Here is a 250000-nt window from a genome sequence, read left to right as displayed (position 1 = left end):
AAGGGCCTCTACGAGGGCCAATCCAGCTAAGGCCTACCGAACTGCCCCAATTAGGGCCTATCAAGATGCTCCAGCTAGGACCTATCAAGCTTCCTCTCGAGCTCTCTCCCGAAGAAGCACACCGAGAGTTTTAGCCACTCTCTGTGCAACGACACCAATTACAGCTGCTTGCCCACAGAACCTGTCTCATGCTGCCACAAAAGTTTCAATTAAAGGGCATACCTTAGATGCCTTAATTGACTCAGGAAGTACTGATAGTTTCATTAAGGAACAGATTGTTGCGAAATTGAAACTACATGTCTTCCCATCGGACCAGGCAATTGCGATGGCCCAGTCATCACTTAATACCAGAATCTCCGGCTTTTGTGTTGTTGATATGACACTTCATGGTCGTATGTATCCCTCCACCCGACTTTCGGTGCTCAAGGACTTATGTAGTGATCTCCTCTTAGGACTGGACTTCCAAAAACAGCATAAGAAACTCACCATTGAGTTTGGTGGATCCAAACCCGGACTTACTATTTCTAATATACCGTCTAAATTACCATTTTGTGCATTATCAGCAGCTTCACTTGATGAACCCTCATTATTTGCCAGTATTCCGCCTCAATGCCAACCGATAATAACGAAATCGCGGCGCTTTAATCAGGAAGACCAATCTTTTATTGCGGCTGAAATCTCTCGACTTCTAGCAGAGGATATCATTGAACCATGTTCGTCGCCCTGGCGGGCTCAAGTCGTCATTGTCAAGAACCCTCTAAAACCTCACAAACAGCGACTATGCATCGATTATTCGCAAACCATCAATCAATATACCGACTTGGACGCCTACCCATTGCCACGCATTGATGATATGGTTAATAAACTGGCCGAATACAAAGTGTTCTCAACTTACGATTTAAAAAGTGCCTATCATCAGTTACCCTTGAAGGTCTCAGATAAGCAGTACACAGCCTTTGAGGCTAATGGACGGCTGTACCAATTTCGTCGCCTCCCATTCGGGGTTACTAATGGAGTGGCTGTCTTTCAACGGGCAATGGATGGCCTGGTAAAGCAGGAAAACCTAAGGGACACTTTTCCCTATCTTGATAACATTACCATTGCAGGTCACGATCAACAGGAACACGACTCCAACCTCCAAAAATTTCGGGATGCCCTCCATCGCCGTAATTTGACCCTGAATGAATCCAAATCTGTTGAGTCGCAACCGACCATCAACATCCTTGGCTACTGCGTAGGCAATGGTATCATTAAGCCAGACCCAGAAAGACTTCGCCCGCTCCAAGAGCTCCCGTCACCTAAGAATCCAGCTTCTTTACGTCGGGCTCTCGGTCTGTTTGCATACTACGCTAAATGGATTCCTCATTTTTCGGACAAAATCCAACCCTTGCTGCATGCTAGATCATTTCCACTGGAAACAGCGGCTGTTGCAGCCTTTAACCTTCTCAAAAAACAGTTGGAGAAAGCGGCTCTTCACTCCATTGATGAGAATCTCCCTTTCGTGGTTGAATGTGATGCCTCGGAGGTGGCGATCTCGGCTACTCTGAATCAGGAAGGTCGTCCTGTAGCATTTATGTCCAGGACCTTACAAGGTGCCGAGCTACATTATCCTCCGGTTGAGAAAGAAGCCACAGCCATCATAGAGGCAGTACGGAAGTGGAACCATTTTCTAGCTCGCCAGCACTTTACATTGATCACGGACCAACGATCAGTCGCCTTCATGCTCGATAATCGAAAACGAACCAAAATTAAGAATAATAAAATACAACTTTGGAGGATGGAACTGGCCTCTTTTGGTTATACCATTCTCTATCGGCCTGGCAAGGAGAATGTGGCCCCGGACACCCTCACACGGGCATTCTGCTCCACTATGTCATCCTCCACCCTCATGGATGTCCACAATGGTTTGTGCCATCCTGGCGTTACGCGCATGCTACATTTCGTACGATCACGGAATCTCCCTTTTTCCACTGGAGATGTAAAGAAAATATGCTCAGAATGCCGGCTTTGTGCGGAATTAAAACCTCAGTTCTTCCGCCCCTCAGATGGTATACTCATACATGCAACCCAACCGATGCAACGACTTAGCATCGATTTTAAGGGCCCAGTGCCCTCTTCAACTCGGAACACATATTTGCTCGCCATGATCGACGAATATTCACGTTTTCCGTTTGCCTTCCCCTGCTCCAATATGCTGGCGTCCACAGTAATCTGCTGCCTTGAGCAGGTATTTTCTCTCTGTGGCATGCCGGCTTATATTCACTCAGATCGGGGTCCATCCTTTATGTCGAGGGAACTCAAGGACTACCTCTCAGAACGGGGAATTGCTACAAGCAAAACAACACCATACCATCCCATCGGAAATGGGCAGGTAGAGAGGTATAACGGTATCATCTGGAATTCCGTACGTCTCGCTTTAAGATCTCGGGGCCTACCAGACCAGCAATGGGAAACAATGCTTCCGGATGCATTGCACTCTATACGGTCCCTGCTTTCTACAGCCACAAATACTACACCTCATGAGCGGTTCTTTGGATTCCAGCGTTGCTCATCTCATGGGACATCACTCCCGTCATGGCTAACTACTCCTGGACCTGTATTACTCCGAAGATACGTTCGGACGTCTAAAAATGACCCTCTTGTAGACGAGGTCGAACTAACCGATGCCAACCCCACCTATGCAAACATACGATATTCCGACGGCCGAGAATCTACCGTATCATTACGGGATCTGGCTCCCTGCCCACCAGGACCTAGTGGGACATCGGGTGATGGCATTTCACCAGGAAACTCTTGGGACCTATCGGGTACCCCTCTCCAGGATCCTGATCGGACACCAACTAGCTTGGTGCCGGTAGAACCCCGTGCTCAAGGTTGCGACCCTCCCAGTACCACGCATGAAAGTACTGGTCTGCCACAGACCAGCTCTGCACCTCCCTCTGAACAGAGGCAGTCTGACTTTGAACCTATTGGGGCTCGTACTCGAAGCCATGATCTCCCCGACCCTTCACAGGGCAATCCAGGCCACACGGACTCTGGCCAATGGCCAACCGCATGTAAGCGGACCAGCGACCCTCTACGACGGGAATCCAAACGGGTGCGACTCTTCCTTGTTCGGCAGCTGCGGACCAAAAGGTAGACCACAGCCTCCTAAACCTGCAGGAGGGAAGAATGTGATAAAAATAATAACTTCCGGGAAGTTATGTCATCACTTCCTGTGAACTGTGAACTATGAACTATGAACTGTGTACATACCTCACTTCCGGTCATGTGTCACTTCCTGTTGGACTGGTATAAATACTGGTCTGTTCAGTATTGTAAGAGGCTTCTACCAGAGGCATGGTAAAGACCTCTCTTGTATATAGTGTGTTTATAAGTTACTTAAAGCTTACTTTAAAGTTACTTGATGGTAAGCCTCCTTTTTCTTACATCACCCATCATGTGACTGTGGAGCTCCTAATCAGACCCTGGAGCACATCATTGAGCATTGTCCTCAGAGGAAATTCACAGGCAGCCTACAAGATATCCACACTGTTACAGCGGAAGCTATGGCCTAGATATCCAACTTAGATATTGACATTTGAGGGGGAGTCAAACATAGATCCTTGGGGACTCCCGACCTAACGGTGCAGGGGAAGGAAGAGGCGTCACTGTTGGAATTGTAATGTCTATGACAGGTAAGAGTGAAACTAAGCGAGAGTAGTCCCATTGAATGTTGGAGAAAGATGGTGTGGTCGATCGTGTCAAAGGCTCCAGAAAGGTCGAGGAGGTCAATGAGGGAAAGTGCCCCACAGTCAGAGATGATGTCATTTGTGACTTTGATAAGGGCCGTTTCACGGCTGTGGCAGGGACGGAAATCTAATTGGAGAGATTCAAACATGGAGTTGCGGGAAAGGGGGGCATGGATTTGGGAGGTGACAATGCTTTTGAAGGACTATGGAGAGGAGAAGGAGCTTGGAGCTTGGGCAGTAGTTCCCAAGAACAGAAGGGATCAAAGGTAGGTTTTTTAGACGGGTTGACATCAGCGGTTTTGAAAAGGAGGGGGGCAGTGGGACAATACTTGAGGAGAGAGAGCCATTTATAATGCCAGCTAGCATGGAGTACAGGAAGTAAAGTTGGGTGGTCAGCAGTTTAGTAGAATGGGATCAAGGAAGCAGGGATGGGACTCAACACCAACAATAATTTCCAGGATTTTATGTTTGTAGCATTCAGCTCATCATTTTATCTTTCATCTTCACCACCCTATAAGAGTCCCTTTCAGTTACCTTGGTATTGTGTTTATACTCCACACGACCTCCTCCCATTCTAATTACCTCTTCCCACGCTGCCCCCATATCACTCTATTCCCCTCTACTTCATGGATGTACCAAGCCACCTTTAAATGCATCAGTGCTATCTGCTTTAGCCACTCAATGTGGCAGCGGGTTCCACATTTTTACCACTCTGTGTAAAGAGTTTCTGCCTAAACTCTTTATTTTATCGGTTAGTGGCTAACTTATATTTATACCCCCTTGTCTGGACTCACCCACGAGTGGAAACAGTTTCTTCACATCCAGCCTATTAAACTCCTTCATCATAATTATAAAGGCCTCCATCAGGTCTCATGGCATGTCTATATAAGAGTGGTCACAAGCTGTAATCTCATTTCCGGATTCAGGTAATGATTATAAATGGCCAAACCTTTGCTCTTGCAGTATTGTGAAACCTTAATGAGATTATTGCCTTGTAAACACTCTCAGGTATCTATTGTTCTCCACAGGAGACACCATATATACCGAGTCAAAAAGTTGTGGTTTTAAACTCCACTTCATGATTTACTATATGATCTAGGCTGACACTCCAGTAAGTATGCCAGGAGTACTGCACTGTTGGAGTGCTGTCTTTCAGAGCAGATGTTCCACCAAGGCCCCGTCTGCCTCTTCAAGTGGTTCAGGTCTGTGCTAAAGATCCCAACCGACGCATGGAAGATCAAGGGATTTCTCCCAGTGTCCCAGCTAACATTCCTCTCTCCACCAAAATCACAAGAAATAGATTAACTGGTCATTCATCTCTATGTAGTTTGTAGGGCTTTCTGCAAACTCGCTGCCATGTTTGTCTGCATAACTCTCATTGCACTTCAAAGTAAGTCACTGTATGTGAAGCGCTTGCTGACCTTTATGACATTTGCAATAAAGAACTTTATAAATGTAAGTGTGTCCTCATATATTATACAACTAGCAGGGGGTGCCCAGCGTTGCCAGGGCAATTTTGGGCAGCACGGTCTGCCTGCCGGTGTCTGTCCCCTCTCTCTCTCCCTCCCTCTCCCCGAGTTGAGCTCCCCAGGAGATGGCACGGTTCGGCCGGCAGCTGCAGCTCGCCCGCCCGTTGCGTGTCTCGGGCCTAGTGCTTGAGGCCCGGCCGGGCTCTCGGGGCGAGACGGAGCCGAGCTGAGCTCCCCCGCGGATCGCGTGGTTGACGGTCGGCCACTGCCGATGACCCGCCCGCTGTGTGGAAACTGACCTGCAGCTCCCGGATGGCAATGTGGGGGTCTGTTTGGTTGGTGGTGTCCCTGTGGGGATGAAAAAAATGGCGGCGAAGTTTAGGGAGACTGGAGGATTAGGACCCACCCGTGACGCACTGATTGGTCAACCATCAGGTGAGTGAACTGTAGGATTGGTCAAGCAGCACGTCAGTCAACGCTAATGACAGGTAGGATTGGTGAACCGCTAATGAGTGGATTTTTGAAACTTTTTTGTATACTGTCCTAACAATTTTTGTCTGACGAAAAAGTAAATACTCCTACGAGAGTCCCCTAATGATAAGCTTTCTTTTGATATAACATATGTGTAGGTACGCTCTATAACTTTTGATTGTATAGCCGGACAGACAGAAAGACAGAGAGACAGACAGAGAGACAGACAGAGAGACATACCGGTTTATATATATAGATGTATTTTTTTTATTTCAATTCTCTCTTTGAATCCCCAGCGTAACCTGACAATAGTCTACATGAAGTAGGATCCCTCCTATCCTCTCCCTGTTTTTGAAGTGAGGAGCTCAAATAATGTTTTTACACCCCCCTTTGCTTTCATTTCAGGATATTGGCCCAGAAATTCGGGTCGGAGGCTTCCCGCGGGTGCAAGCCTCCGACCTGCACTTACCTTGTGCGCCGGCCGTTGAGCTGTGGGCCTGCGTGGGATTCTGATCCTGGGCCTGCTCCAACTGCCAGCGCGCAGTGCTTGCGTATCCCAGGGGCGCAGTTAGTTCGAAGCGTCCCCTGGGATCACGTGGGCCGTGGAGAGCCAATGGTAGCAGGGAATGCTTCATTCATAAGTTTGACAGGAAGAGCTGTCAAACCTATAAATAATATAAGCCCCAAAACATCACTAAAACTTCAAATAATTTTTTTTTTTAAATCATCACATTTTTAAAATAATTATGAATTATATAAAATAACTATTTTAAACAATAATTTAAATTTTTGAAAAAATTAATTACATTTTCTAACGGGGCTAAAAATAAACTCACCTTTCTTTAAAGTATTTAAAAATAATAAACCTGTGGAAAAATGTTTTAATTTTAATTAATTCACCACTTACCTTGTTAAAAGCAGGCCTTACGCCTGCTTTTTATATGTCTAACTCCTAGAGAATTAACCTCCTGGAGAACCCTGAAAAAAAACATAAGTTCGATGCACACGCGTTGCCTCTCCCGCGCACACGTTCCACCTTTGAACCCCTTCTTTCAAGGGAACGGAAGTTCCGGTTTCCCGCGCATGCGCAGCGCATGCAGGAAACCGGCACTTCCATTGGGCCTACGGGTGAGTACCCCGTGCGTACTCACCCATGGAGACCCGAATTTCTGGGCCACGTGTCAGCTATGGGTCAGAAGGTTGTAGGTTTAAGACCCACTCCAGAGACTTGAGTATAAAATCTAGGTTGACAATCCAGATGTTGGAGGTGCTGTTCTTCAGATGAGACATTAAACCTTCTCAGGCGGACATAAAATCCCACTTTGAAGAAGAGCCGAGGAGTGCTCCCTGGTGTACTGGCCAATATTTATCCCTCAACCATCACCACTGAAATAGATGGTCTGGTCATTACCAGATTTGTGGGAGCTTGCTGTGTGCAAACTGGCTGCCCTGGTTCCTACATTACATCAGTGACTACACTTCAGAAGTACTTCATTGGCTGTAAAGCGCTTTGGGACCTTCTGAGGTCGTGAAAAATACACCTGTGCTGTGTCTTGGGATGTTTTACTACATTAAAGGCGTTATATAAATACAAGTTGTTGTTGTATAAATGCCTTTCAATCCACTGGATGATAACCTTCTTCCTTTGATTCTGTTTTATCAGCCTGTGCAAAACAGGACCCCTTCACTTTGGGAGTATAGTTCCACTGGCTCCTGGAGCATCTTAAGGTGAACTTTATTTCAATGCGCCAGGTAGGACTTATATCAGAAGAAGACTGCAAGCGGAATGATGAACTTAGAAAGCCCTCCTCGCTAGTCTGTTCCAGCTTAGTTCGAGTCCCTTAATTCGCTTTTCTCTCTCTTTCATTTTTAGTCACAATTAGAAATTAGTGGAACAAAAAAAATACTATGGTCAAAGTGTTAGATTCGGTCCAAAAAGTACTCTAGCAAGAAACCTGTCGGAAACACCCGCGACCGAATGACGGTAGTCAGAATATAAATATATACACTTCCCACCACACACAAACCTAAACTGTGTATAAAGTGAGGCTGCAGTGAGCGAGCGAGCGAGCGGGAGGCGTCACCCTCAGCCTCAGCCTGTAACACGACCTGCCACACATTGCTCCCGCTGCCCTGACTGACTGACTGTCTCCCACCCGCCACAAGACCTCGCTCTCCAGCGGATTAAGCAGCAGATCGCCCGTCGCTCGGACCCTGCCCTCCAGACAGCAACCGACCCGGAGCCAGGTGTGTGGAGATCTGCCAACATTTCAGGGTAAGTGATCCTCGCCGACTGCTCCGTTCCTGCTTAACTCACCGTTCATTAAAAACAAACTCCGACTGCAGGGCTGATCACTGACTGTGTGTGTGTGTGAGTGAGGCTGGGCTGTGGGTGGTTCGGATCGGTAGTTTTCACGGGACCTTTTGGTGCTTTTTTGCTGCTGTTGTTTAGTTTCATGATGTGACTTTGCTCAGAGTTTCCCAGGACACCCACCTCTAGTGTGCGGATAGTCAGCACATTATACACGTGAGATACCGTAAATGCCGACACGCATTTACCCCGGGTCTGAGAAAAGGATTACCTCCCCCCATCCACACACACTCCCCCACACACAATCTCCCATATACAAAACTCACGTTCTCTCATGCACAATAAACTTTCCCATACACACAATCTCACTCACACTCCCCCACACATACAATTTCACACACACATTCTCCAATAAACACAATCTCTCACTCTCTCACACACTCACTCACACTCAGACACAATTTCTCCCCCCCCTCCCACACACACACAATCTCACACAGTCTCACTCACTCTCTCACACACTCACTCACACTCAGACACAATTTCTCCCCCCCACACACACACAATCTCACACAGTCTCACTCACTCTCTCACACACTCACTCACACTCAGACACAATTTCTCCCCCCCCCTCCCACACACACACAATCTCACACTGTCTCACTCACTCTCTCACACACTCACTCACACTCAGACACAATTTCTTCCCCCCCCCCCCCAACACACACACACAAACTCTCACAGTCTCACTCACTCTCTCACTCTTACCTGTGGCTGCGAAATTCGACTCCTTTGCGCCTGTTGTCAGCACCTCGGGGGGCGCTAACGGGACGCAAAGGGCTTATCACCCGGGTGGGGGCTAGCGTCTCCCGAGAAATTCGACGGGGTGCTACTGAGGCGCTAGCCGATAGCGCTGTGTCCCAGGCTGCCGCGCCGCTGGCGATGACGTCATCGGCGTGCACCGCGACCCCTTACCGCCCCGCGGAAGATATTCGGTTGTGCACCGCCCACGGCAGCCTCATGAGCCAGGGCGACCTCCGCTCGCGGGGCGCTAATTAAAGGGAGGTGCGGCCACAACCCACGCCGACCTCTAGGTCAGCCCTCCGCGGTGGCCCTTGGCACGGTCCGTGGCCGCCATTGCGCAGTCTCGGTGCCGGGCTGTAGCCACGGCACCACGCTGCCCTGGTGGGCTGGTGTGGGCCATCGGAGGCCCTGCAGAGCTCACAGCGTCCCTCCCCTTTATCGGAAGGGGAGGGGTGCTGAAACACATCATCGCTACGCGGAGTGGCCACGTAGCGCTCTGGTGCTACCGCGCTTTGCACCCCCGACACTGCCCTGAGAGGAAGCGGAGCGCCCGAGATAGCGCTCCATTTCCTTGCCAGGGCGGTAAGCCGAATTTAGCGGCCAGGGCGGTACTTTCGCAGCGGATGCTAAATCTCCAGCGATATTTCGGTTACTGCCCCCAAACAGGGCGTAACCAAATTTCACCCCCACACTCTCTCACAATCTCCAACACATGCATTCTCTCGCACATACACACTCAAACGCATTCTCGCACAAACACACTCGCCCTCTCTCACAAGCACCCTCTCTCACAAGCACCCTCTCTCACACATACACTAAAGTTCAGCCATGAGACAGTAATTCCACTGTTTACTTTGGCAGTGCAACTGCTGAATTACTAATGTAGAGATTTTTAGTGAGTCTAAGTTTTGGGTTATATTTTAAGCGAGGTGGTGATTTGTTGTATCTGTAACTGTAGGATATATATAGTATATAATGGCAAGAAGTGAGATATTGGGGCTGCTTATGCAGCTGGGTGGGTTGGTAGTGCCAGTGCTGATTGGGTGGGCAGAAGGGGCATATAATCAGGTTAGCAGGTCATAATTCTGGTAGTCGCCCATTTTGAGAGCAGAGGTTGATTGTACGTTTCAAGCAATCTGTTCATTAAGTCTTCTAAAATCATACCAATCTAGTGCTGGGCATGTTCTGAAATCGTTGAGTGCCTATTTAAAATGGGGGCTGCATTGAAGACCCTTTCATTCATTTTACACTGTCAAAGAGGAGTGCCATTATTAGCTGTACGACAACAGCAACAACAACTCACATTTATATAGCGCCTTTAACATAAAAAATGTCTTCACAAAATAAAATAGATGTAGAAATGGATGCTGAGTCATGAAAGGAGAGATTAGGAGAAGTGTCTGAAAACTTTGTCAAAATGCTGGGTTTTAAGAAAGCTTTTAAAGGAGGAGAGAGAAGTGGCGAGCCCAAGAGGTTTAGGGAGGTCATTCTACAAAGTGGGGCTAAGGCAGCTGAAGACTCTGCCTCAAATGGTGGAGCAAGTGGGAGGAGGGGATGCATAAAAGGCCAGAGGGTGGAGGATCGGAGGCCAGAGAAGAAGGAATTGGAAACATTTAGTCTAATAATTAGAAGGGCATAGCTAAACTTTTCAGCAGCTGAGAGCCTGAGATAGCGGCAGAGGTGGGCAATATTGCCCAAGTGGAAATATTGGTGATGGATGGGATGTGAGGTTTGAAGCTCAGCTCAGGATCTCACAGGATGCCTAGGTTTAAGCACAGTCTGGTCAGCCTGAGATATTGTTCAGGAGAGTGATGGAATCAGTACTAAACAAGCAAAGTTTATGGCTTTAGTTTTCCTGATGTTAATCTGGAGGATGTTGTGGCTCAGCCATGAGTTGATGTTGAACAGGCACCCTCATAGTACAGAGATGGTTGGGCTCAGAGAGATGGTGAAGAGGTAGAGATGGATGTCATCAACATTACATAAAAGCCGAGGTGTTTGGATGATGTCACCAAGGAGCAACATATAGATGAGAAAGAGGAGGAGACCAAGAAAAAAATAGTGTGGGGTTAGGAAGTGAAGCTGTTGCTGGGGATGTGTTGGCTGCGTCGGAGGTATCAATGGGAAGAGAAGCCATTGCTGGGGATGTGCTGACTGCATGTGGATAGATTGGAGTGGAACCAATCAAGGGCAGTCCCACAGAGCTGGGTAGTGGAGGAGAGACAATGGAGGAGGATGGCATGGTCCACTGTATCAAAGGCCGCAGAGAGGTTAAGGGTCACCGCCATAGAGGATGTGGTTCGTGACTTTGGTCAGGGCTGTCCTGGTGTTGTGAGCAGGGCAGAAGGAAGGATTCAAACAGGAAGTTCTGAGAGAGATGGGCATGGAGCTGGCAGGAGACATCACATTCAAGAACCTTAGAGAAGAAAGTGATGTTAGAGATGGGGTGGAAGTATGAGAGAATGGATGGGCCAAGGGTGGCTTTTCAGGAAGGGAGTGATGACAGCAGTTTTAGAAGGTTGCAGGATGATGCCTGAGCAAAGGTAAACATTTGGCTGGCACAGGACTCAGGAGTGGAAGTTGAGGTTTTTTTTATTCGTTCACGGGATGTGGCCATCGTTGGCAAGGCCAGCATTTATTGGTTAGAAGTTAAGTGAAGAGGGGATCAAGAGGGCAGGAGATGGGTCTTGTGGAGAAGATGAGTGAGGAGCTGGCATGGAGGGAGATGGAGAGATGACAAGTGACCAGAGCTAGAGTGGGGAGTGCAGTTATTAGCCTTAGAACTTCGCTTTACTGCTGTACTCATTCTCCATTCAGCTTTTTGCATTTTTGGGGGGATTTTTCAGCCGTGTTCTCTTTTTCAACCTGTGGCTTGTTGGCAGTTACGATTTAAGATGCTACAACCACAATTCTGAAGATTGGTGTCCTGCTAGATATGCCTCCCTATGTGTTGTTTTTGGTGAAGCAAGATGAGGATCTGAGGAAGAATGAGAGGAAGGTGTATTTACAACTGACTTGATCTTGCTGCACCCGCTCATGTCTACAGACCAAGACACAACATGTCTGAGGAGATTTATCTTCACTGGATACTCTTCACTAGAGAGGCAGTCATGGAAATATGTTGTCTACTGGAGCCACCACCTTCAGACAAATTCCAGAACAGGGATAGCATTGCCAGCGGTTTAACTTTTATGCTACATGATCCTTCTAAGCAACAGCAGTAGATATATGCCAAATTATACAAGCAGTAGAGCACTGATGATAAAGCAGGTGGCAGATTGCCTTAGTTGTGAGGAGTAATGTCTTCAATTTCCACATGGAAAGCAGCCAGCAGCAAAGTGAGCGTTGCACATTTACCATGAGGCAAGTTCCCTCAAAGAGCACATGCAGCCATATGGGCCCCTACCCTCAATTCCACAGCCACCTTTACATGAACCCTTCATATTACAGCAAACTATGGTGCCGTCAGTATTTGAAGGGGCAGGGTGTCCTCTTCAACCCTGGCTCATGACCCCCTTGAGAACAAAAGCTAAAGAGTGATATAATGAGGCACACGCTGCCTCAAGGATCATAATAAAACATAGCATCAGAAAGTTGAAACAAAGGTTCTGATGCTTAGACAGATTGGGGGAGGTGTTGCAGTATTGCCCTAGCAAGATCTCCAAGATTATTGTAATCTGTTGCATATTACACAGCTTCACCTTAAAAAGGGAGCAGGTGGAAGAGGAGGCTCATGAGCAGCCACTGGCAGAGAGGTACTGAGACCAAGCCTGGATATTCTCACCGATGCTCAGTTTTTCTCATAAAATGACTCAAGACTGGCTTTAATTGATCAGACCTTCCTTTACATCCCTATTCTGCCCAACAGACAACCAGTCATGCCCACATGTGCTCTATAAAGTGGACCAGTACATTATCCCACCATCATCCTCTGCTTCACAGCAACTTCGCTGGATAGGTGCAGCTTCAACAACACTCAAGAAGCTTGACGCCATCCGTAACAAAGCAGTCCGCTTGATCGGCACCACATTCACTGGCTTAAACATTAGTCCCTTCAACCCCAGGGTACTGTGGTTGCAGTGTGTACTATCAGCAGGATGCACTGCAGTAAGTCACCAAGACTTCTTCGGCAGCACCTCCCAAACCTGCAACCTCCACCATCTAGAAGGACAATCGTAGCAGGTGCAAGGGAATATCATCACCTCCAAATTCCCCTCCAAGTCACACACCACACTGACTTGGACATATATCGCCGTTCTTTCATTGTCGCTGTGTCAAAATCCTGGAAATTCCTATCTAACAGCATTGTGGTAGCATCTTCACCATATAGATTGCAACGGTTCAAGAAGAAGGCCCATCCAAACCTTCTCAATGGTAACTACAGATGGGCAATGAAAGCCAACCTTGCCAGCGATGCCCACATCCCGAAAACAGTGGGATATTATACAAGTAGTGGGATATTATACAGCTAGAAGTAGGATATTATTCAAGGAGCAGTGGGATATACAGTGAGCAGTGGTATATTATATGGCAAACGGTCAGATATTATACACTTCTATTTCCACTTTTTTCTCCCCCCTTTTCCTTTTCTCTCTATCCCTCCCTGACCACTGTCTCCTGTTGTCATGCCTCCTTTCATCTCTCCTCGGATACTCTGCCCTCCCAAATCGCTACCCCAATCCTTCATTATTCTTCAACCGTTCTACTCTCCTGCCGCCATCCCAGGCTTGACTCCCTCTTAGATAATCCTACAGCTTCTCTCTGTGCCTCTCTTGGCATCCTCTGAAAGGCCCACCATGGCACTCATCGCTGCCTCCTCACGAGCCTCCTCCAACTGTCCCATCCTACTCTCTCATCGACCTTCCTGCCCAGCGCTCTCGCTGAGGACTATGCTTGCCAATCTCCTCCCTGTCCAACTCACCCCTCCCAGTGCTGACCCTGTGGACCCTGGCAGTGGGTCGGCCATCACCGACCCTCTCCGCATCTCCCTCCAGAATGTCCGTTCACTTCCGAACAAGGCCCTTGCCATCCATGTCCTTACCGTGGACGATTGCATCGACATCATGGCCCTGACGGAAACTTGGCTGAGGGGTGATGACACCTTACCCTTAAATGAAGCCTCCCTGCCTGGTTATACCTTCCACCACCTGGCCCGCTCAGACTGCCATGGTGGCGGTGTGGCTCTCATCACCAAATCACACCTTGGTCTGTCCCCCTACTCCTCCGGCACTTTCTCCTCCTTTGAGCATCTCACCTTATTCCACCTCTCACCTCTCATTTAAAATTCTCATTCTCTATCGCCCACCCAAGTACCATAAAAATGTTATTACCGAGATTTCTTCACTGCTTTCCTCCCTCAGCCTCTGCACCGAGCGACTTCTCATCCTCGGTGATTTCAACCTCCATCTCAATTCATCACGCTCTCTCACCTCTGAGTTCACTGGCCTCTGATCTTCCCTTAATCTCTTCCTCCATGTAAACTCCCCAACCAATATTCACGGCTACCCCCTGAACCTTTCCATCTCTCGTGGCCTCGCTACTCCCATCGTGTCAATCGCAGATAAGGTCATCTCTGACCACTTCCTCGTATCGTTCTCCACCCATAACCCGCTTCCCCCCACCACCCCCACCCTACTTCCTTCTTTGTCTGCCCCTGGAAAAACTCTCTCCCAACTCTCTTACAACCGCACTTACAAAATCCCAATTGTCCAGATACTGTCCCTCCATTCACCATGACATTTCTGCAGCTACCGATCTGCTCAACCACACCCTCACCACCATTTCTGATGCCCTCGTTCCTATTAAAACAATTACTCTCTCTCACTCTGGCTGTTCCCCCTAATATGGCCCTCACCTTTGCTCCCTTAAGTCCAAGGGATGCAGACTTGAACGGATATGGTGGACAACTGATTTAGCCATTCACCGCAAGATTCACCGCATTATCGGGTCCTGCTCTCGTCTGCCAAAATTGCTCACTATTCCAGAATCATTCTGGAATGCAAAGATAAACCCCGGCTTCTATTCTCTACTGCTAACCGTCTTCTTAAACCCCTCTCCCCTGTCTCCCCCACCCTCACCTGCGACAACAAATGTGAGGAGCTCATGGACTGTCTCTAAGATTGAGACCATACGTTCAGCTGCGTCTGCCACTTCCCTTCCTTCCCCTAGCCCACCGGGCCAAACTTCCCCTAAGGTTCCCCTCTGCCCTAGCTTTGAACTCACATCTTTCTCCAGTTTCTTTCCGATCTCCCCTCTTGACCTCTCTGCGCTCATCTTGTCCATGAGACCCACTTCCTGCTCGACCCTATTCTCACCAAACTGCTGACCACCCAACTTCCTTCTCAGGCTCCCATCTTAGCTGACATTGCTAACGGTTCGCTCTCCTCAGGTACTGTCTCCCTCTCCCTCAAATCTGCCATCATCACCCCTCTCCTCAAAAAACCAACCCTTGACCCCCTCCATCCTTGCAAACTACCACCCTATCTCCAACCTCCCTTTCCTCTCCAAAGTCCTTGAACGTGTTGTCGCCTCCCAAATCCGTGCCCATCTTTCCAGCAACTCCATGTTTGAATCCCTCCGATCAGGTTTCCGCCCCTGTCACAGTACCAAAATGGCTCTCATCCTTTGTGACTATGACAAAGGTAAACTATCCTTCCTCATCCTTCTTGACTTAACTGCAGCCTTTGACACAGTTGGCCTCTCCACCCTGCTCCAACACTTCTCCACCGTCGTCCAGCAGGGTGGGACTGCACTCACCTGGTTCCATTCTTATCTATCTAATTGTAGCCAGAGAATCACCTACAATGGCTTCTCTTCCTGCTCCCACATTGTTACCTCTGGTGTCCCCCAAGGATCTATCCTTGGCCACCTCCTATTTTTCATCTACATCATCATCCGAAAACACAGCGTCAGTTTCCACATGTATGCTGACGACTCCCAGCTCTACCTCACCACCACTTCTCTCGACCCCTCCATGGTCTCTAAATTGTCAGACTGCTTGTCCAACATCCAGTTCTGGATGAGCAGAAATTTTCTCTGATTAAATATTGGGAAGACCGAAGCCATTGTTTTCAGTCCCCGCCACAAACTCCGTTCCCTAGCCACCGACTCCATCCCTCTCCCTAATATCTGTCTGAGGCTGAACCACATTGTTCGCAACCTTGGTGTCACACTTGACCCTGAAATGAGCTTCCGACCCCATGTCCGCGGCATAACTAAAACCGCCTATTTCCACCTCCGTAACATCGCCTGTCTCCATCCTTGCCTCAGCTCATCCGCAGCTGAAACCCTCATCCATGCCTTTGTTGCCTCTAGACTTGACTATTCCAGTGCACGCCTGGCTGGCCTCCCACATTCTACCCTACATAAACTTGAGGTCATCCAAAACTCGGCTGCCCGTGTCCTAACTCGCACCAAGACCCGTTCGCCCATCACCCCTGTGCTCGTTCACCTACACTGGCTCCTGGTTAAGCAACACCTCGATTTCAAAATTCTCATCCTTGTTTTCAAATCCCTCCATGGCCTCGCCCCTTCCTATCTCTGTAACCTCCTTCAGCCCCACAACCCCCCCGAGATATCTGCACTCCTCTAATTCTGCCCTCTTGAGCATCCCTGATTATAATCGCTCAACCATTGGTGGCCGTGCCTTCAGCTGCCTAGGCCCCAAGCTCTGAAATTCCCTCCCTAAACCTCTCAACCTCTCTTTCCTCCTTTAAGACACTCCTTCAAACCTACCTCTTTGACCAACCTTTTGGTTGTCTGCCCTAATTTCTCCTTATGTGGCTAGGTGTCAAATTTTTTGTTTTATAACACTCCTGTGAAACACCTTGAGATGTTTTACTATGTTAAAGTCGCTATATAAATACAAGTTGTTGTTGTTGTTGTTCATTTGCTGCTCCCAACCACATTCCAGTAATTAGGAAGATAGGAACATGAGTAGGCCATTCAGCCCCTCGAGCCTGTTCCGCCATTCAATTAGATCACGGCTAATCCGTATCTCACTCCATTTACACGTCTTGGTACCATATCCCTTAATACCCTTGCCTATCAATCTCAGTTTTGAAATTTTCAATTGACCCCGACTCAACAGCTTTTTGGGGGAGAGAGTTCCAGATTGCCCCCACCCTTTGTGTGAAAGAAGTGCTTCCTGACATCACCCCTGAACGGCCTAGCTCTCGTTTTAATATTATGCCCCCTTATTCTGGACACCCCACCAGAGGAAATAGTTTCTCTCTCTCTACCCTATCAACTCCTTTAATTATCTTGAACACCTCAATTCCTGCTGAAAGGTTTGCCCGTTCAGACGTTGGGTGGCAACAGGTTCCACTTCAGTTGCGATGCTGCACGCAGCCAAATAGCTGACTGATACCCACCGGCGACTTGAGCAAGGCAGTGGGTAGATGCCGGTGAACGTGAAGCTGTACCCTGCCAAGGAGTCAGTGCCTTCAGGACAGGAAGCAAGAAAATGACAAGAAAAAACCCCATATTCGTGCCGACTTTGCCCAATGTGTGTGTCCGAGATTCCTACACCAGCAGCACATCCTGGGAAAAAGGCCCTTTAGGGTTCAGCAGGACCTGGGGCTAAAGTATTAGAAACCAGGCACAGAATGGAGTCTTTACTTCTCCTGAGAAGCTTCCTGTCTGATTTGTAATGTTTTCTCCCTTGTTTTAAGTCACATTTCCTCCAGGCGTAAATTCTTATTCATTCTTTTCCCCTCCTGCAGATTGATCCTTGTAACAGGAACATCGACAGATAGAAATCTGAGTTGGGCGCTGGTCGGCCTTTTAACTTTCTGTTTGTTTTGTTTTGGGGTTTTTTTTGTGTGTCAGTGTTCCTTGGCCCACAGTCACGGACCTCTGAAACACAGCAGCTTGGATCAGCGTGATTGAGTTGCAGATTTACAGCTATTGTCTAAAAGCAGGAGAAATGCAGCAAAAATAGAAACATAGAAACATAGAAGATAGGAGCAGGAGTAGGCCATTCGGCCCTTCGAGCCTGCTCCGCCATTCAACGAGATCATGGCTGATCATCCAAACCCTAGCACCCGGTCCCTACACCGACAGCCATCCCACCCAAGCCCTATCCCCGTAACCCCGTAACCCCACGTATTTAATCTCCCATAACACTAAGGGTCAATTTTTTATCATGGCCAATCAACCTAACCCGCACATCTTTGGACTGTGGGAGGAAACCGGAGCACCCGGAGGAAACCCACGCAAACACGTAGGAGCAGGTCTGTGTCCTGGAGCTGGAACTTCTTTGGATGAAAACTGGGAGGGTGCCTGTTTTTCTCGGCAATTAGCGACCGTTAATAAGATAGCACGCTCAGAAGGCGCACACTTCGAAGCTGCGGATTCCCAGTCACCCCCCTGATATTTCACCCCAGTGGACATTACTCATGTTAAGCCTAGACACTGGGAGGGTCATTTGCACCTGACCAACCGGGCGGGAAACCCACAGGATTGGGTGGAATGCCGGTTTTACATCCCGCCCAATATTACTCTCCACTGACTTCAATGGAGAGTTAAATGGGATGGGGTGTAAAGCCAGCCTTCCACCCGATTCCGTCAGTTTACCTCAGGGCGGGTTAGATTAAAATTGCCCTCTGAGTGTCGGCAGACTGTTCGACTGCAGGGATCATCACAGCTGAGTTGATTCTGCTCCAATTCAGTGCGTATATAAGCGGGGCTGCCCCCGATGGCTCAGTGAGTTTATTTAGTGCATTTTCAACGTCAGCCACTGGATAGTGATTGGGAGCAGAAATCGAGGCTGATTTCCCCCCTCCCTCAGACAGGAGCTCTGAGGCTACTACCAGCCAGGCTGGGATCAGCTCTCTCAGCCCAGGCCGTAAATCAAACCGGGGGACCTTTCTGGTCCGTATGACCCAGCTACCCACTAAATAAACTCACTGAGCCATCGGGGGCAGCCCCGCTTATATAAGCACTGAATTATTCTCTAAATACAATGTTTTTTTTCCTCCACCCTGTTTTTTTTAAAGAGCATCTTGAGATTGTAGGCAGTGGGAGATTGTGCACCAACTACGGTATCAGATAGTATTGTCCTAAGGTGCAATCTGGTCATCACAATTACTAGTTCTGGACAAGCCTGGAATAAGTACCCCATCATGCATGGGCACAAAGAAGCAAGACAGTGAGGGTGCTGGGTTCAGTATGACTCACCCTCTATTCACAGCCTCAGCAGTGCCCACAATTGTTAATTTATTCAATTCCCACACATACTGATAAGAGCTGAGGGGAAATGTGTGGCAGGTGATTTCCGAACTTTTGCTGATATTTGAGTTCTCACAGTGGGTCAGACCACTTACTGAGTACTGAGGCCAGCAAATTGCAGAGTTCTTACCAAGGTAGACCCACGTGTTCCCCACCTGTTCCTCTCTTTCCCCACCTGTTCCTCTCTTTCCCCACCTGTTCCTCTCTTTCCCCACCTGTTCCTCTCTTTCCCCACCTGTTCCTCTCTTTCCCCACCTGTTCCTCTCCTGTCCCACCTGTTCCTCTCCTGTCCCACCTGTTCCTCTCTTTCCCCACCTGTTCCTCTCTTTCCCCACCTGTTCCTCTCTTTCCCCACCTGTTCCTCTCTTTCCCCACCTGTTCCTCTCTTTCCCCACCTGTTCCTCTCTTTCCCCACCTGTTCCTCTCCTCCCCCGAGGTACTTTCCTATATTAGCGGAGGCATAGAATATAAGAGCAGTGAGGTTATGCTTGAACTGTATAAAACACTAGTTAGGCCACAGCTAGAATACTGTGTAAAGTTCACCACATTACAGGAAAGATGTGAAAGACTTATTGAGGTGTATAAAATTATGAGGGGCCTAGATAGAGTGGATAGGAGGGACCTATTTCCCTTAGCAGAGAGGTCAACAACCAGGGGGCATAGATTTAAAGTAATTGGTAGAAGGATTAGAGGGGATTTAAGGAGAACATTTTTCACCCAGAGGGTGGTGGGGGTCTGGAAATCACTGCTTGAAAGGGTGGTAGAGACAGAGACCCTCATCATATTTAAAAAGTACTTGGATATGCACTTGAAGTGCCGTAACGTACAGGGCTACGGACCAAGAGCTGGAAAGTGGGATTAGGCTGGATAGTTCTTTTTCACCCGGCACAGACATGATAGGCCGAATGGCCTATTTCTGTGCTTTAAGTTTCTATAGGGCAAAAATTTGGTTGGTTAGCGCCTCCCGTTAGCACCTCTGTGGGGCGCTAACAACTTACCGCCCGAGCGCGGCAATTTTCATGCCGAGCGCGGCAATTTTCATGCCGCCCGCGAAATTGACCTGGCGCTTCGCGGTGGCGCAACACACTTCCGCCACGATCTCCTGCGCCCGGAGATCGTGACGTCATCGAAGCGCACAACGCCCCGGACTGGAAATTGATTCTCACCCCCTGCCTCAGCGCCTAGCGCTAGGAACGACAGGTAGAGGGGGACGCTTTGCAGTCGGCTGGGAGCTGGGGGAGCGCTATTTAAAGGCGTGCAAAATATTCTGCATTCGCAGGTTGAGAGAGGGAGAGAGGCGTCTGGAGACATTTAACGCTGTCCTACAAAGAGTTTTGTTCCTCAGCAACGCTTTTCAGGTTCCCATTTCTGTCAGCTTTATTACTACCATATTTAGAAGATTAAATGGGGGCTGTACTAATTTGGGGCGTCATCCTCCAGCTTCACCTTTGGAGGCAGCAGAGGCGCAGAGAGAGAATGGCAAACGTGGCCACAGGGAGGAGGGCCATCAGCCCTCTGCACAGGAGACCTTACCCTCATTTGTCTGAGGAGCAGTGTTTCAGAAGGCTGTGCTTCAGCAAGGAGGTGGTCACAGGGCTCTGCCACCTCCTGCAGCCAGAGCTCCAGCCTCAGCTCAGGACCAGGACGTATCTGTCGGTGGCAGTGAAGGTGATGGTGGCTCTCAATTTCTATGCCAGCGGCTGCTTCCAGGCCTCATCTGGGGATATTGCGAACATCTCCCAGTTCACCGTCCATTGCTGCATCCGGGAGGTCACAAATGCTCTATATCAAAGGAGAAGGGAGTACTGTACATCTCTTTCCCCATGACCCAGGACAAACAGTGTGAACGCGCATGTGGCTTCGCTATGATAGTGGGCTTCCCCATGGTTCAGGGCGCCATTGACTGCACGCATGTGGCATTGTGGGCTCCTCATGAAAATACAGAGGTTTTCCGCAACCGCAAAGGTTTCCACTCTCTCAACGTCCAGTTGGTTTGCGACCACAGACAGCGCATCCTCGCCATCAATGCCCGCTATCCTGGCAGCAGTCACGATGATTTCATCCTGCGCCAGACTGGTGTCCCAGACCTGTTCGAACCACCGCATCACCCTTGTGGCGGGCTCCTCGGGGACAAGGGTTACCACTCTGCACCTGGCTGATGACACTGCTCCGTAACCCCAACACTCCTGCTGAACACACATACAATGAGAGCCATAGCGCCACCAGGAACCTTATTGAACAGACGATCGACGTCTTGAAGCAATGGTTCCGGTGTCTTGACCACTCTGGAGGAGCCCTACAGTACTCCCCTGACTGAGTAGCAGTTTTCGTTGTGTGCTGCATGCTTCATAACATTGCAGTCATGAGGACCCAACCATTGCCACCAGGGATTGGTGCACCACCTCAGGAGGAGGAAGAGGGCGTGGAGGAGGCAGGGGACGAGGATGAGCTGCAGCATCGTGGGAGGGAGGTGCTCAATGTTGCCTCTGCAAGGGCCATTCATGAACGCCTGATAAGACACCGCTTCAGATGAATGACAGAGAAGATGGCTTTTGGGATGAATAAGCACATCATTACAACCAGCCTGCTGGGCAAAGCTCCAATGAGTAAAATGAGCAAAGTTGTCAAGGTTCAATAAAAAAAAATATTTTTCTGACAAACTGTGTCTTATTGAGCATAACCAATAACAAACAAACACAACAATTCATTAACTAACAAAACTGGATCTTACCACATCGAGATACGTGTTAACAGAGTGAACAATATATTAACATAAACATCCAACTTTGGGACAAACATTCCTCCCATTTGTTTCAGATTTTTTAGTTATTTGTCCTTCGAGGAGGATCTCCATCCCCTTCGCACTTCCCTCCTTCCCACCCTACTGCTCATCCGTAATGGGGCCCCAGTGGCTGCAGCAAGGCTGGCAGAAGGCTGCGGAATATTGGTTCCAGAGACTGCAGATGGCCTTGAAGGACACCTTCGACCAGCTTTGGGCCTGGAGGGCCCGGCTGCAGACTGCACCAACTCTGCATGGGCGGCAGCAGTCTGGGCTGGCTGTGTTACAGGCTGTGGCAAGTACAGTGGCGGACTGGCAGTGGTGGCAGCAGGAATGCTGTCATCCTGAGAAAGGACGAGAGGACAGCAGCTTCCTGCTCAACTGACACACTGCCACTCCCCTGGGGCAGCACCTCACCATCCGGAGCTATCTGCTCGAGCACAGATTGCTGGCCCGCTGTGGCACCGTGAGATCCCCGGTGAACTGTGGGCGACCCAGCGATGATGGCAGCAGTCAGCACTTCCATGCCATCAATCTGAGACTGCATGAGAGCAGTCTGAGACGGGATGGCACCAGCCAATGACTCGATTCCAGCATTAAGCCGTTGCGTTGTCTCAGCCTGTGCTGCAATAGATGCTGCCACCTCACCCATTACACGCAGCATGGGGTTTGGGTCCCCACAGTCTCTCTGCAATCTCAGTCCTGAATGGCCTACCCTTCATCCTGAGGCTGTGGCCCCTGGTTCTAGACTCCCCAGCCAAGGGAAACATTCTCACAGCACCCACCCTATCAAGCCCTGTAATAATTTTGTATGCTTCAATGAGATCCCCTCTCATTCTTCTGAATTCAAGAGAATACAGGCCTAGTTTACTCAATCTCTTCTCATACAACAGTCCCGCCATCCCAGGAATCAATCTCGTGTACCTCCGTTGCACTCCCTCTATGGCAAGTATATCCTTCCTTAGGTAAGGAGACCAAAATTGTACACAGTACTCCAGGTGTGGTCTCACCAAGGCCCTATATAATTGGAGTAAGACTTCTTTACTCAAATCCTCTTGTAATGAAGGCCAACATACCATTTGCCTTCCTAATGGCTTGCTGCACCTGCACATTCACTTTCAGTGACTCATGTATAAGGACACCCAGAGTTCCTTTGAGCATCTGCATTCCCCAATCTTTCACCATTTAGGAAATACTCTGCCTTTCTGTTTTTTCTACCAAAGTGGATAACTTCACATTTATCCACATTATATTCCATCTGCCATGTTCTCGCCCACTCACTGAGCAACTTGTGCACTCCCCCTCCGGGGAGATGGCCCCCGAGCCTTCCTTCCCCCATGGCATTGCTGCAGCCCGCTGGGTGCCAGAGCTTCACCCACTTCAATTCCAAACCCCCTGCTCTCCTCCAGTGAACACGTGGCCCCAGTATCGAATGTCTCACCCTCGGGTGACGCAGGCGGTGAGGCGCGGGCTTCGTGTTCCTCCTCCTCTCCCGCGTCGCTGCCACTGGGAAGCTGAGGGACAGGTGGGTCAGCTGGTGAGTCACTATATGAAAGCAGGAAGGTACAAGAGTGGCTTTAACGTGAGGGCATGGGGCAGGAAGGGAGCAAGGAATGGAGACAGTAGTTAGATGGAAAGTGAAAAAGGCTGGTGTTGTGAGGGGGAAGTGGTATGAGAGAGGAGAGAAAGCTGATGAACATACCATTGCTGTCCCCAAGGGGATCGACCTCTCCAATGGCCACAGCGCTGACGACATGATTGGTGATGAGTCTGTGGACTCTCTCCTCCAGTTGTGTGAGGGGGTGCAGCTCTATCTGTCCTCCTCCTGTACATTGTTGCTCCCTCCAGTTATGTGAAAGCTTGGCCCACAAGAAAAGCGACAGTGTCTGAGTGAGTGTGCTGCCATGTGTTTAATAGATGTGCCTGCCATAGTTGAATAGCCGTTAATGTCTGCAAGGTGTGGGATGTGCATGTGACTTTTATTAGATAGGCATAGTTGTTGGGTGAGTGTTGGGGATTCAGGAATTTACACCCTCTGTGCACAGAGTGAGGTTAAGATGGTGGAATGTAGAGGTTTATCAAGCACGTACTCACCCTGACCACCCGAGTGAGGTCGTTGAACTTCTTGCAGCACTGCGAATGCGTCCTTCGGACCAGGCTCCTGGATGAAACGTGCTGGACAACCTCCCTCCAGACTCTTGTAAACTCCCGGGGCAATGGCCTCCTGCCAGTCTCTGGAAACAGCACTGCCCGTCGGCATTCCACAGCGCCAACCAGAGCCACCAATGCCTGGTTACTAAACAGGTGAGCTCTTTCCCTGGGCCTCTGTGTAGCCATCATGAATCTTTGCTGAAGATTTTTACCTGCTTGCAGGCTGAAGTCAAACGCTGCAATGTCCAGGGTGTGGCTGTGCAGCATGATGGACACTCCCCTTTAAGAACTGGAAGGCGCCAGTTTGTCTGAGTACTAGGTAATTGATATCGCCTGAGCTTGAGTAGCGCTCTGAGGTAGCGCCTCGTTCCCCATTGTTAGCGCCCTAAGAGAGGTGTGTAGCGCTTGATTTAGCGCTCCAATCACCTCCAGGGGCACTGGAGACAAATTTCGCGGTCGGCGGCGATAATTTGCGCCCGGCCAATATTAGCGCCCCAAAATGGGCGATACTGAATTTTTCCCCCTATGATTCTATGTTCCTCTCCTCCATCCAGCCCGTTCCTCTCCTCCCTCCCACCTGCCCCTGCCTATTTTCTACCTGCTCCTGCCCTTCTCCAATAGTAGATTAAGGGGTGATCTAATTGAGGTGTTTAAGATGATTAAAGGAATTGATAGGATAAATAGAAAGAAACTATTTCCTTGAACAAGGGGGCATGACCTTGTAATTAGAGCCAGGCCATTCAGGGGTGATGTCAGGAAGCACTTCTTCACACAAAGGGTGGTGGAAATCTGGACCTCCCTCCGCCAAAAAGCTATTGAGGCTGGGTCAGTTGAAAATTTCACAACTGAGATCGATAGATTTTTGTTAGACAAGGGTATTCAAGGTTACGGAACCAAGGCAGGTAGATTGAGTTATGTTACAGATCAGGCAATGATGTAATGGAATGGCGGAACTGGCTCGAGGGGCTGAATGGCCTCCTCCTGTTCCTATCTTCCTGACCTCTGTCCTGCCTGCTCCAGTCCCTCCTTCCAACCCATTGCCATCATCTCTACAGGCCTTCCTCCTGTTACTCCTGATTTTGGGTAATTCTCAATTCTCTGCAAAACCCAAGTTGGGGAACACTTTAATCCCTACAAATGGACTCCACCTTCCCCCCCACCCCCAAAGTGAAGAGAGGGAGGGAGGTCCCTTTCCCTGAATGTAACCCTCTGACTCCCTGCTGAAGAGTGTATTTGTGTGGCTGTCAGGTGAGAACAGGATTGGGCTTTGCCAAGTAACACAGTGCCGCACGCTACCTGGGCTGGCACACCATGAGTGTGGGCTGCAGCCTGTAGAACTGACACACGGCGCCACTCACTGCCTTCAGGAGAAGAGGAGGAAAGGGAAATATATTTTGTAAAAAGACAAATGCTGCACTCTGTGACTTCAGCAAACATTTCAGTGTCGCTGCATGCTAAATAGGCCCTTCCCCTTCCTCCTTATTCTCCAAATTAATTTATAGAAAGCCAAAATGGGACTACCCCTTCACTCTCCCCTCCCACGCTCATCAACGGTTAGTGAAATCCCTGCTTGTTTTGAAGTCAGAGGAAATTAGTGAGAAAATCTTTTCCCCGGGAGCCCGGTTTGTCAGAGCAGTTAATAGGTGAGGAATGAGTCACAGGCGCAGGGCGAGGGAGCACTATAATGTACGGCAGTCTGGTGTGATGGAAGGTGGGATCACATCAGTGGGGGAGCTCGGTTTGGTCGACTTGCTGGGGATGGTGGGGCAGGTCGAACTTGAGATTTGGCTGATTTGGCAGGATGGGGACTGAGCTGGGAACCTGGGGAATGTTGATGTACCTTGTCTGAATACTGAGCTGGGAACTGGGGAATGTTGATGTACCTTGTCTGAATACCGAGCTGGGAACTGGGGAATGTTGATGTACCTCGTCTGAATACTGAGCTGGGAACTGAGGGAATGTTGATGTACCTTGTCTGAATACTGAGCTGGGAACTGGGGAATGTTGATGTACCTTGTCTGAATACTGAGCTGGGAACTGAGGGAATGTTGATGTACCTTGTCCAAATACTGAGCTGGGAACTGGGGAATGTTGATGTACCTTGTCTGAATACTGAGCTGGGAACTGGGGAATGTTGATGTACCTTGTCTGAATACTGAGCTGGGAACTGAGGGAATGTTGATGTACCTTGTCCGAATACTGAGCTGGGAACTGGGGAATGTTGATGTACCTTGTCCGAATACTGAGCTGGGAACTGGGGAATGTTGATGTACCTTGTCTGAATACTGAGCTGGGAACTGAGGGAATGTTGATCTACCTTGCCCGAATACCGAGCTGGGAACTGGGGGAATGTTGATCTACCTTGCCCGAATACCGAGCTGAGAACTGTGCAGACTAGTTCAGGCCGAACCTGGAGGCCGAGGACGGGTGACAGAGGTCCCTGGGAGTGAAATGGAGGCGGGTCCTCCAAAGTCGCGTTGGCCAACCTCAAAATGATAGGGGGAGTGTGGTGTATTAAGAGCCCCCTGTGTACTGTAATGCCGGTAATGGCCACTCGGGCTATATAAGCCTGTATATTGTCTTGTATCTGTTAGTTCACCTCCAGACTTTGTTCAGTAAACACCTGTGAAACCTACTCCTGCCTTCCGTGCCTCTATTAACACGCGGATACAACAGTGGCGACGAAGTGGAAACGGACTTACCTGCAATTCGGCAGCACCTCAAGAAGATCGAATCCTCAGACGAAAGTCAAAGAAAAGCAAGAAAAAAAAAACAGGAAAAAAAACTGTGGTTTCACCAGCTAGCCGAGCTGGTGGCAGGTACTGCAATAATCCTTCCTGGGCGGCGGGCTGGGGCTCCATCGGCTGGCTCTGCAGCGGGGCCGAGCAGCGAAGGCGGAGGCAAACACAGACAGAGGGGGGAGCACTCGGGAGACGGCCGGCGCTGCAAAGCAGGTCGGCGTTCGGACAAGCAGAGGGAGGGAAAAGTCCCAGAGAGTCCGGCGGGAACAAGTCTCCACCTGTAAATAAAAACCGCGGTAAACAGCGTTGTCAGCAGCAGCGGCAGTGGGAAAGCACGGGAGGTGCCATTCTTTTTTTCCAAGATGCCTAAGGCTGACAATATTAATGCTTTCGATAACGATATAGAGAATTGGACCACATATGTGGAAAGAGTGGAGAAATATTGCACAGCGAATGAAATAAAAGATGATAAAAAGGCATCGGTACTTCTAAATCTAATGGGCACAAGGACATACGGGCTGTTACGAAACTTAATCACTCCAGCCAAACCGATGAACAAGAATTTTAAGGAGATTGTTGATACCCTACACTGCCAATTCGGGACAGGACTGGCAGATTCTCTACGAGACAAATTCGTCTGCGGTCTCTTAAATGAAGGAACACAAAAAAAGCTACTTTCTGAGAAAGATTTGACACTGGACAAGGCTTTCAGTGTGGCTGTATCATACGAAGCAGCAGCAAGAGGAGCTGCAAAGATACAGCAAAAGCCACAGGACTTCGGCACCCATGAAATGACACGGGGTTTCGAGAGATGTTATCGCTGCGGCAGATCCACCCATGACCAGAGGGACTGCTGGTTCAAGGACAAAGCATGCAGGCAATGCGGAAAGATGGGACACATTACACGTGTATGCCGATCTGGAAACAAAAAATCCACTGACAGAAAAAAAATCAATAAAGAAAAGTACAGAAAGATACAAATGATGACGGACAGTAGCTCCGAAGACCAGAAGAGCGATAGCGACTCCGGAAACAAGAGACTAAGCTCTCTCAAATTACATAATGTAATTGCCAAAGAAGATTACCAGACCATTTGGGTTACCCTCACAATAGCGGGGTCCCCAGTTAAAATGGAGCTAGATACAGGATCAGCTCTGATCGTCATAAGTAGACGGGATTACGAGCGGCTATTTCCGCATATACCTTTGAAAGACACATCCATTATCTTGAAAACATATACGGGGCAGAAAGTATACCCCAAAGGGAAAATAAAGGTGCCTGTTGTATACAACGGCAAGGAAATACAGAAGTTGTATTTATACGTTCTGCAAGATGGTGGTCCACCGCTGTTGGGACGTGAATGGATCAGGAAGATACGTTTGGACTGGCACTCCATTCAGGCACTGACGGTGACCAGTAAGAAAAAAAATGATGGTGACATCATACCTGAACGATTAAAAGACATCTTGGACAATGCCAAAGAAGTGTTCCAACAGGAACTAGGAACCTTGAAAGGCGTCACCGCCTCAATAAAGGTGGAAGATGCGGCAATTCCCAAGTTTTTTAAGGCAAGGCCGGTGCCATACGCAATTCGTCCAGCAGTCGAGGCAGAGCTGGAGAATTTGGAAAAGACAGGCGTGTTATCCAAGATAGATTGGAGCGAGTGGGCAACACCCATCGTCCCGGTCATGAAGAAAACGTTAAATAATGATAAATCTGAAGAACAGAGAAAAATTCGCATCTGTGGGGACTTCAAGGTGACTGTAAACCCAGTCCTTCACACGGTACAGTATCCTCTTCCGAGGATAGAAGATATTTTCGCCTCACTATCCGGAGGGAAACGTTTCACAAAAATTGACTTGGCACAGGCATATCTACAGATGGAGGTTGAGGAGGCCTCTAAAAAGTATCTCGCAATAAACACACACAAAGGGCTGTACCAGTACAATTGACTGGTTTTCGGAATAGCATCAGCTCCAGCTATCTGGCAAAGAGCTATGGAACAAGTCCTGCAAGGGATTCCTGGGACTCAATGTTGCCTAGACGACATCCTTCTAACAGGAGAAAACGACAATGAACACCTTGCCAATTTGGAGAAGGTATTCACTAGGCTGAGAGAACGGGGCCTACGAGCAAACCGCCCCAAGTGCGAAATTTTTCCAGAAACAAATATATTGTGGCCACATAATTAATGAAGAAGGGTTGCATAAGTCCCCTGAGAAAATTGAAGCGGTCATAAAAGCACCAGCACCTGAAAATGTCTCACAATTAAGGTCGTTCCTGGGATTGATAAATTACTACCATAAATTTTTACCGAACTTATCAACTGTTCTGCACCCTCGTAACGAACTGCTACAAACGGGAGTAATTTGGGAATGGAGCGAGGACTGTAAACGTGCCTTCCATAAATGTAAAGGCTTGATCACGTCCAAGGAAGTTTTGGCTTATTACAACCCATCACTGCCAATCAGACTGGCGTGCGATGCACCCCCTTACGGCGTAGGAGCGGTATTATCACATAGATTCCCTGATGGCTCAGAACGGCCGATAGCTTTTGCGTCATGCTCATTGAACTCAGCTGAGCGTAACTATGCCCAGATAGACAGGGAAGCACTCAGCCTGGTATGGGGAGTGAAGAAATTCAACCATTACCTACACGGACAAAAATTTACCTTGTTGACTGACCATCAACCCCTCGTCTCCATATTCAACCCTAAAAAGGGTGTTCCCATTATGACGGCACAAAGACTACAGAGGTGGTCCCTTTTCCTAGGGGCACACCAATACAACATAGAATACAAAGGATCAAAACAGCATGGGAATGCTGACGGTTTATCGCGCCTACCGTTGCCAACGGTAGAAGAGGCACCTACAGTAGACCCAGTGGAGATGTTCCACTCAACCATAGTGGAATGCCTACCAGTAACAAATTCTGCCATTGAAAAGGAAACGAGAAATGACCCGACTCTCTCACGAGTCTACGATTTAACGGTGAAGGGATGGCCAGCACATGGCGAACCACTGTTGCCAGCATTCTCGCAAAGAAGAGAACAGCTGTCAGTGTGCCGAGGAACCTTGATGTGTGGATCCAGAGTGGTGATTCCACCCAAACTCCAGGATAAAGTGCTAAAGGAGCTTCACGAGGGGCATCTGGGTGGAGTGAAAATGAAGAACCTAGCCAGAGCGTTTGTGTGGTGGCCAGGTATCGATGGAGACATCGAAGAAATGACCAAGAGCTGCCTAGGATGCCAGAAGGTCCAAAACGCCCCACCACAAGCCCCTCTACATCCATGGGAGTGGCCCTCATCTCCATGGCAAAGGGTACATATCGACTTTGCTGGTCCATTTATGGACTCAATGTTCTTAATCGCGGTTGATGCATACTCCAAGTGGCCGGAGGTAATAAAGATGTCTTCCACCACCACGGAAAAAACCATCACAGTATTAAGGACCATATTTGCCAGGAATGGGCTGCCTGAACAGATCTGTTCTGATAATGGACCGCAATTTGTGTCCGAAGAATTCAGGAAGTTCTTAAAAAACAATGGGGTTAAGCACTACACGTCCGCCCCATACCATCCCGCCACCAATGGATTGGCTGAAAGGTTTGTCCAGACCTTCAAGAAGGCCATAAAGGCCATGGGTAATGAAGACATAAAACTTCAGCATAAGGTAGATAACTTCTTGTTTGCATACAGGAATGCAACACATGTGGTTACAAACCAAACTCCCGCCATGATGTTCTTCAATAGAAGCCTAAGATGCCGGCTGGATTTGATCAAGCCAAACATCAGAAGGGACGTGGAGAACCGGCAATTTCAAGGCATGAATGAAAGGCCAACTAGAACCTTCCAGATAGGTCAACAAGTTTTGGCCCGGGACTACCGTACTGAGAAATGGCAACCTGGAACTATTTGCACACGACTAGGACCGCTGATGTATACCGTGGACATTGGAGAAAGCATAATAAGGCGCCATGCTGACCAGATCATAGAGTCATCCGAAAAGGGACAACCTACACCACAACTCTATACGCCTAATGATGAAGTAGAGATACCCATAGTATCTACCTCCGATCCGGTGATACTGGAACCCGATGAACCCGACACTGGCATTCAAGCCGAATCAGCCTTGCCAAAAGAACCTACTACACCACCAGAAACTACTACACCACCGAGGCGTTATCCGGACCGAGTCAGGAGGCCTCCAGAAAGACTGACTTATAATTGATTAACTGCAGCAATGTGCAGATTATTGTTCTTGTAACATGTTAATTAATGATTACTTAAAATATTATGTACTGGTTGTCTAAAAGGGGAGGAATTGTGGTGTATGTGCCTTTAAGAGCCCCCTGTGTACTGTAATGCCGGTAATGGCCACTCGGGCTATATAAGCCTGTATATTGTCTTGTATCTGTTAGTTCACCTCCAGACTTTGTTCAGTAAACACCTGTGAAACCTACTCCTGCCTTCCGTGTCTCTATTAACACACGGATACAACAGGGAGGGGTCATTACTCCCCTCAACACCCGACCCCCCCACCCCATCCTCGCCAACTCACTAGCTCTGCCACTTAATCAAGACCAGGAACGTTCCCCAACATACCCAGTTACTGATACTCAGTGGCACCAGACTCTGAGGGGTATACCGAAAGGAAAAAATTTGCAGGACTATGGGGAAAGAGTGGGGGAGTGGGACTAATTGGACGGCTCTTTCAAAGAGCCGGCACAGGCACGATGGGCCGAATGACCTCCTTCTGTAAGATTCTCTGATGAGAGTGGTCCCCAGCCTGTGTTTACATATGTGCTGATGAACTATAAGAGAGCTGTCAAAGCCTTGGGAGCAAATCAGTAGTTCACTGAGCTGGTGTACAGCGCTGGGCGAGTAGCCAGAGAAAGATATATAAAAAAAAATCTTACTCTCATGGAGCAGCAGAAGAAAAATAGCTGATGTAAAACCAGCACAGATAACAGTGAAATCACAAGACCTTCATCAATAGCCTGCCATTGTTTGTTATTAATTGCCCTTTCATGGGGAAGATGAGCATGTGATTGCTGGAACAAATGGAAAAGAAAAGGAAATGTAAGTGCTAGAAATCTGAAATAAGAACAGAAGATGCTGGAAGTATACAGCAGGTCAGTTAGCGCCTGTAAAGAGGAAAGGTCAGGTCGGAGACGGTTCTGAGGAAGGTTCGACACTCCAAACATCGACCTGTTTGTTTTTTCCCCTCTGTATAGGTGCGGACGGACCAGCCGTGTATTCCCAGCATTTCCCTTATGATTTATGGTGCCTTGTTTTTAATGAGCAGCTGAAAACCAGGAGTGAAAATTGTGAAGGAGCGTTCCTTTCTAGGTGCCCCGCCCCCCAGAACCGCTTTAGCTGCTCGGCGATTTTCTTCTGAGTCCGCCGATGGTTACGCTCATCCGAGGGAAATAGTCCAAGGCCCCGCCAAATTTCCAGGTTGGGCCTCGTTACCATGCCAACAGTGAGCTGCTCGTGCATTCGGAGCAGCTTGCCGACCGGCGGGGACCGAAAATCCAGCTCCATCGTGGAGCCCAGCTGGTTCAGCTAAGTTAAAGGAAGGGGAAGAGGTGATCCCAGGGAAAATTTACAGAGGGATCAGACATTGTGGGGTGGTGATTTCTATGGGGCCAGAAGGAGCATTAATGTTTCTCCTGGCCCCACAAAAATTGTTGCCAGACCTGTTAGTTAAACATTTTCTGAGTGGTCTGCAGTGGTCCTTTAAGGACTGTTGTTTAGACCACTCAACGCCAAGTATCAATGGTACCAATTGCATTGGGGTCCTATTGATGCTTTTCTGTTTTAAGCACTGTGCACGTGCAGTACCAGCTTCACCCAACCCTGCAGTACTGTAAACCCCCATTATAAGGTGATACTTCGAAATGCACCAAAAACATCTTGGCCCAAAATTTGCGGTCGGAGGCTTCTGACCTGTAAAAAATCTGCGAATGTGCCTGGTGGTCCGGGAGGTATGGAGACATGCAATCCTGAGCCTCTCCGGGTACACGCGGGCAGAGGCCCACGTATCCCAGGGCACACGCGGTTCACAAGCGCCCCTGGGATCACGTGGGCCGGCCCAACTAATAAAAGAAGGGGATCCCCATTCGTACTTATGGGAGTTCCGGACGTACGGAATCCCCATAAGTATGAATGGGGATCGCTTAAGAAATACACGAACACATGAATAAATTTTTTTTAATTACATATTTAAAATTAATTAAAATGTCATTTAATTAAATATTTTAAACAAAAATTTAATTTTTTGTAAAAAAAATGTATATGTTTTAACGGGGCTAAAAATAAACGTACCTTATTGGACAGGGTTTTTAATGTATAAGTGAGTGATAACATTTTATTTTTCTATTTTTTAAACTCTTATGCTGGTAAAAGCAGGCCTTACGCCTACTTTTACCAGGTGTAAGAATTTCACGGCCTTTCAGCGGGCGGAAGTTGGGCAAATAGCGCAACTCTCCACCCGCAGAGGCCCTTCTCCCGGGGATGCGGAGGATCTGTTAAGAAGATTTTTGACAGATCGCAAGTGCCGGGTTTTAGCACATGCGCTTCGCATGCCTCAACCCGGAACTTGCGCGGCCCCTACGGGCACATACACACCTCTTACTCACCCGTAGGGGTCGTGAAATACGGCCCATTATAACTGGAACAACAGCAAAATACTGCGGATGCTGGGAATCTGAAATAAAAACAGAAAATGCTGGAAATACTCAGCAGGTCAGGCAGCCTCTGTGGAGAGAGAAAGAGAGTTAACGTTTCAGGTCGATGACCTTTCATCAGAATGTGAGCATTTCCAATTTCACACAAAATAGCATGAACGTTGCTATTTACAGCCTTCGCGATAGTGGTTAAAACAGTCGCCTGCTAACTGATCGAATCAGTTTACAGCACTGTTTATGAAAGCAGGCGATATGGCTGATTCATTTCAGGAGCTGGGCTTATGGTGCTGATAAGATCAGCATCCATTTTGGGTGATGCCCTTTCACGTCTCGCTGCCTTTTCCCTTTTCAGATGTTGATGGACCAGCATGTTCTCGGGGTTTTTTTTTTCAGCATTTACAGCTTCTTCCTTTCATCTCAAAGTGTTGCAGGTGATGGAAAGGGACGGTATTGGTTAAACTTAGTGACTTCTTCAGGGAGGCAGTCTTTCGTTTAGAGGATGGAAGCAACAACAACAACAACTTGTATTTATACAGTACCCTTAACATAGTAAAACACGCCAAGGCGCTTCACAGAAGTGTTATAAAACAAAATTTGACACCGAGCCACATAAGCGGATATTAGATCAGATGTCCAAAAGTTTGGTCAAAGAGGTAGGTTTTAACAACTGTCTTAAAGGAGGAGAGAGAGGCGGAGAGGTTTAGGCAGGGAATTCCAGAGCTTAGGGCCTAGGCAGCTGAAGGCACGGCCACCAATGGTTGAGCGATTATAATCAGTGATGCTCAAGAGGCCAGAATTTGAGGAGCGCAGATATCTCGGGGTGGCGGGGGGGGGGGGGTGGTGTTTGTAGCGCTGGAGGAGATTACAGAGATAGGGAGGGGCAAAGCCACGGAGGCATTTGGAGGGAGAGAAGCAAAACATTAGCTTGCCCAATGGCTTAAGGGGTAAAGGCCTGGTGTAGTGCCGCAGAACAGAAAGTCACAGGTTCAATTCCTGGCCTGTGCTGAGCCAACTTCAACTGAAAGAGTGGGAAGCTCTTGATTGGCCATTGCACCTTCAGCTAGGGAAGGCGGGGGGGAGGGGGGGGGAGTGGGAAATCAGCTGTGGCTTCTGCTCCCAATCCCTACCCCATCTCTACCCTCTCCCACCCCTCAGAAAAAGAGGTCCTGTGTGGACATCGAGCGAGAACAGGAATGGACTCTGCTGTTGACTAGCTTTCTGTCTTGGCTCACAGATGTAGAATGGCCATGTGGCTGAGCAGCCATTTGCCCATGTTAAACCCCACTGTACGCCAGCAAGAATCCAAGAGGAATCAGGAATAATTGGGAACTATTCGAAAGATTGAGTAATGAGGTCGCGTCACTGGATAATTACAATTCATTACTAATTAATTGCATGTGACACTCATCAGATTAAGCATTGGCTGGTTCAGAGCAATAGGTCACAGGACTGTACCTACATTTAGAACTGACGTGAGATCGATGCACATTGAGCTTATGCAAATCAGAGGAGAGAGCACTCTGCAGCCCTTACAATACAATGTACTGTCCTCTGCGGTATGGGTGCCACTCGTAGCTTTTTACAAAATTACTGTCTGTTAGCAAAATCTTCGAGTATGCAGAGGAGGGGGGTAAAATTGGGGACAGGTGCAACAATTCGATATCATCCCCTGATAAGTTAGGAGGTAGAACAGATAATGAAGAACAAGGCAAGGATTTAGATCTTCTAAGTAACAGATCTGCCATGATCTCATTGAATGACGGAACAGACTCGAGGGGCTGAATGGCTTACTCCTGTCCCTGTGGTCCTAACAGGGTCAATACATGGCTGATGCAATTCAATGCAGATAAACGTAGCGTTTCCACTAGGGATACCAATATACTATCGTGCTTAAACCGGTATTCTTTCACGTGCCAGTAGGCTTCTTGTATGAAGCGGCTGATTCATCACCTCAAATTGCACCACCAATAGTCACCAATACTAGTTCCATGCATCTCTTTCCAGACACAACCAAGGTTTGGAAGGATGAAATCAAGAATCTGATTGTTCTGCTGGTTGAATTTCACCGTTCAATCAAACACGGTGCAAAAAGTTCACATGCTCACCGATAGACTTTGCTGAAAAAACTGAGTAAAATAATTAGTAAAAGAGCCAAAAGATGGAATTTGTGTGTAAAGTGGATGAGTTGCCGTTCTTCCCAATGCTGCCGCCTGGTCTTGTTGTCCTCCACCACGTTTGACTGAACCATGTCAAGTATTAACTGCACTCCCACCTCTATAGTCAAGCCCTCCTATTACACCAGGATCATTCTGGAGGGCAAGAATAACACACCACACCTTTTCTCTATGACAGACTGGCTCCTCAAATCCCTTTCGCTCACCCCTTCCTCCCTCACCTCTAATACGGTGCGAGGAGGTCAGAGATTTCTCAAAGATTGAGACCATCTGAACAGTTGCCTCAGGTGCTGCCTCCTCTTTGCCCTTCTCCAGCCCACGAGCCATCAAACAACTCCCAATCTCTCACTCATCCTAACCACAACCCCGCACCACATCACTCTTCAGTATCTCCCACTCCCCATGCCTCTTAAAGCTCTTCATTGCTTCTGCCCACCGCAACCCCCCCAATCCCCCATTGATCGTCTCATCTCCCAAGTCCTGACCACTCAACTGCCTTTCCTGGCCTCAATGCTTGCAGGCACTATTAATAGCTCGCACTGTACAGAGACCTGTCCCTTACAGTGCTGTCAGACTTCCTGCCTGACATTAGGTTGTGGATGAGCCAGAATTTGCTGCAATTGAACATCGGGATGACCAAGGCCATCATTGTAAGGCCCGCCAAAAACTCAACACTCTTTCCAAAGACCCAATCCCCCCTTGGCTGCTTGCTCAGGCTGAACCAGACTGTACGCAGCCTTAGTATTCTGTTTGACCCATGTCCTGTGTACCACCAAACCATTTACCTCCACCTCTGCCATACTGTCCACCTCTGCCACACTGTCCACCTCTGCCCATACCTTACCCATACTGCTGTTATCACCTCTAAACTCCCCTTCAATGCCATAGTCTTCATCTGCCTTGGCCCTACATTTTGGAACTCTTTCTCTAAACTCCTCCTTATCTCTACCTCTCTCCCAATATTTAAGTGCCTTTTCAAAACCAATCTCTTCAACTAAGCTTCCGATTAGCTCTCCTAATTCTCCTATACAGGCTCAGCGCTCATTCCATTTCTCCTCCATTTCGCTACATTAAAGGTGCCATGCAGACATTTACTGTGCTCGGAACACATTTCAATTATACTCGCAGATCTCCATTGCTCACATTGAGTCAGAGACTTTATAAAGACAGAGTTATTATGCCAAGTTGTATTACTAGGAAAGTGACTTATCAGCATTAGGGACATGCCCTGGGATGGGGGCCCAAGGTCTTAAGGGATATGGAACCAAGGCAGGTAAATGGGATAGATAGCGTCCTCTGCAACCACGAATGAGAATCCCGAAAGGTGTGTTGGCTACCCAGTGCCAGGGTAAGGGATATCTCGAGGCGGCTGGAGAGGAATTTGGAAAGGGAGGGGGTAAATCCAGTTGTCATGGTCCATGTTGGAACAAACGACATAGGTAGGAATAGGGAGGAGGTCCTGCTGAAGGAATATCAGGAGTTAGGAACTAAATTAAAAAGCAGGACCTCGAGGGTAATAATCTCTGGGTTATTGTCCGAGCCACATGCAAATTAGCATAGAAACAGTCAGATCAGGAGAATTAACATGTGGCTAAAGGGCTCGTGTGGGAAAGAGGGGTTCCTTTTCATGGGACACTGGCACCAGTACTGGGACAGGAAGGAACTGTACCGATGGGACGGGCTCCACCTGAACTGGGATGGGACCCGTGTCCTAGCGGAAAGGTTAAATAGGGAGGTGGCAAAGTCTTTAAACTAGTAAGATGGGGGGAGGGATCTGCAAGAAATGAAACCAACCTAAATATAAACAAAACAGGAAAGGAGAGCATAGGAAAGAATAAAGTAAGGGAGGACATTGATGATCAGGAAATAAATAGAGTTATAGAACAGGAGTTTAAAAAGATGGTTAACAATAAAGCGAGAGGAACTGCTATTAAAAATGAGTTAAACTGTCTGTACAGCAATGCACACAGGGTCCGTAATAAAAAAGGGGAGCTGGAGGCAATAATACGTTGTGAGGAACCAGACATGGTAGGGATTACTGAGACATGGGGGTGACTTTGCCAATGGGGGCGTGTTGGTGGCGGGACTGCTGCTTGTCGGGTTTTAGTCCCGCCTACATCAACTTGTGGCCAACCCACGCTATTTTCGATAGCAAAATACTGCAGATGCTGGAAATCCGAAATAACAACAGAAACGCTGGAAAAACTCAGCAGGCCAGGCAGCATCCATGGAGAGAGAAACAGAGTTAACGTTTCAGGTCGAAGACCTTTTGTCAGATCTTTCTGATGAAAGGTCTTCGACCTGAAACGTTAACTCTGTTTCTCTCTCCATGGATGCTGCCTGCCACGTTATTTTCCCTTGATTGACTTTGTTAAGCCCGCCCAGTGGGCTTAGCAGGCCAATTAAGGGGAAGCCGGTTACAGAGAACATCAGCGTATGACGTTTCATCTGTCAAAACTTTTTGACAGATGAAGTGTCAACGTTTGACAGCTTGGAGAAGCTGTCAAACGCTGACATTCTCTGTTCTTTGGTGAGTTCTTGTACTCTTTTCTAAGCAGAAAGCAGATGGCTGTTGCATCGGAGAATGCAGCAGCCGTTCTGTCATCTCTGCCGTGGAGATGCCGGAGCCTCCGGATCCCCAACGACTGAAGCCTGCAGGAAGAAACAAAGGTAAGGAAACTTTTTCTAAGGCTTTGCACTCACCTCACATAATTACCTCTCCACACTTGCGCCCATCACTCACCTCCACAGCGCAATTTTGGACCCCCGCAGACCCATTGCTCGCGTCGCTGACCCTGGCGGGGTTTGCCGACATCGGGAAGCCCGTGCCTCTGCTGGAAAAATGGGGACAATCCTCTTAACTGCCTGTTAACTACCTGTTAACAGGCAGTTAAGTGGCTGTAATCCCCTTCCCACCTCCAGGAGACAGGACCAGGTGCGGGTCGGGTACCCGCCTCCTGGGAAGATGGCATGGAGGTGGGTTGGGGGCGGATGGGTACCCGCCCCCAGATTCTGCCATTTTCCTGGCAGTCCCGCCTCCAAAACCGCCTCCCCAGGGCTGGCAAAATCACCCCCAATGGCTACAGAAAAATTAGGACTGGGAATTAAACATTGCAGGGTATAACATATTTAGAAAAGATAGAGTGGGAAAAAGGAGAGTTGGCGTCCCTGTACTTTTTAGGGATAACATAATGGCAGTAGAAAAAAAGTGACGCAGCTATCAGTAAGACAAAAATAGAATCCATGTGGATAGCGATAAAAGATAATAAAGGATCAATCGCACTAATAGGGGTAGTCTACAGACCACCTAATAGTGGAAGGGAGATGGAGGAAGAAATATGAAAACAAATTAGGGAAATGAGTAAAAAACATAAAATAATAATCATGGGGGATTTCAACTACCCTGATATTAATTGGCCAGAAGAGGTAGATAAAGGGGATAAGGGAACAGAGTTCCTACAATGTGTACAGGACTCCTTTCTAACCCAGTATGTAAGAAGCCCAACAAGGGAGGATTCGCTATGGGATCTAGTAATGGGAAATGAACCAGAGCAGATAAAAGAAGTAAAAGTAGGGGAACATCTAGGCAATAGTGAGCATAGTATAATATAAGAGCCAGCACAGGCACAATGGGCTGAATGGCCTCCTTCTGTGCTGTAAGTTTCTAGGATTCTATTTCTATGATTCTATAATAATTGAGAAGGACAGAAGTATGATGAAGACCAGGGTAATAGATTGGAGAAAAGTCAATTTTGCGGAGCTGAGAATAGAACTTGGGAAAATAAAATGGACAACAATATTGGCAAACAATGTAGAACAGCAGTGGGAAATATTTAAAACGGTGTTCAACAGAGTTCGGAAAAATATATTCCGCTAAAAACTAAGAACAAGCTAAACACTAATGAGACACCATGGATGAATAAAGACATAAGTGAAAAATTGAGAGTAAGGAAAGAGGCATGCACTGAGTACATGGACAGCAGGGGAGAGCATGACAAGAGAGAATACGAAGGGATTAGGAGATAAGTTTAAAAAAAACAAATTAGAAAGGCGAAAAGGAACTATGAAATTAAATTATCACGGAACATAAAACAAATAGTAAAATATTTTACAGGCACATAACTAAAAAAAGGAAAGTCAGGATGGGAATAGGGCCACTAAGGGATGGATAGGATAATGTCACAGGCAGTGATAGAGAGACGGCAGAAATATTAAATAGTTACTTTGCTTCAGTATTTACCAGGGAGACAGAACAGGTGGACATGACATGAGATTAGAAATGAGATAACTGCATTTAAAATAAAAAGTGGAGAAATATTAAATAAACTAATCAAACTCAAAGAGGATAAAACCCCTGGTCTGGACGGATTACATCCACACATTTTAAAAGAATCTAGGGAAGAGATAGCAGAGGCATTATTACACATATTTAATAATTTGTTAGAACAAGGTGTAGTGCCAGAGGACTGGCAGATAGCTGATATAATGCCTATATTGAAGAAGGGAGATAGAACATGTCCAGGGAACTATAGACCAGTTAGCTTAACATTGGTGGTAAGAAAAATAATGGAATCTCTACTAAAGGAGAAAATAGAATAACATCTAGAAACCAAAAATATAAAAATGAAGTCAGCTTGAATTTTTTGAAGAGGTAACAGAGAGAGTAGACAAGGGTAATGCAATAGATGTAATTTACCTAGATTTTCAAAAGGCCTTCGATAAGGTACCACATAATAGACTAATGAATAAGGTCAGAGAATGCGGAGTCAGGGGACAAATAGCAGAATGGATAACTAGCTGGCTTCAAAACAGAAAGCAGAGAGTAGAGGTAAAGAGGAACTATTCAGAGTGGCAGAAGGTGGGTAGTGGTGTTCCACAAGGATCAGTGCTGGGATCACTGTTGTTCACAATTTATATTAACGATTTAGACTTTGGAATCAAAAACACAATTTCTAAATTTGCAGGTGACACCAAATTGGGGAGGATAGTCAATACTGAGGAGGACTGCAACAAATTACAAGAAGACATTAATAAACTTGCAGAATGGGCATATACAGGAGACTTTGGTTTATCCGGAGGGTGTATGTCCAGAAACCTCGATCTACCGGCAGAAATCAGGAGCCGCTTTGTTAGGTTTTTTTTCTTCTCGTGGCTTTTTTTTTCAACAGTCAGGCTCTGGAAAGTCTCTCTGAAGCTGTTGCTAAGCTACAGAGACGCTTCCAAGGTACGGGCCGACTGTTTGAAGCTGTTGCTAAGCAACAGTGTTTGTTGTCAGATACGGAGATGAAAACCTCCGTATGCTTCAACATTAACGCTGGTATGTCCGGCAGTTTTGATAGATCGGCAACAGCTCGGTCCCGTCAGTGCCGGATATAACAAAGTTTCCTGTAATTGGTAAATGAAATTCAACACAGATAAATGTGAGGTATTACATTTTGGTAAGAAAAATAGGGAGGCCACATATTACTTGGAAAATACGAATCTAAGTGGGGTAGAAGAGCAAAGGGATCTCAGAGTACAAATGCACAAATCACTGAAAGTAGCGACATAGGTTAACAAGGCCATAAGAAAAGCAAACCATGCACTAGGATTTATTTCTAGAGGGATTGAATTGAAAAGTAGAGAAGTTGTGCTAAACTTGTATCGAACTTTGGTTGGACCAAACTTGGAGTACTGTGTTCAATTCTGGTCACCATATTATAAAAAGGATATAGAGGCACTGGAGAGGGTGCAAAAAAGATATACAAGGATGATACCAGAAATGCGAGGGTATTCCTATCAGGAAAGGATGAACAGGCTGGGTCACTTTTTCTCTTGAAAAGAGAAGGCTGAGGGGTGACCTAATAGAGGTCTTTAAAATTATGAAAGTTAGATACAGTGAGAGTGTTTCCACTTGTGGGGAAGAGCAAAACTAGAGGCCATCAATATAAGATAGTCACAAAGAAATCCAATAGGGAATTTAGAAGGAACTTCTTTACCCAGAGAGTGGTGAGAATGTGGAACCCGCTACCACAGGGAGTGGTTAAAGCGAATAGTATAGATGCATTTAAGGGGAGGCTGGACAAGCATATGAGGGAGATGGGTATAGAGGGTTATGCTGATAGATTTAGATGAGGAAAGACGGGAGGAGGCTCGGTGGAGCATAAACGCCGGCATGGACTGGTTGGGCCGAATGGCCTGTTTCTGTGCTGTATATCCTAGTAATCCTGTGTAAATGGAGTTAAGATATAGATCAGCCATCATCTAATTGAATTGCAGAACAGGCTCGAAGGGATGAATGTCCTCCACCTGTTCCTATAGCAATAATGGGATCGATTATTAGGGTCCACTGGTATTTGAAAAGGGTTCCTAAGGCGTAGGAGCACTGCCTGGGATCCCATAGTTCTGGGAACACTGGGGAGGGAGGTTTAAGGAATACCGGCGCAGGTCCTGGGGTTACTGGGAACGTGATCCTGGGATCTGGGCGCCCTGGTGAAGCTGGTGTCAGGATCTGGGAGCATGGGGCCAGTTCTGGATCAGGGAGCACCGGGAATGCAGTTGTGGGGTTTATCAGCACTGATCTGGGCATGGGAGACTGAAGTCAGCGGGAGGGTTGTGGGGGCTGAGGGGACGTTCTGGGATCCACCAGGAATATGGAAGAGTCTGACAGCATTATGGATTTCTGGGATCTGGCAGTATTGGGGGGGAGCAAGGTCTAACAGCCTTGGTGGGGTAGGGGTTCAGGAGAATGGACCCAAACTGCTGTTGGCACCTTTTGAACTATTATGCTCGAACCTTTCACCGTGTTTAGACCCTTCAATCTCCTTCCCTGACCAATCCGCAGCCCCTTTTGCATCTCCAGTTCTCCCACCAACCCACCCGCCCCCTTCTCACCATTTTCAGCCATTTCTTGGAGCTAAATTCCTGCCTTAAATTTTATACTTCTTAAAATGAATTGGTAGAAGATTAGACGCGAAGTGCGCAGTGTCTTGATGTGCGCCAGGAACAGAGAAATGGAGAATTTAGTGCACGGTCAGTGAGCCTGGCAATGTGAAATTCCATAAGCAAACATAAATTACCTCAAAAGTGTGTTGTTTAAAAGGCTCAGAAGAGAGACTTTTTAATGAATTTTTTGCAGGAACAAACAATAATCCATTCTCTATTAATCTTTATTTTCTTTTCTAACTGTAAATAAAGAAACCACGATCACAGGTGCTGCTGTTCACCTGTGCTCCTCTTTACCTGCCTCTTGTTAAAAATAAATAAATAAGCGCCAGCCTTGCTTGAGATAAAAGCTTTGACAATTCAATCTACAGTTTCTTTTCAAAGTCGTTTAGAATTTTAAAAAAAAAGCCACTCAGAGCTTTACAGTGAGGAGACGTGCTCTTCTCCCTGGCCACTCCAGTTGATGCACACGTTGCATGCTGGGAAATTGTGCCAACTGCACATGCTTTACTGCACAGGCCTGACTGAAAACTGTTGTGAGGTGAAAATATCCAGTCAGAGCCCAGGCTTTTTAGAGAAAGGCTGAGTCCTTGAAGTAAGAAAGGTATTAAAAGACACAAAAAGACAATTCAGTGGGTAAATGCAATATCATTGTGAAATATGTAATTTTTTAATTGACATGAAATGTTACCTTAGACATTAGAAATTTCAGTGAGTGAGAAAAAAATGAGTTTTTTTGAAGGAGCATGTTGAGTGATTTGTTTCATCAACAAATAATGACAGTGAAAGTTGACATAGCAAAACTGAACAGGAAATGTTGGCAAAATGTTGATTAAATAGGTGACCAAAAATCAAGACAACAGGAATAAGGTTTTTGGACAGGAAGTGTGGCTCCTTTGCAAGGTTTTAATAAGTCACAGATATAATTAAATCCATTAAGGTATCCATTAAAATAACAGCGGGAGGAATTTAATACGAGTACATTGAACAGTCATACAATAACATTAAGCAGTTAAATGAAAACATTGACTTGTCATACAATAACATTGAATGGTTATGCAGTAACATTGAATGATTATACAATAACATTGACCTGTCCTGCAATAACATTGAATGGTCATGCAATGACATTGTGTGGTCATACAATAACATTGAGCTGTCATACAGTAACCTTGCTAACAGGAAATTCCAGGCTCATATGTGAAAAACATAAAACTAGGAAGCATTTTGGTTTGTCAAATTTGGCACTCCCCCTTTGAAAGGATCATTACTGAGGGTTCACTGGCATCTTGACACTTAAAGCAGATAATAAGTTGCATAAGTTGTTTCTCGAGAAACCTTTGCTGCCCTCAGCAGCATTTTTGCATCAAGATCATAACATAACTAGAATCTAGATTAGGTGACAGGGGAGTCAGTGATGTGACAAATGCAAATAGGTTCTGTGGTTCTGCATATTTCTCTCACAGCACTGAGGAACCATCAGCACTAAAATGTTTACAGGAAATCAGTTCCCTTATTGTGAAACCATCAAAGGGTCTCTCGTCGGCTCGGTACTGAAAGTGTTCAATAAGTCCTATCCTGCAGAAACAAGGAGTGAAAGTTTGAATATTTTAAAACTTTGGATGGTTTTGTGTGCCCCCACACATACAAACACACACCAATACATACACACAAACACACACACCAGCAGTTACACACAAACACACTCACAAACACACTCACATGCACAAGAAGGGAAGGTTTTATAAGAACATAAGAAATAGGAGCAGGAGTCGGCCATTTGGCCCCTCGAGCCTGCTCCACCATTCAATAAGATCATGGCTGATCTTCTACCTCATCTCCACTTTCCTGCACTATCCCCATATCTCTTGATTCCCTTAATATTCAAAATTCTATCGATCTCTGTCTTGAATATACTCAACGACTGAGCCTCCAGTGCCCTCTGGGGTAGAGAATTCCAAAGATGCACCACCCTCTGAGTGAAGAAATGTCTCCTCACCTCAGTCCTAAATGGCCGACCCCTTATTCTGAGACTGTGACCCCTGGTTCTAGACTCCCCAGCCAGGGGAAACATCCTCCCTGCATCTACCCTGTCAAGCCCTGTAAGAATTTTGTATGCTTGAATGAGATCATTTCTCATTCCTCTAAACTCTAGAGAATATAGGCCTAGTCTACTCAATCTGCCCTCATAGGACAATCCCCCCATCCCAGGAACCAGTCTGGTGAACCTTCGTTGCACTCCCTCTATGGCAAGTATATCCTTCCTTAGGTAAGGAGACCAAAACTGTACACAATACCCCAGGTGTGGTGTCACCAGGGCCCTATATAATTGCAGTAAGACGTCTTTACTCATACTCAAATCCTCTTGTAATAAAGGCCAACATACCATTTGCTTTACTAATTGCTTGCTGTACCTGCATGTTAACTTTCAGTGATTCGTGTACAAGGACACCCAGATCCCTCTGAACACCAACATTTCCCAATCTCTCACCATTTAAAAAATACTCTGCTTTTCTATTTTTCCTACCAAAGTGGATAACTTCGCATTTCTCATATATATCTTAAAGTGAATACACACAGCATTTATATTAAATTTTGATCATTTGGGTTAGGTGACCTATGGCCTGATTTTAAGTTCACTTTTCCCACATCTTGCAGTAGTGAAACATTAACTAATCCTACAATTGTCAGAACTTAAATCTGTGTTTCCACAACACACAAAACCACTTCTCCATTTGGCAGGACTGGCTGAAACGTGGAATACCTGGGATTCCAGATGATTTTCCTGTAACTTTAAAACAATCATTAACAGTCTGTCAGTGCCCATGGGTATCTTGCTGTACAATGAGATGACACTATGAAGGTATTTTCAGAGCCAGGTCTCTTGGATTTTCTCATGTCTTTCAATAAAAATTGTCCTTTTCTCTCAGAGGTAATGCACTCTGTGGAATTCCAATCATGTTTTGGCAGCACTACCGAAAACTCATTGGGGGAGAAATTCATTACTGCCCCATTTGGGGCGCTAAAACTTCGGAAGCGGAAAAGTCATCGGCAGGCGCCAATGATGAGAGGCTTCCACGAAATTCAGTTGTAGCGCTCCAAGAGGGAAGTGGAGCGTTAAGGGTGCTAAATCAGGCGCTACCACTTCCCTCAGAGCGCTAACGGGAGTGAGAGAGGCAGTATCGGCAAAGCTCGGATCAATGTTCCGTGCAGCGCTGCCGGATTCACAGGCTCCTTCTCTCCCTTAAAGGGAAGGGCCAATGCTCACAGCAGTTAAAGGTAAGGCTGGGGATGGGTCGACGATGGTGCCCGCGATCCGCAAGGAGCCGCCCCAAGCACACTACGAGAGTGCAGTGATGATCAATCGCGGCAATGAAAATCTTTTAAAAAACAGCACAAAGGGGTGAGAAAAAAACGTTGGCCTACCTGACCACCAATCCCTTTAATTAGTGCTCCCCAAGTGGCCGGCCCCGGTCACAGCGCCGCCTGCAGCTGCCATTGCTGACGCCCAGCGAAGCTGCAGGGGGCGGAAGCGAATTTAGGATCCAGGGCGGTTACGGGGCGACGCGCACCGGATGATGTCAGGATGTCCGGGACGCAGGAGATCGAGGCGGTAAGTTTTACCACCGGCGCTACACCCCCACCACCACATCCCCGCCCCGCCATTGAATTTTGCGGAAGTCGTTTCTGTTGCCACGCGCAGTCGGTAAGTCACTAGCGCCCTGTTATCGCCCCCCAGAGGCGATAACAGGAGGCGCAAAGGAGACCATTATTAAATTCACTGGGGCTAGAAATAGTAAAAAATCAGCAAATGTTCCCATTCCCATTCGCTATCAAATGACCACTACTGGAAAGTGCATGTATGGACTTCTGATGAGGAGGGAATTGAGCTGTTTACACTGGCTGTCTAGGCTCACACATCAACAATGGACAGTTGGATGAGGCACCAGATGGCAGCCAATGCACGTGGAATTGCACCCGATCATGAATTAGCACCTTCGGGAAGGGTGGGCCGGTGAGAAAATTCACTGTCTCACTGAGATACGGGGGGGGATTTTAACTCCAAAAACGGGTGGGTTAAAAATGTGAATCCCATCCCTCTCCCACCTCCAACCTGCCCACTTCCGGTTTCAACAGAGGCAGGATGGGGACAGAAATATACCCTGCTCCCAGGAGGCGGGTTCGCACTTTAAATATTATAATGAGGCTGGAAGCCACAGATTTAACAGTTCAACTGAGGCCTGCCGTGGATCCCGGGCCAAGCACAGACACTGTCAGAGCCTCACTTACAGACACTGTCACAGTCTCACTCAGACACGGTCACAGTCTCACTCACAGACACTGTCACAGTCTCACTCACAGACACTGTCACAGTCTCACTCACACTGTAACAGTCTCACTCACAGACACTGTCAGTCTCATTCACAGACACTGTCACAGTCTCATTCACAGTCTCACTCAGACACAGTCACAGTTTCACTCACAGACACGGTCGCAGTCTCACTCACAGACACGGTCGCAGTCTCACTCACAGACACTGACTCAGTCTCACTCACAGACACTGTCACAGTCACACAGACACTGTCAGAGTCTCACTCACACACTGTCGCAATCTCACAAACAGACACTGTCGCAGTCTCACTCACAGACACTGTCGCAGTCTCACTCACAGACACTCTCACAGTCTCATTCACAGAGTGTCACAGTCTCACGCACAGACACTGTCAACATCACACTCAGACACTCAGTCTCACTCACAACTGTCACAGTCTCACTCACAGACACGGTCGCAGTCTCACTCACAGACACGGTCGCAGTCTCACTCACAGACACTGACTCAGTCTCACTCACAGACACTGTCACAGTCACACAGACACTGTCAGAGTCTCACTCACACACTGTCGCAATCTCACAAACAGACACTGTCGCAGTCTCACTCACAGACACTGTCGCAGTCTCACTCACAGACACTCTCACAGTCTCATTCACAGAGTGTCACAGTCTCACGCACAGACACTGTCAACATCACACTCAGACACTCAGTCTCACTCACAACTGTCACAGTCTCACTCACAGACACGGTCGCAGTCTCACTCACAGACACGGTCGCAGTCTCACTCACAGACACTGACTCAGTCTCACTCACAGACACTGTCACAGTCACACAGACACTGTCAGAGTCTCACTCACACACTGTCGCAATCTCACAAACAGACACTGTCGCAGTCTCACTCACAGACACTGTCGCAGTCTCACTCACAGACACTCTCACAGTCTCATTCACAGAGTGTCACAGTCTCACGCACAGACACTGTCAACATCACACTCAGACACTCAGTCTCACTCACAACTGTCACAGTCTCACTCACAGACACTGTCGCAGTCTCACTCACAGACACTGTCGCAGTCTCGCTCACAGACACTGTCGCAGTCTCACTCACAGACACTGTCGCAGTCTCACTCAGACACTGTCGCAGTCTCACTCACAGACACTATCGCAGTCTCACTCACAGACACTGTCAGAGTCTCACTCACAGACACTGTCACAGTCTCACACTGTCACAGTCTCACTCAGACACTGTCACAGTCTCACTCACAGACACAGTGACAGTCTCACTCACAGTCACAGTCTCACTCACACACTGTCACAGTCTCACTCACTGACACTGTCACAGTCTCACTCACACACTGTCACAGTCTCACTCACAGACACTGTCACAGTCTAACTCACACTGTCACAGTCTCACTAACAGACACTGTCGCAGTCTCACTCACAGACACTGTCAATGTCTCACTCACAGACACTGTCACAGTCTCACTCACAGACACTGTCTCAGTCTAACTCACAGACACAGTCACCGACACAGTCGCAGTCTGACTCACAGACACTGTTAACGTCTCACTCACAGACACTGTCACAGTCTAACACACTATCACAGTCTCACTGACAGACACTGTCACAGTCTCACACTCTCACAGTCTCACAGACACTGTCACAGTCTCACTCACATACTGTCACAGTCTCACTCAGACACTGTCACAGTCTCACTCACAGACACAGTCACAGTCTCACTCACAGACACTGTCAATTTCTCACTCACAGACACTGTCACAGTCTCACTCACAGACACTGTCAATGTCTCACTCACTGACACTGTCTCAGTCTCACTCACAGACACTCACAGTATCATTCACAGACACTGTCACAGTCTCATTCACAGACACTGTCACAGTCTCACTAAGAGGCACTGTCAGAGTCTCACTCACAGACATTGTCACAGTCTCACTCACAGACACTGTCACAGTCTCACACACACTGTCACAGTCTCACTCACACACTGTCGCAGTCTCACTCGCACACTGTCAGAGTCTCACTCACAGACACTGTCACAGTCTCACTCACAGACACTGTCACAGTCTCACTTACACACTGTCACAGTCTCACTCAGACACTGTCACAGTCTCACTCACACACTGTCACAGTCTCACTCACACACTGTCGCAGTCTCACTCACAGACACTGTCACAGTCTCACTCACACTGTCACAGTCTCACTCAGACAGAATCACAATCTCACTCACACTGTCACAGTATCACTCACAGACGCTGTCACAGTCTCACTTACACACTGTCACAGTCTCACTTACACACTGTCACAGTCTCACTCACAGACACTGTCACAGTCTCATTCACAGATACTGTCACAGTCTCACTCACACTGTCACAGTCTCACTCATAGACACTGTCACAGTCTCACTCACAGATACTGTCACAGTCTCACTCATACTGTCACAGTCTCGCTCACAGACACTGTCACAGTCTCACTCACAGACACTGTCACAGTCTCACTCACAGACACTGTCACCGTCTCACTCACAGACACTGTCAGTCTCATTCACAGACACTGTCACAGTCTCATTCACAGTCTCACTCAGACACAGTCACAGTCTCACTCACAGACACGGTCGCAGTCTCACTCACAGACACGGTCGCAGTCTCACTCACAGACACTGACTCAGTCTCACTCACAGACACTGTCACAGTCACACAGACACTGTCAGAGTCTCACACACACTGTCACAATCTCACTCATAGACACTGTCACAGTCTCACTCACACACTGTCGCAATCTCATAAACAGACACTGTCAGAGTCTCACTCACACACTGTCACAGTCTCATTCACAGACACTCTCACAGTCTCATTCACAGAGAATGTCACAGTCTCACGCACAGACACTGTCAACGTCACACTCACGGACACTCACAGTCTCACTCACTACTGTCACAGTCTCACTCAGACACTGTCACAGTCTCACTCACAGACACTGTCTCAGTCTCACTCACAGATACAGTCACAGTCTCACTCACACTCACAGTCTCACTCACAGACACTGTCACAGTCTCACTCACAGATACTGTCACAGTCTCATTCACACTGTCACAGTCTCACTCATAGACACTGTCACAGTCGCACTCACAGACAGTGTCAGAGTCTCACTCACAGACACTATCACAGTCTCACTCACAGACACTGTTGCAGTCTCACTCACAGACACTGTCGCAGTCTCACTCAGACACTGTCGCAGTCTCACTCACAGACACTATCGCAGTCTCACTCACAGACACTGTCAGAGTCTCACTCACAGACACTGTCACAGTCTCACACTGTCACAGTCTCACTCAGACACTGTCACAGTCTCACTCACAGACACAGTGACAGTCTCACTCACAGTCACAGTCTCACTCACACACTGTCACAGTCTCACTCACTGACACTGTCACAGTCTCACTCACACACTGTCACAGTCTCACTCACAGACACTGTCACAGTCTAACTCACACTGTCACAGTCTCACTAACAGACACTGTCGCAGTCTCACTCACAGACACTGTCAATGTCTCACTCACAGACACTGTCACAGTCTCACTCACAGACACTGTCTCAGTCTAACTCACAGACACAGTCACCGACACAGTCGCAGTCTGACTCACAGACACTGTTAACGTCTCACTCACAGACACTGTCACAGTCTAACACACTATCACAGTCTCACTGACAGACACTGTCACAGTCTCACACTCTCACAGTCTCACAGACACTGTCACAGTCTCACTCACATACTGTCACAGTCTCACTCAGACACTGTCACAGTCTCACTCACAGACACAGTCACAGTCTCACTCACAGACACTGTCAATTTCTCACTCACAGACACTGTCACAGTCTCACTCACAGACACTGTCAATGTCTCACTCACTGACACTGTCTCAGTCTCACTCACAGACACTCACAGTATCATTCACAGACACTGTCACAGTCTCATTCACAGACACTGTCACAGTCTCACTAAGAGGCACTGTCAGAGTCTCACTCACAGACATTGTCACAGTCTCACTCACAGACACTGTCACAGTCTCACACACACTGTCACAGTCTCACTCACACACTGTCGCAGTCTCACTCGCACACTGTCAGAGTCTCACTCACAGACACTGTCACAGTCTCACTCACAGACACTGTCACAGTCTCACTTACACACTGTCACAGTCTCACTCAGACACTGTCACAGTCTCACTCACACACTGTCACAGTCTCACTCACACACTGTCGCAGTCTCACTCACAGACACTGTCACAGTCTCACTCACACTGTCACAGTCTCACTCAGACAGAATCACAATCTCACTCACACTGTCACAGTATCACTCACAGACGCTGTCACAGTCTCACTTACACACTGTCACAGTCTCACTTACACACTGTCACAGTCTCACTCACAGACACTGTCACAGTCTCATTCACAGATACTGTCACAGTCTCACTCACACTGTCACAGTCTCACTCATAGACACTGTCACAGTCTCACTCACAGATACTGTCACAGTCTCACTCATACTGTCACAGTCTCGCTCACAGACACTGTCACAGTCTCACTCACAGACACTGTCACAGTCTCACTCACAGACACTGTCACCGTCTCACTCACAGACACTGTCAGTCTCATTCACAGACACTGTCACAGTCTCATTCACAGTCTCACTCAGACACAGTCACAGTCTCACTCACAGACACGGTCGCAGTCTCACTCACAGACACGGTCGCAGTCTCACTCACAGACACTGACTCAGTCTCACTCACAGACACTGTCACAGTCACACAGACACTGTCAGAGTCTCACACACACTGTCACAATCTCACTCATAGACACTGTCACAGTCTCACTCACACACTGTCGCAATCTCATAAACAGACACTGTCAGAGTCTCACTCACACACTGTCACAGTCTCATTCACAGACACTCTCACAGTCTCATTCACAGAGAATGTCACAGTCTCACGCACAGACACTGTCAACGTCACACTCACGGACACTCACAGTCTCACTCACTACTGTCACAGTCTCACTCAGACACTGTCACAGTCTCACTCACAGACACTGTCTCAGTCTCACTCACAGATACAGTCACAGTCTCACTCACACTCACAGTCTCACTCACAGACACTGTCACAGTCTCACTCACAGATACTGTCACAGTCTCATTCACACTGTCACAGTCTCACTCATAGACACTGTCACAGTCGCACTCACAGACAGTGTCAGAGTCTCACTCACAGACACTATCACAGTCTCACTCACAGACACTGTTGCAGTCTCACTCACAGACACTGTCGCAGTCTCACTCAGACACTGTCGCAGTCTCACTCACAGACACTATCGCAGTCTCACTCACAGACACTGTCAGAGTCTCACTCACAGACACTGTCACAGTCTCACACTGTCACAGTCTCACTCAGACACTGTCACAGTCTCACTCACAGACACAGTGACAGTCTCACTCACAGTCACAGTCTCACTCACACACTGTCACAGTCTCACTCACTGACACTGTCACAGTCTCACTCAGACACTGTCACAGTCTCACTCACAGACACTGTCTCAGTCTCACTCACAGATACAGTCACAGTCTCACTCACACTCACAGTCTCACTCACAGACACTGTCACAGTCTCACTCACAGATACTGTCACAGTCTCATTCACACTGTCACAGTCTCACTCATAGACACTGTCACAGTCGCACTCACAGACAGTGTCAGAGTCTCACTCACAGACACTATCACAGTCTCACTCACAGACACTGTTGCAGTCTCACTCACAGACACTGTCAATGTCTCACTCACAGATAGTATCATACTCTCACTGATAGACACTCACAGTCTCACTCACAGGCACTGTCACAGTCTCACTGATAGGCACTGTCACAGTCTCAATGATAGACACTGTCACAGTCTCACTCACAGGCACTGTCACCGTCTCACTCACAGGCACTGTCACAGTCTCACTCACAGACATTGTCACAGTCTCACTCACAGACATTGTCACAGTCTCACTCACAGACACTGTCACAGTCTCACACACACTGTCACAGTCTCACTCACACACTGTCGCAGTCTCACTCGCACACTGTCAGAGTCTCACTCACAGACACTGTCACAGTCTCACTCACAGACACTGTCACAGTCTCACTTACACACTGTCACAGTCTCACTCAGACACTGTCACAGTCTCACTCACACACTGTCACAGTCTCACTCACACACTGTCGCAGTCTCACTCACAGACACTGTCACAGTCTCACTCACACTGTCACAGTCTCACTCAGACAGAATCACAATCTCACTCACACTGTCACAGTATCACTCACAGACGCTGTCACAGTCTCACTTACACACTGTCACAGTCTCACTTACACACTGTCACAGTCTCACTCACAGACACTGTCACAGTCTCATTCACAGATACTGTCACAGTCTCACTCACACTGTCACAGTCTCACTCATAGACACTGTCACAGTCTCACTCACAGATACTGTCACAGTCTCACTCATACTGTCACAGTCTCACTCACAGACACTGTCACAGTCTCACTCACAGACACTGTCACCGTCTCACTCACAGACACTGTCAGTCTCATTCACAGACACTGTCACAGTCTCATTCACAGTCTCACTCAGACACAGTCACAGTCTCACTCACAGACACGGTCGCAGTCTCACTCACAGACACGGTCGCAGTCTCACTCACAGACACTGACTCAGTCTCACTCACAGACACTGTCACAGTCACACAGACACTGTCAGAGTCTCACACACACTGTCACAATCTCACTCATAGACACTGTCACAGTCTCACTCACACACTGTCGCAATCTCATAAACAGACACTGTCAGAGTCTCACTCACACACTGTCACAGTCTCATTCACAGACACTCTCACAGTCTCATTCACAGAGAGTGTCACAGTCTCACGCACAGACACTGTCAACGTCACACTCACGGACACTCACAGTCTCACTCACTACTGTCACAGTCTCACTCACAGACACTGTCGCAGTCTCACTCAGACACTGTCGCAGTCTCACTCACAGACACTGTCGCAGTCTCACTCACACACTGTCACAGTCTCACTCACAGACACTCACAGTCTCACTCACAGACACTGTCACAGTCTCACTCACACACAGTCTCACTCACAGACACTGTCACAGTCTAACTCACACTGTCACAGTCTCACTAACAGACACTGTCGCAGTCTCACTCACAGACACTGTCAGTGTCTCACTCACAGACACTCAACGTCACACTCACAGACAGTGTCATAGTCTCGCTCACAGACAGTATCACATTCTCACGCAGAGACACTCTCACAGTCTCACTCACATACACTGTCACAGTCTCACTCACACACTGTCACAGTCTCACTCACTGACACTGTCACAGTCTCACTCACACTGTCACAGTCTCACTCAGACACTGTCACAGTCTCACACACAGTCTCACTCACACACTGTCACAGTCTCACTCACTGTCACAGTCTCAATCACACACTGTCACAGTCTCACTCACAGACACTGTCACAGTCTCACTCACAGACACTGTCACGGTTTAACTCACAGACACAGTCACAGTCTGACTCACAGACACTGTCAACGTCTCACTCACAGACACTGTCACAGTCTCACACACTATCACAGTCTCACTGACAGACACTGTCACAGTCTCACTCACACTCTCACAGTCTCACAGACACTGTCACAGTCTCACTCACATACTGTCACAGTCTCACTCAGACACTGTCACAGTCTCACTCACAGACAGTCACAGTCTCACTCACAGACACTGTCAATTTCTCACTCACAGACACTGTCACAGTCTCACTCACAGACACTGTCAACGCCTCACTCACTGACACTGTCTCAGTCTCACTCACAGACACAGTATCATTCACAGACACTGTCACAGTCTCATTCACAGACACTGTCACAATCTCACTCAGAGGCACTGTCAGAGTCTCACTCACAGACACTGTCAGAGTCTCTCTCACAGACACGGTCACAGTCTCCCACACAGACACTGTCACAGTCTCACTCACAGACACTGTGACAGTCTCACTCACAGACACTGTCACAGTCTCACACAGACACTGTCACAGTCTCACTCACAGACACTGTCACAGTCTCACTCACAGACACTGTCACAGTCTCACTCACACACTGTCACAGTCTCACTCAGACACTGTCACAGTCTCACTCACAGACACTGTCACAGTCTCATTCACACTGTCACAGTCTCACTCATAGGCACTGTGACAGTCTCACTCACAGACACTGTGACAGTCTCACTCACAGACACTGTGACAGTCTCACTCACAGATACAGTCACAGTCTCAATCACACTGTCACAGTCTCACTCATAGACACTGTCACAGTCTCACTCACAGACACTGTCACAGTCTCACTCAGATACTGTCACAGTCTCATTCACACTGTCAGAGTCTCACTCATAGACACTGTCACAGTCGCACTCACAGACAGTGTCAGAGTCTCACTCACAGACACTATCACAGTCTCACTCACAGACACTGTTGCAGTCTCACTCACAGACACTGTCAATCTCTCACTCACAGATAGTATCATACTCTCACTGATAGACACTGTCACAGTCTCACTCACAGGCACTGTCACAGTCTCACTGATAGGCACTGTCACAGTCTCAATGATAGACACTGTCACAGTCTCACTCACAGACAGTCACAGTCTCACTCACAGACACTGTCAATTTCTCACTCACAGACACTGTCACAGTCTCACTCACAGACACTGTCAACGCCTCACTCACTGACACTGTCTCAGTCTCACTCACAGACACAGTATCATTCACAGACACTGTCACAGTCTCATTCACAGACACTGTCACAATCTCACTGATAGGCACTGTCACAGTCTCAATGATAGACACTGTCACAGTCTGACTCACAGGCACTGTCACAGTCTCACTCACAGGCACTGTCACAGTCTCACTCAGACATTGTCACAGTCTCACTCACAGACATTGTCACAGTCTCACTCACAGACACTGTCACAGTCTCACTCACACACTGTCACAGTCTCACACACTGTCGCAGTCTCACTCACACGCCTTCACAGTCTCACTCACAGACACTGTCACAGTCTCACTCACAGACACTGTCACAGTCTCACTCAGACAGAATCACAATCTCACTCACACTGTCACAGTCTCACTCACAGACACTGTCACAGTCTCACTTACACACTGTCACAGTCTCACTCACAGACACTGTCACAGTCTCACTCACACACTGTCACAGTCTCACTCACACACTGTTGCAGTCTCACTCACAGACACTCACAGTCTCACTCACACTGTCACAGTCTCACTCAGACAGAATCACAATCTCACTCACACTGTCACAGTATCACTCACAGACGCTGTCACAGTCTCACTTACACACTGTCACAGTCTCACTCACAGACACTGTCACAGTCTCACTCACAGATACTGTCACAGTCTCACTCACACTGTCACAGTCTCACTCATAGACACTGTCACAGTCTCACTCACAGATACTGTCACAGTCTCACTCACACTGTCACAGTCTCACTCACAGACAGTGTCTGTGAGCGAGACTGTGACACTGTCTGTGAGTGAGACTGTGACAGTGTCTGAGTGAGACTGTGACAGTGTCAGTGAGACTGTGACAGTGTCAGTGAGTGAGACTGTGACAGTGTATGTGAGTGAGACTGTGAGAGTGTCTGTGTGTGAGACTGTGATACTGTCTGTGAGCGAGACTATGACACTGTCTGTGAGTGTGACGTTGAGTGTCTGTGAGTGAGACATTGACAGTGTCTGTGAGTGAGACTGCGACAGTGTCTGTTAGTGAGACTGTGACAGTGTGAGTTAGACTGTGACAGTGTCTGTGAGTGAGACTGTGTGTGAGTGACTGTGACAGTGCCTGTGAGTGAGACTGTGACAGTGTCTGTGAGTGAGACTGCGACTGTGTGAGTGAGACTGTGACAGTGTGTGAGTGAGACTGTGACAGTGTCTGTGAGTGAGACTGTGACAGTGTGTAAGTGAGACTGTGACAGTGTCTGTGAGTGAGACTGTGACAGTGTGAGTGAGATTGTGATTCTGTCTGAGTGAGACTGCGACAGTGCCTGTGAGTGAGACTGTGACAGTTGAGTGAGACTGTGAGTGTCTGTGAGTGTGACGTTGACAGTGTCTGTGCGTGAGACTGTGACACTCTGTGAATGAGACTGTGAGAGTGTCTGTGAATGAGACTGTGACAGTGTGTGAGTGAGACTCTGACAGTGTCTGTTTGTGAGATTGCGACGAGTGAGATTGTTACAGTGTCTGTGAGTGAGACTGAGTCAGTGTCTGTGAGTGAGACTGCGACCGTGTCTGTGAGTGAGACTGCGACCGTGTCTGTGAGTGAGACTGTGACTGTGTCTGAGTGAGACTGTGAATGAGACTGTGACAGTGTCTGTGAATGAGACTGACAGTGTCTGTGAGTGAGACTGTTACAGTGTGTGAGTGAGACTGTGACAGTGTCAGTGAGACTGTGACAGTGCCTGTGAGTGAGACTGTGACAGTGTCTGTGAGCGAGACTGTGACACTGTCTGTGAGTGAGACTGTGACAGTGTGAGTGAGACTGTGACAGTATCTGTGAGTGAGACTGTGACAGTGTCTATGCGTGAGACTGTGACAGTGTGAGTGAGACTGACAGTATCTGTGAGTGAGACTGTGACAGTGCCTGTGAGTGAGACTGTGACAGTGTGTAAGTGAGACTGTGACAGTGTGTAAGTGAGACTGTGACAGTGTCTATGAGTGAGACTGTGACAGTGTGAGACTGTGACAGTGTCTGTGAGTGAGACTGCGACAGTGTGTGAGTGAGACTGTGACAGTGTGTGAGTGAGACTGTGACAGTGTCTGTGAGACTGTGACAGTGTGTAAGTGAGACTGTGACAGTGTCTGTGAGTGAGACTGTGACAGTGTGAGTGAGATTGTGATTCTGTCTGAGTGAGACTGTGACAGTGTCTGTGAGTGAGACTGTGACAGTGTGTGAGTGAGACTGCGACAGTGTGTGAGTGAGACTGTGACAGTGTGTGAGTGAGACTGTGACAGTGTCTGTGAGTGAGACTGTGACAATGTCTGTGAATGTGACTGTGACAATGTCTGTGAGTGAGACTGTGACAGTGCCTGTGAGTGAGACTGTGACAGTGCCTGTGAGTGAGACTGTGAGTGTCTATCATTGAGACTGTGACAGTGCCTATCAGTGAGACTGTGACAGTGCCTGTGAGTGAGACTGTGACAGTGTCTATCAGTGAGAGTATGATACTATCTGTGAGTGAGACATTGACAGTGTCTGTGAGTGAGACTGCAACAGTGTCTGTGAGTGAGACTGTGATAGTGTCTGTGAGTGAGACTCTGACACTGTCTGTGAGTGAGACTGTGACACTGTCTGTGAGTGAGACTGTGACAGTGTCTATGAGTGAGACTGTGACAGTGTGAATGAGACTGTGACAGTATCTGTGAGTGAGACTGTGACAGTGTCTGTGAGTGAGACTGTGACAGTGTGTGAGACTGTGACAGTGTCTGTGTGTGAGACTGTGACAGTGTCTGTGAGACAGACTCTGACAGTGTCTGTGAGTGAGACTCTGACAGTGCCTCTAAGTGAGACTGTGACAGTGTCTGTGAATGAGACTGTGACAGTGTCTGTGAATGATACTGAGTGAGAAATTGACAGTGTAAGTGAGACTGTGACAGTGTCTGTGAGTGAGACTGTGACAGTGTCTATGAGTGAGACTGTGACAGTGTGAGTGAGACTGTGACAGTATCTGTGAGTGAGACTGTGACAGTGTCTGTGAGTGAGACTGTGACAGTGTCTGTGAGTGAGACTGCGACAGTGTGTGAGTGAGACTGTGACAGTGTGTGAGTGAGACTGTGACAGTGTCTGTGAGTGAGACTGTGACAGTGTGTAAGTGAGACTGTGACAGTGTGTACGTGAGACTGTGACAGTGTCTGTGAGTGAGACTGTGACAGTGTCTGTGAGTGAGACTGCGACAGTGTGAGTGAGACTGTGACAGTGTGTGAGTGAGACTGTGACAGTATCTGTGAGTGAGACTTTGAAATTGTCTGTGAGTGAGACTGTGACAATGTCTGTGAGTGAGACTGTGACAGTGTCTGTGAGTGAGACTGAGACAGTGTTGGTGAGTGACACACAGTGTCTGTGAGTGAGACGGTGATAGTGTCTGTGAGTGAGACTGTGACACTGTCTGTGAGTGAGACTGTGACAGTGTCTGTGAGTGAGACTGTGACAGTGCCTGTGAGTGAGACTGTGACAGTGCCTGTGAGTGAGACTGTGACAGTGCCTGTGAGTGAGACTGTGACAGTATCTGAGTGAGACTGTGACAGTGTGTGAGACTGTGACAGTGTCAGTGAGTGAGACTGTCAGAGTGTCTGTGAGTGAGACTGTGACAGTGTGAGTGAGACTGAGACAATGTTTGTGAGTGAGCCTGTGAGTGTCTGTGAGACTGTGACAGTGTCTGTGTGAGATTGTGACAGTGTCTGTGCGTGAGATGGTGACAGTGTCTTTGAGTGAGATGGTGATAGTGTCTGTGAGTGAGACTGTGACAGTGTCTGAGTGAGACTGTGACAGTATTTGTCAGTGAGACTGTGACAGTGCCTGTGAGTGAGACTGTGACAGTGCCTGTGAGTGAGACTGTGACAGTGTCTGTGAGTGAGACTGTGAAAGTGTGTGAGTGAGACTGTGACAGTGTCAATGAGTGAGACTGTGACAGTGTCTGAGTGAGACTGTGACAGTGTTTGTGAGTGAGACTGTGACAGTGTCTGTGAGTGAGACTGTGACAGTGTCTGTGAGTGAGACTGTGACAGTGCCTGTGAGTGAGACTGTGACAGTGTCAGTGAGCGAGACTGTGACACTGTCTGTGAGTGTGATGGTGAGTGTGAGTGAGACATTGACAGTGTCTGAGTGAAACTGTGACAGTGCCTGTGAGTGAGACTGTGACAGTGTAAGTGAGACTGTGACAGTGTCTGTGAGTGAGACTGTGACAGTGTGTGAGTGAGACTGTGACAGTGTCTGTGAGTGAGACTGTGACAGTGTCTGTGAGTGAGACTGCGACAGTGTCTGAGTGAGACTGCGACAGTGTCTGTGAGTGAGACTGCGACAGTGTCTGTGAGTGAGACTGTGACAGTTGTGAGTGAGACTGTGAGTGTCTGTGAGTGTGACGTTGACAGTGTCTGTGCGTGAGACTGTGACACTCTCTGTGAATGAGACTGAGAGTGTCTGTGAATGAGACTGTGACAGTGTGTGAGTGAGACTCTGACAGTGTCTGTTTGTGAGATTGCGACAGTGTGTGAGTGAGACTGTGACAGTGTCTATGAGTGAGATTCAGACAGTGTGTGTGAGACTCTGACAGTGTCTGTGTGACTGTGACCGTGTCTGTGAGTGAGACTGCGACCGTGTCTGTGAGTGAGACTGCGACCGTGTCTGTGAGTGAGACTGTGACTGTGTCTGAGTGAGACTGTGAATGAGACTGTGACAGTGTCTGTGAATGAGACTGACAGTGTCTGTGAGTGAGACTGTTACAGTGTGTGAGTGAGACTGTGACAGTGTCTGTCAGTGAGATTGTGACAGTGTCTGTGAGTGAGACGGTGACAGTGTCTGTGAGTGAGACTGTGACAGTGCCTGTGAGTGAGACTGTGACAGTGTCACAGTCTCGCTCACAGACACTGTCACAGTCTCACTCACAGGCACTGTCACAGTCTCACTCACAGACACTGTCACAATCTCACTGACAGACACTGTCACAGTCTCACTCACACACTGTCACAGTCTCACTGATAGGCACTGTCACAGTCTCAATGATAGACACTGTCACAGTCTGACTCACAGGCACTGTCACAGTCTCACTCACAGGCACTGTCACAGTCTCACTCACAGACATTGTCACAGTCTCACTCACAGACATTGTCACAGTCTCACTCACAGACACTGTCACAGTCTTACTCACACACTGTCACAGTCTCACACACTGTCGCAGTCTCACTCACACGCCGTCACAGTCTCACTCACAGACACTGTCACAGTCTCACTCACAGACACTGTCACAGTCTCACTCACACTGTCACAGTCTCACTCACACTGTCACAATCTCACTCACAGACACTGTCACAGTCTCACTCACACACTGTCACAGTCTCACTCACAAACACTGTCACAATCGTACAGACACTGTCACAGTCTCACACACACTGTCACAGTCTCACACACACTGTCACAGTCTCACTCACAGACACTGTCACAGTCTCTCTCACAGACACTCTCACAGTCTCACTCACAGACACTGTCAACATCACACTCACAGACACTGTCACAGTCTCACTCACACACTCACAGTCTCACTCACAGACACTGTCACTGTCTCACTCACGGACACCCTCACATTCTATCTCACAGACACTGTCACTGTCTCACTCACAGATACTCGCACTTTCTATCTCACAGACACTGTCACAGTCTCACTCACAGACACTCACTGTCTCACTCACAGACACTCGCACATTCGATCTCACAGACACTGTCACAATCTCACTCACAGTCACTGTCACAGTCTCACTCACAGACACTGTCACAGTCTCACTCACAGACACTCTCAGTCTATCTCACAGACACTGTCACTGTCTCACTCACAGACACTGTCACTGTCTCATTCTTGTGGCTGGGGGACACGGTGAGGGAGAACAAAACACTTAAGGCCTAGTTCAAACTTGTAGCAGATATTCCACACTTGTGTTATGGAATAATAACCAGGCATTGTGTGTGGCAAGATTGTATTATACCATGAGGAGCTTCAGAAGACTGCCTAATTAACAAAGAAAAACAGAACATGAATTAACAGTCAGCTGTTGTCCGAGCGTGTATTGTAACCTTGAGCCAGCAGTTGTTCTAATTCAGTGCACTAAGCCATCCTGGAGACAGCATGGTCCTCTTAAAGGGGCAGTGCTTTTTTGTGCTGAAATCTGCTTTCATTTATTTGCAAACACAGGACATGTTGGTTTCAAACCGTTCGGCTCTTGCACTCGATACCATCACGACAGGAATGACGCAAAGGCTCTTCTGGTTTTTATCTTCCCTCCAACACTCAAACAGCAAAGTTTGCCAACAGACTGAACCCCCTTTAAAGAACAAATTTGCTGCCTCGGCATCCGATTCAATTCAACAGGGCTGAATTCCTGGTCGGCGTGAGCCCAATTAGTCAGTTTTACCGAACCCGCCAGGCAGGAGTCTCACGGGATCAGGTGGAACACCGGTTTTGGCTTCCGCTCAACTTCACTCTCCACTGTCTTCAGTTTGAAAGCAACTTTTATTCCCACGTGTATCAGTTCAGGATCAGTTAGAGTGGAAAGGTCAGTTCCTGATAAGAACAAGTTGATAGCAGCAAATTTATTGAACTTGCCCTTAAACAGAAACCAACTGCGTGCACACGAACCCTCCTGTTTTTCCAGCCAGGTTAGTCTTTCCACTGGTGTCCCTGACCTTAATCGGTTTGTAACTGCTATGACCCTTCCCCACCTCCCCCCTTCCCCTTGCACTTTCATATTTTGCTGCCAGGTGAACTTGCGATTCAGTAGCGTCTGATAGGCAAAAGAGATTTTTTTTTTCTTGGCTGTGTTGTGTTGGCACTCGTTCTCATGTAAATTAGATTGCTTTTAGCCGTGATGATCAGTGCCGTGAAAAACAACTGCACCAGCAGCAGAATAAATAGCCTTTCAGCTCGCATAGCTTTGTGCCTCCCACAGTGTACAGGCAGGACAAGGGTGTCATTTTGGACCCTGTCGCAGGTTAACCCCAAAGGAAGGTCTGTATTTCTGTTGTGCACGTAATGTTAGCAATGCTGGCTATGTCCTTCAGTGAGCTCAGACCAACAAACAGCAGCAGGCTTGATGCAAATAAAGTGACAAGATTCAGCACCTTCCTTATATAGAAGTAACAAGTGTTCACATTGCATGTTGAAATGCACTGGATGTTTTTTAATTTTCTTCCCCCCAATTTCCTCAACTCCCTCTTCTGGGAAAAAAGTAGTGTGCCTTTATACAGCACCTTTCCTGGACTCCGAGGGCTGGATTTTGCCAGTGTGTGCGGGCTGGGGCGTGTCAGGTGGCATTCGTGTCAGGACCCCGACTCCGAAGTGAAGTGGGGAAAAAGTGCAATTTTTCCCCGAATTGGGCAATTGATTTCCCGCGTGTGGGAACCCCTGGCCCAATGAGTCTTTTCATACAGAAAGTCGCCTCCGATGACGTCATCAATGCTGCTGGATTTAAGGCCTGCAAGCAGCCTTGCTTCTTCTGGAGACTGCAAACTTTATGGTGATTGTAGTAAGGAATTCATTGATTGACTATGTCCACCAGCAGGCAAAAGTGGGCTCCACGCTTCGATGAGCCCTCCCTCCAAGCTCTGGTGGAGGGAGCAAGATCGAATAAGGAGGTGCTCTTCCCTTCCTCAGGGAGTCAAAAGCCACCCCAGCAGACTAAAGCTGTGTGGCTGCAAGTGGCCCAGGAGGTCAACTCCATATCAATGAGCCGCAGAACCTGGCTGCAATGCAGGAAGAGGTTTCATGACCTTCTCCGCACAGGAAAAGTGAGTATGACTTTCCCATCTCCCTCAATCTGATCCCCATCGCCTCTCCTCACCAGCAGTCTGCTTTGCCAACCTCTTCCTCCACATCCCACTTGACACTTACATCCTTGCACCCTTACTCATTGCCTCTCTCTCTATGGTCACATTCACTTAACTATTCGACCATGCAACCCTCACACTCCCTATCACTGTGATGCAATGACAACAACTTACAACACACAGGGAGGGCCCTTTGTCTCCTTCTAAGCATCTATGCTATGGATTCTCTACACTCCTTCATTCTCACTCAGACTCCACTTGTGTCCCTCATTGCAGGAAAAGAGAGCTCACAATAAGAGGGAAAGAGCCATGACAGGAGGAGGGCCACCCTCAGTAGCCCAGCTCACCACCTGGGAGGAGGCGGCCCTGGAAATCGCCGGGATCGAGGAGGATTCCCAAGCGGGGGACGGACAGACAGGCACATCACTGCAAGCTGGTGACAGAATAGTTTGGCATCTCACTCATTGACATTGCATGAATCACTGATAATGAATCAGATGCCCTAACAGATTGACTTATGATCATCTGCACTATTCAATGTGCAAGTAACCTTGACCTCACAGCTCTAACTCTTCCCTTTACTCCCCCACAGGACCATCGAAAGCCCCCGTCCCCACTGTCCAGGAGGAAGAGCCTGAGCTTCCAAACTCCTCAGAGGAAGCTGCAATCTGTGAGGGCACAGTGTCAGCAGAATTCAGCACACCCAGCACCAGCGCAGACACTCACACCTCAGTGGGACCTTCGCGAGATATAGTGTTGGCACCTAGTGTATCACAGCTCACAAGTGAGCATCAGCAGATGGTGTAGACAGGGATAGCAGTGGAGAGTCCTCGTCGGAGGGCGCAGGACTCTGCCAGCTCGGCTCAGCTGCATGTCAACCCTGTGCCTCCGGGTCCATCCAGAAGGAAAACGGTGCTAGAACTCCAGGAACAGGTGTAGGAGTCTCTAGCAGGTTTTGTCTCCAGGGTCGCTGCGAGTGTGGGGCGAATGGCGGAGTCCATTGCGAACATGAGCAGAGCCTTTGTCGAGGCATTGGCGCATGAACGCATCATCACGGAAAGGATGGCAACCTCCGTGGAAAGGATGGCTACCTCCATGGTAAGGCTGGCTACCGTAGAGGAGAGGAAGGCTACGGTAGAGGAGAGGTTGGCTACGGCCATGGAGGAGCTTAGTCGCCAGGGTCTTGAAAACATGGTCATTGTTCAGAATAGACTGACATCTCTTGAGGAGCGATGGTCAGCTATTGAGCATAGAAACCAGACCTTCATGGAAGTCCTCTGGAGTAGGACTTCCAGTGCAGAAACGGGTCCTCCTGGCCCCCCTGAAGTGCAGCAAGGTGCTGTCAAGCCACTTGCTAGCTCTGAAGTGGGGCTGACCCATGAGAGGGATGTTGGTGGCAGACAACAAGGAAGTGGGAGCTCCTCTCCAAGCACTCACACGACCATGCCACTGCAAAGCCCTCGGTCAAAGTCCTCACCCAACTGAGATGGGCATCTCAGCCCCTGCTCAGCCGCAGGAGCAGCAGACTGTTGCCGAGCCCTCACAGGTTCGCAACCCCAGAGGACGCCCGCCAAAGGCGTCGAGACAGGAGCAGCAAGCAAGTGAGCAAGGGGCCTCCACATCTGCTGAAGCCACAGGGGAAGTACCACGTAGGAGCACGCGTAAGAGGAAGATAATGCACAAGTAGTCACAAGGGTAGTCACTTGGGTGCTGTAATGTATTGTATTTGGACCAGCCATCCTTGTTATGGTATCATAAACAGATTTGATGGCAAACTGTTGAAGTTGTGGCCTGTGTCATTTCGCAAATGGGACTTTCACTTTGAGGGCTTAGGGCGACTTACAATTGTCAGTATGGTGGTCAGAGTGATAGGAATACGCAAGCTCTTGTCCATTGTCGATGCTCTGGTAAGAAGGTGCGAGACAAAAGTGTTTGATTGTGCAGGCTAAGCAAATCTGGCCAACATGAGTGCGTCCCTTGCATCCCGGGCAGCAATGTGGTCGCGCTCTGGCGCCTTCTGGCCTGTGCAGTTTCAGGTGGGTGAGCAGCAGCTTGGCGCTCCTGTTGTTGCTCCTGCTGTTGGTGCTGCTGTTGTTCAGGGTTTTGCTGCTGCCATGGCTGGTCTTCATCCGAATCTGATGCCCAGGAGGAAAGGAAATAAATGGTTCCCATGCTTCTGGTATATGCCTCAGTTGAGGAAACGCTCAGTCAAGGTGGGGAGAGGGGTTTCCCAGGAGGTCACACTGGAGATGGGTGTCAGGCTCCAAACTTCCACAACAATGAGTAGGCCGCTAAAAGTTCCCCCAGACCTGAGACATCAAAGTTCTGCCACCTGCAAATGATGATTGCTGAAAACTCCTTTTTAATGGTGGAGCTGCAGCTGTTCCTAAGCAATCCACTTGTGAGGCCGCCAGCATTACCTGGTGTGTTCCAGAGGAGACGTGTAGGATGGGGGAAATGTCTTAAAATCAGAAAGGCCTCTTAAAATTGGATTATAGAGGCAATTAAGTGGTTGTTAAGGGCCTTAAGGGCCTATCCCGCTTCTTGGAGGCGGGATGGAAACAGGGTCTGAAACCCTGATTCTGGGAAAATTGCTTGGAGGCGGGATCAGGCCCACACGCCATTTTTTTGCGATTTTAACACCTCACACGCCTCCAATCCCGCCTCCTCAGGCCCGGCAAAATCGAGCCCAGAACATCCGAAAGCAATTTACAGCCAATGAAGTACTTTTTCAAGTGTAGTTGACTACTTGCCAGGGCACAGTGCTGGTGGCACCAGGAACCCTCCATTACCTTGCCCAAGAGACCATTCTTCAGATGGAAGCCTAGACACTGAGGCTGAGAAATTGGCCTGAGGCGCCCAAGCTGTGCAAAGTTCGCCTGGGCGCTGGAATTTGTGCCGCGATCGCCGCAAATTCAGTTGAAGTGCCCCTAGAGGGAGACGGGGCGTAGCTCGAGGCGCTCCGCGTCCCTCTTAGGGCGCTGAAAGTGAATTTCGCAGCGCTACGTGCCGCAGCGCCACACGCTGCGGCACGGCACGCTGCGGTACTGCAGGCCTTCCTCCCACTGTTAAGGGGGAGGGGCCTGCAACAGCGCGAGCCCCGATCGCGAGTGCCGGCAAAAGAGCCCGGCACCAAGGAGAAGTGCCGGGCTCTCGGGAAACAGCCGGCAATGCCGCGGTGGGGGGACCAGGAGGCCGGGAACGGAGGTGCTGGCAGGCGGCCGCTGAAAAAGCGGCCGCCCCGCACCTCCACCTTACCTTGCGCCTCTGCCGGCGCAGCAAGGCCCCGTGAACCGGGCGCGGGTAGCGAACGGCGCTACAGCGCCCTTTGCTACCAAATATCACGATCGGGGCGTGAATGGGGCGCTGTGCACACCGATGACGTCATCGGTGGCGGTGCAGCGCAAAAGGCTAACGCCACCATTAGCGCCCCTGCTGAATATCGCGGGAGGCGCAGCCAGTGGCACTACAGCCACTGACTGCCTCTTTAGGCGCTAACAGGTGGCGCTACTCACCCAATTTTTCCCCCCCGAGTGTCATCAGACTGTTCAACCACTAAGTGCATTTCCCGAGTCCAGTCTGCTTTCACTGAACATACACGTGTGCGTCCTTTTCCGCAGGTATCAGTTGGAGCCTTTGGCTGACTGCTTTTTCACCTCCCCCGCACCCCCAGGCCAATTTTACCATGCCAACTGCGGCCCTTGGTGAGATCAGGTAACTTAGCACAGACCGAGCCTCGAACCTGGAACCTTTTGATCAGTGTTTTGCCCACAAGGCTACTGGGGGACCAGAGCAGGCTATCTGACAGGGGCTAAGAAATGTGCTTTATAAGACAATGGGTTTGCTTGTGAAGCTCGTTGTATTCTCATTGCCCTTTTCTCATATGAATCCACACCAAGGAGGTGAAAGCACACCAAGTATACAATAGTGCCATTGTTCTGCTGTCTTGTAAATAGTAAAACAATGCAGTAAGAAAGACGGACTCACATTTATGTAGCGCCTTTCACAATGTCAGGACATCCCAAAGCGCTCAACAGCCAATGAAGCACTTTTTGAAGTGTAGTCACTGTTATAATGTAGGAAACATGGCAGCCAATTTGCACACAGCAAGATCCCACAAACAGCAATGAAATAAATGACCAGATTATCTGAATTTTAGGTGTTGCTGGAGGGATAAATATTGACCGGGACACCGGGGAGAACTCCCCGTCTCATCTTCAAAATAGTGCCGTGGGATCTTTTACGACCACCTGATAGGGCAGTCCAGGCCTTGGTTTAGCATCTCATCTGCAAGACGGCACCTCCGACAGTGCAGCACTCCCTCAGTACTGCAGTGGAGTGTCTGCCTGGAATTTGTGCTCCAGTCTCAAGAGTGGGACTTGAACCCACATAGAAACATAGAAGATAGGAGCAGGAGTAGGCCATTCGGCCCCTCGAGATGCTCCGCCATTCAATGAGATCATGGCTGATCATCCAAATTCAGTACCCTGTCCCTGCCTTCTCCCCATATCCCTTGATCCCTTTAGCCATAAGAAATATATCTAACTCATTCTTGAATATATTTAATGAATTGGCCTCAACGGCCTTCTGTGGTAGAGAATTCCACAGGTTCACCACTCTTTGGGTGAAGAAATTCCTCCTCATCTCTGTCCTAAATGGCTTACCCCTTATCCTTAGACTGTGACCCCTGGTTCTGGACTCCCCCGCCATCGGGAACATCCTTCCTGCATCTAGTCTGTCCAGTCCTGTTAGAATTTTATAAGTTTCAATGAGATCCCCTCTCCACAAAACCTTCTGACTCAGAGAGCTGCGCAGAGCGGAGGTGGGGTGCAGCTCGGTATCTGACAAGTGCCCACTTCCACTGTGGAACCTGTACATTGGGTGAGGCCTATTTCCTGGCTGCCAGGAATGTAGGCAGAACAAGTTCCTGTTGGAATTTCCGTCACTATGGGAGCACCAGGTCACAATAATAATAATAATTCAACTTTAATGTCATTGTACAATGCACAAGTACATGAACAACGAAATGTGATCTTGCAAGCTCCCATGAGTCCAGTACAAATAACATTAACATTAAACGTAAATAGCACCGTCCTGGGAGAAGCAAGTGGCATTTGATTAACAATAATTTTTTTTCATCATTTTGCTGCAGATCCCTTTTCACTCTGTCTCGCTCGCCGGGAGGAACCAGAAGTTCTGTTCGTGCAGACATCTTAAAATTAACCAAAGCCCTGGAGGCAACACCCCGCCGCAACAGCTCCCCGAAGCCTCAGGGAGCAGTGAAGACACAGGGCCCTTCCCCTGTGGCTGTGCCCACGGGAGGATGGGCTCTTTCCGCAGACCGAGACCTCGCTTCCTGAGCTCCCCGGTACTCAGTGACCTACCCCGCTTCCATGCCGCCAGGCAGGCAGCACTGCTGGGCTCCAACAGGGCCTGGAACAGGTAGGAGCACACTAGCCTGTTTAAACAAAAAGCTGGCGATACTGACCAATATCTAATAAAATGCATCACTGCTTGGGAATCGAGTGGGTGAAATAATGAGTTAGCACTCCTTATCCATTCACCTCGCAGACTTGAGTTTCAATTTCCAACCTCAATTGATGGGATGAAAGACTGCCTGCTGACTGTAAGAGTCTTAAGTGAAACGGTATCAACCCATTTCCTAGTGGGCATGAGTCTACAGCATTAAACTACCCATAATCCCCACAGAGATTGGATAGGGATGGGAAATGGAGATACACCACTCATTCGGTAGTGGGGAGAGCAGAGGAATCTAGCCATGTTAGACCTGAACTGGGAGTTCTTGATGCTGGCATTGGGCGCACAATATGGTAGTGTTCCACTCCCCAGTGCCGATATTCTTCATGAGCGCAAAGCCCAACCCCTCTCCCTTCAACAAAAAGGAGAAAGTCCAGCTATGTAGAGGAGGTTATGGAGCAGGGCAGATTCCATGTCATTTGTCACTGTATCAATGGTTCTTCCTATCACATGACACAGTATATACACCTCATCCTGTCACATGATGTAACTTCTTTGCTATCTTACACCAATTGCCGTAGCTGAAGACATTGCCAAAGGCTCTGTGCATTTATGTAAAACAAAAGCTGTGTTGGGATTTCTGAGACATCAAGGGGACACGTGACATTGATGACACTGGGCAAAGGCCCTGGGAGAATGCATCTGGTATCCAGTACTGAAGTCAGTGTAATTCAGTCTGTTTCCAGCCCACCTCTTCTTTTGAACCCAGTTACTGGTGAATGTTGCCAAATGCAGTAGAAACCTAGAACTGAGAAACATGGAATAGAGAGGTGAAAGAAACAGCCAAAGTTCCCACTCCTGATTATAGTTTGAAATGTGTGTATGGATGGTGGGTGAGCAGAGAATCAGGATTGGCTGTGATAAGAAAGAACTTCCATTTATACAGTACCTTTTCTCAGAAATGTCTCAAAGCAGTTCACCCACATACAATGAATCTCAGTCAATTATTATGTAGGCAAATGTACCAGCCATTTTGCGCACAGCAAGCTCCCACAAACATCAAGGCGAGGAATGACTGGTATTTTTGCTGGTGGTGTTGGTTGAAAGAGTTGTGTTGGCCAAGACACCAGGAGAACTTCCTGCTCTTCTTTGAATAAGGTCATCTTTAACGTCAACCTGACCCAACCCAACAGGCAGATCATGCCTGAAGGACACACCTCTGACAATGCAGCACTCCCTCAATACTGCACTGACGTGTCAGCTGAGATTATGTGATCAAGATGTGGGATGTGGCTTGAACCCACAGCCCACTACTTAAGAGTCCTTTGACATTCACGTTCAGATCAGACATAACACGGGTTAGATGTAAGGTACAGCTCTCTCTACATTGCCCCATTTAAGTCTCCCAGATCAGGTGTAACATGGGTTTAATGCAAGGTAATGTTTATCTGCACAGCCCCATTTAACACTCCCAGATCAGGTACAACACGGCTTCAATGTAGTGTAAGGATCCCTCTATACTTCCCCAGCAGGCTACGAAATACATATTTTAATATCAATGCTATTTATTTTTAGCTCTTCCTCCTCCATTATTTTTTTATTCTCACTAGCTCTGGGTTTCCTATTTCTCGACATCATGCTCCAGCTAAGAATCAGTTTAGGCAACTTTCTCTGGGTCTCTGCTAATGGCGCTGTGTAGCAAACCAGTAGGGGGCACACAGGGCCAGTTAGATTGACGCACCTCTCAATTTCCCCTTTCTCCGCCACATTATCGCTGATAATCAGGCGATCCTTGTGTGTGGAATCTCCACCTAGAACCCACATCCTACCACTTAGTGGCACAGTGTGTTAGCACAGCGAGTGCATTAGACGGCAGAATTTTAAAGCAACTTCAGAAGATGAAGTATCCTCCCGGTTCTCTGCATCAAACTTTTCCCTTGTTGAGTTATCTCTTTGTTTTACCTATGGAAAATGTATAACTAAAAGGTTTTTTCAAAAGAGGGGGTGGAATCAGCTTCCCCTTTTTCAGTCTTAGTGTTGATTGTTAGTCTACAACCTCAGTGGGCAGCCAAGAACTGAGAGAACGCAGTGTCAACAGCGACAAGCAGCATTGATTCAGTGAGCAGAGCTGTCAACATTGGACACTCGATGGGCTGAATGGCCTCCTGCACTGTAATTTCTATGATAAATCCTGGGGGGTGAGATTTTCTGTCCTAAACCGTGCACTACTAGCACCACCAGTACTAGGGGTACGGTATTGTCACTAATGTCCTTTAGGGAAGGAAACCTGCTATCCTACCCGGATTGGCCTGTATGTGACTCCAGTCCCACACCAATGTGGTTGACTCTTAACTGCCTTCTGAAATGGCCTAGCAAGCCACTCAGTTGTATCAAACAAAAGAAGGGCAACTAGGGATGGGCAATAAATGCCAGCCTTGCTAGCGATGCCCACATCCTGAGAATTAATTTTTTAAAAGCATAGACGTGGTTAGAAGTGGTAAGATGTACCTGTCACATTGGCTGCATGGGATAGCTAAGTAACATTAATACGCCCTTCCCTCATCTATCTTATTCATGTATTTCTCCTTTTCTTTTTCTGTACTCCTTTTTTGTGCTTCTCTTTCCCTCTTTATGTCCCGCCTGCCTCCCTGAGAGTTACTGCTACAGTCCCCACGCTCAGAGATCACAATCCTCAGGCAGGAGGAATGCAGAATGCAGGAGAGTTGGTAGACCGAGCAGCGAATGGCAGTGCGACTCAAATCCTCCAGGATCGGTTGGAGAAGCACACCTGTAAAGGCAAAGAGTGGGCATATTATACCGATGGCCTGTTCAAAGCCCTGAGAAGGTTTACCACAGACCAGTGATCCTGGAAAACATAGAAACATAGAAGATAGGAGCAGGAGTAGGCCATTCGGCCCCTTGAACCTGTTCCGTCATTTAATGAGATCATGGCTGATCATCCAAATTCAGTACCCTGTCCCTGCTTTCTCCCCATATCCCTTGATCCCTCCAAGCACTCCAATTTAACAACAGGCCCAGTAAAAGGGAGTGAGCCTTGACTACGGGTTTATAAAGGTCCAGGACAAGGGTGCGGGACCTTTCTGGTGCAGCACTGTGTGGGACAGCACTGCAGTAGCTACAACTGGGCTGTGACATGGGGTCCTGCAGTGGTTCAGGAGACCGTGCTGCAGCTTTATGATGATATTTTGTCAGTTCATTGTTTTTGGTTTCTTTTTTACGATACGTTTCTGTGGTTTTTTTTGTTTCCCTCTCAGCGTGCATAAGGCAGTGATCAAAGTGTTCCAGGGAGGACGTTTGCAAGACAATGAACTGTACTCTCTGAATGAAAACATACGGTAAATATATACAAGTTAAGGTTGAAGTAAGCAAGCTGCTTAATTTGTACAATGAATGCAGGACTTGGGTGGTGAATACACAAAAGTCACAATTCTCGAGCAAGGTTAGAAATGAGAAAAAGTCTTTGTTTTCCTACGGGTTAGAGAGCGTGTGGTAGAAACACGCAGAAAAAGCACTGGATTCGGGGTCAGTTTACACAACCGGTGGATTGTTGCAGAAACCCAACTGGTTCACTAATGCCAGTTAGGAAAGGAAACCTGTCGTCTTTACCCGGTCTGGCCTATATGTGACTCCAGTCCCACACCAGCGTGGTTGGCTCTTAACTGCCCTCTGAAGTGGCCGAGCAAGCCACTCAGTTGTATCAAAACCGCTGCAAAGAATAATAAGACCGCACGGCCTGCATCGATGCAAGAAAAAGGTGGCCCACCACCTTCTCAAGGCTACTAGGGATTGGCAATAAATGCCAGCCTTGCCAGCGACGCCCACAATCAGTGAATGAATAAAGAAAAAAATGAAGTGCCCTTGGTGCTGAGAGTTTGACCACCTGTTGTGTAAGTTGCATTGTAATGGTGGTGATGGTGGGTCCTTCTTGCACCGCTGCAGTCTATGTGGTCTTGTTATTCTTTGTAGCACCTTGATACAACTGAGTGGCTTGCTAGGCCGTGTCAGAGGGCAGCAAAGAGTCAACCACGTTAGTGTATAAAGCACAGCCTCGGCACCCAATGCGCTACAGATGCCAAAAGTCACATGAACGACCCTGTAACATCTGGCCTATTAGCAATGTTGCTTTAAAGTGAACTGGACCAATAATGGTTGAGAAGGGGGAGGGGGAATTGAGGACTGTAATGATATTAATAACATAGGTGGTTAGTTTTCAGGGGAGGTAAAGGAAGGAACTTAAGCTACTTTTATATTATGCAAGGCCTACGCTAGTGCCCCATTTGCCGATAACTGGGTCTCATGAGTCCCAGTAAAATACAGGCCTCAGTGAATGCAGCAAACCTACCTTGGGGTTGATACTGGCTGCACAAGACCCCCAGATAACCCAATATGACAGTAGCTTTAGTGTTCCTTAGATGAGGGGGCCGAGACTTGGGGTGGAGGGGGCACTTCATGATATAATAATCAGACGTGGACTCTCAACAGAATGGGGTTGAGGGGCCAAGTGGCCTTTCTTCACTTTGGGCTTTCTTATTTATTTTCCTAAGATATATCTGGATAAAGAAAGAACTTTAATGCCCCAAAAGCATTTCACAATCAGTTAGTTAGTTTTAAAGTGCTGTCGATGTTGTTATGTCACAAACCCAGCTGCCAGTTTGCAAACTGAAAGGTCCCACAAGCAGCAGATTAGACAAATGACCAGTTAATCTGTTTTTTGATAGGCAGAAATGCTGGCCATAAACTAGAAGAAATCCCTGATGTTTTTCGAATAGTGCCATGGGATCTGAACCACCAGAACCAGCAGACTGGGCCAGTTTAACATCTTATTCGGAACGTAGTGGATCCAATTTTTCTAGGCACAGTCTGCCACGAACCTGGACAGGAGCAGCGCTCTCCAAGTTGGCCATGGCTGTCCAGGCTGATTTTGGTGTCCCAGGCCAATTATATTGGCCCCATCACACCTCCGTGGGAGGCCTACTCTCTGGCAGGGTCTTGTACTGGCCAAGGATGAGAAGCAAGATTGCATCTGTAGGCCTGGCTGACTGCCTCCAGGCCTTCTGGCTGCTGCTGGAGTGCGGAGGCCAAAAATCGTGAGTGAGGAGACAAGATGGTGCAGAGGAGATTTACTAGAATTATACCAGGGATACGGGATTTCAGTTATGGGGAGAAACTGAGATTGTTCTCCTTAGAGCAGAGACAGTTAAGAGATGATTTAATAGAGGTGTTCAAAATTATGCAGGGTTTTGATAGAGTAAATTTGGTGAAACTGTTTCCATTGGCAGGAAGGTCAAAACCAGAGGTCACAGATTTAAGATAATTGGAAAAAGAACCAGAGGGGAGATGAGGATAAATTATTTATGCAGCGAATCGTCATGATCTGGAATGCACTGTTGAAAGGGTGGTGGAAGCAGATTCAATAGTAAATTTCGAAAGGGAATTAGGTCTCTACTTGAAAAGGGAAAATTTGGAGAGCCATGAGGAAAGAGCAAGGGAATGAGACTAATGGGATAGCTCGTTCAAAGAGCACGATGGGCTGAATGATCTCCTTCTGTGCTGTATGATTCTTAAGAGGGGAAGAAAGATTCACCATCCTCTTCCACTTGCTACTGGGCCCTCATCCAAGCCTTCAGTCTGAGGAGTCAATAAAAAAGAAAGGCTTGCATTTATAATATGTCTTTCATGACCTCAGGACATTCCAAAGTGCTTTACAACCAATGAAGTACTTTGGAAGTGTGGTCACTGTTGTAATGTAGTGTCCTGGGAAGCCAGGTTCTTGGGGCCATCTTAGGGTTGACAACACTTGTGGATTGTCTGGGAATCTCCCAGAATGAAGGATTGCACACAGGATAGACTGGGAGTTGCCAATGCCTACCCATAGCAGGCTGCTGGGTTGTAGATAAGAACAGGCCAAAGTGACTCGCCATGAAAGATACCCTCAGCTCCCTAAGAAAGCTCCAGACCTCCATTCACCCGCAGTCAGTGCCAGACCTCCGCTCACCCGCTGTCAGTGCCAGACCTCCGCTCACCCGCTGTCAGTGCCAGACCTCCATTCACCCGCTGTCAGTGCCAGACCTCCGCTCACCCGCTGTCAGTGCCACACCTCCGCTCACCCGCAGTCAGTGCCAGACCTCCGCTCACCCGCTGTCAGTGCCAGACCTCCGCTCACCCGCTGTCAGTGCCAGACCTCCGCTCACCCGCTGTCAGTGCCAGACCTCCGCTCACCCGCTGTCAGTGCCAGACCTCCGCTCACCCGCTGTCAGTGCCAGACCTCCGCTCACCCGCTGTCAGTGCCAGACCTCCGCTCACCCGCTGTCAGTGCCAGACCTCCGCTCACCCGCTGTCAGTGCCAGACCTCCGCTCACCCGCTGTCAGTGCCAGACCTCCGCTCACCTGGTCAGTGCCAGACCTCCGCTCACCCGCTGTCAGTGCCAGACCTCCATTCACCCGCTGTCAGCACCCACCAGTTGGGAGTGAGAACTCAGTGTGAAAGAAATCACGGTTGCAAATCAGCCTCCCATCACCGTGTGACTCAGCACATTCAAGCACCAATAATCTATATCACCTTGAAACCCCTTCTTTTCCTCCTCCTCCTGCTTTTCTCCCTTAATCCTTCCATCCAAAAAACAATGATTCTTACTGGGGTTCCAATATGATTCCATTTCTGTCTAAAATTGTGCATCCAGTTCTAAAAAATAATTGTGCTCTGTGGCATAATGATCTTGCGTTGTCTTAGGAATACCAGCGGACTGAGACACTCAGCTAATCTAAATGCAATAACATTTGCAAACAGTGGGCAAATCTCACATGATTGAACATCACATGATCAAATATCATGTGATCACTCCTCCAAGAATACGTCCAACCAGAGTAAGCAAACCTAGGCACCCTTCCTCTTGATGGGCCATAGTTGTAACTGAAGGAAATAAAGGCACTGAGCTCAGCTCTGCTCCCACCCCCACTCCTAACCCTGGAAATCCTGGAGCCTTGTAAAGGAGGAAGATCCCGGCATAATGGACCCCAACTCCCTTTGTGGCCAAGGAATGAATGTTTCCTGGAGCTTAAAGTCAGGAAAATCGACCCACATGTCTCCAGCAATGCGGCACTTTACACAGTATTCTGTGCCAACTATCTAGGCCGGCTGCAACCTCAGAAGCCACTCCCTATTGCATCTACTGACATTCTCCTTATCTCACACCAGCCGTCCTTCTCACCTCACTGCATCAAAACGCTGAGCCTTAGTCAGTTGTGCCACTTTTGAACGGTGGACTCCTATCTGTCGGAAAGAGGACTGGTATTCCCCAGAATCCTTTCACCTAAGCACACAGGGGAAGGGGATAGACTATCAGCCCATGAGTACAGGCTGGATCCTAACTTATCCCAGAAGGGAAAGAATATATGAACAGGAGTAGGCCATTCAGCTGTTCGAGCCTATTCCGCCATTCAGTGATACCATGGCTGATCTGTATCCTAACTCCATCCACCCGCCTTGGCTCAGTTTCCCTTAATACCCTTGGCTAGCAAAAATCTATCGATTTCAGATTTAAAATTATTAATTGAGTTAGCATCTACTGCTTTTTGTGGGAGAGGGTCCCACACTTCTACCACCCTTTGCGTGAAGAAGTGTTTCCTAACTTCTCTCCTGAATGGCCTGGATCTGATGTTAAGATTTATGTCCCCATGTCCTAGACTCCCCCACCAGCAGAAAAATGTTTCTCTCTATCTATCCTATCAATTTCTTTCAAAATCCTAAAAACCTCAATCAAATCACCCCTTAACCTTCTATATTCCAGGGAATACAAGCCTAGTTTATGTAATCTCTCCTCATAATTTAACCCCTGGAGCCCTGGTAACTTATGGTGAATCTACGCTGCACTCCATTCCACGGCCAATATATCCTTTCTGAGGTGCGGTGCCCAGAACTGTACACCGTACTCCAGATGTGGTCTAACCAGGGCTTTGTACAGCTGTAGCAAAACTTCCTCCTCTTTATATTCTAGCCCTCTAGTTATAAAGGCTAACATTCCATTAGCCGTTTTGATTATTTTTTGTACCTGTCTATTACATTTTAGTGACCTGTGTACATGGACCCCTAACTCTCTTTGGACCTCCACTGTTCCTGGCTTTTCACCATTTAAATACTCGGATTTATCCTTTTCTAGTCCAAAATGGATGACCTCACACTTACCTGGGTTGAAATCCATCTACCACAGTTTAGCCCACTCACTCAATTTATCAATGTTTCTTTGTAATTTTATGCTCCCGTCCACACTACTTACTATGCCACCAATCTTTGTGTCATCGGCAAACTTGGATACATGGCTCTCTATTGCATTATCTAAGTCAGTAATAAATATAGTGACTAGTTGAGGCACCAGCACAGATCCTTGTGGGACACCACCAGTCATTTCCTTCCAATTTGAGTACATACCCATTATCCCTACTGTCTGTCTTCTACCACCTAACCAATCTCTTAACCAGATCAATAATTTGCCTTCAATCCTGAGAGCTTTAATTTTAGCTAACAGTCTCTTATGTGGAACCTTATCGAATGCCTCCTGGACGTCCACATAAACTACATCCATAGACATTCCCCTGTCTACTACTTTAGTTACTTCCTCAAAAAATTCAGTTAGGTTCTTTTGACCTGACCTACCCATTACAAAATACACGTTGGCTCTCTCTAATCAGCTCAAATTTCTCTAAGTGCTCAGTCACTCTGTCCATAATTATAGATTCCAGTAACTTCCCACAACAGACTAACAAGTCTATAATTTCCTGGTTTCTCTCTCTTACCTTTCTTAAATAAGGGAGTTCTATTTGCAATTTTCCAATCTAAAGGGACAATTCCTGAATCGAGCGAGCTTCGGAAGATTATGGCTAAAGCATCTATAATTTCCTCACTTACTTCCTTTAAAACCCTGGGGTGGAAATCACCATGTCCTGGGATTTGTCAGTCTTTAGTGCCATTATTTTTTCCTAATATTGTTTTTGGTTACGTTAACTTTAGTGAGTTCCAGCCCTGGATTCGTTATTAGTTTCCCTGGAATGTCAGGTTTATTATCCTCTTCCTCTACTGTGAAGACTGACGCAAAGTAATTATTCAACAAATCTGCCATTTCCTTATTTTCATTTGCAATATTACTCGGCTCTGTTTTTAAAGGGCTCATATTACTCTTGATTACCCGCTTCCTTCTAATATAATTGTAAAATATTTTTATGTTAATCTTGATATCCTTTGCAGCTTTTACTATCTTTTTTGTCTTCCTTTGCTGTTCTTTATATCTCTCCCAGTCCACTGGATCTACACTATTCTTTGCACTTTTGTATGCTCTTTCCTTTAGCTTTATGTTACCTTTCACCTTTTTTGTCGACCATGGCTGTTCATTTGCACATATACCTGTCCTGTATTAAGCTAAATTCTGTTTTGAACACCTCCCATGTTCATCTGTAGTTTTACCTGATAACAGGTTTGACCAGTTTGCTGTTGTCAGCCTTTGTCTCATCCCCTTAAAGTTAGGCTTACCAAAATCTAGGATCCTAGTAACTGTGTTGACTTTCTCCTTTTAAATTTGATCATATTATGATCACTGTTAGATAAATGTTCCCTTACTATTAGATTATTAACTAAGTCTGGCTCATTACTCATTACTAAATCTAGTATGGTCTGCCCTCTTGTTAGAACAGTGTGCTAACCCAATGCATCACCCAATGTTCATATCGAGTGCTGCCTGGTAACCAACAACAGCAATTAAATATGAAATCTGGATTATTTTGTGGTGTTCTATGTTATATCTATCTGTTATCTACTTCTAATATCTTAGAAATGGGACATCTAGTGACAGTCTGTCCGTCACACTTCAAGCTCATCACACTGACTGTATGCAAATTTCTGTGTAAGACTTTTACTCGATTGTCCCAGATTACAATATTCATAAAACAGCAATAAATAATAACTCTGCTACTGCGAGTCATGGAGCAAATCTAACGATGTAAAAAAAAAGCAAAAATTGAACCAATGAAGTCGCTCAAGATGCTGAGATTTTTAAAGCAATGATTGTTTACAAAAACATTTATTTATTCAACTGCAGCGGGTAAGGAAAAACTAATAATGCGGTAGAAATTCCAGGCAAGCACGGGGGCCCACAGGGTACGATCCCTGCGTCTGAATGGTAAGGCCCGAGGCGCCCGCGATATTGTGACTCAGGCCTCAGTTCCATGAAATGGGTGAGCTCCAGAGAGTAGGAGGTTGAGCGGGTAGTTCAAAGGAGAAGTAGGAGTAGCAATGTGAGTGACAGGGTGATAGGAGGGGGAGAGGGTGATAGGAAAGCGATGAGCTAATGGGAAGGTGAAGAGGTAGGGGAACAATGGGAGTGAAGGGACGGGGAAAAAGCATGCGTGATGGAATTGGCGATGGGAAGGGAGTTGCTGAAAGCGACAGTTTCCTTGGAACCCTCCACAGGAAAATGCAGCTGTAGGCATCAGTGGCTCCTTTCTTCATCACCACGTGCCACACCTCTCCCCCGAAAGAAAAAGGCAGAGAGAAGCAGAAGGGGACAGAGAGAGTAACAAAAAAAAGAGTTCAGGAGAGAGAAGCAGAAGAGAAGAGAAAGAGAGAGAGATAGAAAGACAGAAAGAAGAGGCAAGACAGAGCACGAAACAATGCAGAGAAAAGAGACAGCTAAGAGAGACCATATTCAGAGAACCAGGCTGAATATAGAAAGTTCAGAGGGGAAGTGAAAAAGGAATTAAGAGGGGCAAAGATATTATGAGAATAGATTGGCAGCTAACATAAAAGGGAATACAAAAGTCTTCTATAGGTATATAAATAGTAAACGGGTAGTAAGAGGAGGGGTGGGGCCAATAAGGGACCAAAATGGAGACCTACACATGGAGGCAGAGGGCATGGCTGAGGTACTAAATGCGTACTTTGCATCTGTCTTTACCAAGGAAGAAGATGCTGCCAAAGTCATAGTGAAAGAGGAGGTAGTTGAGATACTGGATGGGATAAAAATTGATAAAGAGGAGATACTAGAAAGGCTGACTGTACTTAAAGTAGATAAGTCATCAGGACCAGATGGGATATATCCTAGGATGCTGAGGGAAGTAAAGGTGGAAATTGCAGAGGTACTGGCCATAATCTTCCAATCCTCCTTGGATAGGGGGGTGGTGCCAGAGGACTGGAGAATTGCAAATGTTACACCCTTGTTCAAAAAAGGGTGTAAGGATAAACACAGCAACTACAGGCCAGTCAGTTTAACCTCGGTAGTGGGGAAGCTTTTAGAAACTATAATCCGGGATAAAATTAACAGTCACTTGGGCAAGTGTGGATTAATTAAGGAAAGCCAGCACGGATTTGTTAAAGGCAAATCGTGTTTAACTAACTTGATTGAGTTTTTTGATGAGATAACAGAGAGGGTTGATGAGGGTAATGCGGTTGATGTGGTGTACATGGACTTCCAAAAGGCGTTTGATAAAGTGCCACATAATAGGCTTGCCAGCAAAGTTGAAGCCCATGGAATAAAAGGGACAGTGGCAGCATGGGTACGAAATTGGCTAAGTGACAGGAAACAGAGAGTAGTGATGAACAGTTGTTTTTCAGACCAGAGGAAGGTATATAGAGGTGTTCCCCAGGGGTTGGTACTAGGACCACTTTTCGTGATATATATTAATGACTTGAGCTTGGGTGTACAGGGCACAATTTCACAATTTGCAAATGACACAAAACTTGGAAGTATAGTGAATAGTGAGGAGGATAGTGATAGACTTCAAGAGGAGATAGACAGGCTGGTGGAATGTGTGGACACGTGGCAGATGAAATTTAACGCAGAAAAGTGCGTAGTGATACATTTTGGTAGGACGAACAAGAAAAGGCAATATAAACTAAAGGGTACAATTCTAAAGTGGGTGCCTGAACAGAGGGACCTGGGGGTATATGTGCACAAATCATTGAAGATGGCAGGGCAGGTTGAGATAGCAGTTAAAAAAGCATACAGGATCCTGGGCTTCATAAATAGAGGCATAGAGTACAAAAGCAAGGAAGTTATGATGAATTTTTATAAAACACTGGTTCGGCCTCAACTGGAGTATTGTGTCCAATTCTAGACGCCACACTTTAAGAAGGATGTCAAGGCCTTAGAGAGGGTGCAGAAAAGATTTACAAGAATGTTTCCAGGGATGAGGGACTTCAGTTACATGAATAGACTGGAGAAGCTGGGGTTGTTCTCCTTAGAGCAGAGAAGATTGAGAGGAGATTTGATGGAAATGTTCAATATCATGAGAGGTCTGAACAGAGTAGATAGAGAGAAACTGTTCCCATTGGCGGAAGGGTCGAGAACCAGAGGACACAGATTTAAGGTGATTGACAAAAGAACCAAAGACGACATGAGGAAAAACTTTTTTACACAGCGAGTGGTTAGGATCTCGAATGCACTGCCTGAAAGGGTGTTGGAGGCAGATTCAATCGTGGTTTTCAAAAAGGAATTGGATAAGTACCTGATTGAAGGAAAAAAATTTTGCAGGGCTACAGGGAAAGGGCGGGAAAGTGGGACTAGCTGAAGTGCTCTTGCAGAGAGCTGGCATGAGCTCGATGGGCCGAATGGCCTCCTGTGCTGTAACCATTCTGTGATTCTAAGATTCTATTATAGAGAAGCAAGTTACTGTGTGCATTGCCACAGGATATTAGATTTCAGCCTGTAACTCACCCCCAGGTATCCATTATTCTATATATAAACCAACTGAAACCCTCAATTTTTTTTCTTTTGTCCTTGATATATTTCCCCTTCATTAGCATCACTCGTAAATTCATATCAGTGTGGCGAGGAACCTAAATTTAAAAAATGTTACATTACACTTGGGGTGGAATTTACTTTTATTGAGGTGATGGAATCAGGTCAGATTTAGTGCTTGCCAGACGCAGAATAGAAGTTCTGCTGTTCTGCCCCAACTCTGTAATTTAACTCCAACTACAGATGGCTGCTCTTTCTTACCACCACCCTTCTTTAGCTGTCACTCAGCATTTACAGCAGGTTTGTGTCTGGGTGAGTTTGATAGGTTTGATTTATGCCACTTTGACACACATGAGATATAGCAGCATGTAGTAGGCAGTGCTGGCCATATCATACATGTTTTATGCTTCTCCCTGCATGGTGATGCCAGTGTTAACTGGAATCTTTCTCCACAGGCAGCTGCTGAAGAGTGAGTTGGGTCCGTTCATCACTGACTATTTCCAGGTAAATACCTCAAACATGTTGTGTTGAAGATTTACAGGAATCTCTAAATACCTCACTATAGCCAACTATATGTTAACTATCTGGACCCCTCAATTGGATTCCAGCTTGTAACCCACTTTCAGGTACCCATACTTCTATATATAAACCAATCGAACCCCTCAATTTGGATTCCCTTTGTTTGTATGTAATATTCATCATTGCATGTTATTCCCAAATATTCTTATGAAGCGTTGGTTTGCAGCTGTGTGCAGTGCTGAAAGGTCAGATTGACTGCTGACACTTACGGAGTTAATAACTGGCGTCATCCACCGTCCAGCTGTGTAACAACTGACCTCTAATTACATACTACATTCCCAAGAAGTGAAATCTGAAAATACTTCAAGTCCTTCCAAATATTCGAGACTCCTTTCTAAATAGTCTTGAAGCAAGATACGATCCTTGAACGTCCGAGAAGAATGAAATCATCTGATTCGCTCCCTCACTGATTCATCAAGGATGCTGACACAATAGTAAAAAATAGAAAGAACTTGCTCCTTTTTATGTAGCGCCTTTCACAGCCTCAGGAAGTCCCAAAGCGCTTTACAGCCAATTAAATATGTTTGAAGTGTAGTCACTGTTGTAATGTAGGAAACACGGCAGCTCAGCAAGGGCCCATAAACAGCAATGTGATAATGACCAGATGTTGGTTGAGGAATAAACATTGTCCAGGACACCGGGGAGAACTCCACTGCTCTTCTTCGAATAGTGCCATGGGATCTTTTATGTCCACCTGAGATGGCAGATGGGGCCTCGGTTCAATGTCTCATCCGAAAGTACTCCCTCACTACTGCACTGACTTGTCTACCTAGATTATGTGCTCAAGTGTCTGGAGTGGGACTTAAATACACAACCTGCTGACCCAGAGGCAAGCCTGCTACCAACTGAGCTGCAGCTGACACTACCAACCACTCTTACTTGGTTAGGTGGGAGAGACTTCGTAGTGGGAGTGTTCCAGCTCCTGTGGTGAGTGGGCGTTACAACTTTGCTTTGTCCTGCTGCAGCGGTGTTGAGTGGGTAGCGCATGACATGGGAGAGCCAGTTGGGAGAGAAGTGGAGAAACTGATTTCAGAAAGCGAAAGTCTTATCATCACCAAAAAAAGGATGAAAACCGTGCTCTGGAGATTAATTGTCACCTGTAAAATCTGCAACAATGTATAATTCAATTCACAGCATTGGCGGCACTGCGCACAAGGCAGATAATGATTTCTATTGTCGCCGCCCTTTATTAAATGGAGGGTGTTTGTATCTTACCATTCCAAGTCGGTGAAGGCAGTACTTGCCAAGTTTCTCTTTCAATTTTTTGCCCCTCCCCTCCTCAAGATTTTGTCTTCTTGCCAGGGTACGGTCCCATGGGTGCTGGGCACACTCCGATACGTCACACAAGGGGGTCAGAGGCTCATCCAAAATTGGGCCCCGGGCCTCATCAGCATATTGCCGTCAGGTTGTGGACAGCAACCAGGCGCCCAGAGGCAGATCGCCGGTTTGGCGATGGTGAGGTTGGGGTGGCGGCCTCACCTCAGGTATCTCCTGAGATGGGGGCAGGAGAATGGGACACGGGGGGGAGGAGAATGGGACACGGGGGGGAGGAGAATGGGACACGGGGGGGAGGAGAATGGGACACGGGGGGGAGGAGAATGGGACAGAGGGGCAGGAGAATGGGACACGGGGGGGAGGAGAATGGGACACGGGGGGAGGAGAATGGGACACGGGGGGAGGAGAATGGGACACGGGGGGGAGGAGAATGGGACACGGGGGGGGAGGAGAATGGGACACGGGGGGGAGGAGAATGGGACACGGAGGAGGAGAATGGGACACGGGGGGAGGAGAATGGGACACGGAGGAGGAGAATGGGACACGGGGGGGGGAGGAGAATGGGACACATGGGGAGGAGAATGGGACACGGGGGGAGGAGAATGGGACACAGGGGGGAGGAGAATGGGACACGGAGGAGGAGAATGGGACACGGGGGGAGGAGAATGGGACACGGGGGGAGGAGAATGGGACACGGAGGAGGAGAATGGGACACGGGGGGAGGAGAATGGGACACGGGGGGGAGGAGAATGGGACACGGGGGGGGGAGGAGAATGGGACACGTGGGGAGGAGAATGGGACACGGGGGGAGGAGAATGGGACACAGGGGGGAGGAGAATGGGACACGGGGGGAGGAGAATGGGACACGGGGGGAGGAGAATGGGGGAGAAATGGGGGCGGGCAGGAGAATGGGACAAGGGGTGGGCAAATGCAGCCTGGCAGAACTCCTGTTCGCTCCCCCCCCTAGCCTGGCTCCACATAAAGGTCATTACTTACATTTTTGGTTGTGGCATCCAGTGATCCCTTTAAGGACTGCTGGTTAGGCCACATTAAGAACCAAAAAACTAAGCGGAACATGCTCACCGCTGACCAGTTTAATGGTAAGGTCCTTAAGCTGCTATTAGGCCTCTCATTAATATATTCAAGGAGCCTAATGCCAGTTTAAGGCAGTTGCCTGGGACAACTGAATGTCATCCAAGGACGATATTGTGTTGGACATATTTCAGGCGCAAGACATAACCCCATGATAATGGTTCGCTTTGCCTCCGCTCTCCACATGGTTCTCTTCCCACATTCCAGAGGTGAGCAGATGGTGTTTTTTGAGTCGTAATCATAAGCATTTTGCTGCATAGAATTAGGTAGCAATTACAACATGGAAACAGGCCATTCGGCCCATCCAGTCCATGTTGGTGTTTATCCTCCACTTGAGCAGCAGTCCGAATTCCATGTGCCAGGTCTGTTCCCATATCCCTTCATCTCCTTTTCTTTCAACCACCTGTCTAACCTATTCCTAAATGTTGGCATGGCCTCTGCTTCAATCACTAACGCTGGTAATAAATTCCACAGCCTCGCAACCCACTGTGTAAAAAGGTTTCTCCTGCTCTCGGTCTTAAATCTTTTACATTTAAACTTCTATCTATGCTCTCTCGTGCTAGACCCTTCAACCAGTGGAAACAGTCTGTTTCTATCTACTCTGTCCCATCCCATCATAACTTTAAACACCTCTATCAAATTGTCCCTTAACCTTCAACGATCTAATGAAAACAGCCTCAGTTTTTGAGTGAAATGGGCTTGTGAAGTGTAGAAGCCGTGGGAGACAGCTCTGCGCCCAACTTTTGAACGGGAGAGAAGAACAGAGTGAAATAACATCACTGCGAGTCACTAATCTGCCGGGCACAATATGTTCTGGCTTGGCAAGTTGCACAAACCAATTAAGCAGAGTCATTTAGTGTTTATTTCTTCCCCTGGTTAAGGAAAGCGATGGTTATGTTTTAATAATGGGTTGATTGCCTGTTTTCAGTAACGAGACCAAAGTGAACCAATGATAAGATGATGGGAATGAACCTTAGAGATAACAGAACCAGAGCCAGGCATAACCCACTCCTGTAAGCTACAAAGCCGTGTCTTTCTGACCCCAGATAAGTGGTGTGGGGAGGAGCAGAGTGTATTACTTTACTACGAAGTTCCTTTAAATCAATTGTGTTGAAACATGTTCCCTTACATTGATTTTATAGGCTAGGTGTTGCTATTGGCAGTAATAACAGATGAGCAATTAACATGTTTGCATGACATTGTTCTATCTGCCATTTTAATGGAGGTGAGATAAACAGGGGTAGTTTAAACTTCTGGGTGGTGGAGCAGGGCTGCCAATCGACTGGCCGCCCTGGCAGCTGACAGCTGCTCTATTGTTGAACTAGAACCAGGTAGCTGCCCTCCCCGAACGGGCAGGAAGTCCCGATGCAGCTCGCCTGATTCAAGTCCAGCAGCGAGGTAAGTTCCTATTGGGGTGGTGAGGGCGCGATTGCGCGGGGGCGGTGGTTAGTCCTCGGGTGGGAGTGGCCCAGATTATTTTTTGAGGCCCGCTCCTAGACACAGAATTTAAAGCCTACCATTCTAGGGCCTCTTTGGCTCCACTGGCAGTAAACCTGGTCGGAGAGCGCACGGCGTCATCGGACCCTGATTTGTATATTGAAAGTGGCCGAACAACTGAAGCAGGCGGGTGCTGTCGAAATGGTGCCGGCCAGACTGTCAGTATTAAGGATGTGGTAAGTCTACCGATGCCATTTTGAGCCCTGTTAATGCAGATTTTGGCAAATTAAAATTGGCCTCACTAAGTGATACAATATTGGTGCCAGTCATAACTGTGTCAGGCACAACATTATCAGATTCAGCGACCTGTTTAACTTGGCCGCAAGTTTTTATTCTCTCCTTTTGCCATCGTGTACCATGAGATGGAAAAAACCATGAGCAACAGTGACCTTCCCATTCACAAAGACTTGAAAAGCACACCACAAAAGCACTTAAAACCATGCCGGCCAATCTAGGAAACAGCAGCCAATATTCACGCAGCTGGTATCGACCCACTGTCCAGATGGACAGAATCGTGGGATGCATGCAACATAAAGAACCAACACCTCATCACTGACCCAACAGCAGAGGTCCCTGGCTTCGACCTCCCTCGAAGACGGTGGACAGCGCGCAACCCAATCCGCACAGGACACGGACGATGCGGTCACCTGCTCCACAAGTGGAAGACGAGGGATGACCCCAAGTTTGACTGTAGCCATGAGTCCCAGACTATGGAACACATCACATCAACCTGCCCACTGAGATCTGTTGCGGGAGTCACCTTATTTCTCCACGGCTTCTCAGGAGGCCATCGAATGGCTAGCCAAGCTAGACATCCCATAATAAGCTTCTCCCGTCATGCAAACGTAGTTTGTAGTCTGGATGGGGTGGGCTTGATAGACTGGGTAGTCTTTTCCTCTCCTTTTCATGTGTATGTGCATATAGAAAATAATGCTTCCGAGTTCCTCCTCTAGGGCCTGCTGATAGAAAAGTGGACACCTAACTCGGAGACAGGGATCAGACACATCTCAGTCTCCGGAGAAACTGGACATCCAAGTTGAAGAGTATCGAGTTCACATCCGTGAACTTACTTGCTGAAAGTTGTTTGTAGGATTCTAACTCAGGCACCAGGAATAGAAACATAGAAACATAGAAGATAGGAGCAGGAGTAGGCCATTTGGCCCCTCGAGCCTGCTCCGCCATTCAATGCGATCATGGCTGATCATCCAAGTTCAGTACCCGGTCCCTGCTTTCTCCCCATACCCCTTGATCCCTTTAGCCTTAAGAAATATATCCAACTCCTTCTTGAATATATTTAATGAATTGGCCTCTACTGCCTTCTGTGGTAGAGAATTCCACAGGTTCACCACTCTTTGGGTGAAGAAATTCCTCCTCATTTCTGTCCTAAATGGCCTACCCCTTATCCTTAGACTGTGACCCCTGGTTCTGGACACCCCGGCCATCGGGAACATCCTTCCTGCATCTAGTCTGTCCAGTCCTGTCAGAATTTTATAAGTTTCAATGAGATCCCCTCTCATTCTTCTAAACTCCAGCGAGTACAAGCCCAATCGTCCCAATCTCTCCTCATACGTCATTCCTGCCATCCCAGGTATCAGCCTGGTGAATCTTCGCTGAACTCCTTCCATGGCAAGAACATCCTTCCTCAGATAAGGCGACCAAAACTGCACACAATACTCAAGATATGGTCTCACCAAGGCCCTGTACAACTGCAGCAAGACATCCTTGTTCCTGTACTCAAACCCTCTCGCTCCGAACGCCAACATACCATTTGCCTTCTTAACCGCCTGCTGCAGCTGCATGCTTACCTTCAGCGACTGGTGCACAAGGACACCCAGGTCTCGTTGCACTTCCCCTTCTCCCAATCTATTGCCATTCTTCCTGTTTTTGCCACCAAAGTGGATAACCTCACATTTATCCACGTTATACTGCATCTGCCATGCTTCTGCCCAATCACCCAACATGTCCAAATCATCCTGTAGTTTCTCGGCATCCTCCTCACAGCACACACGCCCACCCAGCTTTGTGTCGTCTGCAAATTTGCCGATATTACATCTAGTTCCCTTGTCTAGATCATTAATATATATTGTGAATAGCTGGGGTTCAAGGACCGATCCCTGCGGTACCCCACTAGTCACTGCCTGCCATTCGGAAAAAGACCCCAGACACATCCTTGTCTCCCACTGAATCACCAGGGATCAGACACATCCCAGTCTCCCACTGAATCACCCGGGATCAGACAAATCCCAGTCTCCCACTGAATCACCCGGGATCAGACACATCCCAGTCTCCCACTGAATCACCCGGGATCAGACAAATCCCAGTCTCCCACTGAATCACCCGGGATCAGACACATCCCGGTCTCCCACTGAATCACCAGGAATCAGACACATCCCGGTCTCCCACTGAATCACCGGGGATCAGACACATCCCAGTCTCCCACTGAATCACCCGGGATCAGACGCATCCCAGTCTCCCACTGAATCACCCGGGATCAGACACATCCAGTCTCCCACTGAATCACCCGGGATCAGACACATCCCGGTCTCCCACTGAATCACCCGGGATCAGACACATCCCAATCTCCCACTGAATCACCCGGGCCCACTGAATCACCCGGGATCAGACACATCCCGGTCTCCCACTGAATCACCCGGGATCAGACACATCCCGGTCTCCCACTGAATCACCCGGGATCAGACACATCCCAGACTCCCACTGAATCACCCGGGATCAGACAAATCCCAGTCTCCCACTGAATCACCCGGGATCAGACACATCCCGGTCTCCCACTGAATCACCCAGGATCAGACACATCCCAGACTCCCACTGAATCACCCGGGATCAGACACAACACGGTCTCCCACTGAATCACACGGCTTCCTCCAGTTAAAATGGCGGCCGGGCCCCGCTGACCGATCTGCATATTTGAATAAGAACATAAGAACATAAGAAATAGGAGCAGGAGTAGGCCAATCGGCCCCTCGAGCCTGCTCCACCATTCAATAAGATCATGGCTGATCTGATCCTAACCTCAAATCTTCTATCACTCTGCATCCACCCGAACCCATGTGATCTCCCGGGAGAGGCGAAAAACCAGATAAAGACCCAATGGCCAATTTGGGAGAAAAAAATCTGGGAAATTCCTCTCCGACCCATCTAGGCGATCGAAATTCTTCCAGGAGATCACTCTGTCCCTATATTTTCTACAGTACTTACCTTCTGTAAAGGCGATCTCCACCCCAGCCAGGAACAGGAATAAAACCATCTCCTGAAATCTAACAGAATTAGAACACAGTAGGAGCAGAACAAGGCTACACGGCCCCTGGGCCCGCTCCACTACCCACAGGGCCATGACCATTCCGAACCCAGACTCATGTCCAATTTCCTGCCCGCTCCCCGTAACCCTTAATTCCCTTTACTTCTAGGAAACTATCTATTTCTGTTTTAAATTTATTTAATGATGTAGCTTCCACAGCTTTCTGGGGCAGCAAATTCCACAAACCTACCACCCTCTGAGTGAAGAAGTTTCTCCTCATCTCAGTTTTGAATGAGCAGCCCCTTATTTTAAGATTATGCCCCCTAGTTCTAGTTTCACCCATCATTGGGAACATCCTCACCGCATCCACCCGATCAAGCCCCTTCACAATCTTATATGTTTCAATAAGATCGCCTCTCATTCTTCTGAACTCCAATGAGTAGAGTCCCAATCTACTCAACCTCTCCTCATATGACCACCCCCTCATCCCCGGGATTAACCGAGTGAACCTTCTTTGTACTGACTCGAGAGCAAGTATGTCTTTTCTTAAGTATGGACACCAAAACTGTATGCAGTATTCCAGGTGCGGCCTCACCAATACCTTGTACAACTGCAGCAATACCTCCCTGTTTTTATATTCCAACCCCCTAGCAATAAAAGCCAACATTCCATTGGCCTTCTTAATCACTTGCTGCACCTGCATACTAACTTTTTGAGTTTCGTGCACCAGGACCCCCAGATCCCTTTGTACTACAGTACTTTCCAGTTTCTTGCCATTAAGATAATAACTTGCTCTATGATTTTTCCTGCCAAAGTGCATAACCTCACACTTTCCAGTATTGTATTCCATCTGCCAAATCTCTGCCCACTTACTTAGCCTGTCTATGTCCCTTTGCAGGTTTTTTATGTCCTCCTCACTCACTACTTTCTGTCCCATCTTTGTATCATCTGCAAACTTTGATATGTTACACTCGGTCCCCTCCTCCAAATTGTTAATATAGATTGTAAAGAGTTGGGGACCCAGCACTGACCCCTGCGGAACACCACTAGTTACTGGTTGCCAATCTGAGAACGAACCATTTATCCCAACTCTCTGCTTTCTGTTAGAGAGCCAATCCTCCACCCACGCCAGAATATTACCCCCAATCCCGTGATTTTTTATCTTGAGCAATAATCTTTTGTGTGGCACCTTGTCAAATGCCTTTTGGAAGTCTAAATACACTACGTCCACTGGTTCCCCTTTATCCACCCTGTATGTTACTTCCTCAAAAAACTCAAGCAAATTTGTTAAACATGACTTCCCCTTCATGAAACCATGCTGAGTTTGCCCTATTAAATTATGTTTATCCAAATGTCCCGTTACTGTCTCCTTAATAATGGACTCTAACATTTTACCAACCACAGATGTTAGGCTAACAGGTCTATAGTTTCCAGCCTTCTGCCTACTACCCTTTTTAAATAAGGGTGTTACATTAGCAGTTTTCCAATCTGCCGGGACCTTTGCTGAGTCCAGTGAGTTTTGGAAAATTATTACCAATGCATCCACAATCCCTACCGCTACTTCCCTCAAGACCCTGGGATGCAAGCCATCAGGTCCAGGGGATTTATCCGCCTTGAGTCCCATTATTTTACCAAGTACCACTTCCTTAGTGATTTTAATTGTATTTAGTTCCTCCCCCCCTAGAGCCCCCTGTTTGTCCAGTGTTGGGATATTCTTAGTGTCCTCTACTGTAAAGACTGATACAAAATAATTGTTCAGTGTTTTTGCCATCTCCATGTTTCCCACCATTAATTTCCCGGTCTCATCCTCTAAGGGACCAACATTTACTTTAGCCACCCTTTTTCTTTTTATATAACTATAGAAACTTTTACTGTCTGTTTTTATATTTTTTGCTAATTTACTTTCATAATCTATCTTCCCTTTCTTAATCAATCTTTTTGTTATTTTTTGCTGTCTTTTAAAGACTTCCCAATCTTCCATCCTCCCACTAGATTTGGCTACCTTATATGCCCTTGTTTTTAGTCGGATACTATCCTTAATTACTTTACTTAGCCACGGATGGCTATCTTTTCTTTTACACCCTTTTTTCCTCAGTGGAATATATATTTTTTGGAAGTTGTAAAATAACTCCTTAAATGTACACCACTGGTCATGTACCGTCTTACCCTTTAATCTATTTTCCCAGTCCACTCTAATTAATTCCGCTCTCATACCTTCATAGTCTCCTTTATTCAAGCCCCGCTGGTTTCTGGCAGGTGTCCCTCTTGCCTGCTCACAAGCGCAGGTTAAGATCGGAACCCGTGGGAAGGCAGCAGGATCGGTGCAGGTCTGTCCCACGGGCCATTTTAACTGCCAGAATCTGCTGGGCGGACAGGATTAAAATTGGCCTTCAAGTATCTTTGAACAGGAAAAGAAAAAGCAATGGGAGGAAAAGATATCTTTTGAAAAATCACAGTGCGAGCTTTTGGTTGGACGCAAAACATAAACACTGGGTAATGACGTGACCTTTTAACCGAGCCACACATACTATTTGCATTTAGTTGGTTCTGTTTAACATACACAAGTCTTTGTCCTGTTGCTCGATCAAATACAGTATGGTCGTTGTTTCTTCTGTTCAGTTTGTGGACTCTTTCTGAACAAATTAGACATTTCAGGCTCCTCATAATATGCCCTGATTGTTGTCTTTAAGCTTGGCAGCACAAACTCTCGACAGAGATAAATAACTACACTGAAATGGTTTGAGTTCAACAGTTGCCAGCATTGGATGTGACCAGTCACTGCAGCCTGACTATTGGGAAATGCGAATGACTAGAAAGCAGCCTGTCGTAATCATTATTAGATTATACACCCAATCCTGAGAGGGGCCTATTGTTAAGTAATCTTAAATTCTTAATATCTTTAAGTTTGTCTAGTATCTCCTTTCTTTCTGTCTGAGCTGTTGTAATATCCCTCTTGACTTCTTTTACTGTTTGTTTGTTAGCCTCCAGTATCCCTGCCATTTCAGTATCATCTCCTGTAAGTTGATCTTGCTCATTTCTTCGTGGCCCTATCCCTATCTTAGTTCTCCTTTTGTTATTTGCGTGCCTATAGAATACTTTATTATTTGTTTTTATATTATTTGATATTTTCATTTCATATTTGCTCTTTGCCTTCCTGATCGTCTTTTTAACCTCTTTCCTAAGCTCATCATATTCTCTTTGCTTTTCCTCTCCTTTGTTTACATGCTTTGTAAATGCCTTTTTCTTTAGATTTAATGTTATCCACACCTCTTTAGTTATCCATGTCATCTCACTTGTGGCTAGTTTGTTCTTTTTTTTAATGAAGCAGACCACTCCTGAATTCTGTTGCTCTCTCCTTTAAATATATTGTTCTAAAAATATAAAATCCATTGTTCTTCTGTCTCTTTGTCAACATTTTTCTCCAGTTTATCTTCCTTAGCTTTATCCTTATGCCCTTATAGCTGGCCTTTTTCCAATCCATACTTTGTCCCTCGTACTATATATCTCACTCTCAATCGTTATCTTAAACTTTATATTGTGATCACTACTGCCTAGATGTTCTGCCACGCCTGCTTCCTCCCTCATTGGGCTTCTTACATATTGGATCAGAAAGGAGTCTTGTACAGACTTACATAGATACATAGAAGATAGGAGCAGGAGTAGGCCATTCGGCCCTTCGTGCCTGCTCCGCCATTTAATGAGATCATGGCTGATCCTTTAATTCAGTATCCCGTCCCCGCCTTCTCTCCGTAACCCTTAACCCCTTTTGCCCGTAGAAATATATCTAATTCCCTCTTAAATATATTTAATGAGCTGGCGTACACTGCCCTCTGTGGCAATGAGTTCCACAGGTTCACCACTCTCTGAGTGAAGAAATTCCCCCTCATCTCTGTCCTAAATGGTTTAGCCCTTATCCTTAAATTATGTCCTCTAGTTCTGTTCTCACCCGCCAAGGGAAACATTCCTTCTGCATCCAGTCTGTCTAGACCTGTCAGAATTTTATACACTTCTATGAGGTCCCCTCTCAATCTTCTAAACTCCAGTGTGTACATCCCTAAACTACATAGTCTCTCCTCATAGGTCATTCCCGCCATTCCTGGTATCAGCCTGGTGAATCGCCGCTGCACCCCCTCCATGGCAAGAACATCCTTCCTCAGATGAGGCGACCAAAACTGTACACAGTACTCGAGGTGTGGTCTCACCAGTGCCCTGTACAGCTGCAGCAAGGTATCCCTGTTCCTGTATTCTAACCCTTTTGCTATGAAGGCCAGCATACCGTTTGCCTTCTTGACCGCCTGTTGCACCTGCATGCTCGCCTTCAGTGACTGGTGTACAAGAACACCCAGGTCTCTCTGTACTTCCCCCTCTCCCAATCTATTGCCATTTAAATAATAATTTGCCCTCCCGTTCCTGCACCCAAGGTGGATAACTTCGCACTTGTCCACATTATAGTGCATCTGCCATTTATCCGCCCAATCGCCCAGTCTGTCCAAATCGCTCTGGAGCTTCCTGGTCTCTTCCTCTGAGCCCACCCCCCCTCCTAGTTTAGTGTCGTCTGCAAATTTGGAAATGCTGCATCCGACTCCCTGATCCAGGTCATTAATGTAAATTGTGAACAGCTGGGGGCCCAGGACAGATCCCTGTGGTACCCCACTTGTTACTGCCTGCCATTCAGAAAATGAGCCGTTTATTCCAACTCTCTGTTTTCTATCTGACAGCCAGTTCCCTATCCACGCCAAAACTTTCCCCTTTATCCCATGAGCCTCAATTTTCCATGCTAATCTTTTATGTGGGACCTTATCGAAGGCCTTTTGGAAGTCCAGGTACACCACATCTACTGGCTCTCCCCCATCTATTCTACCAGTTACTCCCTCAAAAAATTCCAATAGATTAGTCAAGCACGATTTACCCTTTGTAAATCCATGTTGACTCTGTCCTATCCTGTCCCCATTTGCTAAGTGCTCCGCTATTTCATCCTTAATGATGGACTCCAGCATTTTGCCCACAACTGATGTAAGGCTTACAGGTCTGTAATTACCTGCTTTTTCCCTACCCCCCTTTTTGAATAGTGGGGTAACGTTAGCTACCCTCCAATCCATCGGCACTGTTCCCGAGTCTAATGAATTCTGAAAAATCATCCTTAGTGCATCCGCTATCTCTAGGGCCACCTCCTTCAGTACCCTAGGATGCATGTTATCAGGCCCTGGGGATTTGTCCACCTTCAATCCCTTTAGCTTCCTTAACACCATATCCTTAGAGATATTGATTTGCGTCAGTTCCTCCTTTGCCAATGTCCCTATTTTTCCCGACATCCCAGGGAGGCTTTTTGTGTCCTCCTTCGTAAAGACCGACCCAAAGTATGCATTTAGTTGATCTGCCATTTCCTTATTTCCCATTATATATTCCCCCGTATCTGACTGCAATGGACCAACTTTGGTTTTCACCAGTCTTTTCCTTTTGATATATTTATAAAAGCTTTTGGAGTTAGTTTTTATATTTTCCGCCAGCTTGTTTTCGTAAGCTATTTTGCCCCTCTTGATCATGCCCTTTGCCCTCCTTTGCTCTATCTTAAACTGTTCCCAATCTTCCGCTCTGGCGCTTTTTTTGGCTATTTTATACGCCCTATCTTTGGATTTTATGCTGTCTCTAATTTCCCCTGTTATCCACGGTTGAGTCACCTTTTTAGATTTCCTTTTATGCCAGATTGGTATAAACAATTTTTGCAATTTTGTCATTCTATCTTTAAATGTTTGCCATTGTTTATCTACCTCCAGTCCTCCCAGGAACGTTGTCCAATCAGACCTACTCAGTTCCCGTCTCATGGCATCATAATTCCCCTTGTTTAAATTCAGGACCTTAGTCTCTGAGTCAATTTCTTCGCTCTCCATTTCGAGTGAGAAATCGATCATGTTATGATCGCTCTGACCCAAGGGTCCCCGTACAACAAGATTACTGATTAGTCCCTTCTCATTGCACACTTGTCTTTATATCGCGCCTTTCACGACCTCAGGACGTCCCAAAGCGCTTTACAGCCAATGAAGTACTTTTTGAAGTGCAGTCACTGTTGTAATGTAGGAAACGCAGCAGCCAATTTGCACACAGCAAGATCCCACAAACAGCAATTAAATAAATGACCAGATAATCTGTTTTAGTGATGTTGGCTGAGGTATAAATATTGGCCAGGACACCAGGAGGACTCTCCTGCTCTTCGAATAGTGCCGTGGGATGCACAATTTTGCATATATGAAGCAATAAACTGTTTTATCTGGTAGAAGACATGGCGTGTGGCATTCTCTTTAATGTTCAGACGTTCTCTTTCTTCGTTTTTTCTTTGGCAGAATCACCTGCTTTCAAAAGGCTTGATCTTGATGGAAGAAAAGGTGCGAGTCTGCGAAGGTTGGTAAGATGCCACTAAAACAGTAGGGACTGATGTTTTAGATTGGAAGATTAAATACGTTTACTCAGTTCCCGGGCTGTATGAATTGATCTTGGGTTTGATACAGTCTACTCCTTTTAATTCAAAGTCACTTAATTCAAAACAACTGAGACTTTCATTTTTTGAGCATTAAAGTCCCACTTTGTGTTGCTCTTTAATTCAAATTATTGGATAATTCAATTTTTTTTAGTGCAAAACATTACTTTGAATAATCAGGAGTAGACTGTATTCCGTTCAGTTCAGTCTAAATGAGGCAACACGAGGTTACAACCAAACCATTAATATTATTCTGTCTGATAAACAACACTCAGTGAGAGCTCAGCAGTTAAGCGTGTGTGTTCTAGTGTAAAATGAGATTGCTAAATGTTTAAAGTGCCTGTGTTCAATGTACAATAACCAGCTGCTGATACGTCCAACAGTGTGTTCTGTCTACTGACACTTTAAGCACTTGGAAGGCTGATATTAAACTAGTCCATGTTTAAAGTGCTGGTGAGATGAGTGCTTATTGAATGTAATACCAGCTGGTGACCACACTCAACAACATGGGCTCCACTCACCAGATAGCAAGGCAGCTATTCTTCAACTAGCTCCACCAGTCAGGCAGCTCGAGGAGAGACAGCAATAGGATTCAGGCAGACGTCTGGCTAGAGTCAGACCACTGGGACCCAGACGGCAAACAACTCTGAGCTTCAGTTACAAGATGCCACTCTTTACTTTGTAAGCACAGAGAGGGCGAGCTGCTTTCCGGTGGGGCCACATTAGACTGTGATTAGAGATGCAGTACAACTAATGTTACAACCCAACCCCCTTCCAATCATTGTGATCATTATAATCGGTGGGTTGCAGTTTTGGAAAGGGCTACCTGATCATTATGATCAAATGATGACTGCGAGCAGCAATCACAGGAAGAACTACACTGTATTTATTGGTCACTCTGGCTCTCAGCCTCTAGTTACTAACTGCACTTGTTAAACATTTACTGAATATGTTGTCAGTCATGATTAGCAGACATACTTTTAAAAGGACTGCAAGCGCAGTTAGTTTGTACAACGGTCTTTTTAACTGTGAGCTCAGTTCTAATCCACCCTATAATGATGAGTTGACAGTCTCTATATTGTGTCAGCTGAAAGTTTAAGGCAGTCTCAATTTTCGTCCCAGTGGCTGCAAACCCACAATACAACATTACTCAGAATTATTGGTCTCAAAGAGGTCTCGGGAATAGTAATGGAGTTAATTGAACTGGGCCTCTGCTGCAGTTGGGAATGTTCTTCTGTGGGTGAGGTTAAGAAAAACTTGCATTGATATAGCACTTTTCACAAACTCAGGATGTCCCAGAGCACTATATAGCCAATGAAGTACCTTTGAATTGGAGTCACTGTTGTAATGTAGGAAATGCGGCAGCCAATTTGCACACAGCAAGCTCCCACAAACAGCAATGTGATCATTTGTTTTGGTGATGTTGGTTGAGGGATTAATATTGGCCAGGACACCGGGCAGAACTCCTCTGTTCTTTTTCAAAATAGTGCCATAGGATCTTTTATGTTCACCTGAGAGGGCAAACGGGGCCTTGGTTTAACATTTCATCTGAAAGGCAGCACCTCCAACAGTGCAGCACTCCCTCAGTACTGCACTGAAGTGTCAGCCTAGATTTAGGTTACGGTGCACTATTGGGGTAAAGTAGAGAGAGATTTATCCTGCCTTGAGCTGGTGTTGAACCGAATCAAAAAAATTGGAGGAAAAAGGTAGGAAAATATTACGTTCCTCAACACTAACATCCTTCATTTAGAAAGAAGTGTTTAATGGAATCAGTTGGATGAAGTTTGCTTGCCATTGAGCAGTTCATATTAGACAAGTGCTACTGTTCCCAATTAACATTTTTTGCCTATGTCTCTTCATTTGTTCTCAGGTGAAAATCTTTTGGAAGCTTTAACAACAAGCTGGGATAATTTCTTTACCGAAATCCTACCCTTGCTACAGGCCATATTTTACCCTGTGCAGGTAAGGAGTGAGCACGCATCAGGCAAAGGCTACTGGGCAGTGAGGTCTGGTCAACTTTCACTGCAGATACAGCCTGGGCCCCCGAGGACCTCGAGATAAAAAATTTAAATGAGTATCACCCCCCCCCCCCACCCCGCCACCACCACCATCCGATGGCCCGGTTTGAATGTACGGAATCAAACCGTGCACATCAGGAAGGCCCTGGTTTGTTCTCTAGGCCGTGTGTGTGTGTGTGTGTGTGTGTGTAAATGTTGGTTTTGGCTGCGCTGCCCCCATGGTTGAATAATGACTGACGCTCACTGGTTAGGCTCATGCATGAAGAATGGCAATTTGGGTGAAGTAGCAAAGGTTGCCCGTGGAGCCATACCCAGCCAGGAAAGGAGGGTGGAAATTTAAAGAGTCTTTATGCTCGGGGAAGGAAAGCAGCGGAGCAGCGGTATCACTATAGTTGACGGTGAAAGATGTTCCATTATCCTTTCTTTCAGAATATCTTCTAATTCTTTACCCACAACAGATGGTGGCATTCCTGGCCCATTTGGAACTCCCAGTCACAGTGAAAAATAGGCTTACTACCCTCTACTTATCGAATCCCCCACGACGACCACTCTCCTGTTCTCATGGATAGTGTCTCTCTTTTCCCCATGGGCAACCCCCTTATTCTGTGGAGCCATGATATTGCTCTTCATTACCCCTCCCCACCACCCCCCCATGTGCCTCCATCCTTGCCCCACCTTAGGTGTTAAAATCTGTGGGCCTGTTGTATGAGTCCAAACCCAAAGGGTTTCCCTGTCCTGGTTCCTCCAGTCTCCCCAAGGGCAATCACCCACTTTCCACAGGAGAATGCGCATATGGAACCGACACTCAGACAAGGGATTGATTCTGGGTTACGTGACACCTTTAGCAGGGAGTCGGGCCCATGTCTGTTGAGAAGGACAATGAAAGTTATGGAGATATTGACAATGCTGGGTTTTTTTTCTTCAGAGGAGGTTGGAGAAGAGACTCGAGGTGAAGTTGTGCGGGGATTGTCCCGATTGTCCACCGTGGAAGAGCTGTGGCAATCCTGGAAAAATGGGCGCAAACGCTAGTTACTCCGTTCTTCCTGGGTTTTCCTGGCTCTTGCACTGCAGGCGACCGGGAAACACTCCCCCCGTGGAAATATATTTTAACGTGTCTCTTTAGCTTCCTGCCACTCCAAATAGGACAGAAACGTCGACTCTAATTTCTCTCCACGGATGTTGCCTGGCTTGCTGAGTTTTTCCAGCATTTTCTGTTGTTATTTAGGACAGAAATGTAATCAAGTTTTAGGGGTCCACCTAATCGTCAGTTGGATTATCTGCCGAGCCCCTACAGGGCAGGAAAGTCCAGGTTCAAACCCTGGTCTGTGCTGATCTACAGCTGGGTTGGGGGGGTGGCTACAATTGGCCTCAGCACCCACAGGCTATGGGGGGGAATTGGCCAGGCATTCTGCGCCTGGTCACAACTGGGTGGCGCCTGCTGGAAGTGCCCATTAGAGGGTGCCAAGTGAGGACAGGACAAGAGGTGGGGCCTATTAGGGACAAAGAAGGTGTTATATGCTTAGAGGCGCAGGGCAAGGCTAGAATACTCAATGAGTACTTTGTTTAGGTGTTTACTGAGGAGGTGGATGCTGACAAAATATCGGTAGAAGTGGAAAAGGAAGGGGTGAAAATTGATTGACAGGATGTACTCGAAAGACTGGGTATGCTTAGAGTGGACAAATCGCCTGGTTGAGATGGCTTGCATCCCAGGTTGCTAAGGGAATTGGGGGAGGAGACAGCGGAAGGGTTTGCCATAATTTTCCAATCTTCCCTAGATGCAGGGGAGGTGCCTGAGGATTGGACAGTGGAAAATGTGACACCATTGTTCAAGAAAGGGTGTAAGGACAATCCTGGTAACTACAGGCCGGTCAGTTTAACATCAGTGGTGGGTAAAGATTTAGAAGCAATAATCAAGGAAAAAATTAACAGGCACTTGGAGAGGTTTAAGCTAATTAAGGAGTGCCAACACAGATTTGTAAAAGCAGATTGTGTTTGACAAATATAATTGAATTTTTTGATGAAGTAATGGAGGATTGATAAAGGGAATGGAATGGATGTTGTCTACATGGATTTTAGGAAAGCATTTGACAAGTTACCACATAGAAAGCTGGTTAACAAAATTGAGATTCGTGGATTAGGTGGGTCAGTGGCAGCTTGGATAAGGAATTGGCTTAAGAATAGAAAACAGCGAGTTGTGATAAATGGCTGTTTTTCAGACTGGATGATGGTAGACAGTGGTGTTCCCCAAGGGTCAGTGCTGGGGCCACTGCTTTTTTTGATATATTTAAATGACCTGGATATTGGAATACAGAGTAGAATTTCTAAATTTGCCGATGATGACAAACTTGGGGGTGTGGCCAACAGTGAGGAGGATACCAATTGACTACAACAGGACATAGAAAGGCTAGCAGAATGGGCAGATAAGTGGCAGATGGAATTTAATACAGAGAAGTGTGAGGTGATGCATTTTGGCAGAAGGAACAGGGAGAGGCAATATACACTTAATGGCACAGTTTTAAAGAGTGTGCCGGGACAGAGGGACCTGGGAGTTAATGTGCATAGGTCCCTGAAGGTGGCAGGACATATTGAGAGAGTGGTTAGCAAAGCATATGGGATATTGGGCTTCATAAGTAGAGGTATTGAGTACAAAAGTACAGAAGTTATGCTGAACCTTTATAAAGCACTGGTTAGGCCACAACTGGAGTATTGCGTCCAGTTCTGGTCACCACACTTTAGGAAGGATGTGAAGGCCCTTGAGAGGGTGTAGAGGAGATTTACCAGAATGGTTCCAGGGATGGGGGATCTTAGCTACAAGGACAGGTTGCAGAAGCTGGATTTGTTTTCATTCGAGCAAAGGAGATTGAGGGGTGATTTGATAGAGGTGTACAAGATTATGTCAGGTTTGGATAGGCTAGACGAGGAAAGGCTGTTCCCACTAGTTGATGGTACAAGGACTAGGGGACACAGATTTTAGGCTTTGGGCAAGAGATACAGTGGGGACGTGAGGAAAAAAATTTTACGCAGCAAGTGGTGATGACCTGGAACTCGCTGCCGATGGAAGTGGTGGAAGCGGAGACACTCAATGTTTTCAAGGGGAGACTGGATAGGCATTTGAGGGAAATAAAATTGCAGGGCTACGGGGATAGAGCGGGGGAATGGGACTGACTGGATTGCTCTACAGAGAGCCAGCACGGACTCGATGGGCCAAATGGCCTCCTGTGCCATTGTGACTCTATGGCCTAGAAATTCACTTGCGTTTGCGCCCAATTAGGGGCGAAAGAGTGGGTTGCGCCGGAAGTTGCGTCACGCCCGAAATTAGGTGGGCCCTAACATCGGCGTTAGCCGGTAGCGCTGCGCCGGCACCGATGACGTCATCGGTGTGCGCAGTGCCCCGGTACCGCCCGAAACCACGCCGATCCCCATCTTCCGTAGCGGCCGCCTCATCCGTGGCGGCCGCTAACAACATCGGGAGACCGGGTCCTTACAGCCGCCTTAGCGGGGCGCTTTAAGGTGGTGGTGCGGCCGGCCGCTTTTTCGGCGGCCGCCTGCCCGCACCTCCTTCCCCGGCCTCCTCCACCCCCCCCCCCCACGACATTGCCGGCTGGTTTCCGTGGAGCCCGGCACTTCTCCGTTGTGCCGGGCTCTTTTGCCGGCACTTGCAATCGGGGCTCCGGCCGTTGCAGGCACCTCCCCCTTAAGAGAAGGGGGAGGCCTGCAGTACAACAGCCTGCCGCACCGCATCGGGTGGCGCAGCGGGACCGGCAGCGCTGAAATTCACTTTCAGCGCCCCAAGCGGGGCGGCCAAACCCTGGAACAGCGCCCGGTTCCGCTTTGGGGCGCTGAAAGTGAATATGGGGCGGGCACAACTGGCTCCGCGGCGGGCGCAAAATTTACGGCGCAAACGAGCTGGCGGGGCTATACCCAATTTCTAGGCCTATGACTCTATGGGCTAAAAATTGAGTAGCGCCCCATTTGGGAACTGTTAGCGCCCTGGAAAAATTAGCACCCCGCAACGGAAATTGAGTGGTTGCGCCCCAAGAGGGAAGCGGGGCGCTACTGGAAGCAGCCCGCATCCCTCTTGGGGCGCTGCGAGGCAGTATCACAGCGCAACGTGCCACGGTATTGCAGGCCATCTTCCCCTTAAAGGGGAGGGGCCTTGCGCAGCGCGACCCGGGGCCCACCTGGGCCCCCTGGGTTCGGGAGTGCCGGCAAAAGAGCCCGGCACTCGAGAAGTGCCGGGCTCGTGGAGCGCAGCCGACACTCCTGGTGGCGGGGGGCATTCAGGAGGCCGGGGACGGGAGCGCAGGCAGGTGCTGGCAGGCGGCCAGCAACAAAAATGGCCGCCCCACACCTCACCTTTAAATAACCCCTCCCCGGGTGCAGGTAGGCCCCCCTGACCCCGTCGGACATAGTGTCCGGCATTAAGTCAGGGGGCGCTCCTGAAGATCGCGGCCGGGGCGCGAGTGAGGCGCTGCGCAGGGCGATGATGTCATCGCGGTGGCGCAGCGCCGCAGAGCACTACCGGATAGCGCTGCCTCCAACCTCCCGCTGAATTTCACGGGAGGCATGGGTTGCGCTGCGCCCGGGCGCTAGTTGCGCTGCGCCCTCTTAGGGCACTAACAGGAGGTGCAAAGCAACCCATTTTTTCCCCCTATGACTCTAAGGCTCGGCTACAGTGCCCCTCACCCTTGTACAAGTCTGCCGAGGCTGGCGGTCCACCATAAGGGCATCCGCCTCCCATTCTCCAGCAAGGAACTACTGCCTTCTGGAAATGGAGGGGTTGAGGCGGGATGGAAAATTGGTAGGGAAAACAGAAACAAAATAAATGAGTTTTATCTGTGCTGGCAGACAGGCGCACAGAGTATCATCTCCCCCCTTCAGTACCTTCCTAGCTCACCGACCATCACACACATTGATTCCTACGGTAACGGTGAGTCACAGAGACAAATCATTGAAACACCATGATTGGGAAGCATTCGCTGAGGTCATGTTTTCCACATGCTTTTAACTGAGTAGAAATTAGAAAAATAACCCAGGTCCCCGAACCGGCATAAATTACATAAGTGACAACAGATTTTATTGCGCAGGCCTGTAGTCCCACAGGATTAGTGTAACGACAGTTATGTGGAATAGGAAATGTCTGTGAGTCAGTTTAAGGGGATCAGCATCACATCCTCGGGCCAGCACTGAGCTCTGCGCTCAGTGCTCAGTCCTTCTTGGTGCATGCAAAGTGTTTGTGGATGTACGCAAATCCCCCTCTTGTTGACAGCATCCTGTGGAGAAGCACCTGGACCTCAGCTCGTCACTTCCTCCCAAAGACTCCACTGTGATCTGGAAGTCAGTGTGTGAGAAATCACGCATGATGATGCCCTAGCACTTGGTGCACAGCATGTTGCTAATATAATGTCTGTACTGCCATGCTATTGTTGAAAGGTTTAAAGATGTTTTAGATGGTGCTGTCAGTACACATCTCCTTCTTCTCTCTTCTTCTTCTTAGGCAGGCCCTCGGAACCGAGGATGACTTGCTTCCACATTAAAAATGAGTTCGCAGGTGACTGATGAGTCCAATGCGGGACCTACAGTCTCTGTCACAGGTGGAGCAGATGGTGGTTGAAGGGGCGGGTGGGTGGAGTGCTTGGGTTGGCGTGCGCTCCTTGCACTGCCTGCGCTTGGCTTCCGCTTGCTCCCGGCGAAGAGACTCGAGGTGTTCGGCGCTTTCCCGGATGCTTCTCCTCCACTTTGTGCGGTCTTGGGCCAGGGATTCCCAGGTGTCGGTGGGGACGATACACTTTTTCAAGGAGGCTTTGAGGGTGTCCTTGAAGCGTTTCCTCTGCCCACCTGGAGCTCTCTTGCCGTGCCGGAGCTCCGAGTAGAGTGCTTGTTTTGGGAGTCTCGTATCGGGCATGCAGACAATGTGACCTGCCCATCGGAGTTGATTGAGCGTGGTCAAAGCTTCGATGCTGGGGATGTTGGCCTGACATTGGTGCGCCTATCCTGCCAATGGATTTGCAGGATCTTGCAGAGGCAGCGTTGGTGGTACCTCTCCAGTGCTTTGAGGTGCCTGCTGTACATGGTCCATGTCTCTGAGGCATACAGCAGGGTGGGTATCACTGCTGCTCTGTAGACCATGAGCTTAGTGCCGGGTTTGAGGTCCTGGTCTTCAAACACTCTCTTCCTCAGGCGACCAAAGGCTGCACTGGCACACTGAAGGCGGTGTTGGACTTCATCGTCGACGTCTGCCTTGTTGACAGTAGGCTCCCGAGGTATGGAAAGTGGTCCACGTTGTCCAAGGCCTTGTCGTGGATTTTGATAATCGGGGGGGCAGCACTGTGTGGCGGGGGCAGGTTGGTAGAGGACCTTTGCCTTACGGATGTTTAGTGTAAGGCCCATGCTCTCGTACGCTTTGGTGAAGGCGTTGACGATGGTTTGGAGTTCGACCTCCGAGTGAGCGCAGACGCAAGCGTCATCTGCATACTGTAATTCGACTACAGAGGATGGGACGACCTTGGATCTGGACTGGAGGCGATGGAGGTTGAACAGTTTCCCATTTGTTCTGCAAATTAGCTCCACTCCAGTGGGGAGCTTACTGAGGGTGAGATGGAGCATTGCAGCAAGGAAGATCGAGAATCGCGTTGGTGCGATGACACAGCCTTGCTTGACCCCGGTTCGTACATGAATTGGGTCTGTGGTGGAACCGTTGGTCAGGTTCACGGCTTGCATGTCGTTGTGAAGCAGGCGGAGGATAGTGACAAACTTTTGAGGGCAGCCGAATTTGAGGAGGACACTCCATAATTCCTCATGGTTGACGGTGTCGAAGGCCTTTGTGAGATCTATATCTATATATTAAAAACCTTAGGCCTGCGTGCACTTCCTGTCTGTGCCATTTGATTTCCTTTTGTCACACATTCTGTGTTGACTTTCCATTATAAATTTCTTTGTCCCCATTTCTAACACCAATAGAAACTCATCAATTGGCAGCATGTATCAGTACTATTCAGTCAGCCAACTGAGGAATATCTTCTTCTTATACACATGTTGTATAACAACGAGAGAGGTGGCAAGGTGCAGACACAGAGAAAGCTGTTCAGGGGCAGGGTGAAAGTAGCTGAAGGTTCTACCACTCTGTGCCCAGTGCATTAATGTGACAACAAACTGTACCCCTTGAATAATCCATTTCATTTCAGTATATGATTCTCAGAATTGCTGTTATTGTACAGATGCGTAACACGCTCGTATCACATTCCTCTCTCTGCTGTAAGAGGCGTCAATGTGATTATTTCACAGTGTTAAGCATTCGTACAATGACGTTGACAAAGTAATTTCTGGCCTAAAATGAGTTACAACTTTGATGTATCAGAAAACATCCTCATGAAAAGTAGCACGAAGTAACTTTGATGTTTGGTCCTTTTATTAGGGGCAGGAGCTAACCATTCGCCAGATGGCTTTGCTTGGATTCCGAGATCTGGTTCTGTTGAAGGTGAATCTGGAGCAGGTGCTGCACCAACCTCACACCAATGTGCCCCCATCCATCACACAGATGTTATTAGTGCTTCAGGTAAGATATTGATCTAGACGGGTCTGGTTTAGGCAGGCTAAAGCATGCATCTCCTTTTAAGATGGTAGACAAGCAATGGCGAGCATTTAAAGAATTAATACATAATTTACAAGAAATATACATTCCTTTAAGGCAGAAAAATCCCACAGGAAAAGTGGTCCAACCGTGGCTAACAAGAGAAGTTAAAGATAGTATTAGATCAAAGGAAGAGGCTTATAATGTTGCCAAAAAGAGTAGTAAGCTTGAGGATTGGGAGGATTTTGGAATTCAGCAAAGGAGGACCAAGAAATTGATAAGGAAAGAGAAAAATGAATATGAGAGTAAACTAGCAAGAGACATAAAAACAGATTGTAAATGTTTCTATAGGTATGTAAATAGGAAGAGATTAGTGAAAGTAAACGTGGGCCCATTAGAGGCAGAGACAGGAGAAATTATAATGGGCAATAAGGAAATGGCAGAGACATTAAACAAATACTTTGTACCTGTCTTCACATTAAAAGACACACAAAAATTCCAGAAATAATGGGAAACCAAGGGTCTAGAGAGAATGAGGAACTTAAACAAATCAGTATAAGTAAAGACATATTACTGGAGAAATTAATGGGACTAAGTGACGACAAATCCCCATGACATGATCTGCATCCTAGGTAGCTTCTGAGATAGTGGATGCGCTGGTATTAATCTTCCAGAATTCCCTAGATTCTAGAACAGTCCCCAAGGATTGGAAGGTAGCAAACATAACCCCGCTATTTAAGAAATGATATCAGTAGCAGGCAAAATGCTAGAATCTATTATTAGGGACGTGGTAACAGGGCACTTAGAAAATCATAATATGATTAGGCAGAGTCAACATGGTTTTATGAAAGGGAAATCGTGTTTGACAAATCTGTTAGAGTTTTCTGAAGATGTAACTAGTAGGATGGATAAGGGGGAACCAGTGGATGTGGTGTATTTGGATTTTCAAAAAGCATTCGATAAGGTGCCACACAAGAGGTTATTACACAAAATTAGGACTCATGGGATTGGGGGTAATATATTAGCATAGATTGAGGATTGGTCAACGGACAGAAAATAGAGAGCAGGAATAAACCGGAATTTTTCAGGTTGGCAGGCTGTAACTAGTGGGGTACCGCAGAATCAGTTCTTGGGCCTCAGCTATTTACAGTCTATATTAATGACTTGGATGAAGGGACTGAGTGCAGTGGCCAGAACTAGCCGCGCCTCTAGCCAAGCTGTTCCAGTACAGCTACAACACTGGCATCAATCAGACAATGTGGAAAACTGCCCAGGTATGTCCTGTCCATAAAAAGCAGGACAAATCAAACCCGGCCAATTACCGCCCCATCAGTCTACTCTCAATCATCAGCAAAGTGATGGAAAGTGTCATCGACAGTGCTATCAAGTGGCACTTACTCACCAATAACCTGCTCACTGATGCCCAGTTTGGGTTCCGTAAAACCGCTCGGCTCCCGACCTCATTACATGGACAAAGGAGCTGAATTCCAGAGGTGAGGTAAGAGTGACTGCCCTTGACATCAAGGCAGCATTTGACTGAGTGTGGCATCAAGGAGCCCTAGTAAAACTGAAGTCAATGGGAATTGGGGGGAAAACTCTCCACTGGCTGGAGTCATACCTAGCACAAATAAAGATGGTTGTGGTGGTTGAAGGTCAATTATCTCAGCCCAAGGACATCGCTGCAGGAGTTCCTCAGGGCAGTGTCCTCGGCCCAACCAGCTTCAGCTGCTTCATCAATGATCTTCCCTCCAACATAAGTTCAGAAATGGGGATGTTCGCTGATGACTGCACAGTGTTCAGCGCCATTCACAACTCCTCAGACAATGAAGCAGTCCATGCCCACTTGCAACAAGATCTGGACGACTTTCAGGCTTGGGCTGATAAGTGGCAGGTAACATTCGCGCCACAGAAGTGCCAGGCAATGACTATCTCCAACAAGCGAGAGTTTAACCACCTCCCTTTGACATTCAACGGCATTACCATTGCCGAATCCCCCACCATCAACATCCTGGGGGTCACCATTGACCAGAAACTTAACTGGATCAGCCACATAAATACTGTGGCAACAAGAGCAGGTAAGAGGCTAGGTATTCTGCGGCAAGTGTCTCACCTTCTGACTCCCCAAAGCCTTTCCACCATCTACAAGGCACAAGTAAGGAGTGTGATGGAATACTCTCCACTTGCCTGGATGAGTGCAGCTCCAACAACACTCAAGAAGCTCGAAACCATCCAGGACAAAGCAGCCCGCTTAATTGACACCCCATCCATCCCTTTAAACATCTACAAGATGCACTGCAGCAACTCGCCAAGACTTCTTCGGCAGCACCTCCCAAACCCGCGACCTCTTCCACCTAGAAGGACAAGGGCAGCAGGCGCATGGGAACACCACCACCTCCAAGTTCCCATCCAAGTGACACACCATCCTGACTTGGAAATATATCGCTGATCCTTCATCGTCGCTGGGTCAAAATCCTGGAACTCCCTCCCTAACAGCACTGTGGCAGTACCTTCACCACATGGGCTGCAGCAGTTCAAGAAGGCGGCTCACCACCACCTTCTCAAGGGCAATTAGGGATGGGCAATAAATGCTGGCCTTGCCAGTGATGCCCACATCCCATAAACTAATTTTAAAAACATATCCAAGTTTGTTGATGATACAGAGTTAGGTGAGAAAGTAAGCTGTGAGGAGGACACAAAGAGGCTGCAGAGAGATATAGACAGGTTGACTGAGTGGGCAAGAACACGGCAAATGGAATACAATGTGGGGAAGTGTGAAGCTATCCGCTTTGGTAGGAAAAACAAAAAAGCAGAATATTTTTTGAATGGTGAGAGACTGGGAAATGTTCAGAGGGACCAGGGTGTCCTTGTACATGAATCACAAAGTTAACATGCAGGTACAGCAAGCAATTAGGAAAACAAATGGTATGTTAGCTTTTGTTACAAAGGGATTAGAGTATAAGAGTAAGGAAGTCTTACTACAATTATACAGGGCATTGGTGAGGCCACACCTGGAATACTGTGTACAGTTCTGGTCTCTTTTCCAAAGGAAAGATATACTTGCCTTAGAGGGAGTGCAACAAAGGTTCACTAGACTGGTTCCTGGGATGAGGGGATTGTCCTATGAGGAGAGATTGAGTAGATTAGGCATATATTCCCCAGAGTTTAGAAGAATGAGGGGTGATCTAGTTGAAACATGTAAGATTTTTAAGGGGCTTGACAGGGTTAATGCTGAGAAAATGTTTTCCCTGACTGGGGAATCTCGAACACAGGACCACAGTCCCAGAATAAGTGGTTGGCTATTTAGGACTGAGATGTGGAAAAATTTCTTCACTCAAAGGGTTGTGAATCTTTGGCATTCTCTACCCCAGAGAGCTGTGGACGCTCAGTCGTTGAGTATATTCAAATGTAAGAAGTCACACAACACCAGGTTATAGTCCAACAGCTTTATTTGAAATCACAAGCTTTCGGAGCGCTGCATTTCTCCACTTCACCTGAAGAAGGAGCAGCGCTCCGAAAGCTTGTGATTTCAAATAAAGCTGTTGGACTATAACCTGGTGTTGTGTGACTTCTTACATTTGTCCACCCCAGTCCAACTCCGGCATCTCCACACCATGAGTATATTCAAGGCAGAGGTCGATACATTTTTGGGAACTAAGAGAATTAAGGATATGGGGATAGTGCGGGAAGGTGGAGTTGAGGCAGAAGATCAGCTATGATCTTGTTGAATGGTGGAGCAGGACACCAAGGGCCAAATGGCCGACTCCTGCTCCTATTTCTTATGTTCTTAAGACCATAACCTGGGCCAATTCGGAGACAGTGGTTAGTGATGCTTCAGTTCACCAAACCTTCAGGTTTTTGAGCCAAGTTGCTGCAGGTTACTCACGTGTAGTCCATAGATCTGAAACCATTGCCACTAAATCTGGTTTTATCTCCCTTGGCCGTGTTTTTTCTCTCCCGCTCTTCCCAGTTTTCTCTTCTACCCTTTCTCCTATCCTACAACTGTTGACTCCTTGCTAGGGTCCAGTTCCACAAGCACTAGACTGGGGTACAGTTCCCCAAGCACTAGACTGGGGTACAGTTCCACAAGCACTAGACTGGGGTACAGTTCCACAAGTACTAGACTGGGGTACAGTTCCACAAGCACTAGACTGGGGTACAGTTCCACAAGCACTAGGCTGGGGTACAGTTCCACAAGCACTAGGCTGGGGTACAGTTCCACAAGCACTAGACTGGGGTACAGTTCCACAAGCACTAGACTGGGGTACAGTTCCACAAGCACTAGGCTGGGGTACAGTTCCACAAGCACTAGACTGGGGTACAGTTCCACAAGCACTAGCTTGGTGTACAGTTCCACAAGCACTAGGCTGGGGTACAATTCCATAAGCACTAGGCTGGGGTACAGTTCCACAAGCACTAGGCTGGGGTACAGTTCCACAAGCACTAGGCTGGGGTACAGTTCCACAAGCACTAGGCTGCGGTACAGTTCCCCAAACACTAGACTGGCGTACAGTTCCACAAGCACTAGACTGGGGTACAGTTCCCCAAGCACTAGGCTGGGGTACAGTTCCACAAGCACTAGGCTGGGGTACAGTTCCACAAGCACTAGGCTGGGGTACAGTTCCACAAGCACTAGACTGTGGCACAGTTCCACAAGCACTAGACTTGGGTACAGTTCCACAAGCACTAGACTGGGGTCCAGTTCCACAAGCACTAGGCTGGGGTACAGTTCCACAAGCACTAGGCTGGGGTACAGTTCCACAAGCACTAGGCTGGGGTACAGTTCCACAAGCACTAGACTGGGGTACAGTTCCCCAAGCACTAGACTGGGGTACAGTTCCCCAAGCACTAGACTGGGGTACAGTTCCCCAAGCACTAGACTGGGGTACAGTTCCCCAAGCACTAGACTGGGGTACAGTTCCACAAGCACTAGACTGGTGTACAGTTCCACAAGCACTAGACTGGGGTACAGTTCCACAAGCACTAGACTGGGGTACAGTTCCACAAGCACTAGACTGGGGTACAGTTCCCCAAGCACTAGACTGGGGTACAGTTCCACAAGCACTAGACTGGGGTACAGTTCCCCAAGCACTAGACTGGGGTACAGTTCCCCAAGCACTAGACTGGGGTACAGTTCCGCAAGCACTAGACTGGGGTACAGTTCCCCAAGCACTAGACTGGGGTACAGTTCCACAAGCACTAGACTGGTGTACAGTTCCACAAGCACTAGACTGGGGTACAGTTCCACAAGCACTAGACTGGGGTACAGTTCCACAAGCACTAGACTGGGGTACAGTTCCACAAGCACTAGACTGGGGTACAGTTCCCCAAGCACTAGACTGGGGTACAGTTCCACAAGCACTAGGCTGGGGTACAGTTCCACAAGCACTAGACTGGGGTACAGTTCCACAAGCACTAGACTGGGGTACAGTTCAACAAGCACTAGACTGGGGTACAGTTCCTCAAGCACTAGACTGGGGTACAGTTCCACAAGCACTAGACTGGGGTACAGTTCCACAAGCACTAGACTGGGGTACAGTTCCCCAAGCGCTAGACTGGGGTACAGTTCCACAAGCACTTGACTGGGGTACAGTTCCCCAAGCACTAGACTCGGGTACAGTTCCCCAAGCACTAGACTGGGGTACAGTTCCACAAGCACTTGACTGGGGTACAGTTCCACAAGCACTAGGCTGGGGTACAGTTCCACAAGCACTAGACTGGGGTCCAGTTCCACAAGCACTAGACTGGGGTACAGTTCCACAAGCACTAGGCTGGGGTACAGTTTCACAAGCACTAGACTGGGGTACAGTTCCACAAGCACTAGACTTGGGTACAGTTCCGCAAGCACTAGACTGGGGTACAGTTCCACAAGCACTAGGCTGGGGTACAGTTCCACAAGCACTAGACTGGGGTACAGTTCCACAAGCACTAGGCTGGGGTACATTTCCACAAGCACTAGACTGGGGTACAGTTCCACAAGCACTAGGCTGGGGTACAGTTCCACAAGCACTAGGCTGGGGTACAGTTCCACAAGCACCAGACTGGGGTACAGTTCCACAAGCACTAGACTGGGGTACAGTTCCCCAAGCACTAGACTGGGGTACAGTTCCACAAGCACTAGACTGGGGTACAGTTCCACAAGCACTAGACTGGGGTACAGTTCCACAAGCACTAGACTGGGGTACAGTTCCACAAGCACTAGGCTGGGGGACAGTTCCACAAGCACTAGGCTGCGGTACAGTTCCACAAGCACTAGACTGGGGTACAGTTCCACAAGCACTAGGCTGGGGTATAGTTCCACAAGCACTAGACTGGGGCACAGTTCCACAAGCACTAGGCTGCAGTACAGTTCCACAAGCACTAAACTGGGGTACAGTTCCCCAAACACTAGACTGGGGTACAGTTCCACAGGCACTAAACTGGGGTACAGTTCCCCAAACACTAGACTGGGGTACAGTTCCACAAGCACTAGACTGGGGTACAGTTCCACAAGCACTAGACTGGGGTACAGTTCCACATGCACTAGGCTGCAGTACAGTTCCCCAAGCACTAAACTGGGGTACAGTTCCGCAAACACTAGACTGGGGTACAGTTCCACAAGCACTAGACTGGGGTACAGTTCCACAAGCACTAGGCTGGGGTACAGTTCCACAAGCACTAGACCGGGGTACAGTTCCACAAGCACCAGGCTGGGTTCCAGTTCCACAAGCACTCGGCTGGGGTACAGTTCCACAAGCACTAGACTGGGGCACAGTTCCACAAGCACTAGACTGGGGTACAGTTCCCCAAGCACTAGACTGGGGTACAGTTCCACAAGCACTAGACTGGTGTACAGTTCCACAAGCACTAGACTGGGGTACAGTTCCACAAGCACTAGACTGGGGTACAGTTCCACAAGCACTAGACTGGGGTACAGTTCCACAAGCACTAGACTGGGGTACAGTTCCCCAAGCACTAGACTGGGGTACAGTTCCACAAGCACTAGGCTGGGGTACAGTTCCACAAGCACTAGACTGGGGTACAGTTCCACAAGCACTAGACTGGGGTACAGTTCAACAAGCACTAGACTGGGGTACAGTTCCTCAAGCACTAGACTGGGGTACAGTTCCACAAGCACTAGACTGGGGTACAGTTCCACAAGCACTAGACTGGGGTACAGTTCCCCAAGCGCTAGACTGGGGTACAGTTCCACAAGCACTTGACTGGGGTACAGTTCCCCAAGCACTAGACTCGGGTACAGTTCCCCAAGCACTAGACTGGGGTACAGTTCCACAAGCACTTGACTGGGGTACAGTTCCACAAGCACTAGGCTGGGGTACAGTTCCACAAGCACTAGACTGGGGTCCAGTTCCACAAGCACTAGACTGGGGTACAGTTCCACAAGCACTAGGCTGGGGTACAGTTCCACAAGCACTAGACTGGGGTACAGTTCCACAAGCACTAGACTTGGGTACAGTTCCGCAAGCACTAGACTGGGGTACAGTTCCACAAGCACTAGGCTGGGGTACAGTTCCACAAGCACTAGACTGGGGTACAGTTCCACAAGCACTAGGCTGGGGTACATTTCCACAAGCACTAGACTGGGGTACAGTTCCACAAGCACTAGGCTGGGGTACAGTTCCACAAGCACTAGGCTGGGGTACAGTTCCACAAGCACCAGACTGGGGTACAGTTCCACAAGCACTAGACTGGGGTACAGTTCCCCAAGCACTAGACTGGGGTACAGTTCCACAAGCACTAGACTGGGGTACAGTTCCACAAGCACTAGACTGGGGTACAGTTCCACAAGCACTAGACTGGGGTACAGTTCCACAAGCACTAGGCTGGGGGACAGTTCCACAAGCACTAGGCTGCGGTACAGTTCCACAAGCACTAGACTGGGGTACAGTTCCACAAGCACTAGGCTGGGGTATAGTTCCACAAGCACTAGACTGGGGCACAGTTCCACAAGCACTAGGCTGCAGTACAGTTCCACAAGCACTAAACTGGGGTACAGTTCCCCAAACACTAGACTGGGGTACAGTTCCACAGGCACTAAACTGGGGTACAGTTCCCCAAACACTAGACTGGGGTACAGTTCCACAAGCACTAGACTGGGGTACAGTTCCACAAGCACTAGACTGGGGTACAGTTCCACATGCACTAGGCTGCAGTACACTTCCCCAAGCACTAAACTGGGGTACAGTTCCGCAAACACTAGACTGGGGTACAGTTCCACAAGCACTAGACTGGGGTACAGTTCCACAAGCACTAGGCTGGGGTACAGTTCCACAAGCACTAGACCGGGGTACAGTTCCACAAGCACCAGGCTGGGTTCCAGTTCCACAAGCACTCGGCTGGGGTACAGTTCCACAAGCACTAGACTGGGGCACAGTTCCACAAGCACTAGACTGGGGTACAGTTCCACAAGCACTAGGCTGGGGTACAGTTCCACAAGCACTAGACTGGGGTACAGTTCCACAAGCACTAGGCTGGGGTACATTTCCACAAGCACTAGACTGGGGTACAGTTCCACAAGCACTAGGCTGGGGTACAGTTCCACAAGCACTAGGCTGGGGTACAGTTCCACAAGCACCAGACTGGGGTACAGTTCCACAAGCACTAGACTGGGGTACAGTTCCCCAAGCACTAGACTGGGGTACAGTTCCACAAGCACTAGACTGGGGTACAGTTCCACAAGCACTAGACTGGGGTACAGTTCCACAAGCACTAGACTGGGGTACAGTTCCACAAGCACTAGGCTGGGGGACAGTTCCACAAGCACTAGGCTGCGGTACAGTTCCACAAGCACTAGACTGGGGTACAGTTCCACAAGCACTAGGCTGGGGTATAGTTCCACAAGCACTAGACTGGGGCACAGTTCCACAAGCACTAGGCTGGGGTACAGTTCCACAAGCACTAGACTGGGGTACAGTTCCACAAGCACTAGACTTGGGTACAGTTCCGCAAGCACTAGACTGGGGTACAGTTCCACAAGCACTAGGCTGGGGTACAGTTCCACAAGCACTAGACTGGGGTACAGTTCCACAAGCACTAGGCTGGGGTACATTTCCACAAGCACTAGACTGGGGTACAGTTCCACAAGCACTAGGCTGGGGTACAGTTCCACAAGCACTAGGCTGGGGTACAGTTCCACAAGCACCAGACTGGGGTACAGTTCCACAAGCACTAGACTGGGGTACAGTTCCCCAAGCACTAGACTGGGGTACAGTTCCACAAGCACTAGACTGGGGTACAGTTCCACAAGCACTAGACTGGGGTACAGTTCCACAAGCACTAGACTGGGGTACAGTTCCACAAGCACTAGGCTGGGGGACAGTTCCACAAGCACTAGGCTGCGGTACAGTTCCACAAGCACTAGACTGGGGTACAGTTCCACAAGCACTAGGCTGGGGTATAGTTCCACAAGCACTAGACTGGGGCACAGTTCCACAAGCACTAGGCTGCAGTACAGTTCCACAAGCACTAAACTGGGGTACAGTTCCCCAAACACTAGACTGGGGTACAGTTCCACAGGCACTAAACTGGGGTACAGTTCCCCAAACACTAGACTGGGGTACAGTTCCACAAGCACTAGACTGGGGTACAGTTCCACAAGCACTAGACTGGGGTACAGTTCCACATGCACTAGGCTGCAGTACACTTCCCCAAGCACTAAACTGGGGTACAGTTCCGCAAACACTAGACTGGGGTACAGTTCCACAAGCACTAGACTGGGGTACAGTTCCACAAGCACTAGGCTGGGGTACAGTTCCACAAGCACTAGACCGGGGTACAGTTCCACAAGCACCAGGCTGGGTTCCAGTTCCACAAGCACTCGGCTGGGGTACAGTTCCACAAGCACTAGACTGGGGCACAGTTCCACAAGCACTAGACTGGGGTACAGTTCCACAAGCACTAGGCTGGGGTACAGTTCCACAAGCACTAGACTGGGGTACAGTTCCACAAGCACTAGGCTGGGGTACATTTCCACAAGCACTAGACTGGGGTACAGTTCCACAAGCACTAGGCTGGGGTACAGTTCCACAAGCACTAGGCTGGGGTACAGTTCCACAAGCACCAGACTGGGGTACAGTTCCACAAGCACTAGACTGGGGTACAGTTCCCCAAGCACTAGACTGGGGTACAGTTCCACAAGCACTAGACTGGGGTACAGTTCCACAAGCACTAGACTGGGGTACAGTTCCACAAGCACTAGACTGGGGTACAGTTCCACAAGCACTAGGCTGGGGGACAGTTCCACAAGCACTAGGCTGCGGTACAGTTCCACAAGCACTAGACTGGGGTACAGTTCCACAAGCACTAGGCTGGGGTACAGTTCCACAAGCACTAGACTGGGGCACAGTTCCACAAGCACTAGGCTGCAGTACAGTTCCACAAGCACTAAACTGGGGTACAGTTCCCCAAACACTAGACTGGGGTACAGTTCCACAGGCACTAAACTGGGGTACAGTTCCCCAAACACTAGACTGGGGTACAGTTCCACAAGCACTAGACTGGGGTACAGTTCCACAAGCACTAGACTGGGGTACAGTTCCACATGCACTAGGCTGCAGTACACTTCCCCAAGCACTAAACTGGGGTACAGTTCCGCAAACACTAGACTGGGGTACAGTTCCACAAGCACTAGACTGGGGTACAGTTCCACAAGCACTAGGCTGGGGTACAGTTCCACAAGCACTAGACCGGGGTACAGTTCCACAAGCACCAGGCTGGGTTCCAGTTCCACAAGCACTCGGCTGGGGTACAGTTCCACAAGCACTAGACTGGGGCACAGTTCCACAAGCACTAGACTGGGGTACAGTTCCCCAAGCACTAGACTGGGGTACAGTTCCACAAGCACTAGACTGGTGTACAGTTCCACAAGCACTAGACTGGGGTACAGTTCCACAAGCACTAGACTGGGGTACAGTTCCACAAGCACTAGACTGGGGTACAGTTCCACAAGCACTAGACTGGGGTACAGTTCCCCAAGCACTAGACTGGGGTACAGTTCCACAAGCACTAGGCTGGGGTACAGTTCCACAAGCACTAGACTGGGGTACAGTTCCACAAGCACTAGACTGGGGTACAGTTCAACAAGCACTAGACTGGGGTACAGTTCCTCAAGCACTAGACTGGGGTACAGTTCCACAAGCACTAGACTGGGGTACAGTTCCACAAGCACTAGACTGGGGTACAGTTCCCCAAGCGCTAGACTGGGGTACAGTTCCACAAGCACTTGACTGGGGTACAGTTCCCCAAGCACTAGACTCGGGTACAGTTCCCCAAGCACTAGACTGGGGTACAGTTCCACAAGCACTTGACTGGGGTACAGTTCCACAAGCACTAGGCTGGGGTACAGTTCCACAAGCACTAGACTGGGGTCCAGTTCCACAAGCACTAGACTGGGGTACAGTTCCACAAGCACTAGGCTGGGGTACAGTTCCACAAGCACTAGACTGGGGTACAGTTCCACAAGCACTAGACTTGGGTACAGTTCCGCAAGCACTAGACTGGGGTACAGTTCCACAAGCACTAGGCTGGGGTACAGTTCCACAAGCACTCGACTGGGGTACAGTTCCACAAGCACTAGGCTGGGGTACATTTCCACAAGCACTAGACTGGGGTACAGTTCCACAAGCACTAGGCTGGGGTACAGTTCCACAAGCACTAGGCTGGGGTACAGTTCCACAAGCACTAGACTGGGGTACAGTTCCACAAGCACTAGACTGGGGTACAGTTCCCCAAGCACTAGACTGGGGTACAGTTCCACAAGCACTAGGCTGGGGGACAGTTCCACAAGCACTAGGCTGGGGTACAGTTCCACAAGCACTAGACTGGGGTACAGTTCCACAAGCACTAGACTGGGGTACAGTTCCACAAGCACTAGGCTGGGGTACAGTTCCCCAAGCACGAGACTGGCATGCAGTTCCACAAGCACTAGGCTGGGGTACAGTTCCCCAAGCACTAGACTGGCGTGCAGTTCCACAAGCACTAGGCTCGGGTACAGTTCCACAAGCACTAGACTGGGGTACAGTTCCACAAGCACTAGACTGGGGAACAGTTCCGCAAGCACTAGGCTGGGGTATAGTTCCACAAGCACCAGACTGGGGTACAGTTCCACAAGCACTAGGCTGCAGTACAGTTCCCCAAGCACTAAACTGGGGTACAGTTCCCCAAACACTAGACCTGGTACAGTTCCACAAGCACTAGACTGGGGTACAGTTCCCCAAGCACTAGACTGGGGTACAGTTCCACACGCACTAGACTGGGGTACAGTTCCACAAGCACTAGACTGAGGTACAGTTCCACAAGCACTAGACTGGGGTACAGTTCCTCAAGCACTAGACTGGGGTACAGTTCCACAAGCACTAGACTGGGGTGCAGTTCCACAAGCACTAGACTGGGGTACAGTTCCACAAGCACTAGGCTGGGGTACAGTTCCCCAAGCACTAGACTGGGGTACAGTTCCACAAGCACTAGACTGGGGTCCAGTTCCACAAGCACTAGACTGGGGTACAGTTCCACAAGCACTAGGCTGGGGTACAGTTCCACAAGCACTAGACTGGGGTACAGTTCCCCAAGCACTGGACTGGGGTCCAGTTCCACAAGCACTAGACTGGGGTACAGTTCCACAAGCACTAGGCTGGGGTACAGTTCCCCAAGCACTAGACTGGGGTACAGTTCCACAAGCACTAGACTGGGGTACATTTCCCCAAGCACTAGACTAGGGTACAGTTCCACAAGCACTAGGCTGGGGTACAGTTGCACAAGCACTTGACTGGGGTACAGTTCCACAAGCACTAGGCTGGGGTACAGTTCCACAAGCACTAGACTGGGGTCCAGTTCCACAAGCACTAGGCTGGGGTACAGTTCCACAAGCACTAGGCTGGGGTACAGTTCCACAAGCACTAGGCTGGGTTACAGTTCCACAAGCACTAGGCTGGGGTGCAGTTCCACAAGCACTAGGCTGGGGTACAGTTCCACAAGCAGTAGACTGGGGTACAGTTCCACAAGCACTAGGCTGGGGTACAGTTCCACAAGCACTAGGCTGGGGTACAGTTCCACAAGCACTAGACTGGGGTACAGTTCCACAAGCACTAGACTGGGGTACAGTTCCACAAGCACTAGGCTGGGGTACAGTTCCACAAGCACTAGACTGGGGTACAGTTCCACAAGCAATAGGCTGGGGTACAGTTCCACAAGCACTAGGCTGCGGTACAGTTCCCCAAACACTAGACTGGCGTACAGTTCCACAAGCACTAGGCTGGGGTACAGTTCCACAAGCACTAGACTGGGGTACAGTTCCACAAGCACTAGACTGGGGTACAGTTCCACAAGCACTAGGCTGGGGTATAGTTCCACAAGCACTAGACTGGGGTACAGTTCCACAAGCACTAGGCTGCAGTACAGTTCCCCAAGCACTAAACTGGGGTACAGTTCCCAAAACACTAGACTGGGGTACAGTTCCACAAGCACTAGACTGGGGTACAGTTCCACAAGCACTAGGCTGGGGTACAGTTCCACAAGCACTAGACCGGGGTACAGTTCCACAAGCACCAGGCTGGGTTCCAGTTCCACAAGCACTAGGCTGGGGTACAGTTCCACAAGCACTAGACTGGGGTACAGTTCCACAAGCACTAGACTGGTGTACAGTTCCACAAGCACTAGACTGGGGTACAGTTCCACAAGCACTAGACTGGGGTACAGTTCCACAAGCACTAGACTGGGGTACAGTTCCCCAAGCACTAGACTGGGGTACAGTTCCACAAGCACTAGGCTGGGGTACAGTTCCACAAGCACTAGACTGGGGTACAGTTCCACAAGCACTAGACTGGGGTACAGTTCAACAAGCACTAGACTGGGGTACAGTTCCTCAAGCACTAGACTGGGGTACAGTTCCACAAGCACTAGACTGGGGTACAGTTCCCCAAGCACTAGACTGGGGTACCGTTCCACAAGCACTTGACTGGGGTACAGTTCCCCAAGCACTAGACTCGGGTACAGTTCCCCAAGCACTAGACTGGGGTACAGTTCCACAAGCACTTGACTGGGGTACAGTTCCACAAGCACTAGGCTGGGGTACAGTTCCACAAGCACTAGACTGGGGTCCAGTTCCACAAGCACTAGACTGGGGTACAGTTCCACAAGCACTAGGCTGGGGTACAGTTCCACAAGCACTAGACTGGGGTACAGTTCCACAAGCACTAGACTTGGGTACAGTTCCGCAAGCACTAGACTGGGGTACAGTTCCACAAGCACTAGACTGGGGTACAGTTCCCCAAGCACTAGACTGGGGTACAGTTCCACAAGCACTAGGCTGGGGTACAGTTCCACAAGCACTAGACTGGGGTACAGTTCCACAAGCACTAGGCTGGGGTACATTTCCTCAAGCACTAGACTGGGGTACAGTTCCACAAGCACTAGGCTGGGGTACAGTTCCACAAGCACTAGACTGGGGTACAGTTCCACAAGCACTAGACTGGGGTACAGTTCCCCAAGCACTAGACTGGGGTACAGTTCCACAAGCACTAGACTGGGGTACAGTTCCACAAGCACTAGACTGGGGTACAGTTCCACAAGCACTAGACTGGGGTACAGTTCCACAAGCACTAGACTGGGGTACAGTTCCACAAGCACTAGGCTGGGGTACAGTTCCACAAGCACTAGGCTGGGGTACAGTTCCACAAGCACTAGACTGGGGTACAGTTCCACAAGCACTAGGCTGGGGTACAGTTCCACAAGCACTAGGCTGGGGTACAATTCCATAAGCACTAGGCTGGGGTACAGTTCCACAAGCACTAGGCTGGGGTACAGTTCCACAAGCACTAGGCTGGGGTACAGTTCCACAAGCACTAGGCTGCGGTACAGTTCCCCAAGCACTAGACTGGCGTGCAGTTCCACAAGCACTAGGCTGGGGTACAGTTCCACAAGCACTAGACTGGGGTACAGTTCCACAAGCACTAGACTGGGGTACAGTTCCACAAGCACTAGGCTGGGGTATAGTTCCACAAGCACTAGACTGGGGTACAGTTCCACAAGCACTAGGCTGCAGTACAGTTCCCCAAGCACTAAACTGGGGTACAGTTCCCCAAACACTAGACTGGGGTACAGTTCCACAAGCACTAGACAGGGGTACAGTTCCACAAGCACTAGACTGGGGTACAGTTCCCCAAGCACTAGACTGGGGTACAGTTCCACACGCACTAGACTGGGGTACAGTTCCACAAGCACTAGACTGGGGTACAGTTCCACAAGCACTAGACTGAGGTACAGTTCCACAAGCACTAGACTGGGGTGCAGTTCCTCAAGCACTAGACTGGGGTACAGTTCCACAAGCACTAGACTGGGATGCAGTTCCACAAGCACTAGACTGGGGTACAGTTCCACAAGCACTAGGCTGGGGTACAGTTCCCCAAGCACTAGACTGGGGTACAGTTCCACAAGCACTAGACTGGGGTACAGTTCCCCAAGCACTAGACTGGAGTACAGTTCCACAAGCACTAGGCTGGGGTACAGTTGCACAAGCACTAGACTGGGGTACAGTTCCACAAGCACTAGGCTGGGGTACAGTGCCACAAGCACTAGACTGGGGTCCAGTTCCACAAGCACTAGGCTGGGGTACAGTTCCACAAGCACTAGGCTGGGGTACAGTTCCACAAGCACTAGGCTGGGGTACAGTTCCACAAGCACTAGGCTGGGGTACAGTTCCACAAGCACTAGGCTGGGGTACAGTTCCACAAGCAGTAGACTGGGGTACAGTTCCACAAGCACTAGGCTGGGGTACAGTTCCACAAGCACTAGGCTGGGGTACAGTTCCACAAGCACTAGACTGGGGTACAGTTCCACAAGCACGAGACTGGGGTACAGTTCCACAAGCACTAGGCTGGGGTACAGTTCCACAAGCACTAGACTGGGGTACAGTTCCACAAGCAATAGGCTGGGGTACAGTTCCACAAGCACTAGACTGGGGTACAGTTCCACAAGCACTAGGCTGGGGTACACTTCCACAAGCACTAGACTGGGGTACAGTTCCACAAGCACTAGGCTGGGGTACAGTTCCACAAGCACTAGCCTGGGGTACAGTTCCACAAGCACTAGACTGGGGTACAGTTTCACAAGCACTTGACTGGGGTACAGTTCCACAAGCACTAGGCTGGGGTACAGTTCCAGAAGCACTAGGCTGGGGTACAGTTCCACAAGCACTAGGCTGGGGTACAGTTCCACAAGCACTAGGCTGGGGTACAGTTCCACAAGCACTAGGCTGGGGTTCAGTTCCACAAGCATTAGACTGGGGTACAGTTCCACAAGCACTAGGCTGAGGTACAGTTCCACAAGCACTAGGCTGGGGTACAGTTCCACAAGCAATAGGCTGGTGTACAGTTCCACAAGCACTAGACTGGGGTACAGTTCCACAAGCACTAGACTGGGGTACAGTTCCACAAGCACTAGGCTGGGGTACAGTTCCACAAGCACTAGACTGGGGTACTGTTCCACAAGCCCTAGGCTGGGGTACAGTTCCAGAAGCACTAGGCTGGGGTACAGTTCCACAAGCACTAGGCTGGGGTACAGTTCCACAAGCACTAGACTGGGGTACAGTTCCACAAGCACTAGCCTGGGGTACAGTTCCACAAGCACTAGGCTGGGGTACAGTTCCACAAGCACTAGGCTGGGGTACAGTTCCACAAGCACTAGACTGGGGTACAGTTCCACAAGCACTAGACTGGGGTACAGTTCCCCAAGCACTAGACTGGGGTACAGTTCCACACGCACTAGACTGGGGTACAGTTCCACAAGCACTAGACTGGGGTACAGTTCCACAAGCACTCGACTGAGGTACAGTTCCACAAGCACTAGACTGGGGTACAGTTCCTCAAGCACTAGACTGGGGTACAGTTCCACAAGCACTAGACTGGGGTGCAGTTCCACAAGCACTAGACTGGGGTACAGTTCCACAAGCACTAGGCTGGGGTACAGTTCCCCAAGCACTAGACTGGGGTACAGTTCCACAAGCACGAGACTGGGGTCCAGTTCCACAAGCACTAGACTGTGGTACAGTTCCACAAGCACTAGGCTGGGGTACAGTTCCACAAGCACTAGACTGGGGTACAGTTCCCCAAGCACTAGACTGGGGTCCAGTTCCACAAGCACTAGACTGGGGTACAGTTCCACAAGCACTAGGCTGGGGTACAGTTCCCCAAGCACTAGACTGGGGTACAGTTGCACAAGCACTAGACTGGGGTACAGTTCCCCAAGCACTAGACTGGGGTACAGTTCCACAAGCACTAGGCTGGGGTACAGTTGCACAAGCACTAGACTGGGGTACAGTTCCACAAGCACTAGGCTGGGGTACGGTTCCACAAGCACTAGGCTGGGGTACAGTTCCACAAGCACTAGGCTGGGGTACAGTTCCACAAGCACTAGGCTGGGGTACAGTTCCACAAGCACTAGGCTGGGGTACAGTTCCACAAGCAGTCAACTGGGGTACAGTTCCACAAGCACTAGGCTGGGGTACAGTTCCACAAGCACTAGGCTGGGGTACAGTTCCACAAGCACTAGACTGGGGTACAGTTCCACAAGCACTAGACTGGGGTACAGTTCCACAAGCACTAGGCTGGGGTACAGTTCCACAAGCACTAGACTGGGGTACAGTTCCACAAGCAATAGGCTGGGGTACAGTTCCACAAGCACTAGGCTGCGGTACAGTTCCCCAAACACTAGACTGGCATACAGTTCCACAAGCACTAGGCTGGGGTACAGTTCCACAAGCACTAGACTGGGGTACAGTTCCACAAGCACTGGACTGGGGTACAGTTCCACAAGCACTAGGCTGGGGTATCGTTCCACAAGCACTTGACTGGGGTACAGATCCACAAGCACTAGGCTGGGGTACAGTTCCACAAGCACTAGACTGGGGTCCAGTTCCACAAGCACTAGACTGGGGTCCAGTTCCACAAGCACTAGGCTGGGGTACAGTTCCACAAGCACTAGACTGGGGTACAGTTCCACAAGCACTAGACTTGGGTACAGTTCCGCAAGCACTAGACTGGGGTACAGTTCCACAAGCACTAGACTGGGGTACAGTTCCCCAAGCACTAGACTGGGGTACAGTTCCACAAGCACTAGGCTGGGGTACAGTTCCACAAGCACTAGACTGGGGTACAGTTCCACAAGCACTAGGCTGGGGTACATTTCCACAAGCACTAGACTGGGGTACAGTTCCACAAGCACTAGACTGGGGTACAGTTCCACAAGCACTAGACTGGGGTACAGTTCCACAAGCACTAGACTGGGGTACAGTTCCACAAGCACTAGGCTGGGGTACAGTTCCACAAGCACTAGGCTGGGGTACAGTTCCACAAGCACTAGACTGGGGTACAGTTCCACAAGGACTAGACTGGGGTACAGTTCCACAAGCACTAGGCTGGGGTACTGTTCCACAAGCACTAGGCTGGGGTACAATTCCATAAGCACTAGGCTGGGGTACAGTTCCACAAGCACTAGGCTGGGGTACAGTTCCACAAGCACTAGGCTGCGGTACAGTTCCCCAAGCACTAGACTGGCGTGCAGTTCCACAAGCACTAGACTGGGGTACAGTTCCACAAGCACTAGACTGGGGTACAGTTCCACAAGCACTAGACTGGGGTACAGTTCCACAAGCACTAGGCTGGGGTATAGCTCCACAAGCACTAGACTGGGGTACAGTTCCACAAGCACTAGGCTGCAGTACAGTTCCCCAAGCACTAAACTGGCGTACAGTTCCCCAAACACTAGACTGGGGTACAGTTCCACAAGCACTAGACTGGGGTACAGTTCCACAAGCACTAGACTGGGGTACAGTTCCCCAAGCACTAGACTGGGGTACAGTTCCACACGCACTAGACTGGGGTACAGTTCCACAAGCACTAGACTGGGGTACAGTTCCACAAGCACTAGACTGAGGTACAGTTCCACAAGCACTAGACTGGGGTACAGTTCCTCAAGCACTAGACTGGGGTATAGTTCCACAAGCACCAGACTGGGGTACAGTTCCACAAGCACTAGGCTGCAGTACAGTTCCCCAAGCACTAAACTGGGGTACAGTTCCCCAAACACTAGACCTGGTACAGTTCCACAAGCACTAGACTGGGGTACAGTTCCCCAAGCACTAGACTGGGGTACAGTTCCACACGCACTAGACTGGGGTACAGTTCCACAAGCACTAGACTGAGGTACAGTTCCACAAGCACTAGACTGGGGTACAGTTCCTCAAGCACTAGACTGGGGTACAGTTCCACAAGCACTAGACTGGGGTGCAGTTCCACAAGCACTAGACTGGGGTACAGTTCCACAAGCACTAGGCTGGGGTACAGTTCCCCAAGCACTAGACTGGGGTACAGTTCCAAAAGCACTAGACTGGGGTCCAGTTCCACAAGCACTAGACTGGGGTACAGTTCCACAAGCACTAGGCTGGGGTACAGTTCCACAAGCACTAGACTGGGGTACAGTTCCCCAAGCACTGGACTGGGGTCCAGTTCCACAAGCACTAGACTGGGGTACAGTTCCACAAGCACTAGGCTGGGGTACAGTTCCCCAAGCACTAGACTGGGGTACAGTTCCACAAGCACTAGACTGGGGTACATTTCCCCAAGCACTAGACTAGGGTACAGTTCCACAAGCACTAGGCTGGGGTACAGTTGCACAAGCACTTGACTGGGGTACAGTTCCACAAGCACTAGGCTGGGGTACAGTTCCACAAGCACTAGACTGGGGTCCAGTTCCACAAGCACTAGGCTGGGGTACAGTTCCACAAGCACTAGGCTGGGGTACAGTTCCACAAGCACTAGGCTGGGGTACAGTTCCACAAGCACTAGGCTGGGGTGCAGTTCCACAAGCACTAGGCTGGGGTACAGTTCCACAAGCAGTAGACTGGGGTACAGTTCCACAAGCACTAGGCTGGGGTACAGTTCCACAAGCACTAGGTTGGGGTACAGTTCCACAAGCACTAGACTGGGGTACAGTTCCACAAGCACTAGACTGGGGTACAGTTCCACAAGCACTAGGCTGGGGTACAGTTCCACAAGCACTAGACTGGGGTACAGTTCCACAAGCAATAGGCTGGGGTATAGTTCCACAAGCACTAGGCTGCGGTACAGTTCCCCAAACACTAGACTGGCGTACAGTTCCACAAGCACTAGGCTGGGGTACAGTTCCACAAGCACTAGACTGGGGTACAGTTCCACAAGCACTAGACTGGGGTACAGTTCCACAAGCACTAGGCTGGGGTATAGTTCCACAAGCATTAGACTGGGGTACAGTTCCACAAGCACTAGGCTGCAGTACAGTTCCCCAAGCACTAAACTGGGGTACAGTTCCCAAAACACTAGACTGGGGTACAGTTCCACAAGCACTAGACTGGGGTACAGTTCCACAAGCACTAGGCTGGGGTACAGTTCCACAAGCACTAGACCGGGGTACAGTTCCACAAGCACCAGGCTGGGTTCCAGTTCCACAAGCACTAGGCTGGGGTACAGTTCCACAAGCACTAGACTGGGGTACAGTTCCACAAGCACTAGACTGGTGTACAGTTCCACAAGCACTAGACTGGGGTACAGTTCCACAAGCACTAGACTGGGGTACAGTTCCACAAGCACTAGACTGGGGTACAGTTCCCCAAGCACTAGACTGGGGTACAGTTCCACAAGCACTAGGCTGGGGTACAGTTCCACAAGCACTAGACTGGGGTACAGTTCCACAAGCACTAGACTGGGGTACAGTTCAACAAGCACTAGACTGGGGTACAGTTCCTCAAGCACTAGACTGGGGTACAGTTCCACAAGCACTAGACTGGGGTACAGTTCCACAAGCACTAGACTGGGGTACAGTTCCCCAAGCACTAGACTGGGGTACCGTTCCACAAGCACTTGACTGGGGTACAGTTCCCCAAGCACTAGACTCGGGTACAGTTCCCCAAGCACCAGACTGGGGTACAGTTCCACAAGCACTTGACTGGGGTACAGTTCCACGAGCACTAGGCTGGGGTACAGTTCCACAAGCACTAGACTGGGGTCCAGTTCCACAAGCACTAGACTGGGGTACAGTTCCACAAGCAGTAGGCTGGGGTACAGTTCCACAAGCACTAGACTGGGGTACAGTTCCACAAGCACTAGACTTGGGTACAGTTCCGCAAGCACTAGACTGGGGTACAGTTCCACAAGCACTAGACTGGGGTACAGTTCCCCAAGCACTAGACTGGGGTACAGTTCCACAAGCACTAGGCTGGGGTACAGTTCCACAAGCACTAGACTGGGGTACAGTTCCACAAGCACTAGGCTGGGGTACATTTCCTCAAGCACTAGACTGGGGTACAGTTCCACAAGCACTAGGCTGGGGTACAGTTCCACAAGCACTAGACTGGGGTACAGTTCCACAAGCACTAGACTGGGGTACAGTTCCCCAAGCACTAGACTGGGGTACAGTTCCACAAGCACTAGACTGGGGTACAGTTCCACAAGCACTAGACTGGGGTACAGTTCCACAAGCACTAGACTGGGGTACAGTTCCACAAGCACTAGGCTGGGGTACAGTTCCACAAGCACTAGGCTGGGGTACAGTTCCACAAGCACTAGACTGGGGTACAGTTCCACAAGCACTAGACTGGGGTACAGTTCCACAAGCACTAGGCTGGGGTACAGTTCCACAAGCACTAGGCTGGGGTACAATTCCATAAGCACTAGGCTGGGGTACAGTTCCACAAGCACTAGGCTGGGGTACAGTTCCACAAGCACTAGGCTGGGGTACAGTTCCACAAGCACTAGGCTGCGGTACAGTTCCCCAAGCACTAGACTGGCGTGCAGTTCCACAAGCACTAGGCTGGGGTACAGTTCCACAAGCACTAGACTGGGGTACAGTTCCACAAGCACTAGACTGGGGTACAGTTCCACAAGCACTAGGCTGGGGTATAGTTCCACAAGCACTAGACTGGGGTACAGTTCCACAAGCACTAGGCTGCAGTACAGTTCCCCAAGCACTAAACTGGGGTACAGTTCCCCAAACACTAGACTGGGGTACAGTTCCACAAGCACTAGACTGGGGTACAGTTCCACAAGCACTGGACTGGGGTACAGTTCCCCAAGCACTAGACTGGGGTACAGTTCCACACGCACTAGACTGGGGTACAGTTCCACAAGCACTAGACTGGGGTACAGTTCCACAAGCACTAGACTGAGGTACAGTTCCACAAGCACTAGACTGGGGTGCAGTTCCTCAAGCACTAGACTGGGGTACAGTTCCACAAGCACTAGACTGGGGTGCAGTTCCACAAGCACTAGACTGGGGTACAGTTCCACAAGCACTAGGCTGGGGTACAGTTCCCCAAGCACTAGACTGGGGTACAGTTCCACAAGCACTAGACTGGGGTACAGTTCCCCAAGCACTAGACTGGGGTACAGTTCCACAAGCACTAGGCTGGGGTACAGTTGCACAAGCACTAGACTGGGGTACAGTTCCACAAGCACTAGGCTGGGGTACAGTGCCACAAGCACTAGACTGGGGTCCAGTTCCACAAGCACTAGGCTGGGGTACAGTTCCACAAGCACTAGGCTGGGGTACAGTTCCACAAGCACTAGGCTGGGGTACAGTTCCACAAGCACTAGGCTGGGGTACAGTTCCACAAGCACTAGGCTGGGGTACAGTTCCACAAGCAGTAGACTGGGGTACAGTTCCACAAGCACTAGGCTGGGGTACAGTTCCACAAGCACTAGGCTGGGGTACAGTTCCACAAGCACTAGACTGGGGTACAGTTCCACAAGCACGAGACTGGGGTACAGTTCCACAAGCACTAGGCTGGGGTACAGTTCCACAAGCACTAGACTGGGGTACAGTTCCACAAGCAATAGGCTGGGGTACAGTTCCACAAGCACTAGACTGGGGTACAGTTCCACAAGCACTAGGCTGGGGTACACTTCCACAAGCACTAGACTGGGGTACAGTTCCACAAGCACTAGGCTGGGGTACAGTTCCACAAGCACTAGCCTGGGGTACAGTTCCACAAGCACTAGACTGGGGTACAGTTCCACAAGCACTAGACTGGGGTACAGTTCCACAAGCACTAGGCTGGGGTACAGTTCCAGAAGCACTAGGCTGGGGTACAGTTCCACAAGCACTAGGCTGGGGTACAGTTCCACAAGCACTAGGCTGGGGTACAGTTCCACAAGCACTAGGCTGGGGTTCAGTTCCACAAGCATTAGACTGGGGTACAGTTCCACAAGCACTAGGCTGAGGTACAGTTCCACAAGCACTAGGCTGGGGTACAGTTCCACAAGCAATAGGCTGGTGTACAGTTCCACAAGCACTAGACTGGGGTACAGTTCCACAAGCACTAGACTGGGGTACAGTTCCACAAGCACTAGGCTGGGGTACAGTTCCACAAGCACTAGACTGGGGTACTGTTCCACAAGCCCTAGGCTGGGGTACAGTTCCAGAAGCACTAGGCTGGGGTACAGTTCCACAAGCACTAGGCTGGGGTACAGTTCCACAAGCACTAGACTGGGGTACAGTTCCACAAGCACTAGCCTGGGGTACAGTTCCACAAGCACTAGGCTGGGGTACAGTTCCACAAGCACTAGGCTGGGGTACAGTTCCACAAGCACTAGACTGGGGTACAGTTCCACAAGCACTAGACTGGGGTACAGTTCCCCAAGCACTAGACTGGGGTACAGTTCCACACGCACTAGACTGGGGTGCAGTTCCACAAGCACTAGACTGGGGTACAGTTCCACAAGCACTAGACTGAGGTACAGTTCCACAAGCACTAGACTGGGGTACAGTTCCTCAAGCACTAGACTGGGGTACAGTTCCACAAGCACTAGACTGGGGTGCAGTTCCACAAGCACTAGACTGGGGTACAGTTCCACAAGCACTAGGCTGGGGTACAGTTCCCCAAGCACTAGACTGGGGTACAGTTCCACAAGCACGAGACTGGGGTCCAGTTCCACAAGCACTAGACTGGGGTACAGTTCCACAAGCACTAGGCTGGGGTACAGTTCCACAAGCACTAGACTGGGGTACAGTTCCCCAAGCACTAGACTGGGGTCCAGTTCCACAAGCACTAGACTGGGGTACAGTTCCACAAGCACTAGGCTGGGGTACAGTTCCCCAAGCACTAGACTGGGGTACAGTTGCACAAGCACTAGACTGGGGTACAGTTCCCCAAGCACTAGACTGGGGTACAGTTCCACAAGCACTAGGCTGGGGTACAGTTGCACAAGCACTAGACTGGGGTACAGTTCCACAAGCACTAGGCTGGGGTACAGTTCCACAAGCACTAGACTGGGGTCCAGTTCCACAAGCACTAGGCTGGGGTACAGTTCCACAAGCACTAGGCTGGGGTACAGTTCCACAAGCACTAGGCTGGGGTACAGTTCCACAAGCACTAGGCTGGGGTACAGTTCCACAAGCACTAGGCTGGGGTACAGTTCCACAAGCAGTCGACTGGGGTACAGTTCCACAAGCACTAGGCTGGGGTACAGTTCCACAAGCACTAGGCTGGGGTACAGTTCCACAAGCACTAGACTGGGGTACAGTTCCACAAGCACTAGACTGGGGTACAGTTCCACAAGCACTAGGCTGGGGTACAGTTCCACAAGCACTAGACTGGGGTACAGTTCCACAAGCAATAGGCTGGGGTACAGTTCCACAAGCACTAGGCTGCGGTACAGTTCCCCAAACACTAGACTGGCGTACAGTTCCACAAGCACTAGGCTGGGGTACAGTTCCACAAGCACTAGACTGGGGTACAGTTCCACAAGCACTGGACTGGGGTACAGTTCCACAAGCACTAGGCTGGGGTATCGTTCCACAAGCACTAGACTGGGGTACAGTTCCACAAGCACTCGGCTGCAGTACAGTTCCCCAAGCACTAAACTGGGGTACAGTTCCCCAAACACTAGACTGGGGTACAGTTCCACAATCACTAGACTGGGGTGCAGTTCCACAAGCACTAGACTGGGGTACAGTTCCACATGCACTAGGCTGCAGTACAGTTCCCCAAGCACTAAACTGGGGTACAGTTCCCCAAACACTAGACTGGGGTACAGTTCCACAAGCACTAGACTGGGGTGCAGTTCCACAAGCACAAGGCTGGGGTACAGTTCCACAAGCACTAGACCGGGGTACAGTTCCACAAGCACCAGGCTGGGTTCCAGTTCCACAAGCACTAGGCTGGGGTACAGTTCCACAAGCACTAGACTGGGGCACAGTTCCACCAGCACTAGACTGGGGTGCAGTTCCACAAGCACTAGGCTGGGGTACAGTTCCACAAGCACTAGGCTGGGGTACAGTTCCACAAGCACTAGGCTGGGGTACAGTTCCACAAGCACTAGACTGTGGCACAGTTCCACAAGCACTAGACTTGGGTACAGTTCCACAAGCACTAGACTGGGGTCCAGTTCCACAAGCACTAGGCTGGGGTACAGTTCCACAAGCACTAGGCTGGGGTACAGTTCCACAAGCACTAGGCTGGGGTCCAGTTCCACAAGCACTAGGCTGGGGTACAGTTCCCCAAGCACTAGACTGGGGTACAGTTCCCCAAGCACTAGACTGGGGTACAGTTCCCCAAGCACTAGACTGGGGTACAGTTCCCCAAGCACTAGACTGGGGTACAGTTCCACAAGCACTAGACTGGTGTACAGTTCCACAAGCACTAGACTGGGGTACAGTTCCACAAGCACTAGACTGGGGTACAGTTCCCCAAGCACTAGACTGGGGTACAGTTCCACAAGCACTAGGCTGGGGTACAGTTCCACAAGCACTAGACTGGGGTACAGTTCCACAAGCACTAGACTGGGGTACAGTTCAACAAGCACGAGACTGGGGTACAGTTCCTCAAGCACTAGACTGGGGTACAGTTCCACAAGCAATAGACTGGGGTACAGTTCCACAAACACTAGACTGGGGTACAGTTCCCCAAGCACTAGACTGGGGTACAGTTCCACAAGCACTTGACTGGGGTACAGTTCCCCAAGCACTAGACTCGGGTACAGTTCCCCAAGCACTAGACTGGGGTACAGTTCCACAAGCACTTGACTGGGGTACAGTTCCACAAGCACTAGGCTGGGGTACAGTTCCACAAGCACTAGACTGGGGTCCAGTTCCACAAGCACTAGACTGGGGTACAGTTCCACAAGCACTAGGCTGGGGTACAGTTCCACAAGCACTAGACTGGGGTACAGTTCCACAAGCACTAGACTTGGGTACAGTTCCGCAAGCACTAGACTGGGGTACAGTTCCACAAGCTCTAGACTGGGGTACAGTTCCCCAAGCACTAGACTGGGGTACAGTTCCACAAGCACTAGGCTGGGGTACAGTTCCACAAGCACTAGACTGGGGTACAGTTCCACAAGCACTAGGCTGGGGTACATTTCCACAAGCACTAGACTGGGGTACAGTTCCACAAGCACTAGACTGGGGTACAGTTCCACAAGCACTAGACTGGGGTACAGTTCCACAAGCACTAGACTGGGGTACAGTTCCACAAGCACTAGGCTGGGGTACAGTTCCACAAGCACTAGGCTGGGGTACAGTTCCACAAGCACTAGACTGGGGTACAGTTCCACAAGCACTAGACTGGGGTACAGTTCCACAAGCACTAGGCTGGGGTACAGTTCCACAAGCACTAGGCTGGGGTACAATTCCATAAGCACTAGGCTGGGGTACAGTTCCACAAGCACTAGGCTGGGGTACAGTTCCACAAGCACTAGGCTGCGGTACAGTTCCCCAAGCACTAGACTGGCGTGCAGTTCCACAAGCACTAGACTGGGGTACAGTTCCACAAGCACTAGACTGGGGTACAGTTCCACAAGCACTAGACTGGGGTACAGTTCCACAAGCACTAGGCTGGGGTATAGCTCCACAAGCACTAGACTGGGGTACAGTTCCACAAGCACTAGGCTGCAGTACAGTTCCCCAAGCACTAAACTGGGGTACAGTTCCCCAAACACTAGACTGGGGTACAGTTCCACAAGCACTAGACTGGGGTACAGTTCCACAAGCACTAGACTGGGGTACAGTTCCCCAAGCACTAGACTGGGGTACAGTTCCACACGCACTAGACTGGGGTACAGTTCCACAAGCACTAGACTGGGGTACAGTTCCACAAGCACTAGACTGAGGTACAGTTCCACAAGCACTAGACTGGGGTACAGTTCCTCAAGCACTAGACTGGGGTACAGTTCCACAAGCACTAGACTGGGGTGCAGTTCCACAAGCACTAGACTGGGGTACAGTTCCACAAGCACTAGGCTGGGGTACAGTTCCCCAAGCACTAGACTGGGGTACAGTTCCACAAGCACTAGACTGGGGTCCAGTTCCACAAGCACGAGACTGGGGTACAGTTCCACAAGCACTAGGCTGGGGTACAGTTCCACAAGCACTAGACTGGGGTATAGTTCCCCAAGCACGAGACTGGGGTCCAGTTCCACAAGCACTAGACTGGGGTACAGTTCCACAAGCACTAGGCTGGGGTACAGTTCCCCAAGCACTAGACTGGGGTACAGTTCCACAAGCACTAGACTGGGGTACAGTTCCCCAAGCACTAGACTGGGGTACAGTTCCACAAGCACTCGGCTGGGGTACAGTTGCACAAGCACTAGACTGGGGTACAGTTCCACAAGCACTAGGCTGGGGTACAGTTCCACAAGCACTAGACTGGGGTCCAGTTCCACAAGCACTAGGCTGGGGTACAGTTCCACAAGCACTAGGCTGGGGTACAGTTCCACAAGCACTAGGCTGGGGTACAGTTCCACAAGCACTAGGCTGGGGTACATTTCCACAAGCACTAGGCTGGGGTACAGTTCCACAAGCAGTAGACTGGGGTACAGTTCCACAAGCACCAGGCTGGGGTACAGTTCCACAAGCACTAGGCTGGGGTACAGTTCCACAAGCACTAGACTGGGGTACAGTTCCACAAGCACGAGACTGGGGTACAGTTCCACAAGCACTAGGCTGGGGTACAGTTCCACAAGCACTCGACTGGGGTACAGTTCCACAAGCAATAGGCTGGGGTACAGTTCCACAAGCACTAGACTGGGGTACAGTTCCACAAGCACTAGGCTGGGGTACACTTCCACAAGCACTAGACTGGGGTACAGTTCCACAAGCACTAGGCTGGGGTACAGTTCCACAAGCACTAGCCTGGGGTACAGTTCCACAAGCACTAGACTGGGGTACAGTTCCACAAGCACTAGACTGGGGTACAGTTCCACAAGCACTAGGCTGGGGTACAGTTCCAGAAGCACTAGGCTGGGGTACAGTTCCACAAGCACTAGGCTGGGGTACAGTTCCACAAGCACTAGGCTGGGGTTCAGTTCCACAAGCACTAGACTGGGGTACAGTTCCACAAGCACGAGGCTGAGGTACAGTTCCACAAGCACTAGGCTGGGGTACAGTTCCACAAGCAATAGGCTGGTGTACAGTTCCACAAGCACTAGACTGGGGTACAGTTCCACAAGCACTAGACTGGGGTACAGTTCCACAAGCACTAGGCTGGGGTACACTTCCACAAGCACTAGACTGGGGTACAGTTCCACAAGCACTAGGCTGGGGTACAGTTCCACAAGCACTAGCCTGGGGTACAGTTCCACAAGCACTAGACTGGGGTACAGTTCCACAAGCACTAGACTGGGGTACAGTTCCACAAGCACTAGGCTGGGGTACAGTTCCAGAAGCACTAGGCTGGGGTACAGTTCCACAAGCACTAGGCTGGGGTACAGTTCCACAAGCACTAGGCTGGGGTTCAGTTCCACAAGCACTAGACTGGGGTACAGTTCCACAAGCACTAGGCTGAGGTAGAGTTCCACAAGCACTAGGCTGGGGTACAGTTCCACAAGCAATAGGCTGGTGTACAGTTCCACAAGCACTAGACTGGGGTACAGTTCCACAAGCACTAGACTGGGGTACAGTTCCACAAGCACGAGGCTGTGGTACAGTTCCACAAGCACTAGACTGGGGTACTGTTCCACAAGCCCTAGGCTGGGGTACAGTTCCAGAAGCACTAGGCTGGGGTACAGTTCCACAAGCACTCGGCTGGGGTACAGTTCCACAAGCACTAGACTGGGGTACAGTTCCACAAGCACTAGCCTGGGGTACAGTTCCACAAGCACTAGGCTGGGGTACAGTTCCACAAGCACTAGGCTGGGGTACAGTTCCACAAGCACTAGACTGGGGTACAGTTCCACAAGCACTAGGCTGGGGTACAGTTCCACAAGCACTAGGCTGGGGTACAGTTCCACAAGCACTAGACTGGGGTACAGTTCCACAAGCACTAGACTGGGGTACAGTTCCACAAGCACTAGACTGGGGTACAGTTCCACAAGCACTAGGCTGGGGTACATTTCCACAAGCACTAGACTGGGGTACAGTTCCACAAGCACTAGGCTGGGGTACAGTTCCACAAGCACTAAGCTGGGGTACAGTTCCACAAGCACTAGACTGGGGTACAGTTCCACAAGCACTAGACTGGGGTACAGTTCCCCAAGCACTAGACTGGGGTACAGTTCCACAAGCACTAGACTGGGGTACAGTTCCACAAGCACTAGACTGGGGTACAGTTCCACAAGCACTAGACTGGGGTACAGTTCCACAAGCACTAGGCTGGGGTACAGTTCCACAAGCACTAGGCTGGGGTACAGTTCCACAAGCACTAGACTGGGGTACAGTTCCACAAGCACTAGACTGGGGTACAGTTCCACAAGCACTAGGCTGGGGTACAGTTCCACAAGCAGTAGGCTGGGGTACAATTCCATGAGCACTAGGCTGGGGTACAGTTCCACAAGCACTAGGCTGGGGTACAGTTCCACAAGCACTAGGCTGGGGTACAGTTCCACAAGCACTAGGCTGCGGTACAGTTTCCCAAGCACTAGACTGGCGTGCAGTTCCACAAGCACTAGGCTGGGGTACAGTTCCACAAGCACTAGACTGGGGTACAGTTCTACAAGCACTAGACTGGGGTACAGTTCCACAAGCACTAGGCTGGGGTATAGTTCCACAAGCACTAGACTGGGGTACAGTTCCACAAGCACTAGGCTGCAGTACAGTTCCCCAAGCACTAAACTGGGGTACAGTTCCCCAAACACTAGACTGGGGTACAGTTCCACAAGCACTAGACTGGGGTACAGTTCCACAAGCACTAGACTGGGGTACAGTTCCCCAAGCACTAGACTGGGGTACAGTTCCACACGCACTAGACTGGGGTACAGTTCCACAAGCACTAGACTGGGGTACAGTTCCACAAGCACTAGACTGAGGTACAGTTCCACAAGCACTAGACTGGGGTACAGTTCCTCAAGCACTAGACTGGGGTACAGTTCCACAAGCACTAGACTGGGGTGCAGTTCCACAAGCACTAGACTGGGGTACAGTTCCACAAGCACTAGGCTGGGGTACAGTTCCCCAAGCACTAGACTGGGGTACAGTTCCACAAGCACTAGACTGGGGTCCAGTTCCACAAGCACTAGACTGGGGTACAGTTCCACAAGCACTAGGCTGGGGTACAGTTCCACAAGCACTAGACTGGGGTACAGTTCCCCAAGCACTAGACTGGGGTCCAGTTCCACAAGCACTAGACTGGGGTACAGTTCCACAAGCACTAGGCTGGGGTACAGTTCCCCAAGCACTAGACTGGGGTACAGTTCCACAAGCACTAGACTGGGGTACAGTTCCCCAAGCACTAGACTGGGGTACAGTTCCACAAGCACTAGGCTGGGGTACAGTTGCACAAGCACTAGACTGGGGTACAGTTCCACAAGCACTAGGCTGGGGTACAGTTCCACAAGCACTAGACTGGGGTCCAGTTCCACAAGCACCAGGCTGGGGTACAGTTCCACAAGCACTAGGCTGGGGTACAGTTCCACAAGCACTAGGCTGGGGTACAGTTCCACAAGCACTAGACTGGGGTACAGTTCCACAAGCACTAGACTGGGGTACAGTTCAACAAGCACGAGACTGGGGTACAGTTCCTCAAGCACTAGACTGGGGTACAGTTCCACAAGCAATAGACTGGGGTACAGTTCCACAAGCACTAGACTGGGGTACAGTTCCCCAAGCACTAGACTGGGGTACAGTTCCACAAGCACTTGACTGGGGTACAGTTCCCCAAGCACTAGACTCGGGTACAGTTCCCCAAGCACTAGACTGGGGTACAGTTCCACAAGCACTTGACTGGGGTACAGTTCCACAAGCACTAGGCTGGGGTACAGTTCCACAAGCACTAGACTGGGGTCCAGTTCCACAAGCACTAGACTGGGGTACAGTTCCACAAGCACTAGGCTGGGGTACAGTTCCACAAGCACTAGACTGGGGTACAGTTCCACAAGCACTAGACTTGGGTACAGTTCCGCAAGCACTAGACTGGGGTACAGTTCCACAAGCACTAGACTGGGGTACAGTTCCCCAAGCACTAGACTGGGGTACAGTTCCACAAGCACTAGGCTGGGGTACAGTTCCACAAGCACTAGACTGGGGTACAGTTCCACAAGCACTAGGCTGGGGTACATTTCCACAAGCACTAGACTGGGGTACAGTTCCACAAGCACTAGACTGGGGTACAGTTCCACAAGCACTAGACTGGGGTACAGTTCCACAAGCACTAGACTGGGGTACAGTTCCACAAGCACTAGGCTGGGGTACAGTTCCACAAGCACTAGGCTGGGGTACAGTTCCACAAGCACTAGACTGGGGTACAGTTCCACAAGCACTAGACTGGGGTACAGTTCCACAAGCACTAGGCTGGGGTACAGTTCCACAAGCACTAGGCTGGGGTACAATTCCATAAGCACTAGGCTGGGGTACAGTTCCACAAGCACTAGGCTGGGGTACAGTTCCACAAGCACTAGGCTGCGGTACAGTTCCCCAAGCACTAGACTGGCGTGCAGTTCCACAAGCACTAGACTGGGGTACAGTTCCACAAGCACTAGACTGGGGTACAGTTCCACAAGCACTAGACTGGGGTACAGTTCCACAAGCACTAGGCTGGGGTATAGCTCCACAAGCACTAGACTGGGGTACAGTTCCACAAGCACTAGGCTGCAGTACAGTTCCCCAAGCACTAAACTGGGGTACAGTTCCCCAAACACTAGACTGGGGTACAGTTCCACAAGCACTAGACTGGGGTACAGTTCCACAAGCACTAGACTGGGGTACAGTTCCCCAAGCACTAGACTGGGGTACAGTTCCACACGCACTAGACTGGGGTACAGTTCCACAAGCACTAGACTGGGGTACAGTTCCACAAGCACTAGACTGAGGTACAGTTCCACAAGCACTAGACTGGGGTACAGTTCCTCAAGCACTAGACTGGGGTACAGTTCCACAAGCACTAGACTGGGGTGCAGTTCCACAAGCACTAGACTGGGGTACAGTTCCACAAGCACTAGGCTGGGGTACAGTTCCCCAAGCACTAGACTGGGGTACAGTTCCACAAGCACTAGACTGGGGTCCAGTTCCACAAGCACTAGACTGGGGTACAGTTCCACAAGCACTAGGCTGGGGTACAGTTCCACAAGCACTAGACTGGGGTATAGTTCCCCAAGCACGAGACTGGGGTCCAGTTCCACAAGCACTAGACTGGGGTACAGTTCCACAAGCACTAGGCTGGGGTACAGTTCCCCAAGCACTAGACTGGGGTACAGTTCCACAAGCACTAGACTGGGGTACAGTTCCCCAAGCACTAGACTGGGGTACAGTTCCACAAGCACTCGGCTGGGGTACAGTTGCACAAGCACTAGACTGGGGTACAGTTCCACAAGCACTAGGCTGGGGTACAGTTCCACAAGCACTAGACTGGGGTCCAGTTCCACAAGCACTAGGCTGGGGTACAGTTCCACAAGCACTAGGCTGGGGTACAGTTCCACAAGCACTAGGCTGGGGTACAGTTCCACAAGCACTAGGCTGGGGTACAGTTCCACAAGCACTAGGCTGGGGTACAGTTCCACAAGCAGTAGACTGGGGTACAGTTCCACAAGCACCAGGCTGGGGTACAGTTCCACAAGCACTAGGCTGGGGTACAGTTCCACAAGCACTAGACTGGGGTACAGTTCCACAAGCACGAGACTGGGGTACAGTTCCACAAGCACTAGGCTGGGGTACAGTTCCACAAGCACTAGACTGGGGTACAGTTCCACAAGCAATAGGCTGGGGTACAGTTCCACAAGCACTAGACTGGGGTACAGTTCCACAAGCACTAGGCTGGGGTACACTTCCACAAGCACTAGACTGGGGTACAGTTCCACAAGCACTAGGCTGGGGTACAGTTCCACAAGCACTAGCCTGGGGTACAGTTCCACAAGCACTAGGCTGGGGTACAGTTCCACAAGCACTAGACTGGGGTACAGTTCCACAAGCACTAGGCTGGGGTACAGTTCCACAAGCACTAGACTGGGGTACAGTTCCACAAGCACTAGACTGGGGTACAGTTCCACAAGCACTAGGCTGGGGTACAGTTCCACAAGCACTAGACCGGGGTACAGTTCCACAAGCACTAGGCTGGGTTCCAGTTCCACAAGCACTAGGCTGGGGTACAGTTCCACAAGCACTAGACTGGGGTACAGTTCCACAAGCACTAGGCTGGGGTACAGTTCCACAAGCACTAGACTGGGGTACAGTTCCACAAGCACCAGACTGGGGTACAGTTCCACAAGCACTAGGCTGGGGTACAGTTCCACAAGCACTAGACTGGGGTACAGTTCCACAAGCACTAGACTGGGGTACAGTTCCACAAGCACTAGACTGGGGTACAGTTCCACAAGCACTAGACTGGGGTACAGTTCCACAAGCACTAGACTGGGGTACTGTTCCACAAGCACTAGACTGGGGTACAGTTCCACAAGCACTAGGCTGGGGTACAGTTCCACAAGCACTAGGCTGGGGTACAGTTCCACAAGCACTTGGCTGGGGTACAGTTCCACAAGCACTAGGCTGGGGTACAGTTCCACAAGCACTAGACTGTGGCACAGTTCCACAAGCACTAGACTTGGGTACAGTTCCACAAGCACTAGACTGGGGTACAGTTCCACAAGCACTAGGCTGGGGTACAGTTCCACAAGCACTAGGCTGGGGTCCAGTTCCACAAGCACTAGGCTGGGGTCCAGTTCCACAAGCACTAGGCTGGGGTACAGTTCCCCAAGCACTAGACTGGGGTACAGTTCCCCAAGCACTAGACTGGGGTACAGTTCCCCAAGCACTTGACTGGGGTACAGTTCCCCAAGCACTAGACTGGGGTACAGTTCCCCAAGCACTAGACTGGGGTACAGTTCCACAAGCACCAGACTGGTGTACAGTTCCACAAGCACTAGACTGGGGTACAGTTCCCCAAGCACTAGACTGGGGTACAGTTCCACAAGCACTAGACTGGTGTACAGTTCCACAAGCACTAGACTGGGGTACAGTTCCACAAGCACTAGACTGGGGTACAGTTCCACAAGCACTAGACTGGGGTACAGTTCCACAAGCACTAGACTGGGGTACAGTTCCACAAGCACTAGACTGGGGTACAGCTCCACAAGCACTAGACTGGGGTACAGTTCCACAAGCACTAGACTGGGGTACAGTTCCACAAGCACTACACTGGGGTACAGTTCCACAAGCACTACACTGGGGTGCAGTTCCCCAAGCACTAGACTGGGGTACAGTTCCCCAAGCACTAGACTGGGGTACAGTTCCCCAAGCACTAGACTGGGGTACAGTTCCACAAGCACTAGACTGGGGTACAGTTCCACAAGCACTAGACTGGGGTACAGTTCCACAAGCACTAGGCTGGGGTACAGTTCCACAAGCACTAGACTGGGGTACAGTTCCACAAGCACTAGACTGGGGTACAGTTCAACAAGCACTAGACTGGGGTACAGTTCCCCAAGCACTAGACTGGGGTACAGTTCCACAAGCACTAGACTGGGGTACACTTCCACAAGCACTAGACTGGGGTGCAGTTCCCCAAGCACTAGACTGGGGTACAGTTCCACAAGCACTTGACTGGGGTACAGTTTCACAAGCACTAGACTGGGGTACAGTTCCCCAAGCACTAGACTGGGGTACAGTTCCTCAAGCACTTGACTGGGGTACAGTTCCACAAGCACTAGGCTGGGGTACAGTTCCACAAGCACTAGACTGGGGTCCAGTTCCACAAGCACTAGACTGTGGTACAGTTCCACAAGCACTAGGCTGGGGTACAGTTCCACAAGCACTAGACTGGGGTACAGTTCCACAAGCACTAGACTGGGGTACAGTTCCGCAAGCACTAGACTGGGGTACAGTTCCACAAGCACTAGACTGGGGTACAGTTCCCCAAGCACTAGACTGGGGTACATTTCCACAAGCACTAGACTGGGGTACAGTTCCACAAGCACTAGGCTGGGGTACAGTTCCACAAGCACTAGGCTGGGGTACAGTTCCACAAGCACTGGACTGGGGTACAGTTCCACAAGCACTAGACTGGGGTACAGTTCCCCAAGCACTAGACTGGGGTACAGTTCCACAAGCACTAGGCTGGGGTACAGTTCCACAAGCACTAGACTGGGGTACAGTTCCCCAAGCACTAGACTGGGGTACAGTTCCACAAGCACTAGGCTGGGGTACAGTTCCACAAGCACTAGACTGGGGTACAGTTCCACAAGCACTAGACTGGGGTACAGTTCCACAAGCACTAGACTGGGGTACAGTTCCCCAAGCACTAGACTGGGGTACAGTTCCACAAGCACTAGGCTGGGGTACAGTTCCACAAGCACTAGACTGGGGTACAGTTCCACAAGCACTAGACTGGGGTACAGTTCCACAAGCACTAGACTGGGGTACAGTTCCACAAGCACTAGGCTGGGGTACAGTTCCACAAGCACTAGGCTGTGGTACAGTTCCACAAGCACTAGGCTGGGGTACAGTTCCACAAGCACTAGACTGGGGTACAGTTCCACAAGCACTAGACTGGGGTACAGTTCCACAAGCACTAGGCTGGGGTACAGTTCCACAAGCACTAGACTGGGGTACAGTTCCACAAGCACTAGGCTGGTGTACAGTTCCACAAGCACTAGGCTGGGGTACAATTCCATAAGCACTAGGCTGGGGTACAGTTCGACAAGCACTAGGCTGGGGTACAGTTCCACAAGCACTAGGCTGGGGTACAGTTCCACAAGCACGAGGCTGTGGTACAGTTCCCCAAGCACTAGACTGGCGTACAGTTCCACAAGCACTAGGCTGGGGTATAGTTCCACAAGCACTAGACTGGGGTACAGTTCCACAAGCACTAGGCTGCAGTACAGTTCCCCAAGCACTAAACTGGGGTACAGTTCCCCAAACACTAGACTGGGGTACAGTTCCACAAGCACTAGACTGGGGTACAGTTCCACAAGCACTAGACTGGGGTACAGTTCCACATGCACTAGGCTGCAGTACAGTTCCCCAAGCACTAAACTGGGGTACAGTTCCCCAAACACTAGACTGGGGTACAGTTCCACAAGCACTGGACTGGGGTACAGTTTCACAAGCACTAGGCTGGGGTACAGTTCCACAAGCACTAGACCGGGGTACAGTTCCACAAGCACTAGGCTGGGTTCCAGTTCCACAAGCACTAGGCTGGGGTACAGTTCCACAAGCACTAGACTGAGGTACAGTTCCACAAGCACTAGGCTGGTGTACAGTTCCACAAGCACTAGGCTGGGGTACAGTTCCACAAGCACTAGACTGGGGTACAGTTCCACAAGCACTAGACTGGGGTACAGTTCCACAAGCACTAGGCTGGGGTACAGTTCCACAAGCTCTAGACTGGGGTACAGTTCCACAAGCACTAGACTGGGGTACAGTTCCACAAGCACTAGACTGGGGTGCAGTTCCACAAGCACTAGACTGGGGTACAGTTCCACAAGCACTAGACTGGGGTACTGTTCCACAAGCACTAGACTGGGGTACAGTTCCACAAGCACTAGGCTGGGGTACAGTTCCACAAGCACTAGGCTGGGGTACAGTTCCACAAGCACTAGGCTGGGGTACAGTTCCACAAGCACTAGACTGTGGCACAGTTCCACAAGCACTAGACTTGGGTACAGTTCCACAAGCACTAGACTGGGGTACAGTTCCACAAGCACTAGGCTGGGTTACAGTTCCACAAGCACTAGGCTGGGGTACAGTTCCACAAGCACTAGGCTGGGGTCCAGTTCCACAAGCACTAGGCTGGGGTACAGTTCCCCAAGCACTAGACTGGGGTCCAGTTCCCCAAGCACTAGACTGGGGTACAGTTCCCCAAGCACTAGACTGGGGTACAGTTCCCCAAGCACTAGACTGGGGTACAGTTCCCCAAGCACTAGACTGGGGTACAGTTCCACAAGCACTAGACTGGTGTACAGTTCCACAAGCACTAGACTGGTGTACAGTTCCACAAGCACTAGACTGGGGTACAGTTCCACAAGCACTAGGCTGGGGTACAGTTCCACAAGCACTAGACTGGGGTACAGTTCCACAAGCACTAGGCTGGGGTACAGTTCCACAAGCACTAGGCTGGGGTACAGTTCCACAAGCACTAGACTGGGGTACACTTCCACAAGCACTAGGCTGGGGTACAGTTCCACAAGCACTAGACTGGGGTACAGTTCCACAAGCACTAGGCTGGGGTACAGTTCCACAAGCACTAGACTGGGGTACAGTTCCACAAGCACTAGACTGGGGTACAGTTCCACAAGCACTAGGCTGGGGTACAGTTCCACAAGCACTAGGCTGGGGTACAGTTCCACAAGCACTAGACTGGGGTACAGTTCCACAAGCACTAGGCTGGGGTACAGTTCCACAAGCACTAGACTGGGGTACAGTTCCACAAGCACTAGGCTGGGGTACAGTTCCACAAGCACTAGGCTGGGGTACAGTTCCACAAGCACTAGGCTGGGGTACAGTTCCACAAGCACTAGGCTGGGGTACAGTTCCACAAGCACTAGACGCACGCTGCTGTCTTACACAAGTAGCCATGTTTCTGTTATGAGTCTTGACAGGGGATATGGGCGGGCTATTCTACGATGAGAGGCCAAACCTTATTCTGTCCTCGTGTGATGTCCGCATACACACTCACACTCACTCACACACACACACACACACCCACACAGACGCACACCCAAACACACACCTACCCACACACCCACACACCTACCCAAACACACACCCACACACACACACCCACACAGATACCTACCAATACACAACCACACCCACACACATACCCACACAGACGCACACCCAAACACACACCTACCCACACATCACCCAAACACACACACGCACATCCACCCACACCCCTACCCAAATATCCACACACCTCCCCACACACCTACCCAAACACACACACACACACCCACAGAACCACACACCGACCCAAACACACACACCCACACACCTACCCAAACACACACACCCACACACCTACCCAAACACACACACCGACCCAAACACACACCCACACACCTACCCAAACACACACAACTACCCACACACACACACACCCACACACCTACCCAAACACACACACCCACACACCTACCCAAACACACACACCCACACACCTACCCAAACACACACAACTACCCACACACACACACACCCACACACCTACCCAAACACACACACCCACACACCTACCCAAACACACACACCCACACACCTACCCAAACACACACACACACACACCTACCCAAACTCACACAACTACCCACACACACACACACACCCACACACCTACCCAAACACACACACCCACACACCTACCCAAACTCACACAACTACCCACACACACACACACCCACACACCTACCCAAACACACACACACACACACCTACCCAAACACACACACCTACCCAAACACACACACCCACACACCTACCCAAACACACACACCCACACACCTACCCAAACACACACCCACACACCTACCCAAACACACACAACTACCCCCACACACACACCCACACACCTACCCACACCCACACCCCTACGCACCCACACACACGCACCCACACCCAGAGACCAACACGTGAGGTTCAGGTCCATTGACCAGTGGCTGTAGACACCCAGAGACCAACACGTGAGGTTCAGGTCTATTGACCAGTGGATGTCGACACCCAGAGACCAATACGTGAGGTTCAGGTCCATTGACCAGTGGATGTAGACACCCAGAGACCAACACGTGAGGTTCAGGTCCATTGACCAGTGGCTGTAGACACCCAGAGACCAACACGTGAGGTTCAGGTCCATTGACCAGTGGATGTAGACACCCAGAGACCAACACGTGAGGTTCAGGTCCATTGATCAGTGGCTGTAGACACCCAGAGGCCAACACGTGAGGTTTAACGTCGGTACAATCCTTCATGCGAGTAGGTATCTGGAAGTCGAGGTGCTGTGGCAGCAAAGAGTTTGCCAGCCCAGCAAACGGAAGCTAACCTGCCTCAGTCTGTGCTGTGCTTCCTCTGATTTTATTCCAGCATGAAATCTTGGGGTAGAAATTAGTCTTGGACGGTAGCACAAAACAGGTGGTAACCACCCTGCTGTCTGTTTTACACTCCGCCCGGTTTACTTTTCCATTGACGAATTTCTACGCCCTTATCTCGAGTGAAACGTTCAGTCTTTCACTCGCCTCAGTCCTGCTCCGAGAATCAACATTCAGTCAGTGTGTACTGCGCAATGGAAGGTAGATTCTAACAGACACTGACCCCAGGCTTCATGTTACCCCACGACTAAACTGGCCTTGAATGAAATGTGGAGCGTACCTGCGGAAAGAATGGCTAAAATACAAAGGCAGGACACACAAGAAATTCAACTGGGGAGGCTTCATCCACAGGGAAAGACAAATCAGAGGGTGTCGGGGTCTCATCATCTGCCCATCCCACCCTGCCCGTCCGCCCACCCCATTCAAAGTAGGAGTCTCACCATCAAGACCCCGTTAGAGTAAAAGTTCACCATCAGGTCTCTTTTTAAAGTAGGAGTCTTTCAGGCTGCTATTTTAAGTAGGAGTTTCGTCACCAGGGTCGCCTATTTAATAAGCGTCTCCGCATCAGGCTCCTTTTAAAATAGCGGTCTCACTATCAGGACCACGTTTTTAAAAATTAAGTCCCGTCATCGTGCTTTAAAGGTGAAGCCTCGACATCAATTTAAACCATGAGTGCAAGTGACCAGGCTTGACATCTCGGCTGTGCCTGTTAGCTCAGCTCCGTCAGACTGTCGGCCGCAATAATAGAAACATAGAAACACAGAAGATAGGAGCAGGAGCAGGCCATTCGGCCCCTCGAGCCTGCACCGCCATTCAATGCGATCATGGCTGATCATCCAAGTTCAGTACCCGGTCCCTGCTTTCTCCCCATACCCCTTGATCCCTTTAGCCTTAAGAAATATATCCAACTCCTTCTTGAATATATTTAATCAATTGGCCTCTACTGCCTTCTGTGGTAGAGAATTCCACAGGTTCACCACTCTCTGGGTGAAGAAATTCCTCCTCATTTCTGTCCTAAAAGGCCTACCCCTTATCCTTAGACTGTGACCCCTGGTTCTGGATTCCCCGACCATCGGGAACATCCTCCCTGCATCTAGTCTGTCCAGTCCTGCCAGAATTTTATAAGTTTCAATGAGATCCCCTCTCATTCTTCTAAACTCCAGCGAGTACAAGCCCAATCGTCCCAATCTCTCCTCATACGTCATTCCTGCCATCCCAGGTATCAGCCTGGTGAATCTTCGTTGAACTCCTTCCATGGCAAGAACATCCTTCCTCAGATAAGGCGACCAAAACTGCACACAATACTCAAGGTGTGGTCTCACCAAGGCCCTGTACAACTGCAGCAAGACATCCTTGTTCCTGTACTCGAACCCTCTTGCTATGAAGGCCAACACACCATTTGCCTTCTTAACCGCCTGCTGCACCTGCATGCTTACCTTCAGCGACTGGTGTACAAGGACACCCAGGTCTCGTTGCACTTCCCCTTCTCCCAATCTATTGTCATTCAGATAATAATCTGCCTTCCTGTTTTTGACAGCAAAGTGGATAACCTCACATTTATCCTCCAGGTGACGTCACGAGAACCCGCTGTTCAAACCGAAATAAACGGAGGGCAAGCAAACAATGAAAAGGCTGCTAATGCTGTAACTTTTTTTTAAGCAAATACTCCTTATGGTGAGAATCATTCTTCTAAACTCTGCTTTGAAGTGAATCAAAAGATACCACGTCAGTCTGAAAACCTGACCGAAGTGCCGAATGACCGAGTGGGTTTTTGCAAATGGTGTGGCACAGTACGGAGGAAATGGAAATGTGCCAGGGCGCCCGGCTAAGACTGAGTCAGACCTGCAGCAGGAATTGACTGTAACGGGAAATGTCCCACAGAACTGACCCTTGGTGGGTGGCGAAGGTGCCGAGAGGAACAGAGGATCGTGCTGAGGTTGCCAAGGGTTTCGTGTTTAATTTGTTCTGAGGATGTGGACAGCGCTGGCAAGGCGGCATTTGTTGCCCATTTCTAGTTACTGAGTGGAGTAAGAGTCAACCACGTAATGTGGAACAGATGTCACGTGTAGGCCCGGCCAGGTAGAGGCGACAACCTCCCTTTCCACGAAGACATCAATGCACCAGTTGGATTTTACAATAAAACTGCAGCTTTGCTGGTTATTTTGTTTTTGGTGCCAACCCACAAATTACCAGATTCATTGAATACGAGTTTGCAGCTTGCCATGGCGGGATTTGTACCCACGACCTCTGGGCTGCGAGCCCAGGAGCGCTCTGCCACCGTACCCAAGCCCAAACCCTTGTGGTGCAGCAATCCTGTGTTTGCACAAAGTTGCCTAAGAGCCTCTCTAATGTTTTGCAAATGGGCCAGGGAGGGGCAGTTATTGGAGAGGGTCCCAGGGAGGGGCAGTTATTGGAGAGGGTCCCAGGGAGGGGCAGTTATTGGAGAGGGTCCCAGGGAGGGGCAGTTATTGGAGAGGGTCCCAGGGAGGGGCAGTTATTGGAGAGGGTCCCAGGGAGGGGCAGTTATTGGAGAGGGTCCCAGGGAGGGGCAGTTATTGGAGAGGGTCCCAGGGAGGGGCAGTTATTGGAGAGGGTCCCAGGGAGGGGCAGTTATTAGAGAGGGTCCCAGGGAGGGGCAGTTATTGGAGAGGGTCCCAGGGAGGGGCAGTTATTGGAGAGTGTCCCAGGGAGGGGCAGTTATTGGAGAGGGTCCCAGGGAGGGGCAGTTATTGGAGAGTGTCCCAGGGAGGGGCAGTTATTGGTGAGGGTCCCAGGGAGGGGCAGTTATTGGAGAGTGTCCCAGGGAGGGGCAGTTATTGGAGAGTGTCCCAGGGAGGGGCAGTTATTGGAGAGGGTCCCAGGGAGGGGCAGTTATTGGAGAGGGTCCCAGGGAGGGGCAGTTATTGGAGAGGGTCCCAGGGAGGGGCAGTTATTGGAGAGGGTCCCAGGGAGGGGCAGTTATTGGAGAGTGTCCCAGGGAGGGGCAGTTATTGGAGAGGGTCCCAGGGAGGGGCAGTTATTGGAGAGGGTCCCAGGGAGGGGCAGTTATTGGAGAGGGTCCCAGGGAGGGGCAGTTATTGGAGAGGGTCCCAGGAGGGGCAGTTATTGGAGAGGGTCCCAGGGAGGGGCAGTTATTGGAGAGATCCCAGGGAGGGGCAGATATTGGAGAGTGTCCCAGGGAGGGGCAGTTATTGGAGAGGGTCCCAGGGAGGGGCAGTTATTGGAGAGGGTCCCAGGGAGGGGCAGTTATTGGTGACGGTCCCAGGGAGGGGCAGTTATTGGAGAGGGTCCCAGGGAGGGGCAGTTATTGGAGAGGGTCCCAGGGAGGGGCAGTTATTGGAGAGGGTCCCAGGGAGGGGCAGTTATTGGAGCATGTCCCAGGGAGGGGCAGTTATTGGTGAGGGTCCCAGGGAGGGGCAGTTATTGGAGAGTGTCCCAGGGAGGGGCAGTTATTGGAGAGTGTCCCAGGGAGGGGCAGTTATTGGAGAGGGTCCCAGGGAGGGGCAGTTATTGGAGAGGGTCCCAGGGAGGGGCAGTTATTGGAGAGGGTCCCAGGGAGGGGCAGTTATTGGAGAGGGTCCCAGGGAGGGGCAGTTATTGGAGAGGGTCCCAGGGAGGGGCAGTTATTGGAGAGGGTCCCAGGGAGGGGCAGTTATTGGAGAGGGTCCCAGGGAGGGGCAGTTATTGGAGAGGGTCCCAGGGAGGGGCAGTTATTGGAGAGGGTCCCAGGGAGGGGCAGTTATTGGAGAGTGTCCCAGGGAGGGGCAGTTATTGGAGAGGGTCCCAGGGAGGGGCAGTTATTGGAGAGGGTCCCAGGGAGGGGCAGTTATTGGTGACGGTCCCAGGGAGGGGCAGTTGTTGGAGAGGGTCCCAGGGAGGGGCAGTTATTGGAGAGGGTCCCAGGGAGGGGCAGTTATTGGAGAGTGTCCCAGGGAGGGGCAGTTATTAGAGAGGGTCCCAGGGAGGGGCAGTTATTGGAGAGTGTCCCAGGGAGGGGCAGTTATTGGAGAGTGTCCCAGGGAGGGGCAGTTATTGGAGAGTGTCCCAGGGAGGGGCAGTTATTGGAGAGGGTCCCAGGGAGGGGCAGTTATTGGAGAGGGTCCCAGGGAGGGGCAGTTATTGGAGAGGGTTCCAGGGAGGGGCAGTTATTGGAGAGGGTCCCAGGGAGGGGCAGTTATTGGAGAGGGTTCCAGGGAGGGGCAGTTATTGGAGAGTGTCCCAGGGAGGGGCAGTTATTGGAGAGGGTCCCAGGGAGGGGCAGTTATTAGAGAGGGTCCCAGGGAGGGGCAGTTATTGGAGAGGGTTCCAGGGAGGGGCAGTTATTGGAGAGGGTCCCAGGGAGGGGCAGTTATTGGAGACGGTCCCAGGGAGGGGCAGTTATTGGAGAGGGTCCCAGGGAGGGGCAGTTATTGGAGAGGGTCCCAGGGAGGGGCAGTTATTGGAGAGGGTCCCTGAGAGGGGCAGTTATTAGAGAGGGTCCCAGGGAGGGGCAGTTATTGGAGAGGGTCCCAGGTGCCTTCTTAAAAAAGGAAACGCTTCGATAACTATTTAAAAAGTTAGTGATATGTGAAGTTAATATCCTGCCATCCTGTCATGGTGCCTCTGTCTATGCCCAGCTGAACCCAGCGCAGTTCAGGGATTGAACCTGGGGCCTTCCTGTTCTGTAAAGCTCAGTACCACATCCGGCAATGCATCTCGAAAATCAGGCCCGAGGTCCCTCAATTGTACCACAAAATGAAGTCGTTCACACTACGGATGCTCCGCGAGTTTCCTGGGAGTTTGACACGGTCGTCATTTTTACACAGCTATGTTTTGAACTACATCACGTGCCAGCACTTTTACCAAATTATAATTAGTCGCTAACGCTACTGATTTCAAGCCTTGGAGCAGCTCTGCATTTTCTGGCCGTTTGACGCTTTAATTGCGGTAGGTTAACGGGATGCTCACCGGGTGGCATGGCTGCACAGCTCTCTCAAGGAGAAACGTGGCACGGCAGGAAGTGTTGGGTTGCGGGTTCACACCGACAGTCCCACCGTACCCGCTGAGGTCCCTGTCGCAGTCTTGTCAATGTGGAGAGGTACTGAGGCTGGGGCTTCGTCTCACAGGAGGGAAGGAAGAGCCACCTTGGACCACCCAAGCAGCTCCTGCCATTCGGTTTCACAGCAGCAGCAGTAGAGGTCTGGTAACCAGGCCCCTCGGGCATGGGTCGTGCATGGCACAGGGAAACCCAACACGGGCGCAGGTGAGAAACAAATAACCTCAGAAGCGGAACGTACCCTAATAAAGATACGGTGCGCTTCACAGCAACACTCCAAACCGTCTTCAAACGGTTCATTTTCTGATGCTTCTTTTGCTAGGGGGCCCATGAGCCTAAAGGTCCAAGTGAGGAATACGTTCAGCTGGAGCGACTGGTGCAGCTCGTGGTCTCCCCCTATCTGGGCACCTATGGATTTCTCCCCAGGGACCGGAGCATTGCAAATACTGTCTGCTTACTCGGTAGGTCAATGCCATTTGCAGATTGGGGGTGGGGGTGGGGAGAGAGAGAGAGACGAGAGAGGGAAAACACAGCCACATACTTGGCAGCTGTTGCCCCTGACAGCTCTGAATGATACCGCTGCCTCTTTTTGCTCAGTTCCTTCATGTACATTATCGTTTCCAAGGGATTTTTTTCTTATCTGCTTGTGGATGGAAAGCTTTGATAAAGCCTATTTATTTTTTTAGCACAACGTGTACATCAGCTGATCTGATGAGCATATTGAATGTTTATCTCACACTGTGATTGGGGGTCGTTTGACTTTGTGCAATACTGTAAACAGGTGATAGAAAGTCGACAGCACGTTTTACATCTCTCCTGATTTTTATTTACAATGACTTCAGATGGGAGAGATGTAAAACAGGCTGCTGACTCGCTACCACCCGTTTACACTATTGCACAAAGTCAAACTGACCCTCATTGCCTTGTGCAACATTGTTTTAACTCTCAATGGATGTCTGATTATATACAGTTAGTCTACAATAATTTCTGCAGTATTTAAGACAGAAAAATCGCTTCACGGAAGTGCAAGATGTTACAGTCACGCTCAGTAGCAGCAATACCTGACCATGCCAAGTGGAGTTGTAACCTTCACTGGGGCAGTAGCTGCTCATGTGAAACAATTTCTTCTTACCACCCCCCCTCCCCAAACAACAAACGGAAACTGAGTAGGGGGGCAGTTAAAATGCCCCGTGCGACTTACCCCCTCTGACCCCGCTGGCATCCACGGGTCCCAATATTAACCTGCTCTTTTTATTAGGTGAGCAGGACACCTGTCAGAAGACAACAGGGTCCTGCTTTAAATATGTAAATTGGGCTCGGATGGCATCATCGAGACCCGACTGCAATCTTAACCCCAGATTGGCCCGTGTGAGGAAACCCTCATGGCTTCACCGCCAGGCCTAACCTGTTGGGAAGAGGAGCGAGGGCAGCAGAGGCCCAGAAAGATACGTTTACCTTAAATTTTTCTTTTTGTTTCCTTGAGGGCCGGGGGGAGGGCAGCAGAAGTGCTGCTCCTGGGCACCACATGGAAACCTGGGGCCTCCCTTGCCCCGGGCTTCACTCCCTCTCCGACCGTCCAACCCCCTCCTATGCACTTACCTGACTGCTGGGGGGCCATTCCTATGGGATCCCTGGCGCCGGCATCCTGCCGCCCGAAATCCCGCCCGCTGGCCGGGTAGTGTTTCCCGCCGACTTCGGGAGGGAGACTGACAGGGCCAATGCAGCTGAGGCCCAGGAATTAAAATCCCAGTCGCCTCAGCCCCCACTGCACCAATCCCACCCTCCGTTAAAATCCCAATCGCCTCAGCCCCCACCTGCACCAATCCCAACATCCATTAAAATCCCAGTCGCCTCAGCCCCCACTGCACCAATCCCAACATCCATTAAAATCCCAATCGCCTCAGCCCCCACTGCACCAATCCCACCCTCCATTAAAATCCCAGTCGCCTCAGCCCCCACTGCACCAATCCCAACATCCATTAAAATCCCAGTCGCCTCAGCCCCCACTGCACCAATCCCACCCTCCATTAAAATCCCATTCGCCTCAGCCCCCACTGCACCAATCCCACCCTCCATTAAAATCCCAATCGCCTCAGAGCCCACCTGCACCAATCCCACCCTCCATTAAAATCCCAATCGCCTCAGCCCCCACTGCACCAATCCCACCCTCCGTTAAAATCCCAATCGCCTCAGCCCCCACCTGCACCAATCCCACCCTCCGTTAAAATCCCATTCACCTCAGCCCCCACCTGCACCAATCCCACCCTCCGTTAAAATCCCAATCGCCTCAGCCCCCACTGCACCAATCCCACCCTCCATTAAAATCCCAATCGCCTCAGCCCCCACCTGCACCAATCCCACCCTCCGTTAAAATCCCATTCACATCAGCCCCCACCTGCACCAATCCCACCCTCCGTTAAAATCCCAATCGCCTCAGCCCCCACTGCACCAATCCCACCCTCCATTAAAATCCCAATCGCCTCAGCCCCCACTGCACCAATCCCACCCTCCGTTAAAATCCCAATCGCCTCAGCCCCCACTGCACCAATCCCACCCTCCGTTAAAATCCCAATCGCCTCAGCCCCCACTGCACCAATCCCACCCTCCGTTAAAATCCCAATCGCCTCAGCCCCCACCTGCACCAATCCCACCCTCCGTTAAAATCCCAATCGCCTCAGCCCCCACCTGCACCAATCCCACCCTCCGTTAAAATCGCCATCCCTTATGTAACCCACCCTCCCCCCCCAAAATAAAATTTAGATCTTTAGGCAGCCGGAGGGACCTGAATTATTACGATCGCATTGAAAGTCTTCAGCAGGTATATATCCTGTGTGTACCTGTAAGTCGGCTCCTATACAGTTCACTGCAGGTATAAGGGAGCAATTGGCCCATATCTGTTTGTGCAGGGGTTTCCAAGCTATGGCTAAAGGCCACATGCTGGCCCACAAAGCCCCAGGCAACGATGTTCAATTTGTGACTGTATTCCTTATTTGCTGGTCTGTGCCATTTGAATAATGAGTGTCCTGGAAGTTTAGGGGGAGCTTTGGTGGTGAGCCTTCTTCTTGAACCGCTGCAGTCCATGTGGTGAAGGTACTCCCACAGTGCTGTTAGGGAGGGAGTTCCAGGATTTTGACCCAGCGACGATGAAGGAACAGTAATATATGTCCAGGAGTTCCAGGATTTGGACCCTGGACAGATCCTCACAGTGTTGCATACAGCTCCCTATTAGTAAGTGTGACATACACGTGTGATGCACGTGTGCCCTCGTCAGTTCCCATGGAGTAGATGCAGGTGAGGTGAGGAGCCCTGGTTCCTCAGGAATGTTGCACATTGTATTCTGAGCTCTCACTATCCTGCTTTACTGAAGACAATTTTTATTTTAACTGGAAAATTATGGGCTGCCTTTTAATATTTAAACACCTCAGGAATGCAGCCTCTTTGTGTTCCGTGGCCTTACTTGGGGTCTCTTCAATCACATCCAATAAAATAATCACCACAGCAGACCTTATACATGAAGACTCAATGATTAACTTGGGTCCATCAGGGCCTGAATTTTGTTTCTGGGTGTGTGCCTTTCATGCATGTACTGCGTTACAACCTGTCCTTCCTCTTTAGCAATGCTGACTGACCTGCTATTTGCAGCATCTTTCAGCTTTTATTTCAGATTTCCAGCATTTGCGAATTATCCTTTTATATTTCAGCCCCAATTTTAAAACCCCTGCTCCCAACGAGAATGGGGCGTGCAGGGGTGGCGCGTTAAAATTGCGGCAGCGTGATACTCATCCCATCCACACTCGCTACTTTTACCGGCGTGATTCAGGCAGGCACGGGCTTAATTAAAATGCAAAAGTCAGGGTCTGATGATGTCATTCAGACCCTGACACCATTTTAAGACGTTTTCAGCTCTGCCAGCAACTATGGGCAACAAGAAGTAGCAGGCTCAGTAGAGGGCCGAATAGGTAAGTTAATAGTTTTTCCAAAAGGTTTCCTCGTGGGCCAGAGGAATAACCTTTGTCAGAAAGGGAACAATGATTTTTAACTATTAACGTGCTTCTGGTGCCCATTGACTTGTCTTCTGGTCTGGGATGGATCCTCTTGGCATTTCTGAGTACACGTTCCTTCGCCCAGCTCGCAACACCTTCTCCCCGCTGAAACTAATGAGCAACAAGATCTTCTTGTGGGCAAATTACAAAGAACGAGTACCATTGAATCAATCACACTTATCTGTCACCAACATACCACACACACCAGTCTTTCCCCAATCTTTCACATTTACCACTCTGTCCCCAGTCGGCCCCATTTTCATAATCCTCCGCTCTTCATCTAAACCTATTCTCTCCTTTATTGCATTCAAATTTCTTCTGCATCGACTGCCTCAGGGTTCTTAGTCTCCAGTCACCTCACAGGTCAATGGCTGAATCAGTGGAAAAATTCAGCTCCGCAGCGTCCGATTTTTCGGCGCTACGGATGCCATTTTGTCACGAAAATGGCGTCCGCACCATGGGTGCACACCTCAGGTGCATATCGTGCCAGACGCCATCTTGGTGAGGGTGTTCGCGTGCACCAGAAATATGTAGAGTAGGCAGATTGTGATGTCAGTTAGAGTTCAACGCTGATTTGACGCCAGCACTGCCATTTTCGTCCTCAACACTGCAGCTAACGCCCAGTCTTAACCTCGCACAGCTGAACATGCGTTCAGCAGCAGCAAGGACCCCCCACCAGCAATATTTAAAGGGATCAGCAACCACTCAGGTTAGTCGCTGATTAATTTCTACTGGCTCTGTGTAAGTTTGTGGAAGTGTTTGGACCTTTCCAGAGCTGTTTAAAGTTGGAGAGGTGACAAGGAGTGGTGCTGCAAGTGGAGAAGGCCTTGCTTCTGACTTCAAGGATTCTGGTCAGACCAGTCATGGGGGCTCTAGTTGTCATCCCCCTTGACCTGCAGCACGACAGCACGGTGGGCAGCACGGTGGCATAGTGGTTAGCACTGTTGCCTCACAGCGCCAGGGACCCAGGTTCGAATCCGGCTTCGGGTGACTGTCTGTGTGGAGTTTGCACATTCTCCCCGTGTTTGCGTGGGTTTTCTCCGGGTGCTCCGGTTTCCTCCCACAGTCCAAAGATGTGCAGGTTAGGTTGATTGGCTATGATAAATTGACCCTTAGTGTTAGGGGGATTAAATACATGGGGTTACGGGGATAGGGTGGGATATGTGTTGGTGGAGGGGTTACGGGGATCGGGTGGCATATGTGTCGGTGTAGGCTCGATGGGCCGAAATGGCCTCTATCTGCACTGTTGTGATTCTGTGACAGGAAAATGGAGCAGAGGCAGCAAAGAAGAGGACAAGCTGCTCGCAGAGGGAGGAGGAGGTCTCTCAGCAGGAGTAATTACTCTTCCGAGAGCAATTCTCTTACCTCAGCCTGAACCAGGAGCAGTGTGTGAGGCGTCTGCACATTACGAAGGAGGTGCTCACAGAACTGTGCCACCTCTTGCAACCAGACCTGCAGCTTCACACCAGGGCAAGGACAGTGCTGCCAGTGGCTGTGAAGGTGACCGTGGTCCTGAATTTCTTCGCGTTGTGATCCTTCCAGGCTGGAGCAGGCGACATCTGTAACATCTCCCAGTTCACCGTCCACTGCTGCATAAGAGAGGTGACAGACGCTCTTTATGCCAGGAGAGGGAGTTCATTGTCTTCTCTCTGACCAGAGAGAAGCAGGCGGAGAGTGCATGGGGCATTGCCAGGATTGTGGGCTTCCCCACGGTGCAGGGCACCATCGACTGCATGCACGTGGCTTTGCAGGGCACCGCATCTAAATACTGAGATGTATCGCAACTGTAAAGGTTTCCACTCGCTGAATGTGCAGTTGGTGTGCGACTGCGGTACCAGTGAACGCATCCCCAATTCCACATTCAACAATAGTCCCACACCTTACCTTCCCTCTGTTACTGACCATCACAGTGTCCTCCGGGCCACAATGCTGAAATGAAAGCCATCACAAATGAAACATTCTAATCCAACTTTATACGTCAATCCATCTAATATTACATAACAAAGTCAACTAATCACCCTTGTACATTCCCTTAGTGCCTGTTGTCCGTGTGCCTTTGCCTGTCCTAGAGCTCCTATGCAGTGCTGCTGCAGCATGGCTGGTGGAAGGCTGCTGACTTTCAGTGTGGGAGACTGCAGATGGCCTTGCAGGATGCCCTTGAGCAGCTGTGGGCCTAGTAGGCCCGGCTGTACACTGCACCATCTCGGCATGGGCGGCAGCAGTCTGGGCTGGCTGGCTGACAGGCAACAGCAAGGGCACTGGCGGAGTGGCAGGGGTGGGAGGACGAATGCTGTCATCCTGAGAGAGGACGGCAGGTTCATGCTCCACGGAGCCACTGCCACTCCCCCGGGGCGACGCCTCAGCAATCCTAGTAATCTGTTGGAGGACAGAATGCTGGACTGCTGTGACACCCTGCAAGCCCCTTTACACACTGGTAAATGCAGCCATGATAGCAGCAGTCTGAGCCTGCATGACAGAAGTCTGAGCTTCGACTGCAGCACTCGGACATTGGGTGGCTTCTGCTTGTGCTCCAATGGAAGCTGAGACACGACCATCAGACGCTGCATCATGGTTGGGTCCACCAGTGCGCTAATGGATCTGCCCACCCTTTTCATGTTCTAAATCATGGGCTCCAAGCTCTGCGCAAAGCCCTGTGCAAGGTTGGTGCCGAACTCCATTGCACTCAGGCTTTCTGGCAGGCCTGCCAATGCACCAAGCATTTCGTTGTGCGTAACTGTCAGTGTTTTTCTGTAGGCCGCCCCATCGACGTCCTCATCTGAGTCCTCTGCAGTAGAACTCATGCAACCTCGCCCTCCGGGGAGCTGGCACCTGCACTACCTTTTCCCCCTGCCTTGGCTGCAGCCCACTCATGCCCGGTGACTCATCTCGTGCAGATCCCACCTCTAAGCTAGCCTCTAAACTGCGCGCAGTGCCAGTATCTGAACTGGTGGCTGCGAGTGTCAGATCGAGCGACGGTGTTTCTTCTTCATCATCACTCTCCTCTCTTGCATCACTGGCTGGGCAGGTTGGATTTCTTGGGCCTCTGAAATGAGAAAGGCAAACGGGTAGGGTTGTGGTGAGGGGAGGGAGAACGCAAGAGGTGCATGCTTACACCATGTGCAGCTTGTAAATCAGAAGAGATTGTGGAATGAGGGGGAAGTGGGATGTGAGAAGGAGGATTACATATGAGGATACCGGCCTCTTGTATTCTTTCAGCCCCACCGCTAGCCACGGGCTCAGTGATGTCCCTCTCAATAATGACCAACACCTTCTCCTCTATGGGGGTCAGGTTATGCAGGTGCGCCTGTCCCCCGCCGGTTAGGTCCTGCTGGTGCCAGTTGTGAGCCACCGTTTCCTTAAAGAGAAATGCAAGTGTGTCAGTGAGTGTGGTGTGTTTGGGTGATGTGTCTGTCATGGTTGAAGTCAGTGTGTGCAAGCTGTGATATGTGGGTGTGCGGCTTGCAGCAGTGGTAAGTGTGTGAGGGTGAGGTGAAGCTATGAATGTGAGGTATGAGTCATGTTTGGTAGAGATTGGTGGTAGGTGACTGATGGTGTGGTGCTATGAGCAGTGTGTGAGGCTAGTGGTGCAGATGGTGGGATATGGCATTTGAAGATGAATTCGCTGAACTTGACCACTCGTGTGAGGTCATTAAACTTCTTCCTGCACTGCGTCCAGGTCCTCGGGGCTACACTGCTGGCATTCACCACAGCAGCTATCTGCTCCCATTGCACTTTACACAGTCGTCTGGAGGGCCTCCTGGCCCCCATAGAAACAGCACCTCTCTCCTTCTATGCACCTCCTGCACCAAAGCCTCCAGTGCTGAAGCTGGGAACCTTGGTGCACGCTCTCTCCCTTGTTGTGCCATTATTAATTGTTATTCACTGTCTCCCCCTGCCAGTTCAATGAGCTGCTGCAGGCAGAATGCACCTCCCCTTTAAGAGGTACAGACTGCTTTAAGTAGTGCAGGCTAACTTTAATTGGTGCTAGCCTCGCACAAATTTGGGCCCCCTGCTGAGCGTTCAGCCACTCAGCAGCGCGTTCAGCGCTAGGCTGAGCCCCACAATCTTGGAAATGAGCAGGCAGCACGAAGGTCACTGCTGCCTGCATTATATTGATCGGGCGCGGTTTGATCGCGCATCGCAATTACCGCACCCGTTTTGGGGGCAAACCATTTTCTAGGCCAGTGAGTCATGATCTTACTGAAAAGCTTGTTTCCTTCGATTCCTCAACGACACAGTGTGACTGATCTTCGTGCATTGGCCTAAGTCAATTCTGACTGGTTAAGATGCAGATCTCTCCGGTACAGCACTCACATCTCTAGGGTCAGTCCTCACTTGTATCATTATTCACAGTTCCAGGTGCAGGTTTGGATGAGTGTGGGGAGCATGCTAGTAGTGGGAGTGCAACATTGCATGTAGGTGAAACTGAAATGGATGCAGACAATTAAAGGGAAGTGGCAGAATAGGAGGACATAAATTCTTATAGTCTTTGGAAAAGCTCATGAGGCGTCTCAACACATTGGCAGCCTTTGCCAAGGCTGAAGGGAGAGGGGGGCTGATCTCTGGCAAGTTTTACTCTATTATGCCCCATCTGTGCCTTTTTCTGTAGTGTCCCAGATTCATGTCTCTCGCACATCTAATAAACAGCTAACTCTTCTTACCTTTGATCTCTGCACTCTGTTAGCTAAGGACGTTCTTGGCCTCACTGTCCCCTCTAACCTCAAGTATAGCTCCCACATCTCCTCCGTTGCTAAAGCTGCCTCTAAACAGTTTGCTTTTTCATCTTGTGCCAAACACTTCTTTTCCCCTCAGCAAGTCTGAGGGTGCTTGGGATGCTGTGGGATTCAGTGGGCCTCAGTCCTCAGCACCTATTAATGCCCATGCCCAATATGCTGCAATGCTTTGACTGCCCCAAACTGTATTATCAATCCAATTCTTTTTTCAGGACCTTAAACACAAGGAAGTCTTTGCCTTCCTTAGTCTTTCCAACCCCCTATAATCTTCTGGCTTTTAGAACATAAGAACATAAGAACATAAGAAGTAGGAGCAGGAGTAGGCCATACGGCCCCTCGGGCCTGCTCCGCCATTCAATAGGATCATGGCTGATCCGAATCTAGACTCACGTCCACTTCCCTGCCCTCTCCCCGTAACCCCTAATTCCCTTATCTGCTAGGAAACTGTCTATCTCCATTTTAAATTTATTCAATGTTGCAGCTTCCACAGCTCTCTGGGGTAGCAAATTCCATAGATTTACTACCCTCTGAGTGAAGAAGTTTCTCCTCATCTCAGTTTTGAAAGGGCAGCCCCTTATTCTTAGATTATGCCCCCTAGTTCTAGTCTCACCCATCAGTGGAAACATCCTCCCCGCATCCACCCGATCAAGCCCCCTCACAATCTTATATGTTTCGATAAGATCGCCTCTCATTCTTCTGAACTCCAATGAGTAGAGTCCCAACCTACTCAACCTTTCCTCATACATCAACCCCCTCATCTCCGGAATCAACCGAGTGAACCTTCTCTGAACCGCCTCGAGAGCAAGTATACCTTTTCTTAAATATGGAAACCAAAACTGCACGCAGTATTCCAGGTGTGGCCTCACCAATACCCTGGAATCCAATCTATCACCCACAATCATCGGTTACTGATACCAAATCTGTCTCTTCATCTATCGCTCAAGCCAACCGCCATTCAGTCGTTTAGTCCGTCTTCGGTGCTAACAACATGTGTCTTGCCACATTTTCTTAACCATCGTCCTGTTTGTAGAAACAGTGTCACCTTCCTGTAAGAGTTTGTAGAATCTTTAAACCTTTGCTAGGAAGATGCACCTTGTGCCAGCCCCTCATTACATTGTAACGGTTCCCAATCAGTGAGGCTGCTTTAATCTGCATGGCCTTGGAATGGCTGAATTGATCTATACACAGAATTGCAAAATTATATTTCCAGCTATAAAATCTGTGGGAACAAGTCCATAAAGATTAAAGCCAGACAGCGTAACTAGGGATTGGCAACAGAGTGCTTAGCAAGTCTACCCTCCACACTGTGGCTAGAATGGCGTCAAAGTGCCCGAAACCCTATGAGCAGGGCCACTCGTGACTGAATAAGTGAAGTTTTGTTTTTTATTCCAGGATTTTTCTATTGTTGTTTTGGTGATCACCGTCGATCAATTTCCAATGCTGAGCTCCCGGGGGAGCCACATTCATAGGGAGCGCGATTCAATGATAGCCCTGATTCTCTCCCCCCCACTGCAGGTACACCTGCCCTCGGAGCATGGTATCGCAGCATCCTGTTTCCTGTCTCTCGAGTTTTTGTTGCTTCAGTTTGCTGTTTGTTTTCAACCACTCCTTTATTCAGTGGAGAGACTCGTTATTCCAGTCTACAGATTTTTGTCCTCCAGATTTCCCTTTAACTAGCTGCATTTGCTTTTAACTGGCAGCCTTTAATGACTTGCAAGCCCCCATAATCCCCCCATGTTGTCACACTTCCTGCTCGGGGCAGCAGTGATGCAGGGAGCGTGTTTAAGTGATACGGTAGAGCTGGGCTCACAGTGCCAGCTCCCCCTTGTGCCAGAGCATCGACCCGCACAGTGAGGTCATGATGGCACTGACCCTCCAATCACAATTGCCCTTACACCTTTTTGTACATAATTTTAGCTCGATCAAATTTAAATTGGTTTCTGTAAACTGTGGGCTGAAAGGACTTTCTTACTGCCTTCCTGCATGGTTATGAACACACACACACCTACCTCTCCATTTGAAGCCTTTGCATTCCTGGCTGTGATAACTTTTAATAGCCCCAGGAATTGTTGGATTGTGATACGGGTTACTTTTTAGATCAATGAATGGATAGTTTTAGCTTCCTATTAGTCATATAAGGGGTAGAAATTCATCTTGGGCAGTAGGGCAAAATGGGTGGTATCGCATCGGCTACCTGTAATACTCCCCGCTCGACATTCAGTTCTATTGACTTCCGTGGAACCGAATATCGGGTGGGGGCATGTAACGGGCAACTAGTGTTCTACCCTCGACGAGTTTCTACGCTGTACAATCACTTAGCACCAAGCTATTTGTATTTGGAGTGAGTTTTGGCACCACTGTGTCAGGCAGAGAGTTGGAGGCGGGCAGGGCGGGACTAGTAGTTTTAAATTACTCATGACCGAAACTGCAGCAAACTGCGTCTCCCGAGTGCAGCAGGATTATTTCTTCAGCAAAATGCAGAGTGGAGGATAGTTACATAATACAAATCATGTGACTAAAATCAATCCCAGTCTCTTACAGCAGTGCGGTCTCCAGGCATGATTGGTGGGGGAATTACCCAATCACCTCCATTCTGGCCGGGACTTGTGGCGTCACTATATGCAGCCACTTGTATTGTATAAAGAAGTGTGAGAAGGTGCAATGCTCCCCCAGGTTACAGAAACAATTAATGTGGCTGTCAGTTTGCTCATTCTTACGGATCTGTTGCACTTGCGACTGTTCCAGACCTCTGAAAGGTCAATTAAAGAGCAGCCGCTCATCCATAACCCGCTGTCAGTTTGAATATGACTATGCTGTTATCTGTACTGACTGACCCAACCCAGAAGTCTGGCTCATAAAACTCATGCAGTTTTGCTTTGTTCTGAAAGGGGACAAATCACTTGAGTCGAGCCAACTGAGAGGTCGCCTCTCTGCCTCTGAAATCTGGCGTGATTGTGAGTTCTTGTAACCAGAAGTTGCCTGAATCTGAGAATAAGGACATCAAACTTTCGTTGGTTCTTTACTTCAGTTCATGCGGTTTCATTGCATGTATGTGTCACCACAGCGCATGTATTTACTAAAAAGCACGTCCAACAACTGTTGTTATTTTGGTATCAGGAAGTGGTTTTAAAAATACTGGTGATAAATGAAGCGTTGTATTACAACACATATCTGCTGACTTATTCTTGCTTTTGTACAACTTTAGCAGCAGGTGTCATAGGAACAGGAGTAGACCATTCAGCCCCTCGAGCCTGCTCCATCATTCAATTAGACCATGGTTGCTTTGTACCTCAAATCCATTTCCCCACCCTTGATATCCTGACCTAACAAAAATCTATCAATCTCAGTCTTGAAAGCTCCAATTGACTTCGCATTCATGGCCTTTTGCAGGAGAGAATTCCGTATTTCTACTAACCTTTGGGTGAAAGTATGCTTCCCGATTTCAGTCCTGAATGACCTGGCTCTAATTTTAAGATTATGCTCCCTCGTTCTTGATTCCTGCACCAGGGGAAATAGTTTCTCTGTATCTACCCTTTCAAATATTTAAATTTTAAACATCTCAATCAGATCACCCCTCAATCTTCTATACTCAAGGGAATACAAACCAAGGGAATACAAGTCAAGTTTATGCAACCTGTCCTCATAATTAAACCCTCTAAGCCCCAGTATAATTCTGGTGAACCTGCACTGTACCCCCTCCAAGGCCATTATATTTTTCCGGTGATGTGGTGCACAAAACTGAACACAGTACCCAAGATGGGGTCTGACCAGGCTTTGTGCAACTGAGGCATAACGTCCTCCCCTTTGTATTCCAGCCCCTTTGAGATAAAGGCCAACCTTTCATTAGTCTTTTGATTACCTTTTGTACCTAACCACTAGCTTTTAGTGAGTTGTGTACTTAGATACCCAAATCCCTTTGCTCCTAAAGTTCTTAGCTTCTAACCCTTTAGAACATACACCCGATATTTCTTGGCTCCAAAGTGCATGACCTCACACTTGCCCAGCTTCAACTCCATCTGCCACAGTTTTGCTCACTCACTTAATCTGTCTATGTCCCTTTTCCAGTTCCGACTCCCATCTGCACTACTTACTGTCCCTCCTAATATAGTGTCATCTGCATACTTGGATATACAACACCCTGGCCTAGATTTCCCCCCTCCATGCTTCATCCCCGTAAACATCAGGGTCATTTTCTCTACGTCTACTCTATCAAACCCCTTCCTAATTTTAAAGACCTCTATTAGGTCACCCCTTAGCCTTCTCGTTTCTAGAGAAAAGAGCCCCAGCTCATTCCAACCTGGAAGTTAAGCGATCCCAGGAATTTCTTTACTGTCTCCACATTCTCAGCGGGGGTGCTGGAGTGAGGTAATTACAGGGAGCAAGATTCAAGCCGTGTTAACATCACCAGACAGTCGACGCCTGTCAGCTTATGATGGGACAATAAGAAGCAGCCCCCAAAACTGAAAAAAGACCCCCAGATCAAGGAGAGAGGGTAGGGCAGGTGGTGCACGGTGGTAAAGTACGCTCAGCAACAAGAGATTCCGTGAGAGAACCTCTCTGAGTTCCACACATGTTACGCATTACTCCTGTGTCTCTTGATCAGTTTCCTTAAACACAAAGCTGTGTGCAGCCAAGCCATGGAAGTATTTCCAGCAATAACTCAGAACATTTCTCAGACGCAAAACATGGAACGAATGGAAAGCAAGGAAATTACACTAATGAAACCTTTGTGTGCATCAGGCTCCTTCGTAATCTGTGGAGATCTGAAAATAAAGTCAATAAAAACACATAACAGGGAGTGGTTCGAAGGCCATGATCTGATCTCTGAGTAGAGATGGTAATTATAAACAACAGTGGCTTTGCTCTCATAGGTCCTGATATCATTTGAATACCACATTTAAATGACTGCCATGTAATTACTCTCTGGGTATCCATTTATTCCACATATAAACCATCTGAACACCTCGATTAGATTTCATCCTGTAACTCACTCCCAGGCATGTATTATTCTACATAAAAATCATCTGAACCCCTCAATTAGATTCCATCCTGTAACATACTCCCAGGGATGCATTATTCTTATTTATGTATATATATATATAAATAAATCACTGGATTAGACTCCTGCCTGTACCCAGTGGTATAGTGGTCATTTTACAATACAGTGCACTATGTATAGGATTTTTTCTCTCAGTGAGAAGCGAGCTCTGGCATCTTGTAGATTTTTAAAATTATACTTTACATTCTAGACTTTTTATATAGATGTAAATATTTCCTGAGATTGATACTACTTGATGTGGGAGAATATACCCCACTAAACCCGACCATAACTAAATAGTACATTTGCATTTTGATCCATTTTTTGTTGCTGTGCCATCATACCTTTTTCAGCTCAGAAATATCTGTTGCCGATAGGAGTAATGTCTCTCTACCCGCTGTTCTACTACAGGCGTTTAAACCATTCGTTTAAATGGGTAAACACCTGCATTATAATAAAAGGCAAAGGAATGTTGTTAGGCAAATGAGTTAAGCGTTTAGTCTGCAGATATCAAAGTAATTCTGGACTTTGGTATCAAAATGAATGACTGATAAGATAATAGATTAGTGTACAATCTAGCTCTTCATTTTGACAGTTGCCACAGAGCCTTGTGATCTTCATATAAAGTCTGTATTGCTCTGATCCTGTGTGATTTGCCACCTTGTACTTTTAGAGCCTCCAGAAATAAAAACTGGCCATAGTCAGTCTACCCTCAATCACAATCTGACAAAAACTGGCCATAGTCAGTCCACCCTCAATCCCAATCTGACAAAAACTGGCCATAGTCAGTCCACCCTCAATCCCAATCTGACAAAAACTGGCCATAGTCAGTCTACCCTCAATCGCAATCTGACAAAAACTGGCCATAGTCAGTCTACCCTCAATCCCAATCTGACAAAAACTGGCCATAGTCAGTCTACCCTCAATCGCAATCTGACAAAAACTGGCCATAGTCAGTCTACCCTCAATCGCAATCTGACAAAAACTGGCCATAGTCAGTCTACCCTCAATTGCAATCTGACAAAAACTGGCCATAGTCAGTCTACCCTCAATCGCAATCTGACAAAAACTGGGCATATTCTTGGCTCGCAAAAGGAAATGTGGGTGTACTTAGTCTAGAATGCACTGCCTGAAAGGATGGTGGAAGCAGATTCAATAATAACTTTCAAAAGGGAATTGGATAAATATTTGAAGGGGAAATAGTTTCAGGGCTATGGCGAAAGAGCTGGGGAGTGGGACTAATTGGGTAGCTCCTTCACAGAGCCGGCACAGGCACGATGGGCCGAATGGCCTCTTTCTGTGCTGTATCATCCTATAATTCTATACCCCCCAGTATCCCTCTGGATAAAACCCATTAGTTTGTATGTAGTAACAACAGAAAATGCTGGAAACACTCGGCAGGTGAGGCAGCATCGAGGAGAGAGAAACAGAGTTAACGTTTTGGGTCGAGGACCCCTCGTCAGAGCTGGAAAAGGTTAGAGAAGTAACATTTTTAAGCAAGTGCAGGGACAGGGAGGAGTGGAGGAACAAACAAAGGGAGAGTCTGTGATAGGATGGAAAGCAGGAGAGATTGACTGACAAAAGGGACGATGGTGCAAAGCAAAAAGAGAAGGTAGTGGGACAAGTTAAGAAACAAGAGATGACTATGGGTGAGGTGTAAATGGCGACGGCAGAATCATCAACAGCTACCATGTGAGAAAAAAAGGGGAAAAAAAATATTGGGGCCGAGGTTATAGTCTGAAATTGTTGAACTCGATGTTGAGTCCAGAAGACTGTAATGTGCCTAATCAAAAGATGAGGTGCTGTTCCTCGAGCTTACGTTGAGCTTTGTTGGAACAGTGTAAGAGGCCGAGGATGGAGAGATCAGAGTGGGAGTGGGGCGGAGAATAAAGTGACAGGCGACTGGAAGCTCGGGGTCACACTTACGGACTGAACGGAGGTGTCCTGCAAAGCGGTCACCCAATCTGCGTTTGGTCTCCCCAATGTAGAGGAGGCCGCATCCTGAGTTTATATGTAATACTCATTGTTGCAGGTTATTCCCAAATGTTCTTTTGAAGTGTTGGTTTGCATGTGCTGAAAGGTCAGATTGACTGCTGACACTTATGGAGTTAATAACTGGCGTCATCCACTGTCCAGCTGTGTAACAACCAACCTCTAATTACATACTGCATTCCCGAGAAATGAAATCTGAAATACTTCAAGTGTTTCCAAATATTCGAGACTTCTTCCTAAACCATCTTGAAGCAAGATAAGTTCTTCCTGGGCTGGGAGAATAAGCCCTAGGAACAGGACAGCCTGGAAGGCATGAGAAAGATGCCCTCATCTGATTTTATGACCCACCAATAACTGTGTTCTTATTAAAAACAAGATGACTGCAGGCTGATCAGGAGTGAGGTTTGTTAACCTAGTCACTTGGAGACTGCTGCATCCAGACACACTCAGTACTCCTGAAATTCTTGAGGTAATCAGGGGTTCCTAATGGCTAAAGAGATCACTTATAATTTTTACTTCAACTAAACTTCTCCAAACGACTTGACTGACTCAGTCAAGTCGTTTGGGGAAAAGCTACAGGACATCTTGAGGAGGTACATGCTGCAGTAGTACGTGGGGAGTAGCACAGGAGCAGCCATTGGTACTCATGTCATTGGCAGTTCTTTGTTGGCACGTAGCCCTGAGCAAGTGACAGTAGACACCACCCTCAGAAAACAATATGTCCTGAGCAATTCAGGCAAAGGGTGTCTGTGGCACTCATGTAGGTATATCATGGCGAGGTGCAGGTCCAGATGCCGAGCCTTCTGTATCCCCTGGTTGGGTATACAGGACTAGAAAGACTAGATGCAGGAAGGATGTTCCCGATGGCGGGGGAGTCCAGAACCAGGGGTCACAGCCTAAGGATAAGGGGTAAGCCATTTAGGACAGAGATGAGGAGGAATTTCTTCACCCAGAGAGTGGTGAACCTGTGGAATTCTCTACCACAGAAGGCAGTAGAGGCCAATTCATTAAATATATTCAAGAAGGAGTTGGATATATTTCTTAAGGCTAAAGGGATCAAGGGGTATGGGGAGAAAGCAGGTACCGGGTACTGAACTTGGATGATCAGCCATGATCGCATTGAATGGCGGAGCAGGCTCGAGAGGCCGAATGGCCTCTTTCTGTGCTGTATCATTCTATGATTCTATATCCCCCAGTATCGCTCTGGCTAAAACCCATTAGTTTGTATGTAGTAACAACAGAAAATGCTGGAAACACTCGGCAGGTGAGGCAGCATCGAGGAGAGAGAAACAGAGTTAACGTTTTGGGTCGAGGACCCTTCATCAGAGCTGGAAAAGGTTAGAAAAGGTTAGTAAGCAAGTGCAGGGGCAGGGACAGGGAGGAGTGGAGGAACAAACAAAGGGAGAGTCTGTGATAGGATGGAAAGCAGGAGAGATTGACTGACAAAAGGGACGATGGTGCAAAGCAAAAAGAGAAGGTAGTGGGACAAGTTAAGAAACAAGAGATGACTATGGGTGAGGTGTAAATGGCGACGGCAGAATCATCAACAGCTACCATGTGAGAAAAAAAGGGGAAAAAAAATATTGGGGCCGAGGTTATAGTCTGAAATTGTTGAACTCGATGTTGAGTCCAGAAGACTGTAATGTGCCTAATCAAAAGATGAGGTGCTGTTCCTTGAGCTTACGTTGAGCTTTGTTGGAACAGTGTAAGAGGCCGAGGATGGAGAGATCAGAGTGAGAGTGGGGCGGAGAATAAAGTGACAGGCGACCGGGAGCTCGGGGTCACACTTACGGACTGAACGGAGGTGTCCTGCAAAGCGGTCACCCAATCTGCGTTTGGTCTCCCCAATGTAGAGGAGGCCGTATCCTGAGTTTATATGTAATACTCATTGTTGCAGGTTATTCCCAAATCTTCTTTTGAAGTGTTGGTTTGCATGTGCTGAAAGGTCAGATTGACTGCTGACACTTATGGAGTTAATAACTGGCGTCATCCACTGTCCAGCTGTGTAACAACCGACCTCTAATTACATACTGCATTCCCGAGAAATGAAATCTGAAATACTTCAAGTGTTTCCAAATATTCGAGACTTCTTCCTAAACCATCTTGAAGCAAGATAAGATCTTCCTGGGCTGGGAGAATAAGCCCTAGGAACAGGACAGCCTGGAAGGCATGAGAAAGATGCCCTCATCTGATTTTATGACCCACCAATAACCGTGTTCTTATTAAAAACAAGAGGACTGCAGGCTGATCAGGAGTGAGGTTTGTTAACCTAGTCACTTGGAGACTGCTGCATCCAGACACACTCAGTACTCCTGAAATTCTTGAAGTAATCAGGGGTTCCTAATGGCTAAAGAGATCACTTATAACTTTTATTTCAACTAAACTTCTCCAAACGACTTGACTGACTCAGTCAAGTCGTTTGGGGAAAAGCTACAGGACATCTTGAGGAGGTACATGCTGCAGTAGTACGTGGGGAGTAGCACAGGAGCAGCCATTGGTACTCATGTCATTGGCAGTTCTTTGTTGGCACGTAGCCCTGAGCAAGTGACAGTAGACACCGCCCTCAGAAAACAATGTGTCCTGAGCAATTCAGGCAAAGGGTGTCTGTGGCTCTCATGTAGGTACATCATGGCGAGGTGCAGATCCGGATGCCAAGCCTTCTGTATCCCCTGGTTGGGTATACAGGACTAGAAAGACTAGATGCAGGAAGGATGTTCCCGATGGCAGGGGAGTCCAGAACCAGGGGTCACAGTCTAAGGATAAGGGGTAAGCCATTTAGGACAGAGATGAGGAGGAATTTCTTCACCCAGAGAGTGGTGAACCTGTGGAATTCTCTACCACAGAAGGCAGTAGAGGCCAATTCATTAAATATATTCAAGAAGGAGTTGGATATATTTCTTAAGGCTAAATGGATCAAGGGATATGGGGAGAAAGCAGGGACAGGGTACTGAGTTTGGATGATCAGCCATGATCGCAATGAATGGCGGAGCAGGCTCGAGGGGCCGAATGGCCTACTCCTGCTCCTATCTTCTATGTTTCTATGTATGCACCTTCAACGGAAGAGCACATTCCCCCCACTGTAGCCTAACCCCAACCGCATCCGCTCTACTCTCCACTGCTTCTACACCAGCTGACCCTGCCATCATCTGAACAGTTTCCCCATGAAGTATTACATTCGCTCCCTTGATCTCCTTCCCACTCCATTCATAACTGCTCATTTATTCCTTCCAGCCCTTAGTCACCAACATTGTCCCCCTATCTCCCCCCTCAGGCCTTAATTGCACTCCCTTCAAAACCACCACTGTCTGCCCCTACTTAAACAGCCCCCACCACCCACCCCCCCAAAACCCCTCCCTATGTCTCTCCTTCCTCTTCAAGGTCCTTGAAGGCATTGTTTAACACTCAATGACACACTCAGCTCTGTCGCCGCTCTCCATTCAAATCTCTCCAGGTTGCTACAGCCTCTATATGAATGTAGCTATGACTCACATCCGTCTCGTTCTGTTTGCTGCCTTTCTTTCTCCTCCACCAGCTTCCCTCACTGGTTCACCTTTATGCAGATAACTGCGCTTCCTCCAACAGTGTCTCCTCCCAGTCCGTGCTGTGACCTCTGGTGTGCCATAAGACTCCATTTTTGTCAGCTCGTAATCATTTTCTACATGCTACCCCTCAGCAACATCAGCCTTGCCTCAATTGGTAGCACTCTCGCTTCTGAGTCAGAAGGTTGTGGATCCAAGTCTCATTCTAGAGACTTGAGCACATAATCCAGGCTGATACTTCAATGCAGTACTGAGGGAGTGCTGCACTGTCGGAGGTGCCGTCTTTCGGATGCAACATTAAACTGAGGCACTGTCTGCCAACTCTAGTGGAAGTAAAAGATCCTATGGCACTATTTGAAGAAGAGCAGGGGAGTTTTCCCCGGTGTCCTGGCCAATATTTATCTCTCAACCAACATCACTTAAAAAAACAGATGAGCCTCTCATTATCACATTGCTGTTTGTGGGACCTTGCTGTGCACAAAACGACTGCCACATTTCCCACATTACAACAAGTATTTGATTGGTTATAAAGCTCTTTGGGATGTCCTGAGGATGTGAAAGGTGCTATATAAATGCAAGTTTGTTTTTTTAAGCATGGGGTCAGCGTCCAGGTATGACATCCACTTTACCATTCCACTACTACTTAATCCAGGGTGAAATGAAATTCCTACATATCAACATAGACAATGTGGGATCCATCTTGTTTGGTTCTCACTAGTGCCTATGTGCCTCTGTCTCTGACTCCATAGACCTCACTGGCTGATTGCTCAGGCTGAACCTGGTCTTGTGCAGCCTCAGTGTTCTGTTTGATCCTGACCTTTAACCCTGTTAGGCCAGCTGCCAAGAGCGCATTCTCCCACCTCCAGAACATTCCACACTTGCATGTCAGTTTGGCTCAGTTGATAGCATACTTGCTCCTGAGTCAGTAGGTCATGGGGTCAAGCCCCAAGAACGCAGTACGTAACCTAGGCTGTCACTTCAGAGCAGTGTTCAGGGAGTGCTGCATTGTCGGAGGTGCCAGCTTTTAGATGAGACTTTAAACCGAGGTGCTGTCTATCTGTTCAGGTATATGTAAAAGATCCCATGGCACTATTCAAAGAGCTAGGTGTTCTCCCTACATTCTTCCCTCAGCCAACGTCACCGAAGTAGATCATTTATCCCCATCGGCGACAAATCGGTGAGCCGGTGATGCAGCGGCTGATTTCCTTGGTGATCCCCTTGGTGATCTCCTCACTGCCAGTCCCAACTGCAGCAAGTACCTGCCGCGGACTCTGTGCTGTGCATCATGTACTGGAACCCGACAGTGAGAAGATCAAGGGGGCGGAGCATGGCTTTCCCGGCCAGCTATCTTGGCACAGCAAGTCAGGAGGAGCATCACAGGCTCGCTGATTGGGTTTGCTGGTTGTTTATCTCATTGCTGTTTGTGGAACTTTACTGTGTGCAAATCTGGGCACCAGATGCCGACATAACAACCATGACTACGCTTCCAAAGTGATGAATTGGCTGTGAAGCACTTTGGGACATTCTGAGGATGTGAAAATTCCTGTAAAAATGCAACTTCTTTCTTTCTTTCTACCTGCTCCCAAACGGTGCAGAAATCCTTAACTACAGCTCCGTCACCTCACTGATCTATTTGTCAATACAGTCTTTGCCAGCTTCCTTATCTCTATCCTTCACAAACTTCAGCTAATCCACCACCTCTGCTGCCTGACACATTTACCACACACCAGTCACCCCAACCTCTCCAACTCCCACTGGTTCCTTGTGACCCAACAAATTCAAACTCAAAACTCTCCACAGCTTCACTCGAGCCTGTCTGAGAAATCCTATCCAGGCCTTTACCCCAGCTCATAACCTCCATTTGTCCGACTCGGGAATACTGCTTGTTCTCGCCCTCCCTCCATTCCTCCATTGATAGCTCGATTTTTCAGCCACCATGCTCCTGCCTTAAGAGCCTCCTAAAACATTTATCTCTTCAACTGTGCCTTTGGTCTTCTGCCCCAAATTCCTTCACTTCCGGATCAGTGACCAGCTCTCCTCCTGGTGAAGCATCCTGAGATATTTGCCTACACAAGAAGTGCTGTATGAACGTAAGCTGTTTTACTGCTGTTGCTTCTCGGATTCTGTTTGTGCCGGTGGTGATACTTTGAGATCTTCTCCTTCATTAAGCTCACTAATACCAGTTTGGCCTGAAGTAAAATGCTCACTATTCAGGTTAACCATCAGCTTCATCGCTCCACTATTGGCAGCCGTGCCTTCAGCTGCCTAGGCCCTAAGCTTTAAAATTCCCTCCCTAAACCTCTCTACCTCTCTCCTCCCCCCACCCCTTTAAGGTGCTCCTTAAAACCTACCTCTTTGACCAAGCTTTTGGTTACCTGTCCTAATATCTCCTTATGTGGCTCGTGTCAAATTTGTTTGCTAACGCTCCAGTGAAGCGCCTTGGGACGTTTTACTACATTAAAGGCGCTATATAAATGCAATTGGTGTTGGCTGTGCCGCTGCAGAATGCTGCTCCACTTCTTTGCTAGCGAACTAGACAAGGCCTTAACGAGTAAAAAAAAAAAAAACGAGCTTTTCTCCCAATACTTTGCAAATGTTCATCCATATTTGGAGAGGTAAGTTTGTTTGGAACTGTGTTAACCGTAGCCGCGTGGTCCGTTAGCACTTTCCAACCTCGATGGTAGTTTGCGGTGCTGAAAGGAAAGCAGAGATCCCCCTCAGCCGTGATGATGAAGTTTGTTCTGCTGGACTTGCGGCTGCTACTGAAAGACCTCAACGATTGGCCATATTGTGTGTTGACTTTCATCACGAGTCCTTGTGTAGCGGACAGCTCACAGATTAGAGGCCGTCACGAAAAGAGCCACAACGAATGGAGGGACTGAGGATGGGGATCATCGTAGTTTTGAAATACAGCGCAGACATATTGGGGGATGGAATCACATCGAGGTGTCCTGGGAGGCAAGTCCTCATTTCTAAGGTTTATAATCAAGCACAGCACAAACAGTGCTCCTAAAGTCAGCTGCCTTAAGGAATTGCTGTCATATAACAATTTAATGGCTAGGGACAGAGGCAATAAGTTAATGTTACTGGAAATTACAACATGCCACACCACTGAGGAAATTGTGCAAGGGCAGTTTCATCCCCATCGCATTTTTTTTGTATCAGAAAGATGTAAAAAAAGTAAGCATTTTAAGCGTGCATTATCAGAACTGACTTCCTCTCAATGAAGGCAGACTGTGATTTTTTTAATTAATTTATGCATTTTTCTGATATCTATTTCAATAATTGTTCCTAAATTTGGAAAATGGGGGTAGAGTTTCTGCTTTAGGTGCAATTGGCCATTCGGTGCAAGTTGTGCCCAAAGTTGTGCTAGATGTGAGAAATTTGTTTTCTTGAGTTTCTGCTCCAACTCATTTGCGTATCACCAAACGTAAAATCTGCCAAGAACCAGCGCAATCAGGCAGCGTTTTAAAAAACATGTTTTTTTAAACTTTGCTTTAAAAATATTCCTTGATATATGTAGTGTATGTACCTTTAAGAGAGAACTACTTTTACAGCTCCTGTATACTGTAGTACCAGCAGTGACCACACCTGTATATAAGCCTTGAGCATGCCTCTGTACCCCAGTCTTGAGACTACCCTACTCCAGTAAATACCTGTTGATTGTTAAGTTACAGCATCCATGTGGTTATTGAAAAACATCATACTCTCAGAATCATGGATCTAACAATATATTTAAGCTTGGTAACTTGGTGTAATTTGATTAATAAAGCTGAAATGGGTTTATCACAAAAAAATAAGCATTTTAATCACAGTGTCCAGTCCACCACTTGTGAGTAACCTGATTTTAAATAACTGAAAATGATTTAATAAATATACAGAACCATTTGCTCGTTATATTGGTGTACTGCAGTCAGCTTCTTAGTAAATTAAAAACTGGATCTGGAATGCACTGCCTGAAAGGGTGGTGGAGGCAGATTCAATCACGGTTTTCAAAAGGGAATTGGATAAGTACCTGAAGGGAAAAAATTTGCAGGGCTACGGGGAAAGGGCAGGGGAGTGGGACTAGTTGAAGTGCTCTTGCAGAGAGCCGGCATGGGCTCGATGGGCCAAATGGCCTCCTTCTGTGCTGTAACCACTTCTATGATTCTGGGTGAATTGTGCCAAAGAAAACAGTGCAACTAAGCAGGAACTACCCCATGGACTTCTTAAAAGTTGAACTAAAAACTTTGGGGGGAAAATTTGGTTGCTTTGCGCCTCTCGTTAGCGCCCTAAGAGGGCACCAATGGGGCACAAAGCAACTAGCGCCCGGGCGCGGCGATATTTGCACCGCTCGCGAAATTGACCAGACATTTTGCAACGTCACTAAACACTACCGCCACGATCTCCTGCGCCCACAGATCGTGACGTCAGTCGAGTGTGCAATGCCCCGGTAGCGCCCCGGACCGGATATTGAGTGGCGCTCCCTGCCTCACCGCCTGCCGCTAGCAACGACAGGTTGAAGGAACGTTTTGCAGTCAGGAAGGGACTAGAGGGAGCGCTATTTAAAGGCGACCGCTTCCTGCCTTTTTCTTGTTGGTGACATTTTTGCACAACGCATTCTGAGTGAGAGAGAGAGAGACTTCTGGGGAGATTCAACGCTGTGTGAAGGAGTTTTGGGTGCTGAGCAGCACTTTGCAGGTTCATTTTGATTTGACCTTCCTTGCATTAATTTAGAAGAGACTGTGGGGGCTGCACTCTGAGCTCTTTCTCTGGGCCTCTCCATTGTTCTTTCCAGCAGAATTGATGTGCAGGTCTCTCCAGGCCGAGATTCAAGGTTGCAATGAGCAGGGTGTGGATGGAGAGCAAGATCTACCCTCCCCTTTAAGAACTGGCCGACGCCAGTGTGTCTGTGTTCCATTGCTGACTGACATCACATGAGCTTTGCCAGCGCTCTGAGTTACGCCTTGCTCCTCGGCGTTAGTGCCTTAAGAGAGGTGTGTAGCGCTTGATTTTTGCGCTCCAATCTCCTCCAGAGGCAATAGAGGCCAAGTTTGCAGTCGGAGGCAATAATTAGCACCAGGCGCTAAACTTTGTGCCCGGACAATAATTGCGCCCCAAATGAGGCGATACTGAATTTCTCCCCCTTTAGCCCATACTAAGCAGTGTAGTCATTCCTTTCATTATGTTAGTTGCTTTTTTTTCATTTTATTTCCATATCTGTTTCTTAGTGATGGGCCTAGAAATTCAGTTGCGTGCGCCAGCTGTTAGCGCCTTAGGAGGAGTAGATCTCGAGCGCTAGGCACTTAGCGGCCGGGCGCAGGGCGATCTGCGCCTACGCCCAACTTCAGTAGACATTTAGCGCCGGCGCAAAGTGTTTGCGCGCGCTCAGCTGCACGCGCAGCTTATGATGTCATTTCGTCGTGCAACGCCCTTTGTGCGCCCCAAACCGGAACTTCAGTCGCGCCCGCCCAATGTGGGCGTGGCGGTGCTAAGAACTGTGAAGTGGAATGCAGCAGAGGCCCTGCGGGCCTCGGGGAGCGCTAATTAAAGGGCACTTACACTGAACTATAAAGGCCAGCCATTTTGCTGCAATGACTTTTGTGCAACGGATTTCTGGACAGAGACCAAGGAAGAGACCTTACTGATTTGGCCCAACATAGGAGAGGTATTTTTGGCTTCTGGCCAGAGCTTGGAAATTTGCCTCATTGTGATTTCATTGTTTGCAAGTATATTATGGGGGCTGCATGGGGTTCCAGCCCTCAGTTCCAGCATTATGTGCGAAGGGCTCGCAGACGCTGTGTGAGAGGGGCAGCCATGCCTAGACGCAGAGGGGGCATCAGGCGTCGGCAACGTAGGCCTTACCCACTCAGGGAATACCGCCAGCAGGTGTCCTATCTCACCATGACTGCCGCGCAGTGTGTTAAGAGGCTGCGCTTCAGAAGGGAGGTGGTTGCAGAGATCTGCCAGCTGCTTCACAGAGATCTGCGTCCACAGCTGATGTGCAGGACGTCTCTGTCGGTGGAAGTGAAGGTCACGGTGGCTCTGAACTTTTATGTAAGCGGCTCCTTCCAAGCCGCTGCTGGGGACATAGCTAACATATCCCAGTTCGCCGTGCATCGCTGCATCCGGCAGGTCACCGATGCCCTTTTCACAAGGAGACACCAATTCATCTCCTTCCCCATGACCCTGGAGAGGCAGGAGCAGCGTGCAGTCGGATTTGCGAAGATCGCGGACTTCCCCATGGTGCAGGGCGCCATTGACTGCACGCATGTGGCTTTGCGGGCACCTATCGACAATGCCGAGGATTACCGCAACCGGAAGGGCTACCATTCCCTCAATGTACAGCTGGTGTGTGACAACAGGCAGCGCATCCTAGCTGTCAATGCCCGCTTTCCAGGCAGCAGCCACGATGCATTTATCCTGCGCCAGACTACTGTGGCTGACATGTTCCAGGCACAGCCTCCCCCAAGAGGATGGCTTATCGGGGACAAAGGCTATCCTTTGTGTACATGGCTCATGAACCCGCTCCGCGCGTCCAGGACCCCTGCTGAGGAGGCATACAACGAAAGCCATCAAGCCACAAGGAACATCATAGAGCAAACGATTGGCGTCCTCAAGCAACGGTTCCGCTGCCTGGATCGCTCCGGCGGATCTCTGCAGTATTCGCCGGATAGAGTCTCCCAGTTCGTCGTCGTTTGCTGCATGCTGCACAACCTGGTTATCCGCGGGACTCAGGCACTGCCACCTCACATTGGACCACCACCTCAGGAGGAGGAGCAGGAGGACCATGAGGAGGAGGAGGAGGAGGAGGAGGAGTACCAGCCTAGGAGGGAGCCACAAGGTCCAAGGGCCGTCCGTCGGCGGCTTATTGAACGACACTTCTAGGCCCCCTGTCAGGGAATGGCTTGTGGCAATGAAGGGACATGAATGCAGCCGCTCCACAAGCCCTCAGCCGGTTAACGCAACAACCACTTCAAACATCAAACATGGACAAGCTGAATAAAGAAAAAGCTTTATTGAACAAACTCAGGGCCCTTCCCACATGAAACCCAAAAACAGACAACACCCCCAAAAAACAGTCAAACACATGACTCACTCCCACAACCTGGGGAGGAATAACAAAACTTTTCCATCCAAATGGCCTTCATCCTCGGCCTTACCAAAACAACCCCCCCCATAGACAACACAACCACCCCCATATAAAAAAACATTTGGCAACACACTCTACTTTGTGTGCCGAGAGGGCGAGTCCTTGTCCAGCCTTTTCCGGCCCCTGGCCGACCTGCTGCTCCGCCTCAACCTGGGCCCTGTGGGTGCTGCAAGGCTGGGGGAAGGCTCCTGAGGGGCACATTGCGTGACGGCAGATGCCCTTGGGGGTCGGCCTAGACGAGCTCTGGCCCTCGAGGGGCCGGCTGCTGACTGCTGCAGCTGTGGCTGGGCAGCATCAGTCTCTCCAGCAGCTCGTGGCAGCTTCGCTGGGGGAGTGGCAGTGGCGGCTGCAGCAATGGGGGCATGCTGGCTGATGCCAGGCGCTCGCTGCTCGCCTGAGACACTGGCACTCGGCCGGGCTGGCACTGCAGCAAGCGCAGCAATCTGCTGAAGGCCAGACCGCTGTGCTGCAGCAGCGCGGCGGGTGCCCTGGCGATGCCTGCCTGACACAGCGAGTGTGGCAGCAGTGAGTGCCCGTACTGCCCTGGTCTGTGCCCGCATCAGACCAGCCAGTGACTGCACGGCACCACTGATCAACTGGCCACTCGCTGCCTGTGCTGCCCTGAAGTCGTCCCGACTCACGTCCTGTGCTGCCCTGAAGTCGGCCCGACTCGCGTCCTGTGCTGCCCTCAATTCGGCCCGACTCGCGTCCTGTGCTGCCCCGAATTGTTCGAGACCCCTGGCCTGTGCTGCCCCGAGTTGTTCGAAACCCCTGGCCTGTGAGGCCCCGAAATCGGACACACTATGAGCCAGGGACTCGATGGCCTCAGGCAACCGTGCCACAACCCCCATGAACTCGGTGTGCTGGCGATCCGAGTCCGCGGACATTTGATCGAGGAGGCGCACCTCCTGGGCGAGGACCGTCTCCGGACTGGAGGCCGGACTCTCCCTCTGGGGAGAAGGCCGCCGAGCTGGCCGACCCTTCCTGCGTGGCTGGACGCCACTGGGCCCAGCAACTACACTCCCCTGCAACACTTTCCCCCTCTGGGGAGAAGGCCGCTGAGCTGCCCGACCCTTCCCGCGTGGCTGGACGCCACTGGGCACAGGAGCTACACTCCCCTGCAACACTTCCCCCCTCTGGGGAGAAGGCAGCCGAGCTGCCCGACCCTTCCCGCGTGGCTGGACGCCACTGGGCACAGGAGCTACACTCCCCTGCAACACTTCCCCCCTCTGGGGAGAAGGCCGCCGAGCTGCCCGACCCTTCCCGCGTGGCTCGACACCACTGGGCACAAGAGCTACACCCCCCTGCAACACTTCCCCCTGGCTCTCCTCCAGGGAAGACGTGTCCCCTCCATTGCCATCCCCTGGCGCGGATGAGGGTTCCCCCGATGGGCCGCCTTCCTCTTGCTCCTCCTCGTCCTCCTCTTCCGAGGGACTGTCACTGGCAGCTTCAGGGACCTCCTCCTCACCAGCTGAAAGCAGGAAGGCACAAGAGTAGCTTTAGAGTGAGGACAGGGCGTCAGCGAGGGAGGCATGAGTGGTGGCATTCAGCGCATTGGTCGGACAGTGGCAAAGGATGTAGATCTGAAGCGCATGGGGAACGAGAGAGGTCCAAAAGGTCATGTCCTTACCATTGGGGCCCAGCACAGGGTCGGTATCTCCACATGCAACGGGGCCAATCAGCCGGCCACCCATGAGTCGACCCACGCGCTCCTCCAGGTCACTGAGCTGCTGGAACTGGGGACGGCCTCCCCCGGTGACAGTCCGGCTCCTCAGATTCTGGGCCAGCTTGGCCTGCAAGAGAAAGGACGGCCTCTAAGTACAGTGTGGTGCCCTGTTGTTGTGTGCACTGCCTCCCATGGTCGAATAGCTTGGCCAGTGTGGTGCCCTGTTGCTGTATGCACTGCCTCCCATGGTCGAATAGCTTGGCCAGTGTGGTGCCCTGTTGCTGTATGCACTGCCTCCCATGGTCGAATAGCTTGGCCAGTGTGGTGCCCTGTTGCTGTATGCACTGCCTCCCATGGTCGAATAGCTTGGCCAGTGTGTAAAGTGCAGAAAGTACAATTGATGTTCATGCCAGTGCCATAGCTGCTGGATGAGGGCTGGCCATTAGGGCTTTGAGGTCCCTTTGCCCATAATGTGAGGTGCACATGCAAGGATGAGGAGGACACTGGAGAGGGTACTCACCCTGACAATCCGAGTGAGGTCGTTAAACTTTTTCCGGCATTGGACACCAGTCCTGGGGACATCGCAGGTGGCTGTGACCCTCTGGGCGACATCCCTCCAGGCTCTCCTGTACACCCTGGTGGCAGGCTTCTTGCCACTGTCCGGGAACAAGATATGGCGTCTCCTCTCCAAAGCCCTAACCAGCACCTTTAAATCATGGGCAGAGAAGCGCTGCGCTCGCTCACGGGCCCTCTGCATCCTTCCTGGCGCTATTTCTCTCCAGCAGCAGTGTTTAGGCCTAGCTGGAGGGCTGCAGTATCCAGGGCGTGGCAGCAGACCAAGTCGACCCTTCCCCCTTTAAGAGCTGGCCGGCGCCAGGGTGTCTGCTGTCAATCAAGAAATGACCGCACCTGCGCTGCGCCCGGCCTCGGCGGTATCAGTCTGCACCGCCGGCTTAGCGCCTAAAGATAGCCGTGCATCGCCAGTTTTAGCACTCGAGCAAACTCCTTGGCCAAAGCTACTGAATATCGGCGAAGTGGCCTCCACTTTGCGCCGGGCGCAAACTTTAGCGGCCGCCCGACTTTACCGCCCCAAAAGTGGCTATACTGAATTTCTAGGCCCTTGTTCTTCCTTTGCTCAGAGGACTCTGTGCTCACCTATTTTTGCTATGTTGGTTGTCATGACGTTTTAGGGTAAGTTCAGCAATCTCATGCTGAAAGGCAGCACAGGTCACTGACTGGAGTCACTGATCTGTGCTCCCTTCAGGCACAGCTCCCCACTGCAAGCATGAGACTGCTGAATTTACCCTTTTAACAACGTTTAAAAATTAATTCTTGAGATATGGGTGTTGCTGGCAAGGCCGGCATTTATTGCCCATCCCTAGCCACCCTTGTACAATTGAGTGGTTTGCTAGGCCACCTCAGAGGGCAGTTAAGAGTCAACCAAGTTAGTGTGGACTGGAGTCACATATAGGCCAGACCAGATAAGTACAGCAGGTTTCCTGGCCTAAAGGGCATTAGTGCATCAGTTGGGTTTTGTACGACAGCTTCGTGGTGACTTTTACTAATACCATCTTTTTATTTCCAGATTTTTTAAACTGAATTCTAACTCTCACACTGCCATGGTGGGGTTTTGAACTCACATCCTCTGGATTATTAGACCAGGCCTCGGGAATACTAGTCCACTACACCACTGTACCTATAATGTACTAATGTCCATGTTTTTCCTCCCAGATCGAAGATTTGCTGGTCGTAGATCAAAGATGGTCGATTTCTTGAGCTACGAGTGTGAAGTCGATGCATCCAGTGAGACTATGCTGACACCCTTAATCGAGCAGGAAGGCGAGGCCTACTTAGAGAAATGTGGGAGCGTCCGTCGTCACACGGTGGCCAATGCACCCTCTGAGCTCCAGCTTCTGGCTATGACTTCCATGTTGCACCCTGGGATGGTGGAAGAACCAGACATCGAAGACAAACATCTACTGATGCCACCTAACCTTAACCACAGACACTATTCCAGTGAGCCGCACATCCCAGAACCCCAGTCTGAGATTATGATGGTCTCGCTGCAGGAGTCTTCTGACATTAAGTGTACAGTGCTTGGCTAGATCACTAAGTCATTGTTTTGTTTTGGGCACATCATAAGTATTCGCAGAAGGGAGTTAACCCCATGACCTGACTGAGTCCTATCACAGGGCCAAACTGTGACATGCCCCTGAACAAACGTACCTAGTTCAGGCTGGTGGTGTGTATTGGACTGCCCTTCGGTCCTGGGCCTTTTCTGTTATTAGCTGAACATACCTCAGGAATTGAAACAGAGTGCCAGCAGAAAGGATGAAAGAATACGTTACTATGTTGAGACACTGTGGTTACAGGCACCCCGGTGAAATTAAAGTATAAAAGAGAAGCCCAACAGCAGTATGTTTGCACTAAAGATATCTTACGATTGAGACAAATCCTGGCCTTTGAAACCCGAGACTGCACCATAGCGACAGCGTTGTTTCTGTCCCTCTCCTCTTCCCCCCCACAAACCATTGGTTTCAGTCAGACTGTTGGACAGAAATGTCATCATTTCCATTCACTGCCAATCTGCCTTTTACAGACGACTTTGCAAAAGTAATTTTCAAATGGTATTTCCAAGTCAAAGTGAGCTCTGTAACTTTGGGAGAAAGTTTCCTCTGTGCACTATGTGTGATGAAATGCGATACATTTCTCATTCTTTACAAACGGGTTTTCGATTATTATTTTTACATGTAGCACACTGAGATCATCAGGAGCCGTGCCAATCATCGTAGTACATCCTGAGAATGCACAAACACATTGGAACATGTGTCTGTACTGCAGGGAGAATGCCAACCCATCAGGTTAGATCCTGAGCTTGAAAGGTAATGGTAACACTGGAATAAATCCTAAACTGCAAGCCCTTGTTGGGAATACATCCGTATTTAAAGTCAGCTCATTTTCCTCTCAACCATAGTTCTGACATTGGTCGCATTTAACTTTGAGCACACTGACTTGGCTGTTCTGCCATTTCCTCCATCGAAGCTTCTTTCAAAATTAACCTGCTCCACACACAGTGGGGTTTTGGTTCACATTTTTACAAATAAACCGGGGATTATCTTTGTGATAAATCAATAATCTGTGGCCTCCCTGAAGCAGTAGAAAAATTCAACTCACAAAAGAGAGAAGTCTGGGAGCCTGATCCACGGCTGCTGTTCTACGACAGTTTGACTTAAAATAAAGTTTCAGTGGGTGACACAAATTAGCAGCGACTCCACCCCACGCTCCACACAGTGCAGTCAGTGAGAGGAATCTGTTCATACTCCACCCCACGCTCCACACAGTGCAGTCAGTGAGAGGAATCTGTTCATACTCCACCCCACGCTCCACATAGTGCAGTCAGTGAGAGGAATCGGTTCATACTCCACCCCACGCTCCACACAGTGCAGTCAGTGAGGGGAATCGGTTCATACTCCACCCCACGCTCCACACAGTGCAGTCAGTGAGAGGAATCGGTTCAGACTCCACCCCACGCTCCACACAGTGCAGTCAGTGAGAGGAATCGGTTCATACTCCACCCCACGCTCCACACTGCAGTCAGTGAGGGGAATCTGTTCATACTCCACCCCACGCTCCACACAGTGCAGTCAGTGAGAGGAATCGGTTCAGACTCCACCCCACGCTCCACACAGTGCAGTCAGTGAGAGGAATCGGTTCATACTCCACCCCACGCTCCACACAGTGCAGTCAGTGAGAGGAATCGGTTCAGACTCCACCCCACGCTCCACACAGTGCAGTCAGTGAGGGGAATCTGTTCATACTCCACCCCACGCTCCACATAGTGCAGTCAGTGAGGGGAATCTGTTCATACTCCACCCCACGCTCCACACAGTGCAGTCAGTGAGAGGAATCTGTTCATACTCCACCCCACGCTCCACACAGTGCAGTCAGTGAGAGGAATCGGTTCAGACTCCACCCCACGCTCCACACAGTGCAGTCAGTGAGGGGAATCTGTTCATACTCCACCCCACGCTCCACACAGTGCAGTCAGTGAGAGGAATCTGTTCATACTCCACCCCACGCTCCACATAGTGCAGTCAGTGAGAGGAATCTGTTCATACTCCACCCCACGCTCCACACAGTGCAGTCAGTGAGGGGAATCTGTTCATACTCCACCCCACGCTCCACACAGTGCAGTCAGTGAGGGGAATCTGTTCATACTCCACCCCACGCTCCACACAGTGCAGTCAGTGAGAGGAATCTGTTCATACTCCACCCCACACTCCACACAGTGCAGTCAGTGAGAGGAATCGGTTCATACTCCACCCCACGCTCCACACAGTGCAGTCAGTGAGGGGAATCTGTTCATACTCCACCCCACGCTCCACACAGTGCAGTCAGTGAGAGGAATCGGTTCAGACTCCACCCCACGCTCCACACAGTGCAGTCAGTGAGAGGAATCGGTTCAGACTCCACCCCACGCTCCACATAGTGCAGTCAGTGAGAGGAATCTGTTCATACTCCACCCCACACTCCACACAGTGCAGTCAGTGAGAGGAATCGGTTCATACTCCACCCCACGCTCCACACAGTGCAGTCAGTGAGGGGAATCTGTTCATACTCCACCCCACGCTCCACACAGTGCAGTCAGTGAGAGGAATCTGTTCAGACTCCACCCCACGCTCCACACAGTGCAGTCAGTGAGAGGAATCTGTTCATACTCCACCCCACGCTCCACACAGTGCAGTCAGTGAGGGGAATCTGTTCAGACTCCACCCCACGCTCCACACAGTGCAGTCAGTGAGAGGAATCGGTTCATACTCCACCCCACGCTCCACACAGTGCAGTCAGTGAGAGGAATCGGTTCAGACTCCACCCCACGCTCCACACAGTGCAGTCAGTGAGAGGAATCTGTTCAGACTCCACCCCACGCTCCACACAGTGCAGTCAGTGAGAGGAATCGGTTCAGACTCCACCCCACGCTCCACACAGTGCAGTCAGTGAGAGGAATCGGTTCAGACTCCACCCCACGCTCCACACAGTGCAGTCAGTGAGGGGAATCTGTTCATACTCCACCCCACGCTCCACACAGTGCAGTCAGTGAGAGGAATCGGTTCAGACTCCACCCCACGCTCCACATAGTGCAGTCAGTGAGAGGAATCGGTTCATACTCCACCCCACGCTCCACACAGTGCAGTCAGTGAGAGGAATCGGTTCAGACTCCACCCCACGCTCCACACAGTGCAGTCAGTGAGGGGAATCGGTTCAGACTCCACCCCACGCTCCACACAGTGCAGTCAGTGAGAGGAATCTGCTCAGACTCCACCCCACACTCCACACAGTGCAGTCAGTGAGGGGAATCGGTTCATACTCCACCCCACGCTCCACACAGTGCAGTCAGTGAGAGGAATCGGTTCATACTCCACCCCACGCTCCACACAGTGCAGTCAGTGAGAGGAATCGGTTCAGACTCCACCCCACGCTCCACACAGTGCAGTCAGTGAGGGGAATCGGTTCAGACTCCACCCCACGCTCCACACAGTGCAGTCAGTGAGAGGAATCGGTTCAGACTCCACCCCACGCTCCACACAGTGCAGTCAGTGAGGGGAATCGGTTCAGACTCCACCCCACGCTCCACACAGTGCAGTCAGTGAGAGGAATCTGTTCATACTCCACCCCACGCTCCACACAGTGCAGTCAGTGAGGGGAATCTGCTCAGACTCCACCCCACACTCCACACAGTGCAGTCAGTGAGGGGAATCGGTTCATACTCCACCCCACGCTCCACACAGTGCAGTCAGTGAGAGGAATCGATTCATACTCCACCCCACGCTCCACACAGTGCAGTCAGTGAGAGGAATCTGTTCATACTCCACCCCACGCTCCACACAGTGCAGTCAGTGAGAGGAATCTGTTCATACTCCACCCCACGCTCCACACAGTGCAGTCAGTGAGGGGAATCTGTTCATACTCCACCCCACGCTCCACACAGTGCAGTCAATGGGGGAATCTGTTCATACTCCACCCCACGCTCCACACAGTGCAGTCAGTGAGGGGAATCTGTTCATACTCCACCCCACGCTCCACACAGTGCAGTCAGTGAGAGGAATCTGTTCATACTCCACCCCACGCTCCACACAGTGCAGTCAGTGAGGGGAATCAGTTCATACTCCACCCCACGCTCCACACAGTGCAGTCAGTGAGGGGAATCTGTTCATACTCCACCCCACGCTCCACACAGTGCAGTCAGTGAGGGGAATCGGTTCATACTCCACCCCACGCTCCACACAGTGCAGTCAGTGAGGGGAATCGGTTCATACTCCACCCCACGCTCCACACAGTGCAGTCAGTGAGGGGAATCGGTTCATACTCCACCCCACGCTCCACACAGTGCAGTCAGTGAGAGGAATCGGTTCAGACTCCACCCCACGCTCCACACAGTGCAGTCAGTGAGAGGAATCGGTTCATACTCCACCCCACGCTCCACACAGTGCAGTCAGTGAGAGGAATCGGTTCAGACTCCACCCCACGCTCCACACAGTGCAGTCAGTGAGGGGAATCGGTTCAGACTCCACCCCACGCTCCACACAGTGCAGTCAGTGAGAGGAATCTGCTCAGACTCCACCCCACGCTCCACACAGTGCAGTCAGTGAGGGGAATCTGTTCATACTCCACCCCACGCTCCACACAGTGCAGTCAGTGAGAGGAATCGGTTCAGACTCCACCCCACGCTCCACACAGTGCAGTCAGTGAGAGGAATCGGTTCAGACTCCACCCCACGCTCCACACAGTGCACTCAATGGGGGAATCGGTTAATATTCACCCACAGATCCTTTATTTCTTGTACTCATACTTGTTTGATTGTATTTGCCAAAATTTTGCACAAAAATCTTTGGCCTAGAAATTCAGTGGGCTGCGCCACCCGTTAGCGCCTTAAGAGGGCGCTAAGTGGGTCGGAAGCCACTGGCCATGCCTCCCACTAAATTCAGCGGAACACTAATGGCGGCACTAGCCGTTAGCGCTGTGCCGCCACCGATGACGTCATCGGTGTGCGTAGTGCCCCGCTAACGCCCCGATCGCGATATTTAGATGCGCCCCCTGCTTTAACGCCGGACGCTATTTGCGACCGGTTCAGGGGGGCCTACCTGCAGCGGTAGAGGCGCTAATTAAAGGAGAGGTGCGGGGCGGCCATTTTTTTTTGCTGGCCGCCTGCCAGCACCTCTCCGCGCTGCCGTCCCCGGCCTCCTGAGCCCCCCCTCCCCCCCCCCCCCGCGGAGTGCCGACTGCGTTCCAAGAGCCCGGCACTTCTCCTCGGTGCCGGGCTCTTTTGCCGGCACTCGCGATCCTCGATCGCGCTGCACAAGGCCCCTCCCCTTTAAGAAGGGGAGGAAGGCCTGCAGTACCGCTGCGGCACGTTGCGCAGCAATATTCAGCTGCAGCGCCCCAAGAGGGATGCGGGGCGCCTCCAGTAGCGCCGCGCTTCCCTCTGGGGCGCGCAAACTGAAATCCCGGCGGGCGGCTGCGACTGCTTCCGGGGCGCTACTTTTAGCGCCCTGGCGAGGCTGACGCCCCAAACGGGGCGACAGTGAATTTCTAGGCCTTTGTCTCAAAGTTGAAACAATCTTTGACTGAAAGTCAGATCTGCCCGTTAATTTAAAGGTTTTTTTCTGTCCAGCACTGAAGCCGTTCCATATTTAACTTACTGGTTTGTCAAATAAATCTCCTGCTCCATGAACAGAAGTCTGGAAAATCTACTGCTGGCACCTCTGGTCATGGATGGAGCCAGAGGCTGGAGTAACCTGGCCTACACACTGGACCTACTAAATGGTTGTTTTACTCTGATGTGGAGCTTCCTTCTGCCTCTCTGAGTGGAGTGTTACTGCGCTGGTTTTAATTGTGGGGTACGCTAATGAGATAAATGCTCCACTTAACAGCTGCTCACCACGTATCGTCTACATAAACACGTCAAGAATACTTCTGTTCAAGGACTTCCCGGGGGCTCAGTGGTAAATGTACTGAGCTGCACACACCAGGAAGACCCCAGTCCAACCACTGAGCTGAGCTGAGCCAGGCGGCAATGCTGGGCCGTTGCTGGAGTGCGATGACTAGCCTCAGCATCTCAAACTAGTGAGTGGAACAGTCAGCGAGAGCGTAGGTGTTAAACTCTGACCAAGCCCAGCTCCACACTCAAAGTACAATTGGGTACAATTCTTAGTAATATACAGGGGGTGGGTACAATCTATAGTCATGTACAGGTGGGTACAATTTGGAGGTTTTCTGTGGGCAGTACAGTACAGCACGGAGGGCCAACGGGATTTTAGTGAAGAGCTCGTCAGGCTGTAAATGGATGTTGGTCTGAATTCTGAAGAGTAAGTTCATGGGTTATAAATGTCTGCCACATTAGCCAGAGAGAGAGAGAGAGAGAGAGAGAGCTGTGTCAGGAGGCGCCTGGCTCTGGATTGGATTAATGGCAGTATCAAAAGGACCGTGTGCCTTAGTGCCACAAACTGAACATCAGTTGACTGTTATTTTGGAACTTTTCTCATTACTAAATCTGAATTATTGATAACCTTGAGTAATGCCGAGGTGAGTCTGTGATTTGATCAATTAATTGAACATTTTTCAATTCCTCATCTATGCTGAATAAATATGTTTTTTGGCGTCACCTCCAGTGGAAATGATTGTTCCTTTTCACTGCCTCCTCGTCTCCATGTTCTCTTTCAGCTGCGGGGGAGGAGCAGCCTCCAGCCTTCAGTGTCACTCAGCAGAATGCAGGCTCAATGCAAAAACCTCTCTCATGTTTAACTCCTCCCCCACCCACATTTAAAAATCTGTTCATTTTCATTCCTTTCTAGTTTCTTTGCACTACTTCTCATTCCCAGACCAGTCTATGGTGTAAATTCGGATAGCCAGGTGGTGAAAGACAGAATACTAGAACCTTGTCTTCTTTCACTTACAATAAGCCTTTATTTAGAGACATGCATTTCATACCTGCACCCCAAGGTCAGCTCTTTCCCGTCCCGTGCCTGCTTCCATATATATGAACACAAGAGAGTCCCCGACTGATACCCATCGCCTGAATACAATTAACACCCGATTGATACCCACCGCCTGAATACAATTAACACCCGATTAATACCCACCGCCTGAATACAATTAACACCCGATTGATACCCACTGCCTGAATACAATTAACACCCGATTAATACCCACCGCATGAATACAATTAACACCCGATTAATACCCACCGCCTGAATACAATTAACACCCGATTAATACCCACCGCCTGAATACAATTAACACCCGATTAATACCCACCGCCTGAATACAATTAACACCCGATTGATACCCACCGCCTGAATACAATTAACACCCGACTGATACCCACCGCCTGAATACAATTAACACCCGATTGATACCCACCGCCTGAATACAATTAACACCCGACTGATACCCACCGCCTGAATACAATTAACACCCGACTGATACCCACCGCCTGAATACAATTAACACCCGATTGATACCCACCGCCTGAATACAATTAACACCCGATTGATACTCACCGCCTGAATACAATTAACACCCGATTAATACCCACCGCCTGAATACAATTAACACCCGATTGATACCCACCGCCTGAATACAATTAACACCCGACTGATACCCACCGCCTGAATACAATTAACACCCGATTGATACCCACCGCCTGAATACAATTAACACCCGACTGATACCCACCGCCTGAATACAATTAACACCCGACTGATACCCACCGCCTGAATACAATTAACACCCGATTGATACCCACCGCCTGAATACAATTAACACCCGATTGATACTCACCGCCTGAATACAATTAACACCCGATTAATACCCACCGCCTGAATACAATTAACACCCGATTAATACCCACCGCCTGAATACAATTAACACCCGACTGATACCCACCGCCTGAATACAATTAACACCCGACTTATACCCACCGCCTGAATACAATTAACACCCGACTGATACCCACCGCCTGAATACAATTAACACCCGACTTATACCCACCGCCTGAATACAATTAACACCCGACTGATACCCACCGCCTGAATACAATTAACACCCGACTGATACCCACCGCCTGAATACAATTAACACCCGACTGATACCCACCGCCTGAATACAATTAACACCCGATTAATACCCACCGCCTGAATACAATTAACACCCGACTGATACCCACCGCCTGAATACAATTAACACCCGACTGATACCCACCGCCTGAATACAATTAACACCCGACTTATACCCACCGCCTGAATACAATTAACACCCGACTGATACCCACCGCCTGAATACAATTAACACCCGACTGATACCCACCGCATGAATACAATTAACACCCGAATGATACCCACCGCCTGAATACAATTAACACCCGACTTATACCCACCGCCTGAATACAATTAACACCCGACTGATACCCACCGCCTGAATACAATTAACACCCGACTGATACCCACCGCCTGAATACAATTAACACCCGACTGATACCCACCGCCTGAATACAATTAACACCCGACTGATACCCACCGCCTGAATACAATTAACACCTGACTGATACCCACCGCCTGAATACAATTAACACCCGATTGATACCCACCGCCTGAATACAATTAACACCCGACTGATACCCACCGCCTGAATACAATTAACACCCGACTGATACCCACCGCCTGAATACAATTAACACCTGACTGATACCCACCGCCTGAATACAATTAACACCCGATTGATACCCACCGCCTGAATACAATTAACACCCGATTGATACCCACCGCCTGAATACAATTAACACCCGACTGATACCCACCGCCTGAATACAATTAACACCCGACTGATACCCACCGCCTGAATACAATTAACACCCGATTGATACCCACCGCCTGAATACAATTAACACCCGATTAATACCCACCGCCTGAATACAATTAACACCCGACTGATACCCACCGCCTGAATACAATTAACACCCGACTGATACCCACCGCCTGAATACAATTAACACCCGATTAATACCCACCGCCTGAATACAATTAACACCCGACTGATACCCACCGCCTGAATACAATTAACACCCGACTTATACCCACCGCCTGAATACAATTAACACCCGACTGATACCCACCGCCTGAATACAATTAACACCCGACTGATACCCACCGCATGAATACAATTAACACCCGAATGATACCCACCGCCTGAATACAATTAACACCCGACTTATACCCACCGCCTGAATACAATTAACACCCGACTGATACCCACCGCCTGAATACAATTAACACCCGACTGATACCCACCGCCTGAATACAATTAACACCCGACTGATACCCACCGCCTGAATACAATTAACACCCGACTGATACCCACCGCCTGAATACAATTAACACCTGACTGATACCCACCGCCTGAATACAATTAACACCCGATTGATACCCACCGCCTGAATACAATTAACACCCGACTGATACCCACCGCCTGAATACAATTAACACCCGACTGATACCCACCGCCTGAATACAATTAACACCTGACTGATACCCACCGCCTGAATACAATTAACACCCGATTGATACCCACCGCCTGAATACAATTAACACCCGATTGATACCCACCGCCTGAATACAATTAACACCCGACTGATACCCACCGCCTGAATACAATTAACACCCGACTGATACCCACCGCCTGAATACAATTAACACCCGATTAATACCCACCGCCTGAATACAATTAACACCCGACTGATACCCACCGCCTGAATACAATTAACACCCGATTAATACCCACCGCCTGAATACAATTAACACCCGATTAATACCCACCGCCTGAATACAATTAACACCCGACTGATACCCACCGCCTGAATACAATTAACACCCGATTAATACCCACTGCCTGAATACAATTAACACCCGATTAATACCCACCGCCTGAATACAATTAACACACGATTAATACCCACCGCCTGAATACAATTAACACCTGATTAATACCCACCGCCTGAATACAATTAACACCCGACTGATACCCACCGCCTGAATACAATTAACACCCGACTGATACCCACCACCTGAATACAATTAACACCCGACTGATACCCATCGCCTGAATACAATTAACACCCGACTGATACCCACCGCCTGAATACAATTAACACCCGATTAATACCCACCGCCTGAATACAATTAACACCCGATTAATACCCACCGCCTGAATACAATTAACACCCGACTGATACCCATCGCTTGAATACAATTAACACCTGATTGATACCCACCGCCTGAATACAATTAACACCTGATTGATACCCACCGCCTGAATACAATTAACACCCGACTGATACCCACCGCCTGAATACAATTAACACCCGACTGATACCCACCGCCTGAATACAATTAACACCTGATTGATACCCACCGCCTGAATACAATTAACACCCGACTGATACCCATCGCTTGAATACAATTAACACCCGATTGATACCCATCGCTTGAATACAATTAACACCTGATTGATACCCACCGCCTGAATACAATTAACACCCGACTGATACCCACCGCCTGAATACAATTAACACCCGATTAATACCCACCGCCTGAATACAATTAACACCCGACTGATACCCACCGCCTGAATACAATTAACACCCGACTGATACCCACCGCCTGAATACAATTAACACCCGACTGATACCCACCGCATGAATACAATTAACACCCGAATGATACCCACCGCCTGAATACAATTAACACCCGACTTATACCCACCGCCTGAATACAATTAACACCCGACTGATACCCACCGCCTGAATACAATTAACACCCGACTGATACCCACCGCCTGAATACAATTAACACCCGACTGATACCCACCGCCTAAATACAATTAACACCCGACTGATACCCACCGCCTGAATACAATTAACACCTGACTGATACCCACCGCCTGAATACAATTAACACCCGATTGATACCCACCGCCTGAATACAATTAACACCCGATTGATACCCACCGCCTGAATACAATTAACACCCGATTGATACCCACCGCCTGAATACAATTAACACCCGACTGATACACACCGCCTGAATACAATTAACACCCGACTGATACCCACCGCCTGAATACAATTAACACCCGATTGATACCCACCGCCTGAATACAATTAACACCCGACTGATACCCACCGCCTGAATACAATTAACACCCGGCTGATACCCACCGCCTGAATACAATTAACACCCGATTAATACCCACCGCCTGAATACAATTAACACCCGACTGATACCCACCGCCTGAATACAATTAACACCCGATTAATACCCACCGCCTGAATACAATTAACACCCGATTAATACCCACCGCCTGAATACAATTAACACCCGATTAATACCCACCGCCTGAATACAATTAACACCTGATTAATACCCACCGCCTGAATACAATTAACACCCGACTGATACCCACCGCCTGAATACAATTAACACCCGACTGATACCCACCGCCTGAATACAATTAACACCCGACTGATACCCATCGCCTGAATACAATTAACACCCGACTGATACCCACCGCCTGAATACAATTAACACCCGATTAATACCCACCGCCTGAATACAATTAACACCCGATTAATACCCACCGCCTGAATACAATTAACACCCGACTGATACCCACCGCCTGAATACAATTAACACCCGACTGATACCCATCGCCTGAATACAATTAACACCCGACTGATACCCACCGCCTGAATACAATTAACACCCGATTAATACCCACCGCCTGAATACAATTAACACCCGATTAATACCCACCGCCTGAATACAATTAACACCCGACTGATACCCACCGCCTGAATACAATTAACACCTGATTAATACCCACCGCCTGAATACAATTAACACCCGATTGATACCCATCGCCTGAATACAATTAACACCTGATTAATACCCACCGCCTGAATACAATTAACACCCGATTAATACCCACCGCCTGAATACAATTAACACCCGATTAATACCCACCGCCTGAATACAATTAACACCCGACTGATACCCACCGCCTGAATACAATTAACACCCGACTGATACCCACCGCCTGAATACAATTAACACCTGATTGATACCCACCGCCTGAATACAATTAACACCCGACTGATACCCACCGCCTGAATACAATTAACACCTGATTAATACCCACCGCCTGAATACAATTAACACCCGACTGATACCCACCGCCTGAATACAATTAACACCTGATTAATACCCACCGCCTGAATACAATTAACACCCGATTAATACCCACCGCCTGAATACAATTAACACCTGATTAATACCCACCGCCTGAATACAATTAACACCCGATTGATACCCACCGCCTGAATACAATTAACACCTGATTGATACCCACCGCCTGAATACAATTAACACCCGATTGATACCCATCGCCTGAATACAATTAACACCCGATTAATACCCACCGCCTGAATACAATTAACACCCGACTGATACCCACCGCCTGAATACAATTAACACCCGATTAATACCCACCGCCTGAATACAATTAACACCCGATTAATACCCACCGCCTGAATACAATTAACACCCGACTGATACCCACCGCCTGAATACAATTAACACCCGATTAATACCCACTGCCTGAATACAATTAACACCCGATTAATACCCACCGCCTGAATACAATTAACACCCGATTAATACCCACCGCCTGAATACAATTAACACCCGACTGATACCCACCGCCTGAATACAATTAACACCCGACTGATACCCACCGCCTGAATACAATTAACACCCGACTTATACCCACCGCCTGAATACAATTAACACCCGACTGATACCCACCGCCTGAATACAATTAACACCCGACTGATACCCACCGCATGAATACAATTAACACCCGAATGATACCCACCGCCTGAATACAATTAACACCCGACTTATACCCACCGCCTGAATACAATTAACACCCGACTGATACCCACCGCCTGAATACAATTAACACCCGACTGATACCCACCGCCTGAATACAATTAACACCCGACTGATACCCACCGCCTGAATACAATTAACACCCGACTGATACCCACCGCCTGAATACAATTAACACCTGACTGATACCCACCGCCTGAATACAATTAACACCCGATTGATACCCACCGCCTGAATACAATTAACACCCGACTGATACCCACCGCCTGAATACAATTAACACCCGACTGATACCCACCGCCTGAATACAATTAACACCTGACTGATACCCACCGCCTGAATACAATTAACACCCGATTGATACCCACCGCCTGAATACAATTAACACCCGATTGATACCCACCGCCTGAATACAATTAACACCCGACTGATACCCACCGCCTGAATACAATTAACACCCGACTGATACCCACCGCCTGAATACAATTAACACCCGATTGATACCCACCGCCTGAATACAATTAACACCCGATTAATACCCACCGCCTGAATACAATTAACACCCGACTGATACCCACCGCCTGAATACAATTAACACCCGACTGATACCCACCGCCTGAATACAATTAACACCCGATTAATACCCACCGCCTGAATACAATTAACACCCGACTGATACCCACCGCCTGAATACAATTAACACCCGATTAATACCCACCGCCTGAATACAATTAACACCCGACTGATACCCACCGCCTGAATACAATTAACACCCGATTAATACCCACCGCCTGAATACAATTAACACCCGATTAATACCCACCGCCTGAATACAATTAACACCCGACTGATACCCACCGCCTGAATACAATTAACACCCGATTAATACCCACTGCCTGAATACAATTAACACCCGATTAATACCCACCGCCTGAATACAATTAACACCCGATTAATACCCACCGCCTGAATACAATTAACACCTGATTAATACCCACCGCCTGAATACAATTAACACCCGACTGATACCCACCGCCTGAATACAATTAACACCCGACTGATACCCACCGCCTGAATACAATTAACACCCGACTGATACCCATCGCCTGAATACAATTAACACCCGACTGATACCCACCGCCTGAATACAATTAACACCCGATTAATACCCACCGCCTGAATACAATTAACACCCGATTAATACCCACCGCCTGAATACAATTAACACCCGACTGATACCCATCGCTTGAATACAATTAACACCTGATTGATACCCACCGCCTGAATACAATTAACACCTGATTGATACCCACCGCCTGAATACAATTAACACCCGACTGATACCCACCGCCTGAATACAATTAACACCCGACTGATACCCACCGCCTGAATACAATTAACACCTGATTGATACCCACCGCCTGAATACAATTAACACCCGACTGATACCCATCGCTTGAATACAATTAACACCCGATTGATACCCATCGCTTGAATACAATTAACACCTGATTGATACCCACCGCCTGAATACAATTAACACCCGACTGATACCCACCGCCTGAATACAATTAACACCCGATTAATACCCACCGCCTGAATACAATTAACACCCGACTGATACCCACCGCCTGAATACAATTAACACCCGACTGATACCCACCGCCTGAATACAATTAACACCCGACTGATACCCACCGCATGAATACAATTAACACCCGAATGATACCCACCGCCTGAATACAATTAACACCCGACTTATACCCACCGCCTGAATACAATTAACACCCGACTGATACCCACCGCCTGAATACAATTAACACCCGACTGATACCCACCGCCTGAATACAATTAACACCCGACTGATACCCACCGCCTAAATACAATTAACACCCGACTGATACCCACCGCCTGAATACAATTAACACCTGACTGATACCCACCGCCTGAATACAATTAACACCCGATTGATACCCACTGCCTGAATACAATTAACACCCGATTGATACCCACCGCCTGAATACAATTAACACCCGATTGATACCCACCGCCTGAATACAATTAACACCCGACTGATACCCACCGCCTGAATACAATTAACACCCGACTGATACCCACCGCCTGAATACAATTAACACCCGATTGATACCCACCGCCTGAATACAATTAACACCCGACTGATACCCACCGCCTGAATACAATTAACACCCGACTGATACCCATCGCCTGAATACAATTAACACCCGATTAATACCCACCGCCTGAATACAATTAACACCCGATTAATACCCACCGCCTGAATACAATTAACACCTGATTAATACCCACCGCCTGAATACAATTAACACCCGACTGATACCCACCGCCTGAATACAATTAACACCCGACTGATACCCACCGCCTGAATACAATTAACACCCGACTGATACCCATCGCCTGAATACAATTAACACCCGACTGATACCCACCGCCTGAATACAATTAACACCCGATTAATACCCACCGCCTGAATACAATTAACACCCGATTAATACCCACCGCCTGAATACAATTAACACCCGACTGATACCCACCGCCTGAATACAATTAACACCCGACTGATACCCATCGCCTGAATACAATTAACACCCGACTGATACCCACCGCCTGAATACAATTAACACCCGATTAATACCCACCGCCTGAATACAATTAACACCCGATTAATACCCACCGCCTGAATACAATTAACACCCGACTGATACCCACCGCCTGAATACAATTAACACCTGATTAATACCCACCGCCTGAATACAATTAACACCCGATTGATACCCATCGCCTGAATACAATTAACACCTGATTAATACCCACCGCCTGAATACAATTAACACCCGATTAATACCCACCGCCTGAATACAATTAACACCCGATTAATACCCACCGCCTGAATACAATTAACACCCGACTGATACCCACCGCCTGAATACAATTAACACCCGACTGATACCCACCGCCTGAATACAATTAACACCTGATTGATACCCACCGCCTGAATACAATTAACACCCGACTGATACCCACCGCCTGAATACAATTAACACCTGATTAATACCCACCGCCTGAATACAATTAACACCCGACTGATACCCACCGCCTGAATACAATTAACACCTGATTAATACCCACCGCCTGAATACAATTAACACCCGATTAATACCCACCGCCTGAATACAATTAACACCTGATTAATACCCACCGCCTGAATACAATTAACACCCGATTGATACCCACCGCCTGAATACAATTAACACCTGATTGATACCCACCGCCTGAATACAATTAACACCCGATTGATACCCATCGCCTGAATACAATTAACACCCGATTAATACCCACCGCCTGAATACAATTAACACCCGACTGATACCCACCGCCTGAATACAATTAACACCCGATTAATACCCACCGCCTGAATACAATTAACACCCGATTAATACCCACCGCCTGAATACAATTAACACCCGACTGATACCCACCGCCTGAATACAATTAACACCCGATTAATACCCACTGCCTGAATACAATTAACACCCGATTAATACCCACCGCCTGAATACAATTAACACCCGATTAATACCCACCGCCTGAATACAATTAACACCCGACTGATACCCACCGCCTGAATACAATTAACACCCGACTGATACCCACCGCCTGAATACAATTAACACCCGACTGATACCCACCGCCTGAATACAATTAACACCCGATTAATACCCACCGCCTGAATACAATTAACACCCGATTAATACCCACCGCCTGAATACAATTAACACCCGACTGATACCCATCGCTTGAATACAATTAACACCTGATTGATACCCACCGCCTGAATACAATTAACACCTGATTGATACCCACCGCCTGAATACAATTAACACCCGACTGATACCCACCGCCTGAATACAATTAACACCCGACTGATACCCACCGCCTGAATACAATTAACACCTGATTGATACCCACCGCCTGAATACAATTAACACCCGACTGATACCCATCGCTTGAATACAATTAACACCCGATTGATACCCATCGCTTGAATACAATTAACACCTGATTGATACCCACCGCCTGAATACAATTAACACCCGACTGATACCCACCACCTGAATACAATTAACACCCGATTAATACCCACCGCCTGAATACAATTAACACCCGACTGATACCCACCGCCTGAATACAATTAACACCCGACTGATACCCACCGCCTGAATACAATTAACACCCAACTGATACCCACCGCATGAATACAATTAACACCCGAATGATACCCACCGCCTGAATACAATTAACACCCGACTGATACCCACCGCCTGAATACAATTAACACCTGACTGATACCCACCGCCTGAATACAATTAACACCCGATTGATACCCACCGCCTGAATACAATTAACACCCGATTGATACCCACCGCCTGAATACAATTAACACCCGATTGATACCCACCGCCTGAATACAATTAACACCCGACTGATACCCACCGCCTGAATACAATTAACACCCAACTGATACCCACCGCCTGAATACAATTAACACCCGATTGATACCCACCGCCTGAATACAATTAACACCCGACTGATACCCACCGCCTGAATACAATTAACACCCGGCTGATACCCACCGCCTGAATACAATTAACACCCGATTAATACCCACCGCCTGAATACAATTAACACCCGACTGATACCCACCGCCTGAATACAATTAACACCCGATTAATACCCACCGCCTGAATACAATTAACACCCGATTAATACCCACCGCCTGAATACAATTAACACCCGATTAATACCCACCGCCTGAATACAATTAACACCTGATTAATACCCACCGCCTGAATACAATTAACACCCGACTGATACCCACCGCCTGAATACAATTAACACCCGACTGATACCCACCGCCTGAATACAATTAACACCCGACTGATACCCATCGCCTGAATACAATTAACACCCGACTGATACCCACCGCCTGAATACAATTAACACCCGATTAATACCCACCGCCTGAATACAATTAACACCCGATTAATACCCACCGCCTGAATACAATTAACACCCGACTGATACCCACCGCCTGAATACAATTAACACCCGACTGATACCCATCGCCTGAATACAATTAACACCCGACTGATACCCACCGCCTGAATACAATTAACACCCGATTAATACCCACCGCCTGAATACAATTAACACCCGATTAATACCCACCGCCTGAATACAATTAACACCCGACTGATACCCACCGCCTGAATACAATTAACACCTGATTAATACCCACCGCCTGAATACAATTAACACCCGATTGATACCCATCGCCTGAATACAATTAACACCTGATTAATACCCACCGCCTGAATACAATTAACACCCGATTAATACCCACCGCCTGAATACAATTAACACCCGATTAATACCCACCGCCTGAATACAATTAACACCCGACTGATACCCACCGCCTGAATACAATTAACACCTGATTAATACCCACCGCCTGAATACAATTAACACCCGACTGATACCCACCGCCTGAATACAATTAACACCTGATTGATACCCACCGCCTGAATACAATTAACACCCGACTGATACCCACCGCCTGAATACAATTAACACCTGATTAATACCCACCGCCTGAATACAATTAACACCCGACTGATACCCACCGCCTGAATACAATTAACACCTGATTAATACCCACCGCCTGAATACAATTAACACCCGATTAATACCCACCGCCTGAATACAATTAACACCTGATTAATACCCACCGCCTGAATACAATTAACACCCGATTGATACCCACCGCCTGAATACAATTAACACCTGATTGATACCCACCGCCTGAATACAATTAACACCCGATTGATACCCATCGCCTGAATACAATTAACACCCGATTAATACCCACCGCCTGAATACAATTAACACCCGACTGATACCCACCGCCTGAATACAATTAACACCCGACTGATACCCACCGCCTGAATACAATTAACACCCGATTAATACCCACCGCCTGAATACAATTAACACCCGACTGATACCCACCGCCTGAATACAATTAACACCCGATTAATACCCACCGCCTGAATACAATTAACACCCGATTAATACCCACCGCCTGAATACAATTAACACCCGATTAATACCCACCGCCTGAATACAATTAACACCCGATTAATACCCACCGCCTGAATACAATTAACACCCGATTAATACCCACCGCCTGAATACAATTAACACCCGATTAATACCCACCGCCTGAATACAATTAACACCCGACTGATACCCACCGCCTGAATACAATTAACACCTGATTAATACCCACCGCCTGAATACAATTAACACCCGATTGATACCCATCGCCTGAATACAATTAACACCTGATTAATACCCACCGCCTGAATACAATTAACACCCGATTAATACCCACCGCCTGAATACAATTAACACCCGATTAATACCCACCGCCTGAATACAATTAACACCCGACTGATACCCACCGCCTGAATACAATTAACACCTGATTAATACCCACCGCCTGAATACAATTAACACCCGACTGATACCCACCGCCTGAATACAATTAACACCTGATTGATACCCACCGCCTGAATACAATTAACACCCGACTGATACCCACCGCCTGAATACAATTAACACCTGATTAATACCCACCGCCTGAATACAATTAACACCCGACTGATACCCACCGCCTGAATACAATTAACACCTGATTAATACCCACCGCCTGAATACAATTAACACCCGATTAATACCCACCACCTGAATACAATTAACACCTGATTAATACCCACCGCCTGAATACAATTAACACCCGATTGATACCCACCGCCTGAATACAATTAACACCTGATTGATACCCACCGCCTGAATACAATTAACACCCGATTGATACCCATCGCCTGAATACAATTAACACCCGATTAATACCCACCGCCTGAATACAATTAACACCCGACTGATACCCACCGCCTGAATACAATTAACACCCGATTGATACCCACCGCCTGCATACAATTAACACCCGATTAATACCCACCGCCTGAATACAATTAACACCCGACTGATACCCACCGCCTGAATACAATTAACACCCGATTAATACCCACCGCCTGAATACAATTAATACCCACCGCCTGAATACAATTAACACCCGATTAATACCCACCGCCTGAATACAATTAACACCCGATTAATACCCACCGCCTGAATACAATTAACACCCGATTAATACCCACCGCCTGAATACAATTAATACCTGACTAAAATTTTGGAGTCCATTATTAAGGAGACAGTAACAGGACATTTGGATAATCATAATTTAATAAGACAAAGTCAGCATGGTTTTATGAAGGGGAAGTCATGTTTGACAAATTTGCTGGAGTTCTTTGAGGAAGTAACATATAGGGTGGATAAAGGGGAACCAGTGGACGTAGTGTATTTAGACTTCCAAAAGGCATTTGACAAGGTGCCACACAAAAGATTATTGCTTAAGATAAAAAATCACAGGATTGGGGGTAATATTCTGGCATGGATAGAGGATTGGCTATCTAACAGAAGGCAGAGAGTTGGGATAAATGGTTCATTCTCAGACTGGCAATCAGTAACCAGTGGTGTTCCGCAGGGGTCAGTGCTGGGTCCCCAACTCTTTACAATCTATATTAACGATTTGGAGGAGGGGACCGAGTGTAACATATCAAAGTTTGCAGATGATACTAAGGTGGGAGGGAAAGTAGTGAGTGAGGAGGACATAAATAACCCGCAAAGGGACATAGACAGGCTAAGTAAGTGGGCAGAGATTTGGCAGATGGAATACAATACTGGAAAGTGTGAGGTTATGCACTTTGGCAGGAAAAATCGTAGAGCAAGTTATTATCTTAATGGCAAGAAACTGGAAAGTACTGAAGTACAAAGGGATCTGGGGGTCCTGGTGCATGAAACTCAAAAGGTTAGTATGCAGGTGCAGCAAGTGATTAAGAAGGCCAATGGAATGTTGGCTTTCATTGCTAGGGGGATAGAATATAAAAATAGGGAGGTATTGCTTCAGTTGTACAAGGTATTGGTGAGACCGCACCTGGAATACTGCATACAGTTTTGGTGTCCATACTTAAGAAAAGACATACTTGCTCTCGAGTCAGTACAAAGAAGGTTCACTCGGTTAATCCCGGGGATGAGGGGATGGACATATGAGCAGAGGTTGAGTAGATTGGGACTCTACTCATTGGAGTTCAGAAGAATGAGAGGCGATCTTATTGAAACATATAAGATTGTGAAGGGGTTGGATCGGGTGGATGCGGGGAGGATGTTCCCGATGATGGGTGAAACTAGAACTAGGGGGCATAGTCTTAGAATAAGGGGCTGCTCTTTCAAAACTGAGATGAGGAGGAACTACTTCACTCAGAGGGTGGTAGGTCCATGGAATATGCTGCCCCAAAAAGCTGTCGAAGCTACATCATTACATAAATTTAAAACAGAAATAGATAGTTTCCTAGAAGAAAAGGGAATTAAGGGTTACGGGGAGCGGGCAGGAATTTGGACCTAAGTCTAGGTTCGGATCGGTCATGGCCCTGTGGGTAGCGGAGCGGGCCCAGGGGCCGTGTAGCCTGATCCTGCTCCTGTTTCGTGTGTCTAATTCTGTTAGATTCAGGAGATAGTCCTGTGATAGTGGATTGGCGGTTAGGATCAGATCAGCCATGATCTTATTGAATGGCGGAGCAGGCTCGAGGGGCCGATTGGCCTACTCCTGCTCCTATTTCTTATGTTCTTATACCCACCGCCTGAATACAATTAATACCCGATTGATACCCACCGCCTGAATACAATTAACACCCGATTGATACCCACCGCCTGAATACAATTAACACCCGATTGATACCCACCGCCTGAATACAATTAACACCTGATTGATACCCACCGCCTGAATACAATTAACACCCGATTAATACCCACCGCCTGAATACAATTAACACATAGTTCCACTGTCACTCCAGCCCTGATTTAAACCAAACCCACCTAGCAAGAATTGAGTGGGTTTGGGTCCAATGCTCAACTTACACTCCCCCTGCCCCCCGCCAATTTTACATCACATGGGGGTGACATTCAATAACAAATCATCAGCCTGTTTTGCACTCTCCCCCCCCCCTCCCCAAAATGGCCACGACTTCCTTTTCCTTTTCCTTCGTTAGTACAGATCGTACCTGTACCAGGGGCCTACAGGCAGAGGGGATCCTACCTGTGTTTCTATACACAGTAGTGCCTGCAGAGGCTTCACCTTCCAATGAAGCTGCCACAGAGTCATGCCATGTGTTGCAAGATGAACTGCAGCTCACCTTCCCCCACAAGCATTGCTCTGACAGTAACCAATACAGTCACCACCACCCTTACTTTCTACATTACAACAGTGACTACACTTCAAAAAGTACTTCATTGGCTGTAAAGCGCGTTGGGACATCCTGAGGTCGTGAAAGGCGCTATACAAATGCAAGTCTTTCTTTACGCCACAGGATCACACCAGGCTGCCACTAGGGATATTTAACTCCATGTTTAAAAATGTTGCTCACCGATAGCTCCCTGTTCAGATTGGGATCTAGAATAACGCTTACACTTCAAAGTACAGCAGCTACATCAGCAGCTGTCTCAAGGTTATGTAAGACTGCGCTTCACTTCCCACAGATGCAGCTGTGCCTTCACACAGAGTTTCACTAGAAACAGTCGGCCTCTCGTAGAACACAGCTGTCTGGAAAAAGTTGGATTCTTGTTGGCGGTGGTGGGTGAACAATACATGCTGGGGCTTCGAGCAGGACAAGGGCTCTGTGGAGCTCTGCTAACTTGCACCAACTTCACTGCATTATTTTGTGTCAGAGTTGCTACTTTTATCTCTAACACTTGCTTTAGATCTTTTTCCAGATCTGTATCACAACGTTCAGACATGAACCTAGCACCTAGCTTGCCTGCTGGCCCTTGCACAAGTGACAAGCACAGTGTTTAACACAACTTCCCGTCTGTGCATAGCCCACAGCTGAATTTATTTTGAAATTGGTTTTGTTTTAAATATAACCTTAGGCAGGTGTCAAACAGATACGGAGAAATGAAGACCTGTGAACATCCTTGCTACTCCGGCAGGTCACTGAAACATTTCCTGCATTGAATTTTAGGGTGTTTGTTAATTCACTGTGTGTAGAGACATTGGCGGTGTGTGTGTGTGTGTAGAGACCTTGGCGGTGTGTGTGTGGAGACCTTGGCGGTGTGTGTGTGTAGAGACCTTTGCGGTGTGTGTGTGTAGAGACCTTGGCGGTGTGTGTGTGTAGAGACCTTGGCGGTGTGTGTGTGTAGAGACCTTGGCGGTGTGTGTGTAGAGACCTTGGTGGTGTGTGTGTGTGGAGACCTTGGCGGTGTGTGTGTGGAGAGACCTTGGCGGTGTGTGTGTGTGGAGAGCTTGGCGGTGTGTGTGTGGAGAGACCTTGGCGGTGTGTGTGTAGAGAGACCTTGGTGGTGTGTGTGTGTAGAGACCTTGGCGGTGTGTGTGTGGAGAGACCTTGGCGGTGTGTGTGTGTGGAGACCTTGGCGGTGTGTGTGTGGAGAGACCTTGGCGGTGTGTGTGTGTGGAGAGACCTTGGCGGTGTGTGTGTGTGGAGAGACCTTGGCGGTGTGTGTGTGTAGAGACCTTGGCGGTGTGTGTGTGTAGAGACCTTGGCGGTGTGTGTGTGTGGAGAGACCTTGGCGGTGTGTGTGTGTGGAGACCTTGGCGGTGTGTGTGTGTGGAGACCTTGGCGGTGTGTGTGTGGAGAGACCTTGGCGGTGTGTGTGTGTAGAGACCTTGGTGGTGTGTGTGTGTGGAGAGACCTTGGCGGTGTGTGTGTGTAGAGACCTTGGCGGTGTGTGTGTGGAGAGACCTTGGCGGTGTGTGTGTGTAGAGACCTTGGCGGTGTGTGTGTGGAGAGACCTTGGCGGTGTGTGTGTGGAGAGACCTTGGCGGTGTGTGTGTGGAGAGACCTTGGCGGTGTGTGTGTGTAGAGACCTTGGCGGTGTGTGTGTGTCGAGACCTTGGCGGTGTGTGTGTGGAGAGACCTTGGCGGTGTGTGTGTGTGTAGAGACCTTGGCGGTGTGTGTGTGTGTGTAGAGACCTTGGCAGTGTGTGTGTGTAGAGACCTTGGCGGTGTGTGTGTGGAGAGACCTTGGCGGTGTGTGTGTGGAGAGACCTTGGCGGTGTGTGTGTGTAGAGACCTTGGCGGTGTGTGTGTGGAGAGACCTTGGCGGTGTGTGTGTGTAGAGACCTTGGCGGTGTGTGTGTGGAGAGACCTTGGCGGTGTGTGTGTGGAGAGACCTTGGCGGTGTGTGTGTGTAGAGACCTTGGCGGTGTGTGTGGAGAGACCTTGGCGGTGTGTGTGGAGAGACCTTGGCGGTGTGTGTGTGGAGAGACCTTGGCGGTGTGTGTGTGGAGACCTTGGCGGTGTGTGTGTGGAGACCTTGGCGGTGTGTGTGGAGAGACCTTGGCGGTGTGTGTGTGGAGAGACCTTGGCGGTGTGTGTGTGTAGAGACCTTGGCGGTGTGTGTGTGTAGAGACCTTGGCGGTGTGTGTGTGTGGAGACCTTGGCGGTGTGTGTGTGTAGAGACCTCGGCGGTGTGTGTGTGGAGAGACCTTGGCGGTGTGTGTGTGGAGAGACCTTGGCGGTGTGTGTGTGTAGAGACCTTGGCGGTGTGTGTGTGGAGAGACCTTGGCGGTGTGTGTGTAGAGACCTTGGCGGTGTGTGTGTGTAGAGACCTTGGCGGTGTGTGTGTGCAGAGACCTTGGCGGTGTGTGTGTGGAGAGACCTTGGCGGTGTGTGTGTGTAGAGACCTTGGCGGTGTGTGTGTGGAGACCTTGGCGGTGTGTGTGGAGAGACCTTGGCGGTGTGTGTGTGGAGAGACCTTGGCGGTGTGTGTGTGGCGAGACCTTGGCGGTGTGTGTGTGTAGAGACCTTGGCGGTGTGTGTGTAGAGACCTTGGCGGTGTGTGTGTATAGAGACCTTGGCGGTGTGTGTGTGGAGAGACCTTGGCGGTGTGTGTGTGGAGAGACCTTGGCGGTGTGTGTGTGGAGAGACCTTGGCGGTGTGTGTGTGGAGAGACCTTGGCGGTGTGTGTGTGGAGACCCTGGCGGTGTGTGTGTGTGGAGAGACCTTGGCGGTGTGTGTGTGTAGAGACCTTGGCGGTGTGTGTGTGTAGAGACCTTGGCAGTGTGTGTGTGTAGAGACCTTGGCGGTGTGTGTGTGGAGAGAACTTGGCGGTGTGTGTGTGGAGAGACCTTGGCGGTGTGTGTGTGTAGAGACCTTGGCGGTGTGTGTGTGTGGAGACCTTGGCGGTGTGTGTGTGTAGAGACCTTGGCGGTGTGTGTGTGGAGACCTTGGCGGTGTGTGTGTGTGGAGACCTTGGCGGTGTGTGTGTGTAGAGACCTTGGCGGTGTGTGTGTAGAGACCTTTGCGGTGTGTGTGTGTAGAGACCTTGGCGGTGTGTGTGGAGAGACCTTGGCGGTGTGTGTGGAGAGACCTTGGCGGTGTGTGTGTGGAGAGACCTTGGCGGTGTGTGTGGAGAGACCTTGGTGGTGTGTGTGTGTAGAGACCTTGGCGGTGTGTGTGTGGAGAGACCTTGGCGGTGTGTGTGGGTGGAGAGACCTTGGCGGTGTGTGTGTGGAGACCTTGGCGGTGTATGTGTGGAGAGACCTTGGCGGTGTGTGTGTGTGGAGAGACCTTGGCGGTGTGTGTGTGGAGAGACCTTGGCGGTGTGTGTGTGTAGAGACCTTGGCGGTGTGTGTGGAGAGACCTTGGCGGTGTGTGTGTAGAGACCTTGGCGGTGTGTGTGTGTAGAGACCTTGGCGGTGTGTGTGTGGAGAGACCTTGGCGGTGTGTGTGTGGAGAGACCTTGGCGGTGTGTGTGTGTAGAGACCTTGGCGGTGTGTGTGGTGAGACCTTGGCGGTGTGTGTGTGTGGAGACCTTGGCGGTGTGTGTGTGGAGAGACCTTGGCGGTGTGTGTGTGTGGAGAGCTTGGCGGTGTGTGTGTGGAGAGACCTTGGCGGTGTGTGTGTGTGGAGACCTTGGCGGTGTGTGTGTGGAGAGACCTTGGCGGTGTGTGTATGCAGAGACCTTGGCGGTGTGTGTGTGGCGAGACCTTGGCGGTGTGTGTGTGGAGAGACCTTGGCGGTGTGTGTGTAGAGACCTTGGCGGTGTGTGTGTGTAGAGACCTTGGCGGTGTGTGTGTAGAGACCTTGGCGGTGTGTGTGTGGAGAGACCTTGGCGGTGTGTGTGTGGAGACCTTGGCGGTGTGTGTGTGTAGAGACGTTGGCGGTGTGTGTGTGGAGAGACCTTGGCTGTGTGTGTGTGGAGAGACCTTGGCGGTGTGTGTGTGTAGAGACGTTGGCGGTGTGTGTGTGGAGAGACCTTGGCGGTGTGTGTGTGGAGAGACCTTGGCGGTGTGTGTGTGTAGAGACGTTGGCGGTGTGTGTGTGTAGAGACCTTGGCTGTGTGTGTGTGGAGAGACCTTGGCGGTGTGTGTGTGTAGAGACCTTGGCGGTGTGTGTGTGTGTAGAGACCTTGGCGGTGTGTGTGTGTAGAGACCTTGGCGGTGTGTGTGTGGAGACCTTGGCGGTGTGTGTGTGGAGACCTTGGCGGTGTGTGTGGACAGACCTTGGCGGTGTGTGTGTGTGGAGAGACCTTGGCGGTGTGTGTGTGCAGAGACCTTGGCGGCGTGTGTGTGTAGAGACCTTGGCGGTGTGTGTGTGTAGAGACCTTGGCGGTGTGTGTGTGGAGAGACCTTGGCGGTGTGTGTGTGGAGAGACCTTGGCGGTGTGTGTGTGGAGAGACCTTGGCGGTGTGTGTGTGTAGAGACCTTGGCGGTGTGTGTGTGGAGAGACCTTGGCGGTGTGTGTGTGTAGAGACCTTGGCGGTGTGTGTGTGGAGAGACCTTGGCGGTGTGTGTGTGTAGAGACCTTGGCGGTGTGTGTGTGTAGAGACCTTGGCGGTGTGTGTGTGGAGAGACCTTGGCGGTGTGTGTGTATAGAGACGTTGGCGGTGTGTGTGTGTAGAGACCTTGGCGGTGTGTGTGTGTAGAGACCTTGGCGGTGTGTGTGTGTAGAGACCTTGGCGGTGTGTGTGTGTAGAGACCTTGGCGGTGTGTGTGTGGAGAGACCTTGGCGGTGTGTGTGTGTGGAGACCTTGGCGGTGTGTGTGTGTGGAGACCTTGGCGGTGTGTGTGTGTAGAGACCTTGGCGGTGTGTGTGTGGAGAGACCTTGGCGGTGTGTGTGTGTAGAGACCTTGGCGGTGTGTGTGTGTAGAGACCTTGGCGGTGTGTGTGTGGAGAGACCTTGGCGGTGTGTGTGTGTGGAGACCTTGGCGGTGTGTGTGTGTGGAGACCTTGGCGGTGTGTGTGTGGAGAGACCTTGGCGGTGTGTGTGGAGAGACCTTGGCGGTGTGTGTGTGTGGAGACCTTGGCGGTGTGTGTGTGTAGAGACCTTGGCGGTGTGTGTGGAGAGACCTTGGCGGTGTATGTGTGGAGAGACCTTGGCGGTGTGTGTGTGTAGAGACCTTGGCGGTGTGTGTGTGTAGAGACCTTGGCGGTGTGTGTGTGGAGACCTTGGCGGTGTGTGTGTGGAGAGACCTTGGCGGTGTGTGTGTGTAGAGACCTTGGCTACATGTGTCGTCAGTAGGTGTGACTGGGAAATCTCCCTGTAAATTCATCTCCTCTAACATCAGTCCATTGTTATCCTTGGCCCGTTACCATACACTCACACAGCACCAGAGGGAGGTGGTTACCTCATGCCAGTTATGTGTACTGTAAACAGAACGAGTCTGATCCTGTGAGTGTATAAACCTGCTCTGATATCATCCCCGCCCCGTCTCATTCCCCACATTACAGCTCCATCGTGGGTGATAGAACCATGGAGCCTTCCATTGCACTTTATGGGGAGGCCTAAGCTGGATCAGAGGCTTCCACTTATTCCAGCCAGAATAGAGACAGCCCTTTTTTCCCCAAATTGGGCCTGCCAGATAGGCTTTTTTATGTCCCCATAGAAACGGTGCAAGTTCAATGGTACTTTCCCTCTGTTTTCCTGTCAATGGTGGGTATAGGGCTAGTTGTTTCAATCGCTGCATGTCCATGCTAAGATGGACTGTGTGTGTGTGTCAGTGCTGGCAACCAAGCCTTTCACATTTGCCCAGACAAATTACTGAATAGCCAAACAATGTAACAGAACGCTGGACTTGGCCAGAAAGCCTTCGCTCCAGAAGCTGAATTCTGTGAATTTCTGCCGATGAGTCAGAAATTCCAGTGACTTGGACGGTTTCAGTGTAGCTCGGTCCTCCGCCTAACCTCATGGATTTTGTTGGGATTTTTTTTCTCCCTGCGTTTAGGACTCGCTGTACTGTACACCTGCAGCTGAAATCTGATGCTAATGCTGTTATATTTGGAGTGCTAGGAGATAATGCACTGTCCTTTCTGTACGTTATGTCACTTCTTGTCACGGGGCTAGAGCCTCAATGTACATTGCGCTGCCTGTCTTGGGCTGTTGGCTGGAAAGCGCTTTGGGATGTCCCGAGGGTCGTGAAAGGCGCTATACAAATGCAAGTCTTTCTTTTTTCTGGGAGCCCACACAGGAATGGCACCAGGGCTGCATCGCAATGACAAGCTACTGATTTCGGAGAGGGTTGCCTATTCGACCGGGGAGTGCGTCGCCGCTGAATCTGATCCTACCAAACAGCCCACACACGTGTACTTTTAGCAGATCAGGAGTGGCAACCCTGGTGGATTCCTTTCCTCGCTATCCCAGGGGACACTGAGGAGAATTATAGCTTGGTACACACGGAGCCATGCATTTAACTACAACATCAATGAGAAGCGCCCCCTCCAAGTAGCTTGTTGGTATAGGTGAAATTATTGATATAGGGAGAAAATAAATGTTGGAATTGGCCGTAGGAAAAGACCGACAGAAGGAATAATTGGAACTTGGATGTTCCCAACAAACACGAAGGCCGCAATTTTTCCAATGGATGCGGCTTGGGAGCGGGTCAGCTGGTTTCCGGGTTCCAGTCCCGCCCCCAACTGCATCCGGCCCACGGACGTAATTTTACATTGATTGGCCTTGTTAAGCCCGCCCTGCGGGCTTGTCAACCAATTCAGAGGAAACCGGTCAGATGACGTCATTTGATGATGCCTCATCTGCTGGTTTTCTTCAAGGGACCATGCACAATTTTTTTTGACAGCTCATTTCTCAGTGTTTCACAGTATTGAGGTGCTGCAAAGACTGACAATGACTGTTCACAGGTGAGTTCCTGCACCCAGGCTCTCCAGTGACTCCAGCCCTCCTTAGGCTAGAACAGATGGCAGCTGCAGGTGAGGTTACAGAAGCGAACTGTCACTGGTGAGAGAGGTTCTCCCAATGAGTTGGGACTAGACAGCCAATTCAAAACTTGTTACCTACAGAAAAGTGTAGATGCATTAAAAATGATTTCCCCAAAATGTTCTTACCTCTGAAACTCACCAGTGCACCATTGGATCCTTCACACCACTTCTGCAGTGTCATCAATGCAGAAACATTACAGCAGACTCACAACATGCCACAATTACCTGGCGTGGTGTCCGGACGTCGGTTAACCCGAGGCAGAAGTGACAAAATTGAAAAAGAGCCTGTTGACAAGTGTCAACTACCTGTTAACAGGCAGGTAAGTGGCTTTAATCCTTTTCCCACCGCTAGGTGTCAGGTCCATGCGCAAATCGGGACCCAACACTTGGGAAGATTGATTGGAGGCGGGTTGACTGCGGGTTTCCTGCCCGCTGTCAATCTTTGCGATTTTGACCGGTCCCGCCTCCAAACCCACACTCTGAGCGTCGGCAAAATTCCAGCCGAAGCATCTGTAGACTTTGGGCTGGGTTTTCATTGAGGAGGCGTGTAGGAGGCGGGACTACAACTTTCGGGGTTGTAGTCCCGCCTCCATCGAGTTGTGGCCAACCCACGTGATTTTCACTTGATTGACCTTGTTGAGCCCACCCAGCAGGCTCAGCAGGCCAATTAAGTCCACCCGGCAACAGGTGACATCACAGATTGACATTTCATCTGTCAAAAGCTTTTGACAGATGAAATATCAGCGTTTGACAGCTGTTTGAAGCTGTCAAACACTGACAGTCTGTACACTAAGTTAATTCCTTCCTCTCAGGCTGATTTAGAGATCTCTCCGGAACAGAAAGCTGAATGCTGCAACTTTTGACAGCTCGCGGCCATTCTGCTTTCTGTAGCGGTGAGATGAGGGACTCCCGAGACCTGGAGGAAGGAAGGCTGTAAAGGTAAGTAAATGTAAGTAAAACTTCTTTAAACACTTTACACACACCAAACACACTTACCTCTGCACTCATACACCCATCACTCACCTGAACACCGGACATCTCGACCCCTCCAAGCCCTTCAGCCTGACGGTCCGCCTCGCTAACTTGGTGTGGTTTGGAGCCGTCGGGAATCCCACACTTCAAGAATGAAAATAGGGATTAGGCTAAAAATGCCTGTTAACTACCTGTTAACAGTCAATTAATTGGCACCAATCCTCTTCCCGCCTCAGGGAGGCGGCTCCCAGCACAGGTCGGGTATCCGCCTCCTTTGAAACTGGCATGGAGGCAGGTTGGGGGCGGGATGAGTTCGTGCCCCCCGATTTCGAGATTTTAACCCCCCACACGCCTCCAATCCCGACTCCACGGCTCAATGAAAATCCTGCCCTTTGTGTCAGTGTCTCTGAATCAGTATAATTCCCACTTATACGTACTTGCTAAAGCATGCCACCTGGATCACTGCCATTAGAAACAGACCACAATTTTCTTAGTTTTATCAACCGACTTAATGTTTCCTGAAATATAAACAGGAAATGCTGGAAATACTCAGCAGGTCAGGCAGCATCTGTGGAGAGAGAAACAGAGTTAACATTTCAGGTCGATGATCTTTCATCAGAACTGGAAGATGTTGGCGATGAACAGCTTTTAAGCAAGTACGGAGCCAGGAAATAGTGTGGTTGGGTGGGGGCGGGGGGAAAGGAAAGAACAAAAGGGAAGGTATGTGATAGGGGGTGATTAAATGACAAAAGGGGACAAGTAAAGAAACAAAAGATGGGTCTAGTGGAGGTGTCCTGTCCTGACTTTAACTGAACTTCAACTAGGACAAGGGAAAAGGTGTGTGAGTGAGAGGTTTGTAAAGCAGACTGTTACAGTGGGCCGATGTAACAGACACACAGGTGAGTGGAAGTCTGCATCTGTTCATTATTAAAAACCTTGTCAGTATCCGATAGTAAATAGTGATTACAGATGATGTTAGATCTTTGCTCCAGAAGTATTCACCAGGGGAGAGGCTTGCTGTCCAGTCATTGTGGTACAATGATTTTCATAGAATCATTTGAGGAGAATGCTCTTGATATGTTAAAAGGACTGAAGACTACTAAATTCTCCTGGGCCAGATGGGATATATCCCAAGGTGCTGAAGGAGACTTGGGAAGAAATTTGAGGAGCACAGTCTACAGCAATGAAAGATTCATTGGGTCTTGGCAAGCATAGAATCATATAGCACAGAAAGAGGCCATTCATAAGAACATAAGAACCAGGAGCAGGAGTAGACCATACAGCCCCTCGAGCCTGCTCCACCATTCAATAAGATCCTGGCTGATCATCGACCTCAACTCCACTTTCCCACCCGATCCCCAGATCTCTTGATTCCCCTAGAGTCCAAAAATCTATTGGTGTGGCGGAGCCACCAAAGGACTCAGATCGTTTGTACATAATTCCTTTAACAACATGTTAGCTACAGTCTGAGTCTGTACCTTTATTTATGCTGTTTAACTGTACAGAGTGTGGTTGCTTTAACAGCGCGGTTAAAACGCGATGACGTCACGCCGTTCATCACGTGATCCCCCACTGGCGGGAAAACATGATGACGTCATGACGTCAGCCACAGGACTGCAGGGGCAGTCCTCGTGGAGCCTCCAGAGAGAGCAGACCTACATTCGATGTTATCCTGCAGTTTCTTGTTCAAGCCTGTTTGGTTCATTAAAGTTCATTTTGTTTGATCACCTGAGTAGAACTCAGTCTTTTAGTTAGGAACCCACGTTCCTACATTGGTGACCCCAACTTTCATGAACAGTTTTCGCGGAAGATCTTCAGCATGGACACGAACGCCGTGACTCTGAAACTGCCACAGTTCTGGGAGCAACAACCAGACGCCTGGTTTATCCAGGCTGAAGCCCAGTTCGCCATCAGGAACATCGTCGCGGATCAGACCCGTTATTACTACGTGGTCTCCGCCCTCGATAGCGCAACTGCCTCACGGATCGTCAGCCTCCTCAGTAGTCCTCCTACTGACAGCAAGTATGATACGATAAAGACGCGGTTGCTACAGGTCTTCGGGCTCTCGAAGTCAGAACGCGCTCGCCGGCTCATCACGATGCCTGGCCTCGGGGACTCCAAACCGTCCGAGCTCATGAGCCAAATGCTCACGTTCTTGGGTGCCGAACCGGAATGCTTCCTCTTCTGGGAGCTTTTCCTCTGCCAACTGCCGGAGCAGGTATAGGCTGCCCTAGCCAGATCTGAGATTACAGACTGCGCCGAGCTTGCTGCCGAAGCAGATAAGATTTTCACTGTAACCCAGCAGTGCTGCGTGGCCACGAGGCGCCCATCCCCCACAGACGTGGTTCCAGCTCCTCCTCCAGTGGGCTGGTGCTCCTACCACGCCCTGTTTGGCGCAAAAGCACGACGCTGCCACTCCCCCTGCAGTTTTCTGCCCCCAAAAAAAACAATGCTCCTGCAGCGTTCCTGGCGAAGGAGGACCGGGTCTAATGGGCGCTCCGCAGTTGCGATGGCCGTCGAATCTACGGGGAAACTTCTTTATATCACCGATTCTCTATCGGGTCGACGTTTCCTTTGTGACACCGGGGCGCAGTGTAGCATTCTACCTGCGTCGAATCTCAATATGCAAGCTGGGAGCCACGGTTTTTCCCTCGTGGCGGCTAATGGCGCAGCAATTCGAACTTTCCGAAAGCGGCGGGTCCAAGTCTGTTTCGACGGTCAGCGCTTCTATTGGGAATTCGTCACGGCCACAGTCTCGCAGGCCATCCTAGGGGCAGATTTTCTGTGTGCCAACGGCTTCCTCGTCGATGTCCGGCACCGCCGGTTGATCAACACGGCCACCTTCCACTCGATTCCGTGCTACCACGGTACCACCGTGGCGCGCTCTATCGCCTGCACTTTCCCTTCTCCGGATGACTTCACTCGGCTCCTCGGAGAGTTTCCGGAGCTGACAAGGCCCACTTTCTCCTCCTCGGCCACGAAGCATGGTGTTGAACATCATATCACCACTACTGGCTCCCCGGTTTATGCACGGGCTAGAAGGCTCGAACCCGGCAAGCTCGTGGCTGCGAAAGCGGAGTTCGACATGATGGAGCGGCTTGGGATTATTCGCCGTTCCAATGGCCCCTGGTCTTCGCCTCTCCACATTGTTCCGAAACCGGGCGGCGGCTGGCGGCCATGCGGTGACTACCAACGCCTGAACGACGCCACTACTCGGTACCCGATCCCGCATATTCAGGATTTCTCGGCCCATTTGGCGGGAAATTCTATCTTTTCTAAAGTTGACCTCATTCGGGGGTATCACCAGGTTCCCATGCACCCGCAAGATGTCCCGAAAACCGCAGTCATCACCCCTTTCAGTCTCTTTGAGTTCCTGTGGACGCCGTTTGGCTTGAAGAACGCGGCACAGGCTTTCCAGCGCTTAATGGACTCCGTGCTCCGAGACCTAAGCTTCATCTTCGTCTACCTTGATGACATTCTCATCGCCAGTGCTAGCAAGGAAGAGCACATCTCCCATTTGCGTACCTTCTTTACACGCCTCAGCCAACACGGTTTAATCATCAACCCGGCCAAGTGCCAGTTCGGCCTGCAGCAGATCGATTTCTTGGGACACCGCATAACATCAGACGGCGCCGTCCCCTTACTGGCGAAGGTGGAAGCTGTTACCTCTTTCCCGCGCCCGCCAACCGTCAAGGCCCTGCAAGAGTTCCTGGGGATGGTCAATTTCTATCACCGATTCGTCCCTAAGGCGGCTCAGCTTATGCAACCCTTGTACGGGGCCCTCAAGGGCAAGTCCGGTAAGGATCCAATCAGCTGGATGGCCGAGATGGACCAGGCGTTCATCAACACCAAGAGCGCTTTGGCCAACGCAACCATGCTGGCGCACCCACTTCCAGGTGCCACCATCGCCCTTACCACAGATGCGTCAGACTACGCCATCAGCACAGTGCAAGAGCAGTGGGTGAACGGCACGTGGCAACCGCTGGCGTTTTTCAGCCGTCAACTACGGAAAAATGAAAAAAAATACAGCACCTTCGATCGGGAGTTACTGGCCCTTTTCCTAGCCATTCGCCATTTCCGGTTCTTATTGGAAGGATGTCCCTTCACGGCTTTTGTTGACCACAAGCCTCTAACGTTCGCCATGGCCAAGACCGCCGAACCATGGTCCGCTCGTCAACAACGTCACCTGACGTTTATTTCTGAATTTACCAGGGACATTCAACATGTGTCTGGTAAGGACAACCTGGTGGCGGATTGCCTCTCCCGTGCGACGGGCCATGCGGGTCACCTGGGGATCGACTACGCCCTCATGGCTGCAGATCAGGCCTCGGACCCAGAGGTCCAATCATACAGAACCGTCCCCTCTAGTTTCCAAGCGACCGACGTCATTTCCAGGCCGCAGGTGCCATGCTCCTTTGCGACGTTTCCATGGGCGTTCCCCGACCTATCGTGCCAGTCGCATGGCGCCGGAAGGTGTTTGATGCCATACATGGGTTGTCGCACCCTGGTATGAAGGCTTCACAACGGCTTATGTCGGCGAAGTTCGTCTGGAAGGGTATGCACCTCGATGTCCGTGCCTGGGCCAACACCTGCATAGTCTGCCAGAAGGCCAAGGTCCAGCGTCATGTTAAAGCTCCAGTGGCTATGTTCGCTGTTCCGGAGCGTCGTTTCGACCACGTGCATGTGGACCTTGTGGGGCCGCTTCCGCCTTCTCATGGTTATATGCATCTCCTCACCATGGTGGACCGCACCACTAGGTGGACAGAGGCAATTCCTTTGGTTTCCACCACTTCGGCAGACGTCGCTAGAGCTTTCATCTCCTGTTGGGTTGCCCATTTCGGGGTACCGGCGGACATCTCTTCCGACCGTGGGCCACAATTTTTCTCGGAGCTCTGGAACGCTGTAGCTCAGGGGCTCGGCACCAAACTTCATCGCACCACCGCCTATCATCCACAGGCGAATGGCCTTTGCAAGCGATTCCACAGGTCGCTTAAAGCCGCCCTTCGGGCCAGTCTTCAAGGTGCAGGATGGGTGGACAGACTTCCATGGGTCCTTTTGGGTCTTCGTACGGCGCCCAAAGAAGACCTGCAATCGTCCTCGGCCGAACTCGTTTATGGCCAGCCTCTCCGAGTACCAGGGGATTTCCTCCCTTCTCCCACAGAGCCATGGTCCGCCTCCCAGCAACTCGTCAGCCACCAGGAAGCGGCCAGATGCTTCGCTCCGGTGCCTACATCAAATCACGGATTACAGAACTCCCACGTGCCAGCGGAGCTGAAGAATGCTGAGTATGCATTTATCCACCACGACGCTCACCGGGATCCGCTCAAGCCCCCTTACACTGGTCCTTTCCGCGTCATCGAATCAGGAGACAAATCCTTTTCGGTCGACATCGGAGGAAAACCGGATCAGATTTCGGTGGACCAATTGAAGCCGGCTCACCTGGACCTGGACCGCCCAGTCGTCGTCGCTCAACTGCCGAAACGTGGCCAACCGCCCGCAGCCGCCGTGCCAGATCAACCACAGCCGCCCGCCAACTCGACCACGCTCGCCGCGCCAGCTCAACCACAACCGCCCACCAGCTCGACCACCGTCCATCAGCTTCCTCCGCAAGGTTACCGAAGTCGCTCGGACAGACTTGTCAGGCCTCCTCGGCGTCACACTTTTGCTGTTAAAGACAATTCTGGGGGGGGGGGCGCATGTGGCGGAGCCACCAAAGGACTCAGATCATTTGTACATAATTCCTTTAAAAACATGTTAGCTACAGTCTGAGTCTGTACCTTTATTTATGCTGTTTAACTGTACAGAGTGTGGTTGCTTTAACAGCGCGGTTAAAACGTGATGACGTCACGCCATTCATCACATGATCCCTCACTGGCGGGAAAACATGATGATGTCATGACGTCAGCCACAGGACTGCAGGGGCAGTCCTCGTGGAGCCTCCAGAGAGAGCAGACCTACATTCGATGTTATCCTGCAGTTTCTTGTTAAAGCCTGTTTGATTCATTAAAGTTCATTTTGTTTGATCGCCTGAGTAGAACTTGTTATGTATTGTGTGTTTTCCTCCCACCTGTGGTGGCGCTGTCACAGGAGATAAATGGTTGGGTTGTCTCGGTTAAGTTTAGCTCTCTTTGTTCGGAACTTTCCAGAACTTCCTTTCCTTCCAATAAAGCACTTCATGTTTGAATTTCTGGGTTCTGAGTCCTAAATTGTGTCTAGGTAGAAAGGTACCGACACAACAAATGGCGACGAGGATCGGATGAATCTGTATTGTGGGAACTTTCTTGTTTTCGACTACAAAACGCTCGGAACAGAGATTGCAGCATCACATTAACGTTACGGCAGTGAGTAAACAGAAATTTTAATTTGAAACGTGAGATGGCTACTATATTAGGAAACATCGGTGATTTTGATGAAAATGTGGAGCAATGGAGCGCATATACGGAACGTTTTGACTATTTTGTATTGGCGAATGCGGTGGCAAATGAAAAGGTCGTGCCTACCTTTTTGAGTGTAATCGGGCCGAAGACATTCAATTTACTTTGCAGCCTCGTGCAGCCAGATAAGCCAGGAACTAAAACATATAAGCAACTAGTGGAAATTCTTGGAGCACATTTTTCACCAAAACCTCTGGTTATTGCTGAGAGATTTAGATTTCACAAACGGAATCAAGAGGAGGGGGAATCAGTGACGATGTTTATTGCTGCTTTAAAAAGGTTATCAGAACACTGCGAGTTCAAGGAGGTGCTGAAGGACACCATTAGAGACAGACTCGTGTGTGGTCTGCAAATTGCAGCCACACAGAAGCTGCTTCTTACTGAAGACAACCTTACTCTTGAAAAGGCCATTGAAGTTAGTGTCTCCATGGAGATGGCAGAAAAGGAGGCTCACCAGTTGAGTTCAACAGGGAGAGTTCGCAAGGTGTCGTCTGAGCCTAAAGGTGCGCGGAATGGCACATGTTACCGTTGTGGGAAAACGGGCCATCACGCTAATGACTGCTGGTGTACGGAGCTGGAATGCCGAAATTGTGGCAAAAAGGGTCACATTGAACGTGCCTGTAGAGGTAAAAAAAGCACAGACAGAGCTGGGAAGCATGGAAGCAAAATGTCTGTATTTGGACAAGACGAAAAAAGAGTGTTCATTCAGTGCAGTATGATGGAACAAGCAAAACAGAGGGGAACAACACGTCTGAGGAGGAAAAGGTGCACATACTGACGGTTGCAGGTGATTCAAATGGCTACTGGGTGTCACCACTGGTGGAGGGACAATCAGTGCGGATGGAGGTGGACATAGGCGCGGCTGTGTCCCTTGTTTCAGACACCATCTACAACAAAATGCTAAAGCATCTTACCCTTCAGCCAACAAACATTGTGCTAAAGACGTATACCGGCGAACCTGTGGCCATGAGAGGCGCCATTGAGGTGACAGTTAAATTGAACGGACAGACTGCAAAACTGCCACTATATGTGGTAACGGGAAATTACCCATCGCTACTGGGACGTGCGTGGCTAGAGAAAATCACGCTGGACTGGCCTGCAGTCCGCATGATGTCAAAAGGGGAGTCAGGTCTGACTGCAGTGTTAAACAAACATGCAGAACTCTTCAATGGGGAACTTGGGAGCATGAAAAAGATCAGCGTGAGACTGGACATTAAACCTGACAGCAAGCCGAAGTTTCACAAAGCCCGACCTGTACCCTATGCAATTAGGCCAAAGGTTGAGGCTAACTTGGAGGCCTTAGTCGAGAATGGAGTCCTGGAGCCTGTGAGCGTGAGCAAATAGGCCACACCCATTGTTCCTGTCCTGAAAAAGGATGGATCTGTTCGAATCTGCGGGGATTTTAAAGTGACTATTAACCCGGTGCTGTCTGCGGAACAGTACCCGCTTCCCCTCATTGATGATCTTTTTACGGGCCTGGCCGGAGGGCAAAAGTTCAGCAAAATAGACTTATGCCAGGCTTATCTACAAATGCATGTCGATGACAAATCAAAGGAGCTGCTGACAATTGTGACACACAAGGGGCTATACAGGTACTGCCGCCTTCCGTTTGGAATTACGTCAGCCCCTGCTCTATTCCAAAGGGCAATGGATCAGATTTTGAGTGGACTGCCAGGAGTCCAGTGCTACCTGGATGACATCCTTGTCACTGGGACAAATGAGGAGGATCATCTTCTGAACTTGGATGCGACACTACAACGACTGAAAGAGTACGGACTCAGAGTTCGTAAAGACAAATGTGAATTCTTTCAGTCTTCAGTTGAGTACCTGGGGCATGTGATTGACGCTACTGGCCTGCATAAGGCGCCGTCAAAGGTCAAGGCGATCGTGGAGGCCCCAGCACCTCAGAATGTGAGCCAGTTACGTTCATTTCTGGGGCTACTTAACTACTATGGGAAGTTTATTCCAGACTTAGCAACATTGCTGAAGCCGTTACATCAGTTGCTATGTCAAGGCAAAACATGGAAATGGACTGAACTGTGCAACGAAGCTTTCGCCCAAGCAAAGAAAGCATTGCTGAAATCGGAGGCCCTGACACACTTCGACCCAAAGCTACCCGTGCAGCTAGCATGTGATGCATCACCATATGGTGTGGGAGCAGTCATATCCCACATCATGCCTTCGGGTGAAGAGAAACCTATCGCCTTCGCATCACGCACCTTGAACAAGGCCGAGAATAACTATGCGCAGATCGAGCACGAGGCCTTGGGAATCGTTTTTGGAATTCGAAAATTTCATCAGTACCTGTTTGGGAGAAGGTTCACACTCCTGACGGACCACCGTCCATTGACTTCAATCTTCGGGCCCCACACCGGAATTCCGTCTCTCGCTGCAAGCAGGATGCAAAGGTGGGCTTTACTGTTGTCAGGACACACATACGACATCAAATATCGCAAATCAGACTTGCACGGCAATGCAGACGGTCTCTCGAGGCTACCCTTGCCTGTTACTCCCCCAGAGCCTCGTCAGATAGACATCTTCTACTTTAGACAAGTGGAGGGAGCACCTGTCACTGCAGTTCAGGTGCGAAGGTACACCCGCAACAATCCAGTCCTGTCTGAGGTAATGGACGATGTCATTCGAGGGAGAGCTAGGAGATTCTCCTAGTTTGAAACCTTACGTTTCAAAAAGAAATGAGCTCTCCGTCCAGGCAGGTTGTCTTCTTTGGGGACGCCGTGTCATCATTCCGCCACCTCTGAGGGAACCTATACTGCAACAACTTCATACAGGCCACAGTGGGATGGTTCGGATGAAGGAAATGGCAAGAAGCTACTTCTGGTGGCCAGGTCTCGATGGGAATATTGAGGAGAAAGCCAAAACATGTTCCCCATGTCAAAGGGTCTGGAATGTTCCACAGCTGGCAACCCTACACCCCTGGGATTGGCCTGCAGAAGTGTGGCAGCGAGTACATGTGGACTTTGCCGGTCCTTTCGAAGAGAAGATGTTTATGGTGGTTGTGGACGCTCGTAGCAAGTGGCCAGAGGTCGCTGTGATGAGGTCTACCACGGCAGAGAAAACAATTGAGAAACTTGGTGAGATGTTCAGCCGTTATGGCTCACCGGAACAACTCGTAAGTGACAACGGGTCCACAATTTGTATCACAGGAGTTTGCAACTTTCCTGCATGTGAATGGTGTCCAACACATCAGGTCTGCGCCCTATCATCCCTCTACTAACGGCCAGGCAGAAAGGTTCGTGCAAACTTTGAAGCACGCCTTGAAGGCATCGCAAGGTCAGGGCTCAATCCACCAACGTCTGAACAGCTTCCTGTTGTCCTACAGGAACGAGCCGCATGCCACAACCAAAACTTCCCCCGCTTCGCTCATGATGAAGAGGCAGTTGCAGACAAGTTTTGACTTACTCAAACCTCCAAGGGCAGAGCAGTTTGTCCATCGTCAACAACAAGCTCAAGTTGAAAAGAGAGAGAAAAGAGCCAAGAAGAGACGGTTTCATCCGGGAGAGCACGTCCTAGCTAGAAACTACAACACTGGACCGAAATGGGTTCCTGCTACGGTGATCGCGCAGACGGGCCCTGTGTCTTACACGGTCGAGGCTACTGAGGACGTCGTCTGGAGAAGACACACAGATCAACTGTTGCTAGGAGCAGAGACAGCCACAGAGGCTCCAATGGCTGGTTGGCCTGAACTGTTTCCGGATGATACCGCAAACCAGCATCCTTTGCCACAGTGTTCTTCTCCAACACAGGAAGTCAAAGAGACTGTTCCACCTGTGCAAACTCCTGACATTCAACTGACACAGGCACCTTCTCCATCTAGGCCTGTGTCAATGCCTACTGCTGTGGAAGCCAACGATGACCGCCGGTATCCTGTCAGAGAGCAGCGGCCTCCAAGACGCTTGGATCTGTAGGCTTAGTGACTTACCCACAAGACTGGGGCAGAATAAACCCCAGGGTAAAGTCAGGGGTTGAGGCAGTCTACCTCTACCCTAGGTTCGTTGAGTGCATTGAAAGTAACTTACCTGTTGAGGAATAATGTGGACCTTCCATTTAAGAGGGGGGAGGAAATGTTATGTATTGTGTGTTCTCCTCCCACCTGTGGTGGCGCTGTCACAGGAGATAAATGGTTGGGTGTTCTCAGTTAAGTTTAGCTCTCTTTGTTCGGAACTTTCCAGAACTTCCTTTCCTTCCAATAAAGCACTTCATGTTTGAATCTCTGGGTTCTGAGTCCTAAATTGTGCTTAGGTAGAAAGATACCGACACAACAGAACTCAGTCTTTTAGTTAGGAACCCACGTTCCTACATTGGTCTCTGTCTTGAATATACTCATCGACTGAGCATCCACAGCCCTCTGGGTAGAGAATTCCACAGATTCACCACCCTCTGAGTGAGGACATTTTTCCTCGTCTCCTTCCTAAATGGCCGACCCCTTATTCTGAGACTGTAACCCCTGGCTCTAGACGCTCCAGCCAGGGGAAACAGCCTCTCAGCATCTACCCTGTCAAGCCTCTAAGAATTTTATAGGTTTTAATGAGATCACCTCTCATTTATCTAAACTCCAGAGAATATAGGCCCATTCTACGCAACCTCTCGGCCCGTCGTTCCTATGCTGGCACCTTGAAAGAGCTCTCCAATTAGCCCCACTCCCCTGTGCTTTCCCCGTAGCCCTGAAAATGTTTCCTTTTCAAGTAAAAGCCTGACTCCCTTTTGAAAGTTACAATTAAATCTGGTTCCATCACCCTTTCAGACAGTGAATTCAGAACATATTGCCTGCACTTTAAAAGGACAATTTGGATCCTGGCAACTACAAGGCCATTCATTAACTTTACATCAAGACTTGGTAAAATAAAAGATGACAGTTTTATTAGAAGCTCAATGATAAAAGCAGATGCAGTGTGACTGGTGCGAGGAAAAAAGAACTGAAAATGGATGTCACCCATAGATAGCAACAGAGAGGGTGCCAATGCCGTGAATCTGAATTATTCCAGATGAAAGCAGCATTTACAGAGAGGCCGGGGGAAGGGATTGTGCTGTTAGTGTGTATCCTAGCAACGTCAATCCTTTCTTTAAGTGAAGATGCAAAATCTTTGAACTAAAGTAAAACAAAACCCCTAAACTATTCTTTAAAAAAAACAGCATAGCGCCAAGACCCGTCGACAGTGCTTCCCGAGCTCTCTTAACCATACTCTTGGCTTGCTGCGCTGGGGGGGCGGGGCAGCAGGAAGGACTTTCAATGGGGCACTCTCTGAATGCTGATTTGACCCTTAACATTTGAAGCACTCCAGAAGCCGAATCTCACAGCGACCAGTTGTAGAATTTGTGTCCATTGTCTGTCTGTTTCCGAATGCAAACCAAACAATGACAGTAAAAAAATAGCACAAGGACAGACGGAGAGAGAAGGCCAAGTGCAGGGTTGACTCCTGCTGTTCCCATTCAGCCCCTACCCAGGGGTTATTTTAGGCTCCCACCCCTGATCATCGACGAGCAAAATAGTTTCAAAAATACACTATCGCCGCTGTTGACATCGGCATTTGGAAATAGTAAAGGAAAAACAAAATCTTTTACTGATCTGCTCAGGTTCGCTTTTCTCTTGTGCTGTTCAGTTGGTCAAAAGGCTCCAATGGCTCACTGTCCATTTGGGTGTCGAGTGTAGTCCCTGGACTGTACGGCATTCGCTGATCTCAGTAAAGGGAGTGCTTCAACCATGGACTAAGAAGGGGAGAAAAAGAATCATTGCTCTCCCACATGAAGAATGGCCATTTGGGTGAAGTACTGAAGATGCTCACGGAACTGGGGCCGTGAAATTCGACACCTTAGCACCGGCGGTTAAGGCCAGTTTTGGAAAAATAATGGCGGCCGCTTCGCTTCCGTCCGCTTCCGGCGTGGCCCACGCTGGTCACCATCTTAGTGAGGGCGTGCGCCGGCAGTTTGCAGAGTAGGCAGATCGTGGTGTCAGTCAGCGTGCAACGCTGATTTGACGCACAACCTGCCATTTTGGACGTCGCCCTCTCCTAAAAACACACAGCTGAACGTGCGTTAAGCTGCAGGAGCGACCCCCCCAGCAGTGCTAGTTAAAGGGAAACATCCTACTTGCAGGTAAGTTGATTATTTCACTTGTACTGACTCGTTCAGAGTTTATATCGACACTGGCTTGCTGGAAGACATTTATAAAGTTGGTAAAGTGTGCAGGGAGTGCTGCTGGAGGTAGGGAAGGCATTGGCTCCTACTGGAAGGCCTCTTGACTACACCACTTGCTCCCAGTCGTGGGGGCTCTACCTGCAGTCCCCGTCGCGCTGCAGCATGACAGGGAGATGGAGCAGAGGCAGCAAAGACAAGCTGCTCGCAGAGGGAGGGTGAGGAGGGCTCTCAGCAGGAGGCCTTACCCACCGAGGGTCTTCAGGGAGCACTTCTCCTACCGGCACCGAAGCCAGGAGCAGTGGCTCCCCTTCACCAAGGAGTTGGTCACAGAACTCTGCCAGCTCTTGGAGCCAGGCCTGCAGCCTCAGAGCCGGCCCACGACAGAAACAAAAAGGGGGCAAGCACTTTGCTGGGCGTGTACTATAGGCCCCCAAACAGTCAGGGGGAGATAGAGGAACAGATATGTAGGCAAATCTCAGAGAAGTGTAGAAATAATAGGGTAATAATAGTAGGGGATTTCAACTTCCCCAATATTAACTGGGATAGTCAGAGTGTGAAAGGCTTAGAGGGTGTGGAATTCTTAAAGTGCATCCAGGAGAGCTTTTTGAGCCAGCATGTAGAAAGTCCTACAAGAGAGGGGGCGGGACTGGACCTAATTCTAGGGAATGCAGCTGGGCAAGTGGTATATGTGTCAGTAGGAGAGCATTTTGGTGACAGTGACCATAAATCAGTGAGATTTAAGGTAGTTATGGAAAAGGACAAAGATGGACCGGAAATAAAGGCTCTAAATTGGGGGAAAGCTGATTTTAATATGATAAGGCAGGATCTCGCCAAAATGGACGGGGATCAGCTACTTGTAGGAAAATCCACATCAGAGCAATGGGAGTCTTTCAGAAAGGATATAGAGTACAACGCCAACGTGTTCCCGTAAAGGTCAAGGTTGGGACCAACAAGCCCAGGGAACCCTGGATGTCAAGGGATATACAAGAATGGATTAGGAAAAAAAGGGAGGCTTTTGGCAGATACAAAAGGACTAAAAACAGTGGAAGCCCTAGAGGAGTATAGAAAGTGCAGGGGGGTACTTAAAAAAGAAATTAGGAGAGTGAAGAGGGGGCATGAAAAAACACTAGCAGGCAAAATAAAGGAAAATCCCAAGGTGTTTTATAAGTATATTAAGGGCAAGAGGATAACCAGGGAAAGAGTAGGGTCCATTAGGGAGCAAAGCGGCAATCTGTGTGTAGAGCAGGAAGATGTAGGTGAGGTTTTAAATGAATATTTTGCATCTGTGTTCACTATGGAGAAGGGTGATGTAGGCATAGAAATCAGGCAGGGGGATTGTGATATACTTGAACAAATTAGTATTGAGAGGGAGGAGGTACTAGCAGTTTTAGCGGGCTTAAACATGGATAAATTCCCAGGCCCTGACGAGATGTATCCCAGGCTGCTGTGTGAGGCAAGGGAGGAGATTGCAGGGGCTCTGGCACAAATTTTCAGAACCGCTCTGGCCACAGGGGAGGTGCCAGAGGACTGGAGAACAGCTAACGTAGTACCATTGTTCAAGAAGGGTAGTAGGGATAAACCAGGGAATTACAGGCCAGTGAGCCAGGCCAGTGGTAGGGAAATTATTGGAAAAAATTCTGTGGGACAGAATTAGTCTTCACTTGGAGAGGCAGGGATTAATCAGGGATAGTCAGCATGGCTTTGTCAGGGGGAGATCATGTCTGACCAATTTGATTGAATTTTTCGAGGGGGTGACTAGGTGTGTGGATGAGGATAGTGCAGTTGATGTAGTCTACATGGACTTCAGTAAGGCTTTTGACAAAATCCCACATGGGAGACTGGTCAAGAAGGTAAGAGCCCATGGGATCCAGGGCAATTTGGCACATTGGACCCAAAATTGGCTTAGTGGCAGGAGGCAGAGGGTGATGGTCGAAGGTTGTTTTTGTGACTGGAAGCCTGTGTCCAGTGGTGTACCGCAGGGATCGGTGCTGGGTCCTTTGCTGTTTGTAGTGTACATGAATGATTTAGGTATGAATGTAGGAGGTATCATCAGTAAGTTCACAGATGACACGAAAATTGGTGGAGTGGTAAATAGCAAGGAGGGAAGCCTCAGGCTACAGGACGATATAGACGGGATGGTTAGATGGGCAGAACAGTGGCAAATGGAATTTAACCCTGAAAGGTGTGAGGTGATGCATTTTGGGAGGACAAACAAGGCAAGCGAATACACAATGAATGGTAGGATCCTAGGAAGGACAGAGGATTAGAGGGACGTTGGTGTGCATGTACATAGATCCCTGAAGGCAGCCGGACAGGTAGATAAGGTGGTTAAAAAGGCATATGGGATGCTTGCCTTCATTAGCCGAGGCATAGAATATAAGAGCAGGGAGGTTTTGATGGAGATGCACAAAACGGTGGTTAGGCCACAGCTGGAGTACTGTGTGCAGTTCTGGTCTCCACACTATAGGAAGGATGTGATTGCATTGGAGAGGGTGCAGATGAGATTCACCAGGATGTTACCTGGGCTGGAGCACTTCAGCTATGAAGAGAGACTGGACAGGCTGAGGTTGTTTTCCTTAGAGCAGTGAAGGCTGAGGGGGGGACCTGTTTGAGGTGTACAAAATTATGAGGGGCATATATAGGGTAGATAGAAAGGAACTTTTCCCCTTAGTAGAGAGGTCAATAACCAGGGGGCATAGTTTCAAGATAAGGGGCAGGAGGTTTAGAGGGGATTTGAGGGAAAAAAATTTCACCCAGAGGGTGGTTGGAATCTGGAACTCACTGCCTGAAAGGGTGGTAGAGGCAGGAACCCTCACAACATTCAAGAAGCACTTAGATGAGCACTTGAAATGCCATAGCATACAAGGCTATGGACCAAGTACTGGAAAATGGGATTAGAATAGACAGGGCTTGATGGCTGGCACGGACACGATGGGCCGAAGGGCCTCTTTCTGTGCTGTATAACTCTATGGCCCAGAAATTCGGGGCTCCACGTGTGAGTATGCGCTGGGTACTCACCCGTGGGCCCGATGGAAGTGCTGGTTTCCCGCATGCACTGCGCATGCGCAGGAAACCGGCACTTCCGTTCCTCTGAATGAAGAGGTTCAGAGGTCGAACTCGTGCGCAGGGGAAGCTGCGCGTGCACATCAAACTTAGGGTTTTTTTTACAGGTTTTCCCGGGAGGGTAAGCCTGCAGAATTTACACATTTAAAAAGCAGGCGTAAGGCTTGCTTTTTACAAGGTAAGTGGTGAATTAATTAAAATTAAAACATTTTTTCCACAGGTTTATTATTTTTAAATACTTTAAAGCAAGGTAAGTTTATTTTTAGCCCTGTTAGAATATAAAATTATTTTTTTCAAAAATTTAAATTATTGTTTAAAATAGTTATTTAATGTAATTTATAGTTTATTTAAAAAATATGATTAAAAAAAAATGTATTTGAAGGTTTAGTGCTATTTTAGGGCCGTAGTATTTATAAGTCTTGACAGCAATTCCTGTCAAGACTTATGAATGGAGCATTCCCTGCTCTGATTGGCTGCCCATGGCCCACGTGATCCCAGGGGACGCATCGAACTAACTGCGCCCCTGGGATATGCAAGCACTGCGTGCCGGCAGCTGGACCAAGCCCCGGATCAGAATTCCACGGGGCCCTACAGCTCAACGGCCGGCGCTCAAGGTAAGTGCAGGTCGGAGGCTTGCACCCACGGGAAGCCCCCGACCCAAATTTCTGGGCCTATGACTCTATGACAGCACTGCCAGTGGTCCTCAAGGTGACTGTGGCCCTGAATGTTTTCACCAGCAGATCCTTCCAGGCTGAAACAAGGCGACATAGCCAACATCTCGCAGTTCAGCGTCCATCACTGCATCTGGGAGGTCACAGAGGCTTTGTACTCCAGGAGAGGGGACTTCATTGTCTTCTCTCTAAACAGAGAGGAGCAGGAGGAGCGTGCATGTGGCATTGCCAGGATAGCGGGCTTCCCCATGGTGCAGGGCGCCATTGACTGCACACACGTGGCTTTGCGGGCGCCGCTCATCAATGCTGAGATGTACCGTAACCACAAAGGCTACCGTTCACTTAATGCACAGTTGGTGTGCGACCACGTCCAGCACATCATGATGGTGAACTCCTGGTATTCCGTCAGCAGTCATGATGCCTTCAACTTGCGCCAGTCCGCTGTGCCAGCAATCTTCCAGCCACTGCGTTGAACTCAAGGGTGACTGCTAGGCAACAAGGGTTATCCGCTCTACAACTAGCTGATGACTCTCGTCCGCAACCCCACCACTCGTGCCCAACACTCATATAATGACAGCCATGCTGCCACGAGGAGCCCAATCGAGCAGACCATTGGGGTGCTCAAGCAATGATTCCACTGCCTTGACCGCTTGGGAGGAACCCTCCAGTACTCACCAGAGCAGGCGTCCCAATTCGTGGTGGTCTGTTGCATCCTGTACAACTTGCCCATCATGAGGGCGCAGCCCTTGCCACCACGGGTTCCACCACCACCTCAGGAGGAGGAGGAGGAAGGGAGGAGGCAGCCTGCAAAACTCCGTTCCAGGGCTGTCCGTGAGCACATCATCAGTCTCTGGTTCCCTTAAATGAAACCCCAGATCCCCATTGCTCAACACTTCCCCACCTTCCCCGAGACCGGAGAGGCAGCGGACCTGCGAGGGAGCACCAGAGGCGGTGGAGGTACTTAAACAGCAGCCCGAGGCAGCGAGGCCCAGAGCCCCGAGACCGGAGAGGCAGCGGACCTGCGAGGGAGCACCAGAGGCCCGACCAATCCAGGTTCCGGGAGAGAGGTAAAAAGTAATCCAAGTGTGACGTCAGCAGGAAGCAGGTAAGTGATTGGTTGGTGAGTATTTCTCTCTTTCTTAAACTTTAACTCTGTTTTATAGTTTCTAAGGTCTCTCTGGTGTAGCGGGGACTGTTGGTAAACTATTTAACTGTAGTGTAATTCGTGGGATTGATTGATTTAATTTAAACTCAATTAATTAAAGGGTACGTCATGGCAGGACAGCCCGGCCCTGTGATCTGCTCCTCCTGCGAGATGTGGGAACTCAGGGACACTTCCCGTGTCCCTGACAACTACGTGTGCAGGAAGTGCACCAGCTGCAGCTACTGACAGACCGCATTGCGGCACTGGAGCTGCGATTGGATGCATACTGGAGCGTTCACGATGCTCGGGACATCATGAATAGCACGTTTAGGGAGTTGGACACACCACAGGTAGAGGTTGGACAGGAAGAAAGGGAACGGGTGACCAACAGGCAGAGTACTAGGCGCAGGCAGGTAGTACAGGGGTCCCCTGTGGCCATCCCCCTCTCCAACAGATATACCACTTTGAGTACTGTTGGGGGGGATGGCTTATCAGAGGAAGGCAGCAGCAGCCAACTTCCTGGCACCAGGGGTGGCTCTGCTGCACAGAATGGGAGGAAAAAGAGTGGTAGAGCTATAGTAATAGGGGATTCATTTGTAAGGGGAATAGATAGGCGTTTCTGCGGCCGCAAACGAGACTCCAGGATGGTGTGTTGCCTCCCTGGTGCAAGGGTCAAGGATGTCTCCGAGCGGCTGCAGAACATCTTGGAAGGGGAGGGTGAACAGCCAGTTGTCGTGGTGCATATAGGCACCAACGATATAGGTAAAAAGTGGGATGAGGTCCTAAAAGCGGAATATAGGGAGTTAGGAGGTAAATTAAAAAACAGGACCTCAAAGGTAGTAATCTCAGGATTGTTACCAGTGCCACGTGCTAGTCAGAATAGAAATAGAAGGCTACTTCAGATGAATACGTGGCTAGAGGATAGGTGCCAGGGGGAGGGATTCAAGTTCCTGGGACATTGGAACCGGTTCTGGGGGAGGTGGGACCAGTTCAAACCGGACGGTCTGCACCTGGGCAGGGCTGGAACCGATGTCCTAGGGGGAGTGTTTGCTAGTGCTATGGGGGAGGGTTTAAACTAAAATGGAAGGGGGTTGGGAACCTGAGCAGGGAGACAGAGGAAAGGGAAACAAGGATAAAAGCAAAAGATAGGAAGGAGAAAAACAAAAGTGGCAGTCAGAGAAATCAACGGTGTAAATCAAATGTGGCCACAGTAAATAATAATTCTAATAGGTCTAAGAGCGTTAAAAAAACAAGCCTGAAGGCTTTGTGTCTTAATGTGAGGAGCATTTGTAATAAGGTGGATGCATTGGCTGCGCAAATAGAGGTAAACGAATATGATTTGGTTGGGATTACGGAAACGTGGCTCAAGGATGGCCAAGACTGGGAACTCAACATCCAGGGGTATTCGATATTCAGGAAAGATAGGCAAAAAGGAAAGGGAGGAGGGGTAGCATTACTGGTTAAAGAAGGGATTAACACAATTGTAATGAAGGATATTAGCTCTGATGAGGTGGAATCTGTATGGGTAGAATTGAGAAACACTAAGGGGAAAAAAACATTAGTGGGAGTGGTATATAGACCTCCAAACAGTAAGGCGGAGGTTGGGGATGGCATTAAAAGGGAAATTAAAGAAGCGTGCAATAAGGGCACAGCAGTCATCATGGGTGACTTTAATCTACATATGGATTGGGCTAACCAAATTAGTAACAATACTGTGGAGGAGGAATTCCTGGAGTGTTTACGGGATGGTTTCCTGGACCAATATGTCGAGGAACCAACCAGAGATCAGGCCATCTTAGACTGGGTATTATGTAACGAGAAAGGATTAATTAGCAATCGTGTTGTACGAGGCCCCTTGGGTCGGAGCGATCATAATATGATCAAATTCTTCATTAAGATGGAGAATGAAGTAGTTGACTCAGAAACTAGGGTCCTCAATTTAAATAAAGGAAACTACGATGGTCTGAGGAGCGAGTTGGGTAGGATTGATTGGGGAATGGCACTCAAAGGGTTGACAGTGGATAGGCAATGGCAAACATTCAAAGACCAAATGGATGAACTACAGAAGTTGTTCATCCCAGTTTGGCATAAAAATAAAACAAAAAAGGTGACTCAACCGTGGCTAACAAGGGAAATTAGGGATAGCATAAGATCCAAGGAGAGCACATACAAATTGGCCAGAAAAAGCAATAATCCTGAGGATTGGGAGCAGTTTAGGATTCAACAAAGGAGGACAAAGGGATTAATTAAGAAAGGGAAAATAGAATATGAGAGTAAGCTTGCAGGGAACATAAAAACTGACTGTAAAAGCTTTTATAGATATGTAAAGAGAAAAAGATTGGTGAAGTCAAGCGTAGGTCCCTTGCAGTCAGAATCGGGGGAATTTATAATGGGGAGCAAAGAAATGGCAGACCAACTAAATACATATTTTGGTTCTGTCTTCACAAAGGAGGACACAAATAACCTTCCAGAAATACCGCGGATCATAGGGTCTGATGAAAGGGTGGAACTGAAAGAAATCAGTATTTGTAGGGAAATGGTGTTAGGAAAATTGATGGGACTGAAGGCCGATAAATCCCCAGGGCCTGATAATCTACATCCCAGGGTACTTAAGGAAGCGGCCCTAGAAATAGTAGATGCATTGCTGGTCATCTTCCAGAACTCGATAGACTCTGGAACAGTACCCATGGATTGGAGGGTAGCTAATGTTACCCCACTATTCAAAAAAGGTGGCAGAGAAAAAGCGGGGATTTATAGACCGGTAAGCCTGACATCGGTAGTGGGGAAAATGCTAGAGTCAATTATAAAAGATGTAATAGCAGAGCACTTGGAAAGCAGTGACAGGATCGGACAAAGTCAACATGGATTTACAAAAGGTAAATCATGCTTGACTAATCTACTGGAATTTTTTGAGGATGTAACTGGTAAAATAGATAAGGGAGAACCAGTGGATGTGGTGTATTTGGACATTCAGAAGGCTTTCGATAAGGTCCCGCATAAGAGATTAGCGTGCAAAATTAAGGCACATGGGATTGAGGGCAAGGTATTGACTTGGATAGAGAACTGGTTGGCGGACAGAAAGCAAAGAGTTGGAATAAACGGGTCGTTTTCCGAGTGGCAGGCAGTGACTAGTGGGGTACCGCAAGGATCGGTCCTAGGACCCCAGCTGTTCACAATATATATTAATGATCTGGACGAGGGAATTGGATGTAATATCTCCAAATTTGCAGATGACACAAAGCTGGGTGGGAGGGTATGCTGTGAGGAGGATGTCATAAAACTCCAGTACGATTTGGACAGGTTGGGTGATTGGGCAGAAACATGGCAAATGCATTATAATGTGGATAAATGTGAGGTTATCCACTTTGGTGGCAAAAACAGGAAGGCAGATTATTATTTGAATGGCAATAGATTGGGAGAAGGGGAAGTGCAAAGAGACCTGGGTGTTCTTGTGCACCAGTCGCTGAAGGTAAGCATGCAGGTGCAGCAGGTGGTTAATAAGGCAAATGGTATGTTGGCCTTCGTAGCAAGAGGGTTCGAGTACAAGAACAAGGATGTCTTGCTGCAGTTGTACAGGGCCTTGGTGAGACCGCACCTTGAGTATTGTGTGCAGTTTTGGTCACCTTACCTAAGGAAGGACGTTCTTGCCATGGAGGGAGTGCAGCGAAGATTCACCAGGCTGATACCTGGGATGGCAGGAATGACGTACAAGGAGAGATTGTGTCAATTGGGCTTATACTCACTGGAGTTTAGAAGATTGAGAGGGGATCTCATCGAAACCTATAAAATTCTGTCAGGTCTGGACAGACTAGATGCAGAAAGGATGTTTCTGATGGCCGGGGAGTCCAGAACCAGGGGTCATAGTCTAAAGATAAGGGGTAAGCCATTTAGGACTGAAAGGAGGAGGAATTTCTTCACCCAGAGAGTGGTGAACCTGTGGAATTCTCTGCCACAGAGGGCGGTGGAGGCCAGTTCATTAAATATATTCAAGAAATAGTTGGATATATTTCTTGAGGCTAAAGGGATCAAGGGATATGGGGAGAAGGCAGGGACAGGCTCGAAGGGCCGAATGGCCTACTCCTGCTCCTATCTTCTATGTGTCTAGGTTTACCTTACCATCCCTCTCTCATAGAACATCACAGCGTCCTCTTGGCCACAATGTTGAAATGAAAGCCAACACAAAACAAACATCCCAAACATAATTTATAAATGACTAATTCCAATATTACATAACAAAGTTCCCTTAGTGCCGGTCTTTTGTGTGCCTTTGCCTGTCCTAGTGCTCCTATGAAATGCTACCCCAGTGGCTGCAGCATGGCTGGTGGAAGGCTGCTGACTTTCAGTGAGGGAGACTGCAGGTGGCCTTGCAGGACGACCTTGAGCAGCTCTGGGCCAAGTAGGTCCGGCTGTAGACTACACCACCTTGGCATAGGCTGCAGCAGTCTGGGCTGGCTGGCTGACAGGCAACAGCAAGGGCACTGGCAGAGTGGCAGTGATGGGAGCACGAATGCTGTCATTCTGAGAGAGGACAGCAGGCTCGTGCTCCATGAAGCCACTGCCACTCCCCCGGGGCGGTGCCTCAGCAATCCTAGTAATTCGTTGGAGGACAGATTACTGGACTGCTGTGAGACCCTGCAAGTTCCTTTCCATACACGTAAACCCAGCCACGATAGGAACAGTCCGGCCTTGCATGGCAGCAAACTGAGCCTGCATGAGAGCAGTCTGAGCTTCCACTGTATCACTAAGACATTGGGTGGCTTCTGCTTGTGCTGCAATGGAAGCTGAGACATCTCCCATCAGACTCTGCATCATGGTTGGGTCCACAAATGCACTAATGGAGTTGCCTATCACTTCCATCCTGGAAATCATGGGCTCCAAGCTCAACGCAAAGCTCTGTGCAATGTTGTAGCCAGACTTCATCATGCTCCTTGACAGTGACAACAGGCTCTCTGGCAGGCCTGTCGATGCACCTGTGGCAGAGCCACCAAAGGACTCAGAGCGGTTGTACATAATTCCTTTAACAGCAATGTAGTTACTGTCTGTGTGTGGTAAACCACTGTTTGTATTCCACTGTGTACATGCCTGGACATGCCTCGGCTGACTCCTCCCACAAGTCCTAGTATAAAGGTGACTGCTCCCCAGCCCTTTGTATTTCTGGACCGGTCGACCACTCGAGGCAGACCTTCATTCTTTTGTTAATAAAAGCCTTTAGTTACTCTCTTAACTCTCAGTCTTTTATGAGTAATTGATAGCGCATCAATTTTATTAACAAAATTTTTATAATGGAGAAGATCCTCACACCAGCATGCCTGGACTTAGATCATCGGGAGGCGGACTCATCCACCAAGTTTACTCACTGGCTTAAGTGTTTCGAAAAATTCCTGACCGCCTCCGCAGCAATCAAATCGGACGAGGACAAACTGGACGTCCTGACCTCCAAAGTGAACCACCGAGTGTACTCGGTCATCCAAGACACGACCTCGTACGCGGACGCTATCAAGCTCCTCAAGGACCAGTACACGCGCCCAGTGAACGAAGTGTACGCCAGGCACCTTCTGGGGAGTCGTAAACAACAACCTGGGGAATCGACCGTGGAATACCTTCAGGCACTGTCTGTGCTTGGCCGGGCCTATGGTTGTAAGGATGTAAAGGCCGCCGTGTACACAGAGGAACTTATCCGGGACGCTTTTGTAGCGGGCCACAGATCCAATTACACCCAACAGCGACTGTTGGAGCAGAGTGATCTCGACCTCAACAAGGCCTCTGAACTCGCACTATCATTGGATGCAGCCTACCAGGGCATGGATGCCTACTCCTCTGCACCGTGGACGCCGCGGGGAATGACAGCCTGGGACACGGTAGGACCGCCTCATAGCGCCGTGCCACCCCAGCCACACCCCAGCAACGGCCCAACTACCGCAGCAGTGTCCCAAGGCCAGACAGCAGTGCCCCAAGGCCAGAAATGCTACTTCTGTGGCCAGGCAAAACACCCCAGAGCGCGCTGCCCGGCGAAAAACGCGATCTGCTCGGGCTGCGGGAAGAAGGGACACTACGCTAACATCTGCAGGGCCAAAGCCACCCCGAACCCCAGCAGCGCCGCGTGTGGGCCATGCGGGCCGCCATCTTGGGCCTCCCCAGCCATGTGCGAACCACCGGTACAGCAGCCATTTTGGACGCCTCCAGCCACATGGGGATCATGGACGCCGCCATCTTGGACGACAGCCGGAACGCAGCAGGCCCCCAACACCGCCTCATCTGATACCCACAGCGACACACCGACCCCTACGCTGGCATCCGTTACACTGGACCAAGCGAGACCGCACCAGCTGGCCAGTTCCACAATGGACATTAAGGTAAATGGCCACGATACAATCTGCCTTTTTGACTCTGGGAGCACGGAGTGCTTCATCCACCCTGACACGGTGCGGCGTTGCTCTCTCCCAGTCCTGCCTGCGCACCAGCGGATTTCTATGGCCTCCAAGTCCCAGTCGGCGGACATCGGCGGCTACTGCGTAGTGACACTCGTAGTAGACGGGACCGTGTACGATCATTTTAAACTTCTGGTCCTGCCCGACCTCTGCGCTGCCGTCCTGCTGGGGTTAGATTTTCAGTGCCACCTTAAAAGTGTTACGATGGCGTACGGTGGACCCCTACCCCCACTCACAGTCCGCAGCCAGCAGCTCCCAAATTGCCCGCCGCGCACTAGGTGCAACCTCTCCACACTCAGAGTCACCCCCCCCCCACTGTTTGCTAACCTCACCCCCGACTGTAAGCCCATCGCCACAAAGAGCAGGCGATACAGTGCCGGGGACAGGGTTTTCATTAAAACCGAAGTGGAGCGGCTCCTGAAGGAAGGGATTATTGAGGGCAGCACCAGCCCCTGGCGAGCCCAGGTTGTGGTCGTTAAGACCGGCGAGAAGCAGCGCCTGGTCATCGACTACAGCCAGACAATAAATCGCTACACCCTGCTGGACGCCTACCCACTCCCCCGCATAGCTGATATGGTCAACCAGATCGCGCAGTACCGCGTCTTCTCGACCATTGACCTGAAATCAGCGTACCACCAGCTCCCTATCCGCCCTGAGGACCGCCAGTATACTGCCTTTGAGGCAAACGGCCGCCTCTACCACTTCCTTAGGGTTCCCTTTGGCGTCACCAACGGGGTCTCCGTCTTCCAAAGGGAGATGGACCGGATGGTAGATCAAAATGCGTTGCAGGCCACTTTCCCATATCTGGACAATGTGACCATCTGCGGCCGTGACTTGCAGGACCATGACGCAAACCTCGAAAAGTTCCTCCGCACCGCCCAACTCCTGAACCTGACATATAACAAGGAGAAGTGCATATTCCGCACAAACTGCCTCGCCATCCTTGGCTGTGTTGTGGAACACGGAGTCATCGGCCCCGACCCCGACCGGATGCGTCCCCTTATGGAACTCCCACTGCCCCACTGCCTCAAGGCCCTGAAGAGGTGCCTAGGGTTTTTCTCCTATTATGCCCAGTGGGTCCCCTACTATGCGGACAAGGCCCATCCGCTGATCAAGTCCACCTCTTTTCCCTTGACGGCAGAGGCCCGCTTAGCCTTCCACCGTATCAAGGAAGACATTGCCAAAGCCACCATGCACGCAGTGGACGAATCCATCCCCTTCCAGGTGGAAAGCGGCGCGTCCGACTTTGCCCTGGCCGCTACCCTCAATCAGGCGGGGAGACCCGTGGCCTTCTTTTCACGAACCCTCCAAGGCCCAGAGACCAGACACTCCGCTGTTGAGAAGGAGGCCCAGGCGATTGTGGAGGCTGTGCGTCATTGGAGGTACTACCTGGCCGGAAAACGATTTACCCTGCTCACTGACCAACATTCAGTTGCTTTCATGTTTAACAACAAGCAGAGGGGCAAAATAAAAAATGACAAGATCTTGAGGTGGAGAATCGAACTTTCCACCTACAATTACGAGATCTTGTCCCGGCCCGGGAAGCTCAATGAACCCCCGGATGCGCTATCGCGTGGCACCTGCGCCAGCGCGCAGATCGATAGACTGCGGGCCCTCCACAATGACCTCTGCCACCCGGGGGTCACCAGGTTCTTCCACTTCATCAAGGCCCGCAACCTGCCTTACTCTATTGAGGAGGTCAGGACCATGACCAGGAACTGCCAAGTCTGCGCTGAGTGCAAACCGCACTTTTATAGACCAGACAGGGCCCACCTGATAAAAGCCACTCGCCCCTTCGAGCGCCTGAGCATTGATTTTAAAGGGCCTCTCCCCTCCTCCGACCGCAATGTGTACTTCCTCAATATTATTGATGAGTACTCCCGTTTCCCGTTCGCCATCCCCTGCCCGGACATGACCAGTGCCACGGTCATTAAATGTCTGAACGACCTCTTCACCCTGTTCGGTTTCCCCAGCTATATCCATAGCGACCGGGGCTCATCGTTTATGAGCGACGAACTCCATCAGTACCTGCTAACTAGGGGTATTGCCACAAGCAGGACCACCAGTTACAACCCCCGGGGGAACGGACAGGTGGAAAGAGAAAATGCGACAGTTTGGAAGGCCGCCCTGCTAGCCTTAAAGTCTAGGGGCCTTCCAACCTCCCGCTGGCAGGATGTGCTCCCCGATGCGCTCCACTCTATTCGGTCACTGCTCTGCACTGCCACTAACGCCACCCCTCATGAGAAAATGTTTGTCTTCCCAAGGAAGTCCACATCGGGGACATCGCTACCGCCATGGCTGACGTCCCCAGGGCCGGTCCTACTGAGAAGGCACGTGAGGACCCATAAAACGGACCCCCTGGTCGAGAGGGTCGACCTCCTCCACGCCAACCCCCAGTATGCTTACATTGCATACCCGGACGGGCGGGAGGACACAGTCTCCATAAGAGACCTTGCACCCTCGGGGGCCGCAGTAACCCACTACTCACTACCACCCCCCCCCCACGATCCGATATCCAGCCCCAGCAGACGGCAGGCCTGGGCCCCGCGACCCGCTCGACATCTACGAGGATGACACGCCTGTGCCACAGCCCACGCAGGACTCGACGCCAGAAGCTCCACTACCCCTGCCGTCGCCACGCCGATCACAGCGGCAGACAAGACCTCCGGAGGGACTCCAATACACTAACTTTTAATACACTTCACCCCGCCGGACTCAATTTTAAACAAGGGGTGAATGTGGTAAACCACTGTTTGTATTCCACTGTGTACATGCCTGGACATGCCTCGGCTGACTCCTCCCACAAGTCCTAGTATAAAGGTGACTGCTCCCCAGCCCTTTGTATTTCTGGACCGGTCGACCACTCGAGGCAGACCTTCATTCTTTTGTTAATAAAAGCCTTTAGTTACTCTCTTAACTCTCAGTCTTTTATGAGTAATTGATAGCGCATCAAGGACTCAGAGCGGTTGTACATAATTCCTTTAACAGCAATGTAGTTACTGTCTGTGCCTGTACCTTTAATTACACTGTTTGACTGTACAATGCCTAGTTACATTTACAGCACGGTTTCAACGTGATGACGTCATGCCGTTAGTCATGTGATGCCCCAATGGCGGGAAGAACGTGATGACGTCATGACGTCAGTCTTCTGACCAGAGGATCAGTCCTCGTGGAGCCCTCAAGGAGAGTAGACCTGTTATTGATGTGTTCTAGCAGTTTCCAGTTTAAACTCGTTTGGTTTCATTAAAATTCATTAATTTAGTTACCTGAGTCGAACTCAGTCTTTTTGATAGGAACCTCCGTTCCTACATTGGTGACCCCGACTTCTCCGAACGATTTTCGTGGAAGATTCGACATGGACACGAACGCCGTCACACTGAAACTGCCACAGTTCTGGGAGCAACAACCAGACGCCTGGTTCATCCAGGCTGAAGCCCAGTTCGCCATTCGGAACACCATCGCGGATCAGACCCGTTATTATTACGTGGCCTCTGCCCTCGACAGCGCAACTGCATCATGGATCATCAGCCTCATCGGTAGTCCTCCTACTGACAGCAAGTATGATGCAATTAAGACGCGGTTGCTGCAGGTTTTTGGGCTATCAAAGTCGGAGCGCGCTCGCCGGCTCATCACGCTGCCCAGCCTCGGGGACTCCAAACCGTCCGAGCTCATGAGCCAAATGCTCACGCTCTTGGGTGCTGAACCGGAATGTTTCCTCTTCCGGGAGCTTTTCCTCTATCAACTGCCTGAACAGGTTCAGGCTGCCCTAGCCAGCTCCGACATTACTGACTGCGCCAAGCTTGCGGCCGAAGCCGATAAGATTTTCATGGTTACCCAGCAGTGCTGCGCGGCCACGAGGCGCCCACCCCCCACAGATGCGGTCCCGGCTTCTCCTACAGCGGGCTGGTGCTCCTACCACACCCGTTTTGGCACGAAAGCACGATGCTGCCGTTCCCCCTGCAGTTTTTCGCCCAAAAGAAAAGCAAGAGGGCGCAGGCGGCATCCCTGGCGACGGATGACCAAGTCTAACGGGCTTCCGCGGTGGCGATGGCCGTCGGTTCTACGGGGAAACTCCTCTATATCACCGATTCCTTCTCGGGCCGTCGTTTCCTTTGTGACACCGGGGCGCAGTGTAGCATTCTACCTGCGTCGAAGCTCGACATGCAGACTGGGAACCTCGGTTTTTCCCTCGTAGTGGCTAATGGCGCAGCTATTCGAACGTTCCGAAAGCGGCGGGTCGAAGTCTGTTTCAGCGGTCAGCGCTTCTTTTGGGAATTCGTCACGGCTACAGTCTCACAGGCTATCCCAAGGGCAGATTTTCTGTGTGCCAACAGCCTACTAGTCGATGTCCGGCACCGCTGGCTGATCAACGCGGCCACCTTCCACTCGATTCCGTGCTTCCACGGTACCTCCGTGGCGCGCTCCATTGCCTCTGCTTTCCCTCCTCCAGATGACTTCACGCGGCTCCTCGGGGAGTTTCCGGAGCTGAAAAGGCCCACCTTCTCCTCTTCAGCGATGAAACACAGTGTTGAACATCACACCACCACTACTGGCTCCCCGGTTTATGCACGGGCTAGAAGGCTCGAACCCGACAAGCTCGCAGCTGTGAAGGCGGAGTTCGCCACAATGGAGCGGCTCAGGATCATTAGGCGATCGAAGAGTCCCTGGTCCTTGCCTCTCCACATCGTGCCGAAATCAGGCAGCAGCTGGCGGCCATGCGGTGACTACCGACGCCTCAACGACGCCACCACTCCGGATCGGTACCCGATTCCGCATATCCAGGACTTCTCGGCCCATTTGGCGGGACATACTATCTTCTCTAAAGTTGACCTCGTCCGTGGATATCACCAGGTTCCAGTGCACCCACAAGACGTCCCGAAAACCGCTGTTGTTAAGTATGTGTATTGTATTGAACAATTAACACAAAGACTTAAACGTATAACTCAAACAGGTCTTTACTGGTTGGAGGTAGGGACTGCACGTAGGTCTTTACTTCATGCCCACAGGCGGGAACTGAGGGGAGATCAGTACCCACAGTACTATTTATACCCCTATGGCCAGGAGTGGTACTGCGTATCACTACGCCCTACAAGTAGTGCAGTCCTGTCCATAGGTTCAAAGTAGCACACATATTACATACACAACATTCCTCCCTTCTTAGCTTTACAGTCATCTCCCCATTTAACATAATGTAATAACATATATACATATATAACTTCAGGTTTACATAACAGAATAACATAGATACATAGATAACTTCATGTCAAAACAGATCACAGATTCAATCTCTGTGGTGTAGTCGGTTCCCGTTGCTGGAGTGACTCATTCAATAGTCCTTCCATGGATTTAACAGTTTGAACTTCCGAACTGAATTGGCTCCGTTCGGAGGGACCACGTGTGTGATCTGGTAGAGGTAATAATGGTTCAGATGGGTCATCTTCTGTTTCGACTTTTCCTTTTCTGCTTCTTGGAGACTCTCTGGGCTCCACTGTCAGCTGCCAGCTGCATGCGCAGTTCCTCCTTCTCTTCCTCCTTTTTCCGTAGTAGAGCCACCTTCTCCCGATGTTCCGTAGACTTTCGGTGATCCTCCATGATTTCTGTATGGTGGGAGTCGAAGTTACAAGTTGGGCAGGACAGGACATAGTAATATTCGGTGTCGTCCTGATCTAGGCCAGCGAGAGGGTCTTCTATTTCCTCCATACCCAGCTGGGCGTTAGCCAGCTTTTGTTCCAAGTCCAGACATCTTTCCTGAAGAGACTTCTTCATGCGTACCTCTTCATCCAGCTTTTTCTGGGCTTTCAGCAAGTCGTTTACTAATGACCTCATTTGAGATTTTACTACTTCAACTTCTTTTGGAGATTGATTGATCGGACTATTCAATCCCTCTACCGGAGCAGCTGTTTCAGCGGTCTGTTGTTCTACGTTGACGTGAGTCAGCGTACTTTTGGCATCCAAGGGCTGCTCTGTTGCAGTCATCTCAGTCTGTGTTGCCACCTCAGCTCTTCCAATAACCTTTGAGAGCTCCGAACCCCTTTCGTTTGAATATTGAAGTTCGTGTTCAAGTTTTTCCCATTTCAGAGTCCTGTCCTTCAGCATATGCAGGAGTTGGCTGACCGTTAACTCCTCTGACATCAGACGTTTTGTGTGCTCCTGCTCCATTTGCTCCAGCAGCTGCTTCTGTTGTCTTTCCAGATGTTCCCACTCTGTATCAAAGAACTCTTTCGTCGCATTCATCTCTTGCTCAAAACGGCGAATCATTTGTTCTAATTGCTGTTGCAGTTTGAAATGGAGTTGAGTTCGAGCCCGGTGTCCCTCAGAAATGTGCATGTCAGTAGACTGGACAGACTCAGAATTCTCTATCTCAGTGGAATTCTGTGCTGAAACTTTGTCTTTTGCACACGGGTTGGTCTTACCATCATCAGTTCCAGAGTCTGGGTTGATTATGTTCACCGAGTTCTCACTCGTTATTGTTTGTAGGAAATGCCAGTCGATATTCATTTTCCTAATCCACTCCCGTCCTAGTAGTGGAGGACCTCCTTCAGATAGCACATATAAGTCCATTATTTGACTTTCTTCGCCCTTGTGGACCACTGTGACCTCAATTTTCCCGATGGGGTACACTCTTTGCCCCGTGTATGTTTTCAATATGAGCTCCGTATCCTGTAGGGGAATATGTTGGAATAACCTTCCATAATCTTTCTTATTTATGACCGTCAATGCCGATCCAGTGTCCAATTCCAGTTTTACTTGGACTCCTTCTATCTGAAGAGTGACCCAAATTGTCTGGAGGTCTGCACCCTTACCAACGTTGAGTACCCTTAAGCTAGCCAGTTCAATACTGCTTAAGCCAGCCAGTTCATTACTGCTAGCGTCTGAATCGGACTCCTGTTCGGCCACCTTGTGTACTTTTGCGTATTTTCCTTGCGGTGACTTCTTGTTGCTGGTCTTCTTCCCTGACCTGCATACTCTAGCTATGTGTCCAAGCCTACCACAAGTTCTACATTCTTGGTTTTTAAACCAACACTGGTTCTGATCATGCGTTGTCTTTCCACAACGATAACATTTGCCAGAACTCACACCCAATTTGTGTGCACTGAGCTCCGGTGACCGTAGCTGCATTACTGCCGTGCCTCTCGCTGCGGCTTCGTGTGCTGCTGCCATAGTGACCGCCTTCTCAAGCGTCAGCTCATTCTCCTCGAGCAGTCGCTTTTGTGTATCCTGTTTAAATAAACCACACACAAATTTGTCTCGTAGTGCATCTGTCAGTCCCGTTCCAAACTGGCAATATTTCGCTAATTTACGCAATTCCAGCAAATATTCAGCATTGCTTTCATGCTGTAGCTGCTTTCTGTCGTAAAATTTAAATCGTTCCGCTAGCATCAGCGGCGTGGGGTTTAGATGATCTTTCAGGACAGTAACAATCTCATCGAACATCCTATCCGCCGGTTCATCTGGTGATAACAGGTGTTTCAATTGCCCGTATGTCTTCGCACCCATTAAATTTAATAATGTTAGAGCTTTATCTTGGTCACGAATTTTATTGGCCTTACAATAATTTTTTACTCTTTCAACATATATGGCCCAATCTTCGAGGTCACTATCAAAGGTGCTAATATTCCCGTGTTTAGGCATTGTAGATTTGCAATTTCTCAGATTTTCTTTTCTTTACTTGTTATCAAAGATGGCGGCTTCCCGCTCTTGCCGTCGTCCTCCGCCCACAAAATGGCGGTTTTCCCGCGCTTGGCGGTCTTCACCCGTCCCCCGACGCCGTCTCCCTTCAGCCCCCGAGTGCGGCCCTTATCTTCGCTGCGATCGCCCGAGTGCGGCCCTTATCAGCGGATGCGATCGCTGGATCGCGAAGTGGCTCCCGACCGAAGCGGCTCTCGGCCCTTATCTTCTGTGCGATCGATAGCCCGCGCTGTGCACCGCGGCTCTCGCACCTTGAGCTTCTGCAGCCGCCGCGCCTTTCAGTCCGAGTGCGGCCCTTATCTTTGGTCCCGATCGCTGGCCCGCGCTGCGCCTCGCACTTGAAGGCGGCCCGGCCTCGCGATCGATGGCCCTTATCTGCTCCGACTTCCCCAGCCCTGTCTTTGCAGCCAACGCTGCACGGCTTACCCCACCACCTAGGTTGAACAAGGAAACTGCAGAAAGACTTCTGTCAGTCACTGGAAGCTGTCAGGATGGCTGCTGCACTCCAGTGCTCAGTCGCTGATGGAGGCTTCAGAGTCCTAAGCCTGTCGCTTCTAGTGGGGTGGTGAGGTTTGAAACCTCTCTTCAACTGCCGCAGGGTAAGAACCTGACTCGTCGCCAGTGTTAAGTATGTGTATTGTATTGAACAATTAACACAAAGACTTAAACGTATAACTCAAACAGGTCTTTACTGGTTGGAGGTAGGGACTGCACGTAGGTCTTTACTTCATGCCCACAGGCGGGAACTGAGGGGAGATCAGTACCCACAGTACTATTTATACCCCTATGGCCAGGAGTGGTACTGCGTATCACTACGCCCTACAAGTAGTGCAGTCCTGTCCATAGGTTCAAAGTAGCACACATATTACATACACAACAGCTGTCATCACCCCTTTTGGCCTCTTTGAGTTCTTGCGGATGCCGTTTGGCTTAAAGAACGCAGCACAGGCGTTCCAGTGTTTAATGGACTCCGTTCTTCGAGACCTGCATTTCCTTTTCGTCTACCTTGATGACATACTCATCGCTAGTGCCAGCAAGGAGGAGCACATCTCCCATTTGCGTTCCCTTTTTACGCGCCTCAGCCAACACGGTTTAATCATCAACCCGGTCAAGTGCCAGTTCGGCCTGCAACAAATCAACTTCCTGGGACATCGCATAACATCGGACGGTGCCGTCCCTTTGTCGACGAAGGTTGAGGCAGTTACTTCTTTCCTGCGGCCGTCGACAGTCAAGGGCTTGCAGGAGTTCCTGGGGATGGTCAACTTCTACCACCGTTTCGCCCCCAAGGCGGCTCAACTCATGCAACCCTTGTTCGGGGCCCTCAAGGGCAAGTCCGGTAAAGATCCAATCAGCTGGCCAGCTGAAATGATCCAGGCATTCAGCGACACCAAGAACGCTTTGCCCAACGCAACCATGCTGGCGCACCCACTTCCAGGTGCCACTATCGCCCTTACCACCGACTCATCAGACTACGCCATCGGTGCAGTGCAAGAACAGTGGGTCAACGGCACGAGGCAACCGCAGGCGTTTTTCAGCCGTTAATTACGAAAGAATGAAAAAAAGTACAGCACCTTCGATAGGGAACTACTAGCCCTTTTCCTCGCCATTCGCCATTTCCGTTTTTTATTGGAGGGGCACCCCTTCACGGCTTTTGTCGACCACAAACCCCTTACGTTCGCCATGGCCAAGACCGCCGAAACGTGGTCCACTCGTCAACAATGTCACTTGACGTTCATTTCCGAATTTACCACGGACATTCAACATGTGTCTGGTAAGGACAACCTGGTAGCAGATTGCCTCTCCCGTGCAACGGTCCACGCGGTGCACCTGGGAATCGACTACGCCCTCATGGCGGCAGATCAGGTTTCGGACTCGGAGGTCCAATCATATAGAACCGTTCCCTCTAGCTTCCAAGCGACTGACGTCGTCTTCCAGGCCGCAGGTGCCACGCTCCTTTGCGACGTTTCCATGGGAGTTCCTCGTCCCATCGTGCCAGTCGCATGATGCCGGAAGGTTTTTGATGCCATACACGGGTTGTCGCACCCAGGGATGAAGGCTTCGCAACGGCTTATGTCAGCCAAGTTCGTCTGGAAAGGTATGCACATCGATGTCCGTAACTGGGCTAATACCTGCGTCGTATGCCAGAAGGCCAAAGTCCAGCGTCATGTCAAGGCTCCAGTGGCTGCATTCACTGTTCCGGAGCGTCGTTTTGACCACGTGCATGTGGACCTCGTGGGGCCGCTTCCGCCTTCTCAGGGTTATACTCATCTCCTCACCATAGTGGACCGCACCACTAGGTGGCCAGAGGCAATTCCTTTGGTTTCCACCACGTCGGCAGACGTCGCTAGAGCTTTCATCTCCTGTTGGGTTGCCCGTTTCGGGGTACCGGCGGACATCTCTTCTGACCGCGGGCCACAATTTTCCTCGGATCTTTGGAACGCTGTGGCTCAGGAGCTCGGTACCAAACTTCATCGCACCACCGCCTATCATCCGCAGGCAAATGGCCTTTGCGAGCGATTCCACAGGTTGCTTAAAGCCTCTCTTCGGGCCAGTCTTCAAGGCGCAGGATGGGTGGACAGACTTCCATGGGTCCTGTTGGGTCTCCGTACGGCGCCCAAAGACGATCTACAATCGTCTTCGGCTGAACTCGTCTATGGCCATCCACTCCGTGTACCAGGAGATTTCCTCCCTTCTCCCACAGAGCCATGGTCCGCCTCCCGGCAACTCGTTCGCCACCAGCAAGCGGCCAGATGCTTTGCTCCGATACTTACGTCCAATCACGGTTTGCAGACCTCCTACGTGCCACCGGGACTGAAGAATGCGGAGTATGTCTTCATCCGCCACGACGCTCACCGGGATCTGCTCAGGCCCCCTTACACTGGTCCTTTCCGTGTCATCGAACCAGGAGACAAATCCTTTTCGGTCGACGTCGGAGGGAAGCCGGATCACATCTCGGTGAACCGCTTGAAGCCGGCTCACCTGGACCTGGACCACCCTGTCGTAGTCGCTCAACCACCCAAACGTGGCCGACCGCCCGTTGCCGCCGCACCAGCTCAACCAAAGCCACCTGACAACTCGACCGCGCTCGCCGCGCCTGCTCAGCCGCAACCGACTGCCAACTCAACCACCGGTCATCAACTTCCTCTACCAGGGTATCGAAGTCAATCGGACAGGCTCATCAGGCCTCCTCCTTGCCTCACCTTTTCTGTTAAAGACAATTCTGGGGGGGCACATGTGGCGGAGCCACCAAAGGACTCAGAGCGGTTGTACATAATTCCTTTAACAGCAATGTAGTTACTGTCTGTGCCTGTACTTTTAATTACACTGTTTGACTGTACAATGCCTAGTTACCTTTACAGCACGGTTTCAACGTGATGACATCATGCTGTTAGTCATGTGATGCCCCAATGGCGGGAAGAACGTGATGACGTCATGACGTCAGTCTTCTGACCAGAGGATCAGTCCTCGTGGAGCCCTCAAGGAGAGTAGACCTGTAATTGATGTGTTCTAGCACTTTCCAGTTTAAACTCGTTTGGTTTCATTAAAGTTCATTAATTTAGTTACCTGAGTCGAACTCAGTCTTTTTGATAGGAACCTCCGTTCCTACACACCAAGCATTTGTGTGTGCATTCCCATCACCTTTCTTTTGTAGGGCGCCCCATCGAAGTCCTCATTTGAGTCCTGTACAGCAGAGCTCGTGTGCAAAAGGAGCTGGCACCTGCGCTACCCTTTCCCCCTAGCCTGGCTGCAGCCCACTCGTGCCTGGTGACTCACCACGTGCAGATCCTGCCTCTAAACAATCCTCTAAAGTTCGCACAGGGCCATTTTCTGAGCTGGTGCCTGGGAGTGTCAGATCGAGTGACAGTGTTTCTCCTTCTCCATCACTCTCCTCCTTTACGTCTTGCTGCACAGGCTGGGCTGCTGGCAGTTCTTGGGTATCTGAAAGCAGAAAGGCACAAGGGTCGAGGTGTGGTGAGGGGAGGGCGGAGAGCAAGATGTGCATGCTTACACCATCAGCAGCTTGTAAGTGAGAAGAGATTGTGGGATGAGGGGGAAGTAGGCTGTGAGAAGGATTAGTTATGAGCATACTGTCATCATCAAAGCTTTCAGCCTTGCCAAGCGCCATGGCCTCAGTGATGGCCCCTCCAATGATCTCCAGCAGTCTCCTCCAGCGGAGTCAGGTTGTGCGTTCGTCCTTGCCCCCCACCTGTCTGCTGCTGCTCGCACCAGTTGTGAGCCACCTTGGCCTGCAAGGGAAAGGGAAGTGTGTCAGTGAGTGTGGTGTGTTTGGGTGATGTGCCTGTCATGGTTGAATAGCTGGCATTGTGTGCAAGCTGTGAGATGTGGGTGTGAGCCTTGTTGCAGTGGTAAGTGTGTGAGGGTGAGGTGAAGAATTGTGAGGTATGAGTTGTGATTGCTGGAGATTGTTGATAGGTGAGTGATGAGGGTGTGGTGCATTGAGCAGTGTGTGAGGCTCTTGGTGCAGTTGGTGAGACATGGCATTTAAAGATGCATTCACTCACCTTGACCACTCGTGTGAGGTCATTAACTTCTTCCGGCACTGGATCTATGTCCTGGGGGAAATATTGGTGGCACTGACCATTTCAGCGATCTCCTCCCACTGTTTTCAAACAGTGTGTCTGGAAGACCTCCTGGCCCCCCTACAGGTAGAGGATCTGTCTCCTCCTGTAGACCCACTGCACCAAGGCCTCCAGTGCAGCATCGGAGAACCAAGGTGCCCTTTCTCTGCCCTGTTGAGACTTTGCTCCAGCTCCAGTCACAAAGCACCTCCCCTTTAAGAAATGCAGACAGCCTTTCACTCGGCAGGCAACCTTTAAACAGAGAGCAGACTGCACACGTTATTGGGCCCCTTGTTGAGCGCTGAGCCAACCAGCATTGTGTTGAGTTGTGGGCTCAGCGCTGCAATCATAGTAATGAGCAGGCAGCACGAATTCCGTGTCCTGCCTGCACTACCTTCAACGGGCGTGGGCAGATCGCGCATCACGATCCCTGCGCCCGTTTTCGGGCCTTATCCAATTTAGTCCCCGGGAGTGTATGCCATCATGGAGTCAGTGCCTTTAGCAAAGGAACGGAATCGCATCAACAGGCTGCTGCCTCTCAGTTCTATAGAGTTATAGAATATTTTCCTCCCAGTTCCGTAGATCCCCACAGACTAACAGAGGGGGCAGATTCACAGGTGTCTGATAATGATGACCAATACCTCCCCCCTCCTGGTTAGCTTGCCTACAGCCAGAGGTGATCACTTGGGGAACCATGAGACAGCAATACTTCTGATTTCCATTTGCTCCAATACCCACTCCCACCAACTAACTCCCTCCTTAAGGAAAGTTGGTCGCATCCCACCGTACTACCACTCACTGCCACAGTTCCCCTCTCACCTACGAGTGAGTGGCAAGATGATCTGCTGCATGGACACCCATGGGCATGGCTGAAGTTCTCTGCGTGCTGAGCTTCTGATCTCCACCCTGCTGTCATAAAAGGGCAGGAACACAGCCAAAGGGGTCAGTTACACAGCCCGCTCTCCTACTAGCTGACTGTAGAGTGCCTTTGGCTGGCTCCTCTGCTGATTTAGTGGGCGCATGCACTGGATGGTTGGCACTGAACCATACAGACTCCCTGGTCGAACCATGCTCTTTGAGTTAGCTGATCTTAGTTGCCACAGCGGTTAGCGTGGGGCAATTGGCTTCAGCGCACCCCATGCTATGGAGTGAAAATTCAGCCAGGGTTCTCATTCCCAATTCCTGATTGCAACCCGGTTGTTGGAAAATGTATCCACATGACTGTTGAATGAGGTCATAAGTAGTCTCAGCTGTGCTGTTCTTCATGGTTGAATAGCCTGCCAACATTCGCCAGCTTGGATCACAAATGCAAATACTTCTAAAGTGCAGCCAATATCCATGCGACCATATCCGATTAGAAATCAATCAAAAGATGGGGGTCGGGGGGAAAATGATATTCCTGATAGCTCAGTAGCACACTCAGTCATACACTTCAGGAAAGTTTGATTCCTGCTCCGTACTGAGTTAGCTAATATCGTCCAGGAGAGCGAGCCATGGGGGGGGGTGGGGGGGGGCGGTGGAGGGGGTGCTACAATTGGCCCCACTGTGCCCAGGCAAGAGCAGGACAAAATACTTAATGGAGTAAAGGGGAGAAAATAAATAAACACAGTAAATACAACAGTGACTATACTTGCACGTGAGGGCTCATGTGAAAGACAAGATATCTAGTTCAGCTCGCACTCTGGGGTTCCACTGTCGTATTATTAGATGCTGGGATCTGTAAATCTGATGTGCTACACCGCCACTACTGGTGGGAGGGTATAATTATAGTGTTACACGTTTACATGGGCAGTTCCCATTATAAATGTGGACATCGGAATTCATAACGGGAGAAGTTGATACAAAAGAGGTGACAAAAACATGACAACAGGAAATAAGCTTTTACTAGACAGGAAGTATATGTTATTGTATATTCAACAGGGAACTGCAGGACATAAAACTCAGACTTAAGTTCCTACCGCTGAAAGTGACTGCTGTAATGTGAAGTGATTTGTATTGTATGATTCTTAATATCACAGAATCATGGAATAATACAGCACAGAAGGAGGCCATTTGGCCCATCGAATCTGTGCCAGCTCTTTCGAAGAACAATCCAGTTAGTCCCACTCCCCCGCTCTTACCCCATATTCCTGCAATTTTTTTCTCCTATATGCTTCCTACTTTAGACTTTGTGTATGATGGTGGTTTATTGCAAGTTTGTTTTATTATATACTAGCTGAAGTGCCCGCCGGAGCCGAGGGATTTTTGAGGGCATGTTGTTGTTGGAAGAGAGAGAGAGAGAGAGAGAGAGCGACTGGGGGAAGAGAGAGCGCGACTGGGGGGAAGAGAGAAAGCGACTGGGGGGAAGAGAGAGAGCGACTGGGGGGAAGAGGGAGAGCGACTGGGGGAAGAGAGAGCACGACTGGGGGAAGAGAGAGCGCGACTGGGGGGAAGAGAGAGAGCGACTGGGGGAAGAGAGAGAGCGACTGGGGGGAAGAGAGAGCACGACGGGGGGAAGAGAGAGCGCGACTGGGGGAAAGTGGGGGAAAAGGGGGGGAAGGGGAGGGGGGGAAGGGGGGAAAGGGGAGCGAAGGGGGGAAAGGGGAGGGGGGAAGGGGAGGGGAGGGGGGAAGAGATGGGGAGGGGATGAGGGGGAGGGGAGGGGGGGAGGGGAGGGGGGAAAGGGGGGGAGGGGGTGAAAGGAGAGGGGAGGGGGAAAGGGGAGGGGGGGAAAGGGGAGGGGAAAGGGGGGAAGGGGGAGGGGAGGGGGAGGGGGAGGGGGAGGGGGGAAAGGGAGGGGGGAGGGGGAGGGGAGGGAAGGGGAGGGGGAAGGGGAGGGGGAGAGGGGAGGGGGGAGAGGAGAGGGGGAGAGGAGGGGGAGGGGGAGAGGAGGGGGAGGGGAGGAGGGGTGAGGGGAGGGGAGGGAGAGAGGAGGGGTGGGGGAGGGGTGGGGGAGGTGGGGGAAGGAGGGGGGGAGAAAGGGAGGGGGGGAGCCAGCAGACCCTCTCCCCTCTGCCGGCGATGGCTCCGCTGAGCTCCGTGCCGCCCCACGCACTGACATGCCGAGTGCAGCGCCCTGGTCAGCCCGAGCCCCGCTGCGCCCCGGTCAGCCCGAGCCCCGCCCTCCCGAGGCCGGGTCTGAGGAGGCTTGAGACGGCCGATTGCGACTGGCCGGGCCCGGTTGCCTTGGTAACCCTCCTCCCCTCTCCGCCTCCCGATCTCCGGGACCGGGCCTGGGGCCTGAGCGGCTTGAGACGGCCGATTGCGGCTGGCGAGCCCC

At 49.5% G+C, this 250000-nt stretch overlaps 1 protein-coding gene across 1 annotated transcript; it reads left to right on the top strand.

Moving 5' to 3' along the window:
• Window positions 1-7708: 7708 nt before the first annotated feature.
• On the top strand, window positions 7709-180878 carry LOC147106600 (proline-rich protein 5-like). The gene is made up of 9 exons (XM_086007583.1): window positions 7709-7946; window positions 68688-68977; window positions 72289-72369; window positions 82212-82260; window positions 95794-95851; window positions 97798-97889; window positions 105360-105500; window positions 150334-150472; window positions 179886-180878. The coding sequence occupies exons 2-9, from the start codon at window positions 68859-68861 to the stop codon at window positions 180257-180259; spliced, it is 1053 nt and encodes a 350-aa protein (XP_085863709.1). The 5' UTR covers window positions 7709-7946; window positions 68688-68858; the 3' UTR covers window positions 180260-180878.
• Window positions 180879-250000: the final 69122 nt, after the last annotated feature.

Source organism: Somniosus microcephalus, chromosome 15, assembly GCF_052327205.1.
Source record: "Somniosus microcephalus isolate GS21.2 chromosome 15, FLI_Smic_1.0, whole genome shotgun sequence".
Lineage (NCBI taxonomy): Eukaryota > Metazoa > Chordata > Chondrichthyes > Squaliformes > Somniosidae > Somniosus > Somniosus microcephalus.
The sequence above is the reverse complement of the archived record's forward strand: the minus strand, read 5'-3'. Positions and strand labels throughout refer to the sequence as shown.

What these genes read in the sequence shown, in the direction of transcription:
- LOC147106600 (XM_086007583.1), top strand. Translation starts at nt 68,859, where the DNA reads ATGGGCTCTTTCCGCAGACCGAGACCTCGCTTCCTGAGCTCCCCGGTA. An exon ending in TCCAACAGGGCCTGGAACAG is followed by an intron (nt 68,978 to 72,288) that starts GTAGGAGCACAC and finishes TTTCCCTCTCAG; the next exon opens with CGTGCATAAGGCAGTGATCA. An exon ending in AGATGTTATTAGTGCTTCAG is followed by an intron (nt 105,501 to 150,333) that starts GTAAGATATTGA and finishes TTCTTTTGCTAG; the next exon opens with GGGGCCCATGAGCCTAAAGG.